Raw genomic sequence first — 275416 nt, 5'->3', positions numbered from 1 at the left:
TGGATGTTAAGACACATCACAATCATTGGGCTCAAAAGTTTGCATTACCTGGCAGGAACTGTGTAATTTTGGTGTTGATTTTGAAAATATGACTGATCATGCAAAAAAACTATTTCATCTAAGGATATCGTTCAAATTAAGCCATTTGTTATCACATAGTTGTTTGGCTCCTTTTTAAATCAGAATGATAACAGAAATCCCCCAAATGGCCCTGATCAAAAGTTCACATACCCTTGAATGTTTGGCCTTGTTACAGACACACAAGGTGACACACACAGGTGAAAATTTCAATTAAAGGTGAATTTCCCACATATGTGGCTTTTTAAATTGCAATTATTGTTTGTTAGCTTTTACGTGGATGCACTGAGCCATGGGGTGCAGAAAATAACTGTCAAAAGACCTGCGTAACAAGGTAATGGAACTTTATAAAGATGGAAAGGGATATATAAAGATATCCAAAGCCTTGCAAATGCCAGTCAGTACGGTTCAATCAAAATTCAGGGATCTCTAGATACCAAGCCAAGATCAGGTAGACCAAGAAGGATTTCAGCCAAAACTGCCAAAGAAAAACCCACAGGTAACCTCAGAAGAAATACAGGCTGCTCTGGAAAAAGACGGTGTGGTTGTTTCAAGGAGCACAATACGATGATACTTGAACAAAAATGTGCTACCTGGTCGAGTTGCCAGAAAGAAGCCTTTACTGCGCCAATGCCACAAAAAAGCCTGTTTACAATATGCCCAACAACACCTTGCTTCTGGCACACTGTAACTTTGAGTGACAATACCAAAATAGTGCTTTATGGTCACAACTATAAGCGCTATGTTTGGAGAGGGGTCAACAAGGCCTATAGTCAACAGAATTCCATCCCCACTGTGAAGCTTGGTGGTGGCTCACTGATGTTTAGGGGGTGGGGGTGAGTTCTAAAGGCACAGGGAATCTTGTGAAAATGTATGGCAAGAGGAATACACGCTGTCATTGATGCTAAAGGGGGCAATACACAGTATTAAGAATTAAGGGTATGCAGAATTTTTTTTCTTTGTTGCCATGTTTTGTTTTATGATTGTGCAATTCTGTTATGACCTACAGTTGAATGTAAATCCCATAAGAAATAAAAGACATGTTTCTTTACAAATGGTACATACACTCACCTAAAGGATTATAAGGAACCCCAGACTAATATCAATCAAATGTATTTATAAAGCCCTTTTTACAACAGCAGTTGTCACAAAGTGCTTTACAGAGACACCCGGCCTTAAACCCCAAGGAGCAAACAACAGTAATGTTGAATTTCAATAATACTGTGTTTGACACCCTTTCGCCTTCAGAGCTGCCTTAATTCTACATGGACATGTTATTATTATTATTCGATGAGACAGCTTTTGTAGAGGCCTCCTCTTACTGATGTTAACAGACTGACCTATTACTACATTCTTCACATTGGCTGGAGATGCCTTTATTTATGTAATTTAATGAAATTCACATTTTCCATTTATTATGTTACGAATGTAACTTTAGGGTCATATGTATTTAATAAAGTTTTATTAAATTAATTGTTAAAGGCTAATAGTCTACATTAAAACAATTTGAAAATAAATAAATGAACAATTCCCATTTAACACATGTTCATCTAATTGTCTTAAATGATTGTTAGATAACTGCATATCAGCCTGATTTAACAACTGCTGTAATGGAACAACAGTTTCATCCAATCCAACCAAACATTGTCTGTTATATTCCATCTCAGGAAAAGTATAGGCTACAAATAATACCAAATGTATTGTGTTCAAAATGTTATAAATAATTTTGTCTAACCTATTGAATTTGCTATTGAATTTAATAAAATGCTAATTTTCTATTTATGTTCAGAATGTAATATTCTAAAGTTATATTAAATGTATTGTTTAAGGCTAATTGCCTACATATTTTTTTTTATATATAAATAAATGACGGTCTACATTAAGCTGTCAAAAAGGCCTATGTATGTCTGTACACGTTACCTTGCATATACGGATGAAGTTCTCTCTTCAATAATTCAACTTTATTGTCGAACTCTAAGGCTAATAATTAACTTCTCATTGTTTAATCTTTATTGTCTAAATGTCAGGTGTAGCGGTGTGGAGAACAAAGAGGCCTGACGCGGAACTGCTGGTAAGTCCTTTGGCGTTTATAAAAAATCTGAACACAAATTAAAGGGAAAACAAAAATACACAACTGTAAGGTTTTCTCCCTCTGTGTTGCCGTGTTCAGTTCCTTTTTTCACCGTGTTTCTTTATCTTTCGTCCTAGTGTCGTTCCTGAACGCAGCTTGCCTCCTGTGTTCAGTGGTTGCATCTATTTTCCTTCACACCTGCTCTCATAAGCACACTATTTACTTCTGGCCATTTGTGTTAGTTCTTTGTGAGGTATTGTTTCGTTTCTCGATTCTACTGAGCCTGTTTTGGATTGTCCTATTAGTACAGTTCTTGCCTTCTGAGTACTGACCCTTCTAGCCCTGTGTTGTCTACTCATGGATTAGTCCATTCCTTCTGCACTGTAACCAGTGATCTGACCTTCTGCCTGTTTCTGGACTACACCTTTAACTGACCCTTTGGCTTTTCTGCTTACTCTGACATCCCGTCTTACTGACCATTTGCCTGTACCTGGACCACGAGACCTCCTGTATGAAAAAAACTAACAAAAAAACAGGAAACCTAGACCCTGCCTTCCTGTGTCATCTTCATTACAGCAACGACCAAGGGGTCAATGAGGGTAGCTGGAGCACAGGCCTCGGCCGGCTCTGTGTTTAGACAGCTAGTCACAGTAGTGTTGTACTATTAATAGTACAATGAATACTTTTGTGCTTTGTTAGCTTATTTTTACAATGCTTGATTAGCCTTTTTGTAAGACTGTCTGGACCATGTCAAGGTTTCTTTTTCTTTTTACAAATATGGCTTATTTACATTTCAATTCATTTTCCAGGACTCCGGATGCTAGATTTTTTTGTTGTGTACAGTACACTTGCAAATATCGATAGGCTAAGACTTGACATTCCAAGGGAGTGCACCACATTTGTTTCATCTTTTATACTACATCTGTCTGGACATACAATCACCTAAAGGATTATTAGGAACACCATACTAATACTGTGTTTGACCCCCTTTCGTCTTCAGAACTTCCTTAATTCTACGTGGCATTGATTCAACAAGGTGCTGAAAGCATTCTTTAGAAATGTTGGCCCATATTGATAGGATAGCATCTTGCAGTTGATGGAGATTTGTGGGATGCACATCCAGTGCACGAAGCTCCCGTTCCACCACATCCCAAATATGCTCTATTGGGTTGAGATCTTTATGGACAGAATTTCTAGGTGCAGCCAGGGGCCGGAGGGTGTCAGGTTTGGGGACCACACGATTTTGTCTCTGCTCTCTGCGGATGATGTTGTCGTGTTGGCCCCTTCAAGCCAGGACCTTCAGCATGCACTTGGACGGTTTGCAGCCGAGTGTGAAGCGGTGGGGATGAAAATCAGTACCTCCAAATCCGAGGCCATGGTCCTCAGTCGGAAAAGGGTGGCTTGCCCACTTCAGGTTGGTGGAGAGTGCCTGCCTCAAGTGGAGGAGTTTAAGTATCTATGGGTCCTGTTCACGAGTGAGGGAAGGATGGAACGGGAGATTGACAGACGGATCGGTCCAGCTTCTGCAGTAATGCGGTCGATGTATCGGTCTGTCGTGGTGAAGAAAGAGCTGAGCCGCAAGGCGAAGCTCTCGATTTACCAGTCAATCAACGTTCCTACTCACACCTATGGTCATGAGCTTTGGGTCATGACCGAAAGGACAAGATCCCGGATACAGGCGGCCGAAATGAGCTTTCTCCGCAGGGTGGCTGGGCAATCCCTTAGAGATAGGGTGAGAAGCTCGGTCACCCGGGAGGAGCTCAGAGTAGAGCCGCTGCTCCTCCACATCGAGAGGGGTCAGCTGAGGTGGCTTGGGCATCTGTTTTGGATGCCTCCGGAACGCCTTCCTGGGAAGGTGTTCCGGTCCCGTCCCACCGGGAGGAGGCCCCGGGGAAGACCTAGGACACGCTAGAGGGACTATGTCTCCCGGCTGGCCTGGGAACGCCTCGGTGTCCCCCCGGAAGAGCTGGAGGAAGTGTCTGGGGAGAGGGAAGTCTGGGCATCTCTGCTTAGACTGCTGCCCCCGCGACCCGGCCCCGGATAAGCGGAAGATGATGGTGGTGGTGGGTTGAGATCTGGTGACTGTGGGGGCCATTTCAGTACAGTGAACTCATTGCTATGTTCAAGAAACCAATTTTAAATGATTCAAGCTTTGTGACATGGTGCATTATCCTGCTGGAAGTAGCCATCAGAGGATAGGTCGATGGTGGTCATAATGGGATGGACATGGTCAGAAACAATGCTCAGGTAGGCCGTGGCATTTAAACGATGCCCAATTGGCACTAAGGGGCCTAAAGTGTGCCAAGAAAACATCCCCCACACCATTACACCACCACCACCAGCCTGCACAGTGGTAACAAGACATGATGGATCCATGTTCTCATTCTGTTTACGCCAAATTCTGACTCTACCATCTGAGTGTCTCAACAGAAATCGAGACTCATCACACCAGGCAACATTCTTCCAGTCTTCACCTGTCCAATTTTGGTGAGCTCGTGCAAATTGTAGCCTCTTTTTCCTATTTGTAGGAAATTGTGGAGATGAGTGGTACCCAGTGGGGTCTTCTGCTGTTGTAGCCCATCCGCCTCAAGGTTATTCGTGTTGTGGCTTCACAAATGCTTTGCTGCATACCTCGGTTGTAAAGAGTGGTTATTTCAGTCAAAGTTGCTCTTCTATCTGCTTGAATCAGTCAGCCCATTCTCCTCTGACCTCTAGCATAAACAATGGTTGTGCGTGAAAATCCAAGTAACTGAGTGGATTGTGAAATACTCAGACCGGCCCGTCTGGCACCAACAACCATGCCACGCTAAAAATTGCTTAAATCACCTTTCTTTCCCATTCTGACATTCAGTTTGGAGTTCAGGAGATTGTCTTGACCAGGACCACACCCCTAAATGCATTGAAGCAACTGCCATGTGATTGATTAGATAATTGCATGAATGAGAAATTGAACAGGTGTTCCTAATAAGCCTTTAGGTGAGTGTATTTCTTAATGAAAACTGCATAGATGTCGTGTGCCATGTCACAAGAATTTCACTGTTCAGAATGATGGTATGTTATTCAATGCATCTGACAAATAAAAATACTTAGATTTTGAAATTGATGCTCCAGATACTCAAATAATCTAAAGAATGAAAGTTGTATTGCATCTTTAATCAGCACAACTGTTTTCATCTGTGCTAACATAATTGCAAAATGGTTTTCTAATGATCAATTAGCCAAACTTTTGAACAGTAGTGTATACATTTGCATCTTCAAGTGGTTTACCAAAACTATCTTAAAAAAAAAACGTAATAATTTAGGTATTAGGCCTGACATTTTTGATTTACATTCACAGTCATACTTACAATATGATCATAAAATACAGAAAAAAGGAGTTTGAGAACTAACTTTTGGTCTTCCTATGGCCTTCAGGAGACTCAAATGATGCTACTTCCTGTTGCTCATGTGACTTATGGAATGTCCAACATTTCTGTAAGGGGGAATGTGTCAGTGTAACAGGACTGAGTGAAAACCTGGGGACATGACCATTTTAGCTAACATATTATACATTTCTGATGAGAAAATGTTTTTGTGTTTAAATTGGAAATAGTTTCACACAATAATACAAAAAAAAAAGATTTCTGAAGGATTCTAATGATTATATTTCATGGTGAAGTGTATTGTTAGAGAGTGGGGACAAGCTAAAATCAATTATTTTCAGTGTTATAGGTTTATAATAAGATTTTACATGATTTATTATAGAAACTGCGATTAGGACAAAGTGTATTTAACAGATAATGTTCATGCATATTTATGCATGTAATGGCCTGGGGATGGAAAAGGCACCAATTTGGGGGAATGGCCCATATGCTATGAAAATCTATCACATGTCCTTTTAGCGGAACAAAACCCTGAACAACCTCTATCACATTTCCCCCTTCAAAAAAGCAAGCATTTTCTTTAAATCTTGTACAGTATGTGTCACTGGAGTGTGTGCGTGCGAGTGACCAAATGTCCTTGAACTGTACAGGAGACTTGAAGCACATTTGGGAGGTTATGATTTAGATGTATTTTCTCTGTCCCAAACAATGGTAAATATTTTTTTCAATATATGTCTATTGAGCTTGTAATGCATTTCTATTTTTATTTTTGTACCATGCGCTTTAGTAGGGACATAACCCCAACATTCTAGATGTATCTCCTCATCATTCAAGTGATCACCTCCAAACCAATCTTTATATGTTCAGATTGTTGCTGAAAACTCTTAAGCATGTATTTTCTATGAATATGTTGATTAACATAATTTACATAATTAGAATTAACTGACCTATTAACAATACCATTTAAGCTAGAGAGACAAAACCAATGTTGTTTCATATGTTTAGGCTGTCCCAAATATTAAAGTTGGGATGGCCAAACCATGTGAAACAAATTCTTATGTTAACAAGCTGGAAAGCACACAACAGGATTGACTTCTCAAACATTTTACTTCTTCAACTAGTTGTGTATGTTGGGTTAATTAAAGGGAGAGAATCCCAAGTGAAAATGTATGCATCCCCAGTTGACACTGTAGTTGATGTGGTAGTTGTGGTAACTGTGGTGTCAAAACGCTCTACAAAAGCCACATTTGAAAATCAGTTAAGAGTCATCATTAGCTGGAAAATGGAGGAACTGATACTGCAAATCTGCAAAATAATGCAATACCATTATGTTAACTGATCTAGTATAGATTAGGGGTGTCGCGATATACCGGTATTGACGATAACCATGATATTTAAAAAATGAAACATTTGTCACGCTTCATAAATGGAGACGGAGGCAGGCGCAGAAGTTTGTGTTTACTTTTAATAATGTTCAGGAGTTCAGGAGTACACAAAATATGACAGGCACACAAGCACAATGACCAACAGCGACAGGGAGAAAATGGCTGAGCTAAATACAGAGACAAACGAGGAGAACAAAAACAGGTGGGGGCTAAACACAGGTGAAATTAATATACCGATTAACTGAAACAAGAACAGGAAAGACCACACAATCAATCAATCAATCAAATTTATTTATAAAGCCCTTTTTACAACAGCAGTTGTCACAAAGTGCCTTACAGAGACACCCGGCCCTAAACCCCAAGGAGCAAACAACAATAGTGTTGAATTTCAGTGGCCAGGAAAAACTCCCTAAGGTCGAATTTTAGGAAGAAACCTAGAGAGGACCCAGGTTCAGAGGGGTGACCAGTCCTCTTCTGGCTGTGCCGGGTGAGATATTAAGAGTCCAATTGGAATAATAAATACATTTCTCTGGGCTAAATCCAGAGTCTATTTGATTTTAGACTAGGTCAGAAATATGACCAGGTGGACAAGTACAGGGACAGCAACGGGCCCCCCAAACCAGGTAATCCGCAGGTGTGGACCACAAGGACAAGACAAGGACAAGACAAGGACAAACAGAAAACACAAAGTGGAACGGTCCCCTCAGGCAGGGACCGTTACAATATTGATGTCATGTTAATAATACACATATGATAATATCATATTCACTAGGCGAAACAGAAGTTGTATTTTTCCCCAAAAAATACAATGTCCCCTCGGTTTTTCAATACCTTATTTCCTTATGTCACCTATAGACAAACAATGTATGTGCTTAAACAAGGAGACTGGACCTATACACTGGTGTTGAAATCAACTTGTTTGCCCCACTAAACCCACCCTTTCACATTGTTTTTCCAAAAACTCCTCTTGGTTTTTCCAAAGCTTATTCATGGACAAATGATGCATTTGCTTAAACTACGAGTCTGGACCTATACACTGGACATATAGACTAGTGCTTCAATTAATGCCTTTTCGTAGCCTATTTACAAGACGAAAATGTTTGGTATTTTTCCCAAAACTCCTCTTGGTGTTAGGCCTTGTGGATCTTTTCATCTGTTCATCTGGTTGCATTTTCACTATCCATTAAGTGTAATTTTTGTACGCTTTTATTTTTTTATTTGTACAGTTATGGTTACAGACTCCCCACCTCTTATTTTGAGTGTAATTAATTTGCCAAAAAAATGAAAAAAAAACACATTAAACAAAGTTGAATGAATTTGACAGCATTTTTTAGATACCGCGATAATATCGTTACTGTGAATTCTTTCGGCCACGATAATCGTGTAGTGAGAATCTGATATCGTCACTGCCCTAATATATATACGCATTATAATCAGATAAACAGACTGTGTACCATTCTACTCACTTCTGTTTCTCAACAGCAGAATAAGGGGAACAAAATCAACTTCTAGATTACAGTGCACAAAGCCTAACTCCTAATCCCAGGATTCACTGACATTTTTCATTCTAAAGATGAGGTGAAAGCCTATGAGTGAGGCCACAATAACCCCAAACGTATTATCCTTGTATTCTCCATTGTAACTCCATTGTAAATCCATAAGCCACTTCTTTGTATAGTCTATGTACAAATTTGAATGTCAGAATTTGCCTGTAAATATCCTCTTAATAGCCATTATCGAATTTTTCCCCCTTACCTATCTCTGGATTTAATGCATGGAACAACATATGTTACAGCATGCCCACACACTTCAGCTAGCTTTACAGGCGGCTGAGACGCCTGGGGGAGGTGCTACAGTGCAATGCTGGCCAATTTGCTCTTCTCACTGGGTTTCTGTGTCACTCATCAGCTCATCAGTGGTACAGGATTTGAATGTAGACTTTTGGTAAGCTTGGTGCTACGAGAGAGTGCCTCAGACCACTGTGGGGGTGGGGGTGGGGGGTGGGGGGGTAACCTGGTCAACATCCAAAAGCAGAAGTTCTCATCCATGATTCATCCAGTTGTTGCTGACTCCATCAAGGCTGTTGGTATGTGTGTTTTGCTTTTCAACCACTTGCGTGACTCCACTGAGACTTTCGTTCTTTTTTAGGGGGAACAATGGCAAGCTTGCAGACATGACCTGGCTTGATGTCTCCCGGTGATTGATATCTGATTGCGACTACAGAAAGAAAAGAGGTCTGTGTGTATAAATGGTATCCCCACATATAGGCATTATAGGCCTACCATCTAAAATAGACAAAGGGGAATTGCCAAACCTTTCCCACCAGAAGTAGCGACAAAAAGGGGTGTGTGTTGAAGCAGGACTGGACTGGTGTAGTGTCTATACAGGAGTGTGCCAGAGTGTATGATGATAGATGAAGGCCCTTATCTTGGTCCCCCAGGCAATAACAGTCTGACTCACTGTCTCGTACTAACTTCTTCAGCACTAGTTACTGCCACACACACACACACGATGTACTATCTTTGTGGGTATCCAAAATTACTTCCATACAAAATCCTAATTTCCCTGAACCTAACCATAACTCCTAAACATAACCCCGAACCCCAGTTTTAACTTTTCCACAAAACTTTTACCTGACCACCAACATAAACGTAACCCTAGCTTTTAATGCGGACATTAACAGAGAGTGCAGGGTCCCATTTTACAGCCATGTGGTTCAAGGCTGAGGAGATGGTAAGGGTCGTCTATGCCTGGTCAGATTCAATAGAAGTGAGTGGTCTGCTGTTGGGCGCCTTTGTCTTCTGGCTGCTATTGAGATGGAGGAAGTTTCTTTGCATATAACATTTGACCTCATGCAGACAGTTCGACAGGTGTTGCATACTTAGTCTTGTTTTAATGTACAACTGTGTGACATCTGCGTACTGAATGATTTTGGTTAGAAAGGTATATCAAGGTCAATCAAGTTGAGTACATTTTCACAGATGGCAGTGTGTTCTCTGAGGTGTTACAGTAGTCATGTGTTGAATGCAGCACTAAGGTCCTAAAGAATCAGGATCAGCTTCTCAACTTATATTACAGTATTTCTTGTGTGAAATTACATTGGACCTCGCAGGGAAAAAAACTGAAAAAAGACACAACATGGCACCTTGCCACAGAACAACACAGCTGTGAGTCAGTGAGTGTGTGCGCGTGCGCACACACACTCGTGCTTGTGTGTATGGGGGGGTTCAGGATGAGAGCTATACACTTTGATGTGGCATCTCTGATGGGCCTTCACTCACACGGCTGCTCTCTGCCAAACAGAGGAGCCAAGGTTGAGGGAAACGACCACAAGCACCACAAGCGCTTTAATAAACCCTCTGGCCGGACCATTTGGTGTGGTGCACAGGAAGAGCCACTCCCAGTGAACCATGTCCAAATACAGTCCAACCCGCCACCCATTAGGTATGCATGCAGTCTCTGAAAAATCCTATCCAAAAACGGATACATAGATAGTATTTTTCAGACTTCTGTACAGCTTAGTGGAAAGCATGTTAAATAATGGTGAACAAATAGGAGGTACAGCTGAGTTTAATGTATGCATGCTTGCTTCAGTTGTGCTTAGTAAAATTGTTCACGTTGAACATCAAACTTCAAGTAGGAATAACAAGTTTGGCTTGGGGTAGCAGTCCAGGGTGTCACATGAGCTGATGTCATGCAGTGTGTCACATGACCTGGTGACCTCATCCCTGTATCTCAGGGCGTGAGTCACAGCTGGCCATAGTCGGTGAAGCAGCTCAGGCAGACGCCAGAACAAAACAAGGGAAGAAGCCCGCAGTCAGTTTGATTTGTTGGACTGGAAGTTGGAAGTGGAAGGATTCTGGGGATATGTGCTGTTTCTCATGACATTGCAGTCTGGTATCCATGAGCTGGTCTATCTATGATGTCATCATTCAGCTTCCACAGCTCTATAGACTAGAGGCCACTGGAAAGCTATGTCCGTTTGTCTCTCGGTTTGTACACTCCGCGGGGGCACAGCACTTCCTTCGCGGACCCAATCCAGCAACCCACAGACTAATCCAGCAACCCACAGACTGATCCAGCAACCCACAGACTGATCCAGCAACCCACAGACTGATCCAGCAACCCACAGACTGATCCAGCAACCCACAGACTAAGATTTGTTTGCAATTTTACGGTGAATACAGTACAACTGCATCAAAATCTGGATCTTAGGATAAAACAGTTGTTTTAAAAAACAGTATATCTGTTCTTCTGCAAGGTTCATTTAAGGTCCTTCTGACCTCCACTAAAAACAATCAAACAAACAAGTTAAAGACTTGGGGTGAGTCATTGGTGGTTCATTGATAAGTTACTCCCACTGACCAGATTCAGCTGTATTATCCAGGAAATGGTATCTAGCTGACTGCTGCTCACTCACTGCTAAGAATAAAATGTGTTTTATTCCAAAAGTCAGCCTTTTATGTCTCTTATTTTAGAAATGATTCACACATCTTGGATTTTGGCATAAAGTTGACAATTTGGTTTTGTAATGAAGGTTATTGGAGGCAGACAGCTGTATAGTGTCTCGTGGGTTCTACCAAACTCTGTTATCCCTGGCTTTCCCAAAATGTTATCCCAGATTTCTCCAAAATGTTATTCCAGGTTCTCTGTAAATTTTTGCCCAGTTTCACCTTGAATGTTACCCCAGGTTCTCCCTGTTACAGACCCTGTGGCTCTAGCAGTCTAGGGTGGATGGTACAGAGAGCCATAACATAAAACTCATGCAAATTAGTGTAGTGTACATGAACAGTGAGAACAAACGGCACAGACAACCAAAGCTATCGTCAAACATAAAATGTTTATTATAAACACACAGTAAAAGGGTTAGGGAAAAGGGGCTGAGATGGATCCAAGAAATGAAATAATGTAGTCCAAACACCCCTAAACTGAACTTGCCTGCCTCAAGAACCACTTTGCTGACTACTAACCAATACCAAATACCAAACCGTTTTCCCATGGGTTGTGTATGCCCAAGGGGGACTTGCTAAAAAAATTTACTTTTCCCAGGGACACAGGGACAAACAAAACACACAGGTTGAACAAGGACTAAAGAGCTAACAGCGAACAACTGACTAGACAACACTAAACAAAACACCACAGCAATACACACACGAAACAGGACAAAGTGAGGTGTATGTGATGTATGAATAAACTGTCTGTCAAAAAGCGTGTCTATCTCCAGAGTGTCTATGTCCATGTGGGGGGGGGGGGTAAAGCAAAAATAGTCTCTCTGGGAGAACCAGCTGACTGGGTTTTTAAACCAGGGATGTGTGATGTGATTGGGTGATGGAAAAAGGATCAGGTGGTGCAATTAGGAGGGGTGTCCACTGATTGGTCCACCTCAGCAGTCAGGTGATGCACTCATGACTGCCAGGTATCTCCCTAAATGTAACACCAGGTTCTTCCTAACTTTCTGTTAGCCCTGGCACTCTCTCTAACCCTAGTTATTATTTAAAAATTATCCAGGTGCCAACCCAGCCTGCAGACTCCTCACGTTCCTGTTGATCTCACCCGCATACCTATTGATTTACTACCAGTTGACCTCACCTTAACACATATTTCATCCCTACAAACTCATCTGTCATCTTCCCATCGGCCCCTATTGTACATTAGGGAATACAGTATGGAGCATTTTTAGGATATTTTATTTAAGCTCATGAAATATGGGACCATGCTTCATGAAGTTAAATAAGTTCCTTTGCATGGATTTCTCACCTGTGCCATAACCCCTACCGCTTAACCTGAAAAAGCCTTTTCTTTTCTTGTGGGGACCAGTGAAATGCCCTCACCAGAATAGGAAAACATACACACACACACACACACACATTATCTAATCCTTCAGGAGTTCCTTATCTGTCTGTCTGTGTAATGAGGGTGGTTTTGTGTAATTACGTTGATGGGAACCTCCTTGTGCTCTGGGCCATGTAACTGCTGAGAGAGATATAAGGAGAGAGAGAATACTGCACATAGACACTGAAGGATAAAGAGAAAAACAGCAAGTGGAAATGGTCTACTCTCCTTTGACCCTGGTGGTTATGCAATAAGTGGTCACGGTTTTTCTCCTGTGGAAAGATAAACACTCAACAGAGTATAATCATGTTTTGATTATAGCAGTTTCAGTAATGATGGTTCACATCAACAGAGTGGAAGTAGAGACTGTAAGAGTATTACAATATTGTGTAAATAACACAACTAACGTTTGCCTTGGAATACATGTTTTGTGACATACTGCCAATTAATTTTCTATCCATCCTCCAGCTAGCAAACAACCTGGTAGACCAATGAAGACCGCTAGGATGAATGATCAAAGGTTAGGAAAAACATGACAAAAGACCATATGTCACAAAATGATGTCATACCTCTATGAGTGCAGAAAAAGTCTCTGCCTAAGATGGTCAAAACTGAACCAGGACAATTTTGGCATGCTGGTGTTCCATTTAATATATAGTTAGGTCCGGAAATATTTGGACACTGACACAATTTTCATAATTTTGGCTCTGTATGGATTTGAAATGAAATAACAGTGTTGCAATTGAAGTAGAGCCTTTCAGCTTTGATTCAAGGGTTTGAACAAAAATACAGTATGAATCGTTTAGGAATTGCAACCATTTTCATACACAGTCTCCTTATTTCAGGGGCTCAAATGTAATTGGACAACTTAACACAATCATAAATAAAATGTTCATTTTTAATACTTTGTCGAGAATCCTTTGCAGGCAATGACTGCTTGAAGTCTGGAAAGCATGGACAACACCAAACGCTAGGTTTCCTCCTTTGTGACGCTTTGCCAGGTCTTTACTGCAGCTGTCTTCAGTTGTTGTTTGTTCGTGGGTCATTCTGCCTGAAGTTTGTCTTCAGCAAGTGAAATGCATGCTCGATCGGGTTGAGATCAAGTGATTGACTTTGCAGAATATTCCAATTCTTTGCCATTAAAACACTTGGGTTTCTTTGGCAGTATGTTTTGGGTCATTGTCCATCTGTGAAGTGAAGCGCTGTCCAATCAACATCACTGAAACTGAGCAGACAATATATCCCTGTACACTTCAGAATTGATCCGTCTGCTTCTGTCCTCTGTCACATCATCAATAACACTAGTGACCCAGTGCCATTGGAAGCCATGCATGGCCATGCCATCACACCGCCTCCATCGTGTTTTACAGATGATGTGGTGTGCTTTGGATCATGAGTCATTCCAAGCATTCTCCATACTTTTTTCTTCCCATCTGGTACATGTCAATTTTAGTTTCTTCTGTCCAAAGAATGCTGTCCCCGAACTGGGCTGGCTTTTTTAGATGTTTTATGGCAAAGTCTTATCTGGCCTTTCTATTCTTGAGGCTTATGAATGGTATGAATGGTTTGCACTTTGTGGTGAACCCTGTGTATTTGCTCTTGTGAAGTCTTCTCTTCATGGTAGACTTGGATAATGATATGCCTACCTCCTGGAGAGTGTTCTTCCCTTGGCTGGATGTTGTGAAGGGTTTTTCTTTACCATGGAAAGGATCCTACGATCATCCACCACTTTTGTCTTCCATGGACGTCCAGGCCTTTTTGTGTTGCAGAGCTCACCAGTGCGTTCTGTTTTTCTCAGAATGTACAGAATGTACAGACTTCAACTGTTGATTTGGCCATTCTTAATGTTCCTGCCATCTCTGATGGATTTTGGTTTGCATCCTAAGGATGGCCTGTTTCACTTGCATTGAGAGCTCCTCTGACCGCATGTTGTGGGTCAATGGCGTCGTTAGGCCTGGGCGTTTTAGGCTATAGCCCCGGGTCTTTTATGAATAGCCTCAGACCCCCCAAAAAATAATAAAAAAATAGCCCCTGATCTATTAATCTCTAATTCCGATCGCACATTATGACAATGTAGACGTTTAGGCCGCTGGCATGCAAATCAAAATTTCCATCATGTACATTCAAAACACTGTACTTTCTGTCCCGGGGGGAAGGGGGGCTAAGCCCCGAATGTATTGTGTGATCCTAGCAACGCCTCTGTTGTGGGTTCACAGACACAGCTGCCAAATGCGAATGCCACAGCTGGAATCAACTCCAGATCTTTTGCCTGTTTAATTGATGAAGGAATAATGACAGAATAGCCCACATCTAACCATGAAACAGCTTTTGAGTCAATTGTCCAATTACTTTTGGTCCCTAAAAAAGAAGCAGCTACATATTAAAGAGCTGTATTTCGTAAACCGTTCCTCCAATTTGGATGTGAATACCCTCATATTAAAGCTGAGAGGCTGCACTTTAAGCCCATATTCATTATTTAACTGTAACCTGAATATTTAGTGGTAAACAGCCAAAATAACTAAACTTCTGTCAGTGTCCAATCATGTCCGGACCTAACTGTACATAATATATAAACCCACTGCCATAGGAGTTCTACGGGGCCAAAATGTTAAAGGTTTTTAATAGGCCTAATCAATCACCTAATCTGAATCCAATTAAGCATACCATTATTTAATCCCTTTCAGATAGGAATTCCAGGATTTGTACAGTATAGTTTCCCAAAACAATCTGTTAATGTTACAGACTGGTCTCAGGGGACATATATAAATATTTTTACGGTCATCTTTGACAGCTGACTTCGTAAGATATATTACATAATGTAAGATATTGTTGGATTAAAACACTTGTTGGAGCAGTGGTGAGCACAGTAAGAGTAAAACAAGGGGATTTTGCGTAGGGAGTCATGGTAGGGGATGGTGGATGGGCGGAAACATCCCATTCCACCATCTCCACCTTCACTCCAATGGTCGCAAGTTCCAATCCAAACAAAAGCAGTAATCCAATCCTTATCTCTAATCTTAACCTCAAACCCAGTACAGCAATACCTAACCATAACCCTAATCTTTTATGTTTTCCAACTTTAACCCAAACCTTAACTCTAACCTTAACCCCAGTGCTGTGATACCTAACTTTAACCCTAACCTTAAATTTAATTTGTAATAACATGTTACTTGACTGTGAAACGTTTTGTGATTAGTTCACCCCATTGAGCATCCTGGATCAGGACCTTGAAGTCTTGGCATATAGAGCGTAATGTGTAAATAACTTGGCCGCCATATAAAAGCTCCATCCATGCCAAGCAGAGGCTAGTAGAAATTAGTAAAAGGTCAATTTCAGGAAATAAATTTATCGGTTTGCCACAATTCCCTTCATTTACAGCTGGGAGGGAACATCGCCGTCTCCCACCGCCCTGCCTTAATACTTGGTGGAAGCAACTTGGTCAGTGTTTATAGTAGTGAGTATCCTTTTCCTCCCTTTCGTCCAACTAAGCCTCTAAACCAAACAAACAACGTTTTGTGTAGATTGACTTGCTCCAGTACGTGCGACATGGTCAACCAAAAAAGGAGGCGATGTCTCACTGTACCGCTATACCAGCCTTTCCCCCGAATATTGTTTGGCAGAAGCCCAGGACCGTTGAGAAGGCAGCTGAATGCCAGAAACCTGCTGGACTGCTTTTGCTGGGAGATGCTTTAAATTCATATGCACCCAAGACATGAATATCCATTTTCATTCCGTTCTGTTTGTCGTTGAAACAACATCCGCAGCCATGTTTTCCCCTGAGTTTTAACCCTTTATTAAATATCATTGTTTTCATACTCAGATGACCATTAAGTGTTTTATTGCATTTGCATTGATGTCAGAGTGATTAGAGGGACAGTCGAGAGCTGAGTACCAGGCCACTGGTGACCTAGGCTGTTAGTGAGTCGTGCCTTACTTCTACCAGTGCAGCAGTGCCATTTAAGTGCAGAGCGTACAGGGAATTACTGTCACTCAGCGGTCACTTGGTAATGACTAATCACTGTCACTCAGCGGTCACTTGGTAATGACTAATCACTGTCGGTCAGCGTAGGTGTGGGAGTAAGGATGGGTCTTCTTGCTTCGCTCATGGCTTGAGCATCTGCCTGCAATGCTGAGTTCCTTGTTTGGGTGGGGTGCAGGGGAGTGACAGGGGGGGTGCAGGGGAGTGACAGGGGGGGTGCAGGGGAGTGACAGGGGGGGTGCAGAGCCAATCTTGGTGGACCCAACCGTTTTGCAGCCAGGGTTGGTTTTTAGAAGGAATTCAATTGATTTGGGGGTGGTCTTTAGTCTCTCTTTCTTTAACTTGGGAGGGAAGTGAGGAGAGGATTGGGACAGACAGACATGTATTCTGTATTGTGTAGCACAGCCTTAAATAGTGTTCTAGGTCTAGCCAGGTCCTTATTACTGTTTGCTGTGTTATTTGATCTGCGGCTCACATTGAGTGTCATGGTAGGAATTCCAGTACTTGCTGGTAATGTGGAGTGTGGTTGTGTGGGCTGGACAGCATTTCCACTCTGGTCTGTAATCTTACCGTAAGACTCCCTCCGGACATAACTGCCATTGGCCCGGAATGATGATGTCATACCGCTTGGCCACACTCTGGCCCTAAGGTGCGGTACAGGGGGATGCCGTAACACCCGTCTCGATGTTGGTTTTGGGAGACAGACCTCATCGAAACAAAAGCATACATCCTGTTTTCATTTGTCTAGTTGTCTGGGTTAAAGGGTCTCAACGTGTGTTATTTCTACTGTTGGCTCCTCTTTTCATTACTAGTTACAAATATCTTATTAAGACATGCTGCTTCCCTTCTACAGGAATGTGTTTTTTTTGTGCTGATGATGATGAGGATCAGTAAGTTGGGGGGAGATGAATTATGATTCATGATATCCATGAGGTGGCTTGGGCATCTGTTCCGGATGTCTCCTGGACGCCATCCCGGGAAGGTGTTCCGGGCCCGTCCCACCGGGAGGAGACCCCGGGGAAGACCTAGGACACGCTGGAGGGACTATGTCTCCCGGCTGCCCTGGGAACACCTCGGTGTCCCCCCGGAAGAGCTAGAGGAAGTGTCTGGGGAGAGGGAAGTCTGGGCATCTCTGCTTAGACTGCTGCCCCCGCGACCCGGCCCAGGATTAGCGGAAGAAGATGGATGGATGGATGGATATCCATTTCTATCTTCTAATTACAATGTCATCCCTCCTTTCTCTTTATTACTGTATGGCAGCTGTTATATTAGTATATATTAGTATTTTATATTAATAGTGTTTATATTAGTATATATTCGTATTATATATTAATAGTGGTTATATTAGTATATATTTGTATTATATATTAATAGTGGTTATATTAGTATATATTCATATTATATATTATTAGGGGTTATATTAGTATATATTCGTATTATATGTTAATAGTGGTTATATTAGTATATATTCGTATAATATATTAATAGAAACATGTGCTCTAGGAGACATGAGAGTGGTCTTGCTGTATATAATGCAATTTTATGTTTATTTTCACTGTATATAATGTTTAATTCTGTATTGTTTCCATAATTTTTGTGTGATTCTGTGTGTTTTCCTGTCCTCCTGCCTGTGTATGCCTTCGACCTGGTCACACCTGAACTGTCTTATCTGGTAAAAATATTATTTTAGATAAATGCTGTGTTTCCTGGGGTTTTGTACAACCTCTCTACAGCAAACACAATGTATCCCACTAAACAATGTCACTCCCCACAGTAGAACCAACTGTTAATCCCAGTTTAAACAATGTCATTCTCCAGAGTAGAACCAACTGTTAATCCTAGTTTAAACAATGTCACTCTCCAGAGTAGAACCAACTGTTAATCCCAGTTTATTTTCCCTCTGATTAAATTGTCTAACAGCTAAATAGAATACCATCAGAAAAACAACAGTAATGCTGGTTCATGTCGGTTTTAAGCATTTGATCTTTTCAAACTAATTCTTAGTATTGCATGATTATTGCCTTCCTAGTTGAACTGTGGGATTGAAATTTCCTGTGGTCTACTTAGTCATGTTTTCCAGTGGCTGAGAGAGATGTCTATCATCAATCTGTTTGATGATTCTGGTCTTTCTGATGTTCTTGAAGAATCCGTGCCCTCTAAATGAATAGCTCCAGGTACAGGGCTCTGATGTCATCTATAGCCATGGGCCTTTGGGGCAGATGAGCTATATAATTAGGAAAGGTTAGTAACTCTGCACGCACGCACCCTTTAATGCACACACACACTTTTTCCTTACCTTTGGTTGAAATGTCTCCCCCTTATCTGTGGGCTACAACTCACTTGCAACTATAGGCGACTTGCACTGACATGAAAGCACTTCGACATAGATATATCTCCCAGAGTTCATTATGTTTGCTAGGGGAGGTGTAATTACAAAGCTGTCCTACAATCAGGGTCGTGGAGCTCTAAGAGTGGAATATTCTTTCAAAGAAGAGAGCTTGAATAAACTGCAATAACCTACAAGTGAAACAAAGGTCATTTGTGGCTATTATGGTGCATTAACAGGGTGTATAGAAAGTATTTTTTACTCCTTTTAACCTTTTCTCAATTTGGCATATCAGTGCCTTATAATTTCATGCATTTGAATAAGGATTAATTCCCCAAGTTATTAGAAAGAAGGCACTGCTGAATAATTTCATTAGGCAACACCATGCCACCCACAAACCTCAAGCTAACACATAACAAGCATCTCATATTTTCTAACCCACCAACAACAATTTGGTGAATACACTCCTATATTTTAACAACATAAAAAATAAAGGGATATTTTGGTTGTTAGCATTTTAGACCTCATTTTCCACCTAGTGTTAAAGCATCATCTAGACAGTTGTTTTGGTAAAAGTTCAACTGTAGTGCCTTAGGTTGGACATAGATGGGACCTGGTGTTTTCTAGCAATCTTTAAAGCCTGCCATAGGGTTTTGATTGGTTATCCAAATCACATACATTTTCTGTGTCGACTAGTTAATACTATTCCAGTCTGGTTTGGTAAGGGAAGGGGAGGAGTCAAGCCATGTCATGTTTAAAATTCTATCCTGTAAACATTAGGGGCAGGATTCTACACAATGCCCCTTTAATACTAAATCCTTTCCTATTCTTGAAACCTCAGTGTGGGAGGTATTTATGTTCTTACGCTTAATATTATTGGACTGTTTCGGTTTCCTTTATGAAGTCAAGCAGTACCAAGTAAAGCTGGTGGCTTAATGCCTAATGTGTCCTCCATTACATATGCATGTAATCAGACATGCTGCTGGGAAATGTAATGGGTTTGGACAAAACAGATAGACGGTGAGTCACTTGGTTGGCACCTTATTTCCAATTCAGTGTACTGTACCTTTGTAGGACCCTAGTTAGGGAATAGGGGGCTTTGAGGATGCACCCTATTTGAGTCTGGTATTTCCCACCCAAACAGCGTCGGCACTTTAAGTGGCTTGACAAATACAGAGAGCCTGTCTGACTTCCCCATACATAAGGCCACAACTATTTTTATTATGACTGGAACCAAAAAAGGTAATGGAGGGAGAGAGAGAGGGGAGGTTCGGGAGGAGTGTCAATGAAAGGGAAAAAAGAAAGAGGGATGAGAGAGTGACAGAATAAGAGATTGGGGAGAACGAGAGAAAACGAGGAGTTAAGGAGTATCAGCAGGAGGCGTGCTGTACAGAGTAAGAGTGAATTTGGGTCATCCCAACCCGAATTCTACTGAACCACTCTTATGATCGTCCTGCCTTCAATACTGCGGAACACATTCACCGTTGATGTCTTGCCCTTCGTTTCCTCTTAGAGAAATGACGTGCTCTCTAACCCCCTCTGACACGCCCTGCCTGACTAACCATACGGCAAAATAATCAGCTCTGTGTGATTTGAACTAAGCTTTAGTCAGCGCTATTGAAGACAAGCTTCTCTTCCACGACCCCAGTCGTCACCTCCAGCCCTCCCCCGTTAAGTCAACTCTCCCCGGGTCTGTGGCTCTGGACTGGCCCTGTTCCTGGTATAAGGGTCTGGAGGTCTAGGTGTCCAAACAGAGGCTGACCACAACCGTGTTTGCAGGATGAGGGGTACAGGACAGGGCAGACAGGAACAACAAAGAGAGGCTGTAAAATATACTGGGGCACCATAATTACGGCATTCAGCAATTTTTCTTAAATCTTTCCCTCACCAGAGAAAGCTGGTTTTCACAGGTATATTTGTACTCCGCTTGAAATTCGGGAGATACATCCGAAGAATGAATGTGATGTAACTGTCCTATGAGATTGATTATCTGGTCATTACAGTTTTTTTTGTGGTTGATTGGTTTTGTTACGGAACAAGAAAGCTCTGACCAAGATTTAGCTCATAAAAGTAAATTTCAGGAAGTAATTATTAGCATAAATTGCATCTTCAGTCAAAAGTGTTTTTCTCAAGGCACAGACTGGGAGTGACAGTACAAATGACAACACATATTTAGGATGTCTGCGTCGCACACAGGCGCACATACACGCACTCACACAGGCACATCAGCGAATAGATGGATGTGTCTGTCCTTTCTCCTCCTACTCCTCCAACCCAATTCCTGTTTCCAGAGACCGTCGTGTTTGCATGAGTTTGCAAAAAACTCTTCATGAATGAATCTCCCTCAGGGCAGTGTCCTCTAAGCATCCAAACTGCCCTATATATCGAATAACATTCTTTATTACTGTGGCCTGAACCCACATCCCGTAGTCACACACAATGTCTACTAGACCAGAGAAGAAGCAGACCCACTAGGCTCTTTGCCCAAATCTTCCCCTGGAAAGAACCTCTCCACCTGGGTAGACTGCTCACTAGGTACGTGTGGACCCCTTTCTCTTTCCCGACACCCTGTCTGTAAAAACACTCAGACTCAGAGAGCCCTAGACAGGAACTGGTGTGTAATACCGATGTCAATAGGAATGGCTGGTGACATTTTCCCCTTCGCTGTTGGGGTGATGGCTTAGGAAGAAGCCTGGATGTGCAGTGGGACAGGAGGATAACATTTTTGTGGAAAGAAAGCTTCTAGATTCCCAATGCTTGTTACATTTGAGAGAAGGAGAGAGACTAAAATAAATAATATACAATGTTCTCACACCTTATCTGGTTCCTGATTTTTTTGCCCTCAGTCGTATCTCCAACATGCGAAAGACATGCTAATTTGAGTTCAAATTGACCAGTCAATAACTTTTCACTGTTTTGTCCTGAGGAAGTCCTTATTGGTCATTGAAATGTGTTTATAATCATTGATGCATGATAAAGCACTGCCTGCATCATTAATGACAACACATCTTACCATCACTCTGGTACATGTTTATCTTGTTCTGTATCTGTATCTACACGCTCTTCAGGAGGTTTTTAGGCCTTCCTGTTTTTGAGGATAACTAATGTTTTTCATCTTGCAGTCCAGCCTCTTTGGAGTGTTCCTGATCTATCATGCTATCGTTGTTTTACTTTTGGTGACCACTCTTTGATCATCCATTGTAGAGGCTTTCCTTGGTCTAGCAGGATGTGTTCCATTGCTGAGCTCACCAGTGTTCTGAATGTACTGAACTTCTGATTTTGGCAGGCCTTATGTTAACAGTAACCGACCCCCGGGGACAAGAAAACAATTAAACACAAACCAATCACTACATTTGTTATACTTTGGATGTGAGATGTTTACTTAGATTGTCTGACTGTTTATTAATGTTTCCCATGCCAATAAATCCCATTTGAAATTAAGAGAAATATTTGATAGTGGGCGAGGTGAGATAGTGAGGTACAGCTGTTTGCTGAGAGCATGATTATTTTCCTCTTAGGGCATACGATGTGAATCACTTTAGTAATTTAGGATTTGTTGGACAAAACTGATTTCCAGGGTTCAGGCAGGAAATATATAGCTTAGTACAGGGGTGCCCAGTCTTTTCCCACTAGGGCCACCTATTTTACGTTTGAGTTTGGAGATAGACGGTCATATTTTTTTAAAGATCTGAAAATATAGTTTTCCATGCTTTCGTAAGTTGGCCAACCATGACTAGTACGCTTTAGGACGACAGTTGGTTTGAATGCAAACTGGTGTTGCTGTCATTCAGGTGGAATCAACTTAGGGTTACCTCCTTGAACTTGGAATTGCGAGTGAGTTTTAAACATTTTTTATCACAACCCTCAAATCAGGTAAGGGCCATTGCCACTTAGGAATCTCAAGTGCCCAATTTTCAGGGTTGGCTTAGCTTATTGAATCCATCCATTGTCCTTTTCACAAACCCCCCCCCATAAGAAACTGAGCTGGCTTTGAATAGTGCTTCTTGGAAACACATTAACACTCGCTGCTTCTTGATGAATTTACTGTTGACCTAAACAGTCTGTGTTTGTATTATTTTAATATGTTTTCAGGAAACTTTGTTTTGTGTCACCTGTCTGAGCACCTGTGTATCTAATATAGTCTGACTGCTGAAAGCCCTTATTTGTTCCCTGCTGTTCCACTCCCTCACCCTCTTCCTCACTATCTCCATAGATAGACTGTTCAGTGAGAGATGACTAAGCAGGTATTTGGTGAGTGGGGCCTGGTCTAAACCCCCGTTGTAGACAGACAACAGCATGAGTAAGTGGAATGGAACAGACACACAGCCAAATCAATACGTCTCTATTTATATGACGCATTTCAGACTTGGGTGTACAGGGGAATAAATAAAAACAATAAAAAGACAACATCCCAAAGTGGGATGCTACTCAGCTAAGAGAATTTAAAGATATTTAGGGCCCTAGGGAAAAGCAAAGCTAAAAGGGTGTATTTTAATATGTCTGAAAAATGTCCACGGTTTTAGCCTCTCACAGGCTTTCTCACAGGCTGTCTCACAGGTTGTCTCACAGGCTGTCAAACAGGTTGTCTCACAGGCTGTCACAAAGGCTGTCTCACAGGTTGTCTCACAGGTTGTCTCACAGGTTGTCTCACCGGCTGTCTCACAGGTTGTCTCACAGGTTGTCTCACAGGCTGTCTGCTGTTCCAGAGGCTGGGAGTGTACAGCTAAAGATGGCTTTTCCAAGTGTTTACTTTCTTGACGTTGAAATGGGTCAAAGGCCAGTGCCAGACACTATACTGGGGTTCATAGTTTCAAAGTCACTTAACAGTGAAAGGCCCAGGTCTTTTTAAGTCAATACAGACGCTCCCTCTTAGACATTAAATTGGGTTACAATGTTATGACATCAAAATGGATTTAATTGAAGTCCATGGTGTCAAAGTGGAAAATAAAATCTACAAATTACTTGATGGTGAAATAATGAAATAATGACAAATACAAAACAGAGAATAAGTGATTGTGAAAGTAATCACCCCCTTAAGTCTACATTTGGTAGAGGCATTGGTAGCAATTACAGCCATGAGTCCATTTGGATAAGACTCTACCAGCTTTGCGTATCTGGACACAGACATGTTTTCCTATTTGCAAAATTGCAAAGAAATCCATCAGATTGGATGGAGTCGTTTTTGGTGAACAGCAAATTTTTATTCTTTCCACATATTCTCAATTGGATTGAGGTCCCGGCTTTGACTGAGCTAATCCATGAAATGGACCTTTTTTGTTTTTAAGCCACTTCAGTGTGGCTTTGTCTTTATATTTGGGGTCATTGTACTGCCAGAAGATCTCCAAAGTCCCAGGTTTTCTTTCAGAATTTCCCTGAACATTGCTGCATCAATATGCCATCTAAAGAAGCTTTCCAGGCCCTGACACCGAGAAGCATCTCAATAGCATGATGTCGCCATCGATAAAGGCTAAGCTAGGGAAGCACCCAGGCTATTGTTGCAGTATGCACAGTGTCTCCCAGCTCAGTCGTTGAAGACCTAAAGTCTTTTAGATTTTCATAGACCTCTTGGTTGCTTCTGACCAGTGCCTTTATGCCCGGGATCTCCGTTTCTGAGGACGGCGTGTTCTATATAGATTCACAGATACGCCATATTTACTCTGTTGGACCCAACAGCTTACAGTTTGTTAAACAGTTGTGTTAAAACGGCCCCCTGAATTCTGTAAAAAGGTATTGTCCACAGATAAGACAAAGATGAATATGCACCAGAGTGATGAAGAGAGAAGTGTGAGGAACAAATGACTTGCCAAAGATCCACAGAATATCACCACATTTGTATAAATATTATGTGGAGCAGGTGTCATCGCTTTGGTGACTAGAGCTGCCACTGAAACAGCTGCATGTGTTTTCATTGATGACAGAACTGCTGACGGCTGCAGCCGACTTTTTTCTGAATTAAACAGAAACATCTTGTAGGCTACAGTGATCCAAACTCATTGTACGGAGCTTGCATACAGAACAATAATAAACCCCCAAAATACTGCCAAAGCAAACAGGAAGCTTTTCAGGACCAAAATGTTAAAGGCTCTTGACTGGCAAAGCCAATTTACAGATGCAAATTAAATGGAAGCAAACTTTCCTTTGCTGAAGATCATACTTCAGTTAAAAAGATTTCAGAACAAACAAATTAAAAATGGCTGCTGTACAGGCCTGGCAGAGAATCCCCAGGAAAGATACCCATCATCTGGTGGGTTTAACATTTCACAGACATGCAATGAACGTTTCACAGACATTGCATGCAATGAATATGGTCAAATACTAAACATATATTGTGGCAATGTTCCTCTTGTGCTTAAAAGCTTTTGGTCCCATGTGCCACATTTTACTCAGAATCTAAAGACATCTGAGTTTTCATCATGGCAATTTGTCTTCCGAGTCTGCATTAAAATGTTTAACCAGATTCTCTTTCATGCCTACAAAAGTCAGTCATGTCCTTGTTCAGTTGAAAGAATTTGTGAACCATCCAAGTTTTTAGGTGTAGTAATACACAAACGCTGTCACCAGAGTCAACATAACCCCGAAAATCTTTCTCTCTTTCTCCAGAGTCAACATAACCCTCACAATCTTTCTCTCTTTCACCAGAGTCAACATAACCCCGAAAATCTTTCTCTCTTTCTCCAGAGTCAACAATATTCCCCACAATCTTTCTCTTTTTCACCAGAGTCAACATAACCCCACAATCTTTCTTTCACCAGTGTCAACATAAACCCCAAAATCGTTCTCTCTTTAAACAGAGTCAACATAACCCCCACAATCTTTCTCTCTTTCACCAGTCAACATAACCCCCCACAATCTTTCTCTGTTTCACCAAAATCAGCATAACCCCCACTATCTTTCTCTCTTTCACCAGAGTCAACATGACCCCCCACAACCTTTCTCTCTTTCACCAGTCAACATAACCCCCCACAATCTTTCTCTATTTCACCAGAGTCAACATAGCCCCACAATCTTTCTCTCTTTCATCAGAGTCAACATAACCCCCCACAATCTTTCTCTCTTTCACCAAAGTCAACATAACCCCCCACAATCTTTCTTTCACCTGTGTCAACATAAACCACAAAATCTTTCTCTCTTTAAACAGAGTCAACATAACCCCCACAATTTTTCTCTCTTTCACCAGTCAACATAACCCCCACAATTTTTCTCTCTTTCACCAGTCAACATAACCCCCACAATCTTTCTCTCTTTCACCAGAGTCAACACAACCCCCCACAATCTTTCCCTCTTTCACCAAAGTCAACATAACCCCCCACAATCTGTCTCTCTTTCACCAGAGTCAACAACTACAAACACACATAAACACGCCAGTTTTTCCTATAATGACCATTGTCCTACTCATCAGCCTTGCTTCCTTGGGATGTGAGTATACAAGAAGCCATTTGCCTCTTCTGTGTGAATATCATCACATTTTCACATACACTTTATTTAGGGACCCATTAATGTGACGGATTAGGATCAGTCACTTCCTAACAAGCTCATCAGTCTTAGTTTTAGTCAGAGGCTTGACGTGAGGAAACCGCTCTGAGACTTTCACGTGGGTCTCAAATACTGTGAGTGTCTGTCAAGCCTAGTTTCAGCACGGACAAAGGGGCTCTTTTTTTTCTCTCTGTCTCTCCAGAGGGTAAACAAGATGCAGACGTGCTCTCTCAGCTTTTCCCGTTGACTTAAACCATGAGGACAGACAGACTGGACATTCTGATGAGGCTGGTACTGTCCCCGATCCATTCAGCCTGCAATGTGACCAACCCCAGTCCAGACGAAGGAATCATGCATCAACGTTTGTTTAGGACGGGGGAAAGCGTGCCTGCGTGTGTGCGCGTTTGTGTGTGTGTGTGTGTTTTTGTGTGTGTTTGTGGGGGGGAAGGGTCGGGTGGTCAAGGAAGTCCTTGACACCTTTCTCCCCGACACACACACACACACCATCACCACTGACACGACGAGCAGCTAGCCTTTGATCAAGCCGGCGCCTTCCAGAGTGAAAGCAAACAGTGCCCACCTTTCCAGAGCACAGTGGATCAAGCCAGGCCGGCGGTGGGAAAACACAGACAGGGTACCCACATCGGAGCTCGGTCCGCAGGCTGCTCAGCGATGACAAAGAGGTCACACAGCCAACCGCTGCCGGGGCTAGTGGTTAATAGACTAATGTAAAGTCTGGGTGTGGAAATGGAAAGTAATGACTAACCAGCTCTCAGGAATCACATTGCGTCGGCTGGGGGAAATGAAACGAATAAGGCCCAAAACTAAGATGTGGAAACCGTAGCAACGTCTCTGTTGTGGAATCGACCCGAAAGGACCGGTCAGATAAGACTGAAGGGGCACTCACCTCTCCGCCACCTTTGACATTGCTGAATCAGCCCATGTACAGCACGTTGTGTACAGCAGCGCAGCCTTTCACTTTGCTGACTAAGCCAACAGCTATGCTCATGAAGGCTGGACTGATGTGATGAGCCAGTCACTTTATCAATGTCGGTCTTAAGCTCTTGGGAGACACTGTATTGAAATGCGTAGGTCTGGGTTTCTGTCTTCAGTTATCATTTTAAGACACAGAATAAATGTCAAGGCCATATAACATGGACCATTTGAGAATGCGTTCAAAGTATATTTTCTACATGCATGCCGTGTGTTAACGCAGGCTGGAAAATGCACAAGAATGTGAAAGAACAGCAATCTATCATATATATTTTCATTATCATTCGTTAATATTGTTCCACCTAAATCAAAAATTCTAATTTTTTTAAAGAGAAAAACAGCAGTGCATCCTCTCTTTTTGAGTTCAGGCAGGGGCCAGAACCCAGGCCTGGCTTCTCAGGTCTACAGGCACATGCAAACAGCAAGGCCCAAGACGTGTGACGCATAAAAACAGGAAGAGACATAATCATTTGTCCCTGCCATGACATTATTTTCACATTCCATGTCACAAAAAAACTACCATGATTGAACTACATGCGTCCAGAGTGATGGCCTTAAATAAGTGCAAAACTATGTTACGAAAACAAACCAGAGACAAGTCAGGAGATTAAATCCTAATACATGATTTCAATACCTGGTTTTGAGATTACATCCTTATCTCTGACTTCAACACTGGCCTTTCTGGCTCTGCTCAGAGTTGATGTGTTACAGGAGTTGTGAAACATCCCAGACTGCTGGACAGGCTGTACCGGGTATAGAGGCTGACTCGGGGGAAACTAGAAGTATGTATAAGGACTTACACCTTCATAAACAACCTGACACTTGCTGGATACTTTAAGGGGGACATGAGAGTGAAGCTACAGGGCTGGTGATGGCGGATGAATTACCCACACGGGAGTTGTATATACTAAATGGGAGATATCCAATACTTGATAGCTTTATCTGTGCATGTTTCACGCAGGATTTTGGAAGTTTGTTTTCCTCACTAGGTTGGATGAAGTGTTCTGGAGAAATACCGCCCTGAATGTCAGTGTTTTTACCCTCTCCTGGTTGTTTTGGAGTTGGTACTCGAGTGGAAACTATGTGATACATTTGGCGCACAGCTTTCTCCACATGCAAGAGGTTGAGTTATTCAACCTCTGTATTTAAAACTTGGAATAATTTATTTGTTTCAGAATCTAGATTGAGTGCCAGATTTACAGGAGTTCACTTACAGGAACCCAACCAACAATAATTATTATTTACCGTACCTAAGCCTCAGTCTCTACCAGACTGGACCTGAAGTATGACTTATCTTGGTTCAACCGTGAAACGAGAGCTTGAGGTTTTGTCAGTTCGACGGGCCGCTGCCACGACCAGTACTCATTTGTCTTCCACCGCTGTCATATTTTTCCCTGTCTTACAGGGAGAACGTTTTTTTTCCTCAGCTAAAGAATGAATCAGTGTGTATGGATTTGGGGAGAAGGTTACCTCAACAAGATGACAATGTATGACTCATCAAGACGGGTACATTTTCTGTTATTAAACCTGTTTAATAGGCTGTTAGCATTGATTTTTATGAAGGAAGCCGATTAAACAAGAAAAACACTGCCAAACCTTGTTCTCTTGCGATCACACATATTTCTTGCCCTCTTACACGATGTTACAAACACACAGGCTGAAGAGGGGACAAAAGGAGGAGAAAGAGGGAGTAAAAATGTAGTAAAGAGGGAGCAAAGACTGAAGGTGGATGATGCTCAGATGTATTGGACTAGGCTATTAAATGATGTACTCTGATGTACAAATGGTTCATGGATCAGCATGTTTCACAATTCATAACATCTCAAAGGTACTGATAGGTCTGTATATATAATATTCAGCAGAGTATGGAAATATCCAAACAGTTCTTAATCAAAAACCAGAACTTGGAAAACTACTCATATACAATCTCTAACTGTATATTGTGAAAAATGTATTATGTTTCTAGTGTAAATAATACGATTTGCTCTGGGATACCTCCCTCACAGCTAACCAGTTCAAGAGTGCATTTGCATTAGGTGAAAAGTTTAACCTCTGAACTGTGATGGAACACAGGAGTGAGTTGTCATTAACCCCCACTAATCTACCCAAAATGTAATAAACATGCCACTCTGACACCCAAACTAGGACACTAAATCTTGCCGTTCTGGTTTATGTCTATAAGCTCTCTTTGATATGTATCCTATAGGCTTATTTCTATAGCCTATTTGAGTTGTTGTTTGGGAATTGCCAGGATTTGGAAACAAAATAATTTTGGGTCACTCGACTTATAAAACTCAATGACTTGTACTAGGATTATTTATCTGGATGTCTCTTGGTGATATTTTCTTTGCTTGTCTTTGGTAGCTGACTATTCTTGTTTGTTGGATGTTTGCCAAAACCTAGACGGACATTGAAGTCCCTCCCCCATAACGGTTCGTGTCCTGATATAAAAATGGTCTTCATTGCGAAAGTCGTTCAATCGCATCTGCTGCAGGTAAAGCGGCCAAAGGACGGCCGCTGTGAGACGCAGCACCGGGAAACATTTGGAAAGCTAGGGGAAATAATATTATACGCTCCTGAAGGTCGACTTTACGGAACCCCGTTTTACTTTTTTAACTTTTTTCTAACTTTGGAAACGTAAAAGTGTTTTTAAGTGTATATTATTTCTTCAATTTACCAAAATGATTTGGAGCCCATTGACGGGGTTGCTTGTTGCGCTGTGCGTAATCTGTGCTGTCCATTGTAAGCCACAGAACTACGGACATTCTCAGCACAGACGACAAACTCAGCAAATACTTTACCCCGATGTCTCAGACACCCATTCTCTTACTCAAGGTATGTAGTCTCGCTCCTCTTAAGGTGAGATTTTCCCATATAAGACAACACTTTGCTTTTAAAAAGAAATTAAGCCATAGTGTCAATGTAAATACAACTTTTGTAGCCAATTCGTTACTGACGGTTGAATTAGCCTATCATTTCTCCGTTTTGTGTAATTCACTTGGAGACGTATAGCTCTTGCGTATCTGCATCTTCGTGCAGGCTGCAATGAGAATGGACATTCTTACAGACAGAATGAGCAATGGGAGCAGGTTTACCGCGGCAGTATACTGATTTGTACTTGCAACGCAGCGACAGGGATCAAATGTAGCTAAAACAAAACCCGAAGGTGAGCTGTAACCATAGACTGGAGAGTGTAGCGCTGTAGGCTCTCAGATGTTATGCCAGACATCCCCGTGCCCTAAAACGAATTCTCGTCTTGGCACATTTGCCATTGCGCATAGAATATGTTCGAATCTCATGCTGAATGCTGGTTTCTTCTGCAGTGGAAGATACTTGCTATGACAAATACAACGCACAGACGTACCCGGTGGGCTCGACCTATGAGAGGGCAAAGGACGGTATGATATGGGACTGTACCTGCATCGGTTCCGGCCGCGGAAAAATCAGCTGCACCATCGCAAGTGAGGAACATTTCTCTGACAGTTCGTGTAGTACGTCTTTGTTGTGCACTTGCGTAGAAGACTATCATTGTTCAAGAATAATTTTGAGTGGTCTTATTTTTACAGACCGCTGCCACGAGGGAGGCCAGTCCTATAAGATCGGGGACACTTGGAGAAGACCCCACGATACTGGCGATTATATGCTTGAATGTGTCTGTCTGGGAAACGGAAAGGGAGAGTGGACATGCAAACCCGTGTGTGAGTGTCTAAGTTTGGAATAAATACAGAAACTGTGTTTGCATAGGAAGTACTTTAAGTCAGTGGGTGTGGGCATATTTTTTGTAATGACATGTCCCGAAACCAAAGTGCTGTTCAAAGTGCTCCTTTGAGTAATTTCTTGGACATCGCACAGTAGGCTACATGTCCTCATTGCAAATATTTAAAGTCCCAGCAGCAGTCAAAAGCCAACAGTTCATCAAAATACAATCATTTCCCTTAACGGTCGATTATGCTCAGTTTTGTTATTTTTGTGGAAAGTTTTGCGGATGTCAATGACAATTAGACAATAATTACGTTGTGTGGTGCGTGCAGCGGAGCGTTGCTATGACAACGCGGCGGGCGCGTCCTACGTGGTAGGGCAGAACTGGGAGAAATCCTACCAGGGTTGGATGATGATCGACTGCACCTGCGTGGGTGAAGGCAACGGACGAATAATCTGCACATCCAGAAGTGAGTACCTGACCAAACACTTGCAGACTCACGCACTCACCATACCTCTCCTGTTGGTCTAATTCCTCCTCTTATTTGTCTAGATCGGTGTAATGACCAGGACACCAAGACATCCTACCGCATCGGAGACACGTGGACCAAGATAGACACTAGCGGACAGAAGGTCCAGTGTCTTTGTACAGGAAACGGTAGAGGAGAGTGGAAGTGCGAGAGACACTCAGCCACCACTAGTGAGTCGACCCTCTTGTGTTTTAAAAAATATGTATAGTACTCAAATCCTCATATAATTATCTCCACGTGTTGTTGATGAAGAAATATGACTAAATGCATGTTTGTCTTCCTGGTAACGCAGGTGTTCGTACGGGAACAGGCGTAGCAACAGGCACGGGTACAGTAAGTACTCGCGCCAGGGTCCAGACCGAGCTTCACCGGCCCTCCACCCTTCCCGAACCCCCCCAGGAGGGAGTCTGCCACACGGACTCGGGCGCCACCTTCCACATGGGCATGCGCTGGATCAGGACCCAAGGAAGCAAGCAAATGTTATGCACCTGCCAAGGCACCGGGGCTGTGAGCTGTGAGGAGAAGGGTAATTGGATGCTAGTGGTCCCAGTCGCTAGAGTCATGGTGCTTTTGACGGTGGTAGAATATCTACGCCGCCCCCAATAAAAGAACGCATCCATTCTCATCTCACCCGTTGACTTACCCCTTGCCGTCTTTCCCTCCCCGTCTCCAGAGGTCCAGAGCCAGGTTTACGGAGGGAACTCGGGCGGCCAGCCGTGTATGTTCCCCTTCCTGTTTATGGATAAGACCTACTACTCCTGCACTTCAGAGGGACGTACCGACGGACAGCTGTGGTGTAGCACCACCTCGGACTATGAGAGAGACCAACAATACTCCTTCTGTACCGAGAAGAACTGTGAGTCTAGTGGACTGGTGGAGCAGAGACAGAACCCTACCATTTTTAAGTGTTCAATAGGATTCTGCTCCCCCACCCGAAACTAATACCATTACGGTTCTTTTTTCTTTCCATCACAGACTTTGTCGATTGCTACTTCACAGAGTAAAATGTGGTCCATATTATTGTGTCATGTGGTTCCCCCACCAAGCTATATTAAGAGGAAATGCGTGTTGGGCAGCCCGTCTTGACTGGTCACCTTTTTTGATCTGCCTCGTAGCCCTGGTGACGACCCGCGGCGGAAACTCCAACGGCGCCCTCTGCCAGTTCCCCTTCCTCTACAACGGGCGCAACTACACCGACTGTACCGCCGACGGGCGCCGCGACGGAATGAGGTGGTGTGGCACCACGACCAACTACGACGGGGAACTGCACTACGGGTTCTGCCCCATGGCCGGTGAGTGTGGCGCACCCTCTACACGTCTTCACACCAAATGGCACACGGTTGTAGAACCCCCTAGTGGTCAGATACAGGAACAACGTTGAACCCATCTTGTCTGCATGCAGACCGTTAAGGAAGATCCATCTTTTAATCATCAATAAGTCACATTTATTTCACATTCATTTTACCTCAGCAGTTGTCACATGGTGCTTGTACATATCCCCAGCCTGAAAACCCCAAAAGAGCAAGCAAAAACAAGATATTGACAAACAGTGGCTGGGAAACAGTCCCTTGTAGGGTTGGGAACCTAGGAAGAAACCTAGAGAGGAGACATGCTCTGAGGGGTGGCTAGTCCTATCATTGCTGTGGAGATTATAAGAGTTCCTGACCTTTTTGAGACAAATCAATTATTTGGGGGGGGGTTTATATGGTCATTCAGACTCCTTATAGAGGGCATGGTGAGGTCTTCTGGCCAGCTGTTTCCAACATTCACTGAATTCCTCTCTTTGGCAGGAGTCTAATCAAGATAAACCTATTAGACTGGTGTTTATCAGTTTAAAGTGGCCTTTACAGATGGTGGGAATGACTGTTTAACAGAAGGGGTCACTTCAAGTCTTCAGAGGAGGTTCACTGGGCGGTGAATGAGCTGGTCTTTAAAAGCTATTACATCAAGGTTAATGGTCATGGACAGAGCAGAGTAATGGTCTGTTTAAATCTTAATTACTTTTAGCTCTACTGGGTACAGAGTGGACACACGCGCACAAACACACACACACACACACACACACACACAGAGATTAGTCCATTCTGACAGGCAAAAAAATATCTGGCTCCGTTCCAAAAGAGGTCAGTCACGCCGCTTATGTCTGTGCCCACACACAGGCACGCTCACTGTTTGTCCTCTGTCCCTCTGTCTAGCTCACGAGGAAGTGTGCACCACCAACGATGGGGTGATGTACCGCGTGGGAGACCAGTGGGACAAGCGCCACGATCTGGGTCACATGATGCAGTGTACCTGCCTGGGCAACAACCGCGGAGAGTGGAGCTGCGTCGCCTACTCCCAGATCCGAGGTACCCCGCCCATCGCTAAAACAAATCCTGGTTTATTGTCATTAGCTGGTTGTTGAACCAGTTGCCTTGGCATCCTGAAAGCCAGCGTCAACACCCCTTGTCTTCTGCCCCCCCCCCCCCCCCAGACCAGTGCATTGTGGACGGGCTAACCTACGACGTGAGCCAGACCTTCGCCAAGCGACACGACCAGGGCTACATGATGAACTGCACCTGCTACGGACAGGGACGCGGACGCTGGAAGTGTGACGCCATTGGTGAGTCTCCCACCGAAACGTCTCCGACTCTGTTCCTCGTTTTCGTTGCAACAGGCTGGAAGGAAACAGGACATGGCTTCGCTAAAGCGATCGGTGCGGTCCCTAGGGACTGACTCGAATTGAACTGTGATCAGAGCAGACAGTGGGAAACTATGTTGATTCCAAACAGATGTCCTCACCCTGCCCTGCCTTCCGCCCTCCCTCCTCCCTCTCCCATTTTCTCTCCAGACCAGTGCCAGGAACCTGAGAACCGCAAGTTCTATCAGATCGGGGAGACCTGGGACAAAACCATCCACCAGGTCCTCTACCGCTGCCATTGTTACGGCAACGGCATCGGCGAGATGAGCTGTGAGCCCCAGCAGACGTTCCCAGGTAAGACGAAGAGCTTTGATAGGCTGGAAGAATGGTTACAGTTCAGACCACTGAGCTTGCACTGTCTTCAGTGGGGGTGTTCTTTGAGGACATTACACCCCCCCCCCCCCCCCTTTATTTTTTATTTTTATTGGGACACCTGCTGATGGTTAATGTATGTTTGCTCTTCTTTTGAACTCGCCAACTTGTTCCCCACTTTTAAATACCCGCTCATCCATCCTTCACTCCTCTCTGGACAGGCCCTTTGAAATATAAACGAGGGGGGGCGGTGTCACACCTACACCACCTTGCAGGAGGTATTGATTGGCTTTGATGTCTGGCAATTGGAGTGGGGTTTGTCCTGTCCTTATAGGTCTTTGTACTTTGGCAGAGATTGGTTCCCTCAAAGAATATGACTTGGGTTCCCGCCCTCTAAAGAGGGTGAGTGCTGTTGTCCTACCCTACAGGGATATTCTCTGCAGACACCTCCTGTCTCTTTCATCCCATGAACCTGGTGTTAACACGCCTCGAATGAAACCGTCTTAAGTTGACCAAGCAGGCTTCAGAGTGCTAACAGCTAATCTTCATCTTGTGCTCAATGGGTGGTTTCACGGACACGGATTAAGCCTAGTACTGGACTAAAATATCCAGCTCACAGGAGAATTCTAGTGAGCTCACTTTTTTAGTCAAGAACTTAGTCTGTGTCCACGAAACCCTAGCCCGAGGCCCTATAAGTTGATCAGAACATCTCCACTGTGCCTCCTTCAGAAAGCATCAAATGGATGTTCCCAAGTGGAAGTAGTTGGAATTTTTTACCCCTGGTGTCGTTTCTATCAGAACACTTCACACTAATGCTAGTTTTCCCCATACAGCTCATTTAGTGCTGTTACTGGAACAGACGATTGTACTGTATATACATGGTGTTCTGTGTTTGAAGTACGCGTCATCTTCAGTAAATCCTGTCTGGTGAAGGTCATACACCTTGAAGATAAATCAATGACTGCCCCGAATGACTCTGAGCCGTCCCTTTGGCTTACTAACCCGCGAGAGCGAAACGTGTGAAAGAACGGAAGTATGTGTGGAGGTGGACATAAAGCCCTGGTGCGATTTCAGACACTAAAGACCTTAGTGAAGTGCTGGGCCAGAGGGTGTCGTGGTCGGATTGAAACCAGACAGTGGGTGCTGGCTGGTCTCCCTTCACCACAGTTCTAGGAAAACCACTGCCTGGCGTGCTTGCTTTAGGTGCAGGTCTGGATAAGATCACGGGTCAGACAAGGTGGGAACTGTAAGGCCACTAAGCCTGGCTGAGTTTCCATCCAAGGTTTTAATGTGACTATTCTAAAATCTGCATGTGGCAAGCAGTGAGCAGTATTACAGATTACATGCAGCGCTTGACGATGTAGGGCAGATCGCTTAAAAGTGGACTAAAGTGGACTAAACAAACCCCATTCTTCCTCCACTCTCTCTCTAGGAGGCCATCGGCCTGTCCAGGTGATCATCACTGAGGCTGGGAAGAGGCCTGACTCCCACCCCATCCAATGGAATGCTCCTGCGTCCTCAAACATCGTTCACTACATCCTTAAGTGGAGGGTGGTAAGTGTTTTCTACTGCATCCCCCCCAACTCAGGGATTGAGAACCGCTCAGTTTTGGCAATTTTTTTTAAATGTTCCTCTAATTCAGGTAGATGCTAAATCCAATGTCAATTCTACTGTTCGGCAAGCTGAGTGAAATGTTGACCCGGGGTTCATAGAAATGGAGGCACCAGGCTGCTGCCCACCTCTGCCCTAGCTGATGGGCTCGGGTGGCTCTGGGGTTACGCTATGCCAGTGGTGATGTGCTGTCATTTCAAAAAAACTGTTACACAAGTCGAATGCACTTCAACTATTACACCTTTCGTTCTTAGTGGTCTGATATGGAAACAAAATACAACAGATAATGTTCGCAGAAGTTGTTCTTTTGAGAAATCATGATTCACATGAAATGCATGTCCCTAGAGTTGACAAGTAATGACTAAACCACTGCACAAACAGTAGGTTGCAACACGAATGGACCAGGTTTTTTTGTGTGTAGAAAAACAAGGTTGTTGGGTAGTTGAACTCTACTGAAACACACCATACAGACACACACACACACACACACATCCAAATTGCTCCGGATGGCCACGAAAGACCTTCAACATCCAACTACATTAAAAACACAGTTTTTCTCTCTTGAAGAAATGAATCCTGTTTTCTCTCCTTTCTCATACACCCAGTGTTTGCCTTGATCTGCTAAGCTGTTTCAAATGCTTCTTATTTTATTTTGTTAAAAATTTCCTGCAAAGTGGTGTTGGTTTGTATATTTTGGATGGCATTCCCTTCTTCCCTCTCATGTTTTGAATGTCTGGTAGTTTTCAGACCGTCTGAAGCCTAGTTTAAATGTCTCAAGAAGCAGTGAGCGATTGAGAGATGCCAATGACCACATTGACCGTAGTGCTTGAAGTGAGAGCTTCAGTAGTCCGGGCCAGACTGTCAAAGCTTCCCACTGTTTCTCAAACCATACTATCTCACACTCTTAGACAAAATGGGAACCTAAAAGGGTTCCTCAGCTGCCTGATTGGAGAACCCTTTTTTATTCTAGGACCCTGTAGTTCCAGACTGGTTCCATATAGAACCCATTCCACTGAGGATTTTAAATGGAACTAAAGGGTTCTACTTGGAACCATAAAGGTTTCTCCTATGTGGATAGCTAAAGAACCTTTTCGTAGTGGTGCACCCAATATTGGATGATAGTATTTCCACTCTAGGTTCTATATATTAAAGGTTCTAGACAAGACAACTTTCAATATCACCATATCCACCTCTTTGAGTCTCTATTTGTGAAGTACACTCACTGACCTCTCACCTCTGCCCTTTGACCCCGGTTAGAAAAATACCCGCAACCCCTGGAGAGAAGCCACAATCCCAGGTAACCTGAACTCGTACACCATCGCCGGGCTTCGGCCAGGCGTCACCTATGAGGGTCAGCTGATCAGCGTCTTGCGCTTCGGAAGCCGCGAGACCACCCGTTTCGACTTCACCACAACCTACAGCTCCCGTAAGTCTCCCTACTGGCTGTGTGTTTTACGTCTACACATGTAACGCTAGCCACACTATTCGTTTCTGTGATTGTGTCTTCGGTGTCTACGTCTTCTTGCTCATTTAGTCAATTGACGTCATGTTTCTTCCTCCACCCAATAGGAGTGACCTCTGAGGGGGAGACCACCAAGCCTCCAGCCGAGGTGGACACGTCCGAGTCTGTGACAGAGATCACGTCCAGTAGCTTCGTCATCTCCTGGGTGTCGGCCTCAGACACGGTGTCAGGTTTCAGAGTGGAGTACGAGCTCAGCGAAGATGGAGCCCAACCTAGAGTCTTGAGTTAGTAGTTCCAACCTTTACTTACTTTAGTACTGTTTTCAAGTATATCACGTCCAACGATTGTGGAAAGCTTGCGGGTGGTTATTCCTGGCTCACACTGGGTGTTGTAGGTGTTTGGCTGGTAGATGTATTTATTGTTTTGGGTGAATGATTGTTTGGTGGCCTTGAAGTTTTAATGAATTGGTTGCTGGAATGATTCATTGTCCCTTTCAGCCCTGCCCCGTACCAGCACCTCTGTGAACATCATTGACCTCCTGCCTGGCCGCAGATACAACGTCCAAGTGTACGAGGTGTTACCTCAGGGAGAGACAAACCTCATCCTCACCACCTCACAGACTACAGGTATAACTCCGGTCCTCCTCCTCCACTGTCTCAGCCACTCCACACCCTCACCCATCAACACACCCTCGTCCACCACACACACACCCTCACAGACCGCACACATCCTCATCCACTACACACCCTCATCCACCTCATCCATCATGCACACACCCTTAATAATCCTAGATCCATCCTTTTCTAACGTTAACAGAGCTCTCCCATAATGCTTCTTGTTCACCACCCTCAGCTCCCGACGCCCCTGCTGAGCACAGCATCAACGAGGTGGGAGAGACCTCCATATCTGTCAGCTGGACCAAGCCCCAGGCCCCCATCACAGGCTACCGTCTGATCTTCACGCCGTCCGTGGAGGGTAGCAGCAGCACCGAGCTCATCATCCCCGCCACTGAGACCTCCACTACCCTGTATGGCCTACGACCCGGCATGCTCTACAACATCAGCATCTACTCTGTCGAGGAGACCCAGGAGAGTGAGCCCATCTTTGTCCAGGTCCACACAACTGGAGAATCAGCTCCAGGTAGGAGGCCAGAACACCATGCAGAACAACAGGACCACACGAGACACTGGATGTAACACATACTCTAACCATTAACCAACTTTAGATTTGGCTTTAAATCCACTTCTGTAATTACCTTTTCAATCTTAGAATCAACTGTTTCCTATGCACCTAGGCTCAGGAAGTGGAATGTTTTTTCAAGCCATTGAGTCATTTTTTTTTCACCTTCTAGGGGAGGGCTTTTTTATGCCAGTCTTTCTTTCTCTTTTCCTCTCAAATGGAACATTTGAGGTCACCCTCTGTCCCCAGGTTGTGAGTCATTCCCAGCCTTGTAAGTGACAGTTGGTAGATTTAGTGGGAGGCTGGAGGAGCCCAGAGCTAGCTATATAAGGCTAGACGTGAGCCAGAAACTGGGGTTTGGTTTATTTTCTGTTTGGGTCTGGACTGGACCAGTCAAATAGAATGAGATTTGTCTGGAGCTCTCAGAGCCTTCAAAGATTTAAGCACTTTCATATGAGAAAGCTGTGTGAGATACACTCTCACACTTCCTTGTAGACAGATACACCCACACTGTCCACAGTATCTAGGTCACTCGTGTTGGTCTCATACATTTGCCCCAAAGCAAAGTCTTCTCATCTTAAAAGTCTTCAGAGTGTCTCCATTTTCCATTTCCTGTGTATAACTTTATTTCCTGATTTCACTTAGCTGGAATTGGATGACGTTTGACATTAGCCTAGTTCCGACTTCATCCCACTCCAGCATTTTCTCACTGCAACGAGGTGCAGTCATTACTGTGGGAAGCCGACATACGAGAAGTTCTACCTCATCCCCGAACATCGGTCAACCTGCTGACCGCTCCTTACTCCCTGTCCGCAGAGGTAATCCCGTCCCCGACTGACTTGCAGTTCTACGAGGTGACTGACACGAAAATAACCATCACCTGGAGCAGCCCGGCCAGCGAGGTGTCGGGTTACCGCGTGACCTTTGTCCCTGTCACACCCGGCGACACGACCCAGAGGCCCCTGCAGCTGCCGGTGACGCCCAACGCCTACGCCGAGATCACCCACCTGCAGCCCGGCACCCTCTACCGCTTCAACATCTACGCCGTCAACGGAGAAGTGGAGAGCGAGCCACTGACGGGAGAGAGAGCCACCAGTGAGTACAATGCACACCGTCCGCATGCGCGGGATGGCCGATTGCTTCCTCACAGTAGTGCGTATTTGGGTAGGCAAGATTACTTGTAGATCGGCGATTCTGTGCAGTTCGTTGTGGTCAATTGAAAACACACTGACATCAAACACACAACCATACCGCGGCGTGACCCTTAGTGCTTGTTTAAACTCTCAGAGCCCGACGCCCCCGGCAACCTGCGTTTCACGGACGTCGGCGAGGACAGCGTCATTTTGGTCTGGGAGGCTCCTAGGGCTGTTGTCACCGGATACCGTCTTTTCCTGACCACGGAGGGCACCAGCCAGACCGAAAAGAGTATCCCCGGCGGTCAAACCCGGTACCACTTGCGAGGACTCCGCCCCTATGTCGAATACACCGTCAGGCTGCACTCTGAAAAGGACAACGTCCTGAGCGAGGCGGTCGGCAGCGTCTTCACCACCGGTGAGTGGCGAGACTACGCTGTCCGTCGGCGTTCGTGGGTGTCGTCTAATCCTAAATGTTACTTGATCTTCCCAGTGGAGCTGAGATTCTTTTTGTAAGAAATGCAAACCGGTGAAAGCAGTAAACCAGGATTATCTGTCCCTGTCTGTCTCTCACCCTCAGCGCCTAAGATGGGAAATGCCCCGCGCTTCACAACCGACGTCACGGACACCTCCATCATCATCACGTGGACACCCGTCGCCAGGTATAGCTTCAGGCTGTCCGTGAGGCCCGGTCAGGAAGGCGAGTCCCCACGGGACGAAACCTCAGACTCTGGGAGAGTTTTCGTGTCAGGACTCACCCCGGGAACCGAGTACACCTACAGCGTACAGCCCATTTTCAACGGACGTGACCGCGGAAGTCCCGTCACCAAAAACGTTGTCACACGTAAGTAAACAAGACAGAGGCTCTGGTCTATTCAGATTTTATTTCTGAATAAACTTTTGTTAAAAGGGAGACATGTTTGACCCTGCTGCTATCTCTTTGCTAAGGGAAAAACGTACAGTTTTTCCCTGAATATCCCTTAACAGTATAATACAGTATTTTGATATGTACACCGTAAATTAAAATGAGTAATGAGATTGTTTGAGTATGTTTCCACTATGTTTACTCAAACCATGTAACTGGTGGACTCTGAACAGGGTGTGTTGTTACCACTCAAACACTTATGTGGCATGCCCCCCCCCCCCCCCCCCCCCCCCCCAGAACTGTCCCCCCCCACCAAACTCAGTACGGAGTCGAACTCGGACACCGGGGATCTGACTGTCCACTGGAGCGCCGCCAACACACCAGGTAAATATTGACACGGCTCCCTTTGGCACGCCCACGCCACAGACACACAGCAAAGAACCCTGGGGTCAGGCGCTTGGCCGGATCCACTGTGGCGCTGTACCAATCGGTCTGGACCTTGGCTTTACAAAGAACTTCTCACCAGCACCTCGGTTTGTCTGTGGGCCTCTCTCTCTCTCTCTCTCTCTCACCTTCTCCCTCTCTAACTGTCTCTCTCACTTCCTGTGCCACCCTGTCTCACCCCCCATTACAGACATCACTGGCTACAGAGTGACATGCACCCCGACCAATGATCAGCGAGGAACCTCCCTCGAGGAGACTGTGAATCCAGGACAGACCTCGTTGACTCTTGAGAACCTGAGTCCAGGTGTGGAGTATAACGTCTCCGTCTTCACTGTCAAGAACAAACTGGAGAGTGTCCCCGTGTCCACCACTGTCACCCAAGGTAGGATTCCCCGTCTCACGGAGCGAAAAGCAGGCCTGGGGCAGAGCTGTGCTGTGTTGAAGGGCTGGGCTGATTCTGGTTCAGTTAGTGTCTTGTTGCTCTGAAGGTGGTTGCTCCTGTAAATGTCACTTTCCCCGGTTCAGAACACACCTCGCTCAAACGAGGAACCATTTGCTTTATAAACATGGGTGACTGTCCTTCCTCAAGGGTCTGGCCTCTGCTGACCCTTCACGTTTCAAACGTCTACATGAGCTACACTCAGACAGAGAGACACGCTCACATACAGTGGGGAGAACAAGTATGTGATACACTGAAAAAGTGAAAAACCTCTACACGCTCTGTAAGTAGGAAAACCTGCAAAATCGGCAGTGTATCAAATACTTGTTCTCCCCACTGTATTTAAAGGTTTTGACTGCGTCCACTCCCAATGGTTGGTTTGAAGGGAAGATATGCGTGTGCACTTTTGGCATGTTGTTTGCCTCACAGTGTGTTCGTGGACTGGACGGATCTCCTGAGTCAGTGGCCAGGAAAGGTTGGAGTATGGCTTACATATTTCTGCCATCCCTCTCTATATTCATCGTTCCCGACTCGACAAGATATATACTCACTTCACTCTCAAACGGAATCTTCCTGCCAAGATAACCGTCATTGGGCTGCTCAGGCTGAAAGCACTTTTTTAATTTCAGTTTAATTCCTAATTTACGTATTCTGAATGACCATTTCGGTAAACATTGTCTTTGTTTTTTTTTTGTGATTATTTAATTTCTCACTGTCCTACTAACTGGCCATTGTCTGAACTGTAATTAAACGCCACGGCTGTTCGTTTGCAATGAAATTATATGCATGGAGAAGGTATTTCCTTTAACTCATTAAGGATGTGTGGGGATTTTGAAATTATGAAAAGGAACTGCTCTAAAAAAAATCATCAGCACCCTTTATCTAGAATGTAATTAATGGTTTTGATCTTGTAACTCTTATCAGCATGTCTGTCCTGCTGGGAGGCTGCTTCATGAATGTCAAATTATGTGCTTACCTGTCTGCTGTTATCATGGCTTACATGTCTGTACGTCTTTTCCTACTCGCGCCACGCTTTGCGCTCTGACCTTTCAGACGTGCCCAAGCTAAAGGACCTCCGCTTCGTCAATGTCACCGACACCACAATCGGCCTGCACTGGACCCCCCTGGTTAACATTACGGCCATCACCGGTTACCGGATAACGGTGGTGGCGTCGGGCGAGAGCGAGCCCATCATCTTGGACATGGTGGACTCGTCGTCGGGCTATTATACGGTGCGCGGGCTGGAGCCCGGCGTGGGCTATGACATCAGCGTCACCACGGTAACAGAGGAAGCGGAGAGCGAGCCCGCCACCAGCAGAAAGCAAACCCAGACCGGTGATTTGACCCCTTCCAACTGTACAGTGTGTGTGTGGTGGGGGGTGTTATATGGGAGGGGCTAAACACATTCACTCACAGGCCTTGTATGTACACGACCAGAAGTTTTTATGTTCTCCTCGTGGCAATTGTGTCACGGTCGGGTCCTCTCTCCGATACATGCCTCTTTAAGGTGTTCTTTCTTTGGTTGTTGTCTTTTCGATCTCGGAGGGCCTGAAGGTAATTTTAATCATTCCCCCTGGCAAGTTCTCCACTTACCTCCTAGGTCTCATTCTAAGCACATGTTGGTTGTAGTCACTGTAGTAGTCACCGCCCATTGATCCAGTCAAAGGTATCCATTGTTATATCCCGTCAACACCCTAACAAACTCTCTCCCCGTCCCGCGTCAGCCGTCCCCGCCCCCACCAACCTGAACTTCGGAGGAGTCGGCCCCGATCACATGAGGGTCACCTGGACCGCCCCCGTCGTCCCAACGTCCAGCGACATCATGCGATTCGTCGTCCGCTACCACCCGGTCAGCAACGACGCCGACGTCAAGGAGGTCAACTTGGGCGGAGCCACCACCACCTACCTCCTGCAGAGTGAGTGTGGTCCTTCGCGTGGGAACCCCCCCCCCCCCCCGAACGATAGCCCTATGAAACTCGGCCAACCCATTCGAGCGTATGTAGCTGGTCATTCTCTACGGGGTCTCTGTGGAGTCACGCTAGCCACCGGGCTAAAGGTTTTCTCTCTCCACCTCTCCGGTTCCAGACCTGCTTCCCGACACGGAGTACAGAGTCAGCGTGGTGTGCGCCTATGAGGAACGGCAGAGCAAACCGGTCACCGGCACCCAGAGAACCAGTGAGTCAGACACCCTCCAAACGATCGCTCACATGCCCCCCCCCCCCCTCCCCGGCAAACAGTTCAGCGGATGAGTATGCGCTGAGCGTTGTTCATGGCTATGCGTCTTCTCGTCCGCAGCCCTGGACTCGCCCACCGGCTTGGATTTCTCGGAAGTCCTCACCAACTCCTTCACTGTCCACTGGCTGGCGCCCAGGGCCGTCATCACCGGCTACCGTATCCGTTACCAAATGACCAGCGGAGGCAGGGCCAAGGACGAGAGACTGCCCCCGACCAGGACCCACTTCACCCTGACCAGCCTAGCCCCGGAGAAGGAGTACCGGGTCGAGGTGTACGCGGTCAACGGGAAAAAGGAGAGCCTGCCTCTGACTGGAACTCAGTCTACCAGTGAGGATTAGACATTAGCTGATGTCTTTCTATCCTCTTATACTTTCATTCTCGGCCTGTGTGTCTTTCATTTCATGACCTTCACCCGACTACAACCTTTCCGCCAGATTCGGATGCGCCGACCGACCTGGAAGTGACCTCAACCAGCCCCACCAGCATCACTGTCCGCTGGGACGCACCTTCTGTCACCGTGAGGTACTACAGGGTCACCCACGGAGAGGCCGGAGGCCAAAGCCCTGTCGAGTTCACCGTCCCCGGCTCCCAGTCCGAGACCACCATCCGTGATCTGAAACCCGGGACGGAGTACACCATCACAGTGTATGCTGTGACAGGGAGGGGGGATAGCCCGTCCACCAGCACGCCCGTCTACATCACTCACAAGACCAGTACGAAGCTTATTGTTTAATACGCGTTCAGTGCATGTTGATTATATATGGTCAGTCACATATTCGGAGAGGGGCTGTCAAACTATTGCAAATGAATAATTGTGGATATTGTTATGCTTCTTTGTAGTTCATCGCAATGTGTGTATCTGCTCAAATTTGTAAAGAAAAAATTCAGGGAATGCTTTTTTTTTTTGGTATGCCTCTCGGTGAATGTTTTTAAAGGTGTTCTTTGGGGCACTTTATTAAAAAAGGAGAGAAAATGATAGAGACACAGGAGGGAATTAAACATGTGCTGAAGCAGTATATGTGATGGGTGGTAACAGCCTTGACCACCAGACCATTCCTGCCTACGAGCAGGATGTTTTCATTAGCCTCTAAGCCGTAAACGTTACCCACAAGGTCATTCGTTTCTTGTTTTAGCCCCACATTTTCAGTAAAACTTAAAAACATTTCCTTTCTAATTAGAGGCGCTGGACAGTCCTTGTGAGGCGTACCCATCTACTGTCCAGTTCTTATCATTTCTTGTCTGTAGTTATGTTTAGAGTACATTCTAGTCTTTTTATCAAACACCATGATATAGGACGACGTATAGTAACTCCCCAAGTTTCTAGATTTCTTTGTGATAAGATTGGGCGTACACTGGTCATAAAAAAGATTACATTGAGTAGACTGACAATATACCAGTCCATCCATCAAGAGGCTGCTTATTGGGCGGCTCAAACTCTTCAGAAGGATCACGTCTGAGAGCCCCCCCCTTCCCCCCTTCAGTGAAGTCATCAACATGCTCTGTCTTTGTAGATGTGGAGAGCCCGACCAACATTGATTTGGCAGATGTGAAAGACAACACCATAACAGTTCGCTGGTCCCCCGTCCAGGGACCCATCACAGGCTACCGGGTCACCAGCACCCCCAAGAACGGACTGGGTCCCTCTTTCTCTGAGGTGGTTGGCCCTGGTAAGACCGGCCCCTGCTTTCTCACGAAAACTATTTTGTGAAAGTGTTTTGAGACATTGACAAAAAGCGGATTTAGCTTCTTTAGGACAAACTGTTGTAAGCTTCTTTGCCAACCAAACTGTTAGCTTCACTAATCCTCCATCTCTCTCTCTCTTCTAGATCGGACTGAGATGACCTTCACTGGGTTAATGCCCACTGTAGAGTACATTATTAGTGTGACCTCTCTTGGAACTGATGGAGAACCTTCTACACCTTTGGTCAAGAACATCTTCACAGGTAAATGTTTGTGGGTGTGATGGTTTGCGAGTCCGTGCGTGACTGAGAGAAGGAGAATAACTAAATATAAAAGAAGAATGACGAAATCCCTCATTTGACTATCATTTGCAGAAATGGACCGTCCCAAAGACCTGACCTTCTCTGAGGTGGGCTCCACCTCCATGAGGATTACATGGAACAGCCCAGATGGTACGGTGACGTCATACCGTGTGAAATACTCCAGCCCGGAGGAGAGCGAGAGAGATCATCGGCCTGCGCCCAGAGGGACAGAAGATACCACAGTGCTGAAGAACCTCCTCCCGGGCACAGAGTACACAGTTAAAGTCATCGCCCTGTACGGAAACAAACCCAGCCACCCACTGGTGGGCACACAAGCCACAGGTAGGAGACACCAGACGATAACACATACTGGATGTGCATTCATGCATATATATATATATATGCATAAGCACCTGCTTTTCTAAGCATGTGGGGACCTGAAACCGAGAAATCCTTGTTCCTTATTCCTATCCCATAAAATTAAACCTTATTAACCTAACCCTAAACAGAAACATTAATGCCTGTTTAGGGTTTGGATAATAAGGTTGAAGTGACCATTAATGTAACAATGTACCCACTTATGTTTTTCCCTAAACCTAACCTCTAACCTCGAAATAGCATTCATTTTGGGGACTGTGTGGGGGCGATTTTACGGTCTTTGTGAGGACACTAGGACCTGGATCACAAACGTACACACGAGACTATCATCATGCTGCTCTTATCCACCTCCTCCGTGTAGCTCTCCCTGCTCCCTCCACTGTGGAAATCACCGAGGTCAGTGACTCGTCCTTCACCTTGTCGTGGCGCTCGCCCACCTCCAGCCTGTCTGGTTACCGTGTGGTGGTCAACACAAAGAACATCAACTCGCCCCCCAAGGAGATGACCATCGCACCGGACACCACAAGGGCCGTGGTCCCTGGACTTATGGTGAAGGAAAAAACAAATCAACAGTATTATTTATGGTAACTGTATTTTAGCTAGTGTTGATATCTTGATTACCAACCTATTTCTGGGTGCGTTGTTCTGTTTTCCTGTGTAGCCGGCAACTACTTATGTAGTGCAGCTTTATGCCTTGAAGAACTCCGTGACCAGCCGGCCAGTAGAGGAGGAGGTCACCACGCTGGAAAGTAAGCAACCTTCACCGAGTTGAAATGCTAACTTGTGTTTGACAATCCCATGGTTTTGTCAGTTGGTCCTGTATCTATATTAACGAACCCCCCCCCCCCCTTTCCCAGCCATCAGTACACCTAAGCGGGTGCGCTACTCGGCTATGACAGACTCGTCCGTCAATCTGTCCTGGCGCACTAAGGATGAGACCATCACCGGGTACTTCATCGAAGCCAAGCCTGTCAGCAGCAGCCATCCCACAATCCAGAAGACGATATCCGGGGAGCAGCCCAGCTACACTCTCACTGGTAATTTACAATCAACTACATTACCCAGCAATCACCCCTCTCATGTAGTAAGATATATTAAACATCGCCAAACCCAAACATTGCTCACTGAACTGCATTCGTTTTATCGGTCTCGTCAGCAGTCAGCTACATAGCCTGTCATCCCTTCCAACGACACAACTGTGAGATAAGTGAACCACATTGTCGACGAATAGTAACATGTTGATTGACTGTGTTTGACGTCTTGTCAGGTCTGGAGCCCAGCACCACCTACACCATCAAAATCTACACCCTGAACGGCAATGCCCGCAGTTCCCCCGTCACCTTCACGATAACCACAGATAAGCCAGCGGTTCTTTCCCCTACCAACCTCCAGTTCACCTCCCTGACCCCCTACTCCATCACCTTCTCCTGGGAAGCCCCCGCGTCACGCATCACAGGATATTACATCACCTACGAGGAGGCAGGCACAGCCCGTCCACGGGAGCTCATACCCCGCCCACACGCTGGTCAGACCTACGCCACCATCTCAGGTAAGTGCCATTCTCTCCGGAGGTACCCAGTCCTCTAAAACACCACCCCTCAGACAGGCACAAAAACAAACATGAATAAAATCCTGTTTTAAAACCCTGGTTTTATTTCAACTGAGCTTGATGTTGTTGGACGCTCTCAGATTTGAGGCCTGGCACTGAGTACATCATTAAGATCATCGCTGTCCAGAACGTCCAGAGGAGCCCTCCGTTAGTTGGAAAGGCGAGGACTCGTGAGTACATCATATACACACGTCACACATTCATACATCTGTCCACATACACACACAGGAAGCCCAGTATTTGTGCTTGGATTCAATGTAAAGAACAGCCTGGCAGCTCAGAAGTTAAATGCATTTTTTAGTCAAGCCAGCAACTGTGGCTGTGCTTACTCAAGCTATAATAATGCTAACTTTCAATGTCTTTTGAATGATTAAACGATTCAAAATTGACCACATTGGGAAAGGCTTAACAGTAGATATTAGCCAAACCACTAATAGAGAATCTGATACTTTCCCACCTTATTTAAGAATGTAATCTGATTCTAGATTGGTGGTTTGCGACAAAATCTGCCTAATTCGCATTGCTTTTGCAGTTAGTGGCTCTGGTGATGTGGACAAAATGTCAGCCCCCCAGCAGCACTGTGCTACTGCAGCTACCCTAACTCCCTAACTCGCATGCTTCGTAACCCCTTTGTCCCGCCCAGAAAAAGACTCCCAACATAACCTGCCTATCAACAAGAAACCTGGGGGCCACAACACCCTTGACGTGCCTGAAGAAGCGGAAATTACTGTGCCAACCGTGGTGGCCACTGGCACTCTGGGAGACCTGGGGGGGCAGGGCCAGCACGTGGAGTACACCGAGTACAACAGGCCTGAAGGTGGCCCCACCAACCCCCAGACACCCTACGGGAACGAAAACACGTACCTGGTCTTCGTGCCCCTCCCGGACTCGGAGGGGCGCCGGGTACCAGTGGTGAAGGTGAACGTGCCTGGTAGCTCTCCTTTTGGTTTTCCAGAGAACGAGGCCGGGGTCCCTCAGGAGGCCCGGACCCAGACCACCATCTCCTGGAAGCCCTTCAGGCAGAGCTCAGCGTACCTGGTGTCCTGCAGCCCTCTGACGCACATCAACGAGAAGATGTTCCAGGTAACAGGATGTGGAATAAACGGGCACACTTATTCGAGGTCACACCAACACATGATTAACTCGTCCCTCGCCTCCTTCCCCTCTCTCCAAATGTTCTCCCAGATGCGTTTACCTGGCACCTCCACAAGTGCCACTCTGATCGGGCTGACCAGCGGAGCCTCCTACAACGTTATCGTGGAGGCCCTGAAGGGTTCCCTCAAACACAAGATCCTAGAGGAGGTCATCACCGCCGGCAACACCCGTAAGGGAGCAGCAGTAACCATGACAACCGATCTAGGACAAAAGCTAGAATCTTAGCTGGTATCATGTCCGACACCGTGCGGATCTCGCCTTAACAACGCAAAAGTACATCTTCATATTATAATCATGCGTTGAGATTCACTTTCAAGTCACTCTTATCGCCTTCTGCTCCGGTTCTAGTGTCCGAGGGCTCCACTGGATCAGACTCATGTTACGACACCTTCACGGCCACCTACCATGACGTCGGGACCGAGTGGGAGCGAATGTCCGAGACAGGCTTCAAGCTGTGGTGCCGATGCCTGGGAAAGGGCAGTGGACACTTCCGCTGCGACTCCTCCAGTGAGTCTTTCGCTCTGCAGCGGCACTCTTCACCAACCGAGCTTTACTGTAACCACGCCACCTGGCTGGGCAGAACGATCGCAGCGTTAATTCCTGTGACATCAGACGTCTGACATTTCCGGGTTCTCCACCCCCCCCCCCCCCCCCCCCCCCCCCCCCCCCATCCACAGAGTGGTGTCATGACGGCGGCAACAACTACCTTATCGGGGAGAAGTGGGAGCGCCAGGAAGAGGGCGGCCGCATGATGAGCTGTACCTGCCTCGGCAACGGAAAGGGAGAGTTCAAGTGTGAACCACGTAAGCAGCACATTCCCCACGCTTGCCTCGGTTGGATTTCAGGCGCAGCGTTTCACTCCTGGCCGTCGGCGCTGTGTGACTTTCTCCTGTGTGTTTACAGATGAGTCCACTTGCTACGACGACGGTAAAATGTACAGGGTGGGCAACCAGTGGCAGAAGGAATACCTGGGAGCAATCTGCACCTGTACTTGTTATGGAGGACAGCAGGTCAGTAACACTTGCAATGGCTTGGGTAGGTCGAGAGCGGCACATATCAAAGGACTGGATTCATTTCCAAAGTGTTATAGGAATGGTGCCTTTTAATCTATTTAGCACTGACTGTCAAATGCTTTGGATTAGAGCATCTGGTAAAGGACCAGAATGTGGACTATGTTAGTATAACGAGTGCTGCCCTCTCAGGGCTGGCGGTGCGAGAACTGCCGTAGACCCGGTGCTGAGGTGGACTCAAGCCTGCTGCAGCCGGTCCGATACGGAGACTCCACCTACACCCTACGCAAAGTGGTGAGTTGTACGGGTACCCTCAGCAGAAAAAAAGGTGTTGCATAGTAACCTGAAAATCAATGTTCAGGTTGAACAGTTGAAACTTTTCCATCTCTTGCAGAACATCCAGTGCCCCATCGAATGCCTTCGACCAGACCTACTGACAGAAGCAGTGGAAACAGGACACATCCCCCAGAAACCCTAGAATTAAACAACCCCCCCCCCCCCAGACAGAACTGGGCTAACAACCTGTGCCTTACTGTTCCGCTTAACCATATCCCAGCACAGCTACACGCTATACACCAGTGTCTTCCTACAACCTTAAGAGAACCCTGCAAAGTATGACAGTTTGGTTTTACTTCCTTTTAAGACACATGGAAATATCATGTTCACACATAAGAAATTAAAATGCTGCCCAGTCTTTGAATGGGTGTTCTACAGACTTGCTAACGTTCCCATTTACCCGTACAGTATTACGGTTTGTTCTAATCCTTCTCTTTTTACTTGATGAAATCTTTAACTGCCAGAAATCAAAAGCACTGTTGAGAAAATGTTGTGTACAATAATGTAAAGAGGTTTGAAATTTAACATGTCTATAAATGTTTGACATTTTTCCTTTCCTGTCGCTCCAGTTAGGCAGACAGGGGTAGCAGGGATTGACACTTATGATTTGTTGTAATTTTTTTTTCCATGACTAATCTGATTTTATTTATCCCTTCACAAGTTGATAAGTGTTCCCTTTAGGAAATTGTGTGAATGCAAAAACTGTGGTGTGTGAACTACTTTCTTTTGGTTTTATTTTTGTACTGAAGGTGCCAAAGTTGTCAATACCGTTTGGAGAGTCCCTCGTTTTGATAAAGTTGAAAGAACCTCATGAATTGTTGTCGCCTTTTTTCTTAAATAGAATTATGAATCTGTGTGAAAACACTAGGTGGTGCAAATTCACAAACAGGATCACACAGGATCTCAGAAACAGTTTATATTTCTATTTCACTTTGAAACTTGACCTTCCAGACAGGGACAACATAACTGATACATGAAGATAAGATTGTAAGAAAACTTGGTCTCCAGCATGAGTTGTCATATTGTAACAGTATTAATGGAATGTTAGTAATTTAGCAGAACACTATTCTAGAGCAGCTCATTGGACTTCCAACACGGCCACCACTGGTTGTTTAGTGGTGGAAGAGGCGTAGGTTGGTATGTGCCAGGATGATGCTGTGCTCGTTGCAGGCATTGATCACCACCTGGTCAGCAGTGGACCCAGCGGGGGCAGCTATGTACTCCACACCACTCTGCAGAAACACAGGGGTTCCAATAATCAGTACACGGGACAGGAATAAAAAGACCAATGAGTGCACTTGGGCTTGAGAACCGAGAGAAAGATTGAGGCACAAATTGGAAAATTAGGTCAAATTACTAAAACGTCTAATCTTAAACTACAGAGAATTACCAATTCCCTTACCTGCTTGGCGCGGTCCACATTGTCTCTGAATGGGAAGAAGGCGTCGGAGCTTAGAGCTACGGCCTGCAGGGAGCTCAGCCAGTTCCTCTTCTCAGCGTCATCCAGGGGCTCTGGGACCTCCTCGTACATGGCCTTCCACGCCGCCAAATCCGGGCCCTGAACAGAGAGGACACTTATACCCACGCTTGCTTCGACATCTTAATGGGGACACCAATGTTGACCGCCCTGAAAACAACTTAAATTACTTCACATTAATGCCTACACCTAACCTAGCACTAATACCTAACCGTCAACGGTAAGGCCCAACATTAAATAATTGCCCTAAACACTCAAGACAAAAGTTTGTGGATGCGTGTCCTTATTGTCAAGTTAGAAACACACACCCGGAAAGAGATACAGGATGGAGGACACCAGTTTGACCTCTGACCCCTCACCTCTCCAATGGTGCCGCCGACGTACTGGTCGATGGCGTTGGCCATCTCGGCCCGCTTCACTCCACTCCTGAACTTCATGCCCAGCACCCGAGGGTGGTGCCTGAGCCACCAGTTGTCAGCCTTGTCCCCAGCCAGCCGAGTGCAGTGGATCCTGGACTGCTGGCCCGCTCCGATCCCGATCACCTGATAGAGACACACTTAAACTCAAACAGGCAACATGACAAGTTCTCACTTTTGCAAAAAGAAAACAACATTGGAGAGCTGCGGATTTGACAGCCTGCACACGAACAGACTACATGTAACACAGTCTGCTCTGGTTGGATTATTTGACAGAAGTAGTAAACGTAAAACCTCAAGCACCAAACTGTTTTTGTTCCAATATCCTACCTATGGTTTTAAACTGTGCACCACTAAACCACTGTGCCCCTACAGACCCCCAGCTCCCCCTCTCCCTGTGTTAGTTACCTGTCCATCCTTGGCATAGCAGACAGAGTTGGACTGGGTATACTTCACCGCAATGCTGGCCACGATAAGGTCACGCACCGCATTCTCAGACAACTGGCACAGGGGGTAGACGAGAGGTCAAAGGTCAGAATCCCACTGAACATCAGAGGGCTCACAAATCCCACACACTAGGAAAAGGCACTCACCGCTCCCTTTGAGACGATGTTGCTGAAGAGATCCTTGTCGATGACGGCGCCGTTCCTCTTCTGCTTGAGGTGGAGGCCAAACAGCACCCGGACCTCAGACTCATCAGGCTCATAGGCTGGGTCCATCTGAGAGAAACATACAAGCTATGGGTTAGTTACACAGCGCCATCTACAGGCCATAGGCGCAGGTAAACAAAACTTCATATACCATTTGCTCATGTTTGCACTGATACGTGTGTCAAGGTCTAACCAAAAATCGAAAACGAGCAAATTGGAATTTTGCGGCAGAATCAACTTCCTCTGTATGGGTCTGTCAATGAGACACCACAAGTTCCAAAATTCATAGCGAACATCGATATCGCCACACCGTTAAAATGGCGAATAGAGATAATCATAGTAAATTAAATATACACTTATTAAATATCAAACAAAAATTAAACATGCCCATGTGATGTTCTGCGTATGTAGAAATTACAAGGCAAAAATGATTTCAAGTCTCTTTTGTTTGGTGCCACGGTCAATAAGGCACAATCAGTACAACATGGACTCTTACTAAAATTAAAAAACTACATTAGTATTTCAGATCTCGCTCACCCTTCAATACAACACAGTGATAACAGTATGTGCTTTGGGGTGAGCAAAAAAAAATAAAGCTTGCTCCTAATGGCCAATTATGTGAGAAACAAATCGACGTCTTAAAATTAACATTCATTCCTACAAAAACCGAACAAATCAAAGAGCTCAAAATGAGTGGCTTCATGGTACGTTTGTGATCGTACCTGAAGAACACAATAGTTGCCCCCCTTCTTCTTGGAGAGAATCCGGAGTGCCTCCTCTTCATAACCAGGGGCAATGATGCCATCTGAGACCTGGGGATGACAAGCCAGGCTAAGACAGCGCGACATTTCATCACCAAAAAAGTATTACAAAGATTTATTTTTAATTTCCAAAAAAACTAACACGGGACAACCTACCTCTCTGGAAATGATCTTGGCGGTGGCGACGTCGCACACGTCAGACACGGCGATGAAGTCTCCGAACGAGGACATCCTGTCGGAGCCTCTAGCCCTGGCGTATGCAGTAGCCAGTGGCGTTAGGTCCTTCAGCATGTCGTTCACCATGCACACCTTGGCCTCGTCTTCACATAGAGGCACGCCCACGGCGGCGCCTGGAGAAGTAGGCAGTCTGGGTTTCAGTTTTACCGTGACACCCGTTCTCTGTAGGCATACGCGTGGGAACCGGTGTGTGTGTGTGTGTGTGTGTGTGTGAGAGAGACCTGCAGGGCTGACGTGTTTGAAGGAGGTGGCGGCGGGCAGGCCCAGGGCGCTCTTCAGCTCTTTGACCAGCTGCCAGGCATTCAGGGCGTCACAGAGGTTGATAAAACCGGGAGAACCGTTCACCACTGAGAAGGAAAAATAAAAAGGCAGAGTCGAAACAGTTTCACTACATGGACGAGGTGGCTAAAATCCTGGACGACTTGATGTTACGACAGCATCAAAAACACACAAAGCAACTTAGGAAGTTCCGAGACGGCTGGCAACGTGCAAACAGGTTGCTTACCTTTAAGGGGGAGTGCGGGGCGCAGGGTGTACAACTGGGCAGGGGCCTGGTGGGGGTTCATGCCATAGCGCAAGGGCAGCTGGGACACGCCGCGGCTGTACTGGCCCCGGAAGTAGTCGGAGATGGCCTCGTCGTACTGGGCCGTGTGAGTGAACGCCTGGGGGAGAGAGGAGGATGTCCACGTCAGTCAGCAGACATATGCCATGGTTGTGTGTGTGTACGAAACAGACGGGAGGAGAGGGACAAACTGAGAGGAAACCAGGGTGTGTCTAATATGATGCCACATTTTTTTCACTTTCGGCAAATGTCGTTTTGCCAGGGTGTGCTAGTGAAACCAGGGGAGCCCAACATGGAAGCAGATCGCTTTACAGCATTGAAAAGTATTCCTTGGATCAGAGCTAACATGGGCCGTTGGTTATACATGCAGGCCGTCTCAATATCAACAAATGTAACACTTAACATTTCAAGGGACACCCGGTGCTAAATCTATGCATTCTACACAAGAGGGCTGACTAAAAAGAAGCAGAACCCAAGGACAAAACTCAAACAAGATAAGCAATGAGCCACATTGTCCAGGATGTCCCAACTCAACCTTAGGCAATAACCAGACTTAATCGAACTCACTGCCTACTGCCAATGATGTAGTATCAGTAGAGATTGACTGACAAAATTTGTAACTCAAGAATTTGCTTGACCCTAGTGTTTGCTTCTTGATAGCTAAAAGCATTTGACAGCACTTGCTAGTCAATGCGGGGCCTCCTGGTTCTAACATGTCCACCTCAAACAGCCAGCAGGCCCCGCATTGACTAGCATGTGCTGTCAAATGCTTTTAGCAGAAGAAAAGTCAGTCACGCCTCTAAACAGCACATAAGTGAGAGAGTAAATTAGCAGGTTGGAATGCGTGGGCAGCCCATGCAGGTTACCTTCAGGGCCAGGGTCTTGCGCGTGTCCAGGTTGGTGTCTTTACCCTCCGAAGCCTCGATCTCCGCGGCGACCAGCCGGTAGTCGGCGGGGTCGCACACAACGGTGACGCGGGCGTGGTTCTTGGCTGCCGCTCTAAGCAAGGTCACCCCACCTGGAAACACAGCCAGTGTCAAACTGGGTGATCGCCATGGCAACCTGGGTCACCTCACGTTGTAGGCTACTGAACATATACATACACACATACATACATGCAGATGTAGAGCTGGCCTTTGTATTCCACTAACCAATATCAATCTGTTCCACTGCATCTTCAACCGTGACGTCCGGAGTTGAGATGGTCTTCACAAATGGGTAGAGGTTACACACCACCACCCTGGTCAAAGAGAGGAAAGGAATAAGCACCATGTTTCCTTCTATCCAAGGTTAGATCATGGCTCTACTTACAGATTATGTACATAGAAACCACAATACACATCCAGACCAACATGAGAGGTTTATAAAAATAAAAAAAGATATATACACACAAAATAATACAAAAAGCATCTTTATGTCGGTCACACAGCAAAGCCAATGGGTCACGCTGTCAAGTGTCTGCAGCGTCAGCTATTAGATTAGCTACTCATGCTTCCCCACTCAACCTTTATTGGCTTCAGGGTCAAATTTAAGTCTTGTGCCTCATCACATGCACTGTGTTTTAAGTAGTTTTGGCTCTGTAAAAACTATAGAAAGTAGACTGGCGAGGGCTGAAGATGATGTCTTTATTATATCCAAAACACTGACATGTACAGTCAACCGCTTCTGTTCCTCCCTGTCCCTCCCCAGACCCCTGGTCACATGACTACCCTCCTTCCTTGATGTAGATGAAAATCAAATATCCTGTGAATCTGCCCACTATCCTGTCTCTTACCGGACCAGACTGTAGCCCAGTTTCTCCAGGTCTGCCTTGTCTGAAGGGCTATGCCGGGCCAGGATCCCTCCGTGAACAGCAGGGTGCAGGGTCTTCACCCGCCCACCCAGCATCTCCGGGTGGCCGGTCAACTCAGACACATCTCTGGAAAAGCCAACGGATGTTGGGGAATTTAAGATTCAGAGAAAAACATTCTCGATTTAATGAACAGGCTGGGAACCTCTGTAAATAGGTTAATGGAGTGGAATACCAAATAGGCCTGGTCTCCTTGGAGTGACAAACGGGATGGGGAATGCACTTTATTGGCAGGATTAACAAGGATTCACAAGAGAATGTTATACTATCATCGCGGATATATGAATCGTTGGAAACGTATATTTGACTGGTATACCTACCGAACTGCCAGTCCAGCCTCGCGCAGGGCTTTTGCAGTGCCACCAGACGCGACCAGTGACAGTCCCACATTTACCAGCCTTTTGGCAAAGTCCAGAAGTCCAGACTTGTCAGAAACACTTAATAGGGCTGCAAAGATGGAGTTAAAAACGACCGTAACAACGACAAAATGGTATCACAATGCCGTCTTTTAAATACAAACCATGACCCCACTGAGAAATATCGAAAGAATATGTGGCTACAAACAATAAATGGAAGCAAATTGCATGTTTTCGGGCTATGTTAGCTTCCTAGCTACCAACTGTATGTAGCCTTTCTAGCACCACGCAAACAATCAGAACCAGGAACATGCAACATCCACGCTCTACACGGGTTATTCAACATACGTTTTTTACAGAAGCTAGAAAAACCCAGACAAATGATCAAAAGAAGCATACCAAGTTCCGAGCAGGCCATGGCGTTTGGATGAGTCCGCAGAGGTTTTGACTAACTTTAACAAACGTTCACTGTCTGGAACTAACAAAGTGTCGCAAGAGAACCATGTGATAGTTCCAGCATTTTATGAACGAATTCAACTTTCATTTCCCAGGACCGCCCTTTTGACCCGCCCACTCAATGAACAGCTTCGAAGGAAGATACTGCGCAGTAATTGCGCATTCCCTTCTTTCTGAGATTATGGATTTCCGATCTCCTGTACACATGGTGTATATAATACGATATAATACCTCACACGAAATAACACTTCCGTGTTTTAGAGATTAATGGACACAAATGGATTTCATTTTTTTTATGTTAGCCATCACATAAATAGTACCATAATAATATTTAGATACTTAAATTTGAAACACTTATTTGAAATAATGACCTTGTGACATTGACATTCTTTTTGTAACTGGAGGGTATGCTTCTGCCTCACTTCTATGGGAATCAAATTTTATAGAAACCTTGGATATGAATATAACTTTAGTTCCCTGAAGTAGCGAAATAAAAAGGGTAGATGCACTGCGCATGCTTATCAGTGATTACAAATACTGCCGGTGCGTTCTCTCCCACAGGGAACAAAGGTTATAAAAGCAAACCAAAAGTTTGCTTTAGGTCAGTCACTTTGGTGCAACGCCACCGGTGCAACCAAACCGGGGAGTGAGTGAGTGAGTGGGGTACCGAATGCCACTTCCTGTCTTGCCATGTCGGTTGTTGGTAAGGCCTTTTCGAATCACTTAGAGGGCTGACAGGGCCCACTGATCATGATGAGCTGGTGGAGCAGCAAAATGGGGAATCACTGAGGCACTTCCAGAAAGTCCAGGGTGTGCCTCCTCATTCCTTGACCAGAGGTCAAAGGAAAGGGAGGGATTGAGGGAGCCTCCATCACATGCGTTGGCCAGAGAGCCAACCCTTCCAGGGGACAGAACCACCAGTCAAAATATTTGGGCTGTGGGTATGCACGGAACACTTTCTGCCTAAAGGCTGAAAACCCACAGAGCTGATTGCAAGCAAGCAAAAAGAGAGAAGAAAACCACAAGGCTTCCAACATGTAGCTACAAAAGCTATCACAGACTGAGGAAAATGGAAGCCATTCCATTCCTACCAGCTCTGACTGCTGGCAGGTAGGAACAGAATTAAGGTTCCTTCAGAAAATTAGGGAAACTAGGGAGAGCCTGCACAGCCAATACACAATCCACCAAAATGCATACTGTAGTAATCAGAGGGAAAGAGGGCCAAATCAACACACAATCTGCCCCTTGCCCGCCAGCTAACACTGTAGCAGGCAACAATACAGAACGGCTAGCTGAAGCTCCTCACAGGGCTAGAAAAAACTCTGGAGCCAGTGATAAAAATAAGCAAAGACTCAAACACTTAGCCAGCCACCAAAAAACCCATCCAAACCAGAGAAAGAAATCTTGCTCCAGTGACAAGTGTAAACTTCGCCAAGATCCTGAGATACGGTAGCAGAAAGAGTCGATGAACCAAGCCTAGAAAGAGGCTCCAGCCAGACTTAAAACACTGCAGAAAAATAATCCAACTGATGAGGTTTGCCGGGAGCGCAGCTGGAGATATGAATCGCACAAACCAAATCGGCCCAGAAGCATTGTGTAAGCCAAAACACACCAAACACACCTTAAGGGGAGCCTTTAATGTAAGGCTAAACCGCCGTGAGCGAGGGCAAGGCAGAGACTGGAAACCCGGTGAAAACCTTCAGTGACCGTTTCCCACTCTCACCTATACCCGAAAGAAAGGCACAGGGTCTGCTCTCCGACAGCAATGGACCACAGAACGCAACCTTGCAGTGAAAAAAACTACAAAACCCTGGGGAATGTGACTCAAAATTGAATGTTATACTGTTGAGTAGCAGTTAGCAAGCCACACTGAGAAAAGTAAGAAAAATACTTTATTTTCACTAGAAAAATGCTACCAAAAAGCAAGCAGGGGAAATCTGCCAATGACAAAGAGTGCACTTGAAGAGTAATAAATCAGTGAATGCAGGTGTTTACTGGTTACTTATAGGACAGAAGGTGGGGCTCCTGGCTGCTTTGCACCTGCTGGGCCTTATCAGGAGTGGGTGTATTTCTCATCACCGATATGCATGCAAAATGCTTCCTCCTCAATTGTTGCAACAAAGTGACTGACGATAGGGAACTCACAATTTTCGACAAAATAAATAACATACAATTCAGATGCCCGTACTCACCTAAAAAAATGTGTTGCTCAGAGAAACTGCATCTTTTAGTAATTTATCGCCTTATCTAGAGCAACTTTCCAGTAATGAGGGCACACATTCTCACACACACCAACATTTTTTTTAAATGTTTCAAATTATTATTATTTTTAGACTTTTCTGGTCTATCAATTAATCTGTTTTCTTATTTGTTAGGTTTGTTAAGCTTTCTCTGGACACCAGGAATAGTTTTCAGCAACAGCTAACATGGATCAGTTTAAACAAACCATTAAAGGTTTACACTTACAGTTTTGAAGACATATTGGCAACCAGGCACTTCTCTTTTGTTTATTCTGCGCTGATCTGAGGGAACACTAAACACATTGAAAAGAATGCCCAGTAGACCGCTACCATCTGTGCCTATCACACATCTTACTTTCATCCATTCATTATTTACAGATTGTTACAGATTAACAGTGAAAAGGTGAGATACAGGCAGTATAAACAGCTAAAATACATTGAGCCACTAGAGGGGGTGCTGAATTAGGTTATATAGCCTTACTGTAACATTAAATATAGTTTTGTGATTTAAATATGACTCCAGTTGATGATTAAAATATATGCATACCTACTTGAAAGTATGATAACTCTACAGGGAAAGTCATATAAAAATACACTCATGCAATCCTAATCTAAACCCCAATTCCAAGTACTGGAATTGTACTACCCACTTCAGGTACTGCCAATTCAAAACACAAATGTTCTTGCTCCTGAGACATTGTTTGGTAGATCTTCTTGAATGCTTTAGGTCATTGTCTTGTTAGAAGACCCTTTTTCGGCCCAGCTTTAACTCCTTGATTTATGGCCTGACGCAAGGGCGTAGGAGTGAGTTTCATACTGGGGGGACACATTTAAATATTTGCAAAGTGTTTTTATTATGGGGGGGGGGGGGCAATTAATCGGATTCTAACATATCCCCAGTGTCCCCCCTGCTCCTACACCCTTGACCGGACATTCTGTTAAATAATTTACCTCAGAATTCATGGTTCCCTTTTTGCTGTGTAGTCGACCAAGTCCAGAGAAGGAAAAGCAGCCCCAGATCTTGACATTCCCACCACCATGCTTAACTGTTGGGATAAGGTTATGTTAGTGGTGGGATAGGTTGAGTTTTTGCCCAACATAGCATATTTTATTTTTACCAAAATGGTCAATTTTGTACTCAGCTGTCCAGAGAATGGACTTCCAGAAAACTTCAGGTTTTTGCATGTGGTCTCTGGGAAAGTTAGTATGGGCAGTTTCATTCTATTTTGACAGCAGAGGTTTCTTCCTACTGTAGCAACCCTCCCATGAATGCCATTTCGATTCAGTATTTTTCTTATTCTTGAAGCATGTACAGTAACCAGAGATGCAGCAAGGGACCTCTGCAAATCTCCAGAAGTTATGTTGGGGTTTGCTTTTACCTGGTATATTATTTTTCATGTGGTTCTTGGGTTGTAGCGTCAAACCGGGGGGGGAAAGGGGTACTAAGTATATAGTGCCCAAACGGGCAGAGGGGCCCTAAACATTTTTGAATCTTCAATAAAGAGGACAGGGGTCCTCAGAGACCACCTATGTACAGGACCCAGAATTTTGTGCCACACCCCTGTTCTTGGGCATATTTTGGAAGTGTGTCCACTTCTAGGCTGAGTTTGCTGTCATGTTAAATGCTCTCCATTTGTAAATGATTTGCCTCATAGTGGATTGATGGATCTCAAATCTTGGTTGTATAGCCATCCCCAGACTGATGTCTTCTGAGATCTTCTTTTTGCAAGGTGTGTTTTTCATTATGAGTATGAGTAACACCAGACTGATCAGCTGTCTTGTTTCCATTTATCAGCTTCCCACCCAAACTCTATCTTAAAGATTTTGTTTTCCTACTACATGGACTTTCTCTAAACCAACATGGCACCAGTAACTATAAACCTGCTTTGTCAGATAAAAAAATGGGAAAAGAAAGATGGAATTAAAGATTTTATGGTGAAAACTCAGAAAAACAGCAATTACCAGGGGTTCACATACTTTCAAGCAGCACTGTACGTGACTACGCAGCCTTTGATTTATCTTCTCCAAATGTACATTTTCAAAAGGCGTCCCCAGGCTTCCAGCTAATTGACCATGGAAGTGCTTCTCCTTTCTGTACAGTATGTCTGTCTGGAGAATGACATTGAAACCAACAAATTAACATAGCTTGCCTGTATTACGATTCTTGCCTTTTTTAAGTACCTGTAACACGGATTTCCCGCAACAATAAAAGCCTGTCATGATTACATTTGCCACTGTTCGGAAAGAGCGCCAAACCTTTTCCAATAAACTTTATTACCGAAAATGTGGCCTTTTTCTTGCATTTGAACAGCGGTTAAAGTCGGACAGATGTGAATTTACGGCCTGCGTCGCTCATTCCCTTACCTAGCCTACCCATTAGCTTAAGTGACACGACAGGGCCAGGGGGAACCTAAACCAATACCGGTGATTACTTTAAAAGATCAGACAATCTGTTCATATTTCCGTAATGAGGCCAACATTCTGCTGATTGATTAAACTACAGGGTGTAAATATTTTACGTGGTTTCTCCGTTTACATTATTGTTCCTGATATATCATCTGACAAAGTGAATGAGACCTGCATATTTAATTATTTAACTGTGAAAATGGCCTTTCTGGAACCCATTTTCCATATTTGGTGACTTCTGTTGGTCACAGTGAAGTCTTGGGGTGGCTGCTTGAGTGATTGGGACAAAGCTGCACAAGAACACACACACACACACACACACACACACACAAACAATACGGTAAAGGAAAAGTATAGTGCCCGTGTGCTGCTGCAGCATGGGTTTGAAATCAGCCCGCAGCTTTTTCAGCACAAACTCTGTTCGACCTTTACCCACTGTCTCTTTCAATTAAACAGTAAAAAACACAGGAAAGGCATTGAGGCCACGAGAAAAGGTGTCAGATCATATCACTGAGAAAATGGCAGCGTTATCGCCAGTGATTGGAATTTACACCAATCATTTTTAATCAGTGTGACAGGTGTGCTCAGATTAAAATGGAAAAACCGGATCAATGATCTCCATCTTTCGCTCAACCGGCTGATCAATTTGCTATGATTTCAGTTGTGTTTGTCGGGCGTGCCTGTACCATAAAACAGGCCGAATGGCATTCGTTACACCGCTGACACGTCGCACATCAAAATGTGCTCTTATTGATTGATATGATTTTTCATCAGCCAAATGAAATGCAGCAGTAAGGAAGACATAGTGCTTAGTTCTGGGACATAGTGCATTAAGGTTTAGCACTGCTCAAGCTATTTACAGAACGGCTTGTGAAGCCCTGGGTTTGAGCCGCAAGGAGTCCGGCTCAAGTCAGTAGACACTGAATCCAATCGTCTAAACACTTTCAAACCCTGTCAAAAACCTCCACCATTGTCTTTCCAAATTCTTCCACCGCAAACTAATTGTAACTAATTAACACAACGTTTCACTTTCTAATCACCCGGCACTCTGTAACCAGAGGATAACCCTTCAAAACAGATGTACAGTACAACTAGGGGCTCTGGACATTACACTGCCCTGCCACTGAGTATGTTGAAACTAAACTGACTCCAAACCTGCAGCTGTACTCAGAGGCCCCATTTCCATTTCAAGTTCAGCAGAAGAGTCCCAGCTTTGTTTCAGGAGTCAGGCCAGCGTCTTTCCCGGCTAGTTAAAAATGCATTTAATCACTGTATAAACATGTTGTTGTGGGCAGGGGCCCGTCGGGGGGCGGGGCAAGAGGAGACAAGTAATGCCGCGAATGTCCTCTGGTCCGCTATTTAATCACCGCCCTTACATGGACGAGCAATAAAACGGACCCGTTTCAGTCACAAACACTCATCATACTCCATTTCTTTATGCAAATTACAACGAGGCTCGGGTGACATCACCATCAGGCGCTGATTACTTTGAGTGCGTGACAAATGGCCCCATAGTCCGTATGTATTGAATTACATTTGAGTCCTGCTAAGAAGCCCTATGGCATCAGATCAGATGTAGTGTACTACCTAAGGTGTCATTTATTATGCAGCCTTACCTCTCCTTCATTAACTTAATTATTTGACAATCAGTTAACCTGCTTGAGTAATTTATTTCTAAAAGCCACAGGCCTGTAAATTAGCGGTTTATTATGCACTGCTGATTTCCCTACCTTCTTCTTTGACGTCTCTTATCCGTGACAACAAGGTGGCTGAAATAGGGTGAAGACCAGAGGGAGGCATGTTGATGAGGGGGGGAAAGGAATTGGCCTATTTTAGAGATGTTCCATTAAACGGGATTGGAAGTAGAAATTTGGCCAATATGTCTTAGCCACTGGATTTATATTTGGATCTCTCTAGCATTTTGTAACTATTCCCTTCTGCTTGCAGAAGCCTCACAACATTATTAGGATGTCGTTACATGCTCATAGCAAGGCTCAATCTTTGCCTGTTCTTTGTGTTTTTGTATCTCCTTTTGGGTTTTTTCTTAACTCACTTTTTTTGTGTCCTGAACAATCTACTCACTTGTTCTCTTGATTTTATATTTGCATAAATCATACATACTTTCAACTTATTTAAAACATTTTAATTACAATTATTTTTCTTTCACACAGTTGACATCAACACAGACCAGTTTCAGATAAATACAATAATTGTTTCCCAGCCAATTACCTGTAAATTCAAATAAATTATATTCTTTTACCAGTGGTTAAATAACAACAATGAACAAACAACTATAACAACAACAGAAATGTTGAATTAACATGACGATCATTTTCAGTTGGATACACAAGGTAGAGCTTGAGACACTTTAGAAATCCAATGTCTGACCTTCAAAGAGGCACATTCACAACTGCAACATCACATACCAGTTTGCGACACTTTCCTCATTGTCTTCAGCAAATGCCAACTGCCCAACGTCTGTTCACTCCAGGAAGTGTGAGAAGCAGTTTGCAACAGTCTATGGGTTCTAACGTAACCTGCATCTCATCCTTCAGCACACCTGATGGGGAGAGCCACAGCTGTCAATCAGCCTGTCAGTGGCAGAGTTCCTCCTACTTTGTGGATATTTCTTGTTCTTCAGCTTAGACAATGCAAAATAAAATCTCACAATACCTGGATAGGTGTTTAATATTTTAGCTATCCACATTATAGCAATCTGATACCTAAAGCCACAGTCTATGTGGCACATAATTGTATTGGTTGAGGCATGCATCGTCTGAGCAGGGAAACGACCCCTCCCATGTGGCAACTGCCTCTGTGCAGTTAAAAAAAAGCATGTAAATGTCCTGTGTAAAATTGTCCCTTGTTTGGCATGCAACAGAAATACACAGAACAGAGAAACAGGGGTCATCATTATCAGTTAGCCTCACTGATGGAATAATGAAGATAAAAGGCTTTATTCAGCCTCACCCTTAGAGTCCAGCCTAAGGTATACCATGAATGACACCTTCAGGGGGCACAGAAACACGACATTGTGTTGGGCAATATGTACAGACAAAACGAACACCATTAGGCTTTTGAAATGACACTAACTCCACCTTTTCCCAGACTCAGTGTCAAGCAGCACACACAACATACAATATAACACATCAATTGCATTTCTCTGGTATTTTCCCTCTTTGCGGGGTATTGGTCTTTTCACAACCCTGCCCCAATCTTCCTGTCTCCCCCCGGTGCCCCTTCTAGGTCATCCTCAGAGAAGGGACTGTGGGGGTTGTAAACAAGCTCCGTCGTGTGTTTCAGAAAGTCTGTGGAACGTTGCAAGCCCATGGTAACAGCAAACCCTCGTGGAGTCTCTTCTTCCTCCTCCTCCTCCTCTTCCTCCTCCTCTTCTGCTTCTAGATCGAGCTCTCCCTCATCGTCCGGTGTAAAAGCATGTCTATTTACAGCCCCTTTGTCGTTGGTGGGTTTTGCCCCAGTGCGCAGTTGCTCCACCTCCAACAGGGCGGATGCAGACGCCTGCTCCTTGGCCTTGCGGCTGCGTTTCCACTTCATCCGCCGATTCTGGAACCATATCTTCACCTGTGGAGACAACGCAGGCCTGTCAGTCAGCCACTAACCCAAGGGATCAGTTCTCACCTTCAGTCCTCCTTCCCCACTCTCAGCCTAGTACTTTATGGCCATTTTCTATCTACGAAACGGCAATGAAAAAGGCAAACAATGAAACAAATGTTTTCAACCCCCCCCCCCCCCCCCCCCAAAAAAAATATTATTTTAAGGATCGGGGTCTATTCAATCCATTTTGTAGATTGCATGAGCGTAAGGTTAAAGGGGAATATTACTCAAAGTTTATGTTTTCATAATTTCCAAGGGGCACGGTTTGGAAATTTCATCATTTAGTGTACAGTTGCATTATTGCTATCGCTGTTTCATACTACAAGACTTAGCACAAAGAACCTTTCTTTCATGCCAGTGATTTGCATAAACCAACACACTCCATCTGACTCAGCCCCTCTCTATGGTTAAGCGGGTTACACTGCCTCATTTTGTGTCAGTTCATTGCTAGCTATTTCCAACAAACATTAGCCAACAACTAAATTAAGTAAATGTATTTTTTAAGTTCATACGTGTTCCCTTTAGGAAATAAGAATGTCTGTAGTACATTCCTGTCCATGCAGGTAAGAACAGGCATTTCCGCTAGAAGCCACTGTCGATAATTCCCCTAATGAATTACTCATCATGTTAGAACAAGGGCCACAGTCACTTGGTGTTGGAATCCTGACATGCAACATTCGTAACCGAATAAAGCTGTAGGATGCGTAACGGCAGAAGATATAATTGTGCCAATATTACAAGTGCATTTCTTGTCTAGGCTGCCCTCCTCCTATTGGCCTCAGGAGTGGAAAAACAGTTGGCCACAATAGCAGCCCCAGCAACACATCAGTGATTCCATTCAACTGACCAATGGCGTGGGACACAACAAATCTTCTCCACCATTTGCATTGGATTATCCTGAGGGCAGTAAAGTTACAATGTTAATCAGTGTGGCAGCCAGACAGTACAATATTAAAAACTATGAAAACCCGAATTTACAACTCTTGGAAAATAGGCGTTGGTACCAGTCTCAGAGAGCCAGCGTATCCCTACCCCATAGCCATGACACCACCCATTCCACTCAATTAGATAGAGGGGAATCTTGTGAATTGTAGGACTTTATTCAAACAGACAACTGGGGATTCAGGAAAACAGAACAATAAACTCTAAATGCCAAAATATGAGGAATCGTTTGGAAAGGTGATTGTTCGGGAAAACATATATATATACTTTGGACAGCCAAATTGCTATCCACAATAAAAACAAAACTGTGGACACTTTTGTCCACAGTTCTGAAAACAGCCAAAGTGCTAGATCAAAATGGTTAAAATTGTACGTTAAAGTTATTTTCCCCGATTGAGCCGAAACATGCAGTGTTTATATAGATCAGTCATCGCTAACACAAAAAACGTCTTCAATCTGAATCATGTTGATTGACTCACAATTGTCACGATAGGGTTTGGATAGAGCCACGCGGGGCACTACATGGAGTTGATCTTTCAAACTGACATATGAAGGGCTTCATGGGGTTGGTATCTGGGACTAGATGAGGCAGTGACATGCCAGAGCTGAAATACACTACATTAGTTAAATAAGGAACTAGTGGTCTGATAGCTGCTGTCGCCCATCACATCTCACTCCAGTGACTAATGGAGCATGCCATGCTGGACATTTTATTTCAAGGACAAACACACAGGAACACATGGCCAGGGCTAAAATACTTCACCAGATGGGTGTCACGTAAACGCGCACACACACACACACACACACACATCGCCGTTCTTTTTCTTTTCATGCATTTTTTCCCCAGGTACGTTTATGCTTTATCTGACAGGGAAGTATGGATGAAAGCTCCAGCTGAAAGAGCAGATGAGCGGACACGAACCCACGCGGCACTGTATGTGGGGGATAGATTGCTTGGTCAACTGAGGCCACCCAGCCTAATTTCTTTCTGTCCCTACCCCTAACCGTAACCTAACCCCAACCTGAATAACCTAGCAGTAATGCCTAAAGTTAACCTAACCTTAAAACTAACAAGTAATGCCTAAACTTAGAAGTAACCAGAATTCTAACACTCATTTTTTACGTTGTTTTCTTTAACATATTTTTTGTGTGTTTCATAGTTTTCATGAAAGTACAGTTAAAAAGAAAGTCTGGGGAGACAAGTATTTGGAGGGAGAGAAAGGCAAGGCAGAGACAGCTGGCTGAGCCGGGAGTACATCTGGTCCTGAGACAGGAGATTAAACTGCTACACAAGAATCCAGCACATCAGACTTGCTTGTTTGGTCCTACACCTAATCCCTAACTTGGAAATTGTCGTTCCATTTTTGCAGCCGGCAATTGGTTCTAATAAGGGAAGTTGTTTAATGGTTTGCTATCATTGTGAAAACATCTGGCCCTAATCTGTCAATCGAAAAAAAAAAACACACTATTACGTCTTCTCATCCCTCTCACCTGTGTTTCAGTCAGCATGAGAGAGGTGGCCACCTCAAAACGCTTGGGTCTGGAGAGATACTTGTTGAGTTTAAACTGGTTCTCCAGCTCCAGGAGCTGCTGGCTGGTGAAGGCTGTCCGCGGTCTACGACACTTCCCCAGGAGACCTGACTGGGGTGCTGAGAGAAGCAGAAAGAGTTGGAAAGAGATAAATGGAAGAAGAAAGAGAGGGGGGAGAAGGAGGGAAGAAAGTCAGAGCTGGGTCTTTGTGGTACAGTATAATATTGTTGAATTATGGGTCACTTTCAGGAAGGTTGGGGTGAAAGGATCAAATGACTCTGGGATTCATATTAATAACTTCACTTCACAAAGTTAGAGTTCCAGTTAGCAGTTAGTGCATTCAAGATAAGAATCCTTCAGTGGTCTTATTAATGTAAAAATACCAAATGATATTGGACTTCATTAGTCCTTGGATCAAGGACAAATGAAGTCCAATATAATTTTGTGGGAGGAACATACACACGCAAACAAACACGCGCACACACACACGCGCGCACACAGATGCCTGCGTTCAACACTATCATCAAAGCTATACTCCAGTTTATTGTTGATGAAAAGACACGGCAAAAGTGGGCGCGAGAGCAATAAAAAGCGCAAGCACACCATTAACTTAATGAAAATTCGATGAACGCTTTGGAGATTTTATTGATGAACTAACAGAATATTTTAGGTATTTGTTTATAGTTTGCTCCTCCGCACAAAGACAATTTTCATCAAGTTGACGTTTATAGCGATATGAAAAGGCCTAAAATAAAAAGATGATACTAATTAATAGTAAATCAATGGAATATTGTTTTTATGTGGCTACACATATATTTAGAATAACCCTATATACCATTTCATAATATACAGAGTAGGCTATATATTATTTTCGACGTAATAGCCTAATAATGGCTGAGCAACTTTTTTTGCGATAGGACATGCATTTGGCATTTAACTTGTTTTCCAAAGAACGATGCATTTTATTAAATAAAGGTATAAGGCATTATTATATGTAGCTCTATTTTACTTGATTTCTGATTGAAATACAAAAATATTATTTCTTAAATTCGCCAGATATTATAGAAAGTGTGATCATATATCAATATATAATATATAAGTTTAATAACAATACTAACAATTAGCATTACTGAATTATTGTTATTGTCTAACTATAGCGTAGTTGCTATTAGCTACAATATGACATAATAATAATAATAATGCATTATTGGCCGATATTAAAAATACAGTAATGCCTATTTTTAATAGACGAGACGGTTAACTTTTATAATTGTTGTCAGGGATATCAAATAGCCTAAGTTTTTAATAATTTTACACACCATGACAAAATTTATTGCACATTTCATCTTAGAAAATATATTACGGTTATAAAGTTTCCTGTTGGCAAATTACCTCAAATAAGCTTGTGTGCATGTGTATGGCTGTATTTACTTTTCCCTCACCTTTGGATTATATTCAATGAGGAACAATACGTGATTTTACAACACCTCTAGGCGGTTGGGTTCAATGCTTTGGGAGAGGTTAAGTGATCAAACAATCCCTTCCCTACCAATAAACATCTGGTATCTTGTGGTAATTTAATTGCCGAGTGATACCACCACACCTATTTTTAAAAAAACATGATAGATTATAGCGATTAGTTCTTGCTTTGCATCTGCCTGATAATTCGCCCAAACGTGTACTGACAGTTGGACCAGATTCATAAAACGACCTTTTCAGATAATTTCTATAGGACTAATAGTGTAGGCTAAAATACTTACAACTGTAATCTGGAAGACGTGGTATCATCATGCCAGCTCGGATCCAATGCTCCAGTGGGAGAGATCCTGCAATTGCAGCCGCCTTCAGGTGGTCTGGGTACGGCTGGGTTAACTGCGTGAAGCCGGAGTAGGCGAATGCAGGGTGCTGGCCACCCAAAGCGGATAGTGGGTACATATGGGCAGGGTACATTTGGGGTAGCGAGGTGAGTGCTGGGTGAGCGAGGTTCAGCAGACCCGGTTTGGGTATTATCCCGGTTTGAAGTTGGATAGGCGTCCCTTGAGGGGAAGGGGTGTCTGCTCGCAGGCAGGACGCCGGACTGCCTACAGGACTGTCGCTACTTAGACCCGGGGAGTGTTCTCGGTTCCCCCGGTGTGTCTCGTCCGCCAGTAGAGCATCGATTCGAAAATTCTTCGATTTCTCCATTCTGCCCGTCCTCAGGAAAACTGCCGCGAGCTGCTCAAACGTCAGACCTGCCAACGAACACTTGTTCAGTGCGTCAGAGCGCATAAAGATCCGACACTAATCTTCTGTTTTAAATGCCTATTTTATCTTTTGACAAAAGTCACTCTATTGATGCCTGTGCAGCCATCTCGTAATTAAAATAAGTCACAGTAATGATAAATACGATTTAGAGATTCAAGGCACGGTTGCCAAATTTCGATATCCGACACGTAATAGCTCATCCCGTCTTAATGACCTACCTGTAACAATTTAGGTACAGAAATCTCAAGAGCTTAAATTATAGGGCAACAACGTGATACCACAAAATACTGATTTGCGATGTTTTACAGGTGTCCCATTGGATCCCGCAGTCCTCTATCAGGGAATTCACATTACATGATGACTAGTCTTGGTATTTAATAGCAAGTTTTTCACTACTTCACGCTCGGTCTCCCCACCCCTGTGGCTGTCTGATTTCTGATTGGCTCTTTCAGATGCTGGAGGGGTGAGTTTAGTCTACAGTTTTCTAATTAACTAATTACTCTCTCATTTCCACGCGCCTTAAGAACACTGAACGTGCCAAATGCGTCTCATGCCTGAGGTATGTCCAACCTCTGTTGGTCAGAAACAACACTTAGGGACAGTTCGCTACTTATATTGTTTATGTTATTCTGTATTTAAATAGGCCTGAATCAGATGATAGGTCTATGTAAGTGGGTTGCAATATAATAAACCCTGATACACACCAATATGCTAATGATGACTACTTAAAATAAAATGACACACTGGGGTTATAATAATATTTATGATTAAAATAATACTTTTATAATAAAGTTATAAAATAATACTGTTTTATAAATGTGTACCGGGAGACACATTTAGCTCATACAAATATTATGATACACAGAATTAAATAGATATCCATTGTGGTCTGTGTTTCTATTCAGGAAGGAAATGCATATGATTTATATTTTAATTAGAACAATATTAACGATTTGCGTATTTTAAAACCCATGGGTTTCTATAGGCTGGAAACCAATGCAATAAAATGTTACGAGCTAGAATTATACATAAACCGTAAAAGAGTGCATTAGCAAATGTGATTTAGCATTGAGTAGATAAGCCACACTCAACGCACGCGTCTTCCCACGTCATTGACTAATTCATAACACCCTATGTTAGGCTTATTTAAGTTAGGTCTGTAGACCCGCCACAGTAATTATGTAAACGCATGGTTGACAATAGTGCATTAAGGAAATCTGAAATGATTATATGCCAGTTAGGCCATTCATAGATCTATGAATAGGCCGTACACTTTGTTTGAGTCAGCATGTAAAATGTAAACTCCAATACAGGTTCTATTTTAACACTATGTGCGCTTCAGGCTTTACCGTATTTGCAACCATATGTTGACTATGGCTTTGCTATATATAATGGAAATCTTTGCATGGGTCCCCTCCTCACAATACTCAACCTACAGCGTGAAACAGATCCCATACAAGCAATTTGCTGAACTCTGTGGCAGGTGAGTAAACGAAACCAGACTTATTAGGTGGTCATCAGCTCACGTCCTGCAGAGCGTTGTTAAGCAGTAAGCACTTCCAAGAAGAACAAATATCCAGTTTGTCAAGCAAGTGAAGCCAAATTATTTATTATCACAATAATTTTTGCATCCTGAGAACAATATTCATATGTACACACAGATAAAGTGTACCACCTGTTCGATTGTTACTTGTTGTAAGGTCCAAATTTATTTTCAAAGTGTAGTAGGCCTAATATTTCATGTAAAAAAAACATAAAGCCCAATTGCTCGTATTTCTATCCCAAAAGGCTGTTGATTATTTACAATATTTGTCCTGTATAGATCTCTTAGTAAAAGCATGGCGCTTTCAACGACATGGTTGTGGGATTGATTCCCAGTGGGACCAGTACGAAAACGTAAGAAAATGTATGCTCAAGGCTGTAAGTCGCCCTGGATATAGAGTCTAGTAAATTACCTAAATGTATAACCTAGCATGAAATGACACAAATAGATCTACCAATGGCAATATATTATATAAAGGAACCCAACATACCTTTGATTAGCCTTTAAAGGAAAATGAATAATAACATCGATATCATTCAGCTTGCTTATTAATACTCGATATTTAACTATAGCATGTCACTTTTTTTCACTTATTTTTTAAATCATAAAAACGTGTCACATTATTAAATGCCTTTGCATTTATTTTTTTTATTAATTGTTGAAGCAACTGATGGATTAGTATAAAAATAGCCTTTAATTTCGTAAATACATACATCCATTATTTCGATTACATAGGCCTAATTTATACTTCTTTTGAATGATAAAACAATTTGATCGACACTTTTTTAAAGGTCACAAAACTCACATATAACATCTCTTTTAGATATATTTACGTCTGTCAATTGCTTTAGAATAACATTATATTAATTAATTCAATTAATTAAATGTATTTTATAAACCACGTCAGCAAATGTCACAATGGGCTTTTACGTTTATCCAGACTAAAACCCCAAAGAGTAAGGAATAAGATGTTGAAGTACAGTGGCTAAGAGAATCTCCCAAGAAATAGAAATGCACAATTAAATTACACTCCATGGAGCAAATTAATTCGTATAGCCCCCAGAATAATAACTAAAGATTATTGCAAAATTATACATTATTAGTAAAAGTAGCCTAATCATACAGGCTGCTGCACATACAACCGCAGCCAAGGATGCCCGGTGAATTCAAAGGGAGGTGGACTAGGCTCGTAAATCCAAGGGATAGCGGTCTAATCCGAAATGCTCTAAAAAATAAATTGAAATCAGGACTAGGAAGATGCATAAAACGCGTAAGTGGTCTCTTCTCCTGTAGACCGTCGCTCACCGCGAGGTTGTGTGTGGATATTGTTGTTGCGCATGACCCCTAGAAGATTGGAGCTGTGACACGCCGGTGGCGACCGTGCTGTACTCCCCAACACATCCCTCCACCCCCCTCCTCTCCCTATCACCCAGATTACCCGCTGTCGCCAGGTCTGATATAGAGCTAATTTGCTCCAGGGAAATCAGCCGCGGCTGCACGAGTGCTTTCGGCTTATTCCTACCAACCTCTTCCCCTCGCGCCTCGTTTCCTTGCTTTTATGATTTAAAAGTAATTTAAATAGCCCAGCCGCGGGTAAATCCGTCATCCACACCCTGTGACAGAGGTGCACAAATTAAATTGAATCAATGCTCGAAATGGCACCGCTGGCCCTGATGTCAGTTCCCTAGGTTTGAGCACTTTAATAGCAACGCGCAGCTCCTAGTATTGAGCGCACGTTATTGCGCACCCACTACTCCACCTTGAAAAAAACAAGCATGGCCATTCACATCAAACACTCGCTCCTCAGTAGCATAACCATACAGGCTGCTGCATCGGATGGAATTCGTTGCATTCTGGACTCTTTGGGCCGGCGCCTGTAATCGGAGTGCGTAAATCCAATTTTACGCACGAACCTTATTAAGTAATGAATGCACAATTTGGATAAAACATGAGTTACGCATACGATCTCAAATTAGTACGTGTTCTGTGTCAACATTATAGATATAGATAAAACGATCTTAGAGCCTCCAAAGGCCATTTGACTACCTTTATTTTGATATTTATTAATCATTGGTATCTTCAAATAGTACAGACGTCAGACGAGTTTTGAAAAGACAGGGGAATCATTAGGACTATACACAAACACCTGTGGGTTCACAAGTAAGTGTTCACCAAGAGGTGCTCTAGCTTGTAGCACGACCATGGGTGGGTTGGCCATCTGCCAATTCTGGAAAATGCCAGTGGGGCCAGACCATCTTTTATTATAGTATTATGGTATATATCATTTTTGAATTCATATTTCATTGTCAGAGGCCCATGGGACTGTTTTTTCTTAATTACGCAATTCTTCTGTTGTTATAATTATTGTGCTGCAACATGATTTAGGGGAATACATAATACATTATACGTAAATCTGTGACACTTGATTTCGTATGATATGTTACCTTATGTTAGGTTACATTACATTGCACTACCAAAACGTATCATATATTAAGAATTTACACAAAACATATTCTAGCAATTACCAAGTAGTGTCTCCAACCCATGACCTTCGGCTCCCCAGATATCCTATTCGGAGGGATGAGTAATGGTGTTATCAAGGTCGCAAAATATGCTATGATTGTATTTCAAGGTTACAGTTCAGTGATTTCGTTGCATTCATTTTATTTTAGGAAGAGAGGAAAGAATAGATGGAGAGGAGGGAATAAGAAAAGAGTAGAATGGGAAGGAAAGAAGAGATGGAGAGATTAGAAAAGGTCTATAGGAGGGCCTTGGTAATAATGCTGCGTTCCATTTACCTCGGAACTCGGAACTCGGAACTGGGAATGATATCACATCCGAGTTAACCCAAGTAAATAATGTTCCAGTGTCCAAGTTGGAAAACAAGATGAACATCCCCATTAAAGCCTTTGTTGTGCTTGCCCTTTCGGAATATATATATATATACATATATATGTTTTCATTGTATTTAATTGTGTAGAATTTTTTGGGACCAATTTTCAATCAGCCATTCCGTAACCGGTAACCTGTAACATGCAAGGGTGAGTGTTCTTCAGAATATTGTAACATAACTATAAATGTAATTTTCCTATATAATGTAACACTAGTCTGCTAAATGGCATAGGGTGCGGTCATCTTGGATTGCGAACTCGGGGCTAGTGGGGTTGCTCCGACTTTCCGAGTTTGAATTCTGACTCGAGGCGGTTGAAACTTCTGACTTGGAACTCGGAAAATCCGACCCCCGAGTACAAATGTAACGTGCCATAACTTAACACTTGGACATGGTTTGCAGGTATATGTCAGGGGGCTAATGTTCGCTTACCTTTACATAGCGAGTGCCAGTAATGAGACTGATAGAAGTGTGGTGCTCAGTTTTGAGGATGAGGCACATTTGAACCAAAAAATAAGTAAGTAGGACCGTGGTTCCCACCATTAGGGGTCGGGCCAATGTGAGTTTTTCTGAGAAAAGCTTTAACTAATCCTACCAATGAGGTAAATACCAAAAAAAAAAAGATGTTTTCAGAATGAACATCTTCCTTCTGCCTCTCATTCCTACAGGCAACCTTCATAGAAAAAACGAGCACAGTTTTGAAATGTCCATTTTGTTTCAATCTATGGCTGTTGGTCTAACCTAAATAGCCCTGTTGGTGTTTATAGTTGACCAACGACTATATAAAATAAACATGCAATTTCTGGTGAGGAATAAATTAGGACACCCCCACATTTTGTCCCACTTAAAATGGCTGAAATCACACACAGGTGTATCACATCAAGTGCACATGATTACAACATTGTTACTCAACATTTTGAAGGAGGCGTTGATGTGAAAGTGCATGCCTCTACAATCAGAAAGAGACTGCACAAGTTTCATCTTCATGGAAGGTGCGCAAGGAGGAAACCTTTACTCTCCAAGAGAAACAATAAGGCCAGACTGAAGTTTGCCAGAGAGAACGTAAACAAAGAACAGGACTTCTGGAATAATGTTCTTTGGACAGATTTGAATTATTTGTACACCAGAACAAAACACCAGAGTCTAAAATTGAATTATTTGTACACCAGAACAGAGGACATGTTTGGCGCACACCAAATACAGCGTTCCAGGAAAATAACCTCATACCAACTGTAAAGCATGGAGGTGGAAGTGTCATGGTTTGGGGATGCTTTGCTGCAGCAGGACCTGGCCAGCTCACCATCATAGAATCCATCATGAATTCTACAGTGTATCAGAGGGTGCTTGAGTAACCTGTTAGACCATCTGTAAGAAAATTAAAGCTGAAGCGGAACTGGACCCTGCCACATGACAATAACCCTAAACATACCAGTAAATCCACCAGGGACTGGCTGAAAACTAAGAAATGGAGAGTCCTGGAATGGCCCAGTCAAAGCTTTAAATCCCATTGAGATGCTGTGGGGTGACTTGAAACGGGCTGTACATGCAAGAAACCCCTCAAACATTACACAGGTTAAAGCATTCTGCATTGAGGAGTGGGGCAAACGGTCCTCAGAAGGATGTCAGAGACTGGTAGAGGGTTACAAGAAGCGTCTCACTGAAGTTATTTCAGTCAAAGGGGGTAACACTAGGTATTAGGGGTAGGGTGTCTAACCTTTTCCTCAGTTAGAATATGCATTTATGTTGGCTTTTGTTGAATGAGTAAAACAATGTTATTTTTTGCTGTTTACCTGCAATTGGATCACATTATTTTCCAGAGATGAATAAAACAAGATTAGACATCAATATGTGAACATTTCTTAATGAATAACTGCATTTTTAATGGGGTGTCCTAATTTTTTCACATGACTGTATATCATATGTATATATATACACTGCTCAGCCATAACATTATGACCACTGACAGGTGAAGTGAATAACACTGATAATCTCATTATCATGGCACCTGTCAGTGGGTGGGATATATTAGGCAGCAAATTAACATTCCGTCCTCAAAGTTGATTTGTTAGAAGCAGGAAAAATGGGCAAGTGTAAGGATCTGAGCAACTTTGACATGGGCCCAATTGTGATGTCTAGACGACTGGGTCAGGGCATCTCCAAAACTGCAGCCTTTGTGGGGTGTTCCCGGTCTGCCGTGGTCAGTACCTATCAAAATGGTTCAAGGAAGGAAAAGCGGTGAACCGGCGACAGGGACATGGGGGGCCAAGGCTCATTGATGCATGTGGGGAGTGAAGGCTGGCCCGTGTGGTCTGATCCATCAGACAAGCTGCTGTAGCTAAAATTGCTGAAAAGGTTAATGCTGGTACTAATAGAAAGGTGTCAGAACACACAATGCATCACAGTTTGTTGCGTATGGGGCTGAGTAGCCGCAGACCAGTCAGGGTGCCCATGCTGACCCCTGTCTACTGCCGAAAGTACCTACAATGGGCTTGTGAGCATCAGAACTGGACCATGAGACAATGGAAGAAGGTGGCCTTGTCTGATGAATCATGTTTCCTTTTACGTCACATGGATGACCAGGTGCGTGTGCATCGCTTACCTGGAGAACGCACGGCACCAGGATGCACTATCGAAAAAAGGCAAGCTGGCAGAGGCAGTGTGATGCTTTGGGCAATGTTCCATCTACCTAAGCATTGTTGCAGACCATGTGCTCCCTTTCATGGCAACGGTATTCCCTGATGGCATTGGCCTCTTTCAGCAGGATAATGCGCCCTGCCACTAAGCAAAAATGGTTCAGGAATGGTTTGAGGAACACAACAACCAGTTCAAGGTGTTGACTTGGCCTCCCCAGGTCTCAATCCCATCAAGCATCTGTGGGATGTGTTGGACAAACTGATCCAATCCATGGAGGCCCCACCTCATAACTTAAAGGATCTGCTACTGACATCTTGGTGCCAGATACCACAACACACCTTCAGAGGTCTGGTGGAGTCCATGCCTCGACGGGTCAGGGCTGTTTTGTTGGCAAAAGGGGAACCTACACAATATTAGGCAGGTGGTCATAATGTAATGGATGATCAGTGTATAAATCAACAGGGAAGGGCCAGAAAGAGTGGTTTGATCAGTACACTATAGTAACTTTTAAACTAACTAATGACATGTTGCACCTCTCTTCAGGGGTTCTTCAAAGAACCTATATGGATTCCCCACACAGTTTCAATGTAAAAAACAACAACTAAAGAAACCTTTAAGAGGCTTTTTTAAAGACAATTCTCTGGACATAAACGTTAGTGTCAATGGGGTTTACAGAACATTAATGAGCATTTATCTGTCATTGCAAAGAGAAATTACAGTCCATCATTACTTATTGACATTGTGGTCAGTCAATCCGGAAAAGGTCAAGGTGTTTCTTCAAGTGCAGTCGCAAAAACCAAGCGCTATGATGAAACTGGCGCCACAGGAAAGGAAGACCCTGAGTTTCCTCTGTAGCAGAGGATAAGTTAATTACACCCTCAGAAATTGGCCTTTAAATGCACCTCATATTGCCGCCTAAATAAATGCATCACGGAGTTCAAGTAAAAGACACGTCTCAACATCAACTGTTCAGAGGAAAATGCGTGAATCAGGTCTTTATGGTCATATTGCTGCAATGAAACCACTACTCAAGAACGTAAATAGAAAGAGAACATAAATAGAGAGATTTTTGGTTCCAACCGCCGTGTCTTTGTGAGATGCAGAGTGGGTGAATGGATGATCTCTGCATGCGTGGTTCCTACTTTGAAGCATGGAACAGGCTTTGTGATTATGTGGGGGTACTTTTCTGGTGACACTGTAATCTATTTGGAATACAAGGCACACTCAACCAGCATGGCTACCACAGCAGTTTGCAACGATATGCCATAGTTTACTGGGACTATAATTTATTTTTCAACAGGACAATGACCCAAAACACCTGCAGGATGTTTAAAGGCTATTCTAAAAAGAAGGAGAGTGATGATACTGCATAAGATGACCTGGCCTCCACAGTCAACCGACCTCAATCCAGTTGAAATGGTTTGGGATGAGTTCAACCGCAGAGTGAAAAATCTGCGGTTGAAAAATCTACCAACCAGTGCTCAGCATATGTGGGAACTCCTTCAAGACTGTTGGAAAGCCTTCCATGTGACTACTTCATGAAGCTGGTTGAGAGAATGTCGCGAGTTTGCAAAGCTGTCATCAAAGCAAATAGTGTCTACGTGGAAGAATCTAAAATATAAATGCATTTAGATTTTTCTTTTACACTTTTTTGTTGACTACATAGTGCCATATGGGCTATTTCATAGTTTTAATGCATTCAATATTATTTCACAATGTGAATAATAGTAAAATAAAGAAACAAAAAACATTTGACTGGTACTGTACATTATAACAGGAGCCATAATCTTTGGGTTGTCTCTCTACTAATCTGTTCCTTGTACCCTAGCTGTCCCTTGTGGTCAGGGCCTCCTAATGGTTGGGGGCCCTAAGCATCCACGTTGCTTATGCCCACAACTGGCCCTGCCTGTGTAATCTAGAACTGGGTTCAAATGCCACTCGAAATCATTCACACAATAGTACCTGTTACAGTGGAGCTGTAGTGATAAGGGTCTTTTAATCTGCACATGACAACCGGAAATATCTGTCCATCTGAAAGAGGGTGTGTTCTACTGAAAAATCTGTTCTAAAAAGAAGCACAAACACAACTGTTTACTGATAATGTTCCTGGAATGCACACACGTACAGAACCACCCTTACTCATAAAGCAGTTGCTTCTAAAACAATTGCTTGTATATACAAAACAATGTGTTTCCTATATCTACAAAACACCTGTCACCTGCAGGATGTTAATGCCCCTTGAACCTCAGACTGCGCTAACTAGGTAGCCATTAAAACAGCGCATGAATCTAAATTTCACATAACAGGCTCCCTTTTTCCATTTTGCCCGAAACACCATAAGGAGGGTGGCGACTGCAATCCTGACACATGACATGTTGCTTCACACATGTAGTGTTTGGTTAGGTCAAAGGGCATACAGGGCAAATACAATATAAAACATGTTAGCCAACCACAGTATGGATATAACACAGCTGTCCTCCTGGTACCGTCTGTGCCAACATAGAGCAAATGTGTACATCAGTATGTACGTCTCAGTGTTTGTCTGGTAAACACAAGGACGGTGTCTCATCCTTCCATCCACACTGTAAAAGAGAAAAAAAGAAACCAATACACGATTCAACAAACACAGTGGTAAGAAAAATAAAAAACCTGTGCGCGGGGCGTACTCGCTAAAAGCCTGTGTGCGAAGCGAATCGAGCAGCATCACAAGCCTTTCGTACATTGTACATTGAATCAACATTTTTTTTTAACAATGCATGTCTTTATCCCGTTTAACACGGCAGGACGGTCAGAAGGTGAGAGGCTGTTGACATTCCGCCATAGGTCCACAGACCAGCCACACCATCTGGACACTGTGACTACTTCCTGAACGCAACCGTGTTCCCTATAAATCGCACTTCTTTTGAGCAGGGCCCGTAGGATTCCTGTAAGAGTAGGGTGCCATTTGGAACTCCAGGAGTGTGTTCGTAGGTATCAGTTGGTCATCACCTCTCCTCTGCAACCCTGTTCTGATAAATGGGCCGGGTTCAACAATGGTCTTTTTATGAAGTGAAAATCAGCTCTCCATCTCTTTGCTAATTATACTAATTCCCACACCGTTAGAGACGCTCAATAAATCACCATGGAGCCCTTCCTGTCAGACCTTGACTCCCTAATTAATGTCGTCTCATTAAGGAGATAAAGGTAATTTATTAGTCTCTCCATCTCTCTCTCTCTCTCTCCCACTCTGTTTCTTTTGCCAGTCATGTATTAACTAATATCCAGGTTTGCTGCATGTAGGCTAGAACATGGGAATGAATCTCTCTCTCTCTCTCTCTCTCCCTTTCTCTCTCTCTCTCTCTCCCTTTCACAATCTCTCCCCATCTCAGCTTCCCCTTTCCCTCGTGATTGGTGTGTCTTCAGCAGGTGTGTATCAGCAGTTTCAGAGCATGATCAGCGAGGAAAGGACGGCGATGTGGGCTGATTTCCTGCTGTGTCATCACGAAATGTGAGGTAATTAGGAGATTGCTTGTTACTCCATTGGGCAAAAACAGGTTGCCTAAACTGTATTTTTATTTAATGACCAAATAGATATGAAATTCAACAAGGGCAAACACATTAGTGCAGCGGTTGGACAAGTTATTGGATCAGCAGTTTGTGGTCCAAGCATCTCAACTTTATGTCATCATGTCCATAGGTGCATCCCATAGTTTCATATCAACAGTATGACAAAGGTTCCGATAATATCTGATAATTGACACTGTGGCGCTGGATACCCCTCATAGTAAAATTATAAATGCAGGATTTAGTAGCCCGTTGAAGAAATTGACCCGGTTGATAGCGTGCAGAAACAATTAAATAATAAGGTCAAATAATTCTGACAGCCTAGCATATTATTCCCAGACAAAAAGTTCAAAAGGTCAGATTCCTTCCTGAAAACGGTCTAATCTACAGGCTTGACTGGGGCACGGACACTCCTGTCTCTGTTCCTTCCCTCCTCCTTTCTCCCACAGCTCTTCCCTCCTGCTATCCCTTCGAATATCTCACCTGTTTGTTTGTTTTTCCAGGCAGGTAACAAAAGCTCCTTTCACGCCATCAGGGCCACAGGTGAGTTTATTGCCTTTTAATGGGTCTCTCCAGCTAACTGCTTGGGTTTTACTGGCCTCCATACAAGGGCCCCATTGTATATGGCGGTGCTGATAGCTGATAAACACTTCTTATCAGACACAACAAGACATCACTACTTTCACCCTATCATCCCATCCTCAGCACATTATCCCACCAGTTCCACGGACAGGGAACCGTCAAGCTCTTTGAAGACCTCCGCCGCGGCATTCCGTCTTGATCGCACCTTATCTCTGTTTCCTTTTTTCTTACACCTACAGGGGAGAATGTGAAGGCACATACGGATAAACTCTCTCGCTCGCTCACACACGCACACACGCACGCACGCACAAACACGCATGCACACACACGCACGTGGGCCTCGCTGACTCTCATCTCTATCTTCCTCTTGATCTCTCAGCCAGTATATTGCGGTTAATGGTACTCTCCCCATTCATTTTATAGCCTTTGATAGTGTTGCTCTCATGGTGTGCATTCATGTAGTGCTCTGACCTATGAGGACATGACTATCAGGGACCTGCTGAAGTGTACTATGTAGGGGACAGGGCCCAACTCAGGACACGGACCAAGTCATTAACACTGTTAACCTGCCTTATTGCCCAATTTAGCTCCAGACTGAAACCAAAGGTTACTGAGGGGAGAGGGACAGAAGAGCGAGACAGGGAGGCCTTAATCTCAACCTCCATCAATGATTGAAAATGATTACAGTTAATTTGTTTGACCGTGTATCAGTCTACTGTTTAGTCAGTGACATCCAATAAAATGTAGGAGCATATAGCCGTGAGGAAATTATTTCTAAGAAGCCTTGTGTTGAGAAGCCTAAAGCTGGTGACTGACACATATATGCACTCACACACTCACACACACACACACACATATACACACGCTTGCACACACCCACACACAAACACACTTTATCAATTCCCTCCAAGGAGACTATGAGCCACCCAGTCTCTCCATTCTTTCATTGTCTGGTTAACACGTAAAAACGAGTGCCAATTGAAAACCTCCACCACGACAATGAGGAGCTGACACCAGAACAACTTGATTAATGGTGGGAAAGACAGAGAAAGACACTGCATCAATGGTGTGTGTGCATGTGTGCTCCTGAAACAGAGACTCAAGTGTAATTGAGTAGGTTATTCATGAACATCTGTCGCACTTTGGACAATGCACACATTTTAACCTAGCTGCTGAGTCGCAGGTGGTGGCAACAAGACTAAGAGCAGCTTTTGGGCTTGGGTTATTTTAGGGTTACTGCTGTAAGCAAAACGAATACAAAATGATACAGTGGATATAAAAAGTCTACACACCCCTTGTGAAAATGCCAGGTTTTTGTGATGTAAAAGAATGAGACAAAGATAAATCCTGTCAAAACGTTTTCCACTTTTAATGTGACCTGTAATGTGAACAATTCAATTGAAAAACAAACCGAAATCTTCGAGGGGGTAAAATGAAAAATAAAAACCTTACAAATTCATGTAAGCAAGCTAATCATTGTCTAGTGGTAACTTTGTCAATTCTAACAAATGTGTCACCGCATATAAACATTTGTCTCACAAAACTGGTACTGAATCACAGGGGTCAAAAACAGGGAGATCTATTGATTAATCAATTGGCTTGTCAACAAACTAATTGAACAGTATGAAGTTTTGTCAATCTTTGAAATGGTTGCAAGGGTAAATCAAAGTGCTGAAGCTTTTTGTGATTGCGGCTGTGAATGGATCAAGTGGAGAAATGTCACAATATCTTTGACAAGATGTGGGCACTTTGTTGGTTTATTGTCAGGAGACCTTGGCCCTGTCCAGGAGGGTTCAAATGCAACATAACAAAATATGCAAACTAGATATAATTTAATTGGGTAGAAAACAGGTCAATTATTTCCACAATCAACGTCATTGGCTATGCATGTTAAGCATGAATTGGAACATGTTTGACTACATACAGCTCCGGAAAAAATTAAGAGACCACTGCACCTTTTTCTTTCCTTTCCAAAGAAATCGATAAGGAAGGTTTTGAGTGAGGAACAGAAGGGTTAAAATTAAGAGACCACTGCAAATAGCCTTCAATTTGCAGTGGTCTCTTAATTTTAACCCTTCTGTTCCTTTTTTCCTGGTCTGTGTGTGTGAGTAATGTTTACGTAGTGCATTTAACTGGGGGCTAGTTAGGCAATGACATCACAGGCTGTTGATCTGAATTTGTGTGTCTTTTCCTCTTCTTTGCTATTTACATTCCTGTCTAAATATTCATTCACTCCTTCACTCCTTCACTCCTTCACTCATTCACTCATTCCTCTTCCCTCCCTCCCTCCCTTCACCCATTCATCCTTGTAGAACAGGGTCTGTTTAAAGAGGTCAAGGAGCTCATCTTTCTCAGTCCAGGTTTCTAATTTGTTTAACTGAGTGGGCCCTCCTCCTCATACAACCAATAAGTTTAATCAACAGCACGGACTCTCTCCATCTGACTACATGGTGAAGGGAAAAACAATGTCAGGAAGTTGTAAATCATCCCACTGGACTATGACAGGTTTTCTCTTTACTTATGCATGTCAAGGATCCCCTTGAATATATATGAAATATATACAGTACCTCTGGAAAGCATTCAGACCCATCAACGTTCCCCACATTTTGTTATTATGGACCCAATTCAATTATTGTATGTATTTTTGTGCCATCGAACTACACACAGTAAAATGTGACAATGTACTGATTATAAAAAAGGAGATGCCTCATGTAGATAAGAATTCAGACTCTTTGCAGTGACACTCCAATGCAGCCCCTGTCCTTTGATCATCCATGGGATGTTTGCTAATTCAATTGATTGAACATGATTTAGAAAGGCACACACCTGTCTAAAGAAGGTCCCACAGTTCACAATGCATGTCAGAGCAAAAACCTGTAAAGTCAGTAAAGTCCAAGGAACTCTCTGTTAAGTCCCAGAGACTCTTCCATGGGCTGAGACGTCAGATTAACATCAGGATTTGCTTGACTTGTTAACAAAAGCTAATTTCACATGAACTGTAAATAAATGTGAGAGATGGTTATTTGGTGATTATGGGAGGACAAGGTACTGGGTATGTGACACACCAGCTCCCAAATGTAACAACTGAAACCTTATTGAATCTTTATTTGTCACGTCTAGCTTCAGTACTCTTCCTTCCTTGTCCCCACTGAGCTTATCTTGTGTTGTTATGTGTTTCTGTTTCAGAAAGTGGTCCAGCACCAAATGTACCAGGCTAGCGAGGCCTGCAAGAGAGAGGCTAGCGGCTAACTGAGGAATTAGCTATCCCATGAGTCCTTTCAGTCACAGTCAATAGGCAGTCTCCCACGCCTACCCTTCTCCGCGCCCAACATGAAACTTCATTTGCAAATTTGGAGCCTATACTTATTTCTATAGGCCTCTCTCACACTCCTCCCGCCACCTCCCTGGCCCAACTCCACCTGCGCTCCTTTCCCCCTGCGTTGCTCACCTTTCCTCCATCCCCTTTAACCTTTAGACCTTTCTCCTTTCCTTCAACTTTCCGATCTCCATATCACCATTCTCAACCACTTCTCCCCCCCCCCACCAACCATTTCCCTCCTCTAGCCTACTTCCCGGTGGCTGCATTGACAATGCGGCATTATGGAAATAAATAGTTCCATTAGGCGCATTGTGCTCTGTCGTCAGGCCGACCACATAGGGTTATTAATGGCCCAGGCCTCTGCTTTGATTAAGACACAAGATTTATGAAGAAACACACACTAGTCACACGTCTCCGGAACACATACGTGTGAGCGCACAAAATCTCCACATCCTAGCGAAGGTCACAAAAAGCGATGAATTCTTTCGGGATGATCATTTTAATGATTTACGCTCCGCAAAACATTTATGCCAATAAATTCAAATGCATGCAAGACAAAGGATCCTAAAAGTATTGACATTAAAAGAAAACGAACGCGGCGTGAACAGCAGGAGAGAGCGGAGGTGACAGAATGAGCAGAGGCAGATGCAGCTACTCAGAGCTGATTGGGACGGCAGTGCGACCTTCCTGCCCAGTCACCAGATGTCAAAGTGCTGGGCTGGTGGTCGTTAAGGCTGCTGCCCAATCAGGCACTTAACGAGCGCCTGTTGGGGTATCTTTCAATTGCCGTCTTACAGGCTGACCAGTGCGGACCAGGTAAGCGTGTATGTGTTTGTGGGGGCCCATTTATCAGGCCAGTTAACCCCTGGCAGCCAGTTGTAATGTAGAACGGGGGGACCAGGCACTCGCTCTAATTAAACCCCCCCCCCCCCCCCCCCCCCCAAGGCAACGGTCACAGAAGACAACGAGTCCACCCTCTACCCCTCCAAACCATCTCCCCCACCTCTGTAATGCTAACCAACTGTCAGCAACCCAAGGGGCACAGATTGTGATTTAAATTTTAGAATGTTTCTTATGTCCACGACGATCATTGACAGTTTTAAACATGCTTTGAAATGCAACAGTGTTTATTAACAATTATGGGCTTAAACCTAAGCTTCTGAGGCATTTATACCTTATATTCCTCAACAATGAGCTGCTATATATCATTCATTTGAAAGTAAATATATTATTTAACAATCCAGGATTTCACTTGTCAAGGCGGAGAACAGATGAAGGGAACATTTACAAATTGTATCTTTAACTGCTACACACCTACATTTACCTAAGCTTGACAAAGGCCTTCAAGTCAATCCAAATGCTCTTTGAGAATATACTAACTTAGTGACATCTCAAAGTCAACCTAATCCTATTTACATCTAGTGTTTGAATGTGAGTTAATTAAAACATGATTGTGTTCTTCCCCTCCTTTTACTTTTTCCCTCCTTTTACCTCAACTGTATTTACAAAGCAGTTAACTTTTTCAAGCTCTCGACAAACAAGTTTAATGCTTACTCGTGGCTAATGTTTTTTCTTGTTGTGTAGCTGTAAAAAATGTTTACCGTTCAAAAGAGTGGCATTGGAGCTCTAAGTGTGTAAGCTGCCTTTTGTTCCATGGACCTAGGTTCAAAGGCAGATCTAAGCCAGGGCATCTGTCTGGGTGACAGTTTCAAAGGGCCGGCCGTCATTCAAAGAATCCCAGGCAGTTGGGAGCCCTAGTAGGAGTCCCTGCCCTCTTTGCTGTTGGTATTGGTGTAAACATCCAATGTCCTCATTTGGAGATGTGGTTTAAGGTCAATTGCATTTCAACACAGTCAAGCCTCTGGGGTCACGATCGCCTAATAAAAAAATGGCCACTTGTCATACTCCCCACCCCTTTTGCTTTCCTTAAATGTTTTCCCTATCTGAAATAACAGAAGAGTTCTTCCTGGCTCTGTGATGTTGATGTGTCATTTCTGTAACGGCTGTGCATTCATTGGGTCAGAGCTACAACAGACAGGTGGAAGTGACATCACCAATATCTTTTACGTCCCATCAATATGGCCTAAGTAAACTGGAATTCTAAAACAGGCTTTTTCTTCTGTCGTCGTACTCACTTCTCTCCCAGCTCCTTTTTCTCCCCTCCCCTTTCTGCATCTCTTTCTCCCTCTCTTTGTCTCTCTCTCTCTCTCTCAACCTTCTCCCTCTCTTTCACTCACTCCTTTTTTACTGTCCCTACAACCTTATGGTGTCACTGCGGTATCCAATTGGCATAATTGGGCCAGGTCAGCTGATAGAGGGACCCATAAACAATCAATAGAGGTGAAATAAAAAACAGCTCTCAGTTATTACTTTAGTCCACACCCATCCACTTACACACACGGACACACACAGACACGTTTTACTATACTTGTGAGGACTTTTTTGGAGACGGAACTCGATTCACCCTATATTCCCTAGCTCTAATTATAATTCTAAACCTAATTCTAAACTTAACACCAAGCATAAAACATGTCTAAATGAGGACTGGCTGAAGTACCAGTATGTACCAGATTTGCCATGGGTCACTATACTTGTGAGGACTTTTGGTAATAAACATTCGTACCTGTTTGCCTTGGTGTTCGATCTAGACAACTAAGCTGGGTGAGTTGTGATGACAGTTGTGTGGTGATTTGAGTGACAGGGCTATGGGGAAGAGCACATGCCGGTCAGCAGTACTGAGGTAGATAAGACAGACTACGACAGGCTGCCACTCTCCTCGGCCCATCTCATTAGTATGACTGGGCTGTCACAGCCCTATTTCAGGAAAATTACACAGGCTTACGGTAAGGAGGCCTGCTTGGGTGGGGCAATGATGCACATTTGTGTGTGTATGTGTAACTAATTGCAAGTTGCTCTGGATAAGAGCATCTGCTGAATGTTACCGCTAATGCCTCAACCTAAAAGTCGCCCCAATTCTAACACAATGCTCAATTGTTGTTGTTTTTTTTTGTACTTGGGAGCACAGAAATGTAAATACGGTTATGAAAACAAGGAAGCCGCAGTCTTGGCAAACATTAGGAAAAAGGTTATTTTCAGCTTAGAGCTTAGGTTTAGGGTGAAGGTTACAGGAAGGTTTAGAATTAGGGGATAGATTTGATACTTTATTAAGATCCCAATAAGACAGTCTAGGCAGCAGCTATTCTTCCTGGGGTCCAGTGGTTGGATTTAGGGTTATGTTTCAGGTTAAGGGTTAGGGACAATGGAATTTTAAGTCAGAATCATTTATCCATGCGTGCCCCAATTCTTGAAATGTGTTTTCTCCAAGGTTGATTTCTGTGTGTATTATTCTAATTTTGTGTGGGTGTGTGTGTGATGGGAGGACAAAAATGAGGTTAGTTGCAGCTTTAAGTGGCTTTGTGACTGTGCGGATGATGACAATGACATTGGAGCGTGTGCGTCAGGTTGATCATCCGCAGAGGGTCTGGTGGGTACAGATGGGTATGTTTCTCCACTAGGCCTCTTCCCTCTCCCGTTCTCCTTCCTGTTGACATGGTAATGGCTCCAAATTGATGAAGACCTTTCACTCACTCGGCGACAGCCCTCCGACAAGCTACACATACACTCCCCCTGCCACCTCTTCAGCCATCAATCGCCAGGCCCATCCCCTCCGCCTGCTGCCCGTTGGCCGTGCCTGGCGCTTTAATCAGCTAACTCACTTTGGCCTTGTCGCCCCTAATGACCAGTGCACCAGTGGATTATCTTGTCATCCACGTCGTCTTAATCTGCTTTAATGAACGTCAAACTTGCCAATTAAACTCAGGCTTTCCTATACCGGTTTCTTTAAACCCAGCTTTTTCAGATAATCAAGGTCTCATGGATCGCCGGTCGGTCGCCTGGGTGCAACACTCTTGAGGGGTGTATTCTGTTTGGACGTTTTGGCGAAATAGTCATACAATAGTCAACAGTGAGTGGGCGCCGCTGACGCCACGTTCCTGCATCCATCAGCACATTCCTGGTTAGCTGATGAAAGACCTGTGACACCTTTAAAAGCATCAACAACCCACCTGCCCTGACCTGGTGACCAATAAAAAAGAAAACATGCGTCCACTCTCCTCAAATACTTACCTGTGGGTCAGGTATACACTCATCTAATCTGTTGGCGGAATAAGTATGAAGCCTGAATACAGAATGAATAAATAAAAAATGAATGTCTCTGGGCCAACGTGTTGCTCTCACCTTTGCAGAAGAAATTACCTGAAAAGCTGTTGCGAATCAATATAATCAATGCAATCAGCTAACTGACACAGGCAATCTCCTGCCAGAGAGTAAAACACCCCAGCGGGGATCACTCAATCTCTCCCCCCACCGCTAATTGCCCCCTCGGGTGACGTTAGCACGTAGCATTTTGTACACTTAATTAAATTAGCGGGCACTAGCGCTAAGGCTAACGAACAGGACAGGTTTCTGGAACAAGACTGGGAAAGAGTGGCCCTGGCGTGGAGCCAGTAATTAAGCCAATACCTTTCCTGATTACGCCAATCCCCCTTAATGAACTCATTATGCATTTTAACCCAAACACTTCCCGGAATTAATGAGCATGCAAAAAGCTTGCTCCTTAAAAAGCTCCCCTAGCTATCATAAGCAGAACTCGTAACTCACACACTCAATGGGTTGGACCTAAAAGGCCACATTTCTTATCCTCTGCTCTGCTGTCTTAAGGCAACAGAGCCAATTTAAACTTCTGTTAGAGTAGGACACTGTCTGGTGTCTAGAAAAATCTTCTCCAGTCTCTCCAGCTGGTATAGGTGCAAGCCTTTCGTGCAGGCAAAGTTACAACATTTGATTGAATGCATATAGTCCAGACCGAAGGCTATGACCAGTTGAATGAGTTTTAATAGTGCTTGAACCCACATGGGAACTTTAAAGATAAGAGTATTTTGCACCCACATCGGAAAAAGCCTGGTTAAACCCACACTGGAAGTTAACATTGAATATATTCCTTCACACCTGATTTACTGTGGTTTGAAAGTGTGTTTTGTGCAGATAGTGATGACACACACCCACCCACCCACCCACCCACCCACCCACCCACCCACCCACACACACACACACACACACACACACACACACACACACACACACACACACACACACACACACACACACACACACACACACACACACACACACACACACACACACACACACACACACAGATTTAGAGGGACCTAGAATCAGTCTAGGGTTGGGGCAGCTCAGCATTGACCCCAGCTAATTAAATAATACACTAATTGATTCATCACCAAATCAATAAAGCGCCCTGGTGGTTTATGGTCTGAGAGCCATATTGAGTACTGGGATGATGTCTTATCAGTGGACTGGAATTAGCCCTTCACAATAAAACAAACGATTACACAAACAACACATATACAAAAACAAAATATATACACCAACAGTCACATCTAGAAACAGACACATACAAAGCAACACACATTTACAAAAAAGGACTAACACACGACCGTCCATCGCCTTTATGGACTCACAAAGGAAGGCGGGAAATTGGGTGTTGACAGAGGGGCCAGTCTTCTGTTGACCTTGTGCTTCTATAGCATGACATCATCAGCCAGACGATGATGGCGAATGTAAAGGTGCGGGGCCAATGGGGGGTCCCTCCCCCGTTTCAACCCATAAACACAGTGTGTGTATAATGAATACTGTCCCAGGGGGGTCTGGACTGTAGACGGGCAGAGCGCACGAATGGGGGTGCAATTTGGTTGAGGGAAACATTCATTTAAATGTAATGAATTCCTCCAGTGGGGTGCGCTTTGCATTCCTGCCATGGGTTGTATGTGTGTGAGGATTGCCGCCACGGACATGTCCTGCATGCGTGTGTGGAGGGGTTGAGGTGGTCTCAGATGATTAGGACGGGTGACGTATCACATGACTTAGACCCTTCCGACCCACTGGGAGGTAAATCCAACCATCGAAACAGCTGCTGATAACGGAGTCAAACCACGTAGGGCAGGAGGACGGACACGCGCTAGGAGACAGCCTGCCGGCTACAAATCTACGGCTCTGTAGCGCCGCCTTCTGGTTCATTTTGGCATCGGCATCGCTTCCTAGGTAAAGACTTAAGTTTTTTTAAATGTTTTATTTCCATTTAAGACCGCTGGCCCTGACAAAGGTCAGCTACAAGTCATCCCAAGTGGATGTTTTGAGATGTAAAAAGAGAATGGACACATTAGCATCGGACCGGTACGCATCAGTACCATTTTATTTCCATGTGTCTAGTGAGTAGAGGTTTTGCATACTGTATGTTCACAGATTGAAAGGTCTTACTGAGTGAAGGGAGATCAAGCCCCTAGCAGTCCCTTCAGGACAACAGTCAGGCTCTCAAACTATAGTGTCATAAGGGCCTACTTTGCATAAAATACAAAATTGTACTTTCAATTCAAACAAAGACCTTAAAACACCGATCTCATGAGACATAAGCCATGCATTAAAGTGTTGCTAGATAAATTCTGTTGCATTTCAAGTACTATGTGATTTCCTATTACATTATGGCAACTGAAATTCAGTCCAAAAACAACTGTTATCCAAAAACATAACCATAAAAACATAACCAAAAACATAACCATATAGTTAGTACAGTACATTCTACATTTTCCATTGTTCCATTTAAATTCCAAATTAATATTTGCTAAATAGGCAAATTAATTACAATGCACAGAAAAATCATTGCTTGTTGAATAGATGCACATATATTTAAAAAGAAAAAGCAACCATTAAAAGTTCCTATTAAGCAAATGTGGCGAGTATTGAATGAGAAAAACCTGAGAAACCAAAACAATATTACCATATCATCATATTTACACTCAAAATAGAAACATGTTTGGTAATGATAAAATACATACAGGCTTAAATGAATGTGTCAGGACTGAAAATACAGCAGTATGTTGCGTATTTTTTATAATTTCTTGATGAAAGAAAAAAGTAAGTAATGGAGTTCACTTGTGATATAATAAAAAGTAATAATTAACTTGTTTTTAAATTCCCTTTGAAGCAGATCAAAAATGGTCCATAAGGCCAAGTCTTTTCCCACGGCAACCATCTGTGTGGAACTTCCCACATTGTCCCAAAGATTCACAAGTTCCTTTTCCTGGTCCAAAGAACCGTTTCACTGCAGTGTCTGTTAATATTACCATGACTTCCTATTCACTAGCAGACACAAGACGGTGCCATCAATATCCACAAGGAGAGCTAGATGTGGAGTTGATTGACACTGCGTACAAGCTTATTGTAACACCTGCATATAAAAGACAGTGACGACTAATGATGTGTTTATGAGGTTTCGACTGCAGCATAGCGGTATCGTTTGTGTGTGTTAATACGGAAGGATCCTAAGAACATCTAACAACAAAGAGACAAATAATGAGGTCAGAATCGTTGAGGGCATCAAAGTTGATCGTCCACAGATTTTGGAAGCAGAGACCCAGAGGTATCAGAGACGAACCAGCCTGACCGGGGGTTCCCCTCTGATCAAAAGCATCATACCGTGTTGGTCTGGGTGTCGGGGCTGGAGCACAAGATGTCCTCGATCTGGTCCAGTATCCAGTTGACATCCGGTCTTTCCTGGGGGTTGGACACCATGATGGAGCTCAGCAGAGTCTGAAGGCTTTCTGAGTAGCTAGAGGGGAACAAGAAAACACACGTCAGATACTGACAAAACTATTAGTTTGAGGTAGACTGTAACTAGAAGCTATATAGCGCTGTAGCGCCCAAGGATGATGACAGGTTTAGGACTGAGGTTTCAGTAGGGGCAAGGGTCAGGGGTAGCTTCAGGTTAGTGCATGAAGCCTTGTTTGAACAGGCCAATTCGACCCCTGATCCCTGAATGTGAGGTATATGGAGAAGGAACGCAAGAACTCAGGGACCTTAGTTGATGGACCAGCGTGGGATTAGATGAGGATGCAGGGAAAACATTTTGTTTTATAAATGTGACGGATTCTTTAAGAAACACTTAGATTTGTGGTGCGGTGTAACCTTAGCGTTGAACTCATATGTGGACTTGAAGCTAGGGCTAAGGTTGAACTGGCCGGGGGGGGACAACTGACCTGCAGGGCTGGGGGATGGTAATCGGGTTCTGGACAGCGAGGGCCACACTGTCTCCCTTCTGGAACACCATGTCATAGGGTCCCTCCAGGAACATCATGCTGTACAGTACACAGCCCAGAGACTGGTGAGAAGAGAGAGAGCAAGAGAGGTCTGTATACGGTTGACAAACACCCAAGGTGAGTTGAGTTGGGCAGGAGGTTAGGTCTGGCTTGTAACAATAAGTCAGTTATAGAAAGGGAAGTGGCCACACTGACAGCATTTCCCAAGAGCTCCCCATTCTTCCGCTTGCTCAGTACAGCAGTTTGCATCGGATTCATATCATCCGTGGGCAGAGTCGCAACTGGAACAAACCACGCTAAAGACAATGACTGATGTGAGAAAAACTGGAAAACCAGTTATACCGAGCGGGGGAAAAGTGGGACGGTAGCGCGAGTTACCCAGATGTCTGTCCGTTCGTCGACGATGCAGTGGCTCTCCACATTAAAGAGCTCCGGGGCGCGGTACGATATGGTGCACCTCTGAGCCGCCCAGTCCTGCAGCGTCATGGCCTCCTTGGTCCCCTTGACCTCGATCCTGGAACGGTTCATGGATCCCAGGTCCATCAGAAGAGGCCGGTCGTTCTCCTCGAGCAGCACGTTGGTGGGCTTCAGGTCCCTGAGAGCAGGAGCGGAGAGAGAGAGCTTCTTTCAGGGTTAACCTCAAAGCACGATCACTTGTGTGCGCACGTTTTACCGTCCTGCTGGGGAGCAGGATGGTAACAACAAGATAGTAAAGCAAGGGAAGTGTGAACGTCGCCAGTCAGGAAAGATGCCATTTTTGGGGTTTGGTTTAAGGTGAACATTACAAATAGGGTTCGGGGTCAGAAGTGTTTACCTGTGCGCGTAGCCTTTGTCGTGCATGGCCTTCAGTCCACAACAAATGCCCCGAAGGATCCGAAGGACGCGTCTCTCCGACATGAAGCCGCCCTTGTCCCTCAGCTTCTCTAGCACAGACCAGAGGCTACCCTTCTGCGGACACACAAACAAACGCACGTGTAACAGCACGGCCTCATCCGCCTGTCCGACTTGCCCCACGCAGGGCTTGAACCAGCAGCCCTACGAAGACGTCGACCACGGTCAGCCACGCGGGCGGCGCACGCGCCATGCCCGAGGTCTCGAAGCGCGCGTCGTCTATGACGGAAAGAAGGAAGACGCGTACCTCGACGTACGGCAACAGTATCCAGGCCTCGCTCTTGCCGCCACGCTCGACAAAGGTGTGCCCAGCCAGGCCCAGAATGTTAGGGTGGCTGAAGAGACGGTGCATGTCCACCTCCGTCTGGGCCTCCCGCCGGCCCTCTCGGTCATGGCAGAGGATCCGCTTTAGGGCGTAGAAACGCCCATCCTGCACCCCCTCCACCAGGTCCACGTAGCTGAACCCTCTAGGGAAACAGCAGACATCAGATTGGCCCTTTACATATTACCTATACATACATGCATGCATACATACATACATACATATATTTGGGGTAAAGCTCCTGCTATTGATATTGATAGATAACCTATCAGGACAGAACACACAGAATTGACATACAATGACAGTATATACAAAAGGCGGTGAGTATAGAAAATAATGGGATAGGAGTATGATGAAAGATACATGGATCCACATACACTTGTAAGGGTTCTAGTATATTCACAGCTACTGTATCTAGATGCAAAGAGAGGAGTGGAGTTTGGAGTGCAGTGTAGCACAGCTATTTCATTAAAAGTTAACAGATTGAAGGTGGCTTGATTTGGAGGGCGAAATGGAGGGAAGTACAGGGACGAGAAACAGACAGGGAGAGTAAAAATAGCTAAGGACAGGTGGTGGATGAAGAGAGCAGGGAAAATTTGAGAGATAAACAAAGCCCCGTTCAGTAAGACACAATATTACAAGCACTGATATGGGGCACATGTAAGTATCATAGTCTGTTAGGTAGAACAAGGGTTTTAGTATTGCACTGATGAGGCCCATCTTACCCTTCATCTAGTTTCTGGATGAAGAAGTATCTTTTGTTTTCGATGGTGATAGAGCCACGGGAACAGATACACATGGTCTGACCCATCCTCTCTGGGACATCACTCACCACACCAGGCGGACTGAAAGGAGGAAATAAAGGTACTGTAGAGTGGACTTGAAAACAACACGTGTTTAACAAAGGGAAGTAGTTTGGGAAACGTGTGCAAAATAAAGCGCAACATTAACACAATCTAAGCTCCACAAACGGTTGCGGTGTCGATTTCGATCGTCGTATAAATTATTCACCATCGCCATCCTCAATCATTTGTTGCAGAACTCTTGGTAATAATCTGCTCACGGAATGTATTTTGGTGTTTAAAATGATACCAAAGCGCAAAAAATGATCCATTAACTAAACTATATGTGGGCAGTTTTGTTTGGTAACGTGGCACACACCGGCTGGACAATACAAACTAGGTAAAAAAGCAGGATAGAATGCAGAGCGTTTGCAGATTATCCAATAGTACACCAAATATATGTCGATATGGGTGTGCTATACATATTTGGGGTATGTACTGCAAGACGTGGAAAGACAAAATTACCTTGTAGAACCTTCGGTCTGTAGTCTTTTTTTCGACTGGCTACTTCCGTATACATGAAACGCGTAATACGTTTTAATGAGTGACGCAGGACTGTGACTGGTGCACTGAAGGCGCTTTTTGCAAGGGTTGAAAAAAAATATTTTTTGAGAACTTGCCGGTTTATTTTCAAGGAATTAAAATGACTTTATACTATTGAGATACAGTAGACTATAAAAAAGTAGCAATTCAGGATTTTTGGCCACCGGTTTGAAAGTTGCGTTGTTGAGTCTAAGTTTGTCCCGGAAAGATGTGTATAGTGCTATGTATTGTATGCCAGTTTGTGCCCCATGTTATCAAAACCGCTATTTCCAACCTTGGAATTTCATGGCTTAGCTATTAGTGATTCTATAAATAGATTATGCACTTAACTACACATCCAAACTAAAATGGGATGTTTGAAGAAATAATTTGTTATGTCATGGAAAGCATCTTCACCTCAGCTAAAGTAGCTGGCTACACCTTGCTCATTCTCTTTGCCATTACACTTTAGAAATGTTTTACTCGGTTTTGGTGGGTGTTCAATTCAATCTTAATCCAGCCAGATGTCACAGATCATGACACACAAACACTGAGGCAAAACATGTTCTGCATACAACAATTGTTATCCTAGGCCTTAAATGATGTGCTTACAAATACTTTGATATCAAAAGCTTAATTGTATTTAGGTGTTTTGGTTCTAGTACAGGTATCAGTTTGATACCTTCTACTCTGCACCCTGGAATGTATTGATTGGTCAGTTTATTAGACCTCTCACAATTTAAGAAATACAATTAATGTTCACTGTGGTACTTTTGTTTCCGCTTCAGTGCAAACTACAGTAAATTGATAACAAGAACCTCAGATCAGAACCATTGTACTCAGTCCATGAAAATAAATATTGAGAGCAGGATTAACTGAGATAAAACAAACTTTATTTACAAAGGAGGGGTTACAGCCACAGTAACCTGATGTGATAAAACTCTAAAAGAAAAGAAAGGACAATAAAATCTCAAATCTGTAAACAAATTAGATTCAGGGTAGCTTATTTTTACAATCCTAAATAATTCCCCAAATTGGAGATACTGAATTACATTCATTGAGACTTAACACCATGTTTATTTGTGGTTGTTGCTTGGCAGCGATTTGTGTTTAGGACAGATCTGAATGGTTCAGACCAATAGTCAACTTCAAGAAAACATTTCAGACCCCTTAATATTTAAGGTTCAGTACAGTTTCTTAGTCAACAAGAGATTGTCAGACATGATGTTTCAGATGGTAGTGTGTCTTTGGTGAAGAAACTGCATTAATGGCATTACACAAAGCATTGAGGGGAAGCAGCAGGGCATTCCCCACTTCGAGGTCAAGGCAGGTCTATATCTCTCAGTGATATGTTAGCCAACAGACGACCAGTCCCTCCTTTGAACTGCTCCTCGTTCCTAATACTCCTCTCCTTCCTCCTCCTCCTCGAATGAGTCGATGCCAACCTCTTCATAATCCTTCTCCAGGGCTGCCATGTCTTCTCTGGCCTCTGAGAACTCTCCCTCCTCCATGCCCTCTCCTACATACCAGTGTACAAAGGCCCTCTTGGCGTACATCAGGTCAAACTTGTGGTCAAGCCTGGCCCAGGCCTCAGCAATGGCGGTGGTGTTGCTCAACATGCACACAGCCCTCTGGACCTTGGCCAGATCTCCTCCAGGCACCACAGTTGGTGGCTGGTAGTTGATACCAACCTTAAAGCCAGTGGGACACCAGTCCACAAACTGGATGCTTCGCTTGGTCTTGATGTTGCCGATGGCTACGTTGACATCCTTGGGCACCACATCACCACGGTAAAGCAGGCAGCAGGCCATGTACTTCCCATGACGTGGGTCACACTTCACCATCTGGTTGGCTGGCTCGAAACAGGAGTTTGTGATCTCAGCCACAGACAGCTGCTCATGGTAAGCTTTCTCAGCAGAGATGACCGGGGCATAGGTGGCCAGGGGGAAGTGGATACGGGGGTAAGGCACCAAGTTGGTCTGGAACTCTGTCAGGTCCACATTCAGGGCCCCATCAAACCGGAGGGAGGCTGTGATGGAGGAGACAATCTGGCTGATGAGCCTGTTGAGGTTGGTGTAGGAGGGACGCTCAATGTCCAGGTTTCTACGACAGATATCATAGATAGCTTCATTGTCCACCATGAAGGCACAGTCAGAGTGCTCCAAGGTGGTGTGGGTGGTCAGGATGGAGTTGTAGGGCTCCACTACAGCAGTGGACACCTGGGGAGCAGGGTAGATGGCAAACTCCAGCTTGGACTTCTTCCCAAAGTCAACTGAGAGGCGCTCCATGAGCAGGGAGGTGAACCCCGAGCCGGTTCCACCTCCGAAGCTGTGGAACACCAGGAAACCTTGGAGTCCAGTGCACTGGTCAGCCTATGAAGACACAAAAAAAAACATGTTTCCCCCGTTCTAGAAAGTTCAAGCCCTTATAAGCCACATTTTGGCTGGATTCATGTACAGGCTCAATCCACTTTTCAGAAAGCATGAATACTTAAATACACTATTATCCCGGTAACAATCTACCAGATGACTTTCTCACCAGTTTGCGGATTCTGTCCAGCACTTGGTCGATGATCTCCTTGCCAATGGTGTAGTGGCCACGGGCGTAGTTATTGGCTGCATCCTCTTTCCCTGAGATGAGCTGCTCGGGGTGAAACAGCTGGCGGTAGGTACCTGTGCGCACCTCATCTGAGAAGGCAACAGACGGCAGCTAAGTATCCCATTCTCCAATCTTAAGTAGCATCTACACATTTCATCAAGTTACATTTACGTATTCCCAGAATCAAATTAGTCCATCAGGTTCCCACGCAATCCGCCCCGAAAGACTCACCAATGACAGTGGGCTCTAGATCTACAAAGATGGCACGGGGCACGTATTTCCCAGTGCCGGTGGCGCTGAAGAACGTCGTGAAGGAGTCGTCCGTGCTTCCAACACACTTGTTGTTGGGCATCGTGCCGTCAGGCTGGATCCCATGCTCCAAGCAGTACAGCTCCCAACAGGTGTTGCCCATCTGGACTCCAGCCTGTCCCACATGCACAGAGATACACTCACGCTGGAAAGGAGAGCGACACGGCAATGGTTACTTTACGGTTCACACACCAGTATAAACACACTGAACAGCCTACCCCACACCAACTCAACTCTGGACCGTGAAGCCAGTTCCACACCATTTTTAACTGCAAGCAACCACCTAATCCAGGATTTATTTAGATCCGGGACGTAAGGTAGGTACAATAAAAAAGAGGCATAACAGGCAGTACCCCTGCTACACAATCAATACGCAGGCCACACTGTATAAGGACATGGTTTAGGATTGGTTTTTCACGTCACCAATGGAAAAATCAGGCGGAGCAACACACCCGAAATCCCTCAAGCATAAGGAATCAATATGGATTAACGAGTTTCAGTTCACAGTGAATCAGGCAACTGAAATTTATTTCAAGCCCTAATCATTTCATGTGACAAATATGTTTTAGTTCATATGGAACATTTCTGGGATATTTTCAGCACATTTCTGTCAAGTGTACTTTTGCACTTGTTTGTATGAATGAGGTTTGGCAGCACAGCATGAATGTCACCGGTCTCCGCCAGAGAGACAAATGACAATTGAAAACCATCACCAACAGAGTGCCATCAACTAGCTGCCAGACATACAAGCCAGTACAAAGTAATATATTCTCACACACAGTGACCTAAATTTGCTATGACTGCAGTGATTCCTGGTGTGGCTTAGCATATACCAACTCTGCAGGGAGTCAGATCATCTGCCCTACTTTAAAACCATTGGCAACCAGTGTCTCAGAAGCCTAGCCACATGTCTAAACAAGTTAATACTAGTATTTACCACAAAAAAACATTTTGACTTCAGCCTTAGGCTTTTAACCAGGAACTAAATGCAGATTAGACCCATCTAGACTAAAGGCCGAAATAGGAAGGCTGGCATGGAGCTACTCCCTCAGCAGGCTAATGAGTAGCAACAATACAACCCACATTTGTATTCTATTGTATTGAGGCCGCAAAGTATTTTGCACTAGCAATGAATGGGACAAGAGAAAAGCTTCACGGATGAGTGAAGCTGATAACAAGCTCAACATTTTGAAATAGCTGAGGCGGAGTTGGCAAAGTACGCACTCACACCACCTGTCTGTTCAGTTACGCAAACGGGTTCATTATGGAGAGGGAGTGAGAAGATAAACAAGTTCAGTCCCACGCCAAAGAGAGGAAGTATAGTGGAAAGTTGTGCTCATGCGTGTTGGCTGTCCTCATCAGGGTTTTGATTTGGGAAGGCCATTCTATAAACAGGACCACCTGCTACTGTCACAGGAGAACAGGCATGTGTGGCAACTAGGTTTTCACCCCTGGTGAAAGTATGATACATTGAAATAAAAATGGACAAAGTTGACCTGGCAAGTCTATTATAAAGGGTTTTCTCCGTAATATGCATTTCTACCCACAGATTACTGCAGTTTGACTAAGAGGTCTGGGCAACAATTTACAGCAATCGCTGGCCTCAGTTTGACAAAACAAGCTGCATAGCATGGGGAAGGGAGTGACATTGCACAAGGGTGACAGTGTATGTGCCTCATTTGGGAAGGGCAGCTAGGTCAGCACTGCATTGCAGCCAGCTATTTAAAGTGAGTTGTCAGTACTACCCACTAACCATCCCCCACTCTCAGCCTGAGTTTGAATGCATTCACCCACTCCAGTCATGTTTGTGGAAACAACCACATTGTGTTCTGAATAGCTAGTTCAACACGTCTAAAATGTCTTCAAACAGGCTCTGGTATGTTGCAGAATTAGATAACTAACGTCGCATTTGTCAGGGGTTAGCCTTTGTTAGGCTAAATGTAGCCCTGTTTTATTCAGATAGAAAGTTGATCCCATGACTATTTGTTGATGGCGTATCAGGCTGTGGCTAGTAGTAGCCACTTCCTGTACTCTGGTAGACTGTACATAGTACATGCGTTGGACCAAAATATCCAGCAGTCTGACAATTTGTATAGCTTGTTCAGTAGCTAGTGAGCAACCCCTCCCCCTTCAGTTTCCTGTTCTATCCCGTTCTAGAGCTTTGCAGTGTTATGCAGGAAAACATATGGGCCTGGAATTCACACCTAAACAAATGGTCTCACCAACCGTACTAGAACGGATTATTAACGAAAGGCTCTTTTGGTCTTATTCGTTAGTATAGCAGTTACGCTGGGATCAGACAGTCTCAGCCATGCACTACTCAGAAATGTTGATCCCTTAGGCTAAGCGCCTAACCCCAGAATTCACTTTCACAGATTACTGATATAGCTGTGTATATTAAACAGAAAGCATGCAAAACATGTTTGAGCAAAAAGACTCTAAAGAAGCCACTAACATTTCACGATCAAGTCATTTGAACAAATTGTGAAGCAATATAATTTTAGGCGTGCCCTAAAATTATTGCAACAAGTGAAAAGGCTTGATTAGGACAAAGCTACCTCAATGTTTCTATTTTTTTTTTTATTGTCGTACACGTCGTCTGTACTCTTAATGTATTTGTAGAACTTTCGGTCTTGACTTAGTCTTGTTTGAATTTGTTCTGACTGAATTTGTTCTACGCACTCCCAGTAGTGCGCATTAGAAAAACAAATGGAAGCTGACTAGTCACACAGTATACGCACAGGCCACGGACTTTCGGGAGCCACATCAGCATTTCAAACTAGCAGAGCAAATAAACACACCCTTAACCACACTGGCCCCACGCACATTGCATATGGAAACGGTTAACTCCTTTTTTAAATATTCAAAATGGAAGGAAGGTACTCCTTGACATTTCCATAATAAATGTAGACAAACGTGACTTCGTTTATTTTAATATTATATTAAATGTAAGGAACATAATTAAAGCGGAAATGACAAAATGCAACAATTACATACATCCGACAAAGTACCAAAATTGTGGTCTACCGCGCTTGTGTACCACCTAAAGCAAAACCGCGCGCTAAGTTGAGCCCTCAGCAAAATGGATACTCTTTAGTGACGCACGATTTTATCATGTCGAAGTTATATTGCTATAAAAATAGTCAAGTCGCAAAGAAAAGTTTAGTTTAGTTCAGGGAATAACCTTCAGTAATGTTAGTAATCATATCAACGATTTACTATAGTAACATTACAAATACAGGATAGGTCAAAAACTCTCAGAAATAAATTAATACAAGCGATGCATCAAAGGCAATACTGGGGATGGGGGGAAAAGAAAGGCCTTACCATTTTTGATTCGGTGTTTGTCTTCCTTTAGAAAAATAAAATAATTACTTTGCCTTATAACCTCTCACAGTGCACCTATAATGAGGTCTCCGTGAGTATGTTGTAACTGCGTGTGGCCACCATCGGTTTTTATGAACTGCGAAGAGCGGGGGTGGAGCTTTCGACCATAGAAATATAATGAATAGATCAACCGAGTTCAAGATAATTACGGCATAATGGAAATCAACTCAACTTAAAATACAAAAACACATTCCCTTGAATATAACCACATCAGTTTAAGTGATAACGGAAGGTTATATTTTGCTATGGAAATCACATTGCATCTTACATTTTAGTTATTTTAGAATTTATCATTGGAATAAGTGCTATTTACAATTAATACATACATTTTAAAATATGTTTGTAGGACACGCTTGCAATGTAGCTGGCAACAAAGGCAGTGCCAGATGGAAGAGAAAAACAAGTAGCAAAAATTCGGGAATATCAACAACTGGCAACCAATCAAAGCGTACCGTTGACGTTAGCCCATTCTATCTTGAGCCCATTCTATCGTTCAAAATTCCATGCGTTAGGCTCTCCCTCTTCCCTCATAGGAGGGTATGTGCATAGGCGAAGCAGAGAAGTTTTTACGTACTGAACTCACTTGAGTTGCGTTCCTCCCAGCTCGCCACTAGATGTCAGACGTGTCCTATGTTAGTTCTTGCAAGTTCGCTCCATGACGATGCTCTTCTGTTTAACAGGTTGAAGTTGACCCAAGATACTAATCTAGGGTTTGTTTTGTGTTTTCCTCTATTTTTCTATTAGGAATTAAGGAGGATGAAATTATCCTAGTTCTGTGTCTAAGGGGCGGTATTTGGAGCTGTCTTTCCGTAATTGAACATTGCAGCAGTGGTGATTCAAATTATGGCAAATAAAATGACTTTGCGCTTTTCGTGTTTTACCTTTAGACTTGTTCAGTTTTATCTTTCCAATCCAAGTGGTTAGCTGAGCTATGAGTCATGTCTCATATGGCATCAGAGGACAATTCTCTCTGGCTTTTGGCTATGAACAAAAAACGTTATAATCCTCAAACAAGGCCTGAATTCCTCCAGAGATGCTCTTCATCCTAAATCCACTAGTTTCCCTTCAAACATGCCCCCCAATGTCCTGAGGTGAGAAGAGATTTTCAGGTAGATATACAGAAGGATCGATACAAATCTTTTTCGAATTCATCATTTTCCCCCTCCTATGGTGAAGTGAACGCTGTGGCTGAGGGCTTTTTTCACCTTTTCATCTTATTTACTGGCGTTACACTGCCTTGGGTTTAAACTTCTTTCTTTCTCCTTCAGTCCATCAATATCACACACAGTGGCCTCCAGAATTATTGGCAGTCTTTAAAAAGATGTGTGAAAAGGCTATGAAAAATATTGTCATTATTGCATATCAGCCTGGTCCTGAAAATATAAGATAAATCAAACTCTCAGTTGAGGTAAACTGTTTTGATAAAAAAAGAAGAAGAAAATAATAAATATTGCAATTAATGATCCCCTGTGATTAAGTACTTTGTCCATCCTCCTCTTGCCAAGATAATAGCATCAAGACTTCTCTTGTAATATTTGACGTGGTGGGAAAATATATAACAAGGGATCTGAGACCATTAATGCATACAGAATCTCCCCAGATCCCTCCGGGTCCTCGGATGACTCTCCTCCAGATTTCACCCCACATGTTTTCAGTAGGGTTTAGGTCAGGGGAATGGGATGGCCGTTAGACCAGATTTTGGTGTCAAATCTCCTAGAAGTTGACGGAGTCCATGTATCCTTACCAGGTTCCCAGGGCCCTTGGAAAAAAAAACAACCCCACACCATCACGCACCATCATGCATCCACCGCCATACATCCCAGTGGGAAGTAGGATATTTTTTTTTTTGTTTACACACCAAATCCACCTTGGACTGGTATCAATTTATTTTGTTTCTTTTTTCTAGAACTTTGGATTTGAAGGAATGCAGTGACTGTTAGGTTAAAGTGTACAGAGAACTTTAATTTACATAGGATGAACCATCTAGAAATTAAGTTTGGTCAAGTGTCAACTCATTTTTTTGTACCAAGTATTTGGACAAATTAATATTGTGTACATTAAAGAAGTATTGTTGGTTACTTGTAAAAGTTGTCTGTTGTCTATGACCCATAGACATCATCAGACATTGAGTATTTACTTTAGCAATACACTGCCATACCTGTATTGGAGCAGTTTTCAGCTGCACTATATTTGGGGGACATTTTGCCATTGGTCTTATCATTAGCATGTAAAAGGCATATTCTTATCAAGTGATTAACTTAGCCAGTTAAACAGTGCAGTTTTGGCATCAAAAAACTCCCTGGTAGCTTTGGTAGTGTCTGAGCAGACAGTTTTTCTTTGGAATTCATCTTACTGCCATCAGTAAACTAGTGTTTTATCACCTTACCTCTGTTGTTTGGCTTCTGAATTCTTCTGCTGATGCTTGTGGCTGACACATTCATACCTACCCCCATCTTGTTAAACATTCTTTGTTTATCCACTGTAGATGTTTTTCTTAGTCCAACATAGACATCCATTGTCAGGCTCACCAGTGCTTTATTCTTAATTTACCAAACAGTTGATTTTGGCACGTCTAATGTTTTGGCAATGTCTCTGATTTATTTGACTTTCTTTGACACTTCTTGTTGTCAAACACCAGCAACAGATACCAAACATAAAGCCTAGAATCAACAGCAGACAAGTCTTTTGTGTATTAACTAAATGGCAAACAAACACACCTGCCTTATAAGACACCTGTGAAGCCAATTGTCCAAATACTTTTGATAACTTGCAATGGTATTTTCTAAATGGCCCATCAAATTTGGATGAAAATATACTCAAATTAATGGTGACAGTCTGCCCTTAACCTTGTATAATTCCAAATCCTAAGCACCAGAATATAAAGCAATTAAATAAAAATGTGCCACTAAAACTTTTGTAGTTCTTTTATACACCATCTACCACTTTCCAGTCACCACCAAAAGCATGTCAATCCAGGAAGAGATGTGAAACCAAGATCTCTAGTCTGGTTCAAAGGTCAAGGGAGTGGATAATGGCCATAAACATTTTCTATGATTGAGAGCTCTAAGTTCAACATTTTCTATATAATCATTTAGCTGTAGACCTAGATACTTATGAAGAAACAAAACAAACAGGCTCTTTGACACACATTCATCATTACACGCTGTGTGTGACAGTAGAGGGAGAGTCACCACCATCTTCTAACCAGCAGGCTACTCCCAGGATGCACTGTGTGCCCTTTCAGTATGCCTAAAGAGGAAGTGATTCTTTCAGAATGCAGATTTATTTAAAAAAGAATTTCCTATCAAGTCACTCCAGACTCATTTGTGACAAATGGATTAGGTAACAGTTAAAGAGCATCTACAGTTTGAATACCATAGTGATCTCACTGCATCACAGTTCACATGACCAGGTCTGCTTGTCTGGCCTTTGGAGAGATAGAAAACCTATTAGCAGTAATGCCTGTGTGGTTAACTGACTAGAATATATTAGCCAGGTAAACAACCCAGAACTTGCATCTGCCTCAGGCCATGCCTAGTCCCATCTGACTGCAAAACCGTGAGCTGTACAAAAGCCAGCTGGAATTCAATCAAACTTGAAGATGGGGCAGGTAGGGGTGGTCTATACGGCACTGTGCTGTAATTAAGTAAAAATGCACAATGGTTGTGTGGTACCAGGCCAATATACCACAGCTAAGAGCTGTTCTGTTACACGTCGCATTGCGAAGTTCCTGAATATCGAGGAACCAAGGTCTCTTAGAGTCCATGGGAAGCATCGACATCGAGAAAAGCCATCAAAGTTCACAATGAAAAGGTCTCGTATCAGACAAAACAAGTGTTTTATAGGCGCCAATGCTTCCAGCTTAAGTTGAGTCTGCATTCCAAGAGTATGGTCATATAAAACTCTTAAGATGTCTTATTTTCATTATGAACCAGTTACCAGTGGCAATTAAAACCGTGAAAGGTTATGTGTCGGCACACGGGTGGTATCCTATTAGAGAGGAGTCCCTAAAGGAGCCATGTCCGAATCTTGGCCTGTGCATACAGATGGAGAAATGAGGTTGTATGCCTTGCAGCCTGCCCCTTAGCAAACCTCTGGTCAAATAGAATCACTCCTCCCCATGGACCGCCCCCCTTTTAGACAAACCCACAAACTCTGTTTGACCTCTCACATATTGGCCCACTGTCTGTAATGGATTGAGATTTTTAGATGAGAGTGTGTGTGTGTGTGTGCGCGTGTGCACATGAGTGTGTGTCTGTCTGTCTTTTTGTCTGTCTCTGTGTGTTTGTGTGTGTTGTGTGTGACGGACAGGCACTTTACTATGTAATGCATGATATGCTATTGTGGTAAAATCCATCCATTTGGCTCCTCCCCATGCTATACAATATATGTGGCTATCATTTATTTAAATTAATGAGGATATCGATTGAAGTATGCAAACATGTGATGAATGCAATTGTTACATCCTCGATCTGGTAATGAAATTGATCATCAACGGTTTGAAAGCCATTATTTATTTTGGGAAAGAAGGGGCTCTATTAACACCCCAGACAGTCAGGCACATTTGGCTTGTACTTGCCTATTTTCCCAACTCCCAAGTGCTGTTGTCAAATCCAGTGATTACGTTTTGAGTGTCCTTTAAGAGGGCTGACTTCATATTAGTTTGGTTAATCCAGACATCGGCGTGAATCAAGTATTACAAGGTAGGATTTGGCCCACAAGCTTAATTCTAATCCTTTCCAATTATCCTCAATTGTCTGGATAACAATCAACACCTGAGTAATCATAAACCAAGGATTAGATACTAACCCATCTCCTTGATTACAAACCATAATCAAAACCTTTCATGAATGTTTGGTTGAAAATTCACTGTAAGATAAAGGAATGATGGTGAAACAATAAAATTAGAGGATACATATAGGATGTCTGAACATGAATCCTTTAACTCTTCCCCTAAAATATTTCAGTTCAAGGATCTTTATGATGAATGATTCCCATTTGTTGGGAATTGCCTTAAGGGACAGGTCACTCCTTTTCATTGCTGAAAACTCTAGACATGCACAGTTGCTTGCAGGGCCAATCTAAATCCCAGTGGGCAATTAAATAAAGCACTGTGATGCTTGCTGGGGGTTTGGTCCAATCTAAACATTGAAATCAGTGAGAAAGCAAGACTTTTTCAAAGGTGTTAACTTACTTTCACCCAGATGCTGACAATCATCACCCGGACCTGTTTAACTGGTCAAAACAAAGATTCAGATACAGACCGGGCTGGTTCATCCTCCACTGTACTCCGCTGCTACAGATGGAATCATGGCATTTTGTCACATGGAGGAGTTCCATCATAGGTACCTGGGTGCAGGAAAGCCTGGGCTGGCCACGATAACGGGCTTAGAGGCTTTGAAGTAGGCTCTACGCTGAGAAATAAGTCGGCCATAGACCATAACAGAATCCCTACCGAGTTCTACTCCTGAGATAAGCTATCATCCATAATGAAATAAAAATGGCACCGCACTTGAGGGTCCCCACAAACCACTCTTTTTTTATCTATAGCAATGTCATGAAAAATGTGGTTGGTAAATTGTTATATGTAATGTTTTCTGTCAAATGAAATTTGAATGGGACCATCGGGTGTATCTACAAAGTCCCTAATCTTAAATCTTCGATGTTGGCTTTGACATTCTCTAAACACCCCACCTTGAAGAGGGTCTCTGCACACACATACACACATTTACACATTCTGTTGTAGACATAGTTGTGTTTGATGCTATTAGTACATTCATCAGGGACTGCCCTCACCTGCCACTCTTCATCCACATGATTAGCATAAATTTGACATTTTACAGATGATATTGATTACATTTATCTTAGCATTTCAGCTTGCATGACAGGCCCGATGCAGAGAGCAACTTTTCCATTGATCTCTGGTCTATTAAACACTCTTGTGAGTGTAATCGTTTTTAGAAGACTTTTAACTGCCAATAAAAATCATTGGTTCCCATCTCCAGACTGCAGGACTGAAGCGATGTCATATTTGAGAAGACTCAGTTTCCATCTGTCTTTCCTTTTCAGATGTGCAAAAAGTGTTCTGAAGCTTTTATGGACAACAACTGAAGTTTCTAGGTATAGATGAGTTTTTGTAGGGAGGGGAAATCAGATGCATGTTATTAGGCCTATGCTATTTAGTTCAGTAAAATGACACAATGTTTTTACTTACATGCCAACACTGAACGACACTGGCCTGAATCTGTTTCTTTAATGCCAATCCTACCCTGAGGGTTTGGTGTGAAAATGTCATGCATTTACAGTAGCAGGGCAAATCACGCACTTCAGAAATGTGTTCTTATGGTCCAAAACACGAGCCTTACAGTCAACACCACTAACCAACAACGGTGTGAAAACCTAGTATTTGATTGACATTAGGGTTCATGTTAAATCGATGGGCAGCCGAACTGCGCCTATAGACGCCAATATTTTATAATCACTTAGAACGAAATGTTCTTGTCTTGTTGCCAGAGAATTAGGTAAAAACAAAGTAAAACTAAAATGTATTATTTTAGGTTGGGAATTAGAAGTTTTATAGAAAACATTTTCAATTAACTACTTAAAAATGATCTAGTACTGATTGTCCAGAAATATGTTGGTAGGTAATGGTGTAACACTATTTAGTAGCCTAAAATTATTAAGATCATTAACATGTTTTCAAATTATATTTTTTTATTATTTTTGACGATATTTCAGCAACTCATAGTTCGTAATAAATCCATATAAATTCTCTGTATTTCAATTTGTAATAAACCGCAGGAATTTCATTTTTAAATGGAAACTAGGACATCGTAACCCCAACCATATAAAATGACAAACACATCTGCAAACATTAGATTATTTAGAATGATAAATGATTATTTCTAATGCAAAATACCACCCATGACAAGAAAAGACATCTCCCATAAATTATTTGATTAAAATTAATCTGTAAAAATTAATAGTTCGAGGCTTATCTGTCGCATTATCTAGCTGTAACAACATACACCAACGTTATCGGAAATTGTTATCAAATGAAATTGTTCACAATTTTCATCAAGACAAAATAATCGAAGACATCCATTTTCTGTGCACATTAGAAATAAATGATATATTGATATTTTCTAAAACCTTTCTGTTCAAATTAATTAGGCAACACATATGCAATTAAATGTGGTACTGTCTCTTGTTTTTATCTAGTAATGTAGACCTTCAGTGCTCTTATGAAGAGTGTAAATAATAAAGAGAGAAAATGCATTATGGGTTGTGATAAAGAATCTCAAATTAGCACATTATTAACCTCAGTTATATCACACTGAAATGATCGCTGGCACCTAAAATGGCAAAGTATCGAGGAATAACGTGTCTATAATCGCAGGTGGAGGGACTAAGTCTTCCAGTTTCAAGTAGAATATCCTCTGGAGACCTTGTGTACATATGGTGCGAAGTTCAGGCAGCTTTCCCAAGAGTTTTGACCAGTGATTTGGTCGACTGACACCTCCATCGTTAAAATTCACTTGGTCTTTCAAACAGTTCAAAATCTTATTCTGAAGTTCTTCCACTTTCCTGGGCTCCTTAAGTCCATGTCTTTCTGTAAAGACAACAGGTTGCAAATCGTAACAAAATTTAACATAATGTGGTTATCATTTCAGAACTTGATGAAAACTCAGCGAAAGTGTTTTATTACGCTACCTACCTGTTACCGTGGCAAGGGCGCACATGCAGGAGAATGTTGCAACATCAATGTTCATGCTTTGAAGGTTGGCAGAGAACTCCACTATGGTGTCAATCCACTCTCCAAAGCCGCGCCTACACTGCAGCCTGTGCAAAACCAATCCGTTGGAAAATATGAGCTTCCCTTCCTCAGGGTTGGACCTGCAAGACGATAACATACAATCTTTAGGACTTACATATCGATTTCACGATGGAAATTACACTCTCGCCATAACTGCTATAAGTTACTTTTTTTTATGTTGGTGCGTAATTTTGTAGGTTGTCATAATAATTGAAGATACCTGTAAGCCAAACGTAGAACGAATAGTTCCAGGAAGGCTGATTCGAAGATGAGATCTTGGTCTGGCTTTGGCAGATCAGTAAAACCAGGGATCTTTTGAGTCCACCCGCGGATAATCTCCATGGATACGGTCAAGACGTCGTAAAACTGCTGCACATGTTGAGTGTCGTCCCCAATAACTGGGTTGTCAGGATTATTTTGGAACTACAATGTGAAAATAAGTGTTACATGGTATTCATAAATCAATTCAAATATACTACTGTTTTAAATCCTATGTTATGACACAGTTTAAGTATAAACTCGTGCGTAGAGTAATAACCAAGTTATGTTACATGACAGGGGCTCGGACTTACTTGGGAGTAGTCCAGTCGAGACAAGGATGGGTTGGAGTCCACATGGGCCCTCACTAGCGCGCTAAGAATACTGACAGTTGGCAAAGGGTCTTGACTTATTTGTTTGGAGGGTAACCGGCCCCGTCGACCCTTTAAACTGGCGGTCCTGACGACTGAATAATAAACAGTTGAAATTATAATTTGAACCCCATTATATCAAATGTATTCTGTTGTGCACGTTTCAGAGAGATGCGTAAAGTTGTGCGTAATAAGAAGTAAACCAACCTTACCTTCTTTGACCATTCCAACGACAAGACACTTTTGGAAACGGCAGAATTGGCATCTGTTTCTCCTGCGTTTGTCAACTGGACAGTTTTTCCCAGCTAAACATACGTACTTGGCATTTTTCTGAACAGTGCGCTGCAAAACACACAAGACAACACCTTAGCTACCATTCAATGATATGGCACTATATGCTTGGATTCATGGTCAAGCATGTCATTTAAATTTTTTTTGCCACAGATACTGACATGGGAAATTAATAGCCATTGCGCTGCCCTTCTCTCTGTGTAATGCATTCTGGGAACAGATGAGACAGACACTGGGTAAACACAGCTCCGTGGCCACTCATAATTTGCAGGTCCCTGTGGACCTTCTTACCGATTTTGGCACGGAAATGAGATGAAGGCACTTGATTGTAATGGGATTGTATTAATTTTCCAGCACGAATAGCTTTCAAAACGAAGTAGGCTGCCAGCGGCCAAAAAAGAACCTATTTATCACTATCATAACTGAAATATATTATATGTATATAACATGTTAGTTACCCATTGGCTCTTTAATAACACAATCCCAACCGAGATTTCGAGTAGCATACCTTGAAGAATCCCTTGCAGCCCTCGCAGGTGCGCACGCCATAATGCTGGCAGGCAGCGTTGTCCCCGCACACTGCGCATAAACCATCCGTGTTGGCAATTGACCCTCGGCTGGGGGGCGACAGTGCTTGGTTATCCAAAAAGTGATGTCCGTGACCAAGCTGAAGTGAATGGGGGAAGCCAACCCCCGGGTGTTTCCTCAGGGCGCTGGAAGCGAATATGCCCTGGCTCTCCAAGCCATGGTGCCCGACCGAGGTATTCGGGTTCACTGACACATGGAGGGACCCGTCAAATCTCATCTGGCAAGTCGACATAGGACTACCGGTTGGGGCATGTTTGAGAGAAAACAAGGAGAATCTGGATATTGCGTTTTTTCTCTGCTCCATCCGTTGAGCGACTGCCAAGTAGTCCTGGTGAAAACTGTATAGAGATCCAGAATCATCCCACGCGTGACTGTGTGGACTCTGGAAGGTTGTCTGGTGCGGAGAGAGGGTCTTGTAATAAACGGATTCAGGTGGTGAGACCATCTCATCGGACTGATGCGGTTGCTGGTGGTATACAGGGATGTCCTCAACTTTGATGGATGCCTGCTCTCCTGGATGTGGCATTTGGAAAAGACACGGGGGCTTGACGTCGTAGCTGGAATTGTTACAATAGCTGTCCACGAAAGCGCCAACATTTGAAAGATTGGTAGTAGTAGCGGCGGTGATTTCAGTGTTGGTCAGGTCCATGCTAAACTTCACAAACTCCGGCGTTAGGAAGTCGCAGCTGTGGCTGTGGCGAACTCCAGCCGCGTGGAAGCTGGCGCTCTGCTGGTAAGCGGGACTGGCTCCTTGAGGTGACGTTCCGCACTGAGCCTGGACGCACGGCATAGCTACTAAAGAGAGAGGGTGACACGTATTAATTGATTACCATGTCAAAACACAATCTGCTGCAATGTATAGAATGTAAATTAGAATGCAATCGTAATAGCGCAAGAGATGTATATATTTTGCCTATACATTCATCATCTCCAGAACAAGTACCAGCAGCAAATACATGGCAAGACATGGAACGTGTCCAGCGTGGTCTTACCTTTTCTTACCAGTTTTTATTTATTTAAAGGCTAGTCACTAGTCACTTTCTAGAACTATGATTATCAACTCGATTTTTCACCTTGGCACACACATGGCAAACCTGTAAAGATAGGCATGTAATTACTTCCTTAACACATAGATTACGGCTGATTTGTAAATTATAATTATTAGACAGAAATACCTTCAAGTGTCACTCGGTGCACATTACACATCAATTAAGAGGATTACATATTATCCGCTGATTCAATATCCAGGGGTAAAAGCTGTAAGTGTGAAGAGAATGAGGCAAGTCGCAGTGCAGCTCTCCAATCTTCTCCTTGACTGGCGGCGGATGACACTGACAATGTGCCTTTGTTTATTTGGCACGGAGTTGGAATACCACTGCCTACGTCACACTCTGTCATCAACAATTACGCACACCAATTCCTTCCAACGATGGATGTTTCCAATACAACTGTAAATATGATGGTATAAGATAACAGAGTTGAAAAGAATGAAAAGAATATCACTTTTGAATTGGCATAACCATACAACAATGATCAAAAATCCCAACATGATTGACCTCCGGGGGGATGAAATGCCTAATTAGGGCATTGCAAAATAATATCTGACTGGATGTGCAATTACATTGCATTTACAGAGTTCACGCCTGATTGTATGACAGTCACTGTTTGTACAAAGGGGCTACAAACATCATTCAACTATCCTCCAAGACCATAACTAGAACTGGTGACACCCGCGCAGCCCAGAATTCCGAAGGGAATATTCCGCTCTTCTGGCCTCAGCCTACGTCATTACCGTAGCATCACCCTCTCAAACATGATAGGATAACTCAAGAAACCGTGTAATCCTATTCGTCTACCTCTATGCCAAACAACCATTCTTTGCTTCCTGGTTCTCCTGGCTGTCAAACAGGAGTATCACAACCCTTTGGTACCGCGGTTGTCCCCCAGTAAACGCCCTGGCTCCAGAGGCGTTGTTATCACCAGTTGAACCTTGACAATCAGTAAGTGAACATTTTAAATATATATATATGCAGTGCCTTTATTGTTACTATTTGGATTAATTGAATGTTCGACTATGCCATTCAGTACAAAGCGAGACAAACCATATTAACGGGAAGTCAATGCGACATTTTATTTGTTTGCAGAACATTACTTTGTATACCTTCATAAACGTTTTTAACTCTAAACCCCGAACTGCTTTAATAACGACAGGATTTCTAGTATTATGTTATACTGTTCTAAACTGCGTGAAATATTCTGTAGGCCTGGCTACTTCTCTCTTCCTGCCTTTGCAATTGATAGTCTATTATCGAAATGGGGATGAAAGGACAAATAAACTCATTTGTTTTCCATAGGCCTAATGTAACTAAAGGATTTTGGATTCTTAACTGGTATTATCTGTCGATTGGTATGAACCTTGTACACCAAGTAGCCAATTTCCTGCCTTAAATTAAAGGTATCAGTCAATCAAGCACTATTAAGTCTCAAGCTAAGATTCTGTCTTAGTGATTTAAAGCATGAAACGTGTCTATATGTCCGTGTGTTGAGGTTTTGTCAATTAGTTATTTTTTCATTTCCCCTCATTCAGTTGAAGAAACCGCTACTGAAGCTATGTGGGGAACCGGGCCTCATGTGTTTCACCAGGAAGTTATTCTGAAACCAATCATTTACTAGTCACTCTGCATGTGCCAGGCAATAAGATGCTAATCCCTCTTTGATTTTCTGAATCATACTGAGTCACTCATGCTGTACAGGCTAAATGAACTCAAACCAACCTTTTACAATGGAGTTTAGTGGCAACTAGTCTGGCCGGACTGAATCTTTTTTTTATAATTGTTTTTGTCAAAACAAAATTGACATATCAGCTGCATGGAGTTGAGTTACTTGGATAATACTGCACTGAAAAACACAATGCAACCTTAATGCTTCATTCAAACCAGTTTGCTCATCCACACTAATGACAGGTATTGATATGGCTCAGAAGCGTTGCGCAACTCAGTTTTTTTGCAGTATGAATGTTTGTTCTCATCATAGTCACCATACGAGTAGAAATTCTTTGCCTCAGAGCTAACTAAACTCTACCTGCACATGTGCGTGCATAAACCACAAGAATCTTTGCTTGGTCAAAGACTCAAATAGAAAATTATATCTTCTATCAGATTGTCAGAATGGTCAGTCTTGTGTTACTCTTTGGGGGCTTTTTTTTACTCTCCATCACAAAGCCCTCACCCACTCGCTCCACCTTCACGTAAATAATCCAAGGATTCACCCCGACTCCCACATTGTCCGTTAGCACCATGCCCTAGCCGATTGGCTCTTTTCCCTTGTGTTTCTCACATGATCGCCTGTCATGTCAATGCCATATAAACCAGTGTTTCAAGCTCAGTCTGCTGCTCTGTGTGTTTTGTGTTCCAGGACCAGGATCAATGGCGTTCCGGAAAGCCTTGAAAGGGACCGTTATAATAGGAACTGGGGCGGCCGCTGCTCTCCTGGGCCTGTCACAGCTGTCAGAATACAGAAAGACTCAGGTAGGCCTGGGGGTCCATTTCTATGATGCACATTGAGATCATTGGGTGTTGGAATTCTCCAGTACCCGCTTGTGCATGTCTCATTGTTTTTTAAACTCGTGTTTATTACTAGTATGACCGAACTGTTCAGTTTTGATGAACTTTTTCTCATCTTATTGTGTTGGTTAGGTTCTGGTTGTCTTTTCCTGAAGTCAGGACCAGCTAATGAGACTTTATAGTCACTCTCAGCAGCTATTTATGTATAGCAACACCAGTTGGGAATTGCTATACATACATACTGGCTCATATAAGCGTTGCTTATATCAGCCAGTAGGACACGCCCTTGTAGACATGTCTTATCTGGAAGGAGGAATGTCTTCCTCTGTTTTTCAGAAGCAGCCTGTTCAGGTGTAATGGCTGTTTGATGTTAACCTGAAGGCAGTGAATGGAACTCTCCCTGATCCATAGAAATACCTGATGTCTCAACAGCCATAAGCTGCCATAAGGAGTGGAACGATACACCATGTGATTAGAATTGTTCTCGTGTATATTGTTTGAGCATTCAATCAGGGGAATAAGCTCTTGGATTAGCAGATAAAACGGTTACATTCGAATAGACTGAAATAATCAGCAGGACTTCAGTGACGGACATGCAAAACATTAAGGAGCAAAGTACTTATTTTATTGAATTATTTCAAAATGTATTTAAAATCTAATGGACATCATGTGGGTCATTTAGAATACTGAGGAAAAACTCCAGGGGACGGACTAAAATACATCTCCGTGGTAATTTCCATGGGGATGCATCATTTGATAGCATTAATTAGGCAGACCGCGTGTGAAAATAATATCGGAAAAGGATCTAACTGCTGACATCCAAGTAGTGCCACAGCTACGCGCCTCGTCCCAGAAGGGCTGTATTGCAAACACTTTTTGCACGGGAGCGACTATATAGACCACTCTACCAGACCTGAGACCACTGGGGCACTGCAGACTGGGCTTAAAATAACGAAGGAATCGCATTGGGAACGTTAGAAAGAGAGAAACAGGTGCTTCTCTTGACCTCTGAGTTTAGTCAGCACCACATATATAAATAACACTGACTGTCAGTTGTCTGTGTTAATGGTCAGTTATAATTGACATACCTAAATACCTCTGCGTAGCGTCTGACCCTTTGTCCTAATGTGAACTTCTGTTTTTGTATCCTGATATGTCTTGCCATTCCGTTCTCTAACAAGAATAAATGGGTAAGCAGAAGTCAAATGTCTTTGAAAGATGATAATCTGCAATCATGCATGCGGGCTACAGTGGCCTCCACTAACTAACCCTTGAGATGCTGTTGCTAATTGGATAAATATATCTGGGGTTTTTTGTCTCCGTGCCAAGGGCGCAATCTCTTTCTCTCTTTCAGCTCTAAAGTTTTTTTTCTGCTCCCTGGCGGCGGGCAATTGGTCATTTGCATGATATTCAGCGGCTGAACCTGATTGCAGGGCAGTCTGCCACTTAATTGTCTGTGGGTGTTTAACTATGCACGTCCTTGGAAATAGACACTAATTATTTGATCTTGTTTGCTGTTACTGCCCTAAATTACGAAGTCCCAGGTTTCATTCACGGATTTGCAAGTCAAATGGACAGATTTGCGTTGCAGCGGCAGGATGTAATCATTTAGTGAATAAAAGGCGAAAAATACAAATGAATAAAATGTTTCATTATGATAGCAATCCTTGACTTGCTTGTCCCGTGATCCTTTAAAACGGACTTGATTTGACTTTGTTCTTTTCCTCTGATGTCTTTTGTGCTTTTGCAAATCAGACGCAGGCATCATAGTTATAAGTACAGCAAGCAGGACGATATGAATATAATCATTTTGCTTACAATACTTCACAATAAGGGTGGCAGATCTTTTTTTTGTTCTGACTTACAGTATCTAAGGATTTAAGGCGTTGCTTCATGTCCTGTCTAATCCCTTAGCCCAGGCCATCGTGTTGATGATGTCTGTTAAAAGATACTATGCCTTTGCTGATTGGTTGTTGGATTAAACTGTATTAACTTCATGTTGTCCAGGCGCGGCTCGCTTATGTAGCAGCGGAGGGGGAGTTACAGCAGCCGTTTAAAGATGAACTCCCGACACGGCAGGCCCAGCTCTCCACCCTGCAGAACACAGAGGAATTTGACGTCCTTGTCATAGGGGGAGGGGCCACGGGCTCCGGATGTGCCTTAGACGCTGTCACACGCAGTGAGTCCCCGCCCTTAACTCACGGCACCTTTCTGGAACAAGATGAGTTTGTTTTGTTTGGGGTCAATCACATTTAATTTCAGTCCGTGTGCACGAGCAGCAAAGCTTTGCTCTAAATTTCTTTGAGCTGTCAACGCTTCATGCATTGTCCTGCCATTTTCCCTTTATTCACATTATATGATAGGAGGCGTATATGGAAATCCACCGAATGCCTGGTGTATACCTCTAAATGAGAGTGCACCCATTTCCTTATATAATGCACTACTTTTCACCAGAGCCAAATAACCTGCTTTAGATGTTGCGCCCTATAGAGGGAATATGGCATGCTTATTCAGACAGCTGGAGTATAAATCCTGGTGTTGTATTGATCTGACATCCTGTCTCTGCTACTAGACCTTAAGACTGCCCTGGTGGAGAGGAATGATTTCTCATCCGGGACCAGCAGCCGGAGCACCAAGCTCATCCATGGAGGAGTGCGCTACCTCCAAAAGGCCATCATGAAATTAGATTATGAACAGGTAATCATCCTGCTTCCTTTATGCTATCTGACAGTTGGTGTATTTGATCTACAGGTGTCGCGATATTCCGGTAGTGACCATAACTGTGATATTTAAACAATGAAATATTGATATCATGTTAATAATACACATATGATAATATCATATTCACTTGGCAAAAAATGACATTGTATTTTTCCAAAAACGATTTTATATTTTACTATAGCTTATTCCTATCAGCTATAGACAAACGATGCATGTGCTTAAAATACGAGACTGAGCCAATACACTGGTGTTGAATTCAACTCGTTAGCCACCCCAGTAGAACCTCCAGGAGAGATGCGCAAAGACACGCCATTTTTTGTAGCCTATTCACATGGAGAAAAGGACGTTGTATTTTTCTGTAGATTATTCATGTCACATGTGGACAAATGATGCATGTGCCAAAACGACGGGTTTGGCCCTATACACTGGCATTTGAATTAACACAACAATGCGTCAAATTCTAAGCATACAAAAAGAACAATTACACTTAATGGATAACTGATAAACAAAAGATCCACAAGGCCTAACACTCAGACGAGTTGTAGAAAAAATACAATTGATTGTCCCCTAGTGAACAGGCTATCAATTGTAGTTTTTCTACAACTCGTCTGAGTGTTAGGCCTTGTGGATCTTTTGTTTATCAGTTATCCATTAAGTGTAATTGTCCACCAGTCATGGTTACAGCCTCTCTCTCCACCTCCCCACACTCATATTTTGAGTGTAATTCATTTGCCAAAAAAGAGACAGAACACAGAATAAACAAAGTTGAAGAGGAATTTGGCTGATAGCGTTATTTATTTATTTTCTTCAAATTTCCTGTAGACATTGTGATAATATTGTTATTGTGAATTCTTTTGGCCACGATAATCGTATAGTGAAAATGTGATATCGTGACAGAACTAATATTATCACACCGCCTCGCTTTCCGCAGTTGTCGACATTGGTCATTGAAAAGTGAGATTGAAAGCTCCAGCCAGCTTTGCTGGAAGTTTTCCAGATGCCTTTGTTTTTAGGCTGTCTCATTCTTTAGCCCCCATGTAAGTCTGTGCGTTGACCTCACTCTTCCAAGACTGGGTACCTCAATTCCCCAATAAATGGCCTGAGAATTATGACCCGTACATACATTGTACGTTCATATTAAACATCTGTTTAGGGTGCTACCACATTGTATTTGTTGAAGAATAAAATATGTATTTGAAAACCCTGTAACGTCAATTGTATCATATTTGCTACATGAGTTTCTGAGACCTCTACGTCGTCAAGCGATCGTCTTTGAAAAGGTTTGCCAATGGAAACGGGTTTTAAAAATCGAAACTCGTATATGAGCCGCACCCATGCATTTAGCGCTGTGATTGAAAATGGTTTCAAAACCTGTGTCTAAGATGCGGTTTATCAACGGGGAAATGAAGGTCATGTTTTTTGATTGTATGTTATGTCTGTCTTTGTGTGTTTTCTAACTCAAATTACCCCTCTACTCCTTCATTCCTACCAGTACATGATGGTGAAAGAGGCTCTTCACGAGCGCTCCAACCTGCTAGACATCGCACCCCATCTGTCTGCTCCACTACCCATCATGCTACCTGTTTACAAGTAAGACCCAAGTCTGCACGCGTATTAAAATGGTTCACACATTGTCTGCTGCAAATGTTTTAAGTGGGAGGCGGTTGCCTAAAAAAGTCACAGTATTGTATGACCATTAAAAAAAGGCTTAGCCAGATACCCAGATGGCCATTGTGTATAATAAACAGTATATTCAAACGCTGGTTGAAGTATTTACACTGTATATAATAATCCACTGAAGAGACCACAGTGTGTGCTAATATACCAGACCAGGGCTAACTTGACTCTCCGTCGTCCGGGTTAAGATGGTGGCAGCTTCCGTACTACTGGGCTGGTATAAAGATGTACGACCTGGTGGCTGGAGTCCAGTGTCTGAAGAGCAGCTACGTCCTGAGTAAGAAGAAGGCCCTGGAGCTGTTCCCCATGCTGAAGAAAGACAAGCTGGTGGGAGCCATCGTTTACTATGATGGTGAGCTCATTCCTGTTGTCACTGCAAAATGACCGTTGGTTTTAATATGGGGTCCTCGACAGGAAGGCGTTTATAATATTTGGGGGTCCTTGACAGTAAGTTTGAAAAGGTCAGCCATAGGTCATCACCAACAAAACCAGACACAAAGAAGCCGGTGGTCATAAGATCTCATAAAACCGCTGATGCCTGAGTCAATGTGTCTTCAAGCAGATTCTCATTGTGTGCCTTTAGGCCAAGAGCAGTGTAGTGTGTGTGTTTGTGTGAGAGTGTGTTTGTGTGTGTGTGTGTGTGGCACAGAGACAACCAACCGTATGTTCCCGCTCTGCATGGGTGTGCACTGTGCAGCAAATGTCCCTTTAGTTCCCTCAAGGCCTCTCTTTTTCACACCAAGCCAACTCTGTGTCTGAAGGCTATCTGATTCTGTCAGTCTGCATTTAAAGTCTACTAGAGTGGAAGGACAACATCTTCTCTGAGGGGGATCATTCACCGCGCTAGGTATCTGAGCGTCAGTTAATCAGATTCACTCCCCTGGGTTTCTGAGGAAAAGACAGCGCATCTAGATATATTCCTAAATTGATTTATTTCAATGCGTTATGTTCATTGCTCATTTGATCATTAACGCAACATCTTTTCTGCTTAACATTTTGGTATGAATTTTTTTGCCTCTTAGAGTGCTCTAATGACTCTAAGATAATATTCCAATGGTGGTGATGGTGGGGGGGGGGGGGGGGGGGGGGGGATGTTGGGTCAGATCTGTACCCCTCCCCCCACGTTGCTGAGGGGGTCTTTTCTCTCCAATTATTCCGTCTGGAACAATCACGGCCGTGACATTTCAGAAGCTGACCTTCTCCGCTTGCTCGGCTCAGAGAAGAGCATAGGACAACACAACCGCGCTCTGACTGCTCTGTCTCTCCCTCACCACCCTACCCGAGAGGATCTGAGCTGAGGCTCCGCCATACCACCGTTACTCATTTCCCAAGGGACCCGTCCGGTCCGACTCGCGCAAATCACTGCCGCAGAGATTTTTTATTTTAAAGCACTAGCTGCATCGGAAGCTTAAGCCCTTCTCCGAGGCTCACATGCCCTCAAAAGACACAGCCTGAAAACAGCGACTGTACATCCATACTAGTGCATTCTTTTTGAAAGGGAGCCGAGAACAGGTTTGTCAGGGTGTCATGTTTACCCGCATATCATGTGTTGACTCTCTTTGTTGGCACGGGAATCAGCCCTTTTGGGGCTTTGAGATAGCGGCCGGGTCTCCATCCATACCTTCCACAGGCTAACGCGAGGCGCCAGCCCTGCCAAGCTTGCCCAGCCCAGTCTCGCATCTCGTGACTTGGGTACACGACACGACATCGCCCTGTGGCCGTCCCGCGTCTCTGTGACTGCAGTAATTTGAGGAGCACCAGCAGTCGTGGAATAGAACCTTGCCCGGAGGGGGAGGGATTAACTGAATGCCCTGAGAGTTATTCCCACGTATGTTCACGCACTACTTTCACATCCCGCTGTCTTCCACCCTCGCACACACGTCTTCCTCAACCCCCATTTTGTTTTCTCTCGCCCCGCCCCCACACGGCCACAGGACAGCACAACGACGCTCGCATGAACCTGGCGATTGCCCTGACGGCAGCCAGACACGGAGCAGCCATGGCGAACTACACAGAGGTGGTCCACCTGTTGAAGAAGACCGACGCCGGGACCGGAAAGGAGAAGGTCTGCGGGGCACGGTGCAGGGATGTTGTCACAGGTACGCGCGCACACACACTGAGTAATGTGTCATTTTTTTACATTAAAAAAACTAGCAAATAGACGTTACGATCTCTTCAAAGGGAACGAATTTGACGTCAGAGCCAAATGTGTCATCAACGCCACGGGGCCGTTCACTGACTCGCTGAGGAAAATGGACGATGTGAAGAATGCTAACATCTGCCAGCCCAGCGCCGGGGTCCACATTGTCATCCCTGGTTATTACAGGTACCGTGCAGGAGTCATAACACCCTCACAGTCACATCAGGTTGGGGCCCCGTTCCATTGAAAATCAGATATTCGGATATTCAATGTTTTACGGTGAAATTCACTGTCTGAGTGCGTTTTCGTTTCGTGAGGGGAACGGGGACGTCGAGTTTAACCGTCCTCCCGAAGCCAGTCGTCATTTCCGTCACCTGTTTCTCCGTCCCTCCTCTTGTAGTCCTGACAACATGGGTCTCCTGGACCCGGCCACCAGTGATGGCCGTGTCATCTTCTTCCTGCCCTGGGAGAAAATGACCATCGCCGGGACAACAGACACCCCCACCGAGGTCACCGCCCACCCAATCCCTATGGAGGAAGACATCAACTTCATCCTGAACGAAGTCCGCAACTACCTGAGCCCGGATGTGGAGGGTATGTCTGGGTGACCTGAGAAAAGCACAGCAGCCAGTAACTGTTTTAGTGCCGGAGACACTTCAGGCTGCATCAACTGATTTTTTGTAGCTTGGAAACCTTATTGGTTAGAGCCCCTGATCAGTAACTGGTTGACCTGTCAAATCCCAGAGCATATAAGGTGAGAGAACTGTTGTTCTGTCCTTAATCAAGAAAATAAAAGTTACATGACTACAATGTAAAAACTAATCTGGGTGTCCCATTTAAAATTGGCTGCCCCTGCCCTTTCTTTCTCACCCCGCGTGGATAACGTGCATTGTGTCTTCTGACCGGTGCTACAGCCTCCGATAAGACATTATCATTTCGTTTAGACAGAATCTGCTGTGTGATAGTGACTCTGCCTGCTCCCTGACATCTCCAGTGAGGAGAGGAGACGTCCTGGCAGCCTGGAGCGGTATCCGTCCTCTGGTCACTGACCCCAACTCCAAAGACACCCAGTCCATCTGCAGGAACCACATAGTTCACATCAGTGACAGCGGACTGGTCACAATTGCGGGTCAGTGTCTCTTAAAAAACAAAACTCTGAGTTATTCTGATTCAAAGCTGCATACCTGTGGTAGCCTATTCGATTAGCATTAGTAGCCACCAGAAAAAAGGATTCCTGCTCCAATTGGACGGGGCACGTCATGTATTCTCTTTGGACTGAATGTGTGTGTGTGATATGTTGATCTCATCACCACAGGTGGGAAGTGGACAACTTATCGCTCTATGGCAGAGGAGACTCTGGATGCGGCGGTATCGGCCCACGGACTCGGCGGTGGGCCCAGTAAAACTGTGGGCTTGATGCTGGAGGGGGGCAAAGACTGGTCCCCAACCATGTACATCCGACTGGTGCAGGACTACGGGCTAGAGAATGAGGTGGGGACAGTCTCTCCCCTTTGACCTCCAGATACCCTCCATTTTGGATCTGTACATCATACTTAGGCATTGTTGGTTTGCGCAGGCATATAACAGGACTTTTGATATTAGGTAAGGATTGAAAAATCTATATTTTCTGGACATTGAGTGGAGGTGTCTTAACAAGACAAGCTCTGGACTAGACCTATGAGTACATATTCCTTTAGAAGTCATCTGGGCTGGGCAGGAAAGCCCTTTGCCTACTAACTCTGTTAACATCTCATTAAAATAAGCCTTTGCCACCATTAGGGTGTTTTCTAGAATATTCCAAAAGGTCAGCGCTCATATTTTGACAGCATTTGACCTTTTGGTGAGAGGTCTAAGCTAACCATCTGAATAGCAATAACCTGTTGTTGGGCCGAACACATGACAAAACATAGACAAAACTATCTACCCATCACCCAGCCCGGCATATCGAAAACAGCGGAGCTGTAGGCCAATAGATCATATCGATCCACAGGAAGTTGCCCTCTATCAGCTGCCTGCTATGTTCCACAAGGCTCTCTTAATACTGTATTTGGCTAACGCTGTGGGGCTGTTTTAGAGGAAATCTGTTAACTAGTCTTCAATCATTAAATCCCCATTAACCACGTGTTGTGGATAATAAAGCAAACACATAAAGCATTTTGTCCCGGTAAAACCTCAACACAGGTGATTAGTTTTGCTGAATGAGTTCCCCGTTTTCCATCATCCCACAGGTTGCCCAACACCTGGCAGCGACATACGGCGGGAAAGCGTTTGAAGTGGCCAAGATGGCCCGGGTCACTGGGAAGAGGTGGCCCATTGTCGGAAAGAGACTCGTCTCGGAATTCCCTTACATTGAGAGTGAGGTACAGGATGTTTTCCGGTCGGACTGGATCACCCTCATTAGATCCATGAAAAACAGCACACAAACACACACTAATCACTTCATGCGTATCCCATTAAACCTCCTCATTCCCTCAGGTACGTTATGCCGTGAAGGAGTATGCCTGCACGGCCATTGACGTGATTGCCAGGCGCACACGGCTGGGTTTCCTCAACGTGCAGGCAGCTGACGAGGCTCTCCCACGCATCGTAGAGATCATGGGCAAGATGCTGGACTGGAGCGAACAGAAACGAACGGTACATAAAAAAAAAAAGAACGTAACTTCCTGAATTACAGTCAGTTCATTACAATACACATTTTTCCCCAAGATGACGTACAAACGAAGAAATGCTTTCTACATTTAGAAGCATCATCCGTCTCCAAATCAGGGATGAATTATTTCTTTTTGTATGATGTCCTGTATCGACTTGGGGTCTGTTTTAATTAAGCCATTGTTTTATTGATTCTGCAACCAACTTACATTCTCCCTCAGTCACTGGGCTAATAATAGTGTTTGGACTGAACGGGGCCAAACCCAAATCCCTATGCTGCTGTTTCGTTTGTAGTTCTGTTGCTGTTGTTTGATCAAAATACAATGGCAGGGTCCGCACCCTTCCTGAATTTCCCACTCCTGGGCGTGCAGGCAAGATTGCGTGTGCAAGTGTGCGTGTATTCCTGTGTGTGTGTGTGTGTGTGTGCACCTAGGCTCATATGTTTTAAAATCTTCCCCCAGTTTAGGTATTCTTTATGTTGTTTATGACCAAATGCACAAGTTCCTTTCAAATTGTTGTCACGTTCATAGCCACCATGGTTTTACCTCGATTGACTGACAAGGGTTAGGATTTGAACTTCTGAAATGGAACTTCTCTTCCCCCACCATGGTTTGTGAAGGAGGAGCTGGAAGCCGCCAAGAAGTTCCTGTACTTTGAGATGGGCTACCGGTCCCGCTCTGAACAGCTGACCAATACGTCTGAGATCACGCTAGACACACAGGAAGTGGCCAGGTACTCTGACCTGACGAATTGACTCCCCTTTGAGATGATGTCGGGATTTGAGGCGCAGATTGCATTAACAACTCTGTTGGATTGACAGGTACACGAAACGCTTCCACAAGTTCGATAAAGACAGTAAAGGCTTCATCACCACAGTGGACGTCCAGAGGGTGTTGCAGGTGAGAATAGCGGTCGGGACTCATCGCTACCCAGTTCACGGGTCATTGCTAAGCAGCGACACAAGTCTGATGTCATTCCCTGTTATTTTGTGTCTCACTGGTATCTCTTCTATCTCCCAGAATATCGGCGTTCAGATCGATGAGAACGCTCTCCATGAAATTCTCAACGAGGTAGACCTCAATAAGAACGGCCAGGTGGAACTGAATGAGTTTTTGCAGGTAAGTTGTGTGAGTGTGTTGTCCTCTCCAGTCACTTCTACTGATAAGTGGACTGCTTAATGCTCGGGGTCATAAATCAATATGTGCCTCTTCGTCTCTCTTTACCGTAACGAACTGAACAAACAGACCTGGCTGGACAACATAAAACACTCTTCAGTGGAACAGGATCGCAACCCCACACACCCACACACCCGCGCACACACACACAACACACATCCCAACCCTGTCAGCCAGCTGCAGAACGTGAGGACGCTCCCATTAGTTACACAGTTACATCGGTCATTTTTCCCATACGCCAGTGGCAAGGCTTGACGCTGTCTGTCGGTGAAGGCAGCTGCAGGTGCGAACTCCTAACTGGGAGTGTGTTCTCTCCTGACCAGCACATTTCTCATAGGTCCAGATAATTAGCGTCCGAGACGCGCGACCCTGAGTCCTGTTAATGAGGACGAAGTACTGCTCCCCCACGCTGTTCGTACTCATCATGTGGTCAATTAGGAAGTGCCCTGCTGAGGTCCCCAGAATAACTTCATTAGAGTAGTTGTTGACAGGGGATGACACACCCATTGTCAAGTCAAAAAAACCAAATTGTTCTGGCTACTGTGAAATAGGTGTACAACCGCCTGTAGGCTAATCCGAACAAAAGCCAGAAGTCCGAACGTGCGGCGTTATTGTAAGGTGTCTTCGTCACGCACGTGACCTCGGTTCATTAGTTTGACAGCTCGCTTTTTAAACGCCCAAACTGTGTTACCGTTGTTCCACCTCCGCAACCTTTTTTCCCTGCTCCCAGCTAATGAGTGCCGTGCAGAAGGGCCAGGTGTCTGACAACCGATTGGCCATCCTCATGAAGACCGCTGAGGAGAGCCTGGACCTGAGGGGACCCGTGTCTGTGGACCGCAGCGGGGGAGGGGTCTAAGGGGAACCCATCCGGACCGCCTCAACGATCAGGACCGGGGTCCGTGGTAGGCCCATTAGGTAACGGGTGGATGTGATGGACCGATCAACCTGGTGTTTGGCGATACGTCTTATGGAAATACAAGACTGTGGATGATGCACGTTTAATTTTTTATTTTTTTTAATTTAATGTACCATAGATGACTGTCTGTTTGGTATTTTATTGTGAAGTAATGCAGTAGTTTGGTCGTAAGACATTTCTACACTTTTTGTGTTGACATTTTAATCGATTGAGGGAGTATCTGGCCAGTTTTCCATGACACTATTCTCACTACTACATCAATGGGTTTGACAATCAGTGCCTCTGACATAATGCTGTAAGTCATGCTGTTTTTATAATGTCATTGTTGATTCACCCTTATGCTCCTTTTATATATATATTTTTTTTATATAATTTTTATTATAATATTGTTCAGTCGTATTGTTATGTCTAATGGCTCTCTTTATTGTCACTATCTACTTTGGATGTAGTTTTTCTCTAGTTTTCAAATACAAGACTGTGTAGTTTCCCGGTTCCTTGTTCTGCCTTGTAGTATGGGGCCGGCATTACAGTAACATGCTGTTTATTTCCAATGAAGTTTCTCATTTCCACGTCTTTGTTTTGTGACTTTGGTTACTGTAACTCAATTCCTCACTGCAGTGCCATTTTGTAATAAGGCTTTTTTTCCTGGCTCACCGGCGACAGTCATCTGTATGGCTGTTGCCTGCTAGCATACATTAACTGGGTCTATCTAATGCACTTCAGTTACTGACTAAGGTTTACAACGTATCCAGCTTTATCATTAGTCTTTAAAAGATCTAGGCAGAATGATTATTTTTTTTACTGCTGCTCTTATTAATATATTATTCAATATGCAGTATATGTAAAGATATTTATTCATTTTCATTTTATTCACGTCATCTTTACGTTAGGTAAAGAATTTGAGGTATGTTTCTGCTGATAAGACAGTAAGTCTAAGATAGAGGATTCCAGACACATTCCGGAAATCTTCAGAAAAATGTGCTGCCACAGCGTTTGTTAATGAACTGATTGTGTAACTGCCAAGCAGCGGTTACATTTACGGGAAGTTACAGAACGTGCCTTTACGTATGGAATCATTTCTCTTTTCGCTTTCTGTATTTGTCTTGAGCACCTTGTATTTCTCCTCATATTAAGTTATTATGCACAGCCACAGGGTGAGACAGTAGAATGTATGATCTGTGCCTTGATTTCAAACAAGGTATTACATCATATGAATTTATTCCTCTACATTTGCCATTTTTTTACACTGGATCTATCAATATTGCAGCTAATGTAAAGCATGTAAAGAAATTCTATAAAATCTATAAAAAAGGACATTCTTTATTTTAAATACATAAAAGGAACATTTTATATTGTAATCGGGTTCTGAATGTATTTGTCTTAGCATGTTTGTAATACAATTTGTGTGTGTTCTTGTTTTGTCTAGGGGCTGAGAAAATCATTCCAGAGGTTCTCGCAGTGTAGTGTTACTGTAACTGAGCCAACCCGTCAGTCAAATGATTGGTTATCTCAGGGGTGTGTTCAGTACAATGCCAGGACAGTCTGGTCAACGTTAGCACATGAAATATACCCACTGGGCAACTGGATTTAAATCCTGTGTTTCTGTGTTTGATTGTGCCGGCTTGGATGAAATTTCAGCTTAATCCCGATTCCTCTTCTTTTAACAAACACTGTTCTGTAAGTTGATCTCCAAAGCTTTTCCGAAACAAACTCCAGTTATCTAAATAAATGTATCTGGTTTCTAACAAAGTATTGTTTTCTTTTGTTTTTCTCGCCTCTGTTTTTATCCTGCTTACTGCTATGATTATTTCTGGACAGAAGCTTGCATGATAACTCTCCCATGGGGATCTGGGTATTATGACTTAACACAATACAGGAAACCGCTACATGTTGAACTGTTTTCAGCCAAGGTGTACTGTACGTAACATTAAGGTTAACACCCTCTTAACCCATGTTGAACTTCTTAGCAGTGGTTTGTAGGGATATTTTCATAAAATTTTATTTCACATTAACCTGATGAAGAGTAGACAGAACGTCTCATGTGATCACCTGTATATTAATTGAGTGTTAATTGATAAAACATTTAACCAGGACTCATATTATTTTCCCAAACAGTTTAATGGTTAAGAGAGAGTGATGAACTATTGTTCCCATGGTCAGTGCAATGAGTGGTTGTTGTTATCTCATATTGAGGACAGAAGGACCTGTAGCTTGTCCTTGACTGTCTTGGCAAAATCTTGGGAGGATGAGTGAGCCCATAGATAAGGAAATCTTTCCATTTCAGAGAATATGCTGAGTCATGATGAGTAGTGGCTGGGGGAGCGAATCCCAGAGGGTTGTGAAAAACATTGATGGACGATTCGAGAAGGATCCATCCAGAAATTAGCATAATGGGAGGACCTAATATCATTGTATAACCATACTGTATAAAAAGGTGTGTTTAATGTTTGGAAGTCGGTTGTTCTGCAGACCAACATGGCTTGGTTGCTCTGCAGATCAGCACGGCTTTATGACGTCAATAAAGTCTACTTTTGGATTCGAAGGCTCCTGAGTCTTTGCATCTTTTTGTGTCTGGAAATCTGAAGTGTTTTCCACGACAGGTTCTCAAACAGAACGATATCCCCCAGGTACCGCAGGGTGTCCGCAACCAAATTACAATTACAGATGTAACTGTTTTGTTTAATATAACTGTATAATATAAATGTATAATATAACTGTTGTGTGAAATATTTATAATGTAATGTAATCAGCCGGCCTGAGAGGTTCTCATACTGGTAACCAAAGTACTTCACCATAAAAAGCGTTCCCGCAATCATCGCAAAATGTGTCCGTTTGCAGGGAATTCGCTTTAAAGCTACAACAGCAAAAAAATATGTTTGTTGCCAAAAGGTGGGCACTTAGAATGTTCCTTCCCAGGGAATGATGTTTCTTCAGTAAAGTTTGTTGCATGCTATTCTTACTTCTCTCAAACTGGGTTCTGATTGTGAGGGGGTATCTGATGAACTTGCTATCACAAAAGGGGCCCCCATCCAGCCCTCCTGCACTTTCCAGAATCAGTGCTGGAGAGTACAGATGTAGTTACGCCTTTCTATAACATCAATATGAGTTGATGAAAGACACATGCCAGAGTGATCTCAGGACACTGTCATTTGGTCACATACCGTCTTAGCTTCTAGACTAGCTGAAACCACCTCCATCCATGACCCAGTCTGATTGCCTCAAACAAAGTGATTTAAATTAAAATCCATCCAAAGCTTTATGCCATAGTTTTCTTATGGCTAATTTCATTCACTGAAATAGAAGATGTGCGACCCGCTCTCCTAATGGGCCCTTAATATCCATGCGTTCTTGCCACCAGTTCTGTATAAATCCTTGTGACTCTTTCCTGCACCATGGGGAATATCTAAAGGGTATTCCTATCTGATCAGACGGTACAATGCATTTAAGCAACCTGGTGTTGTTGAACAAGGAGCTCTAATCCTTAGGTTATTGGAACTGCGGTTTGATGGCAAGTGGTGTGATGCTGGAATAATCATGTGGGAAGAGAAGGCACTTTGTGGGAAGAGAAGGCAGTTCTGTAGTGCTTGTTACGTGTTGGGGCAGAAGGACAGGGCCGGTACCAGGCAGAAGTGCCCCACTTCTGGAGGGCCCTAAACCAAGTTTTAGATAACTTTTTATTAAAGGGAAATAATGGCAAATTGTGAAATGTGTCAACATGCATACAGTATCTCACAAAAGTGAGTACACCCCTCACATTTCTGAAAATATTTAATTATATCTTTTCATATGACAACACTGAAGAAGGGACACTTTGCTACAATGTTAAGTAAAGAGTGTACAGCTTGTATAACAGTGTACATTTGCTGTCCCCTCAAAATAACTCAACACACAGCATTAATGTCTAAACCACTGGCTACAAAAGTGAGTACACCCCTAAGTGAAAATGTTGAAATTGGGCCCAATTAGCCATTTTCCCTCCCTGTCATGTGACTCGTTAGTGTTACAAGGTCTCAGGTGTGAATGGGGATCAGGTGTGTTAAGTTTAATGTCATCGCTCTCACACTCCCTCATACTGGTCACTGGAAGTTCAACATGGCACCTTATGGCAAAGAACTCTCTGAGGATCTGAAAAAAATTATTGTTGCTTTGCATAAAGATGGCCTAGGCTATAAGTAGATTGCCAAGACCCTGAAACTGAGCGGCAGCACGGTGGCCAAGACCATACAACGGTTTAACAGGACAGGTTCCACTCAGAACAGGCCTCGCCATGGTCGACCAAAGAAGTTGAGTGCACGTGCTCAGCATCATATCCAGAGGTTGTCTTGGGGAAATAGACGTATGAGTGCAGCCAGCATTGCTGCAGAGGTTGAAGGGGTGGGGGGTCAGCCTGTCAGTACTCAGACCATACGCCGCACACTGCATCAAATTAGTCTGCATTGCTGTCATCCCAGAAGGAAGCCTCTTCTAAAGATGATACACAAGAAAGCCCACAGTTTGCTGAAGACAAGTAGACCAAGATACACTGTAAATAATGTAAATCCCTCTGAGTCATTTTTGGAGTGTTTGTCTGGGTTTGTTGTGCAATATAAAAAATGTGTTGGAAAAGAAAATATTCTGTCACAACAAAATATGCAATGGAGAAATCACCAATAGATTCACGTATACATTTTATCTCAAAACTATTGACACCTTTTCCAAATTTGATTGTGCTACAACTAGAAATTAAAATTGATTTAATTAGGAGTTTTTTCCACTAATCAACGCAACTCAAGATAGTCCATAATGTCATAGAGTAAAATAACATCTACACGTTGTTCTAAATTAGTTTAAAAAAGTACTTCATAGTCAATATTTGACATGGGCACCTTTGACAGCAATTACAATCATGAGTGTGTTTAGTCTCAATCAGCTTTGCACATCTGTATACAGCAATTTCTTTTCAAATTATCTTTGCAAATTTGCTCAGGCTCCATCTAGTTGTAGGGGACAATTAGTTAACAGCAATTTTTAACTCTTTCCACCTATTCTCAAAATGGCTTCACGTCCAGGGTTCACAGACTAGTCCCCAAATCCACTCCAGCATTGTCTTGGCTGTGTGCTTTGGGTCATTGTCAAGCAGATAGATTAATCTTTATCCCAGTCTAAGGTCCTGTGCATTCTGGATCATGTTTTCTTCCAGGACATCTATGTATTTTGCTCTGTTCATCCTTTCCTCAATTCTGACCAGTCTCACAGTCCCTGCTGTTGAGAAGCATCCCCATAGCATGATGCTGCCAATACAATGCTTCACATTGGGGATCAGGTTCTCAAGATGATGTGCAGTGTCAGGATTGCACCAAACATAATGCTTAGCGTTGAGGATGAAAAGCTCTATTAGACCATAGAATCTTCTTCCAGTTGGTCTAACAGTCTCCCACATTCTGAAAAACTGAGACTTGAGTTATTTTTTCCACTCTCCCATGAAGGCCACTTCTGTGAAGCACCCTTGCTATTGTTGCATATGCAGAGGTGTCTCCCACCTCAGCCGTGGACTACTGTTACTCCTGTAGAGTTCCTATAAGCCTCTTGCTGGCCTCTCTGTTTATTGTCCTTCTTGCCCGTACACTCAGTGTTTGAAGATCCCCTGTTCTGGACAGATTAGCTGTTGTGCAATATTCTCTCTATTTCTTAATAATGGACTTTTGGAAATGTTGGTGTGTCCAAATTTTGACTGATCTTTTATATCCCTGGGCTCAACTGTAAAAGTGACATTGGTCTCAACTTGATTTCCCTGCATAAATGTTAAATAAAATAAAATGTAAAAAAACAATAATACGTTTTCTGACATCTGTGCCGAGTTGAATACCAGACTGTCAGTGTGGGCTTACTGCATTAGCAATTCCCACACGTGCACCACTAATGTCCATTAGTTCTCTGTCACGGAGTAGGTTGATGACATTTAAAACATGTAAATGTGGGACATCAAAAGGAAGGCCATGTAATGTTTTGCCTGTGGGGGGGGGGGGGGGGGGGGGGCGGGTGTTGCCTAGGGTTCCCCAAAAAACTAGGTCCGACACAGGGAGAGGGGTAGACACCATGTCAAGTTGGTCAAAATATACGGGTCCTATTAAATTATTCTAATTCCTAATTATATGGACAAAAATGATTCACTCATACTATCACTAGTAAGGAAGAACAATTGCTTGGAGCCTTTTGGAACACATGCAGGCACACACACACACACACACACACGCACACACACATACTGTACACAGACCCAGGCTTTGCTAAAGGTCAAAGTGAGATTTGAATGGCACAACCAAAGTCCTCTGTTCATATTACTTTCCGATGGGTTCCCAGTGGAAGTCTATGGGGTTCATCCGCGGTCCCTCTTAGAGGACCCTGAGTGAGGGGGTTGTGAGGCAATTCATCGTAATGAATATTCAGACAAATCTTCCTGGCATTATGACTACTAATGGGCTGCACCTGTAGAGGCACCAGGTCGGGGAATTAGAAGGAAAGAGAACAGACCTAAAATCACTACGTTCCATAGGTTCAACTGAGTACTGAACACTACTAGAAAAAGGCTTTGAGAAATGAGCTGCTAGGACTTCAACTGTTGACTATTACCTGAAAGGCTGCTGGTTCCTCTGCATACATGCTTTTCAGTGTCTTCTCTAAGCTTTAGCAAACCACCAGAGTTGCAGGTGAAGGACAATATGACACCAACTTGAACTGTATTTTGAATGACCAACTCCTGTAATTTGTTTACCTCTCGTATCAACTCTTACATCTCCTCCCCTTCTGGGCAGATTCATAAAAGCTCATTTTGATTGAAACTGAATTATTACCAATGCCTGATTATTTGCCAATAGCACACATTAATGCAAAAAATTAATACACATTTCTGATTTAAGAATTATCTTTAAACAATGTTACCTGAATTACATTTCTCTTGTATTCTTACTGTGAGATCAAGCTGATAAACAAACATTACATTTTTTCAAAACTTTTTTGCTCACCAAGGAGTAATGAGTAAAAATAAAATACTCTGTCCATGATTGAAACCATTGTACATTATAGAGTATGTACTGTGTATTTATAAGACCATTACATCAACCCGTGTTAAAGCATCACTGTATATCTTTTCACAGTCTCTATCGTGCAGTAAGATCTCTCATCAACATTGATTCAAAATAAGATCCCTCATCAACTCTGATTCAAAGTGAGATCTCTCATCAACTTTGATTCAAGTTCTCTCATCAACTCTGATTCAGAGTGAGATCCCTCATCAACTTTGATTCTACTTTGATTCAGAAGACATTCATGTTATTGACATTCGTCATCCGGTTACATAGAAATGCAAAACACATGCTGCCCTTTTCAAGACCAGCCACATTTCATCATTGTTTCCATCATTAGTCTTTGTCTGATTTGTCTGATTGCTTAGAATGATTTGTCAGAACATTAGAATGTTCATTATAAGAAGAGGTTTTATCTCACGAGTGTACCATTTCGTCATCTCTTGAAAAAGAAGAGCTGGTTTTGTCTTCGTTGTGAATGCTAGCTGTCATTCATCTGTAACACCACTGTTTTTATGGACTGAACTACATTTCCGCAGCTCTCCCTGGTTTTCTATCTGTGGCACACCTCTCTTTAGAGTACAACTCGTTTCTCTTGCCCGTGGGAGTACATTTTTTATGTGGGTGTCCTGTGGACAAAGGTCCATAGAGTTACTGATGTCAAAACAACATAATTAAGACCTGGTCTCCATTACGTTCAAGCTATTCATAGTAATAAGGTCATTGAAATAGCTTGAAGACATTGTAGGGGCACTGAAAGGTTTGAAGTTTGCTTCGGGAGGAATAAGATTGCCTTTTTGGTGGCTACAACAGTTATGAAAAGAGGCGGGACTTAACGAAGGGGCCCTGCACGGGGACCAAAGTTGAGCTGAAAGATGAGTCTGAAAAAACCCAAACGACACCGGGGCGGTGTGGGAGCCATCTCTTCATATCCTTTGGCGATATACCCGGCCTTTTCAAAGTGCGGTGTTACAGCGGTTACAGGGAGAACAGTCACGGCTCAATGTGTGAACCCCCACAAGCACCCTCAAAGAGGACATTGTTGAGAGGGTCGGAGAGGAAAAACCCTGGAAACTACGAGGGAGAAAATCTGGAAAGAGGCTGACGTGTTGACTTCTTCACACGGAGTGCAACGGTCGCAGATTCTCTACGTGGGGAGAACAATGACTGTGTCTTTGGGTGAGATGTGGGCGGGCGTCAACTTTGGGTGGGCATTGACTCTGGTTTTCCACCACTCATAAGTGCACTGAGGAAGGGCAGGACCTCAGTGGACAGGCGACGCCACTGTTTCACTGGAGAAGTGGAGTGAATTCCAGAGTGTATGAAGGCAAGAGTGTCACAACAACTCACCAAAAACAGAAAAGCAACTTCAGCCCGGGAGACAGATCCCTTTGTATGATGCCGGATACTGTCCGAACTGGCTGACGTGGCGTTGTTGATCGACATCCGCTGTACATTTTTATGAACCAAAACGTCACTCAGAAGGCCTCTAACCTTCTCTACGACATAACGGGGGTGGCTTCTCATTGAGCAAAAAGAACTGAGGAGGTTCCTGCAGATGAGTGAAAGGTGTCCTTTCAATGCCGCTGAAAGAGCTTCCTGCCTGAGTGGTGATAAACAGCACAGTGTGGTTATCGTCACGTGGCGGAGGGACGGGATAAATGGTGGCCAGCACCCTCTCCAAATGGCACCCGGCATTGTCATCTCGGTGGAGGTGGCGTGGAGCAATTGTCTATTCTATTCACACAATGGAAGGTTCTTAGTATTCCTGTGTTATTGATTCACCCTCTCCCTCTGGCCTGAAACCCAGACGCCTGGCCGCCAGACTGAGGTGGCGTGTGTTGTGACTCTGGGTTAGAGGATGGCCATTGGTCCCTGGGCCACCAGGTCAGGCAGATTCACTAATCTCCCCAGAACCAGGCCTGGCGTGAATATTCTACAGTGCTCTGACTGCCCCAGGGCAGTTTTTTTTAAAGTTCATTTAGCAGGCGAGCTTATCTATAGCGATTTAGAGGAGGGAGTGTTAAGATCTTTTTTTTGCGCACATGGGAATCGAACCCATAACTCTGGAGGTGCCATGCTCTGTCAACTGAGTTACACGGGACTGTAAATACATTGACTGGATAAGAAATCCAGTTGGTCCATACCATCAACCATTCATACAGTGTGTGGGTTTGGTGCGTGATTGGACTTGAAACCATGACAACACATAACCAGAACAGCGTGGGGGTTGTTCGTGGGTGCTGTGCTGGCTTAGCCCAAAGTCTCAAGAATATTATGGTCTGCAATTCTGAGCGTTAAAGAATTCTCAGAGCAGAGACAGAGAGTTCTCTGAAATAGAAATGAAGTCATTTAACGGGACCCAGTTTGTGACAGAACACAATTGTTCACCTCCAAATATCGTCTCTAAAGAGACCTGAGTGTTATTTTCCAGAAACCACTACAAGATCTGTCACAGTCTCACCATTAAACCATCTTTTCCCAGTTCTCACCTTTCATGGTTTGACTTAGTAAATGTCACCAGAATGTCACAAGAGAGCGGGCTGTTTTATATGTTGTAACAGCCCACATTACTAGAAAAGTGGACAGGGGTAAAGGGGCTGCACAGTGAAATGTTGTTCAGAAGGGTTTTTAATTTATCTTATTAAAACACTTTTTATGTGACTATTATTACTATTTTATTAATAAATTCCAGGTTGAACTGAAATGAAATTAAATAAATATTTAAAAAATGTATAAGATGTGAATGAAAAGCCCAGGGCAGGTAGATGTATTTCGTAATTCTTTCTTCTACAAAGAAAGAAAGAAAATTGGTATTAGAAGGACCGATCATGTTAGCCACCTTGCTGCCACAGAAAGCTAATTAATCCATTTCATATTGCTTCCCCCGGTCAGCTGATGATGGGAGTGTGAATCCAGTCTACTGACATAGAAGTATCACAGTAACTATACCAGTCTCTACAGCTAGGCGAGAATAGGGGTGAGAATAAGTAATGTCCAGGAATTAGATGAGGACCTTTATTTTACCTGCATTTCTTAACTTACCAAAGAACAATATGCATGTGTAATAATGGCCTATGTCTTCAGTGGCAATTACTTACAGAGGCTAAAGCAACTGCAGATAATCTGTGTCAGAGTCCATACTCATTTGAATGAAGGGACCCGACAGAGCATACAAACAATTTCAGCTCCCAGTTTTGGAAATAAGGAAATAAGGCAATGTTTTACCAATGTTTGTATCGCTTCAAATCCTGGACTACCTCTTTTAGAAGAATCCTTTTGTTATAGTTTGGAGGTATTCCTAATTTATACATTGCAGGAATGCGTGCCGCCTCAACTGTTTCGAAAGGTCAAGCATGGCTCCAGAACACCAGAGTGCTGAATGTAACCTGGAGGTACGTCTTCTGACCCCTGGTAGCCTGTTCCATTCATTTACCTTGGTTGGAAAGAGATCCCCTTCTTCTAACAGGTAGCCTGCAGCCATGCGTATTATCTGACATTTGCCTTTATTCAAATGAAGCCGGACAAACCGCACCTTATTCTCCTCCTCCAACCTCAGCCTGGCTTCAATACAATACAGGCACTACCACAGCCAGAGAAGAGACAAAGGCAGGCTTAGCTTTGGAGAATTGAATCAAAGAAATGTGTTAAGGACACCGTCCGTGCGAGATATCGTCAGTCATTTGATTACCACCACACCAAAACAAACCACAAACATGAAAGAAAACTTCCAAGAAACAAATTACCTGGCAATTAATCTAATTGTATATTTCACGAGGTCACAACGTCTAAATCAAGATTAGAATGGAGGCAAACAAATTAATTAAGCATGAAATGTTTACATGATTGCTCTTTTATTTTCTGTCCTGTGTGAGAAATCTGCATGCATCTCTGAGACACTAAGGTCAGAATAAAATGCTGTCCATTAATATTAATAAAGGCTTAAATGTCATATTTCAATCTGTTATAATCACTATGTTGACATTTTGTTGTTAGATGGTTGCAGTGCAGACTAGACTCAACTATATTGCCGTCTGATGAAACCACATCACAATATTTGCTCATCTCTCTCTCTGGCTTTGACACACACACACACACACACACAATCAAACACAAACACTATGTTTTGATTACTTTTCAGGACTACATTTTTTTTCCATTCAGAAACCTATTTCCCAAACCTCTAATGCTTTTTAAAAACCAGAAAGAATATCCCAATTTTCCCCATCCCTGAAATCTAACCCCACTCCTAACCATGACCTTACCATGACCTTAACCTTCATTACCCAATGTTTATATCTAAATGTATCCTAACCTAACCGTAACACCCAGCCCTAATCATATGTACAGTAAAACAGATCTCTCAAATACAAACAAACGTATGTTTTTCTATCCTTTTGGGGACCAGAAAAACTGAAAGGTCCTTTGTCCCTTAAACCTAACCTTACACTAACCATAATCTAACCATCATCCTGACTTTAACCTCAATAACCAAATCATCATGCCTTAACATAACCTAACCAAACTAAACTGTCATGCCCAAACCTTAAAGTTGTTTTAATATCTTTGCAGGAATATTTTGTCCTAATATATATTGATCTAACAGTACATCATACATTTTCTACTTTTGATCTTTAATAAATCGAGATCACAAGCGCCACCCTGTGTCTGTAAATGGTATAGAAAGCATGTGGTTCTCTATGACGTGGAAAGAGATGTCTTGCTCTAGTTTTCGTCAAGGAATGTTTGAAAGAACATTTAATATACTGTTCGTTTTACAAAAGAAATAAACCTGAACCAGTTTAAAGCAAATAGAATAATAATGAATTAATACAGATTTATGTTCCATACATTTTATAAAGAATAGGTTTTAGTAATTATTGGATGCTCAGAAATATACAAAAATTAAGACAGAAGGACAGGGCAAAAAGTTCACAAACTCCAACTTGGCATCAGGTTTATGTGTTTACCATGGACTCAAACTCATCAATTCTCTGTTTAGTGTTTCCCTTACGGATCTTTCTGTAGGACACAGTGTGATACTTGGAGACAGGTTTGGTGCCATGCTTCTCACCAGAGCACTGCCGTCCGTCAACATTCACCCCCTGCTCTTCCTCCTCCTCACATTCTTCCTCCTCAGGCTCCCCACTGTTCTCTCTTGGCTCTGTGAATGTGTTTGATCGGGCCCCCTTCCCAGGCCATTGACCAGTGGAGCCCCCTGTCCTCTGCTTCGGCTCCTTTGGCATCTTCTCCATTGATGATGTCACTTCCTGTTCCAGTGATGCAGAAACTGGGACTAGGAAACGGGGATAGAACATTTCAGTTATTTACAAAACGTTTTTCTCTACCAACAATCCCCAATTATTACAGCTCTCTTGATGAGACACTAATGCTTTTTGTCGATCAGAAAGGAGACTTGTTGACACATGGTTACCCACTCTGGACAATCATTGGTTGGCAACTTGGCATGGCATGAGAAGAGCGACTTCATGGAATTTTAATTTGATTCTAATGAATTCCCATCCTGCTAAGCCTGAGGGCCTTGTTTGAGTTTGGTAGATCTCAACATTTGTTGTAATGTAATGAGCCAGCAAAAAATCTGCCGCATCAATTAATCTACATCACACACCATAATACATGATTCCAAGAGATTATTACTCTACAATACACAGCTGCTTCAATTATTTTGTGCCCAAGTGCTTTCATTATCATTAGTTAATATACTTCATGAACCAATGACATCAATGTACAAACATAATGTGAAATAAAGACTTTCCTGTTAACTGTATATAATTTACACATTTGCAAATGGCTTGTTGTAGGAGCCACCTACCTTGCTCTGTGTAAAGACCTGTTGAAACACTTATTGCTTTTGATCTAGGCTCTGGTCCTGGAAAATGTTGTCTGAGGTGCTCCGGAGCTCTCGCCAAGGGATCCCTTTTGAGCGGAATAGCTCTAGCTTTTGCCAGAGACCTAGAGGGTAGCCCTGTCCTTGTCCTCAGGGCCAGCATCGGTGGCTGTGTCTGGGGCTCTTCTGGGCGTTCTCGTGCTCCCTCAGGAAAACACCCAGCTCGCTCTCTGGTCATCAACGTCCACTGATCCCTCATGTGTTTCTTGGCGGCAGTAGCTGCTGTCCTCCCATGAACTACAGAATCGCTGGCACCAGATCCCAAGGAAGGGACATCACCGATCATCTCTGTAGCCGCCTCAACAAGGGCCCTTTTAGGGCATGACGACGGTATTGGTGATGATGATGGTTTCTTGATGATCACCTTAGCGGCACACTCAACAGCGTTAGATGGGTTTTTGTCCTCCTCACTGTCATCAGATTTAGAACCTGCGTCCTCGTCATCATCTTCGTTGTCATCTGAGTCATTCTCCTGAAGCTCAGGGTCTACAGTGGGCTCAGTTGATAGGACATTGGCGATACGATCAATGGTCTGCATGACATGAGAGAAGATAGAGCTCTCTTCCACTTCCAGACCCATTCCTTCAAGGAAGTCTGCAGTATTCCACCAAAACTCCATAACTCCTTTGAAAACCACACTCTTTCTAGTCAGTTGTGTCAGACGTTTGCCTGTGTCAGGCTCACATTCTATCTGTCGGTCTGCCACTGGTCTGCTACATGAGAACTTTCCATTGTAAAAGAATTAGCTCAATAAACACAGAGCATTAAAAATGACTACACGGAATTTAACTTTGACTGATCGGCGTGTGAGGCCGATTGCATTATGTTGGGGTCAACATTGACACTTTAGGATTAATGTTACATGACGAGCATTTAGGGAAATAATGTGCACTTTGTTTGTTAAAAATATCATAATCTGTAAAGAATGACCACCATTTCTCTGTAGTTGTATTCTATCCTACTTTGTGATTGGATTAACATTCTGTACAAGTTAATCCATCAACACAATATTAAACCAAGAGTTTATGGTAGTAGGTTCCCCAGGGCATGTAAAGCATAAGTGGCGTGTGACAATTGCAATTTTAATTCTGATTTAAAAACCCAATTAGCAAATTATTTTGCTCTTGGTCCCATATTCACAACACTTAATGATGTAACATACTAAAAGTCGTTTTTGTTAAGATTTTTTTAATTAATTGTTTTATTATTTGGCATGCATTTACTCTCCTTGACGCTAGTTGGCTCTGTAGATTTCACCCAAAATGTTCGACCCGGAAGTGGCCATTTATGGGGAGGGGCAAATGCTGTCAATATGCCCTTTCAACTATCACATGTGTTGCATGCTGGAAATAAATGAATGTACTTTTTCTGTGATATTAATGAGAGTGATGATAATTTAAATCATATAACACGTAGGGAACAACCACCAATATGAAGTTTGCTTACAAGGTAAGTCATATATGATAACTATTGTAGATTTTATTTTATAGCACCTAACTCGTTTTAGCATATTGTTAGCTAGATTAATTGGGCTAATCCATATTTTGTTTTTAGTTTTCCAATCTCTTGGGAGCTGTGTATCGTCATGGAAATCTGAGTTTCTCCAAAGATGGCAACTCTGTGATAAGTCCGGTGGGAAATCGGATCTCTGTATTTGATCTAAAAAAGTAAGATGAAAGCTAAGATGTGTGTACATTCCTAACTGCTACTGTCTGATCACACGTAAAATGTTATAGATGTCTTTTTACAAAACGGTGTTGAAGAAAATAAATTACTGAGAAGATTAACTGACATTCTCATTCAGCAACAAGTCCGAGACCCTGCCGGTGTCCACAACTAAGAACATCGCCTGTGTCGGTCTCTCCCCTGACGGGAACCTGGCCATACTGGTGGATGAAGATGGCGCGGCCTTGTTGGTCAGCCTGATCACAAAGGCAGTTCTGCATCACTACCACTTCCACAAACCTGTTGCCAGTGTCCGCTTCTCTCCAGATGGCAGGTCAATACATCACGCTTCGTGACAAATACAAACTTATAAAACAACTTATTAGCATAGCTATATAAACACATCAACTGCTGTGGCTTGACGCCTCTGTCATGATTCTTTTTTTCATCTTCAGGAAGTTTGTGGTGACTAAGGACAACGTGGCATTGATGTACCATGCACCTGGGAAGAACCGAGAATTCAATGCCTTTGTTTTGGACAAGACCTACTTCGGGCCGTATGATGAAACCACCTGCATTGACTGGACAGACGACTCCAAGTGAGTTACTTGCCAACCTAAAGCCGTTTTTCAAGCATGGTCTGTTGGTTTTCCAACTGGGGTAGATTCACTGTGCCAAACTTACCGTTAGTTTCAGGATGAATACACGCCTGGAAATTCAAACCAGTTCCTTTTATCACTAGAGTTAAGCATTCTGCTGTATTCTTTTTGGTTATTTTATGACCCTACTAAAATAAAATGTGTATCTAGTAGAGGTAGAGACTCCCTGTCTTAATACTGTTTTCCCCCATTTAGGTGCTTCGTGGTGGGCAGCAAAGACATGTCTACCTGGGTGTTTGGAGCCGAGCGCTGGGCTAATCTCATCTACTATTCTCTGGGTGGACACAAGGACATCATCGTGGGCTGCTTCTTTGAGAAGGACAGTTTAGATGTGAGTTTTCTTCTTTTTCTCCACCTTTTCCAACTGTAAGTTGCTCTAAACGTTTGTCTTTTAATGGACTAAAATGTAAATGGAAAAAAGGTTTCCCTTCATTTCTGCGTTTTTGTGTGTGTGTGTGTGTGTGTGTGTGTGTGTGTGTGTGTGTGTGTGTGTGTGTGTGTGTGTGTGTGTGCGCACAGTGTTTGTATAATCACTCTGTTCAAACACGTGTTTCCAGTTGTACACCGTGAGCCAGGATGGGGCGATATGTGTGTGGGAGAGTGACACTGAGCTTGATGGACTGGTCTTGAGGAAGACCCAGGAGACCAAGAGACCAGTAGAGGGGGAGGAGGAAGAGGAGGAGGACAGGGGAGAAGGAGAGGAAGGGCAGCCCAGGGGGGAGGTGATCAGAGGGAAAACGGACGGTCCCGTGGAGAAAGAAGGGACCAAAAACGTCAGATACAAACAGAGGAGCAAGTAAGCCTCCTCCCCACGGGTGCCACAACCTTTGGGGCGTTGATACGTACTAACTTCCAAAGTGATTTCAACCATGCACAAATATACATGAATACGTGCGTTATGTAGAATGTAACGTCCAAAGTGATTTCCACCATGCGCTTCACAAATATACATGAATACGTGCGTTATGTAGAATGTAATGTCCAAGTTTGATGTCTGCTGCTTATCTGAACTGTGTGGGTTTTTCCCCGACCAGACACTTCTTTAACAAGGAGGGCAACTTCAACAACCTGACGGCAGCAGCGTTCCACAAGCCCACGCACATCCTGGTGACCGGGTTCGCGTCGGGCGTCTTCCACCTCCACGAGCTCCCGGACTTCAACCTCATCCACTCGCTGAGGTCGGGGTTCATAAACTCACAGCCTGGCCTAACACTGGGGATTCATCTCTCATGCGGGTTCGATCCAGAACTCTGAATGCATGTCCTCCGTGTCTAATGATTACTGTTTTGGTGCATTCCTACAGTATATCCGATCGGAGGATATCCACGGTGTCCATTAACAGCTCTGGTGATTGGATAGGCTTTGGTTGCTCAGGTACGGTCTCACAGGGTCTCAGTTACCGTGCCCAGTGGCCGCAAACCCGAATAACTGAATAATGAGCTTAATATCATCTATTGACTTTGTGACGTGTGCATGTGTATTCAGGTCTGGGCCAGCTGCTGGTGTGGGAGTGGCAGAGTGAATCATACGTGTTCAAACAGCAGGGACACTTCAACAGCATGGCTGCCCTGTGCTACTCACCTGACGGACAGTATATTGCTACAGGAGGGGATGATGGGAAAGTGAGTTCTCATTTGTTTATCTTCGTGACCTGGTACCTGCTATTAGTCCGTTTCGTTTCTATTTAACAAAACCAGTGTCGGCTGAATGATGCTCTTCATTTCTTATTCTGGGGTCAGATAATCACCAGGGAAATCCCTGGTGTTCTTGAACGTCTGTGGACGCTAACGGGGTCCTGTGTTTCAGGTGAAAGTGTGGAACATATCCAGCGGCCTGTGCTTCGTCACGTTTACGGAACACACCAGCTCCGTCACGAACGTCACCTTCGCCTCCAGCGGCTTCGTCATCGTCAGCGCCTCCCTAGATGGGACCGTCCGGGCCTTCGACCTGCACAGGTAAAGGGAACGCACCTGGTTGTCGGTTGCTTCAGAACCGACACCTTCATAACGAACCTGTTAACAACAGACACCCTCGATACTCACACGTCATGGTCAGGACTACTACAAAACACACACAAGCCTCGCCGGAACACTCATTCAGAACCCGCCCTAGGGATCATTTGGTTTGTTACAGAAGCAGACTCTCTAGGCGGTGCCAGCATGTCGAGCGAAGCATATCAGCATGAAAAGTCTTCTTTCCAACACAATGTCTCTACAGGTACCGTAACTTCCGGACGTTCACGTCTCCTCGGCCGGCACAGTTCTCGTCTCTGGCTTTGGACCCGAGCGGGGACTTGGTAAGTGCCGGGGCTCAGGACTCCTTCGAGGTCTACATCTGGTCCATGCAGACGGGACGCCTGCTCGAGGTCCTAGGGGGCCACGAGGGCCCGGTGAGCTGTCTATGCTTCAGCCCGGTGCAGTCCGTCCTGGCCAGCGTGTCATGGGACAAGACCGTGCGACTCTGGGACATGTTGGACAGCTGGCAGACCAAAGAGACGCTCCGTCTCACCTCAGACGGTGAGACCCGTCGCGCATCCCCAGCGTTCCTTCGCATTGTTCATCGACAGACATGGTCTCGTGAGCTTGAATGTGTTTGGCTGAGTAGGTAATACTATTGTCTCTCCGACTGGTATCGCAGGTTTGGTCGTGTCATACCGACCAGATGGTAAGGAGTTGGCCGTGGCCACTTTGGATGGAGAGATCTCCTTCTGGAACCCCCAGTCGGCCAATCAGACCGGCTCGATCAGCGGACGCCACGACCTGCAGATGGGGCGCAGGGAGACCGACAAGATAACAGCCAAACAGTCCGCTAAGGCCAAGTGAGTGAGGCCTTGCTAACGCCTGTCATTTCAGATTCCCAGTTGCGCCTTAGAAATTGTCTCCTGGCTAATGGACATTGAGTTTCTCTTCGGGCATTAAGCACGGCAACCTGTACTGTGTTCTCCAGGTCTTTCACGGCGCTGTGCTACTCTGCCGATGGGGAGTCCATCCTGGCTGGAGGACAGTCCAAGTTTGTCTGCATCTACCACATCAGAGAGCAGATCCTCATGAAGAAGTTTGAGATCTCCTGCAACCTGTCCCTCGACGCCATGGAGGTAATGTGCTGACTCACTACAGGATTTCCTCAGGAGCGTTGGTCCATTTGTCCGTTAGTACTTCGGAACGAGTATACCCTCCCGTGAATTTCAGGTGTGTGCTGTGACATTGGTCTCTTGCGTTTGTCTCTTTCAGGAGTTATTGGACCGTAGGAAAATGACAGAGTTTGGGAGTTTGGCGCTGGTGGATGAGGGTGTGGGCGACGGGGACGGCGTTGAGCTCAGCTTGCCGGGGGTTAGGAAAGGAGACATGAGCTCGCGGCGCTTCAAGCCCGAGATCCGAGTGAGCTCTCTTCGCTTCTCTCCTACTGGTGAGCATACCGGCTTACTGGTGTCTCATCTGAGCAAATTTTCCATCAAAACCGCCATCGCATCTCGCCTCATTTCAAACGGTTTCCGATTCTCTGTGTCCTCGCTTCGTCCTTCACCTCCCGTTTCACTTCCAGGTCGCAGCTGGGCCGCCACGTCCACAGAGGGATTGATGATCTACTCTCTGGACGGCGCACTGGTGTTCGACCCCTTCGACCTGGACCTGGACGTGACTCCGGCCAGCGTCCGCCGCCAGCTGCGCCAGGCCGAGTGGGCGGCGGCCATCGTGCTGGCGTTCCGCCTCAACGAGAATGCCCTCACGCAGGAAGTCGTCGAGGCAGTGCCGTACCAGCAGAGTGAGTATCCCGGGCGACCGCTGTGTAAAGGTGTAATCTGAAACTTTCTAGTCCAAAGTGCTGTGATCTGTGCTTGTTTGTAAAAATGAGGAGTTTGGTGTGGGGGGGGATGTGAGAGTTTGTTTTGCGTAACCGTAGACGAGTAGAATTTCGCCGTATGGTCACCTCTGATCAGGTGTGTGTATGTGTCTAATTTGACATGTAATTTTGTGTTTGTGTGTGCGTCAGTCCCTGTGGTGTGCAGTTCCCTGCCTGATGTGTATGTGGAGAAGCTTCTAGACTTCATAGCGTCAGTCCTGGAGAGGTGTGGTCACCTCCAGTTCTACCTGACCTGGGCCCAGTCTCTCCTCACACAAAACGGGCAGAAACTGAAGAGCAGGTGGGTGCTGCTGTCCCCTCCTCCTTATTCAGCTGCTGGACGTTTACTGAAATGACTCGTGGCTTTGGAACGATGGCATCTCTTAGTCATTTTTTTCGGTTTGTGAAGCCAGAGAAAGGGGCAGGCTCCTAAACAGTCTTGTGGTCAACAGGTCCGGGGCCATTCTGCCTACCATTCAGTCACTGCAGAAGAGCATCCAGAGACACTTTGAGGACCTGTCAAAACTGTAAGTCCAAATGTTTTTATTCCCCCCAACGTTTTCTCTCAATGCAAACTTTGGCAGCTCTCTGTGTAATCAAGTGTGGAATGTTGTGTTCACGTGTGTGTGTGTGTCCTGTATAGTTGCGACTGGAACATGTACAACATCCGCTACGCTGTGGCCATGTCGAAGCAGAGGGGCGTGAAGAGGACAGCGGAGGATGTTCTCTGTGACAACGAGGATGAGGAGGGCAGCGACTCTGAGGTGTTGAGCGAGGCCTCGCTAGAGGAGACTGACATGCTCATGTAGGACTCAGCCACAGCCAGCTGGAAGCGGCCCGCTCGCCTTCATCCACTCTAAATATACAGTACAGCTAAAAAGAACCATTCAGATCAATGGGCAAGTGTGGCCCTAGTACTGTAGGTACAGTAAAACCATTCAGAGAGTCTTCTGACTGGTGAAGGAACAAGGAGGGGAAGCCGGTCAAGTTCTTTGACTTAGCTTAACCAAGTTCTGCATTAGTATCTACATTTAGCATATGACATATAAAGCATTGAATACATACTTGTGTATGCAATTACTAGAGGATGTTCTTAAGGACACAGAATTTTTGTCCAAGAGATTGGTGTCTCCAAGGTGACTATCACATTGGGCCTGTCCTGGTGTAGTCTGGGAAATCAAAATGGCCACCTGCTAGTCAAAGGACAATGACACTGCTGCCCAACTGCCATAAGATTCCCTTGTGCTCTGCTGGTTTAAATATGTTTTAGCCCCTCCTGCCTTGAGTGTCCAAACTAAGTCAGTAATGTAATATTGTTTTATAAAGTACATTTTGTCAAAAAGGACTGATTTGTTTCATTTGCATGTTAATAACTTACACGAAATTGCACTGAAAAAGGACAATTATTAACAAACCAAAAGTGCAAAATATTATTGTGAATGTACACTGTGTAAACAATGGGTGGGTTAGAATGTCTCCTTTCAAAAGGCAACACAAAAGAAAATGACTAGTTTGTAAATGTTTTTATACAGTACATTTTATTTAGACGTGTAGTGTCCTGTGATCTTTCAAGACAAGCCACTGACATGGAGGAATGTCATTACAGCACAGGAGCTACATGGCATCAGCAGAAAACAAAATGGAGCATCACATGGTAGAGTGGGTTAGGTTGGCTTTTGATGACGGCGTCTCTACACAAAATGGAACTCCACGCTGTAATTGTGAGGCCATCGTATTTTGCTTCGGATACGAAAATGTGGGTTGAAACAAAGAACAATCCATTGTAGATTTATAAAATGAAATTGCCCGAGTGCTCTTTATGTTGATTAAAAAATAAATCTGCTTTATACGTTCAAAACGCATGTAATTTTCCTTGCTCTAATATATAGATCATTAAAGGCAGACACCTGTACAACTGGTCGTCAATCTCATAAATACACCACATGAAAATATACATCTCCACTGTACATGGTTCCGCTAAAACAATCATACATAATGCCAATAGTAACGAGAAATATCTAAAAATATTTTCAGAACACTTTCCTGTAAACAATACTAGCCTCTAGTTTACTTCCATATTAAATAAGAATTTCAAGTATTTGCTTTCATACTAAAAGGAAGCCTTGAAAGACAGTAGTCAGACTGGTCCGTCTCTAAGGAGGTGCAAGACTTCAGCTGCCTTAATTGCCTGGTCATTTCCAACCCTGAACCTTTCCTTACAGTTTCACTCACTGTGTGTATGATAAAAAAATTACTTAACCGGGACAAAGCTTTCAAAGGCATCTATTGTCCGAACTGACACCAGTATTTCATAGTTGTCATGGGGGCGGTCACTTATTTTTGGTACATAAATCATGTGGATTAACACTAGTTCCCTTTACTCAAGCCACAACCCAACTGCCCCCTGGCCAAAAGATCCCATGTCAGATCTAGTGCTGTGCATAGAACCCAGTGGCCCCAGGACAGATCTAGTGCTCTGCATAGAACCCAGTGGACCCAGGACAGATCTAGTGCTCTGCATAGAACCCAGTGGCCCCAGGACAGATCTAGTGCTCTGCATAGAACCCAGTGGCCCCAGGACAGATCTAGTGCTCTACATGGGGAATAGTGTACCTACTGGGATAATGCCTGACTTAATGGTGCTCAGGGACAACTTAATCATTAACTAAAGTCTATTCACATACAAGGCAACTTGCAGTAATAACGTTTTACACCATGTTTACAGAGAGACATGAAACAATTCCTACAAACCCTGCAAGAGGTATATCTCCATTTCTGCTCTCCAACAAACTAAACAGTGTGCATTGTTTAACCAAAGAGTAGGGTTGTAGAAAGCTTCTTACTCCATTCACAAACACAGGACCAAATCTATAAAGTGCTCTAAAATCCCCATTGCGTTTCAGTGCGAGGACCCTTGCTTCAATTAGGCCACATTTCCAACCAGATTTTGAAAGCTCTTGTTTAAGCACAACCGTGAGGTGAGGGAGATGTGAGAATGATACTGGAAGAAGGGTCAGGCAATGACAAGACTGATTGTCTTTTTGGATTAGATGCGGTGTACTAACAGGACCTTAATGTTAGGCAACATGAGTGCAAGTACAGTCTGAATGCTAGGATTGGATACTACAGCATTGTAGACCAGTAAGCCCCATTCATTCACAGTTACACAGGAAGACCCGACCCAGGTAGGACCTCTAGGACATCAATGGATCTGATTCATTCACACTGGGTTCCTTCCACACTAAAGTGCAGCTCGGCTCCTCCCACAGATCCAGGTCAACAGTTTGGTTTCCCGGTGACAGATCAACAAGACATGAATTGGAGCGTTGACATGACAACTTGAGGGTCCCGGGCAAGGAAACTCGCGTTCAGTACCGTTTTAACGTTCTGCAACATCCAGTTAGAAATCTGCACTGAAGACCAAAAATCCCAAACCCGACATGTAGAATTTGTAACCACCTCCGTTCTATTCTTTTCTATCGGCAAAGTTCCAGAGAAAGCATTGCGACTGAACCTACTACTGAAGGACACGTGCCGTCCTGGACCAGCCCTTCTTCTCCTCTTCTGCTACAACTGTCTACTTGTGTCCTGGAGGAGGGGGAGGGAATAAAACACAACATGAACAGAGAGAAAGAGTCACTTTTATATCAACATGCCACATTGGACAGACTGTTTGGCTATGCATTCCACAGCTTGAAACTACAGCATATGTCATAATAATTATTGATGCTGGACAACAAGCAGGTAGCATGTGCTAGCTGCAGTAGGAATGGTTTGAAAAGCTAACTAGTATGCCTGCATTTGTTAGGGCAAAAGAGAGTGACAAAGCAAAGGATTCAACTCAACCACAAACAAAAAAACAGGCCATTTAGTCCCTCAACTCAACTAAAAGTGTGTATGGACATTATGGTTTCTATTTTTCTTTAACAAACACAGAGGCAGGCATGCAAAAAACAGACACTGACCTGATATGTATTTTGCTCCGATTAACATACACATGCTACCCACAACATAAAACCCCAGTGGAAGACTGCTGAAGATACTAGTTTCACCTGGACGACATCCCAATCAAGGTCCAACATAAGCAAGACAAGAGAAAAGAGAAAGACAGATGAGCAATTACCATTTGGGAGGTCATAGCAGAGGAGTGAGCAAAAAGCACAAACAGGCCTAGAAACAGCAGGGCTACTCAACTCCAGTTCTGGAGGGCTGAAAAACTTCTGCTTTTCATAGCCCTCCTTTTAATAAGGAACAGATTCCGACCTGGGACACCAAGTGATTAGTCATCTACCAGGGAAAAGCTCAAATCGGAAGTGTTTGGGCTCTACAGGGCCAGAACTGTATAGCCCTGGGCTACAGCTTAAGAACCAACGCCATCTGATTAACCAGTTTTAAAAAAAATGCTTTTTGTAACTAGAGACTTTGCCATTACAGCCCAGCCTACATTAAACGTGCCAGCACCAAACGGAGATCAGTCCATACCATTTCCAATACTGACGGGTTCGGTGGTTTCCCAGTTCATGGCTCTCTGAACCGCTTTCTTCCAGCGAGCGTATCGAAACTCGCTCTCTACAGGAAGAGACGAGGAGAGGGAGATTTGAAAGGGAAATGAAACAATTCACTTTCACTGGGCACAACCACTTTTCTCTGCTAGGGTCATTTCAGCCCTTACCATACGTCCCCTTACCTCCAGGGAGGGATAGAGAGACAGAGAGACAAACAATTTGTTTCGCACTCATGCCCATGTTCAAAGAAACAGCTACTGTTGTCAATGGCATGGAGGAGCGTCGCTTTGAGAAACGCCGGGTACCTTCAGGGTTGATTTGCGGCTCGAACTTCTCGGAGGTGACCTCGCTAAGGTCCTCCGGTCGGAGGCTCCAGACGCTGACCCCCTCTGCCGCCCCCGCGGCCATGGCCGCCCCCAGGGCGGTGGTCTCAGGCATGGAGGGCTTCACTGCAAACAACACATACGGTTCATCATCGTCATCAACCTTAATCACCATGGTGGGTATTTATAACAGATACGGGGGCCTGGGTGGGAGAGATGGAGCGAGAGGTGGAGACAAAGAAACAATCAGCGAACGAAAGAGAGGCAGAGGAAGCTTGAGAGAGCGAGCCGAGAGTGTCGGACGCACACGACCGGAGGCGGGAAGCAGCGAGACTCTCTTACCCACTGGGATGCAGAGGATATCGGCCTGCAGCTGCATCAGCAGCCTGTTGGAGGTCATACCCCCATCCACCTGCAGCTGGGTCAGAGGGATGCCACTGTCCTGGTTCATGGCGTCCAGGATCTCTCGAGTCTGGAAACAGACCGCCTCCAACGCAGCGAAGGCCAGGTGACTCCTGTTAGTGAACTGGGTCAGGCCGCAGATTATCCTGTACATCGGGAAAAGATGGACTTCGTGATTGTTACCGTTTCTTTTATCAACCGACGTTAAGTGAGGGAGCACCTTTAAAGGAGGTTTATGCCGAATTCACATTCTAACACTGACCCGCGTGCACTGGGTTCCCAGTAGGGGGCGTACAAGCCAGAGAATGCCGGGACAAAGTAACAACCGTAGGATGTGCCCACTGACGCCGCCAGCTTCTCTGAGGATGGAGGAAAAGAGAGGGCGCGAGAGAACATGATGTTACGAGGTCCCCTAGCACGCGCCTCTTCTTCTGTCAAAAACAAGAATAGACCTCATCCTTACCCAGCTCTGTAGAAGTCTGAATGATTCCCAGGTTGTCCTTCAGCCAACGAACCACAGCTCCCGCAATGGCCACAGAGCCCTGGCAACAGCAGAAATCACAGATCAGTACATAAAAAATAAAATAAATGAAGGACCAATCAGAAAACACAACTTAACAACAGACCAATCAGAGCTTAGAGATGACTACAATTGTGCTGTACGTGTTAAATCCATGCCTACCTCTAGTGCGTAGCAGGCAGGTTTGTCTCGACCCAGTTTGTAAGCCACCGTGGTTAGTAGACCATGGTCTGACATGACCGGCTGTAAAGGGTTAAAAAGTAGCGACACGTTAAAAAAAGAAGACATTTCATGACACAGGGAAAATTTGAGGAAATCCCTGTTTAGGTCAGATGACATCATTGGCGAATCGTTTTTTGAAAAGTTTAAATGGGAAAAACATCACCTTGGCTCCAGTGTTTCTAAGCAGAAAGCAACCAGTTCCATATCTGAAAGATAGAACATGAAGTTTCTCACACGACTTTACATAATAATAATAATAATAATAATAATAATAATAGTGAGATATACTACGTTTTCTGTAGTTGCTATTGCAATTTCGTAGAAGCCTAAAGATGGAGCTTCTGTAAATGTTGTACATACATGTTTTCAAATCAACTAATTACTTTTAATGCATGTGTTTTGGAGCCATACATTTGTAGACTGACTATCAAGTAACACGTTTTGGTTTATGTTAGCTATAGCTAGCAAGCTGGGTATTGTTTTTGTAGGAAAGATGAATCTGGTCACTGCGACAGCTTTCTTTTTATTGGCTTCCAGTTTGATAGTAGTAGTAAAGAAGAGGGCTTGTATAGTGGACAACTGGCTACTATTCTTAGGTTTGTGTGGTGAGTTTTCTGGCGCCCAAGCATCACCCAAGTGGACGGCTCATAGAGAAATCCAACGGCTTTACGACCTGGCTGATAGATGTTCAATAATGTATTATTGTTAATGAACCCAGTAAAACAACATAAGAAAATTCTTACGTGTTTTTGGCCTGCCCATCTTGAAAGCACATCTGTCCCACAAGTGCAGCAGATTGGTCTCCAAGACACTGTAAATCAACAATACTTCAGATTGGTGGGAACAGATGCCAGTCATTAATGACACCATTCAGAAATAGACAGGATACATCCAAACCTACCCCTGAGATGGGTATCCCAGTAAGAGAGCCTGACGTCTGTCAAAGAAACAATACATGTTAGCAATATGGTTTAACTCTGTCTAACTCTGCATTCACAAGACACCAGCAAAACTCAACCCTTCATAGTTACCTAAACAATACGGTTTGATTAAAAGACGGCATATTTTCTCAAACCTCATAAAAAAAATAAACAATCACAGCAGAAAATATCAATACAGCCAGTCAAAGAGCATGAAGGAGACAGAAGAAGGCTTCTGTTTGGAGACAGCCAAATAGCCTAAGGCACACAAGTCAAATGTCTTCACTCCCACTGACATCAATGTAATCCACAAAAAAAACATATTCTGTCCTCACAACGAGCTATGGGCCAAAATGGAAGTGAGCTGAAGAGTGAAGAGATTTACAGAACAGCTGGTAGAAACAAGTCCACAGGAAGAGGAATCGGACAGGAAGTGGCCCAAAGAAAACCTGAACAAGGGAGGCTCCCTGTGATAAAAGGCGCATAACGGGATCATCCACAGTAGCAAAGCGCCAGGCATGCCACGGCAGGACTACAGAAGGAAGCAACACCCATCAAGTACATTTCCAAACAAGTCTATTCCAGGAGGGTGTGTATCAAGACCTATTTGGCGAATATTACAAAACTTTTTTTTCAACCAAACGTTTGTGTTACCCCACGAAATCCCTGAAGACAGATATCCGTCTCAAACATCTCACCCAACACGTCTAATGTCTGAGCGGCTTGGAAATGCACAGTTTGATGGTACAACCACTTTGGAGCAGAGGATCACGTGACAGCAGTAACAGAGGTGACACAGATGAAGACCACAGTACTTACCAGGCTAGAACATATTTTCTATGGATAACAGGGGGCACACAAAAAAACTCTTGTGACAATACCTCAAACATACTTTCTTGTACAGACAATGAGAAACATCAACTGAATTTTTTATGAATGTCATCAATAAACACTTGGACTGGATTGCAGCAAAGCAGGCACGCCTTCAGTCACACACAATAGTTTTAAGCATGTTGAATAGACAGGACAACACCTACCCCTGAACAGTAAATCCCAAACACAGAACTTTATGAGTCTGAAAACCAGGGCTTACCATTAAGCCGTAGATTTCAGAGGAACTCCTGACTTTCGGGAGAATCTCCATGGGAATGTCAAAATATCTGAAAGAAAGGGTCAAACCAGGAACAAGTGCACAGTTCCAGTAAACAGATATAAGGTTTCGTCGGACTGAATCAGTACGTAGAGCATCCCTGCAGACATACAATGAAAGACGCATTGTGTATGTCCACCTACTTGCAGAGCTCCGGGTCCCAGTCCAGGGTGTGAATGTTGAAGAGCATGGTCCTGCTGGCGTTGGTCACATCTGTGCAGTGGACTCCCCCACTCTTCCCCCCTGTCAGACACTGCGGACAGAAAATATCTGCTCAGAACATACAACAGATAAGGTCTTTCTTTTGGGGGGGGGGGGGGGGGGCAATGGATACGATAATACGGATGTGTGTCCACGCCGTCAAGCTGTGACGGTTGTTCCGTCGAGTCCTACCCAGATGAGCCAGGAGTCGACCGTGCCGAACATGGCCCGGTGTGTCACGACAGCCTCGGCCACCTCGTCCACGTTGTCCAGCAGCCAGCGCAGCTTCACAGCACTGAAGTATGTGCTGATGGGAAGACCCGTCTTGTGCTGAGCAAAGCGGTGCGAGAGTTAGGAGAGTTACTTCAGAACAGATGGACCCTCCCTTATGATTCGTTTCCCCCTCTTTAACTTTCCCGAGTTGAAATATCCGGATTTGTTTATTGTAAGCTGGACTGTCCGCGCTCTTCTTTGGTGTCTAGGTAAACGAGGCTTGCCGAACCCGTGTGTGTGTTCTCCGTCGCCCTGGGCAGATTACCTTCAGATGGTTCTTGTTCCTCCCAGGCGTCTTGCTGATCAGTCGCTCCACTGTCGATTGCGTCCGCAGATCCAGCCACACTGCACACAACCAGCGACACTGGGGTCTTTAGAGTCCATCCTGAACTTTAATAATGGACTTAGGTCATGAAATATGGCACACATTAAGAACTTACCGATAGCATTGTAGAGGGGCTCGCCCGTCTCTTTGTCCCAAACCAGCGTGGTCTCTCTCTGATTGGTCACTCCTATAGCTAGAAGGGTTCATGTTTGGAGGGTAAGTGAAGGTGATGGTCCATAGGCGTTAAAAGGGATAGATTCATACTAGGGTGAAATAACATTTACCGTGAGTTATTTTTGAAGGATTTTTTGCATACTGATGAAACAGCTGGGAGTATTTAGTGACATCAAACTAGCACTATGCAAACTATTTTCTGTAGCCACCACACACAGCCTATTTTAGGCAGCTTTGGTGTCATCGGAGGCAACCAAATGCTGAATGGTTGTTCCGGGTTAACAGTTATTCATAAAATAAAATTGAAACCACAGATTGATACATTGAGAGAAAAAAACTGACCGGTAAACATAGTAAGTATCAATTCAGTTGAAAATTTGATTTTTATAGCAACAATGAAATCATTATTTAGAGGAATACAACATTGACAGGTTATTTGAGGTAAAGACACCACCAGTCTTCAAGGTTCTGGAGCAGGTTTCAGCTTGAAATGCAGCTTTTTGGCTCAGGATGCAGTTTCAATTCATGAATTTGGATAGTGCTAATAATACCAATTCTGGGGTGGGACATAGTTGAATAATGGGAATTATTTTTGAAAAAATTACTCCATGGGCCTTCAGGAACAACTCAAGCTAACTGTTATTTCACCTGAATAGGAATCTTGGACAAACTATTCCTTTTAAATGGGTTTAATTTCAGTGTCGATGTCTGCACATCATACCTTTAATATTGGAGATGTCAATGTTGAGCTGGGTGAGTTTCTCACAGGTTCTATCCATGCACTCATACACAGATTGCAGTATCTCTTTCGGATCCTCCTCCACCCACCTAAAAATAGGTCAGAAGTCAAATATCAGAGGTTACAGGTCATTGTGTGAAGTTGTGAACTAAAAGGGTGTTAACGAAGGGGGCACAGCTGCTTGTACTTACCCTTCCTTTGGGAAACTCTGTTTGATTTCTACCTGGTGGTGGCTGAGAAGCTCAGCTGTTTTGGCATTGAACACCTGGGGCGGGCGAGAGACAACATGAGTGAGCAGTCGAACAGGAGCGAGCACTCAACTAAGTTGGAGAAAAATATCACAAGTACTGAGTACAAAGACCTTGTGTAATCACCACTAATAGGCCATAAATATATGTTCTCTTCTTTTATCATATGTTTATGGTGGAAGAGAAGAAAAAATTTAACTATGGCTGATGAGTCTGAGACAGACTGATAAACATCACAGCAATGTTGCTTAACAGCAGATTCTGCTCCAGGTAAGTTGACAATTGTCATAGCATTTGAACAACTCACATTGTGTTTCATTAGCGTTCACAGGTCGCTCCCGCCTATGACACACCCACACCCCTCCTTTCCGGTCATCGTTTTAAATGACTAGTGAAAACATTTTCAGGGTGACCATTCCAGACTTCTCCCTTTCAGTCTCCCGCAATCTTTCGATAAGGGCATAAGCCTACACCCAAAGCAGCCGTGTCCATAAAGATCTTGTAGCTACACCCGCCAATATTGGACACCACCGCCAGTGTTGAACGAACGAACCTTAATAACTTCCATGGTTAAATAAATACAGTAGCCAACTAGCTGCCGAGGGAAAACACTGGAAACTAATCTTCTGCTTTTACCATCTGACCAAATAGGAACGTATGCGATTCGGTAAGTGTCTAAGGAAATCGAGTAGTTATAAGGGAATCAATCGTTTCTCTATTAGGTTATTTAAAGGACATTCGCCGGTACGCGGAATGAACGGTTCAATGCAATTGCGGGGATTGTGACTCACCAAGAACCGCGTAGAGCTTGTTCCCTGGTCGATGGCAGCAACAAGAGGCCCCAGCATAATTCTGTTGGAAGATGCGGCCATTCTACTGTTCGTGTGCGCTGTCTCCTTGCGGTAGCCTGGGGTGAGCACTGGTGTATAGCTGTTTTTTTTTATTGTTCCGCTTCCAGTAGGCATGGATCTATTGCACTGGCGTTAGCACAACGACCTCAAGCTCACACACATGCAAGACTTCCTCTGATGACGTAGCATCACCTAAACACACCCAGCGCGCAGAGGCAAAAAAAACTATTGGGAGGATGAGCTTCCGCCAGAATCTGTACAGAATAAACACAATGCTTTTCGGTGAGATTAAATAGTATAGTTAGCACAACGCAGAGAATTTTTTTTGGTCGGAGCCATTACAATCTCTACATTATTTCCCAAATCTCTGACATAGCTAGACGCCTTTAAGGACACCAATCAGACTTGGAGGCACGTCAAAGTTGGGTGGATCTACTCACGTAGAAGCTCCAAATGCGAAATAGACAGCCCCAAAACCATACACCCTCAATTTTACATTGTCACATCCGAAAGTACTTGATTGTGCATTTGCCCAAGGAAGGAGCCTTCTACACAATTTAATATTTAAATGTTTAATTTGTTTTATTATTATTATTTGGACTTTAATTCACCAGAATTCTCACATTGCGACAGGAGTCAGATTTTTAAGTGAGCCTTGCAAAAACCAAAAAATACATAAAGATAGTTAGAAATCAGCATAAATACAAACCCATTATCATCACAAAGGTCAAAGATCAGCCTTTAAACTCTGGGCCCACTGATCATAATAATGTCAATATTGTTTTAAGTGAGGGGGCACAGAATTCCTAACCGCAGTCCTGCTCAAGTGTAATCCAGTTTTAGTGAACTTGAATTTCTATTCTGATCCTTAAAATATTTTGGCTTTGGAGATTTTATTTAAGTAATTTGCATGTTTCACAAAGATGTATATATTTCCATAGTAAAGTGGGGTGCCTAAAAACATCATAGTGGTTGGCCAGGGAATGTACTCGTATCCAGCGCACATGAACTGGTAAATTCTTCCCATGTGAGCGAGCACTGTGATAAGAACCAGAAAATAAAATTACACTTTATTAATTGCTTTCAAATGTAGCATCAAAGCCAAATCAACATTATTCATCATAATCACTAAAGGTAATTCATATGTTAAAATAACAACTGTCATGAGATTATGTTTTCATTGAATAAAACCCTTTGCAATGTTTTTCAATAGAATAATAACTACAGAAACACCAATGACAACATTTGGCAACTTTAGGAGTAGTACTAGGTTTGACCACTAGATGGTGGAATACTACTTCTGTATTGTGGATTTTATCTTGCGATGAAGCTGTTCAACATAAAGCGTAAACTGCAACCTCCTGACAAACAAAATCATAAAAAATACTACAAAGTGCCAACCGCAAATATATGAATGCAGAAATCATATGTGAGTAAAAATAATAATAGTTACAATTTAAATACACAGTGAACTCAATCCAAAGCAATTTACAGAGCTGCATTCATTGTGTGTGTGTTGTCCCAGTGGGTATTGAAGCAGCAACGTTGCCAGCACTATTTATGAGGCACACAGTGCATGCTAACATCTGTCCGCAAAAGTTGCATACAAAACGTGCCATGCAAAACATGCCTTAAATGTATAAAAAGTCCAAACAAAATTGTAGCACAAATACAGAACACCATGCAGAAATGGCGTGTTGCTCTACAAATCTACTGCACACTTTACTGGGCCAAGACAGCCAGACAGCCGTTCAGTCAGCCAGCCAGCCGCTCGGTCAGCCAGCCAACTGGTCAGTCAGCCAGCCAACTGGTCAGTCAGTCAGTCAGCCACACTCAGTCATCCTCGTCACTTTCCCGATAGTCATCTCTCGTGCTGGTCTGAGAGCAGACGTGTACACAGATCCCACAGCACAACAGGAGGACCAGCACAGTGTGGCTGATGGCCAACACTAAAACAGCAAACAGGTACAGCGACTTCCTGCAGTAGTCCTGCGGCTGGTGGAAGGGTGCTATGAAATTGGGCTGGAACACAGAGAACACCCAGTAGTTCCCCAGGAGGAACCAGACAAAGAGGAACAGGCTGAGGACGATCTGCACATAGTACTTGTTGGCGTTCTGTCGCCACGGATACTCGTCAGCATCGTCATCACCGATGACGACAGACTTGGAGATGAGCTTCCTCATGTGGCTAGTGTCATGTAAGAGGAGTGTGACCTGCAGGGTTTAGGGTCAAAGGTCAAGATTTAGGGTCAACGGTGAAAGGGTCAGATTGACAACCCAGCAATCAAAAAACAGGAATGCATGCCTCACCTTAACACTGCCAACAACTCCGCCCACAAGCAGGTAGAGAGGAATCATTGGCTGAACGGGGCAGTCATCGATAGACTTCATACCTGCAAGGGGAAGAAATATGGGCAGTCTATATGTTTGTTTATGACCGTTTTTTCAATCACTAAATAGATTATGGCATAAAGTACAGCAAATACATTCACAAAGTCACTCGTTCACAGAACCAAATCTCCCTTTCAATTTGGATTCACACGGAATATACTAATTTCCCTTTCTTGTGATTGGTTAACAATACATTTATTCCATTAACTATAATTTAATTACTGAGTTAAACTGAGTATTATCTGAGTAAAACTGTTTACTACTGAAAGTACAGAACCAAAATTATTTAGAGCTAATGAAGTAAACAAATAATCGCTCTGGTACTATTTTCAAGTGTGGTGTATTTTCAAAACTTTTAGTACAAAACTTAAAACTGGTCCTACTTTTAATAAAGACATTCATACATTCAACGCCTTGCAGTGCAGATTATTTCTGTTTGTAGACATCTTTCACAACACATCTATTTATTGAAAATATTCTGTTACTTTTAAATATAATTCCATATGTTTGATAAACAACTATAACCTGGATGTCTTCTCAATGTAGTTAATCCAAACGCCAAAAATGCAACATACTCAAAATTGCTTCCTTCTATATTTAGGGAACAGTGTAAAAGTGTGAACAGCGTGAGTGCTGAAAAGTCAGCCGACATTTGTATTATTATTATTATTAACACTTTTTTATAATAACTAACATTGTAATCCTAACATTGTCATGGACACACCAATCCACATGCTAAATATTCTAAAACCTTTGTTTTGGTCAGATGGGACCATATTCATTAATTAATAATCAAGTAATGACAACACATTTTATTACATACTTCCTTAATCTCTTTTTCAAAAATGGTCATAGATTATTTAAACTTGATGCATATCATGCTATTAAGAGCTGGCATACATGTACAACATTGGTTTGTATAAGTAGCCTGCTATTAATTGAATAGCTCTGGAAAGAATAAAGGGACCACTGCACCTTTTTCTTTCCTTTCCAAAAAAGTCGAAAAGGAAAGTTTTGAGTGAGGAACAGAAGCGTTCAATTTGCAGTGGTCTTTTAATTTTAACCCTTCTGTTCCTCACTCAAAACCTTCCTTTTCGACTTTTTTAGAAAGATAAGAAGAAGGTGCAATGGTCTCTTAATTTCTTTCCGGAGCTATATATCAAAATGTGTTTCTGACCACTATTATTGAACATTGAAAGCATAAAACGTTTTCTTTTATTATTTCATTAGTTAATAATTCAACAAAGACCTTTTTGACCAAAACAAACGTTGCAGTACATGTAGCATTTGAACAGGAGTGTCTACGATAAAGTGTTTAGATTTTTCTTTTAATTAATAGCAATATTTATACAAAATCAGCTGTCTCCACAGAATATGGAAGTAAGTCTGCATGGAGATACGAATGTGAATGTCTGTTGTTGCATCTCCAATGTGAAACTAATTAGACCTACGTTAAATGGACATGCACTGGCAAAGCCTTCCTCATTAATGTCTAATTATGTTTTTGCACATTGATTGCACCCATTATAACTCAACCAATACCGTACCAAAATCAATACCTGCATCTTTAAGGGATATGAAGCGTCATCATGAACTCATTATATATGGTTCTTAATGGCTTGACTGTCTTACCTACAAACGCCATTGTGAGCGGAAGGGCAAGAAAGAACAGAAGTCCCACCACAATGTAGGCTAGATAAAAAGAAACCATTATACATCTGTCCAGAAAAGAAATGCTAAAACAATCATCGGCTCTATTTCAACCTGTCGTTAATCCAACATTACATTTCCCCTTGCCAACGTCCACTGTTCTATTCTAGAGAAGCAGACCCCTTGTATTTAACAACTAACATTATCAAAGGGAAGTGCCAGTTCACATCACTGCTAATAAAGCGATAATCAACAATATTTAATTGTTGATCCCCGAATGTAATCACGATTTTTCTTGTTATTGAATTAATTGTGTAACTCACCATTACTGGCCAACTTAGACAGGCAGCGATGACATGCCTTCACCACACCTGCGGTCATGATGAATTATGCACAGGTAACCTAGCTTGAACGTGAGAAAACCACTGTAACTTTATTTTGCATCCATACAGACAAATACTGTGTACACGCTGACAAACTGCTTCAATCGCAGTAGGTAAATGTTAGCTGATCTTTAATTGCAGAATGTAAATTAATGTAAATAAAATGTAGCAAAAACATGTTAATCATCAACAAAGGCATGGGTATAATCTCTGTGGACTCAACCTACCAACCACGGTGTTTCACTATGAACAAAGCTGTTAAAATATGTTTTAATACATGCCTTTGTTGACGATTAAATGAGTTTTAAACAGAGTTTTCTTTCTCCAGCTCCTGACATATACTATCCAAAAATCTGTTACCTTTCCAAAAACCCATGCAAATAAAGATAAGTTAATATCAAGCTACTTCAGTTGCAGACGCAGCTATTCAAGTCCAATTAAAATAAGTGTGAAGGCTGTATACAATTTTGTGAATGGTCAATTATGTCAAACAACGTAAACAAACATAGATAATGTGTCTCTCGCAAATAACAAAAGAAAATGCACTTACCTTCCCCCCAAAATATTTTTTAATTTTTTTTTTTAAACAGTGCACATGGTAAATGTTAAGTGAAAAGGCGAATTGTTTTACATCACCATATTCTGTAAAGCTGAGTTATTGAGAGCCTTTTTCTATCCGGTGTCGGCTTCTTGCGTGCCTGTAGAACTGGTTATTGAACCGACTGCTGTTTTTATGAATAGGAAAAATCTGAATTCTGAACCTAAAACCCCTTTCACAGGTTACCAGCAACTGCCCACACACTACCAGCAATCCAGCTACAGCCGCTTTAGCTTGCAATTGAGTGAAGTAAGAAATGGGGAGGGGTGGGTTCTCCATCACCGCAGAGGACAGTATATAGGCAGCCAAGGTATTGTAGTGACAAACCCTAGGGGAATAACTCAGGATGTAACCTTTCACTTTTCATCACTATAGCGATAAAAAAATAACAGGCTATGAAAATTGAATGAATAACTTTCTCACTGACTTAGCATACATGCTCATCTCTAAAGTAGAAGTGTTTCCCTAGGAAGTTATAGAGACCTGATACTTTGTATTAGTTGATGGTGAAGACCAATATGTACATGTTGCTGCCTGGAGATGTTCTAATAGGTTGGTTGAAGTTGCGAAATTTGAAAGAAGAAACATGTTTTTTTTATATATGGAACCACTCAAAAAAACAAGCAATAATATAATCTTTGAACACCCAATATGAGCATTCTAAAAATTGACAAATAACATTAAATGCAACTTGAAGATATATTTTATTTAAATCACCTTAAAAATGTAAAACAAAGTTTCTTGTTAATGATTATTTTACTCTATTGTGCTTAGGTATTCTTCCAGTTTTAAAAATATCAAAATACTCCTTGACATAACAGGAAGAAGACTATCCTATCAACTAAAGACGTTGAAAATATGTCTCTCTGGTTTAAAAAACATTGAAAAGACATTTAAAAAAAAAATTACTCTGTAGGTAAAAATCTGGACAGTTTCAATGGACCTTTCATTAGACGGTTTTCCCTTTGGCTTTTCTCCTTGGTGCCTTGCTACACAACCAGGCTCTGTTCCTTCTCATGGTCCAGCAGTGAGTACCGGTCCTGGAGGTAGTGATTGGATGAACCTTGGCTGGCCGGCCGGCTGGAGATGGGTAAGGAGATGCGGCTGCCTTGGCTCAGGCGCTCCCAAGTTCCGCGGAAGGTGGGAGGGGTGCGTCTCCGGTCGTCCAAACCCACGTGGGTACTCACTTGGCTGGGGCTCAGACTCTTCCTTTGCCCCTGAGCCCGGAACTCATACATCTCCACTGACGTCTTCTTATACCTTAGTTGGGCGGAAGTGAGAAGGGTTAATAAAAAGAGTGAGAAAGAGGAGGATGAGGAGGAAAACATTTGAGGATTTAAGCTGAAACTGGCAAGTTAAAAATCAAAATGGCTGAAATATATTCGGTAGAGAAGACTAGAAAAGGAGAGAACAAATGAGCCGGTAACACTGTGAGGTAGTTAAAAAGCCAGTGGAATCAGTTCCAAATAAGAGGGGGATACAGATGAGAGGTCAAAGTGCTCTGTGTGCAGTCTGAGTGGGCTGCTCTGAGACGCCACTGACTAACAGCCCTGGGCCCACTGATTTAGTTGGGTTACTATAGAAACGCTTCTCAATGGACCCGAGCGTACAGTTTGGTTTGAGTGAAGAGATGAGATTCGGCTACACAAAAGTTACGTAACAGTGCTTTTATGCCGTGGAGCACAGCTCCTGTCCATAATAAATCTGCCCTGATGAAAACGATGCAAAACACCAGAGAACAAACCTCCATTCTTTTTTCAAGTCCCTGTAAATGGGAAAATGGAGGGACAAGAACAAACACGGGGGCAGACACTCACAGCCTTAACAGCAGGGAGGACACCACCACGGACACGGAGGATGCGGCCATGGCAGCTGAACCCATCCATGGCTGCAGAACCAGGCCGGCAGGCAAAAAAACACCTGGGGGCAGAAAACAGCTTTATCACACACATGCTTTGACTACTGCATGCGTACAGAGAGAGAGAGCGAGAGAGAGATCTGTAAAGGCATCTTGGCTACCTGAAACAGGGCATCTTGGCTACCTATAGGGTATCACGGCTACATTGGTAGGGCATCTTGGCTACATTGGTAGGGCATCTCGGCTACTCGGTAGGGCATATCGGCTACTTCAATATTTATAGGGCCTCTTTGCACTCTGGACTTAGAAATATTTCTCATTCATGTCAATGTGCCATTACAGCTGAAAAAATGCACATATGACCAAAAATTATTCCTTGTAAGATTACATATCTCTCCTGTATATTTTTAATGATGCCCTGTAAACTACAAACCATTAAAACCCACAAAGGATTCAATTCACCCTTATGGAACGACCCCTGACCTCTGTGTAAAATATGAAAGCTTGGGAGTTGAGACTATTGCTTAGAATATGTCACCTGGAAACTAGTCTTGAAGAAGTTGCTGAAGTAGTTCGGCTGTATCTTTATCTAAGGCCAAGATATGGCCAAAAATCTATAACATTATTGTCAAAATCGCCATACAATTTTGACTGTTTGTGACTGCACTAAACATGCAACCATACCAAAATAACAATAGGTAACATTTTGGGAGGATTAAATCTAGCAACCCCACACTGTTATCTGTAGGTTGGAACCAGATCAGACAATTCTACTGTGGAATTCTTTGGTTATTGATCCTGAAAGGTAACCCGCAAAGCACTCAATTCATCCTTATGGAACGACCCCTGACCTCTGTGTAAAATATGAAAGCTTGGGAGTTGAGACTATTGCTTAGGATATGTCACCTGGAAACTAGTCTTGAAGGAGTTGCTGAAGTGGCTTGCCTGTATCTTTATCCAAACCCAAGATATGGCCAAAAATTCCTATGAAGGAGTCGTTCCATAAAGGTTTGAATTGAATGGCGATTTTGACAATAATGTTATAGATTTTTGGCCATATCTTGGCCTTACATAAAGATACAGGCAAGCTACTTCAGCAACTCCTTCAAGAGCTACAATTCCCACAACAGATGAAGTGTTATGATAAAATTATCTATATTTCTGGTCCATCTGATAGGGCCTCTGTGCTACCTACAACTTATAGTTTGAAATGATCATAAATCCCCAAATAAATGACATAACATCGTAAAACTGCATGCAACTAACAGGAGAGTTCTAAGGAACATGCTGGCAAAGTTAGAAACTGTCTGACAGCATCCGGTCACGAACATTTCTTTTCCACCTTTGCAAATTGTCTTCCAACATCAGATAGATGTACAATCATGCAATCTACCATGATTATTTCCCCCCGTTTGAGACAAAAACAAATTTCCATGGAGAGAATGACAGAGAACAATCTTATTACTAGCTAACTAGTTAGCTACCTAGTTATTTTTTCTAGCTTTTTTTTTTTTCTAGCTACCTAGAGAAAAAACTATAATTCTCTCTTTTTTTAGGTATTGCTATAAGATAGGGCCTCTAGGCTACCTAATTAAATGTAACATTTTACAGATTATAACAAAATGTACTGTTTGTAGCATTGAAAATGGAAGAGGACAGTGATAGCCATGTGTTAATTTATAAAAAAATATATAAAATTAAAATATTTATTCAAGAAGAGAGAGATGGTAACCTAGGGCCTCTACAATACTTCTAAAGAGAGAGAGAGTGAGAGAGAGAGAGAGAGAAACACATAAAAAACACAGACACACAGTCTAATTGGCACTCACCTGCAGCAATGGGAATCCCTAACAAGTTATAGATCAGAGCGAAAACAAAGTTGATGCGTATCCTCTGAACAGTCTTCTTGGACAGCTCTATACAGGCCACCACATCCAACAGGTCATTCTGGGTCAAAAGGGGATAGGGCACAAATGAGCACCTTATCTAAAGATTCCTTGGGCCATTTTGGAATCGCAAGCGCTGTTTCACAGCCAGACAATACAGCCAAACCCAAGTATCTATTACACAGTTAACATTCCCACCCGCCCCGCTTTTTACCCTGATGAGGACCACATCAGCTGCCTCTATGGCCACGTCGGTGCCCGTCCCTATAGCGATGCCCACATCGGCTCGGGCAAGGGCAGGCGAGTCGTTGACCCCGTCGCCCACCATGGCCACCCTCAGGCCTTTCTCTTGCAGCTCCTGGACCTTGGCTACCTTGTGTGAGGGCAGCACCTCCGCAAACACTTTCCTAATGCCCACCTGGGCAAGGCACAGAGATTTAATGAAGACGCATATGGACAGATAGCCCGCCGGATTTACAAACATGAAGCATAAAATTGTCATCTTTATTCCCCACAACGAGAGTAATGACAGACCTATGTGACATCTTGGTTAAGTCATAATATTTTTGGATTTAGACGTGTGGGTGCACTCAGTAGGGTGCGGCCTGTTTCTTTCCCTGACCTGTGTGGCTATAGCCTTAGCGGTGCGCCTGTTGTCCCCGGTAATCATGACCACCTCTATCCCCATGCTGAGTAAAGTGTGGACAGCCAGGGCCGACTCCGGCTTCACTGTGTCTGCTATGGCCAGCATAGCGCAGAGCACACCTATGGAACAGGAAGATCAAACTAAACTATTTCACAACCCTGAACATCAAGGCTGAAAACGTAGGCTGTATTCAGGTTTACAGTATGTGCCTCATTGATAAACCATCATTAGCAGTGTGGCTGGGTATGTGACCGTTCCATAGCTATTAGAGTGGGATTTTCCTGTCACATGACCAATACTCTACCATCTATAGCTACAAGGATGGCTGTTTGCCCCTTGGTCTCGTGGCTGGACATGGCGCCATCCACGTCAGCTCCCACATGAAGCCCGTTTCGCCTCATCCACTCTCTGTTTCCGATCAGGACAGAGTAGGAGGGGCTAGCAGATGCACCTAGACAGCAGAGAAATCACTGTTAACAATTGAGAGGACCTTAAGTCTTCATTTAATTGAGTCTTTTTAACCCCCTTCTCTCTCTCTCTTTTCCTTTTTTGCATCTCTCGTTTCCTCTCGCTGTCTGACATTTTGGAATAGCATCACTACCACCACAGGTTGAAGGTGTGTGAACACACCTGACACTGTATCGCCAACCAGGCTGCTCTCGTCCGTGGTGGCCCCCTCCAGAAACACCTGGGTATGACATGAGGTCCGGTCTGCCTCTAGCAGTAACTCGTTGATATCAGACACTTTACAGCTGATCCCACAGCCGGGCACGGCCTGGAAGTCCTTACAGGAACCCAGAACATCGGTCTCCAGCTCCTGACACATGGGCAGGCAGACACACATACTTAAAACAAACATTGAATTGAGCCCTTATTCCACCAAGTTCATTGACAGTGTGCTTATTCTCATTTAGGGCAACCACCTGGAAAATAATGGCATTGGAGAGCAAGGGAATTAACTGCAGCCAAGGCAGAGAAACATGGTAAATATCAGTTGGGGGAAAAAAAAACTCTCACATCTTTGCAGTGCTTGGCTACCGCCACGCCCAGCGGGTGTTCGCTGCTGGCCTCCGCCGTGCCCACCACTGCCAGGACCATACGCAGGGACAGCCGTGCCTTTTCCCACAGCACCAACACCCTGGTCACACGCGGGACCCCGTTAGTGATGGTGCCGGTCTTATCAAACATCACCGCGCCAATCTGGAAAAGATGGAGGTGAACACTGTCAACCATCGATACAGAGGTATCCAGCTTCTGTGTGTGGGTTGGGAACACTATGCAGTATGTTTTGAGGAAGTAAATCAAAGTGTAGTGCCTTGTGGGCCATCTCCAGCGGTTCCCCTCCCTTGATGAGGATGCCGTTCTGAGCCCCCACCCCCGTGCCCACCATGACAGCAGTCGGGGTCGCAAGACCCAGAGAGCAGGGGCAGGCAATGGATAGGACTGTGATGGAGGCCTGGAAGGCGAAGCGGACTATAACGTCTGTCTGAGGGATGTTCTTATCGTAACCCTGTGAGACATCAACACACACACAGACAGACATATGCAGAACAAACACACTGACACATTGTTTTAATTTAGGACTGGTTATTTCTGAAAGAAAGTACATAATCCCATTGGTCCTTCATATTCAACTATCAAAAATGTTTTTCCTCTAACCCCAGACGATGCAATTCTCTGTCAGGGAGAAGGGAACATTTGCAGGCTCAAGACAGTATAAAAGAGGATTATTTCTGCCACAGGGCTTTAATAAACCTTTGAAGGGGTTGTGGTGGTTACTCACAGGAAAGTACTCCTTTACAATTTCGAAGTTGAGAAAGCCAATCACCAGCCAGACCAACAGTGTTAGCACTGAGACGATGACTATAAAGGGAACGAAGTAGCCGCTCAGTCTGTCAGCAAACTGCTGGATTGGGGCCTAGTTGAATAAAACAGAAATTTCAACAACTTAAAAAAAAAAAAATAATGCTTTTTATAACACATTGGCACTTGAAATGTGTTTTCTTTTATTTAACTCATACAGGCAAATGTTGTCAACAATCAAGGAGATGTAGACTCCACACAGGAAATAGACGTCTTTGTTTACCTTGGAGGTCTGGGCTTCTTCCACTAGTTTCACTATCTGAGAGAGGGTCGTGTCAGCTCCAACATGGGTGGCCTGTACCAGCAGAGATCCATGAGCATTGATGGAGCCAGCAATCACTGAGCTGCCAGGCTTCTTGCACACAGGCATGGGTTCACCTGACCACAGAGAGAACACCCTGACCATTGACCCCAACAAAGCCCCAACACCTGAATAGACTCAGACCAGAGTCACCGTAATTTTAAGAATCACAGAGATCAATAAACCACAGAGGCTGACCGTGAGAATCTGACAACAATAATGGATTTCTCACTAGTTGTTTAAAGAGTGTGACTCAGATTCTGGACCAATGGTTATGATGAAACCCCCTCTAACCTGTAATCAGGGACTCGTCTGCCATTGAGGTTCCCTCGATCACCTTCCCATCAACGGGGAACTTTCCCCCAGGCACCACTTTAACTACGTCCCCTCTCTGGACCAGCTCCACCGACACCTGCTCCTCACTGTCACACACAGTAGGCACGTATGCATGAAAGCGTACATACACACATATGCAAGCACGCACCCACACATACTCGTACTTACACGCACACACACCTATGCACACACACCTATGCACACACACAAACACACCACAGCCACAATATAATTTTATTGTGGGGAAATAATGTCACAAAATAGTTTATGGGTTTTGGAAAATATGGTCTATGCCAGTTGTAAACCAATCATGGCTAAGGCAGGTTTAATTAACTCTGACAGAAACATGGACTGTGTTTGGGTCTACCTCAGGATGGAGTGGTGAGGACCTAGCAGGACCACAGTGGTCCAGGTTTGGGTCTAACTAAGGATGGAGTGATGAGGACCTAGCATGACCACAGTGGTGTGTGTTTGGGCCTACCTAAGGATGGAGTGATGAGGACCTAGCTTGACCACAGTGGTGTGTGTTTGGGCCTACCTAAGGATGGAGTGATGAGGACCTAGCATGACCACAGTGGTGTGTGTTTGGGCCTACCTAAGGATGGAGTGATGAGGACCTAGCTTGACCACAGTGGCATCAGTGGCCTGAAGTGACATCAGCTTGGCCAGCGCCTCAGACGTCTTACTCTGTTGAAACAGGAAACAGCTGCTGGGGATTTTCATTTGGGAATTACATATCAATCTGAGGACAAGGCTTCAGCCTGTAGATTGTTTTCAGACACCGACACTGTATACTCTAAAAATAATCACATGCCCGTAGAATGTCACCAAAAAACTTATCAGATAAGACCTGCAATAAAACCTGGTTATCAACATTCCATAAAGTTGAGATTAACAGTTGTAAAAGCAATCAAAAGGGCTTCTGGAGTTTTCCACGAAAGGAAAATGTAATGTGATGACAGAGTCACACTGCTATTCATATGGAGTCCAACAGAATAAAATACCATACCTTTGCTATGTGCTCCAGCCACCGGCCAAGGGCAATGAAGACAAAGAGCATGGGTGGGGTGTCGAAGAAGGTTACAGGGCTCTGATTGGTTCTCTCCACCATGGCAACGACCAGGACCACACAGGAGTAAATGTAGGAGATGGAGGTTGCCAGGACGATCAGAACGTCCATGTTTGTTGCGCGGTGCCTTAATGAGCGATAGGCCTGGATGTAGAAATAACGACCACCAAATATCTGATGGAGGAATCGGATGTGCAGGGAAGGGGGAGGGGGAAATGGTTAAGAGAGATGGAGAGGGAGAGAGAGAGAGAGAGAGAGAGAGAGAGATATAAGAGTCAGAGAGAAAGGTGGCTGTGTGCCATGGATTACTTCATCATGACACACCACAAAGACACCACAGCACTTAGGACGTATGTACCCAAGCCCCGTAGCATTTTATTACACTTGAAATACCATTGTGCTCATAAGTTTGCATACCCTGGCAGAAATTGTGAAATATTGGCACTGATTTTGAAAACATGACTGATCATGCATAAAAACTGTATTTTATTTAAGGATAATGATCATATGAAGCCATTTATTATCACATAGTTGTTTGGCTCCTTTTTAAATAATAAAGATAACAGAAATCACCCAAATGGCCCTGATCAAAAGTTTACATACCCTTGAATGTTTGGCCTTGTCACAGACTCACAAGATGACACACACAGGTGAAAATGGAAATTAAAGGTGAATTTCCCTGTGGCTTTTTACATTGCAATTAGTGTCTGTGTATATATAGTCAATGAGTTTGTTAGCTCTCACGTGGATGCACTGAGCAGGCTAGATACTAAGCCATAGGGAGCAGAAGAATTGTTCGGGATACAAAGACAAACCCACAGGTAACCTCAGGAGAAATACAGGCTGCTCTGGAAAAAGACGGTGTGGTTGTTTCAAGGAGCACAATACTAAAACAAAAATAAGCTGCACGGTCAAGTTGCCAGAAAGAAGCCTTTACTGTGCCGATGCCACAAAAAAGCCCAGTTACAATATTCCCAACAACACCTTGACAAGCCTCACAGCTTCTGGCACATGTGTAATTTGGAGTGACGAGACCAAAACAGAGCTTTATGGTCACAACCATAAGCGCAATGTTTGGAGAGGGATCAACAAGGCCTATAGTGAACAGAATACCATCCCCACTGTGAAGCATGGTGGTGGCTCACTGATGTTTTGGGGGTGTGTGAGCTCTAAAGGCATGGGGAACCTTGTGAAAATCTATGGCAAGATGAATGCAGCATGTTATCAGAAAGTACTGGCAGACAATTTGCATTCTTCTGCACGAAAGCTGCGCATGGGATGCTCTTGGACATTCCAGCACGACAATGACCCTAAGCACAAGGCCAAGTTGACCCTCCAGTGGTTACAGCAGAAAAAGATCAAGGTTCTGGAGTGGCCATCCCAGTCTCCTGACCTTAATATCATCAAGCCACTCTGGGGAGATCTCAAACTTGTGGTAAACGCAAGACGACCAAAGCCTTCGCATGACCTGGAGGCATTTTGCCCAGACGAATGGGCAGCTACAACACCTGCTAGAACTATTAAAAAAGACTGCACATTTTCATTTATGCTAAAGAGGGCAATACACAGCATTAAGAAGTAAGGGTATGCAGACTTTTGAACAGGGGTCAATCATTTTTTTTCTTTGTTGCCATGTTTTATTTTATGACTGTACCGTTCTGTTATGACCTACAGTTGAATGTGAATCCCATAAGAAATAACACACGTTTTGCCTGATCACTCAAGTTTTCTTTACAAATGGTACATATGTTATCAATTCTGCAAGAGTATGCAAACTTTTGAGCACAACTGTATACTCCCAATCTTCTTCAAATATACATACAGTACCAGTCAAAGGTATAAACACCCACTCATTCATGGGTATTTCTTTTTTCTTTTGCTAATTTCCACATTGTGGAACAGTAGTGAAGACATCAAAACTATGAATTAACACATATGGAATCTTTTAGCTACGAAAAAAAGTGTTAAATAGATCAAAATACATTTCATATCCTTGATGACAGCTTGGCACACTTTGCATTCTCTCTTTGAATTTTCCCACCTGGAATGCATTTCAATTAACAGGTGCACCAAATGTTAATGTATTTCCTTTTTAATGTGTTTGTGCCAATCAGTTGTGTTTTGACAAGGTTGGGTTGGTATACAAAAGGCCATCATTATGCCTGTACTGTAGTCCAAAACATGGCAAGAACAGCTCAAACAAGCAAAGATAAATTACAGTCCTTCATTACTTGAAGACATGAAAGTAAGTCAATGCAGATAATTTCATGAACATGCAAAAAACAAGCTCTATGAGGAAACTATTCCTACTCAAATTGCTGCAAATAATCCACCACTGAAGGACAATAAGAAGAATACACTTGCTTGGGCTCAGCATATGTGGGAACTCCTTCAAGACTGTTGGAAAAGCATTCCAGGTGAATACCTCATGAAGCTGGTTGAGAGAATGCCAAGAGTGTGCAAAGCTGTCATCATGGGAAAGGGTGTCTACTTTGAAGAATGTATTTTGATTACACTTCAAGTACACTGCTTTTTTGGCTTGGGTAAGAAGGGCGAGGTACAGCCTTGTTGCACCTGGACAGGGGTACAGAGGAGGAAGAAGGCCAGGTTGAGGAGGGAGAGGCCTGGGAGAAGGTTCTGCTCCTCAGGCATAGAGCCACCATGATCCTTGTGCTGACTGTCCATCACCATCATATATATCATCAGGCCCATCACTGGAACCCCAAACACCAGACTGAACAGGAATGAGTTCTTCCACCTGGAACACACACAGAGGGTTCATACAGATAGGAGTCTGCTAAAAGAGGGTACATAACTATAGGAGTCTGCTAAAAGAGGGTACATAACTATAGGAGTCTGCTAAAAGAGGGTACATAACTATAGGAGTCTGCTAAAAGAGGGTACATAAGTATAGGAGTCTGCTAAAAGTAATCACAGTTTTGTCTAAACATAAAGGTTGGCAACAGGAAGTCTACTAAACAGAATCAGAACAAAATATATACTAAGCAGCTCAAGAACAGAAAAGTTTACCAAACAGAGTTAGAACAGAAAAGTCTGCTTAACAGATTTAGAACAGAAAAGTCTACTTAACAGATCTAGCACAGAAAGTCTGCTAAACACATCTAGAACAGATACTTGCTGTTGAATCTCTTCCCCATGATCCAGATTGTTCCCATAGCCTTCCGTCTTCATTAGAGATGCCCCGAAGCCCAGCCCCTGGTCCAAGAGAGGTCCAAAAAAGGTCCAACAATGGTTAGTATAATTTAACAAATATCAACCCACTGCGATTTCAAAGACATGACAGCAAAGTCTAGTGATACCTCAATGATTCTGATTATATCACGTGCCCCGAGGATGTCCGGGTCAAACTGGATATGGGCTTTGTTGGTTGCCAGTGCGACTGAGGCTTCTAGAATCCCTTTGGTCCTGGTGAGTTTTGACTCAATGTTATGGACACATGACGCACATGTCATCCCAGTCAGCTGCAGATGAAGGAAACGCATTGGAGCTCAATGACAATGCTCTAAGCAGCACTTCACAACACAGCCTTCACAGTTCCCTCCGTGTTGTCACAGATATGGAGAAGACTCACAGATAGGTCCAGTTTTCCATCCATAACAGCGTTGTCCTCTATCAACGTGGCACCGAAGCCTAGATCCTCTATAAGCTGGGTTACCTGCATGGAATCAACAGTACTGGGGTCATACTTCACCTCAGCCTTACCCGCCATTAGGGCAACCAGAACTGAGACGATACCTGGAAGACACACACAATACAATCATTGTTGCAGCAGCATGGGTTTCTGCTGCAGCATGGGTTCAAATCCGACTGCTCTATTAGCAAAAACGCTCTTTCTCGATCTTTGACTCTTCTCCTGTCCAACAAAAGCATAAAAATGCCTGAGGAAAGGTTTAATGTAATTTATTTGCAGTTCCGCCATAACCAACAAAGGTTGCGTAGACTCTTGACGTAGACTGTACTGTCCGGTCAAAAGGTCCACTTTGTGAGTCTTTCGATGAGCACTGACAGAGACCAACATCACCCACCTCTGCGTTTGAGTAGGTTCCTCTCGATGTTGGACACACAGGAAGCACACGTCATGCCTGTTACACGGACGAAGCATTTCTGCACATTTCCCTCATCAACGGCCATGACAGTGGAGCTACCGTTAATGAAGGCATTCTTGGTAAGGTCAGGGTGGGTCCTACTGGAGCAGTGGGGGGAAGAAGGGGCCTGTGATCTTTCAGGGGAAGGAGTTGCTCGAGGTCCTGTAGAACCAGGTTCAAAAACACAACATATTAACAAGACAATGGGTTGGGCGGATTTTACATGGTAAAAAGGGAAAGTGAATTTAACTTAGCGGGTAGGGGGGCATGAAAGAAACCCAATATTTTCTAATCTGCTTATAAGCTTAGTTTACCGGCCATTCCGGGTAATTTAAGAACACTTGATGCCGCGCTCGAAAGGACACACGTCTGGTTTCCAAGGGGACCTGTGCCCGAGCGTCACCTACTTTCAATCTGCACCAATGAGCATGGCTGGATGGAAATGGAACGCTTTGAAAATACTCCATTGAATCCAGTATTTCTGTGTGGCAGAGATACTGCCAATTATGTGGGTTTGGAATGTTGAGGTAAGCCATTTCTCTGTCTATCTACATATAATCTAACCACATCCTCAGTTGTACCACCCCCCAATAAAAATTTGACTTTGAATGTGGTCACCATTTTTTGTACATTTCTAAGTAGAAATTATTTATTAACCATACCTATAAGTAAAACATCAAATCCCATGTCTTCAATGGCAGCCCTTAGTTCTTCCGGCTGAATCAGACTGGGGTTAAACGTGATGGTTCCCTTTGCTTCCTCTAACGACACCACAATGGAACACACGCCAGTTCTCTCAGAGATCTTTCCCTCTATGGACTGGACACATGAACTGCAGGTCATCCCTACAATCCCAAAGACGGATGTCTGAATCGGGGAATCCGAGAAGGAGGACGACATAGGTGTTTGCCCTTGCTCACCGTCAGTACTTTTGTCAGTAAGAGTAGCGCTAAATCCCATGTTCTCAATATGTTTCATCAGCTGCTCTGGTGTCACCGTTTGGGGCTGATATCCTACTACTGCCGTTTGCTCGCTCAGAGACACCTTGATGTGCAGAACCCCAGGCAGGGTCCCTATCCGTCCCTCAATGGAGTGTATACAGGACTGGCATGTCATACCCTCCACTCTGATCCTTGTCAGGCACTCTGTCGCCTTTGTCTCCCCCATATTGGTCACATCTTCCCCAGCCACGTTAACCACACTGTAGCCCATAGCCTGGATCTCCCGAGATAACTCCCCACTAGAGGTAGATGAAGCCTCGTAGTCCACCTGAGCTAGGCCACTGGCTGCGGACAAGCGGACAGACACCACACCCTTCAGGTTAGCGATGTGGCTCTCGATGGCCTGTGTGGGGGACTTGGGGGCGAGACTGGAGAGCTGGAAAATGGCCTGGGAGAGGGCCCCAGTTTGGGGGCAGAGTTCACTCTGACTCCCCGGCTCGTAGGCCAGGTTCTCGTAGGCCTGCTTCTGGGAACACCATGCTTCACACTGACATACATTCTCCTTAAGATGGAAACGGAGAGGAAGATAGAGATGGAAAAAAGAACTGTTATAGACATATACGCTCAGCATTTTTAAGATGTCAAATATAGCAATGTTAATTCACTTAATACTGAATGTCATAAGAACTGAATGGCAAACAGATGAAGAAAATCTTGAGTAGGATTTGTGATTGCCACATATAAGGGATTGAAACCGGGGACAAAATAGTGCTTTACAATAACATCCACATTGCCTACATTGGTAACGGCCCACTACGAAGTGGTGATGAAGGACTGTTGCTCTAATACAGTGTTTCTCAACCCTGCTCCGGGGCACCCCCCTAGGCTGCATGTTTTAGATCTCTCCCTGCTCTGTCACACCTGATTCAAATGATCAGCTCATTATCAAGTCCTTCATGAGCTACATTAGGTATGTTGGGGCTGAGAAACATCTAAAACATGCAGGGCAGGGGGGCGTCCAGGAGCAGGGTTGATTATGAGGGTTAGCATTAAAGGTGCTATAGTGGCTGGAAATTTAAATACCCACAGTCTACCAGTGTATGAGGATGGACACATGTTCACAGACAATACAACAAAGGTGGACATCAAAGTTGTTGAAAGCTTAAAACATTACTTACAGCTCCAGGACCATGTGACCATAACTAACCAGCTCATGCGGTAACAACGTGACTCTGCTTAGAGTCAACGCTCATCTGGATCTGACTCTAAAGCCAGGGTGAGGGGGATGCGGGAGGGGGGTCAGCATTTAGTGCACTGGCCGTTCTTGTGACATGGTAAAACTACAGGAGACACTACAGTACAATAAGAAATAATACTCTCGTACTTTACCATGGGCAGTTTTTCTGGATAAAAAGAAACGGAGGCTGATAAAAAATATCTTACCCAAAACTCCCTCATGTAATGTCCAAATACGTTGTTCACCCCAGAGATTTTTTAGCTTGAGTTTCCAAAACAACTGGTGAGTGGCAGCTGTCTTTCCTGCTTTCGTTTCGACCTGATTGCGCTCAGACAAATGTTCTGGGCATGCTCTGCCCGAAATGTATTTGCTTCCTTCATCACCGGTCTTTAGATTTAGGCCTACTGTTGAAATGTTGACTGCTTAGGATAACCTACTTGAAAGGATAATCCTACAATCACAAAATAAGCTGCGGTAGGCTATTTGTTAATGTATGCTTTTAAATTAAACAATGGAGAGATACGGTGAGGCAGTTCTTTTTTTCTTTGAATGTAACCATTTTTGGCGGACTGGGTAAATTGAGAAACCGCAGTGTTCAACAACTAAACAGTGGGCGAGTCGCGAGTGGGATTTTCCAACACTCAGTTATGTTCTCATTCCCCCTGTTCTACACTGATAGGTGAAATATGTTTCTTATTAAGTACTACAGGCAAACAATCCAATCCTGTATGACTCCTATGTGAAAAGTAGCCTAACCACATAAATGCACCGTAGTGCATCATTTTGTGTACTCATTAGTACTCATTTTGTGTTCTTCCCAAAGAATCTGGTACTCTTGAGATTATAAATGGGCCTAAGGAAATGACTGCCTATTAAAAGGTAGAATCTAACTGATAGGCCTATATTTAACTGATTAATTTAAATGAATTTGGAAATATAGTTTCGAACCATGAATTGCAGTTTTGGAATAATAAATGCTTTGTTATCGTGTGTATTTTGCCGGCTAACTTCTAGGCCTATAGTGTCATTTAGAATGTGCTACAATCCCCATTAAAGGCCGATACCAGATTGGAAAAGCAACAAATAAAGAATATTGATTGTTATACTTTCTTTCAAGTTTAACAAAAGCCTGCCTACTAAATTTAAGCGCACCGATCAAATACAGCCCATAAAAAAACAGACAACGAATGTAGTGTATTTGATCAGTCAAAAGGTCTCAACTCCCATTATTAAGGAAATAACCACCAGTCCAAGCAAGATGAACATTATACTGTGATGACAATTTACGAAGCACCTGTTTCAGCAGCGCAAATTGAGTTAGACAAAACATTATTATATTTTTTGTAACACAGCAAATACATAAAAAATTTATTTGAAAAAAGACACAAGTGTGTAAAATGTACACAGGTGTTGCTTAATAGACTATTGGTCCGTGGTTTACGCACCCCTCAGAATTCAGGTAATGTCTACATAAACAGGGCACGTAGCAAATTATGGAGTAAATGTTTGTATGTATAAAAGGTGACCATATAAACATTACCAAATGTGTGGCTGGAATTTAGCCAACTTTATTATGTATTAATAGGCTCTGTGCTACATTAATTTGTAGTTTAGGCTATTCATTGTGGTTTCATTTATATTCTGGCCCAAAATATTAGCACAGAACACATTTGGACCATGGTTAAATCCTACTCCCCGACCCCAACTAGGGTATACTTGCTTAAATGCCTAATGACGCTGAGGAAAACCGCAGCTCATACGGTCAGTAAAACCAATATTTAGATACCTAATTGTTTGCTGATGGGAATATCAACCTAAGGAGAATGTTCAAAGTTCAGAAGTTGCCTCGAACCAAAAGCTCAAGGGAACTGGACACATCTATCTCTGCCAAAAGATATTTCCTCAACATTTTTTATGAAAAGATATATTAAGTGTCCAGTTTAAAACCATAGATTCCGGAAATTGAAACAGATTCTAAAAGCTAAAAAAAAAATGACCGGTTTATTCTTACCTTCAGACCAGCCGTATTTGCTACGTTTCCCTGTTCCTTGGTTAGTCCGGCTGGGACAGCTGGCTTAACGTTGCATCGCCGCTGACACTCAACCATACAAACCTCAACTGGTTCTCCCACAGCCGACGACTTTGAAACACATTTAGTTACTCTACTTATCCGATTTTGCGAAAACATGGTCACTTTTCTTGGGTTCCCTCTTTGTTTCCCATCACTACACAAGAGAGGGCAAAAGTTCGTGGTTCAGATTTATATTAGGCCACACACCGCTATAATTTCAGAGAGCGGGGTGGTGCGCATGATTGAAGTCCACACCGCTCCCGGCTACCTCACCTCTGACAGTGCTGCCATTCTTTTGCGCACAGCTCTTAGGCAATGGACACTATACCATAACAGACCAACAAGACATAACAGTTGTGGAACCCACAATAACAATTGGATAACCGAAACCAATGACAGTTTTGCACTGGGCACTTAATTTGGAGTTTTCTTTATCTATTGTTGTAGTGCAAGTGCTGCGTGCTTCGTGGATCATTTACCTGGCTAAAAAGGACGAGCGCAAAGCTCCTCCCATTGCACTTTATACTGTAGACTGGGGTGGAGTGCAATAATGTAGCGACTACACGATTGTGAGGTGCCATGTTTGGGCTACTTAAGGTTTTAACGTATAAGCTTACATAGCCTGTCCCTTCAAAAATGTAAGGTTCCAGGGAGATCCTTGTGGGATCTTCTGATTGAAACTGCATGTGACAGGAATCCCTAAATTCTGTTTCAATTGCAGATTCAATTACTTTCTTCTCAAACCCCTAACAGATCCCCTAGGGCCTAGGCACATCTGTTCAGAGCCCAAGTCTAGTATGTTAATGGAAAATAACATGTTCTTATGAATGTGAAGTGCATAAACAATAATACCTCGATTAAAGGGGCTGCATGCAGAATTCCTTTATTGTAATGTCAGAAAATGTCCATAATATATCTGCAGTAGTAGTGGAAATATAGTGATTCACAACATTTACTAACCAGAAATTAAGTTGTAGTACAAAACCCGCATCCTAAAATGCAGAATTTCTATTGGTCAACAGAAGGCTGTCAGTGTTCCATTTTAAGCTACTGACCTGTGTCTACTTAAAGGAAAAACCTAAATAAATGAATGGAGGATCATAACGTATACAGATGCTCCCAAACAGGTGTACTGTACAATACAATTAAGCAATCAAGATCCTATCATGCTCTGTGTCATGTATAAAAATGCTGAGGAGATCCAATTTACCTCGATTTTGGATCAAGATGGCAAGAGCAAAAGATCTAAGTGACTTTGAAAGAAGGTTCATTATTGGGGCACGTGTGACAGGACATTCCGTCAAAAAGACTGCTCAATGGCTGGTGTTCCAATAGTAACAGTGACTAGAGTTATATCTGCATTACGATCTGTTGGGAAAACATCAGTAAATAGAGTCAGAAATTGTGCTCAAAAAGGCAATGGGGTGCATTTTCATTATGTTGTGTGGGGCATTTTCATTATGTTGTGTGGGGCATTTTCATTATGTTGTGTGGGGCATTTTCATTATGTTGTGTGGGGCATTTTCATTATGTTGTGTGGGGCATTTTCATTATGTTGTGTGGGGCATTTTCATTATGTTGTGTGGGGCATTTTCATTATGTTGTGTGGGGCATTTTCATTATGTTGTGTGGGGCATTTTCATTATGCTGTGGAGGGCATTTTCATTATGCTGTGGGGGGCATTTTCATTATGCTGTGGAGGGCATTTACCTGGCATGGTTTGGGTTCACTTGTCCCCTTAGAGGAGAGGGAACTGCAAAGTACAAAGTTATTTTTATCATATAATGAAACATTTCTATCTTGATGGGAGTGGCCCCATCTGCAGGGCACAAGGAGGCACTGAATAGTTTGATGAGTATGAAAATAATGTTAATCATATGCTACGGCCTATGTCGTCAGCAGATCTCAACCCAATTAAACACCCATGAGAGATTTTAGAGCGACTTGTTTAGACGGCACCCTCCACAACCATCAACAACATATCAAATGAGGGAATGTCTTTTGGAAGTATGGTGTTCCATCACTCCAGTAGAGTTCCAGGGACATGTAGAATCTATGTCAAGGCACATTGAGGCTGTTCTAGTGGCTCATGGTGGCCCAACACAATACTGAAACCAGTCTATATTTCACCAGTCTATATTTATCCAGTCACACTTGACTTTCCCTTCTTCCTAGCCTAGCATTTAGTTTGGTACTGAATGAGTTAATTTGGGTCCGTGCCTGTCTGAACATTTTACATAGATTTACCTACTGAAAACCCAATAATATAAAAAACAAATAAGACAGGATCTCAAATGTCAAACTGTAGAGGGCACACTTCTCTCTGCTTTGCCATGTGCTCCAATTAACATGGCTATTAAATCTATAAGATGCTTTTGGATGACCTTGAGATTTGGTTTGACCTGCGCCCATTGTTGATTATTTTGGGGTCCAAGAGGTTCTAAACAGATACATAAAAACAAGCTATTTATTGAAATCTAATTTTAGAAAAATAAATATATCAACTGAACTATGGCTCACCAATTTGGCAAACACCCTTATTTTATATAATTATGATAAGCATTTGTTTTTTCAGTTATTGCATTTTTCTCTTTTGGTAATTATCATTTGTTGATTACATTTTTTTTTCTCCAGTTGTTTGGGGTATAAAAGGTGGAAAACACAAAACGTTATTAAGCTGTCCATACCATTTTCTCTAACATATTTAAAAACGAAATACTTAGGCAATGTTAGTATGACTATTAAGCAACAATATCACATATGTAATTGATATGTAATAATGTGTTTATGAAGGTCATTATGAATGTTTCTACAACCCATGCGTGACGTTAACCTAACTTAAAAAAATCACCTTAGCAACAGAATCACCTACAGTCTATTGTCCTGAGACATCTACATTTTAGTCATATGGGGGACGTTTATATTCAGAGGGACTTACAGTTAGTTCATACATACGTTTATATAGGTGGTACAAATTGACCAAAGAATATATGCTTTTGCATTCAGTAGTCTACAGATTGAAAAGAATGTAAACCTATTAAACAACTAACAAACAACTCACATTTGTCAGGTAATTCTTCTGCAGACATCTCTGGAAAAGTTATGTACACAATAAACAGCCCTCAACTCTAGTCCAGGCCGTATGAGCAACGTGACATGAGTCACATTTATCAAACTTTGACCATAACGGATTATGTAAACTTGAAACTAGCATTACATCATGGGAATGCTGGTACACTTGAATGTATGCAAAGGGAACACAACATTATCATCCAGTGGAGTTTGGTTTTAAAGTCAGCGTCCGGGGTGTGGAAGTTAACCTTGGCTGCGTTTGTGGAACATTATTAATACGCCACTCTATGGCTTGGCTCACGTTAATGGTTTAATTGTGTCAGATACTGGTGTCATCCTGACATATCAACACACTTTATCAACAAACAGTGTTCAACCCAGAGCAGTTTCAGTGCAATTAGAATCAGAATCACCTTGAATCACTACGTACATTTCAACTTATGGAAATGTTCCTGTGTAATAGAGCTGCCGAGGTTAGAAAAGGTGTAGGAATGTCAGAAAACACCAAATACATAATGTTGGCCTCCAGGGCCTCTGGCTTTGTTCTACCTGAGCCCAGCAAGGCCAGCTGCCACCACATCTGTCAGCACCACTTCTGTTACTTTCAGAGCTACGGCCCCATGTGTCAAATCTGTTATTAAAAAATCTGGTTGTAAATTATTTGCAATTGATGGGCTCTTTATCTGGGTAGATCTTTCTTTCATTCCCTGCCCATCATGGAGTTGAGGCTGTTCCATGCTTGTTTAATATTGCCTGTGCAAAATCCATTTCCACTTGGTCCTAATTATCCAATTTACAAGGACACTGAGGTGGGTGGTAGAATCTATGATGTGATGTGAATGTAATATGAGTGCAAGAGTATAGAGTTTCAATCTAAAATGTAAACCTATATACTATATATTATACAGTGTAATAAATGGATTTACAATTGAGGTATACATTTACAGTTTCTAGTTCAAGTGCTGTTTAGAGAGAGGTAGATGAGCCGAGTTTTTAGTGATTTTTTAAAAATCTACGATTAATAGTTTAGAAGTGGCTTGATGTTGTAAGCATAGTATTATAATATCTCTATGGGACACATGGTTGTTGGTTTTACATGAAAAGAAAGTGTTCTTGACCTGGGCGTTATTGACCTGTACTGCCCACCAACAGGTGGAGATTTTTTGTATAAGTAAGGTGACCGAGGAGGGAGTGATGATTTAGCCTGCATGCTCGCTTGTCCTGGAGTGATGGAATTTTTTTTTTTTACTGCATCGGGCCAAAAGATGCTGGGATAAGAAATGTGGGATAAAAATCAACGTGTTTTATTTTATTTCACCTAATCAGCTGAGAACCAATACCGATTTTCAACAATACCGACAACTTGGCCAAAGGAATATAATTGCAAAAGCACATGGGAATATTAAGATCCACGTAAATAATTAAAATATATGTATTCTAATGGGCATTTTATGATATTAATATCAAGGTGCTTTTATTTTGAAATAAATTTCAAACCGGAAGTTTTTGTAGAAACGTTTCTGAATGGGCTGAACCAGAACATGCCAGAAGCAAAAATTATATTTGAATTCTTAGCTAGCTAGATACATTCAGAGTGGTGTGGAATGGACACGGTTGAAGCTATCTGTTAACTCAGATAGCCAGATTTACCAAAAATATAAAGTAACAGACGGCATAGAAATGTTTGGTTGTTTGGTTGCTGGTAGATTGGTAAGTAAAACTTGCTAGCAAACTACAGGAGCAGGCTAAATTTGGATTGTAATTAGTTAGCTAGCAACACATTTGATATTAGACGTTCCGCTGTTCACTGGTCATTAATACATAATTTGTAGCTATACATATACGGTTTCTTGCATAGCATAAACTCTTTATGCTCTTTTCCTTGCCAAATATTAAGGTGTGTAATATTTACAGTAACTAAATATTATTGCTAGATTTTTTTCTTAGTAACATTTTTCATAAACCATACTCCATCATGAACATAATCCAGATGTACTGCAGTACTTTAAATGCAAATAATGTCACTATAAAGTATTTTAAAAACGTTCATGGCAAAGCAAGTACACACAGCGTATCCTCATAATAAAGTTGTGGCTAAAGTTACTCCACGTTTTCTATAGGATTTACATCGGGAGTCATTGCTGGCCACTCTTCCCCATTCCTGGGTGCCTTTTGCTGTGTTTAGGGTCATTCTCATGCTGGAAAACCCATAACCTTTGATGACAATCCAAATTACTGAAATTGGATTTTACACTACTCGAAAACACCTTGGTATTCTTCTGATTTCATAATGTTGTGTACATATTCAAGGCAGAAAAGCAACCCCAAAACATCACTGAACCTCTTCTGTGTTTGAGTACTTAACCAAAATGCTCCAATTTAGTCTCATCTGTCCACTGGAGATTCCTATTAGGATTTTGGGATGGTCAGGTGTGTTTTGTGGAATTGTGCTTTCTTGTCTTTTTGCAGCAGTGGTGAAAGAGACAAGAAACCATACCTTGTGTCTGAACATCTGCTTGAATCAGTGGGGCAGTTGATCAAGGTGCTTTCTCCACCATTCAGAGTTATTCCTATATCGCAGACATCTGCAACTCGCCATAATTGAGTTCAATTCCAAAGTAAAGCCGAATCACCTCAATGAAGGTGTGAAATATATTGTATATTTATATATATATAAAAAAATTGAAACAAGCTTTGCCAACCAAATAAATAAATATGAGGACACTAAGATTTTTGAATTTTAACAGTTCTAGAAGAAATGGTCCAAGTGCCAGGGTGCCAATACTTATGGCCACAAATGTATCCCCGCCAACAGTGCCCAGGGTCAAACTTTTAAAATGACTCATCTTTCACAGACATGGAAATAAAGTGTATAGAAATATGTAATGAATTACAAATCCCATTTTCTTTAACACAATGCTTCAGGTCCAGACAGATGCCCAACAAGTTGCTGGTGACAAGTTTGTCTTCAATTTACCAGACTATGAGAATGTGAACCACGTGGTGGTCTTCATGTTGGGTACAGTGCCTTTCCCTGTGGGGATGGGGGGCGCCGTCTACTTCTCCTTCCCGGACCCTGTCGGCGGGCAGGTGTGGCAGCTCTTGGGTTTCATCACCAACGAGAAACCGAGTGCCATCTTTAAAATATCCAAATTAAAACCTGGTGAGTTTGAATGAAACACTGTGATTTCCTCAAACCCTTCTCCCATCAGTGGCTCTCAAGTGTTTTTACAGTGTGTGTTCTACACCATTGGTTGCCTTCCTCAAATGAGTATCAGTTGAGTTGGTTTGTGGGGTTTCTGATGCGTTCCTGTAGGTGAGGGTGCCGAGCATCCATTTGGAATGATGCCAGCACCCCATCTTGCTTCCATGGCCCAAGTCGGCGTTTCAATTGAGCCTTTGGAGCAGCTAGTCCAACAGACTCCTGTACCAGGCGCCACTGTGTCTGCTGTAGACTCCTTCATACAGGTGAGTGAGAACAACACGGTGGTTGGTTTGCATTGTACATACGTTTCCATTGGTGATATGAGGCGATGCATGCTTTAGCTGTTACAGGAGTGTGGCTTGGAAGTACACTGAAATGACACTTTCCACTCCACAGTTCACCCAGAAGATGCTGGACAGTTTGTATAATTACTCCTCGTCTTTTGCCATCTCCCAATCACAGATGACGCCAAACCCGTCAGAAATGTTCATCCCTGCCAGTTCCATTCTCAAATGGTAAAAGTATTGTCTGTTAAGTTGGAGTTGGTCTGAAAGGACAGACTGGTACCCTCCTTACCACTTACTATGTTTTCTACTTGCCTAACTAAGGTTTGAGATTTAAAAAAAAAATGGTAGTGTACACAGCTATAAATGTTAACTGTCGTACTTCACCCTCTGAGGTGACACAGGATACTGTTCTGACGAGTAATCCCCATGGCTACGGAGGTCAAAACACAATGTCTCGCTCAATGTGTGTTGGAGTGACCTAGCAAGTCTGGTTCTGAAGTCTCTGGCTTCATGCATGAAAGGAATCAGCTGCCATGAAGCAGGGCCTTGGACACATTGGATGATGAAATTAACTAACTCAGCTACAGAGCTCTGAACAGTTTGTGATATTTCCACACAAAAAGCAGTCAAGGCACTCCAGTACTCAAAATAATGTGCTTTTTTGGTATGTTTCCACAGGTATGAAAACTTCCAGAGGCGAATGGCTCAAAACCCTAATTTTTGGAAGACGTGAGTTGTCTGTGATACAACAGTACTGAAAACAATGACAATGGTACATGGTCAGGTTGGATGAAATACTTTCCCCTCCATAATATCCAGTAATTGTCTTCTGGAGAAGATGAAGACATCTCGTTTTACAGCAGCATTTATCATCTTTTGTTAAAAAAACAAAGTAATAAAACATTTCTCTTATCTGACCACTGCTTTATTTCATACATACTTAGCATACAAGCAGAACCTGGATTCTTAATTTCTTTGGGCAAACTAACAGTTTTGTAGTGGATGAGATTTGGACAGTTGAAATATTCTCACATTCTCACCTAATGCCTATTCTCCATGTGTTCAGATCCTCTAGTAATATGACCATGTTTTACTCCACTGTACTTAGGGTCCAAAAGGAAAAGCTGGCCCGCTGGCCGGGGGACAGTTAAACAAGGAACATGAGGCCCTGGTTGGTCAGTATATTCAACTAATTTGGCATTTCTGTTCAGTGTTCAAACCATTGAACAGAAATGCATTGTCACTGCAAATGGGAATTGGAGAAATAAGTCTAGCATTGAAGACAATTTAGCAGATGCTTCTATCCAAAATGACTTTTTTTGTTCTTTTTTTTAAGTTAGCCACTAACACTTAGCTGCATATACTAAGCATAACAACCTAAGCCAATTTGTGAGTGGCAGGGAAGCCTGGTGGTGAAGAGTAGTGGGACAGTAAAACTGTTGCGGTTTCTAGTACCTAAACCGATAGAGTGAATAAACCTGTGGTTCTGTTCCTGAGCAAGAGTTACCCTAATTTGTTACTGTAAATAATGTGTTTGTAGCATACTTACGGTGAAAATAATTCCAGGCCAGTTGTTATGATAAGTTATCATTGACCTCAGCTACATCCAGAATAACACAATACATCCTTGGAAAAATAGCTTTTATTAAAGCCCATTAAAAAGACAAAAGCAAGCAATGGGGGACTACATGTAAATAGCAAGGTGGCAGAAATAAGCTTGAAGGGCTCCGGGATTGCAGGCGGTTCCCCCATCCCCTCCACCCAAAATGTTGCATCTTCCATTTCACCGTTGTGGTTTTAAAACGGTGTAGGTATAATCCAGGGAAGGAAATCAGAAAAGATTAAATGTGTTTCAGATACACATCTTTCTGTGCAGAACATAGCACCGTTACATTGGATAGCTTCCAGAGTCAAGCTTCCTAAACAACAGAAAGATCTGAAACATCTGTGCAAACGAAGCACAGAACGTGTACCTGGAAAATGTCTCTGGTTTTTCTGACAGCAAAAGTGACCGGTCAGCCCAGTCATGGACTAGGCCGACGTTGTCCTCACCGCAGGCGGTCCCAGCGCCAGATCGAGGCGTCGTCGCACACCGCGATCAGGATGCTGCTGTCGCGACTGAAGCTGGTCTGTCGGATAGCGGAAGTGCACCTGGGGAGGGTGAGGGTGGTGCACCTGAAACGGAGAGCGAGAGTTATCACCTGGAGTGTTGGCTTTTCTCAGGGAACTCCAGGGGTTGGGCTTTCTAGTGCAGATGAACAAACAATTGTTACAGCAATGTATAATGAACGCAACCCATGATGAAGTGTACGCCTTTGGTTGGTGAAACAGGAAGTCAAGTGTTCCTACTCACTGTCCTGTGCCCAGTTTCCCAAAAGCATCTTGCAGTCATTAAACTTTTGTAGGTGCTTCCGATTGCAAAGCAGTTTCTCAAAGCCATCCTTTATAGATGAACTTAAGGGGGCGGGGACTCTTACTTGGCTTTGTGAGGATCCTCCACCTCAAGGTCCCACACATACAGTTTCCCCACTTGGTTTCCCAGAGCCAACATCTGTAAGACAGTATGTAGTATTTCACAAGTCAAACTATACAGATAGAAATTACATTAAGTTTGCATCTATTTTCCTTATCATTTCGACATAAAGCATTTTTTTGGTTACACTGCTTGTGGGAAATATAGCACAGCCTTCTCCACGTCCTACAGATATACTAACGCGAAGTCCCAAAAACATGAACGTTATCGTCACCTTCTGCCAGAAGTCCATGGAGAAGCGCATGTACCAGATGTCACACTGGCTGTATTCAAAGCGACCCAGGATAGTCACGTTGGACTCGTTCGGTTTGATGCGGTCGATGTCGTCCTCCATCTTTCCTGGTTTCCAACACACTATGGCGTTCTCACACGACTAGGAAAGCCAGGAGGATCAGAACAGAGGGATGTGAGCGGTTAAGCGGGTCACAGTTGGATCCACAGGCCCATAACAGGAAGCAGATTTATGTTTGAAGTGTTGCCATGCTGCGAAGGCATGGAAGGTGAATAAATTCATGTTGTGGGTGCTAAAATGGCAGATGGGCTAACCTTGGATAAAATCAAATCTCCAAGCCAGCGTACGCAGTCCACATAGTTTCTATGGATGTCTCTGGTAGAGAAGTCAGGGAAGTGAATCTTCTGAGAGACCCATGGTCTGCAAAAAAAGAATCAGATGAAGGTACATTCGGCTGTAGCACATACAAGCACAAAGCAAAGCACAAAGTGGACCACCTTCCGCAGCGACTAGAGCGTTGATGTGCAATTCTACACTCAGCTGTTTTGGTCCAGCATTGGCCATGCAGTAACTGCGGGAAGCCAACCTGTGCACATGCGCAGATGCTGTGTGGGACTGTGAGACTTGCATCGTTCTCATAGCAATATCTGCAATGCTTTCAGTGGCTAAAGGTAATTTCACTGAGCTGACATTTTAAAATGGCTAACGTTTTCAAGTCAAATAAATCTGCGATTAGGGTTCCTACAGAAATTGGTATGCCAATAAGGACTTAACTTTTTCAAGTACTTGATTGTAATTATCCAGTTTGAATACCGTGTCGCCAATTATAATGAACATTGCCCACTAGAAACAACATACTTTAAAGTTTAAAATGTGGCTTATTCCCACAGGCTTCCTCCCAAATCAGAGGAATAATCCATCAAACTTGGCTTTTCTTAGTGCTGAGAAATTCCCAGCCTCAATAGACATTGGCTTAATCGGATTAGTCAACCAACTAATCATCTATAACAAAACACCTTCCTACACGTATCTGGTGTGATTATCCACCAATTGCTATGTTGTGGGACAGCAAAAGCTGATGTGTCTCAAGAAACAACACACGGTCTCAGTACATTATGTCTCAGTACATACGTTAGAAAAATCAGCTCCACTTATACTCATAGTATTTTATATTTTAGTGCCAGATTCATTGAATAGCCACTTCATGGTGTAAACTGTACCTACAATTACAGGGTTGGGTTATTGTCCCACCTATCGGTCTGAAGATGACTGCACTAACTGGCAGTCATTTCAGAAAATAGCATCTGCTAAATGATAAAAATAACATATGCTTATGGCCATAATCTTTTCACCTGTTTGTCTTGGAGGGGTTGTATTCATAGGACCCGTGAATGGCTTTCTGCATTCTTTCGGAGTTGATCCTCCAGAGCTTCAGAGAGTGGTCCATCCCACAAGACATGATCTTCTCCCCCAGCAGGTCAAAGTCCTTGAGCGGAGAGATTTGATTATTAAATCAAAAATCTCCTTTTGACCCTGTGTGACACTGGACAACATCCTATCGTACTCCTCAAACATCAACTCCAACCCAAGCTTTTTGTTCTGACACCTCTTGGCCCTTCCACTCCTACAGGAGGACAGCCCGTTTGAAGCTCTTCTCTGCTCTGGAGCCAGTTTCTCTTCAAAGCTATGACACCAGAGTTCTTGCCCATTCCCCCAAAAGGTAACTCTAACAAAAAAGAACTACACAGCCCCACCTAGTGATCTTAAGATGAAAGCACTAAGTCAGAATATGTTTTTGCTAAATAAGTTAAATGTAAAAATCGGTGACTGATATCAGATAGCCATTTTTGATATGTCCATTTGTGAAATTCTCTCACTTCTACTGTTCAAGAAAGTGAGTAGGGGGATATATTAGCAATGGACTCACTGCACTGAGAACCTCATCTCTGTGGCCTTCTACACCTCCGAAGATGGCCACCAGTGTATCCGTTTGGATGTTCCAAAGACGAAGTGCATGGTCTGGAAGCAAAAACACGAAGCAGATGAGAAATTTACCTTTTGACAGATCATTTATAATACTTAGTCATTTTGGGGATGGCATAAATACACTGATCGTTACAATAGCTGCAGTGTATCGTTAAGTTCTCATTTGAGGAAATATCTTCAGAATTGCTACAGTGAATTGTTATACCTTTGCTGACAGAAAGCAGGAGGTTGGGGTCCCTGGGGTGAAACTTGAGCTCATTAATAGCATTCCCATGACCCACATAGTGCTGAAGGAAAATACAAAAAAGAATTCATTTGAAATTGTATTTCTCTCAGTATTACGGAAGTGGCACAACTAACCTCCACGATGGCAGTCATTTAAAACAAAAACCTCCCGTTTGATAGAGATTTGGATGGAACCACTTACAGGTTCCTCCACCCACCTTGATGCACTGCATGGTGATGTGGTTGATCACCCGAATGATGCCCCGTGAGCCGGCCACGGCCAGCAGAGGGTGACTGGTGCTGGTGTCAAAGGTCCAGGCGCAAGTGTAGAAGTTCTCTTCGGCGTCGGCGTCCACATACGACTGCAAGAGTCGGATCTCTCCTTGGGAATGGCACTCGTACAGGGTTACCTGGCGAACGATGCCACAGTCAGCGGTGCAAGGTGGCAGAAGGGTTAACTCTGTATTTGACATGTTCCGGTTAAAATAAATAGGCGCACACATTCGCGTGACATCGGACTAGTTGTTACACATGCCAGAGGCTCAACGTGTCATATATACTCACTCTGTTGCTCCCCACAGTAGCAAACACCAGTGGGTCTCCCTCTTTGCTGTGCCAGTTGAACTGGACCCCAAACAATGGCTGGCCATGATCCTCCTGTGTGGAGAGTACTTTATTAACACATTAGGTTAAGGTAGGCCTATGGTCATGTGATGAAGTAGTCTATCCTTGTGAACTCATTGACTCACAATGTGTCAGTTCCCTCATGTTTACAGATGCCATTTCTAACCAAAATACAAACTAGCTTATGGGAAGTGATATGCCTGTAGATAAAAAGTATTGGAAATACTATTTTAACATGAGCTCACCTTAAGGCTGTTGACACATTTAAATGAATATTTGCACTTCTTGGACTTCCACTTTCCCTTGCCCCAGCTCTTCCTGCCTGGAGCGTTGGCTGTGTTGGTGGGTGTGTCTGGTCGCTCTACATTGGTCCCGCTCTCAATGCTGACAGCATCATCCTACAAACACAAATGTTTGGTGCCATAAAATGTAGGTTATTTCGTATGTTTTGGTTGTTATTTTTCCAGCCTGCAATGCATATTCTACTACCACTGTTCGTTACCCGAGTGCCGAAACTAAGTCGGATTGCATGCCACTGAAAGCATTAAAACCTGTCTAAGAAGATCAGAAAAACGATTTACTGTCCGCACAACTGCTAGTTACTGATTTGGATAATCGGATGACAGAGCGAGGGATTCCTGCACAGTACCTAAGATCGCTAACGCTAGCGAGAGAATAGCTACAGTGGTTAGCTAGCTAGATACAGTAACTGAAACGATCTATAATAGCTTAAGTGTTGTTTCGCGTGATAGGGAGACTTTCAGCATTATGCCTACAGAACGCTTAAAAGTCGAAGAACCACAACAGTTTTGCGTTGGTTAAGTACAAGGCCCAGCTATCATCACGAACTGCACAACTAAACTAGTAGGTTACGTACAGTAAAGTAATACCGATACTAGCTAGGTAACTTAGCTTTTCATTGTTAAATAGGAAATTATACAAACAGAACAAAATCTCACATTCTCATCTCCAGAGATATCGGGATTACTGTTTTCATCACTGCTCAATTTCTGCTTTTTTGTCGGCATCTCCTTTCCCGCTTCGATAGGGGTCTCGGACATGTTGTCCCTCCTCATCCTCTGTTCTTCTCCGATTCAATCATAGCGCGACCGCGGAGAAGAAACACTTCCGGCTCAACTGTCGCTTCTTCTTCATAGGTAAAAGCGATTTCGCTTCATTCAGTGTGCATTCCGCCACCTACTGTGCGATTACGAATACATTGTTTTGTTTTCATTATTTTTATGATCAATTAAGAACAATTGAGAATTAGTGTTAGACTATGACTTAATAAACGTTAAATTACCCAATAAACACAGTAATTTTCTTGGACTGTCTAGAGAACAACGATCACTAGCCTATTACAGGTTAGAAATAAGAATATTTCTACACACCTACAGTATGCAAAATATGTATTCACTTCCTATCCGGAAGAAAAAGAGCACAGTGGAGAAATATCTAGCTTGAATTTGTGTGAAAATGTGTTGCAAGTGTAACATCTACATAATCTACTTTAATTTGAGGGTATGTGTGCATCCATTTCATGTGAAGTATTACCAATTTGGTACAAGACATCAATTCTCATACTATTCGACCATATCTGATCTACAATCATGCAAGGAAATCATGTAAAATGGTGCTTTGGGAAAGCCACTCTAATTAAATAAAGTTTTTGCCTGATACAGGAATTATTAGGCAACATTTCTTGTCAGTGGTCTATCCCATCAGTTGATTATCGTGATATTTCTCCAGCTAAAGAACCATATAATAGTGGGGCCATTATAATAAATATCAACTTAAGAACACTAATGATGACACTGTCATGTAATAATGTGTTACAGTGTGCTCACTAATGAACAGGTTTTCCTATACAATATGGCTTCTGTACACGCGCAAAATATATACCTCTGTCAAAAATGCCTGGTCCTCATTAAAAATTAAAGTGACAATTTCGTAACTCCTTATTCCTTTTAAGTCAAATTGCCTGAGATGCAATATGATCATTGGACCGGCTGAACAATTTATCAATCTACATACACAGACTGATGTGAAATCAGTTTTGTATTCGAGATTCAACAGACTTTCACATTCGTTCCTCCGTTCAGGCTCCCTTCCACATTTAGGAACCGAGGTAAAAGAGTAAACCAGGTAATCGCCGAAATGCCTATAGACGAATATAGTGTCATTATGGAACCTCATCAACATCAACCACATGCTAAATACTAAACCACACGTCATATTGTCAAAAATATTTTTATTGAATCATCACTAATCAATCAATCAATTGAAGAATGTTAAATTCTGTATTTATTAAAAAAAAAAATATGAATGCCATAGGAACGTATTATTTTTGAAATAGCTGGCATACTTGTTCTTTATTGATTTATGAATGATCAATCAATCAATGGAAACACATTTATGGATTTAATAATATGGATTATGGATTTAATAATAAATCAATCAATAGAAAAACGTTTAATTCTGTATTTTTTCAATATCAATTTCAAGGATTGTCAAAGAGAACTTCAAACCTGGTGTATATTATTCAGGTTTAGCTAGCCTACTTGTTCAAGCATTGTTTTGCTGAAAAAAGTATTTATGGATTTATTAATAATCAATAAATCAATAGAAACATGTTTATTTTGGTATTTCTTCAATATTGTTTACATTGATTGTCAAAGGAACTTCAAACCTGGTGTGTATTATTCTAAAAATAGCTTGCCGACTTGTTCAAGCTTTGTTTTGGTTGAAGTCATTATGGATTTATTAATAATCAATAAATCAATAGAAAAACTTGAATTCAGTATTTCTTCTATATCTTTTTCAACGATTTTCATAGCAACTTCAAACTTTGTGTATGTTATTTTAAACATAGCTGGGCTACATGTTCAAGCTTTTTTTGGTGAAAAAGCTATTATGGATTTATTAATAATCAATACATCTATGGAAACAAGATTAATTCTGTATTTCTTGAAAATATTTTTCATTGATTGACATTGGAACTTCAAACCTGATGTATATTATTCTCGAAATAGATGGCCTACTTGTTCAAGCTTTGGTTTGGTTAAAAAAATAATTATGGATTTATTAATAATCAATAAATCAATATAAACATGTTTATTTCGGTATTTCTTCTATATCTTTTTCCTTGATTGTCATTGGAACTTCAAACCTGATGTGTAATATACTGAAAATAGTTGGCCTACTTGTTCAAGCTTCCTTTTGGTGAAAAAAACTCTTTATTGAATTATTGATAATCAATAAATCAATGGAAACATGTGACCAATATTGAAAAAGATCTTTCTATTGATTTATTGATTATTAATTATTCCATTATGACTTTTCCACCAAAACAAAGCTTGAACAAGTCGGCCAGCTATTTTTAGAATGAAAAAGTTCTAATGAAAAGCAATGAAAAAGATATTGAAGTAATACAGAATTAGAGATGTTTCTATTGATTTATTGATTATTAATAAATCCATAATGACTTTTTTACCACAGCAAAGCTTGAACTAGTAGGCCAGCTATTTCAATAATAATGTACACCACGTCTGAAGTTCCAATGACAATCAATGAAAACGATATTGAATAAATACAGAATTAAATATGTTTCTATTGATTATTTGATTATTAATAAATCCATAATGGCCTTTTCCCCAAAGAATTGCTTGAGCAAGTAGGCCAGCTATGTTTAGAATAATATACACCAGTTTTGAAGTTTCTATGCCAATCCTTGAAAACGATATAGAAGAAATACAGAATTTAACATACTTCAATTGATTTATTGTTTAGTAATAAATCAGTAAAGATCTTTTTGACAATATGAAGTGTGGTTTAGTATTTAGCATGTGGATTGATGTTGATGAGAGTCCATAATGATACTATATTCGTCAATAGACATTTCGGCGATTACCTGGTTTACCCTTTTACCACGGTCCCTAAATGTGGAAGGGAGCCTGAACGGAGGAACGAATGTGAATGTCTGTTAAATCTCGAAAATAAAACAGATTTCAACTCCGTAGTACGTATCACATGTGGTGAACACCTATGCAGCTTGATATATTTCACGTCATTTGGTGGAACTTATTGATCTCTTGCTTACTCTATTGTACATGCCCTTGCCCCAGACCATTGTAACGAAATGATATGCCAATGGCAAGGGCATATAATGTCATTATAATAAGGGAAGGATTCAGTGGGGCAGACTTTATTAGTTAAAAGATATGGATTTTTTTTTTTAACTCAACTGCTTTCAAATTTAATTTGCAAGTGGATTGCAAGGTATTAACCGCTTTGGACATCTACATTATTTTCGCAATACAAGGTTTAATAAAATATACAATTTCCCTTAACACCCATATGTGAACGCTAAAAGTATTTGGACCGTGACAAATGTATAATGTATGGCTCTGTATTCCAGCAATATACATTTATAGAAGAATACATTTGAATAAAAACAGGGAACTTAAAATAGAAAATCTAATAGGTGTAGTATAGACAAGGACGGTCAGTGACAAAAATACACGAGATTTTAGTTGTATGTCATCTAGATAGAAATCTATTGACAAAAATAAAATGTATATACCATGATTTCGATTTCAAGGTAGTGAATAGTGTAAGTGTTACTCGCACGCAGTCATCCCTATGTCATTTTATGACGAACCCTAAACCACCCAAGCGCAAGACAACCATACTTTTGGACTCCGCTAAAGGAAGTGTTCGGTTCTCGTTAAAAATCTAACTGTATACATTGCTTTCTACCTTCATCTGGTTTTAAGGATCACAAAGTACATAAATATTAAACTAAATTTACTCGGGTCTTGAAACCCAAGGTAGAAGCATTACATATATAAACCAAATTGTTTTTTGTCTTTCTCTACATACAAAAATGAAAATAATGGAATTAACCATTAGTACATGGACCCAATACACTGAGATGTAAGTGAAAGAATGTCATTCTAGACTACGAGAACATACGTAGAAAACAGGTGCATGTTTAGCAGCGGAAAAGAGCTTCTATTGGACAAATGCCTTTCATGTTTCGTTGTCTTCCGTTTGGTTTCGTTACGCGTCCACCGAGTCATAGACTACTCTGTCAGCCATTCTGATACAGAGCCAGTAGTCTATTCTGAAGACGATAGCGCAATACTATAGCCAAGTAATCTACAGATCGGAACTAAACATGATCATCGACAGAGTTATCTACAACGGCTTCAACACTTTGAATCCAGGGACTGCTATGACGAGCCCAGTTTATATGCAGTCTTTTTATCCGGATAGCTGTTTTATGGAGCTCAACAACTCTTTCTGTACTCCAAACGAATTTGATGCCTCAGGCAATGTTGGAAGCCCAATTTCATCAACAGCAAGTACTGATACAAAAGGTAAAATACACCTCTAAAATATATATAACTTAATCTCAAGCAGGTTACATACATTTAACTATACATTTGAATAGGCTGTAGGCTATACTTCATATTATCTGATAATAATCAAGATTAGGCCACTTATGGATACTGGAACAAGACACATAAACAGAGTTGAATCTTTAAACATGTGAGAATACTCGAATTTTAGATGTTATTCGCTGTAGTCTAACTGTACACCATGCTATTTAACTGACGTTGGAGCTCCATTCTTCCCACACCAGTCGCCGCTCAACCTCACCTACTCAAAACGTTCAAAGGTCCCCAAATCATTCAGACTTATAAATATTGAAGACACTTTAGAAAAATAGGAAAATGAAATACATTTCTCAAGTGTGCTGTGGTTATTTGGTAAATGTGATTTAGTCTTGCGCTGCTGACTTTTATTTGACCACAGTGAAGTTTGTTTTAGATTGTATATTGTCCAGACATTCTATTGCTCAAATCTCAATAGCTCTTTCCAGAAAAGTTCTCATTGTGATTAAAAAGCTGCGTGTTTACCTACGTTTTAACCAAGTGGAAAAATTCAGAGCCACAGCACAGTACATCAGAACTTACGACCGAGAAGGAAGCTTAGGGTTGGTGCTGGTACTGGGCGCGTTCAAATTGTCTACAAAATGCAATCTTCCAACTTCAAGCTTCAATAGCTCCTACAACAAGTGTGCCATGCCTATGCAAAGTATATATTCTGAGTCAGGGGAGAATGAAGGGAAATGCACACCTTTAAAAAAAAGAAATTCACATTTCAGAATTTGACAGAACGTTTTTATTTCAATAGCTCCTACAATAAGTATGCCATGATAATACAAATTATATATTCTTGATCGAGGGTTGGTGGAGAACAATGCACACATTTTCTTTTCATTGGTCTACACGTTCTCTCAATTAATAATATATCATTTGTTTAGTCACATTAATCAACAACTGATTCCTTAATCAACACAGAACTTCTCAAAGGACAATTTTTGAATTTCAGAGAATGCCTGGTATATTGAGATTGTAGGTCTGAGATTTTTGAAAACATCTGTGTGGGGAACGTCGGTATCTTGCCTGTTAAGCTACACTTCCATAACCTAAATGCATCTATTCTATTAAATGTAGAGAATGTGATATATTAAGAATGACTGAGATGGACTGCGACTATTCACGCATTAGATCTGACCATCTGTAGCTACATAGAAAACATTGTCAACGATTAATCTGGATTTGCCAGTCTCGCCTTTTTTGTGCGTAAAAGTTCCACGCCCTGTGGAATACAACGGAGTTTTTGAGCGATGTGATAGAAATCTTAAGTCAGATTTCGGATGAACTGTGTTTGTCCTGCTACTAAGTGCTGACTTTTACATTGACCAAAACAACTTCAACACAACTTATTATTATTATTCTACATTTCCTGGATATATTTTGTTGTTTATTTCTCACCGGTATTGTTTATAACCGTTCATACCTATTGCAGAGTTTTCCATGAGTGAGGTGCGGTCTTTCGAACGTTTCCAAGGTGTGCGTGTGAAGAATACTGTGAAAGAACTGATCATGCAGAAACGCCGCAACCACAGGGTACAGGAAAATACATTTATCATGTTATTGTTAATCAGGTTCCCAGACAATTGGGACTAGTTTTTTTTTATTGTTATGATCTATTTTATTTAGTGTGTCGATTCAGATGTAAATATTGCATATATGTAGTATAATAATTAAAGATTAAACTACAGAATCGCTCAATCCTCTCCTCTTTTTCAGGTTCATCAGCATCCTGAGGGAGAATGCACAGGTAATATTGAAATGGTATTGACCACATTCCCCAAAAATACATGAATATAAGATGATGTGAAAATAGTTTGTTTGTTATCTTGTAGCCTTGATAGCCCTTCTCCAAGGGCAGAAGAGGACTGCAGACTGCATGATAACAGATTTTCCTGCTAAAAGACTTTGTACTTCAAAGGGAATGCAGGTAATTTATTACTTGTGGTTATATTGTTTAATTCAATACCCTTGAACTTTCAGCACAATCCTTTATGTTTAGGCTCTATGTAGAACAGGTTTTATGGCCCCAGATCATAGTGTGTTTTAGCTAATGAAAAACTAATTAAATTTTTAGGCAGGTCATGTGGCACTATAAGCATGTGCTTTGCAGGTTTGTCTCGTGAATTCTGCTGGTTTTGAAAGAACTACTAATCTTTTCCAACAAAAGTGTTGATTTATTAAAAGATAATGTACTTGAATAATTGCCATCCACTTGTCTTTCAGATTGTGAGCCCTCCAAACATAAGCACAATCGATGCTGACATCCTGGACCTGGGATATGAGTCCATGAAATCTGAGATCTCCCCTGAAGAGACCAGCCCAGACCCCTTCAGCTTTGTCGGCTGTCAGTCACTTTACCCTCAAAACCAGCTCCCACATGCAGTTGGAAACTCTTACATCCCCCAGGCTTTTACACCTCAACTCTCCCCAAACAGCATTTGTCCATTGGCTCAGTTTGCTGAAGGGGAGCCAATGTCCTTCTTTCAATGGCAGATCCAACAGGAAGAGAAGAAGTTGGCCAGTTTCACCCCCGAGATGCTCACAAGCCAGGATGACGATGGAGACACGTGAGTTTGAGTGGGGGGTAAATGATTAAAAAACAGCTTTAGACATTTTTGAATAAGCCGGCGGCATCTCCAGTTCTATCCAGTCTTTAGAATGTGTTTCGTAACTGCTGTTTTTCCAACTAATTTTCTCTGTTGAAGTTAGACATTGCCAACAACATGTTTATATGCTATCTGAGCAGGGCCAGCACTAGCTTTCTGAACCCCTTAACTTATTTTGGTTGGAGGGCTGATAATCTGCATGTTAACAGATTCCTGCACATAGCTGTGGCACAGGGCAGAAGGGCTGTGGCTTTTGTGCTGGCCGACAAGATGGCAAAAATTGGTATGCTGGATATGAAAGAACACAATGGTCAGGTAAGGAGTTCAGCTCATGCAAATTCAATTGTAAATTGACCCCTGTCCCGACACCAACACGTAGGTTTGTGTACACACACACATACAAACACACATTTACTTCACTATCTAAATGGTCACACCATTTGATTGCCCTTAATTAACCTCAATCACTTTTATGCCTGAACGTAACCTTACTGTAACTTCTAACCCTGAACTTAACCCATAATGCCTAACCTTAACCACAATTTCATCCTTAGCATTTTTTCAAAAACGAGACAGAATATGTCCCCAAGCTGTTGTGGTTAAACTGTTGCATTCCAGTTTAACCACAGTTATGGGTTTCACACATACCCACACACACACACACACATTAGTGCCTAGGACATAGTAGCTATTTGTTGGTTTGGTATTGGTCGCATGTGTGATTTCATTAAAGCTGTGATAATAATCTGTGAAGGATTTCCAACATGGATTCTTTCTTGTCTTTTTTTGTGGTTGTACACAGAGTGCACTTCAGTTGAGTGTTGCCGCCAATCAACATCTGATAGTACAGGACCTGCTGAGTCTGGGGGCTCAGATCAACACCGCTGACCGCTGGGGTCGCTCCCCTCTGCATGTGTGTGCAGAGAAGGGCCACATTCTCACTCTCCAGGTCAGCCCTTTGACACTTTGACCCGTTTGAGTGTGATGCCATGCCAGTAGGGCTGTGTATTTCACCTGATCACATTGTTCCAGCCTTTTCGTCATTGTAACCCATCTTTGAAGCAATCCTGCAAACACTCAACCTCAGCAGTTAAAATAGAGAAGTATAGTATCATGACCACAGAAACTAATGGGGAATCATGAATTTTGTCATAATAATTCAGTTGTCTTGGTCACCAAGCGTGATCCATTGGTCTGGGCCATGGTTTCCAGTGCAGCGTGGTTTCATTAACAACAATGCTTATCTTAAAATATTTCATGTGTGTATATGTGTGTGTATATATATATATATATATATATATATATATATATATATATATATATATATATATATATATATACCCACACACATATACACACGTGTGTGTGTGTGTGTATAAATCTGTATATACACCCACCTAAAGGATTATTAGGAACACCTGTTCAATTTCTCATTAATGCAATTATCTAATCAACCAATCACATGGCAGTTGCTTCAATGCATTTAGGGGTGTGGTCCTGGTCAAGACAATCTCCTGAACTCCAACCTGAATGTCAGAATGGGAAAGAAAGGTGATTTAAGCAATTTTGAGCGTGGCATGGTTGTTGGTGCCAGAAGGGCCAGTCTGAGTATTTCACAATCTGCTCAGTTACTGGGATTTTCACGCACAACCATTTCTAGGGTTTACAAAGAATGGTGTGAAAAGGGAAAAACATCCAGTATGCGGCAGTCCTGTGGGCGAAAATGCCTTGTTGATGCAAGAGGTCAGAGGAGAATGGGCCGACTGATTCAAGCTGATAGAAGAGCAACTTTGACTGAAATAACCACTTGTTACAACCGAGGTATGCAGCAAAGCATTTGTGAAGCCACAACACGCACAACCTTGAGGCGGATGGGCTACAACAGCAGAAGATCCCACCGGGTACCACTCATCTCCACTACAAATAGGAAAAAGAGGCTACAATTTGCACAAGCTCACCAAAATTGGACAGTTGAAGACTGGAAGAATGTTGCCTGGTCTGATGAGTCTCGATTTCTGTTGAGACATTCAGAAGGTAGAGTCAGAATTTGGCGTAAACAGAATGAGAACATGGATCCATCCTGCCTTGTTACCACTGTGCAGGCTGGTGGTAGTGGTGTAATGGTGTGGGGGATGTTTTCTTGGCACACTTTAGGCCCCTTAGTGCGATTTGGGCATCGTTTAAATGCCACAGCCTCCCTGAGCATTGTTTCTGACCATGTCCATCCCTTTATGACCAACATGTACCCATCCTCTGATGGCTACTTCCAGCAGGATAATGCACCATGTCACAAAGCTTGAATCATTTCAAATTGGTTTCTTGAACATGACAATGAGTTCACTGTACTGAAATGGCCCCCACAGTCACCAGATCTCAACCCAATAGAGCATCTTTGGGATGTGGTGGAACGGGAGCTTCGTGCCCTGGATGTGCATCCCACAAATCTCCATCAACTGCAAGATGCTATCCTATCAATATGGGCCAACATTTCTAAAGAATGCTTTCAGCACCTTGTTGAATCAATGCCACGTAGAATTAAGGGAGTTCTGAAGGCGAAAGGGGATCAAACACAGTATTAGTATGGTGTTACTAATAATCCTTTAGGTGAGTGTATATGTATATGTATGTGTATATATATATACACTCACAGTACATATATAATGTATATATACTGTGCCATTTGTAATTCAGAAATACATTTGGGATTACCAAAACAAATATCCAGAAAAGCATTTGATAATATTTTGTCGGCATTGATGCAATTTAATGCGCCATCAAAAACTGCTCATACGCTCTCGGAGATTCTGTTGTCCTGCTGATCGCTACTATTTTGGTATTCAAACTGATTCAATTAATACATTTCAAAATACTCCTATCTGGCTTACTGGTCAATCAGGAAACTGTTTAGACTTGAGTTCCTGGTTACTGCTTGTAGGAGTATGATTTGAGTAGCTTGAAAGTAAAATCCTTCATTTATGTGCATTTTTCCAAACATCATCACAGGATGAACACTGTTTTCAAAGCACAGAAACTATTGAACAGTCCGTGTTGGTAGTAATGTTGTATTGCTGTAGATTGCTATAATTGGACAACAAATGTTTTGCATTAAAAACACTTTGGTCGGATCATTCTGGGGGCCGTCTACTGAAAGAGTTATGCGTCTATCACATAGAATACTGAAAATGTGAATTTTATAGGATATTAAGCTCTGGCCCTAGTCCCCAATTTAGAAATATTATGTTATGGTATGAAATATATGAAACCACGGCTGTCAAAATGTGACGTGACACCTTAAGGAAATAGTGATGAAATAGTAAACAAAAGACATATCTGAGACCCTCAGAAGAGTGGTTATTGATGTCCATGAGTTTGGGAAGGGTTACAAAGTAATTCCCAATCATTTGAAGTACATCATTCCGATGTCCAACAGACCAATGGCAACCTAAATCAAATTCAGCCCAAGAGCTGACTGAAAGATGCTCATTTAAGTCTCTAAGAAGACCATGGTAATATCAAGGGATCTACAGGCCACTCTTGCCACAATCAAAGTCAAAGTGCATGACTCAACTGTCAGAAAGACACTGCACAAGCCTGGCCTAGATGGAAGGTCAGAAAGACACTGCACAAGCCTGGCCTAGATGGAAGGTCAGAAAGACACTGCACAAGCCTGGCCTAGATGGGAGGCCTCTGCTCTCAAGACACAATTTATATTTTCTGTACAACAACTGCGTCAAGACCAAAAAATGTAAACTGAACCAAACATGGATCTTGCAACAGGACAATGACACAAAACAGAATAGCATAGCTCCAAGAGAAAGGCAAAAAAAAGGAGGGTTATTGATTTGCCAAGTCAAAGCCCAAATCTCAATCCTATGGAAAAGCCATCACACATTATACAGTTGAAGCTGTACTGTAAAGAAGAGAGGCCAAAAATTCCTCCCAGTTGACATAAGAGACTGATACACAGTTACAGGAAATGGTTACCTGAAGATATTTCAGAAAAAAAGAGGGTGTACTTACTTTTTCTGTAGGATGAGTGGTTCTTATCTCTTTCTTGTGAAATAATTCCTAATTTAAACAGGGTAGGTTTAATTGAAGTTAACATTATGCAGAATAATATTCAGTTTACAAATGTAACAGTTGAATACGTTTATTTTGCCTAACCCAGTGGTTTCTCACCTTTTTGGTTACTGTACCACCCACTGAATTTTTTTGGGCCCAAGAATACCCCTGAAGCACTTGTCTTGACTTGAAATATTCTGCAGTTGTATGTTTGCTACATTCTTCCATCGAGACATCCATCATTGAAATTGTCTGTGGTGACGTCCCAGAGAATGTTTTGCAAAACAGTCATCAGAGATTGGATCATCACAAATCAATCCGAGTATCAGTGCCATTGACACATTATGAGAACGCCGCCTTGTGTAATCCCATGTATCTCCTGCGGGTTTGATTCTCATGCGGGCCAGTATGATAAAGTGTATGCGCACCCTTCTGTAAATTGCTCTGGATAGGAGCGTCTGCTAAATTACTTGAATGTTAAAGTGTGTTCTGACTCATGGACTCTGGCCCAAACCATAGGTTTCTGGGACCAATCATCGTTAGGTCATTATGCGGTCGAGAAGTCCTCTTGGGGGTACTCACTTCCAGATTAATTGCTGAGAAGAAACTAAAGTCTGTGCGTGTGGGGTAGCTTTTGACTGAAACAAGGGGTTTGGGTTGCCAGGGAACTGAAGTGCATTTTACATGTAAGTCAAAGGTGTCAAGACTCTTCTCATATACCCCTTGGGAATGAAGCAATCAACCTTGATTGAGAACCACTGGTAAACTGAGACAGTATGAAATGGACTTTGCACCTTCATTCATTTAGGGTAATGTAAGTTTCCAGAAGTGAAACCACTGAGGGCTGGACTTTTTTTTACACACTGGAATTTTAGACCGAGACTGTAGAAAATGAACGCAGGATGATTTCTGCCCAGTCATCTCCAAATGTAGAGCAGTTCCACTATTGCCAAAAAATAAACTATAGAGAACTCATCTGTGATGTGTTTATCATCAGAACAGATCTACCAACTTTGTGTAGACATTTTGATGTATATTCTAATTGGCGGTTTGTTCCTGTTTGTTGATGAAGTTTGTGTTGACTTGGCACGTTCACTGACAGTAGTTGCATCTGACTTAAAACAAGGTTTCATGTCAAGGTTTGTCTGTGTCTCGAAACGGATCATGTCAAGCAGCAACTTCCTCAACCGATATGACAGCCAATCACAGAGCATTTCCTCAAAAACAACTGTAGGACAAATTCCCCTTTCTCCAACTCAAACTGGTTCAGCAACAGATGTACTTTGATAAGAGGTCATGGCAAATACACTGGAGGCCCGTCAAACATTAACCGCCAACAGAGCGTGGCACGCTATGGCTCTCAATCATTAACACCTGTTTATCTGTCACTTATCTGGTACTGGCTAACACTTACAACAGGTGTCCTTGTCATTGTCGGAGACACTGAATAAATTTTTTAGCTTGTGTCTGTGGATAGCTTGGCACCTAATTTCTGCCCTAGAGGTCTAAAACTATACTCTGGCTTGCTGTCATGAAAATGATGTACTCTGCACAGTTTACACACGTGATTGAAGTCTGACTCTTCCCACACATCCGTTCCCAATGACCCTGGTCAACATGTTTCTCCTTTCTCTTTCTCCTCCTGTAGACCATCCAAAGAGCCATGAAAGGCAAAGGACAAAAACTCAATGTGGAGGAATTCAACTACGACGGTGAGTCAGAGCTGCTCAAAACAGCTACATAGAACAGACCGAAGGAACCAGTAGATATGAACCATAACATTTTACCTCAGGGCGTTTCCCAAACTGTAATATTTGAACGAGCCACAAAACTAACAATTTACCCAAAGCTGAGTCACGAACAACACCTTGAACCATTTGACATGATTCACCCATTATAATCTCCCCAATGCCCCATCCCGGTATTCTCCAGGCCTTACTCCTCTTCACACAGCAGTGCTGTCCCACAATGCTGTGGTTCATGAGTTGAGTTGTATGGCGACCCACCAGTCTCCTGGAGCAACAGAGCTCGTGCAGAGGAGGAAACTACTGGGGGAGTGTGTCAGCATGCTCCTGCTTATGGGTTCCTCCTGTGCAACAAAGGTGAGTTGCCTGGTCGTATATGCCTGTGCTGCCTCGCTAACTCCTATGAATATAGGATGAACATAAAAAGATCCAACTCGTCTAAAACCATGGAAATGTCACAGAAACCCTTGAGGGAATGATGAGGGAAATGGCTACGCAGCAAAAACAGAAACTTATATCCAAATCGGGTGTGAGGAACCGCATTGCCTGTTACAGTAAACAAATAATGACAGATTTGACAAATACACACATTGTCAGATCAAAGTCTTTGACTATGTGCCAATGACCGCATGCTTTTCTTATCTCCACGGTCTGCATTTCGTTGACTTTTTACCATAGTGGAATTGGCAAGATAAAAAAAAGCTAGAGTCGGAATATCTATCACTAAATCGTTCTTTGGCAACGGAACCCATTTCATAGTCTGATATTTCTCAGTGTTTGTATAATGATATGTAACATTCTGTATTTATAATAAAAACTCACATACAGTACCAGTCAAAGGTTTGGACACAAATAAGGGTGTTCTTTTATTTTTACTATTTTCCACATTGTACAATAATAGTGAATACATCAGAACTATGAAATAACACATGGAATCATCTAGTAACCAAAAGTGTTAAACAAATCAAAATATATTTCATATTGTAGACTGGTTCAATTAACCATCCTTTGCATTCACTCAACCAGCTTCATAGGGTAGTCACCTGGAATGCATTTCAGTTAACAGGTGAGGCTTGTCAAAAGTTGACTTGTGGAATTTATTTCCTTCTTTATGCGTGTGAGCCAATCAGTTATGATGTGACTAGTTAGGGTTGGTATACAGAAGACCATCACTATGTCAGTACTGTTGTACATATGATGGCAAGAACAGCTCAAATAAACAAAGAGAAACAACTTGAAGAAAGCTCAGTCAATCCAGAAAATGTTAAGAACTTATAAAGTTTCTTTAAATGCAGTCACAAAAACCATCGAGCGCTATGATTAAACTGGCTCTCATGAGGACCGCCAGAGGAAAGGAAGACCCAGAGTCACATCTACTGCAGGAGAATAAGTTCATTAGAGTAACCAGCCTCACAAATCACCCCATTAACTGCACCTCATATTGCAGCCCAAATAAATGCTTCACAGAGTTCAAGTAACAGACATGTCTCAACTGTTCAAAGCACACTCAATGAGTAGGCATGTCCAAACATAGAATAATAGTATGTATGTGTACATAATATACTAATTGAATATGTTTATTTGTCCTTTTCCAACAGGATCGTAAAAGTGGACGCACTTCCCTGCATATGGCTTCGGAAGAGGCTAATGTGGAGCTCTTACGCGTCTTCCTGGACCAGCAAGGATCTCTGTCTTCGGTCAATGCCAAGGTGGGAGACTGCTACAATGTCTACTGACTTAGTCTATTTAAATTCAGTCAGTGAGAGGTCTTGTTTCTCTCAAACAAACATAGGAGAATTAATCAGCATGTTTACTTAAATTATGAGCTGACAAACATTTACATAAGGGCTCCTTTTGTTCATTGTTCTTAGTCATCTGGAGGTAGAAATCCCACCCTAATATATTTTTTCCTTATACTTATAAAAAATATGTAAATGAGGCACACATTAATAAAAAGACAGCATTTTGTGTTACGTAATCCTCCCATTGTGTCAGTGAACCAAACTAGTATCATACTATAGTAGCAGTTTTTATCTTTGATTTTATTCCGGCTTGGCTGCTTGGCCACTTCTGTGCAAGTAACTGTACCTGACATTTACTGGACGAGTCAGTGCTCGGTTAAATCACACTGACATTCATATTTGGACATATTCCATTTAGGGACAGTTCCAAATGTCATGCAGTCCACAAAATAAAAATGTTTTAGATAACATTGCACTGAGAAAAAATGGATAGGTCATAAATTGTCTGAAGAGAACACTTCCTGGAATGTTTTTTAAAATTGTCAAATATGCAAGGAAATCGAGCAGTTACCGGAATACTCTTATCGGGTTGAGCCCAACTACACCATTTATCTGCGATTGCCTTAAAGATACAGCACTGCCTCTTTTACCTTATTGCTAACTATTTTACCTCATGGTCTACTGGTTTGAACTTACCCTCAAAGTCATGCATGAGCAAGAAGAGTTTGAACTTATATAACTTGGTTTTATCAAAAGTAAAATGTATGCTAGGAGTTGGGATGAAAAGAAGTACATGTATTCATTATTAGCAAAATTTCAAAAGCAAAAAACTGTTCTTAACCCATTAACCAGGCATTCAGTGGAAACACAGCGCTGCACATTGCCAGTGCTATACATGGTCGCTTGGCTCAGGTGGATGCTGTAAAACTGCTGATGAGGAAAGGGGGCGACCCCAGCGCCATGAACCTAGAGAAAGAGCAGCCGGCCCAGCTGGTGTCTAAAGGACCCATTGGAGACCAGGTAAATATTGAGGAAATGTTGCACACGCATCTAGTAAACAGGTGTTGGGTCCAAAGCATATGAATGATTTCACATAATGATAAAAAAAAAAAAAAACATGGGAATATTAAAGTGGTCTAAAAGAAAGTTATACCAAACTGTAACATGAAAAACACTCAAGTTCAAGTGTTAGCAAGCCAAGTAAAGAATCAGACTTGAAGACAGTCGCTAGCTTTTTGGATGGCCAACATGTACTTACACTTCCTTTAACAAAGGACTGTATTGCAATAATGTGCCTCTGGTGTTTCTCATAGGTGCGTCGTATCCTGAAGGGGAAGGGCTACCATGCTCGGTCCTCAGCAAAGTAGAGCGCAGGATGTAATCCTCAGTCTAGAAACACTGTCAGTTAGACAGTCCGGTCCAGTCTATGTAAAAACGATTTGCTATCGTTTGTATGGCAAATGTCAGTTGTTTCAATGAAACAGTGAATGTTGTTCGCTACTGTGTAGTTTAAAGGGAATGTTATTTTAAAACTTTATGACAATGGAAAGAGCTTGTTAACCACAATTGGTGGAGCCCACAGGCTGCCTCACCTGTTATTCCAGTATAAAACACATTGGACTGGAATCTGCATCATGTTAAAACTATGGCATGAATATTTTTTATTTTAGGATTGAGTTGTTGCAACTGTTTGGTACTGTTTTAATTAATAGTCCATTTTGTGAAAGTGCATTGGAAGGATGTCTTTAATTATGATAAAAACACCCTGCCCCATAATCCTATTAGTAATTCATTACAATTCATTAATTAATTACTATTAAAGTCATTTCGATTTGTTTTGTAAATGTTGATTGCATACCAGAAGCTCAATACATTCCTTGGATATGGTGTGAGTGTGGGGGTATTGCCTTTATTTATATATGTGTAAGTGTAGTTAACATTATTAACACATTTAGTGAGTTGTCTAGTCACAAATAATTAAGGCATATTGTATCATTGTTTATGCAGTCGTTGTTTTCCAAAATGTTTCTTTATTATAAAGAACATTTAAATACTGAGTGTAATTGATTTTGTGTAATCTTTTTTGGAATGTTGATGTCAGATTATGAATTTACTAATCGTTTTTGCTATTATCAGATTTGTTAACACTAAATAAAATAGAGTAATTTAATATTTTGATATACTACAGCTGAGTGACATATGGAAGTCTTCTAATAAATTGTTTTAAACCATCTCTTTGTTTCCATTTCTGACTGTGGATGTTTGTGTTGTAATGTCTTAAACATGACTACAAAATCAATTATTTTCAATGTATTTTCATTAGTCTATTTTGGAACTTGATGTGCTCAGTATGTGTGTGAATAAGGAATGTAATGTCAAGACACTGCTGTAAACATCTGATTGGCTGACAGGAGGGCCTAGAGCACACCACCTTACCCAGATTAACATTCTTTGGTTTTATAATCCAATAAGCCTTTTGGGGACAATCATTAGTTGGGTAAAGTAAAATCCCAGCAAAACATATTTGATATTCCAGGAAGTTATTTTAACAGCTTTTACACTAAAGGGTCATTATCATTTTCAGTTTCAGTTAGTTCAACCATACACTATGGGAATATACAGTATATGTAAAAATGCAAATCTAGTTCTTGACTGGGTCAGGGTAAAATTATTACTAGTTGTCACAAATATTAAACTGAATTATAGACACAATAGAAATATAAAGTGAAGCTACCTCACTATTTTTTGTTGACATAAATTCAACAGGATAATTTGTTCAGAATCTCTGTAAGAAATGGCACTTGAGACATTTTAAAGCCATTATTTTGAAACAAACAATTTGAAAAAGAAAATCAGTTTTATTAACAATTTCACAAACTAAAGAGGCCACAACATTGTGTTTGGCACAAAGTAGAAAATCATGAGACAGAAGAGGCTTCGGGTCTATACTGATAACCTTAGACTGCAGCGATACCACACAAATAATAATTTGGATTAACTGAAGATTAATTTGGAAAAGTCACTTGATCTCTGTCAGTCTAAGTGAAGCAGCAGGGAGGTAGTGTTTGGTTCTGCCGGGCTTCCCCCACCCATCCATGGGCAGAATGTTCCGTTGCTCTCTGGAAATCATAAAATTCGTCATCTGTGTTCGAAGGCAGAATTCCATCAAGACTTCCACCCACAACTAAATAGCTAAGATGGTGCTGTTAGCAGCTCAGCAGAGTGCGTCTGCAGGTGCCTGTTGAGGTGCGTGCGACGGGTGTAGCTCTTGTCACACTGCGGGCAGGGGTACGGACGAACCTCTGAGTGGGTCAACAGGTGCTTCTTCAGGTCAAACTTCCTCTTCAAGCTCTTCCCACATTCTGGACAGCTGAACGGCTTCTCACCTTTTTTTTTTTTTTTTAAGAATTGGACAATAATTTTAGAAATTCAAATCAGAACAGGAAATTAAATAGTAACTACATATAAGAATCCAGAGTATTTTATTTCAGGTTGCACAGAAAATTGTGGTAATGATCAGAACTTTAAGAACACATTGCATAAGTCCGGAATCACATTCATGAAAGTATTAATATGATCAGAATTACTTAAACCTACGGTTCTTTAACCATAGGCCCACTTAACCGCCAGCAGCCGGGGCTCACCTGAGTGCGTCTTCATGTGCTCTGTCAGGTGGCAGGATATGGAGAATGCCTTTCCGCAGTCGCCGCAGCTGTACGGCCTCTCCCCTGTGTGACAGCGCATGTGTTTCTGCAGGTCGCCGCCCGACGGCCACGCCTTCCCGCACACCTCGCAAACGTATGGCCTCTCGCCCGTGTGCTGCCGCACGTGCACGTTGAGCCCGGCGAGCGCCGTGAAGCGCTTCTCGCAGTACGAGCAGCGGAATGGCTTCTCGCCCTTGTGGATGCGGAGGTGGCCCTCCATGCCGTCCTTGGTCCGGAAGCGCTTGCCACACTGCGAGCAGAGGTAGGGTTTCTCCTCCGAGTGGGTCCTGAGGTGGGACTGGAGTGAGCCCAGGGTGGTGAAGCTCTTCTCGCACTGGCCGCATTTGTGAGGCCGGTCCACAATGTGACTCCTCTGGTGGATCCTCATCAGGGTCAGTCCAGTGAACGTCTCCTCGCAGTACCGGCACTTGTACCGCGGCCCCTCGCTGCCCTGGGACGCCGCGTGGCCCTGCTGGTGTTTGATCAGCTTCGCCTGCGACGTGAACGTCTCGCCGCACACCGGGCACGTGAGCTTGGGCACGCGGTGCATCTGGCGGTGGGCAGCGCGCTCCTTCGCCGAGGCGAACACGCGCTGGCACTGCGTGCAGGCGAAGCCACCCCCAGGCGAGTGCGTCTGCTTGTGATTGGTCAGGCTGGAGCGGAGGCGGAAGCGTTTCCCGCACAGGCAGCACTGGTGCAGAGGCTGGGCCCAGTGGGTCTTGTGGTGCCGGCTGAGCTCAAGCTGGGTCCGGAAGCTCGACCCGCACTGGAAACACGTGTTGGTCTTGTGGGTGAGGCGGTGGCGGTACTGCTCGCGGAGCGACGCGAACCCCTTGCCGCACTGGGGGCAGTCGAAGGTGGCATCAGCGCACACGGACCGCTTGTGGTCGCCCCGGGAATGCGTCGCCAGGTGACGAAGCACCTGGCAGCGGTAGACGAAACACTTCCCGCACGTAGGACATTTGTGGGCCACCCGCCGGGAACTGTGGGAAGCGTTGGCGGGCTGCGTCTCGGAGGACGAAGACTCGCCAGCGGGGTTGTCTGGAGACAAGAGGAAAAGGTGAGAGGTCACAACTGATAATGAGTATTAAAAAGCTGCCTAATAGGGATGTTCATCGGCTCACCTGTGTCACTCTCAACCACGATACATTCAACCAGCCTATCAGACGACTCAGAGATGATGCTGAGGAGACAAGGTACCGCATGGTGTTTGTCATGTAAATCAGAAGACCGATAGTCACCCACTATTCAAATCCTGACACTGTTCAAATGCACTCAAAATAAACACACACAAACAAATCCGCTCCCTGTTATTGCTGCAGCTAAAACGCTTCGGCACTCCCGACACACAAACTCCGACCAACCTCTCTGGGTAATTATGCTCGCACACACACGCGCACACACACTTACTTCTCTGGGGAGGCATGTGGCTTTAGTTTGCTCACAGGAGCGGTGTTCATCTCCGGTGACGGCCTGCCCTGTACTGAGAGAGAGTCAACCCCTGACTGCCCCCTGCAGGCCACAGGCAGGGCTAGAGTGGGCATCGACTGGGACACGCCGGTGAGTGAGGGCCGGCCCGCTTGGGGGATGATCATCACCGATTGGCTCTGAACAACAAACCCCAGAGTGCCCCAGTCGGATAAGGCCGCGAACCGATTGCCCGATCCCCGGTCTCGACCAATCAGCTCGGTTGCCCGCGGCCTCCGGCCGTCCGCCTGTTCGACGCCGACCGCCTCCGGTTCCTCGCCTCTCTCGCGGTCCGCCGCGTCACCGGGTAAGAGGTCTGACTCGCTGTCGGAGTCGGCGGTAGGGGGGTACGCGGTCATGTCTTGGAGGCGGACGGGGAAAAAGCTGAGGAGGTTGGTCTGAGCCGGGCTGGCGTCTGCACGACACAAGCAAAATAAGGTACAAGCAAATAAAACTCCCTGAAAGTGTTAAAGCACCGGAGCTTACAGACTATGACGGAGCTGAAGACCCCTGTGGCGTGGGGGTGACATACCTCCGTTCCCCAGGCGCTCGCGGCCACACATTTGGCTTCGCAGCACAGACCTAAGCCCATCACTGTTGGGGGCGGACTGCAGACATTCATCCATACCACCGGGGACAGTGTCGAGCCAAGAGGCAGCCTTGGGAACACGGGGGGGGGGGGGGAAAGCTGAAGCCTGACTTACGAACACTAAATAAAAAGGAACTGTTGAGATGTCTCAATCAGAGATTGCATTCTCTGACCAGAGTGTGTTTCAACGTGGCTACATTTGCACCATAGAGGTCTCATCTGTGTATCCAGGTTCTTTTATCTCCTGTTCCAGCACAGACAGCCCCATTGAGGCCATGTCCATGTCGAAGTGGTCAAATTTGGTGTCATTCAGACCAACTGGTTCTTCTGAACAGCTCAGCCAATGATCAATCAGGTCGTTAATAGGGACCAGCCACTGAAGTTGGAAGTCCCACCCACTACATTCAAACGGTGAATGCTTTCAAGGGCAATTTCAATGTGGTTTTTGGGGTGCTACACTGGAAACAGGAGATGAACAGCTACAAACATCATCAGTCTTTAGAGAAAATCATGTATGATCCTTTCATGTTTGTAAAAAAATTAAAACGGGCTTAAAAGAACAGATTTGGACAACCAGTGTAAACAGCCTATGTAGTCTCTCAAATACAGTGTTTCTCAACCCTGCTCCTGGGCACCCTCCTGCCCTGCATGTTTTAGATCTCTCCCTGCTCTGTCACCCCTGATTCAAATGATCAGCTCATTATCAAGTCCTTCATGAGCTACATCAGGTGTGTTGGGGCAGGGAGAGATCTAAAACATGCAGGGCAGGGGGGCGTCCAGGAGCAGGGTTGAGAAACACTGATTGAAGAGGTCAAGCTAAGTTTGGACATCAAGTAGTCTCCAGGCACCTGTTTAAAGTCAGGTACTGGCAGCATCTCCTCTAGTCTGGACAGAAACACACACACCAAAGACTCCAGCTCACTGTTAAAGCATTGTCCAAACTGAAAGAAAAATACAGAGAAAGGGAAATAAATAGAGAATCACTATGGTAGCCACTTGCTGCTTATTAATCAATTCAATCACATGTCAGACATTTAGAAGACGCTCCTATCCACAGTGACGTCCATACATTATTGATTACATACATTTAGTACCTATAGTACTATTTAAAATGTTAATTATACATTTTCTTACAGCCCATCGATCTCCTGGTAGCCGCTGGGTGTATGCCAGCAGCCTGGCTTTGGCATCCTCAAAGGCCTCGTCATTGGACTGGAAAAACAACATTCACTCATTATCTTCCAGGCATATTAGTACTACCAAAATAATAATAAACTTGGTTTCATGAAACGGAAATCCCCTATGAATGTTTTTTTTTTTTTATAATTTATCTGAAACATCGACCTAACAGATATTCTCTTTTATGAAAAGTGATCAATGATAGATCATTTACACTGTGTATCTAGAGAAATCTACAGATTCACTTCAGTGTATCTATAGACATTCCTTTTTATGAACGTGATTAGATCAACTGATAGCAACAGACACACTCAAAATGAATCCCCAAGCAAGGTCGCAGCTCTGCTTCCGTAGTGTCAGTCTCTAGCTACCATTCCCTCCCCTGGCAGTCCTTCTCACTGCATGTGACTGGTAAAGGAAGTGGAATATAAGCTACAGACATAATACTCAGAGTTTAGCTTTTGAGTGTCAGATTCTTCCTTTTAGTGAAAGTCAGGTGTAAAACTTCAGTTCCCATAAGCCCATTTCTCTCTCACCTGTGTCAGACAGATTGACTGGATCCTGTCTAGGTGAGTTTGGAGTTCTGGGGTGTCATGCTCACCGATTCGCTCCTGGGATATCTGAACCAATCAGAGGTACGTTTAAGGAATACAACAGCCAATGACTGTTCTTATGCACAACACAATGCGCATGTACAGTGTGCTACATGGCCAATATAACACGGCTAAAGGCGGTGCCCAGGACAGCCACACTGCTATGTGAATAAGAACAGCCCCGGTCTCAATAACACTGCAGCGACACAAAAGCAGTCCCGAGCAGACAATGTGACCACCAGGAACGTTCCCTTTCGATACATTCATTGCACAGCATTTTTCTTGCAAAACACTACGACTCACCTTTGCCCTGAGGCCTAGAAGCAGTGAAGCCCTCTGCCTGTCAGTCAGTAGTTCTGGAACGAGCTCCGTGACCGCACACACAAAGTCCTCCAGCTTCCCATAATGCTCCACGCACCGCCGCTCCACTACCTGCCACATGACTGCCGACATCAGACGCAGCGGAGGAACCAGCAGCCGCAGAGAGGAGAGTGGAAGGGGGGATTCTGAGGAGAAATAGTAGAGGGTAAGGTATCTGCTTTCACTCCTCAGGGATAACTTCTGCTTCTATCGCTCAGTGATAAGGACAGAAGCTGACAGAAAAATGTAGGTATACGAACAGAGCACATATTTGCGTGTTACCTGCATAAGTGTTGGGTGTGAAATGTAAGAATTTACTTTAAATATCCAAACCTCCTATGAGACACTCTCAGAAAGTGGGGTGACGGACATTGGTTAGACATTATTGACAAGTAACCTGTAGCAAAGGGGATACTTGGATTGCTAAAAGGGCACCTTGCCTAAGGTATTCAACTCAAACTACAAAGCTTTGGGTATGATTGCCAATCACTCCAACCCTAAATAAGCTGCCGCCCCATATACTTCATACATACACATATAGTCACATATCCAAGATTCACATTCCTAGTTTTGACTGTGACTTGAGAAGCTCTGGTCCAAGGTGTTAGGGCGATGTGCTGACGCCCTGGACCAGAGCTACACTGCCAGCTGCACTAGATAACTAACCTACCAATACAAGCAAAGAAATCTTTGACAGTTTAGTCCACATTTCGCAGATGACTCACTCATGTGTACTCTGCAACTTAGCTAGTTAGCAAGCATTACATTATTTGGTAGATATTAACAAATAAAGTTAGCGGATGATTATTAGTGGCTCACGTCGCATTAGCGGGCGGCTAGCTAAACATTCATGTCGGCCTTCTTCCACCAACAGCTATGAAGTAGAAGTCTTAGAGATACCAAACCACAATACTTAAGAATTTGTACAGTACCCATTTCCCCCCCCGAGAAATAGTTCTTCGTATTGTAGTAGTATCTCGCAAATGTTGATTGACACGGCAATGATAGTTAGCTTCTCGTTTCCTTGTTAACTTTTGATGACCCGGAAGTTGATAGAGCGGCAGGTAGCCAGCGTGCGCTCTTACAAAAACAACAAAGCTGTCGGATTTTATGACAAACCAAACAAGGTACGTTACTAACTAGCTAGCATGCAAAACATTGGTCTACGTTTATTGACTGAAATCATAGTTTTTTTCTCTAACTGAAAAGTAGCTAGTCATTATTATTATTTTTTTTTACCTCAATACTTAGCGACTGGTCTTCTGTAAGAGGACCATTCTGCAGCCTCTGAACTTGTCCACCACGTTGCTTGAGCTGCATAGAAGCCGCCTACAACAGCTTAACATGTTCCCAGGACCCCACCTTTCAATCTGGGTCAAAACCTGATGGTTTTTTCCAACGCTTCTTTTCAAGTGATCCAGGAGAACACATCAAAGAAATGGTTGATATCGAGAGGGACACTCAGCACTCAGATACACAGGTGCCAACTAAACAGGTGAATGTGTGGCCTCAGGTTAGGGAGGACAGTTCCAGCACTGGAGAAAAGAAGCCTAGTCACATCTGCCCTGATTGTGGTAAAAGTTATACACGTTCAGATAATCTGAAAACACACCAGAAAATACATATGAAAGAGAGACCGTTCCTCTGCTCTGAGTGTGGTAAAGGTTTTACCCGCACTGATAAACTGAAATCACACCTGAAAACACATGAAAGAAAAACAAAGAAAACTAAACACCCCTGCACTGACTGTGTTAAAGGCTTTGTTCATTTGGAGCAGCTTGAAAAACACCTGGAAAGAAATCACCTAACACACAAGGAAAAGAAACCTCACAGCTGTCCAAGGTGTGATGAGAGCTTTGCTGACATGGTGAAACTTACCACACACCTGCCGGTACACACTGAAGAGCTGGCCCTCTACTGCTCTGACTGTGGCAAGCGGTTCTTGCATAAGGGGAAACTTCAAAGACACCAGAGGGTACATAGTGGACAAATGCCATACATCTGCTGCCAATGCGGGGAAGGTTTTACACAGGCACACAGTCTGAAACACCACCAGCTTATACACAGCGGAGAGAAACCCTACCTGTGCACCGAGTGCGGGAAGAGTTTCAGGCATGACGCAACGTACAGGAGGCACAAGCGCAAACATGAGCTGTCGCCCTCTGAAAAGAGAGCCTATCCTTGTTCAGAATGCGGAAAGACCTTTACCCGCGCCGATGAAGTTATGAGACACCTAAGGAGGTTCCATAACAGAGAGCGAGCTCTACAATGCTCTTGCTGTGAAAAACGTTTCTTCCAGCAGGACACATTAACCAGACACATGAGAATCCACACTGGAGAGAAACCCTACAGCTGCTCTGACTGTGGGAGAAGCTTCTCCCAAGATGGCGACCGAAAGAAACACCAAAAGAGGCACCACACTGGAAAGGCCACTACCCCTCTGAGTGTGACCCTCCATGTGGACTGTGCAGATGCACACAGACTAACAGATGGCACAGACTCGTATAACAGAGATGTACAAATAGCAAACAGACACACATACAGAGGAACCCAAGACACTAAAACAGCCCACCGGGTGGCAATGATATAAGTCTGACAGCTTGGGGTCTATTGTTTGTGGCTGAGTGAGATTGTTTTTTTTCTGCCTCCCTTGTAAAGTGACATAAGAGTTCAGTGGCTGGGATATTTTTAGCCCAACTTCTGACTGATTTTTGTAAGAGGCTTACTGCTCATTATCAGCCCCACTCCTTTCTCTATTCACCCACATCAATAGTTTAATTTCTCCCCTTCATTCTCCTTTTCGTCGTTGACTTTTCTATCTACTTTCCATCTACAAATAAATGTATAAAGACAAGGTGGTACATGTCTTTAGACCCCTAGCCGTTCCTCTTGCTATGCCCTCCCCTTCAACACCCTGTGTAAACCAGATTAAAGAACGTTCTCTGCTAATTAGATGGTGTTGGCCTTGGCCTAGCAATGTATTCTGGTGTCCAGCTTAGGCACACAAATCAAACAAAAGTGTGTGTGTGTTTGAGGACTACATCACCACTAATCTGGGCAGAGGGGACTAGGCAGCAACCTGACCAGACAGAGGCCCAGCACGGAGCAGCAAATTCAACCTGAAAATGTCTAGCTATAGCCTTCATCTTCATCCCTAACCTGTCCATAGAGGTCCATATTTCCAGCCAGGTCTCCACCCTCTGTCCCGACCTCTACCCCACCCTTTGCCTCTCATATCCAGCCGCTATACTTCAGGCTTTGCCCTCCGCTTCCTGGCCTGGCTCCCAATTGAACCTCCACTCTTCCCTGCTCCTCCATGGAAGGAACCATGGACCCTAAGGATACAATCGTACCAGAAACCAGAGACAAGGATGTCTCGGAGCCAGAGGATAGAAGTGGAATTGAACCTGAGGATGGAATCGGAACGGATGTCGGTGATAAGGTCGGACCAGAACTCCGGGACAGGGGGTTTACGGATCCAGAAGGTTCTGATGCAGAGGAGCCAGACGACAGGATTCTCATTGAGCCAGAAGATCCAGAGGAGCAGCACGATGGCAAGGATGAGGAGAACATCTTTGCGTCATGGATAGGCCACTGCAAGAGAGCTGCAGAACAGGAGGACACCGATCAAGAGGAGCAGGAAAGAGAAGCAGCGATAGAGGAGAGGAAGAGCAGCTGTGATCGACAAGCTCCTCCACGCATTGAACGCCGTCAATCACTACCTTGTCTGGTCAGTGTGTGTGTGTGTGTGTGTGTGTGTGTGTTTAAAGGAAGTGTGTATGTTTAGGCTGCTCTCACTTAAGCGTGGAAGGTTAGAGCAGTGAAATTTCCATACGCCACACCCTCCCCTCCTCTTTGCAAATTATCATGACAGATGGGACAATTAGCATCACTCCACAACACACACAGATGTACATGTAATTACTGTTAATTTACTTTGGGTAAAGGGTTTATTTTAGGATTTGAGATTTAAACAGTGTTAGACAAAAAAAACTGTTCATGTCACTCACAGACACACCTGCACACACTAATAGGATTATAACAAGCCAAAGATCTACAGAGCTGGAGTGTACCTTAATTGACCACAGGAGGGCGATGTGTGTGTCTGTCTCTAGTTGACAGTGAGGACTCTGTCTCAATTCGATTTCAATTTAATCTCCACTTAATTAAATGGCATTGGTATGGAACTCTTTTGTTTAAATTCCAAAGCAAGTGGACTTAAAAAAACAACCCAAAAAAAAACAACCTACATTTGAACTAATCATTACAAACACAAACATTTCAAAAGGATCAAGGTGTGTCAAAAGTTATATTATGAGCTAAAGTGTAGTTGGTGCTATAGATGGGACATGTAATTGCATTATTAGTGCACCCTCAAAAGATGAACACTCATTTCTTCACAAGCTGCCACCAATGCTTAATTTGTAAAGCCAGAGGTCCCGGGAAACACATTGGGGCGTGCTAAAGACATTGATCCAGTGGGCAAATCGACGCAAATAAAGCACAAAGGTCCGCAAATAGCGGACAACAAAAAATTCTAACTTTCACAGTCTTGTCAGGCAGTGCTGAGGGTACAAGAGGCTGCAGGAATAGCCAACTTTATGAACTCTGTTTTTAGCAGAATGTTCCCTGTGCAAAGCGAACACAGTGATGGAAAAAGACAATTAACGTGCAGCATTATCTGTGAAACTAGGTGCCAGAATAAACTGAGGAGAATCTGAGAGGTGCTGGATCTTGTTACAGCAGGATCCGACTCAAATGAACCACTTGCTGCCACACAAGAGGCTGAAAATTAGCTAAACATATCTTGACTAGTCAGTATATCATTCTTGGTTTCATGTTTAATCAGTGACACTTAACCTACATTTTTTATATCAATGTCTTTATTTCAATATAATAACATGATATATCGTTCTACAGTATTGCTATGATGAATTCACTGCCAAATACCCCTCCCCTATCAGCCAATCACTGTGGGCATAGTAAGTAAACTTGTTGGTGGAACACGATATCTTCCACAGCAACGAGTCTACCCCGCCCTTTCTCTTAACTTAAGATCTCTTCCCATTCCTTAATAAAGGATGGTCTTAGCAGGTTTGTGAATAGGTTTTAAGAGGAAACTCTTAGCTAGGACCTTTTACTGCTGTTTGGGAGTCCTCCTGGTGGTAAGATAAAACGTTTTGTGAATACGGCCCCACACCTTACAGTTACAGAGGACGAAGGGTTATAAAACTGATTGGAGTATCTTAAACCAAAGGGAGATTTCAGGTTTTATGTTCATTCTTATGGTTTAGAGGACCACTCTATCACTTTGTCTATCATTCTCTGTTTCTCTTACTATGTGTCAGGCTCAGCTCTCGGCTATGACGCAGTTGTCTTCTCTCTACAACGCTACAATGGCCCCGTCACCTGTCAGGCCAAACTCCCGGCCATGCATGTTATCCACTATTCCAGACCTTGCTGAACTGCCAAAGATGAAAGCGCAAACGCAATTCCGCAGACGGAACGTCATGTCTCTGGTAAGCTTATGGTTAGTGTTAATGCGTTAGGCTGGTTGTTTTTGTGGGGGGTGGCCAGGTTGGTTGATCCCTTCCATGACCCTTTTCCCACAAAAAATGACCAGTAATTAACGGTGAATGAACAGCAGGAAAATTGTAGACAAAATGAAATGAATCCAATTCTGTGAATCTCAGTCCCTTTAAATAACCTTTTCAACTAACCAATAAAGAAATGAACAGAACGTCAACAGGAAATCGGTGTCGTGTGTTGCAGAGTGACGCTGATCGTGTGTGTCTCATCTGCCGTGATGACCTGCACAGACGAGGGAGTGGTGTGAGGGAGCTGCACTGCTCTCACAGCTTCCACAGTGAGGTGAGAGCACTGCGAAAACACACTTTTAGGCCATGTCCGAACTCTCGCAATCATGTAACTTACACTGCATACTGGGCACAAATTATACTACATCCTATTTTATATTGTTTAGCGAAACACGGTAAGTAACAAATTTCAACAAACTACGCTGATCTTACTGAGAATTAGTCATCAACTGTGCAATGTTTATTCTTGCCATTGAGTTTGCCTTATACTTAATTATACTTAATTTAAGAAAAAAACTTTTATTCTTCCAAAATAAGGTATTAAATGTTCTGTTTCTGCATACCTAAGATGCCTATAAAGCTATATGGGTAAATAGGACATATTCCTTCACAGCCTTTTTCTCTCTCCCTGTAGTGTATAGAGGAGTGGCTGTGGAGGAAGCAGACCTGTCCTACTTGTTGTGTGCAGTTGCCTGTGCCAGAACCACTCTACTGGAGCTCCACTCGGGTGAAAGTACCCTGAGATCCATGTAGAACAGCCTAGAACATCACAGAACTATCAAGAACTACTACAGCTGCTACAACTGGACCCAACATCCACAACTTTGAATAGCTGGACTGAACATCAAAGCACTCAACCTAGAAGGAGCTACAAAGAACCTGGAATAGCAAACCAGAACTGCCTAGAATTGGTGAAGAACTGCTAACAAAATCTCTGCAAGATTAATTGAATTATGGGAGAAATTGCGATATTAACATGTGCAGTATCAAAATTGACTACTTCTGTGGTTTTCTTGATTCTTTGGAACTCTGTAAACACAACAGAAACTAAACTATGGTACTTCCTCCTATGAAATGTTCTAGAGTTCTGTCTATTCCACTTGGCATCAACATGCTGACTTAATCCCAAATGTCAATTTGGTGCCCAAGAAGGGTGCATCTTCTGTGGTATGGGAGAGGGGATGGAATTACCTGGTGGCATGGTCATCCATGTCCTTATGTCTGACCTGAATGCCTCATCAAAAAGTATTTTCTTTTGGCCAAAGTTGCAGTTGTGCCCGTACCGACTGCCATGTCATCACACTGCCACAGGCCTTGTTGTGATTCACAGCAAACAACATGTCTGTTTTAACAGTTTTGTAAGATTTTTGTAGGTTAGTTGAACACCTGGAATCTCTTAATTGTATGCAACGATGTGCAGAAGTGGAAGTCACATACTGCACAACTTAGGCCACATGGAATGCGGACAAATGTATCGTTTTGGCTTATTTCTAGAAGCCTTGCAAGAGATAGGCTTTATGTTTCTTGTCTACATTGTTTTGTTCAAATGCTTGCTCCAGTGTTAGTTTCAGACTGCAATTAAGACGTCTGTTTCAAGCTAATGAATGGCAATGGCAAAAGTATGGCTATTAAAAGAGTTTCAGATATAAGAGCAGTGACGGGATTTATATTTCATACAGGAGACAATATTGCTCAAGGGTTGGGAAATGTTGCTTAACTACGGGTAACTGCGCAAATGTCATCAAAATGAAATGACTATATACACTCACCTAAAGGATTATTAGGAACACCATACTAATACTGTGTTTGACCCCCTTTCGCCTTCAGAATGTTGGCCCATATTGATAGGATAGCATCTTGCAGTTGATGGAGATTTGTGGGATGCACATCCAGGGCATGAAGCTCCCGTTCCACCACATCCCAAAGATGCTCTTTTGGGTTGAGATCTGGTGACTGTGGGGGCCATTTAAGTACAGTGAACTCATTGTCATGTTCAAGAAACCAATTTGAAATGATTCAAGCTTTGTGACATGGTGCATTATCCTCCTGGAAGTAGCCATCAGAGGATGGGTACATGGTGGTCATAAAGGGATGGACATGGTCACAAACAATTCTCAAGTAGGCTGTGGCATTTAAACAATGCCCAATTGGCACTAAGGGGCCTAAAGTGTGCCAAGAAAACATCCCCCACACCATTACACCACCACCACCAGCCTGCACAGTGGTAACAAGGCATGATGGATCCATGTTCTCATTCTGTTTACGCCAAATTCTGACTCTACCATCTGAATGTCTCAACAGAAATCGAGACTCATCAGACCAGGCAACATTCTTCCAGTCTTCAACTGTCCAATTTTGGTGAGCTTGTGCAAATTGTAGCCTCTTTTTCCTATTTGTAGTGGAGATGAGTGGTACCCGGTGGGGTCTTCTGCTGTTGTAGCCCATCCGTCTCAAGGTTGTGCGTGTTGTGGCTTCACAAATGCTTTGCTGCATACCTCGGTTGTAACGAGTGGTTATTTCAGTCAAAGTTGCTCTTCTATCAGCTTGAATCAGTCGGCCCATTCTCCTCTGACCTTTAGCATCAACAAGGCATTTTCGCCCACAGGACTGCCGCATACTGGATGTTTTTCCCTTTTCACACCATTCTTTGTACACCCTAGAAATGGTTGTGCGTGAAAATCCCAGTAACTGAGCAGATTGTGAAATACTCAGACCGGCCCGTCTGGCACCAACAACCATGCCATGCTCAAAATTGCTTAAATCACCTTTCTTTCCCATTCTGACATTCAGTTTGGAGTTCAGGAGATTGTCTTGACCAGGACCACACCCCTAAATGCATTGAAGCAACTGCCATGTGATTGGTTGATTAGATAATTGCATTAATGAGAAATTGAACAGGTGTTCCTAATAATGAGTGTATAACTAGGCCTAAAGGCCTTTTATCAGAGATGTTGATTTGGGTGGGACAGGGGGGTCAAAAAGCCACAAATTGCATTAGATGGGTGTGGACTACAATGTTTTGTGTGATGGTATTTGAGTGAAATACATTTCTGTTCTGCTAAAGTTTTCTGATAAGGATTCAGCATGTGGTGGTTTCAAGTTTGTTAGTGCAGTCGAGGGCAGTTTTTTCACATCACAACCTATCATTGATTTTGTTTCTGCCAAGTCATTGAATAAATAAGTTAATTATTCTAAAATGTATCTTACATTTTATTAGATTTCGTGTACTCTTGTAAAGGTTTTTACCACCTAAATATAAGGCTTTGCTGCCCCCCCCCCGGTTTTGTTGACGTTAAGTGTACTGCAGTTATAGTCAGTCCGCCTCGTCTCCGTGGTTACACACTGGCGGAAGTTATCTCAATCCACCTGTTGCACTTCGAACAGGAATAACAGCTCGAGAAATCGATTTTAACGAGTTCAGGAAAATTTTATCTAATCGAAGCGACAAGAGAAGTTCTAGAGCTAGCTTGCTGCGTTCTATTCCTGTTTCAACTTTAATGGACAAACTAAAGAAAGTTTTGAGTGGCCAAGATGGCAACAATGACGACGGCGACATATTTCAGGTAGCTAATTTTGCTAGCTAGCAAACTTCAGCCAATATTATGATTACCCTAATAGGAGCTGGCCACATTTGTGTTGTTTAGTTTAGAGTAAATTACTTTATTCCTTAGCTCTATCCTTAGTCAATAATTCTGTATCTACTTAACTATCTCGAAAGCTGACTACAGTGTAAGCAGTTATGGTTAACACAGCTGTATAGCTACCATTATATTGTATGTTGTTTATTATGTTGTGGTGTTAAAATAGGCGGCGAATCAAGCGTCCACCCTGGGCTGGGGTAATCGCATGAAGGGTTTCATTGCATGTTTCGTGCTCGGGGTGTTGTTTTCCATTTTGGTGAGTCCTCATCTCCCTCAAATTGTTTCCTCGTTGCTCTGACTGTATAATGTGTGCCAGTTAAAAAAAACAAGAATCTTTTAAAATGAAAAATAGTTTCAGGCCCTAGTGGTGCTGTGTATATGGTGGATGTTTAAATTGCTTGTGCCATCACCTGGTGACAGGGGACCTGCTTCTTGTGGATTCCACGGGTTGGTCTGATTCTGTTTGCTGTGCTGTACACACTTGGCAATATTGCCTCGCTCTGCAGGTGAGTATTAGTTTGTGTGTTCTTCTTTTACCACTCTCACTACAATAGTAAAGTGATGAAAATCGTTGGAAATAGGATATTTGGTTGGTCATCATTTTGACAAGACGCTTTATCTGACTCAGGGTTAAGATTAGGGTTCAAATTAGGTTTAGAATTAGGCATTAAAGGTTGATAGGTTACGTTTAGACAAAGGGTAGGATATTGAGGTTACATTTAAGTTCTGGTTAGGGTCAAATGTATTTAGTATCTTACCAGTGTGACTGGACACAGGTTATTTGAATAGTCTAATCTTGGAGTAACAAAAGCGTGGATTAGCTTTTCCGCATCATTTTCTGATTGTTCCGGAGATGGAAAAAGGTGCTTTTGAAAAATATGTTCATTAAAGGAAAGATCAGGGTCAAGAGTAACACTTGTGGTCCTTTGCAGTTTTTTGAGAGATGACTGTACAATTGTCAGTGTTCATTGTGAGATCTGACAGGTAAATCATGGTTTCTTGGAACCTAATATTAGCATTTCAGAGTTTAAAAGTAAAATAGGTTCTGTCATCCATGTTATGTCTAAATCAAAGGCTTCCTGGGTGGGCAATTTTAGGGCTTTGGCATGATTAATTAAAATGTACAACTGTGTTGTCGTCTGTGTAAAAATGTACATGGGGTTTCTGGGTGGGGGTTATGTGTGGATACCTGAACAGGCTTATGTTGGCATTCATGTGGGTTTTTCTAATTATATTAGATTGAAAATAAAAAAAGCCATGGTACTGTTAAACACCTTCTAACATGTATATGATGTGACAAATAATGAACGTTATGATGTTTATGTACAGCACTATGTTCCTGATGGGGCCCCTGAATCAGCTAAAGAAGATGTGTGCGAAAGAAAGAGCACTAGCTACAGCAGTTATGCTGGTAAGACCACACACACACATGGCATTGTAGAGCATTCCTAGGGAGGACTTGTTGGGGAGTGACAATGGATTTAATCCAATTTTCCCTGATCCTTAACCTGAAAATCCTGTCACTAAAACCTGCCTTACCCTAACCCTAACATTAAACATAAGCTAAAAATAGCCTAGACATTTGGAATGGATGCATTTCCCTTGGTTTATTATGTTTGTAAGGATGTGAGGATTTTCAGCCCTCAGAAGTCACTACAAGAAAGCACACGCCATTACTCTGTTAATGAATTCTCTGCTGATTCTCACCTTATAGACATGTCTGGTGCTGACTTTGTGCTCTGCTTTCTGGGTAAGTATAGTCAACAAACCCAGGATATACATATCCTGCTCCTATTACGAAAAGTTTAAATTATTCTTAAATAACTGCAGGCCAGCCCTTCTCCTCAGTTTCATTTAAAGTTCACTGCTTTTGCTATACCTCGAGCATGTCCAGAGTTTTTATTCTCTCCCTTTACAGTGGAAGAACAATGGACTTGCCTTACTCTTCTGTATTCTACAGTTTTTGGCCTTCACTTGGTAAGTCTCACACACAGACGCGTGACAATAAATGACCATAAACAAGAATTACCAAAGAATTAACTTAACTGCAACAATTCCAACACTAAATCAAAAACCATTTACTCCTAATAATCATTCGAACTCCCACCCAAATCCTAAAAATTATTTTGTTGAATTTTTGTTTTACCATTCCTTTGAGGACTTGTTTCAGACAGTCGTATTAAAGTAAGCGTGCACAGTTCCTTGAGTAATGTCATACCTTAGGGGAACACAGCAATGCATTACCAGTGAGGACCAGAATTCCTCAAACTTCATCACTTACTAAAGAGTGAAAAAGAAACCAAGGAAAATACATAATATATATATGTATGTAAGGGACTTGCTGATGTTATGGAAAATTTTATTTTCAATTCATTGTTAGTCTACTCCCCAAAAAGTCCTACCTAAGGTGTGTGTGTGTGTGTGGTGCTCACATGCCTACTGACAGCAAACACACGCCCAGAGTTGTTCTGTGCTGATGGCGTTTTGGCAGGTCTTTATTTGTAACTGAAAACAGAATAATTATGGCCATAGCTTTTAGCCTGGCTAATCGCACACGGCTAATGCAGCTAGCTTTGTTCTGTCAAGCACCTCCTTCACAGACAGGAGATGTGTATGTACACAAACACACACTCATTCACTCACAGTATCTCTTTACTCTCTCTACTTCTCTATCTTTTTCTCTTTCGATTCAATTTAAAGAGCTTATTTGGCACTGGAAACATTTGTTTACATTGCCAAAGCAAGTAGAAAAAATACATTATAAAAACAACTAAAGTGAAAAACCTCCTTTACTTTTGTCATGCCCACACACATTCACACAGATGCACGCGAACTCCCTTTATCACACACACCATTTAAATAACTTCTACAAGGACACTGCAATGCACTAAAAACACACACAAACACCGTTTAAGAGTTCTCTCATGTGTTAACTGTTTCTATAGTCAATTAAAACTCTTAGACAACCCCATGCCTAGCTCAGGTCTGTGTGTTCAATCAGTGTCTCATGCGGAACATGTAACATTGATTTCACTGTGTTGGTGACGTGTGGCTAAGCCTTTAATGTGACTGTAGGATGTCTTTTAAAAACAAAAATTGTGTTCCAGGTATGGCCTTTCCTACATTCCATTTGCGAGGTTGGTGTTTCATTACAGTGACTACAGGTCTACCTATGTCCATAGCTTTAAGCCCTTTTCACAAAGAATTAATATGGCAATAAAAAAAAAAATACATGTCAGTCCTCTCACTTGGGAGTGTTTAATGGTGTGTCTGTTTGTTTACAGGGACGCCGTTATCAAGGCATTCTCTATCTGTCTGAAGTGAGGCTGCAGTCGTTCCATGTCTCTCACCAGCTAAGCAGTTGTGATGCGTGCATGCGTGTGTGTGCTTTTGGGTCGGCTCGAGCACTCCACTCCCTGGCACACACAGACCATACAGGTGTTCTGGGCTGTTGCCCGATGACCAAGCACTCGTAACTGAATGCTTTCCAGATGAGGTGTGGGTGGGTGCGTGTGTGTGTGTGTGTGTGTGTGTGAGTGTGCGCGTGCGTGCATGTGTGTTCGCATTTGTGCATTTGGGATAAAGTTGTCTAGAGGAATCCGTTTGTGAAGGGATGCTTCGTCTTCTGCTTGTCTGAGTCCCTTTAGTGGACATTTAAATATAAGCACAAGCACATGAAGAAAAATAAGTGAACTTCTCCTTTTAAGTTCAGTGTACTTTTGCCTTAAGTGCGAAAGTACACTTCTACAAATTTAGACTTGCTCATTTTAATTTATTGTAGGAGGTCAACAGAGCAAATCTTTTAATTTCTGCATCTCTAAACCCCCGGTCCAAAACGATTCATATCTCTATCTAGGTGCCAACGTGGTCTGTCGTTACTTGTGCTTTGCAAGACATGTGTTTATTCACCTCATTCTCTGGATCATTTCAACAACTCACGTGGAAACGTGTACAGTGGAGTTTTGCACTTAATGTGTAGTGCACTTACCAGGGAGTCAATTAGTGGAGTCCACCGAGTGGCAGCTGTTAGTGGCCGTTTTTATTGTTTCATAGTTCGTACTGTACCTTTTACAGGTTTGATTTCTCATGTATTAAAGGTTTACATTGATGATTTCCATTTATTTTTTTTAAATAATTTCTAAGGATAATGAAAGGACATTCTGTCTTCAGCTTGCCCCAGTCACAAACATTTCAAATCTTATCATTGCTGTTAAGTGACTTATGTAAACTTGCTAGAGAGAAATGCCTTACTGCTGATTGCGTACATTTAGAGATGTGCTGCTTGCAATTGAATCATTGCCATTTGTATACTATACTGTTGTTACTGCTCTGAATAGCCTCTTTGCCTCTGAAACTTACAAATGTATATTTCTATTTGTGATTGTTTGGCTGCATTGTTTTAGGACTATATAATCCCCTTGTCTTATCTTGTTTGAGTGCATGTAGGTACAGGTTACTTTAATTCTGTTTATATACTTTTCAAATATTTTTATACTATCTTGAATGTAAGATTCAACACTAATATTTCAATGTGTAATGATTATTCAGGCTAGTAATGCATAAATCAGTCATTATTATTTAGTTGTGTATGAAACAGATCTTAAAACAGAAATAAATTAATAAAACGTGCATATTATGCAGTGTGCCCTTACATTGCAGAGATAGTAGTGACATCTGTTTAACCTTGGCTTTGTATGTTCTGATGGTGTCACCAGCAGAAACACACATTCCTGGTACAAAAGGTCCAAGGCGTGTGTCATGGGAATACGGGTGGGTGGGTTTACCTGTGCTTTGCTTCCACCTTTTGATATTTGCCTCGCGTTCGGTTAATGACGCTCCTTTATGCGTTTTAAGTCGATAAAGCCCCTAATCTCCGCGCTCCGCCCGCGGCTGATTAAAAATCTGTCACCGCAACGCACACGGCTGCAGCTGCAAGCGCACAGGGCCGCCACCAGCAGCCCGCGGGGATCGGGTGTCGCTATACAAGCCCTTTTGAGCATTTACCGTATCTTCTTGCTCTTCCCTCCTCGGGTGGCCCTCGTGATGCCAAGGAAGGAATCGCAGCTCTTCGACTGTGCACAAATAGGTTTAAGCAACACAATTTGGCTATAAACAACAGGTTTCATTAGTATTATCAAAAACGATATGGGCTCTGAACCCTCGTGCATCAGACTCGAGTTAAATGTTTTGGGAATGACTTTCTCTCTTACTGCTTTATTTAAAAAAAAAAAAAACTCAATTTCCCTGTTGTTGGGAGGGTTGGGAGTTGCAATGTTACAGGGTTGAAGTAATGTTCTAACGTTAGCAAAGGAGGTAAAACAAAAATATATATAAAACATGTCTATATCAATTAGGGTCACGGGCAAAAAAAGGTTTGGAAACAACTGATCTAAACGCTAAGTCTGTCTGGTTCCATGCCATTTTAAGATCAGTGGTACATCATTAACCTCAGTCAACCACGGATAATGATTTAGATAATTAGGACACAGGCCCAAGACTGTGACGTTTTGTGGAATTGTCATTAGCCTATTTGAACAGAAAAGCCTATCGTTGAGCCCGCACCTTCACTGGCCATGGTTCTGAAAGTGTTTACATTTGAGTCATTTAACTGACGCTTTTTAAGGGCGATTTACAGTTAATCCTAAAATAGCTAGGTGAGACAAACTCACTATCGAAAGTGACGCAAATGATAAAATACTGGTATGATATTTCAATCCAACATGAAAGAGACGGTAGCCTGGTAATTCTGAGGTATTTTGACCGTATAAACCCCTAAAATGTTTAAGGAAATTAAAGAAAGCGGACACACATCGCTTGTAAGTAGAAGGCCTACATATGCTAATTTAACTTTTACCCTGAGAGTGAAGAAGCCTTTAAGAATGTTTCTTCAAAAATGTGGACGATAGTGTAATGTTAGATATACTGTGGCTCCGAATATCCTCCGGTGTTGGGGTTATGTCCTCTTTAGGCCTATTCATAGCCAGAAGGATTTTGCAGTGCAGATCACCCGGGGTTCTCGGAAGCTTTTTAAGTTGATCTTTAAGGAACTTAAAAGATCTACCCATTGTTAAACCTCTGTTTAGGTACATGAGACAGTTCGAGATGAGATTAAACATTTTAGAATATTTTGTTGCGCAACTGCTGATTGAAGAAGGGGCATTCAGATCAAGAAATAAAGGCGAGCGCCGACAGGCCTAGCGGTTTCATGGTTACTGTGCCTCCGCAATGATGTGTTAAAAGTTTGAAACAAAGTTGACACTTATCAATTGTTGTAGCAAACCAGTGCCACGAAATCAAAAGACAGGTTGCAGTTTGTGATTTTATGGATATTCATATCCAGCCATCGATCCGCACTGTGATGCAAAAGGCTGCTTGGCTGAATACAACGAAGGCGCATTGTTCTGATTGGCTAAATTGACCAGTCTCGTCGCAAGACTTCGGTAAATATTTGACAGGTTGTGTCTTGGAAAACCCAGTCGACAGACGCTCTATAACGGCACGGTTCAGATCCGCATACTTCCGTTACAGAACACTAAGACCGTCTCGTCTTACTATCTGAAACTACTTTAATACGTTTATTCATTACAACTACTTAACCCACCATCCCCTGCTCCATTCCCTCTCGGATTGTCCACCATGCATTTAATTAATTTATTTTTATTCCTATATACATTATATTTTGTAAATGCCCAAAAAGATAGTACGTTACCTGTAACTCTTTCCCTTTCCTTCTCTCTCTCTCTCTTTCCCTCTCTCTCTCTCTCTCTCTTTCCCTCTCCCTCCCTCCCTCCTTCTCTTTCCCTCTCCCTGACAGATCCACGCCGTATAAACGGTCAATTAGTGACAGTTAATCACATGACAGGCCGGCCGAACCTGCCTTAGTGCTCTGCACGGTTGTGGCATCGATTGATTTTCAACCGCAGCATATCAACATCATGGCAAAACCCCCACATGAGAAATAATTTGTGGCATCTAAATTTTACCGACTCCAAATCAATTTTTTGCTCTGTTTCTTTCAGCACTTACTGAAGGAGATTTAATTAGGTCTCGGTTTTGTTTTACTTTATTTCCAACTTTCCTCATAGAAAACAGTCTTATTTAAAAGTAGGCTATATAGCCTTCCTCCACGTTCAGGACCCAAAATGAAGGTTGAGGGTTTGGTTGAAAGTAGCGACAGGGCTGGGGTTAAGACAGGGGGTACCGCCGGCCCTGGTCCGGCTAGCCAGTGCTGTATCTCGCGATTGCTAAGCGTGGTGGAGAGTGAGCTGCAAGCGGGGAGAGAGAAGGGCGACCCCACAGAGAAGCAGCTAAAGGTGACGCTCGAGGAAGCGGAGCTGTGGGGAAAGTTCAACGAAGTCACCAACGAGATGATCGTCACCAAGAGCGGCAGGTGAGCTCGAGAGGATGTGAGAGTCAAATTCCTTATTGATTCCCAAAAGGAAATTTGTTGAGGAGAAAAGATTTACAGACTAACACGCAGAAAACACCAAATGCAAGTTTGGTTATTTAATCACCCATGAGATCTAATCACCTACGTTTGCTGATTATTGGGGAATGATTTAGCCCATGAAGGAACCCATGGAGAATAATTAAATCCCTTTCATTCCATGTCCCGACTTTTCTATATTAGAAAATATGAAATATGAAAAATTACATCAGAGGGATTTGTATTAGTTACCTAACTTGTAGAAGTTGCTTCCAAAACGTATAGGCCTATTTGTCTATTGTTCGGGAACATTTTTAATTATGCTAAATAGCTAAATCATTCGGATTTCTTAACCTTTAGGCCTAGATCTATAGCCTATTATGTGATTAAAGTAATACCATTCTATAGAGGCTATCTACTCTATTCAATAATTGTCTATTGAGTAATATTCATTATTAAACAATAGGCAAACAACATTATTTTGCTTCCTTAAAAGTGTAATGGTTATTAAAGGTGATTTTGTTTCATCATAGTTTTTTGTGTTGGCAGTGTAGCTTAAACGTTTGCCTTGCCTATGAGAATATATATTTATTTATGTAAATTTTTATATTAAGTTCTGAACACATATTATCGTCAAACTTATTAAACATTTTTAAAAAATAACATTTTTCAATTTTTTTTTCAAATATACTTTTCCGCTGCTCTCACGCGTTGAGGGGCGGCTTGACCGGTCTAGCGCGCACGGTAGTGGCAGGTCAGTTCACCTGGTGGGCGTCTGTGTCCATTTTCATGTTCTCTACTTCAGATCTTGTTTTTAATTGGAAAAAACTAAAATATTATAAAGTGAAAAGTCAGAACGTTTTTCCGAGTTGAATATTGCGGGTGTATAATTTTGTTGGTGACCAAAAATACCAGCAGGGATAGAAAAACAAGGAGCATTTCACCTTGTGAAGAGGAATAAGGCTATTCTCAGCTTATGGTAGCCTATAGGTTTGGTGTACAGTACCAGCATAACTAAATGTATAATCTGTGTGTGCGTTTGTAAATTGTGTGCCTATGTGGGTTCTAGGCGGATGTTCCCGGTGCTGAAAGTCAGTGTGTCAGGTCTGGACCCCAATGCCATGTACAGCTTCCTGCTGGACTTCCTACCAGCAGACAGTCACCGCTGGAAGTATGTTACTGGAGAGTGGGTGACGGCGGGTAAACCGGAGCCTCCCGGTAACAGCTGTGTGTACATCCACCCAGACTCACCCAACTTCGGTGCCCACTGGATGAAGGCACCAGTGTCTTTCAGTAAGGTCAAACTCACCAACAAGCTCAACGGAGGTGGACAGGTAGAGCATGCATACACACTTGTTTTGACCAAGATTGATACCCAGCGGGCAGTTTAGGTAGTCAGCGATCCACATTTCAGTCACAGCTAAACTGTGTTTGTGTGTGTGTGTGTGTTTGTGTGTGTGTGTGTGTGTGTGTGTGTTTGTGTTGTTCAGGCTCCTCTCACCTCAATGTGGAAGCTGTGAGAGCATTGCAGTCTGTGCAGGTCATCAAGGCAGAGGATACATGCATTTAGCACTCCAACACACACACACACCGATTTACTGTTAACTTAATTTACTGGTAATTGACTTGGTTAGTTAGTTAATCGTGCAAGTTTTTGAATTAAAGGGATTGAGTGTTCAGTGTTCTCAGAAAACCCCTATGGCTAACACCCACAGGCGCGTGCACACACACATTCACTCTTATTTAAGACCTGCAATGTTTCAGGCCAAAAACCCAGCAGTATATTCCGTACCTCTAAAATGTCATGGAGTTTGTCAATTATTTAAAAAAATCGACCAGAAACCTAAAAATATTTTACTAAATTGCAACAGAAGAATTATGTTCCCGACTGTTCTCCTCTGCCAGGAGACTGCTATTCACTCTCAATTTTCTTTTCTCCGGTCATCTTACTCTCTGTGGTTAGTTCACCGAGGACCATCTACCTATACCCCCCCCCCCCATAGAGCAGTCCTTCAGTCATGGATCTTTTGATAAGCCTTGTCTATCGTCTGTTTTCTGTTTGTTCTGCCGAAAAGCGAAACATCAAGTGTGCACTTATACAATTACTGCTCAGCTTAGGGTCCCTCTCCTTGCCAACTTCACCTGTGTGGCCCCTGTAACCACGGGAACCAGATAAACGGCTCTTAATTGTCTCTCTGAGGTTTAATGCACTTCCTGTTGAGAGCTGCCCACTCCAGGAGGCTCTCCAGGGGCCACGACACAGACGCGCACGCGCATATGAACACACTTACCGATGTGACTCTGCCAAAATTATTGATGGTATTCACATGAACCCCTAACCCAAACAAACATAAATACACACACATAAACATATACACACACACCTCTCCTGCTGGCAGGAAATGTGGTGTTGGCATTGCGTCCAGTGAAGCAGAGCCGTGGCATAATGAAATAATTGCAGTGGTTAGTTGTACATTATGGTAATTACCTGTGTTTTTTTGACTATGCGAAATTAATTTATCCATCAGTCCTTCAGATGTTTTATAGCGAGAGGGGGGAGGCAAAAACAGCATATTTAAAAAGCCCACACACACTCCATTTAGACCACATGCACACACCAACAAAAACAACACACACACAGACTCAAGAGGCCTGGGCAGATGGTTGGTGTGAGAGGTGAAGCCAAGCTCCCAATCAGAATAAAAAACAGTTTGTTTTGTTCTCTTGCTGAGGGCTGTAATTGGTTAATTGGTGGCATGAGGGATTGAGAAAAAGAAGTAGAGAGAGAGACTAAATGTAATTCTAAAATGAACAGGAATAAATAACTAATATTCTAAAGACAGTAAGGACTCTTCTTAATATCAAAATTTAGTTTGGTCTTTTAAATATCTCCCTCAAATTGATTGAATTCCGTCTTCTCTCCTCTAACCTATCTCTCTTGTTCTCCTCTTTCTCTTTCACTCCCTCCCCATCCCTCTTTCCTTCAGATCATGTTGAACTCCCTCCATAAGTACAAGCCTCAGCTTCACATCGTCAGAGTGGGCGGCAACCACCGCATGGTCACCAACATCTCCTTCAGCGACACACAGTTCATTGCTGTTACAGCCTACCAAAACGAAGAGGTGTGGCACGCTCAAACACTGCCAACTTCAGGGTTTCCCAAATCTCTCCTTAGGCCTCCCCAAACATTTTACATTTTTGTTTGGTTTAGGGTTGAAACCAAAATGTGAAATGTGTAGGGCCCAAAATAACCATGAACCTCAAGAACAGTTCCAGACCGGAGAGATTTAGAAAACCCTGGCCAATTTGACAGATTGAGGCACTACTGCTATGTAATGTCAACTGTCAACGTATAAAGTGCCATAATCCAATTTACAGTTGAACGTCTTGACAAAGCCTTGTTGGTGTTTGAATTAGTGACTGTGCTTCTTTCCCTTTGAAGATCACTGCCCTGAAGATCAAGTACAACCCCTTCGCTAAGGCTTTTCTGGATGCCAAAGAGAAGTAAGGCCTCCATTGTGCCAGCTATGTTAACAACTTCCATCAAGATATTGCTTTGATATCAATGCATGTTAAAAATTGTCCCACAATAGTATCACTGCGGGCTAGTGTTAGCTCCTGAAGCGGTAGGTGATTAGCGGGTGGTTATTAGCTGTTTAAAACCTAGTTCACCACCTTTGTGTGAGGCGTATTTGAGAGGCAGTGTGAAGTGTGCGAGAGAAACTGGAGCTCCTAACACAGACTTCAGTATGACACTACCTTACAGTAGAGGTTTACGCATACTTGCTAACATAATTAGCATGTCTCACATGAGTCTCTACACTGTTGTACCTCTTGCAGTCATGTAGCCAGCTAGCTCACTAGCAAGCAAAGTATTAACATTGCTAAATAGCTAACTAGCTTACTATTTAAATATTATCTTGCAGAAACCACCCGAAGAGTCCATTGGAGTCCCCCTTTGATAGCCATGTGGGGATTCAACACTGTGAGTGGGCCTTCATAATGAGTTAGATTAAAATGTAGTTATTTAAATCTGCTAATGAACAGTAATATTGTTATTGTAATAATGTTTAAAGCATAAAAGGTTTCTTCCTTCCATAGGTGGCTGGTTTATGTCTAACCCAGACTCTCTGTGTTCGGGCGGGGGTCCTAATTTTGCCTACAGCGGGGGTCTGCCTCTTACCTCCCCTCGCGGGTACAAACATTACCACCCCAGGCCAGCCCCCTACCCCCCATCGTACCTGTCGCATGTCTCACACACTTCAGGTGAGACAGCCATCGTTCCATTACATCAGACATTTTGTTTATTTTTTAGTAGACACTTTTACCCAGAGTGACTCACAGCAGTGAGTCCTTCTAGTTCCCCGCGGGACTCAAACTCGCAACCCATCTCACACTCCCTTTTCCACACCTCTCCGGATTGGAAAAACAAACTAATGACTTCACCCTGCTTAACCTGCCTCCCATCTCTGCCCCATCCTGATTTCCAACCCGCCTCCAGTCTCTCTGTCTGAGGGGCTACAGGTGTTGTCTGGGGGCCCCGAAGGCTGGTCGCCCCCTGCCCCCCCCCCTGCAGCCTTGCCTGTGACGTCACCCTCGTCACTCCCGTCCACCAATAGCAGCAGGTAAACATCGATATAGCATTAGTTTCCTCGTGGTTTATTTCTAGAGTTTTAGATTATAAAGCAAGGTGTTTTTGTGTCCTCAGTCAGTACCCGTGTCTGTGGACAGTCGGGTGTACAGATGGAAGTCCCTCTTCTCCCTGCTCCCAGCTTCATGGACCAATCAACAGTGAAAGCCACTCACAACCACCCAATCATGTCCGGCTGGGCGGGCCCAGTTGGCCGCCTGTTTCCACCAATTCCTTCTGAAAAGTATTTGATTGGTCAAGGCCCCCGTGTGGATGATCCGTAGTCCTGGGAGCCAGCACCAGACGGCCCATTGTTAACCCTCCATGTTAGATAATGTGTGCACATATAATGCCATACAAATGAGTGAATGTGCCTAAAAGAAACGTAAACACTTGTATGCTTTTCTGTTCGCTTTCAAATGTTGACGTACGTTTCATGTCTATGGTTCAGGCCGGAGAGATTATCAAGGTTAAACTCTGGTCATGACCGATGTAAAACTTGCCAGCCTTACTTATAATGTGTGTTTGTAACCAAGTGGGAATTTATCACGTGCGACTGGGAAAGATCCACTTCAACAGCCCCCCAACTGATCCCTGAGCTCAAAACTTTGCCCTACATGGTGACTTCTGATGTCACCTACCAGAGATATTACCTTAATGACACCATTGTTCGCTGCAAAACATTGTTTTAAAAAGTTATGTATTTATAAAATGTTAAACCTGTATCTTTAGATATGGTTTTTAACATGTGTTTTTAGATAATGGTTGATGCAGCTCCTTGCCCAATTTGCATTTGTCAGTGAGTTCAAAGCACAAGATAAGGGGTGTGAATGAATGAATTACTGACTTCCCTCCTTGTCATTTCCCACCCACTTGATTATGCATGCAGCATTAATATGCAGGAGTAATAACTATCTGAAACTACAGTACAAAAAACATGTATTATGTCTGCCTTCATTTTGTAAGCTGATAATTGCTGTTGTAATGAAAATAAACATTGGCCTATCAGTAAGGTTTTGTTCTGCTGGGTGTTTGTGTGATAACGACTCTTGGCATTGGGTAAGCACTGGCATACGAGTTGACAAGATGAATTAACTTTTCTTTTTTAACGACAATGTAAGTCTCTAATGCAGACACGGACGAAATGCTTTACAATTACTTAGGGTTCAGTTTAATCTGTTTGGTGAAGATCAGTATTATAGAGTGATTAGCAAAGAAGAATGCAACCGCTGCATATGTCAGCTTGATGAGAAATATCCTTTACTTTTCTATTGTACAATTTGCAACACTTCAGTGACAGTTAGAATAAAGGCTAACTAGTTTAAGGAACTAGCACATGGAAACGGATGAAGATGCCCAGCACTGATGCACCTGATTCAACCACGGTCCACTGTGATGGGTTGAACTACAGAGCAGATCTGAAGTCATAGTTCTGTGACTGTTCAGCCCTTAAGACAACATTATAATAATGTTGTGGCACTTTATCAGCTTCCTCCTAAATACAAAGAGGTAAACTCCGCCTCCAGCATGTGTTCTTTGTGGGTGGGTTCTAAGTCTGGCCAGGTGACCAAGTGATCATCGCCGAGTGTCTTCCACCAAGGCAGGCGGCCAGCCTGGAGTAAGGCATTGTGGGATTGCCGGGCGCGGGCGGCCACGGGGCCGGAACGGCTCCTGAAAACCTGGCAGTCAGTTGCTGTGGCGGCACTGAGAGAGGGGGCATCTAAGACAGAGAGGTAGTTGAAGAGAGTGAGAACAATGGATGAAGAGAGGAAGAGTGAGAGATAGCAAAGGGGAGAGATGTTTGTGTGTGTGTGTGTGTGTGTGTTACATACTCAACAATAGTTCCAGGTCGGTGTTAATCTGGGCCAGCAGGGCGTTTGTGTGTGTATGTTCTCTCCTGTCTGCCTCTCTCCCCTGTAGATGCTGAAGCAGCAAGGCTTGGGTCTGATCATGGAGCTCCCTACTGCCCTCTGGAGACACCACATGGGACTACACACAGATCAATTGAACACATCAGACACAAATCACATTAACATACTCACACATTGGTTCTTCTATCTTTATGAAGACCAGCAATTGACTACCTGCTTAAAAAGTTCTTTACAAACCTAACCCCCCCAAATTTTTTATATTTAACCCTAAACCTAACACTCGTTCCTATCACTGAACCTGATCCATAAAACCTAAACCTAACCATGATCTCCAACCCTAATTATAATTTTTACCCCAAACCTAATTCAAAAACAGCCTTTTCCCTTGTGTTCCTTGTTTCATTTTCCTTGTGGTTATTATGAGGCCCCAGCAGGGCAGTAACATCAAAACAGACACACACAGGGCAACATCCTGACTCACTGGGTGCAGGGCAATGTATTCTTCCACATCTCTCTTCAGCTCCGCCCTACGACTGTCAGTTAAACCCAAAAGACCAATCCAGGGAGTGAGGGAGGGAATGGCTTTTTCAGTTCGCCGCCTCTTCAGGAAGCGAAGGACCTAAAAGTGATGGATGGAATCATAAAAATGTTTCTGACCTGGATTATGTTTTATAGACTCTGGACTCAGCCCACATGCCTTTATTAATTATTAGAACTTGTAATCTTAAAAAATGTTCACCCAGCACAGCCAGAATAGGACTGGTCACTCCTCCGAGCCTGGTTCCTCTCTTGTTTTTCTTAGCCACTATGCTTCAACGCTGTTGTTGTTTGCTCCTTGTGGCTTAAGGCTGGGTGTTGTGTAAAAGCATTTCGTGATAACTGCTGATGTGAAAAGGGCTTCATAAATCAATTTGATCAATTGATTTGACGGTAGCGCCTTTGCAAAACACAGAGGTTTTTCTTTGAACTACAGCGTAATCTGGAGAGCTATCACTACCGGTTTTCAAGCCACCAAGGGGAGCCCAGAGCAAGCACGTGTGACTGTGTGTCCTTACCGCTCTCTGCAGGACCACAGCAGCCCTGTGTCTTGTGATCGCGTTTCTCCGAAGCTGGATATTCCGTCTCTCTCGTCGGCCTCGCCACACTCTCTGGATTCGTATGGCAGCCTGTCTCTCAACCTCTCCAAGGTACTGCTGTACCTGACCTACACGAACACACACGCCTCGTATTTCTTTCCTTGCAGGGACCAGAAAACGAAAGATCCATACATTCTAATCGTACCCTTAACCTAACCCAAACCTCGCTGACCAAAAATGTGACCTAAACTTAAACCTAAATGTGGATCACATGCACATATGCAAATACACACAAGGGATGTAGGGGGCTATTTCCAAAACAATCCGGCAGAACTTTGCTTGGCTCGGTGTGTGTGTGTACCTGGAGGCAGTAGGTGCAGTAGCTGTAGCTGTTTCTGATGGAACTCTCTCCTGGCTCTCTGTCTCCTCAAACACACCTGAAGTCTCAGCTCCTCCTCAGAGCGTTTAGCCTGAGCCTGCTGCTCTCTCCTTAGCCGACGCTCCCTACACACACACACACACACACACACACACACACACACACACACGAGTGCTGGTTTTACTATCAAAGTGAGGACTGGCAATGTAGTACCATGAAACAAGAACATGTTCTAACCCTAACTTGTTTGGAAAGGAGGACCTGCCAAACAACTCACTTTGCTTTTTTTTCCTTGTTTTAATATACTGGTGTGGATAGTAAAACAGGACCACACACATGAACCTCTGAAAAACCTCTCCAGCAAGAGCAGGTACACACACACACACAAACACACCTGAAGCTCCTTTGCAGTGAGCTGACAGCTCGGGGGAGGCTCTTTACTCTCCTTCTAGTCTGAAAGGACCTCCATGCTGCCTGGATAACACACGCTGCTCTCACACACTCCTTCGGCCACTCCTGCAAAACAGGCAGTGTGCAAAACAGGCAGTGTGTGAAACATATGCACAAATATGTTCAAACTTGTGCACACACACACATCCTGCCTCTATCTTTTACCTCTCTGTGTTCAGCTGGTTTAGAAACTTTTCTTTGCAGCAGCTTTATCAGCTGATCCACTTCCTCATCCAAGCCACGGCCCCTCCACTCGTGACCAACCATGCCTTCTAACCCTGTGCCAAATATAAAACATGACAAAAATATACCATTCATAAAAAAAATTTAAAAAAAATTAAAACAACTGTACGTCCCAAACAGTTTAAAAATATATAAAGGAACCCCAACATTTAGGATAAAAAAAAAACATGAGAAATGGACTGAATCATAAAATAGGTGACCTGAAAAGACAAATCAAAAATTTACATTAAGGTATTTCATTTCTCATTGAATACATTCTGCATAAATACACTTTGTGTATTTGCATACATAAATACTTTTACAGGGCCTTCGGAAAGTATTCACTCATTCAACTTCTCGACTTTCTTATGTTAACTGATTCAATACATATATTCTCCCATCAATCTACACACAATACCTGATAATAGCAAAGCAAAAACAAGGTTTTAGAAATCTGCACCAATTTATTGAAGATGAGAAACGTAAATGTCTCATGTACACATGATACTCCAAATGTAGTCTTTTCATCACCCTAGAGATGTCTCTACTACTTGATTGGAATCCACCTGTGGTAAATTCAATTGATTTCACATGATTTATAAAGGCAGACATCTGTCTACATAAGGTCCCACACTTCATAGTGCTTTCGCACATAAAACATAACCTGAGAATCCCCCCACCAAGCTAACCTGGTCCCCTGACCTTTAAATCTCTGGATGATGAACTGTAGGGCTGAGTCTTGTTGCTGTGCAACCAGGAGGAGGATCCTTATTGCGGCCCTTCCCACAGTAGGGTCTGAGGTGTTAGCCATTCGGTACACAACGTCATCCAACATCACAGACAAAGGGTCTTTCTTCAAATCCGCTACTAAATCACTACGGAGATAAAGCATGGTAATATGTATTTGGTTGTGTGTGTTGGTGTACAGGTATGACTGCCTGTAAAACAATTATGTGGGAGAAAAAATGTGGGCTAGTTGTTGCTTGTTCCTACAAGGAAAATAACTATTTTATATATTATGTCCCCAGAAAACTAGTAAAAAAAAAAACAGTGTGTGTTTTGACATTTTACCTGTTTGCTGAGAGAAGCTGATGCCACAGCAACACACACACAGCTCCGACTCTCTCCTCCTCACTCATGAGGATCCTCTCATAGTGGTCAGACAGAAGGACTGGAGACCGAGAGAGATAGCAAGAAAAAGGAAAAAAGGGAGGGAGAGGAAGACAAAAAGGGAAGTGGGAGCGAGTTAAAGGAAGAGAAACATAGGGAGAGGAGAAAATGTGTGAAAGATAAAACAAACTTAACAACCCTGGTATCCAGACACAAAGGGAAATCAAGAACATTATTACAGAAACGCATTATTACAGAAAAAAATCAATACTTTTTTGGTCACTACATGAATCCATGGTGGTATTTTCTTGTTAAATATATATACCCTTGAATGAGTATTTGTGTCAAAACGTTTGACTGGTACTGAACAGAGTACTGCGTAATAGATCTCACCTTGTGTGGCCAGGTGACCATGGGCTTTCAGAAGCCAACACACAGAGTCCATGACCTTCTTGAAGAGACGAAACATATCAGGCTGCCCATTCTCCTATAGGGAGATTATGTCAATAGACATAATTATAATATTTGTGTTTGGGGTCTTTCCAAACTGTAAATGTTATGTCCCTTACCGCCAGAGCTCTGTTCATCAGACGATTGGCCAAAGACAACAGGCTGTCGGTGACGGATGGGAGAAGCTTCGTATGGAAGGCTTCGGAGTGTCTGCCCAGGTTCACACCCACACAGCAGGAGCTAGAAAGCAATGCATATAAATATGCACAGAGAAATACATGCTCAAATTTCTACATATTTATATCCCATCTTTAACTTCTATACTGGCCTTGAAGAATTGCCGGAAGATAAACATTGTCTATTGGTAATATCTAGGGACAGTTGCTTGCGTTAGTACAGAGAAACAGTCAACAGACTATAATTTTGCTGGAGCGCACAGATAACGTTTAAAATCGTACCTGAGAATTTCAGCCAACGATGTGGCTGTAGCGTAACCTCCTTCAACTTTGGCGTAGTTCAATTTTAGTGCGTCTTCTGCGCAGTACTGAAGTATGCCATGCCTGAACAAGTCGTTTTTGAACGCACCCAAATCTCTGTCGTCTTGGGCAGATCTCCTATTCATAATATCTTTCGAAAAATAAATCATAATTTTTGTTTATTCAAACAACACTTTTTGCATAATTGAAAGATGCTGTATTTCTAACAAATTTACCTTGTAATTTCGAGAGAATTTGAGTAACCTTCTGCTCAGGTTTTACATTTGTGCTCGCGACTAGTTCCTGTAGCCCGCCATCGGTATCTTTTATAAGCGGATTCATGGTGCTCGTTGTCAAGTATTCTCGTTTTCTTAATTATTAAAACATATAGAAATTGAATAGCTCGATATATTCATCTTCTTTGAGACCACAGACGTGATTAAATCTAACTCTATTCGTGCCTCCATCCAGGACCAAAGAAGCTTTATTCGTTTCTACAGCAACACCCCTAACCACTACGTCACTAATCTGCGACAAGTTATCGGAGCGCTTTCAAGCACTGACATGTCCAACCATTTTACTATGAAATGACTGTTCCAATACATTAAAATACACCCTACAATGCATCCTATTTTCTTGTTAAAAGTAAAAACAAAATAACATTCAGTAACAATGATTTTATTTGACATTTCATTCAATACAATTAAAAAAATAAGCTACCTCTCTGTGTATTTGTGAGACAGCATGTTCAAGTTCATGTCTGTGCTATCTCTTGAGGTCCTGCTTTATTGTTCTCTGTAGGCTGGCGATGCTGGCATCTAACGCAGCCAACCCATTACGGAACTCCTGCTCGTCACGCGTGTCAAAGGTTGAGCTTGACCCTGCACTCCAATCAGAAGCGAAGGATCTGACCTCACATAACGAAAGGTCAGTGGAGTCAAGCAAAGAGTTTTGCCCCTTTCCCAGCGAAGCCACATCCATGTTCAGACGCCGGCGAGAATTCTGGTTAAGGTCCAAGTGTCTAGTGCCATGAGACGAAAGGCTGTTTGATTGGTCCGGATGGGAAAATAAGCTTTTCATTTCAGGGAAACTCTCAAGGGCAACATCAAGGCTCTGATGACCCCGCGGGGACCTCTGACCTTGGACAGAAACTCCAGCTCCATGTGGCATCCCATCAGGAAGTTGTGACCCTTCAACGGGAAGTGATGACCTCACTGTCTCTTTCAGGGAGATGGCCAAAGGCGGGCTGGCTTTTCTTTCCTGAGACGCACACACGCTCACGTCCTGCCCCACAGACACACAGACATTCTGGCCGCCTGGTGCACGCACACCAAAGTCTAGCTGGTGTGTGTTTTTGCCCCCAGGGCCTTTACATGGCGGGGAGTCGGTTCCCAACCCCTTCTGCTCGAGCGACCGCAGGTATTGGCTGACCAGGTGGTCTGATGCACCCTGCTTGTCCTGGTATTGGTCCAGAGCTTGTTTGGTAAGAGGGGGTTGAGACATAGACATGTCTGGCACAACGGGAGGCTGAGTGACATGGACCTGTAGAGCTCTGAAAAAGGAGGTAAGAAAACGACTCAATTCATTATTATACAGATCCCATCGATCAGTAAACACACACACACGCAAACACACCTGAGGCGCTCCTGAAGTGTTCGGATCTCTGTCTCCCTCAGCTGGACAGCGAGGGTCAGTGCAGTGTTCTCCTTTTGACACTCCTCCAGCCTGCTGTTGCAGGCCTGAACCTCAGCCAGAGCAGACTGCACTTCTACACACGCACGCACGCACACATGTACACACACAGAAACACACACACTTATATAAAGAGATTAAGTCCAATACATATTAAATAACACACAACCGGCGGACCTTCCTTAATCTGGGCATTACGTGGATCAAATGAATGTCGTGGTCTTCATGTCTCTCAGTATTCCTCCTGAATCTGCCGTGACAGAAAATACAGAGCAAGCTGAGTGAGTCCCAACGTCATCGGTTACCTTTCCCGACACGGCCGCACTCGGCCTCGCTGTGCTGCAGCTGTCTCTGTGTGTCCACCAGGGCTTGCCGTAGCTCCGTGTTGTCCTGCTGCAGCTCCCGCAGGCCCGCGTGGGCGTCGCTGAGCTCCGACTGCAGCGCCGACACTAAGGGGGACAGGGGGGGTCAGACGGCTAGACGGACGGAATTGGAACCCAGACACGCCGCGTTTTATCTCACCATCGGTGTCACAGTGGAGATCTCTGGCCTCCCTCTCCGCTCGCTCTCTCCCCTGCAACTGCTGGTTCAGCATCCTCAGACGCCTGGTCACACACACACACACACACACACAAATCTATTTGTATGAAGTCGACGTGTGTTTGGACCTGGGTCTCAGGGACCAGACGGTGCTGACCTGCGCAGCAGCGCGTTCTCGCTGCGTAGCGGTTGCAGGACCAGAGCGACCTCGGCCTGGATGTCAGAGCTGCCCTCCATGACAGGAAGCAGAGACACGGCCTTCTCCAGTTCCCCCAGCAGATGCTCCACAGCAACGTCTAGAATGGTCGACAGAGAGAGGATTTGTTCAGACGGAATTTGATCGGTTGACTCATTCTCTGACTGACTCGCCGACAGTTTTACCTCGCCCGACGAACAGGGACTTCAGTTCCCCGAGGACGTACCGGACCGTCATCACGTGACGAGCGCTCCCCCCTGGACCGCAGCCTTTTGCACCCGGTGCCAACGTTCTGTGTGTGTCGGCTGGTACATGCTCCGGATCTGCTTGTGCCTGTGGGTTTGTGGAGGCCAGCTGGGAGCGGGTCTTTTTGTCTAAGCTGGTCCGGGTGCTGGTGTCTCTCACGGGACACTCTTCTTCCTCCTCTCCAGAGATACCGTGGCTACAAGCTCTCCCGGCCAAGGCACTTCTCTCCTGGTTATGACCCAGCCGGCTCGCCTTGCTTGGCCCAGACACTGATGGAGCATCTGGAACTGATTGGGTTTGAGTGTCGGCTAGGAGGTGAGGTTTGGGCTGAGTGTGTCTTTCGGAGAAGACTACTGGCGTTCCCTGACAAGGGGGAGAGCAAGAGCAGGAGGACACTGGTGCCAAGCTGTGAGAAGGAGCAGGACCCGATACGGCTAGCTTCTCCACAAACGGAGCACCTTTACTCTGGGGTGCCAGAGCTCCAGCCCCATAGACAGAGCCTCCGGGCAGAGATGCAAGCAGAGGGAGAACTGGGCCTGTGGAAGGGGCTGGGGGTAGAGAGGTAGTTACAGCTCCAGGGACAGCAAGCAGAGCTGTGGAGGTAGGGGCCCGAAGGTGGGGTGACGCCACCCCAGAGATGGAGCCTCCAGGTTGGGACAGAGGGACTGTGCTGCCTGGGGCGAGTGTGGATTGAGTGCTGTTAGTGGGGAGTCTTTGTGGGCTCAGCGTGGGCGTGGAGGTGGTCAGGCGACAGTTAAATCGAGCGTCTGACTCTGACGTTTCAGCAGAAGTCAGGGCGATGTTACTCTTCCCAGGGCACGACTGAGATGATAGGATCGTCTTCTGCACGGGCGCTGGACCAGAGGAGAGATGTCAACGTTAGATCCCAAAAAGGTATAGACACAAACTTTCCTCATCTTTTAAGATGACCCCATACCCACACCAGGCCAGATCCAGCACCAAGGAGAGAACGCACCAGGCTTAGACCAGAATGTCCCAGAACGGAGAGCACTAGGGGGGAGCGTCTGGTACATTCAGGAAGGTTACAAGGGACTCTAGTACACCTGCCTCGCATGAAGTGACACATCAAATGCCTGGTGTTGTTCTTTTGTTTGTTTCTTGTTGCATAGACAGAGACGAGTGATCTGCCCCACAACCACTGACAGATCCACTGAGGGCAGCTGGAGGGAGTGTGAGTCGATCTCCCCCAACCAGCTGCACTTCTGGTGGCCTTCACCAAGTTTTGTAAGTTGATAAACGCCTTTGGGCATCAATAGGGATCTTGTGTCTGTGCTCTGTGCTCCCCAACAGCTACAGTATATAGGGAGGCAGCCCAGAGGCGCTGATCAATACAAGAAACTTGGTTTGGAGCATCTGCCTGAAGCCGAAAGGTTACTATTTTGAATCACAGATTTATCAATGTGAAAAATCTGTTGTTTTTATCCCTGATCCTTGACAGTTAACCCCAATTAATCCAGTAAGTCACTGTGGATAAAACTGTCTGATGAATGACTAAAAGGCAACAAAAAAAAATGTGATAGATGTAAGCTCTATAAAGCTTGTTGTCACGTAGTCTGTTATTGAAACAGTTACGTTCCATCTAAGGGCACTGGATAGGTGGATGGGAGGATGTGCTTTCCTGGGTGCTGTTTGGCAATGCAAACTGGCCATTTCATCACAGTGGTGGACAACTTGCAACTACAACATAGTCTAATCTCTAAGAAACACAATCATAGCATCATAGCATTCATAATTATATGACATTAGTAAATTAGTAAATGCATGTGATAGCAAGGAAATGTTAAATACAGTACACAATGGTGATAATACCTGGTTTCTTAGCGGCCTGAGCGACTTGTCTTTTTGTCTGCTTTCTTCTCTCCGTTTCTCCTCTTTCCTTTCCCTGAGTGGACAGAGGTCGGGATTTGGCGGCACGAGTCTTCCATGAACCCCTTACTGAGCTGGACTTGGCTTCTATCATATACACGCAAACACTGGTAAGTAATTGTAACTAAAATGTAAATGTCAGTTGAACTAAACCAAGGTGACTGGTACCTGCTTTCTCTGCCAGAAGGATGCCACCGAGCAGCGCAGCACACCGATCCAGGCCCTTGTGTATTGTTGTCACCTTAGTGAGAGTACAGATGCAAAATTATTGTTACCATTATCCGCCATATTCATTTGTTATTGGTTCGTTACTGACTGATGTATTACTGTACCTGGTCCTCTGAGTCAGTGGAGTAAAGGGAATAGGCTGGCTCTGTAGAAGCCGCAAGTGGGCGACCAGCTCCCCTGCAGTACAGAGCAGTGTATGACACCCTGCTACCGCAATGTTAATGCAACAGTTGTTTGATGTTTAGTCTCATACTTACCTCTTTTTTAAAGCCTGGCCCCGCCCACCCCCAGTCAGTCTTCCAGAGGAGATCACCTGTCAGACAAAAAGAGGGATCTTGATACTCAAAAATGGTAGCTATCCTTTCTCCAGATTGCTAGAGAAGGAAATTACACACCAATTGAGTGTTATCAAACCGGCTACAAAGGTGTGATGTCTTACCTTGTGTCTAGTAAGCCCTTGTTTTGTCATAGCTGGGTAACGGCTCCAAGACGAAGCAAAAAACACCACGGTACTGTAGCTGACCGGCTACAGGCAGTAGCTAACAACTAGCAAACATGTATTTCCAAGAGAACCACTAACTAGCTAGCTGCAAATGGTAGCAACGTCATGAAAACGTTTTTAAACATTAAAACGAAAGTATCATCAAAACGAGCAAAGCTGGGTGATTTTGCGTTTAAGGTTATTTTTTTACTGGTGGCGGTAGCATAAACAAGAACCAGCGGGTTTTGTTTGAAACGGGAAGTAACAATTTGACCAATGAAATGATCGCTGCCTTACACCTAATGAATATTATTGGCGAAGGTAAGCGAGGTCATAACTTCCAGTTTATCGGTTGAATAAAGCAACTGTCAATCAAAGCAAATAACGCCCCTACATTTTGGCCTGAGGACGCCGAATTCGGTGTCACCATAGAAATATGATACAATGTAAATACCATAGATAATAGAACAGCTTTATATCTATGGTAACGCCAAGGTTATTCATGCTCTCCAGGTACAAAAATTTTAACCAGATTTGAACTCGATTGTTATGGGTTACAGTTAATCTCTCTATGGAATTATAATGTTATGATAATTATTTTAAAAATTGTTACTAGCGTTTCTTTCAAAACAAACACAAATATGCACAGTCGGACTGGATACATTTTATTTACACAACATGTGCAGAATGAACATCAACACTGACACAAACAGCAGAGGTGAGGGTGGGGGTAAAAGCAACGAGCGGGATACCCTAGAAAAAATATATACATGTAGAAAAGTCTTGTGCTGTTTTTTCAGTAAATTGTTTTAATGAGTTTCTTATGAAATGGAGCGATTTTTCTTTAAAGTTTCGCCAAAAGTTGGTCCCATGAGTCAGGAAAGATCATGGGTGGCGTAGTAGCCTAGGTGTCAAATTGTTTCTGCACTCAAGAACACTACAAGAACACTCCTTTAACTCACATTCCCAAGTTATGCAGAAACAGCCTGGCACTCAGCCCAATGGTTGGATGGTCAGGCAAGGATAAGACAGGTACGTTTATTTTAGGGTAATACGGGTTAACAGCTCCTGTCCTCGAGGGCCACACTGTAGACGGGTTTCCATACCTCTCTTTCAATCTGAGACTGATTTCTATTCGGAGAAACCAGGTGTGTGGGCACTCTGCCGCCAATCACAGTCAGTATTATTAAAAACAATTAAGTGCCAAGGAGTAAGGATAACCAGTGGGATTGAGGAACTGGAGGACCTGAGCTGCGGGAAGACCCAGCTGGAGGGCGACGGTACTAAGTAGTAGCAGTAATACTGTCAATCTAGTGAAGGTAGCGAGCGCTGTACAAGTTTCACTGTCACACAGCAGCAGACAGCGGGACCATGGAAGAGCCCATGAAGGTTTCCAAAACTATCATCCGTGTTCCATTCGGGAACTTTCCAAGTGGATAGGAATGGACTGGGAATATAACAACCTCTCTAGGAGCTATTTTATATTCCCAGGGATTGGGTTAACAGCCCTTAGAGATATTATTATCAATTAGAATCGGTTGGAATGTTTAACGATAACTGCTTACACTCCTCCCTCCTCAATAAGCTATGACAGCAAACATAGTTTGCTGACATCATCACACAGCTTTGGACACCTACTGTACATCACAAATACTATTTGGACAAAAAAACAGCTGTTTATTTTTGCTGTTCTGTTTTTGCTTGTCATTTCTGTGATTAACTGATATACGGGCAATGCTATTTTGCTACTAAACGTCCAGACTATTCTGTCACTGTCATAGCTTACGGAGTAACTCCATCTAACCCGAGCACCTCCAAAAGCGAGTTTAAAGGATAGAAGGTCAAAGTGCATGATGGGCTGCAGGTCAATTCTGGGGTTACAGTCTGTGATTATAGAAGGATTATAAACAGTAATAAACAGCTATGAAGCTTCATAACATGTGTACGTGAGGGATGGGGATGCAGAGTCAGTGATGTCAGACCAGGCAGATGAGGTCACGGGACATCTTGATGTCCTTTCTGATTCACAGATCACAATTCAGTTTTCAGCTTCTAAGATAGAATCACTACTCCAGAAAAAAAATTCTCTCTCCTTTTTCTGTCTTTCTTTAACAGTCTGTCCCTCTCTGTGTCTTTCTCTCTCTAGCAGTCTCTTTGTCTCTCGACACAAAGTTTCTCTCCTCTCTCAAATTTGAATGACCTTTTTTTACTTCACCTTTCATCTCTTCAAACCAGCCCACCCTCCCCCTTTCTCTCCTCTACCCTGTCCATTTATCTCTCTCTCTCCACCCTCTGTGTCTCTCTCTGAGAGGGAAGTAGAATTATTCAGTGTGGGTGGGATCACAGAAGAAGCGAGAGCTGCGTTTGGCAGTCCTGGCAGTGAAGGGGACAGTCTTCAGCACTGTGGACAGAAAACAGCCAATCACAATCACAACACACAGCACAACTGGCCATTTTTAACACAGCTAACGACACTAAACTCCTGTGTGTGGTTGTGTGTGTGTGTGTGTGTGTGTGCGTGCCTACCTGTAATGATGTCCTCTATAGCACCATCCTTTCCCTCGTAGACATGTCTGCTGTCTTTGCCACCCTGTCGCCTTCTCAACTCTGTGATCAGGGACTCCTGCTGCCGCTGCTTTGGGCGATTGGATGGGGACTGTGTGTGTGTGTGTGTGTGTGTATGTGCACGTGTGTGTGTGTGAGTGGGAGAAAAAAAGAGAGAAAGAGAGGTGAAACAGACAGAGAGGGAAATAGAAAACATGAATCCTTCCATGTCACAGCAAAGACACTATCTGTGAAATCATAGTAATGCGGTCGTATCCATGGTGACAGACTGGCAGGCCTATCTCCATGGTAACGGGGCAGTACCTTAGGCTCCTCCTGCTCCTGTTGTTGCTCCTCCAGCTCTAGCTTCTCCATCAGCGCTTGCTCCTGCCTCCTCCTCTGCTCATTCTCCTCCTCCGCCAGCTACACACACACACACACACACACACAGTCAGTAATTTAGTTTAGCTTTAATTGACATCTGTGTGTAAACATTAGTCGGACAAACTAGACAAACATACATATATTCTACTCACCCTGTAGGCTTTGATGAATCGAACAAACACGGGAAAGAAGACAGAGGGAGGCATGGTCTTAGAGCTCTCCCCGAAGTGCTTCACCCCATCCTCAAACGCATCCTGAGGAGAACCCAACCAGGGTAAGACAACAAGACCGTGAATGACTGCGGTCACTACATCTCTTGGGAAGACTTTGTGTTTATATAAACTGAATATAACATTTGAAATGTGTGTCTTTATCTCTGAGTTCTTGCCTGTGCGATGCGCGCGTCCTCCTGTAACTTCTGCAGTCGGGTCTCATGTTTGCTGATGAAGTCTTTCAGGAGCGGGTTGTGGCCATGCATGCTGTACTCCCGCCACGTCAGCTCCATGCCGCGCTGACACTCCTTCACGTCAGCCACCACATTCTCCAGGGACACTGACACACAGACACACAACAAAGAAAAGTTCCTCAAAATCACGTGTCACATTCTCAGAGAAACTACACAAAAGGTAGAACTGCGACACACAAACACAAATGCCAAAACTGACACACACGTTTGCCATTCAATCCTTTTGGGGACCTGAGCCAGAAGTAAATGTCGCCCATTCAGTAGAACCCAATCCAACATTAGCACAACCTTAACCTCAAGAACATAGCATTTATACAGAAACTTATACTAGCCGTGATGCCTAACCCTGACCACTAATGGCTAAACCAAAAAGTAACCCCAATTTGAACACTATGACCAATTGTATGTTTTTTCCTAAACCTGTACCCTGAGCCAGAAATTGCATTATCCCCAGTTACAGGGACCTATTTTTTAAGTTTTACTATCTTTGTAAGGACTTCAGGTCCTCACATGCAAAGGCTTGGGAAGACATTTTTATCTGGGTATGCTGAGGGTACGACAGGGGAACTGCCAAGCGCCCAACACGCCTACTTCCAGTGACTACGCCCATATGTATACACAGATGTATATCAGTCACTCACAAACACACTCACCGGCAGCAGCTTTCTCTACATAGTGCAGCTCATTGTAGAACAGAGCGACGCCTGGGTATTTTTCTCTGACAACGTTGGCTATGTAGTGCAACAGGGTCAGCTTTCTGTCCGTGGTTTTAGTCTCCAACAGCTGGGAGGAACACACACACACACACACACACACATCATGTTATGTTGCATTCTTTTGACATTTACAAGTGTGAATCCAGCCTCTTGTGTGAGTACCACAGAGTGTATGTGTAATGTGTATATTAGGTGTTACAGACGCCGTATCTCTAGTTGATCATCCTGTTGTTGCGGGATTGTTTTGGGATAGCAGGAAATGCAAACTTGTGTAAAGTAGGTGGAGGAAGTTTGTTTTTTTCACTGACAAAGGGCAGACACGATTTGGCCTAACAACAAATGCATTGACCCCTAGAAGACATGTTCAGGAATTATAAAGGGCGATGATATGGACACTCAAAATTTACAGACAGCGGACAAAGAGATACGGTGACGAGACCCTGAGGCCCGCTGAAGCTCCACAGGACCCCGTTTGGGAAAGAAATGTGACCCTCCATTTTGAAATCCAGATGTAGCCCCAGGGTTCAGAGCATTTGTCCCCCACCTCCCCCCGGGTGTAACAGGTGATGTGGGAGTGTATTTTACCAGGTCTAAACTCTGCAGCTTGAATCCATACACGGCTCCCCTTTTACTGCTGTTCATGTAATTACCAAGAGCCAGGATAATCTGAGAAACAGACATATGCACAGTTGAAACACTGTTCTGAAATGGAGAGAGAAAGAGCCAAGGACAAAAGAGGGGCAAAATCCCCCCCCCCCCAAACACATTCCCACCTCTAGAATCTTCTTGAGTTTCTGCGAAGACTTGATGGACACAGAAGCAGCGATGATGGCATGGAGTTGCTGTCGACAGAAACCATTTATCAGTATATATATATAATTCTAAGTCTGAGTATTCTTAACAGTACAGTGTATGTTCAGAGTTCAAGAGCTCGATTTAATTTGTATTGCTGAAGAGTGAGTGTGTGTGTGTGTGTGTGTGTGCTCGCTTGCATTTGTGTCATTACCGGCGTGAGCATCTGTATGTTGTCCTGGAAGTTGCCCATGAAGGTGATGATGGACATACGCTGAGTCAGTCTCTCAATCCGGCTGAACTGCAACATGAAGCGGTCCTCGTCGCTCAGCGCCTCCACAGGCTTTCTGTCTCTCTCATACTGTCGCAGCATCTTCACCTCGCCCTCGGTGGGGATGAAACGCATTAGGCACTCCACGAAGTCCACGCGCACCGTGCGCATGTCAAACCTGCGGGAAACACACACATGCGCTTTCTACACCGGCGGACCCATTATACACAGCAGCCGCTCACACACAGGATGTGAGAAAACGAGAGAAAAGGTGGAAGAACTGAAGAGAGGGGGGAAGGGCAAGAGCATAAAGGAGAGACGGGGCAATAAAGTGAAACCAGCGTGGAGCTTCGAGGTGAGAGGTTAAAGGGGACTTACGTCTGGATGGCCCTACAGATGTGCTCGGGCCCCTGGCCAGCCTTGCGGAGGGTGATGGCCAGGTTCTTGGCCCTGTTTGACTCCAGAAGGGACACCCTGTTGGGGCCCTTCTGGGGTGCCTTGTGTCGACTCAGAGTCACATCCAGTGCAGGTCCCTGGGCCTTGGTCTTAAACATCTCCTCAAACTCCTCCACATTTAACTCCTGGAATAGGAGACAAGACACACACATTGTGATGTACATACTGCGCTAAGGCCGATTCACGTGCCTCCGCATGCGTGTTTGTACCTGAAGGATCTTCTCGTCGTCGATGTCGTTGAAGACAGTTCCGTTGATCTGACTGGGTTTCAGAGCCACCCAGTTAAACACTGGCATACGGAACTTGGTTTGGATGGGCTTCTTAATCTTCACCGCTGGAGGGAGAGAGAGGAAGAAGGAAGGATGAAAGGAAGGAAGAGAGATAGATGGAGGGAGGAAAGGAAGGAAGAGAGAATGAAGAAATATTTGGGTCACTAGAGAGAGAACTCTCAAGTATTCATAGAGAATTAATCAAACGTAAGGATGACACAAAATGATGACATCACAGGTCACAGCATAGCACAGGTTTATGTTCTGAGAGAATATACAGGCATTAAGATGTATGGATATGATATGGGTTACCAAACCTTTGGCCCGTGACCCCTATTAACAAACATTACCATTGATAATGTTAATTTACACCAAGGCTGATTTACTACCCGGTCTTGTCTGATGTTATAACGGCCTCTGGAGGCTGTTGTGTTCCAGAATGTCTTTCAGTAATGTGGGCATAACATTTGTTTGCTTAAACCAATCAAAAGAGACACATTTTTAGGATGGAAACAGAAACCGCTGTGTTAAACATGTATAGAGACTCATGTAACCCAAGTTCTATGACCTAAGCCCAAGTTTTCCCAGTTTCTATCAAAAACCCATTTTGAAATAAAAGCAATCCCACACGGGGTCACGGACCTGGTTTGGGAAACAATGTACTACAAAGGCAGGTGTGAGACAGGTACTAAAAAGACAGGAGTGAGACAGTTCGGAGACAGGTCTGATACATTTACTGAGAAGAGGTGTGAGACAGGTACTAAGACTGTGATCAGAGGGAACCTACAGAACAGCTTGAGTGAGCCCTCTGAAAGCAGAACAGAGAGAAGTGAGAGAACATTTAATTACAATAAAAGAGGACCAGAGGCAGGGAGAGAACGTGGAAATCAGAGACAGAGAAAAAGATAACAGACGTCTTCTAGGGTAGAGTGGTAGTTCACTGTTCTAAAATCCAAATCAACTAGAGTAAGAAAGGGAGGCAGATGGCTACAGTTTTGTTACAGGATAATGACATTATTACTACAATATTACTACAGTACAGAAACAGCATTACTACAAATAATAGCAGCATACTTTAACTATGGTACTAATACAGTAAAAACATCAAGAGGTGTTATTAAATGACTACAGACGTACACAATTAGGTTTTTGACACAGACCGCTTTTAGCTCAAACACCCAAACAAGTGTGCCTGCACACACAAACACACACACGCCTTACCTGCTAGCCCGGAGTTAAAGATAACCGTGGGTGATCCGCCACAGCCGGGGAGTGGGGGAGCACACGGGGGAGGCGGGGGAGGAAGAGGGCCAGAGGACTCCATGGAACGTAAGGGGGGAGGAGGGGGTGGGGGCGGCGGAGGAGGAGTGGGGGGGGGGAGGGGCCGGGTAGGATCCGTTTAACACTACAAAGGAAGAAGAAAACAACACAGAACATTAACCAACCAGGACAGACATTATAGAGCATTAACCAACCAGGACATTATAGAGCATTAACCAACCAGGACATTATAGAGCATTAACCAACCAGGACAGACATTATAGAGCATTAACCAACCAGGACATTATAGAGCATTAACCAACCAGGACATTATAGAGCATTAACCAACCAGGAGAGACATTATAGAGCATAAACCAACCAGGAGAGACATTATAGATCAGTGTTTCTTAATCCTGGTCCTCTGGACCCAAAAGGGTGCACGTTTTTTCAAATGTTACCCTACCACTCACACACTTGATTGACATTATCAACCTATCATCAGGTCTTTAAATTGAATCAGGTGTGTGAGTGCTAGGGCAAAAATGTGCTTTGGGTCCCCTAGGACAAGGATTAAGAAACACTGTTATAGATGATTAACCAACCAGGAGAGACATTATAGAGCATTAACAAACAAGAAGAGGAGAACACAAATAACATGCAGAGAACATCAATGCGATGTGATACGACGAGTCCGAACTAACACTCGCTGGTGCCCGGCATCGGTGGAGGTGGTGGGGGCGGAGGAGGGACTGGCATCATCCCTAGCCCCGCCCCTGGCAGTCCACCGTAGCCCACTGTCTCCGGACTGGGCGACAGCGTCATTCCGAGGATCGGCGAGGGCGAGGACGAGTCCCCGACACCTCCATCACCCTCGCCCCTCGCAGGGTGTAAGGGGCCACCTCCTTGTGCCATCAAGACACCCCCCACGCCCTCCTGGGCCTGGCGCTCCAGTCGGCTCTGCCTGCGAATCGTCTGGTCCTTCTCGCGCACAATCCTCCGCAGGGTATGCACCTGGTTGTTAGCACTTGCGTACACATCCTTGAATAGGGGAGAGATGAATGCTGTTAGCCAAGCGTTAGCATAGCATAATCGTATATAGTTGTGCGCATGAGTGAACAGGCAAAACACGTGTGTTTTATTTATTATGGGATTCACATTCAACTGTAGGTCATAACAGAACGGCACAGTCATAAAACAAAACATGGCAACAAAGAAAAAATGAACTGACCCCTGTTCAAAAGTCTGCATGCCCTTAGTTCTTAATGCTGTGTATTGCCCCCTTTAGCATCAATGACAGCATGCAGTCTTTTGTAATAGTTGTCCATGAGACCCTGAATTCTTGCAGGTGGTATAGCTGCCCATTCATCTTGGCAAAATGCCTCAAGGTCTTTGGTCGTCTTGCATGAACTGCACTTTTGAGATCTCCCCAGAGTGGCTTGATGATATTAAGGTCAGGAGACTGTGATGGCCACTCCAGAACCTTCATCTTTTTCTGCATCTTTTTTCACTGGAGGGTCAACTTAGCCTTGTGCTTAGGGTCATTGTTGTGCTGGAAAGACCAAGAGCGTCCCATGCGCAGCTTTCGTGCAGAAGAATGCTAATTATCTGCCAGTACTTTCTGATAACATGCTGCATTCACCTTGCCATCAATTTTCACAAGATTCCCCGTGCCTTTAGAGCTCACCCCCCCAAAACACCAGTGAGCCACCAACTTGTTTCACAGTGGGGATGGTATTCTGTTCACTATAATAGGCCTTGTTGACCCCTCTCCAAACATAGCGCTTATGGTTGTGACCATAAAGCTCTATTTTGGTCTCGTCACTCCAAATTACAGTATGCCAGAAGCTGTGAGGTGTGTCAAGGTGTTGTTGAGCATATTGTACCAGGCTTTTTTGTGGCATTGGCACAGTAAAGGCTTCTTTCTGGCAACTCGACCATGCAGCTCATTTTTGTTCAAGTATCGTCGTATTGTGCTCCTTGAAACAACCACACCGTCTTTTTCCAGAGCAGCCTGTATTTCTCCTAATGTTACCTGTGGGTTTGTCTTTGTATCCCGAACAATTCTTCTGTCAGTTTTGGCTGAAATCTTTCTCGGTCTACCTGACCTTGGCTTGGTATCAAGAGATCCCAGAATGTTCCACTTCATAATAAGTGATTGAACAGTACTGACTGGCATTTACAAGGCTTTGGATATCTTTTTATATCCTTTTCCATCTTTATAAAGTTACATTACCTTTTTACGCAGGTCTTTTGACAGTTCTTTTCTGCTCCCTTTGGCTTAGTATCTAGCCTGCTCAGTGCATCCACGTGAGAGCTAACAAACTCATTGACTATATATGCACAGACACTAATTGCAATGTAAAAAAAAAAAAGCCACAGGTGTGGGAAATTCACCTTTAGTTGCCATTTTCACCTGTGTTTGTCATCTTGTGTGTTTGTAACAAGGCCAAACATTCAAGGGTATGTAAACTTTTGATCAGGGCCATTTGGGTGATTTCTGTTATTATTATGATTTAAAAAGGAGCCAAACCACTATGTGATAATAAAAGGCTTCATATGGCTTAAGGCTTAAATAAAAGACAGTTTTTTTTTTGCATGATCAGTCATATTTTCAAAATCAATGCCAAGATTTAAAAATGTATGCCAGGGTATGCAAACTTATGAGCACAACTGTATAGACAGAGGCCAACAGTTAGCTTAGCATAGTGACACAGACTCACCCGTATGGTGTCCAGCTCCTTGTTGGTCTGCATCAGCTGTTTCTCCAGCTCTACAATCTTGGCCATGGCCTCGTTCTCTGTGTCCAGCAGCCTCTCTGTCATCTGCAAAAAAAAAAACATATGTGCCGGCCTACTCAGCAGCTGGAATGAAACTAACAGAATGGTATAATATAAACAACACTTAATGGTAGGGTATCAAACATATGACACTATTAAATGCTATAGTGTCAATCCCATGAAGATCAATCCCATGGAGAACCAATCACATCGCAAGTGCCCTCCGCATTCAGTGAATTCAATTCCAGTCATTATAATGTCCTCAGTCACACTGTGTGTGTGACTGTATGTGTATGTGTGTGTGTGTGTGTGTGTGAGTGTGGCCCTTACATGTGACATGTTCTCCTCCAGCTCCTCGACCCGCTCCAATGCTGCGGTCTTGGTCTCGGCGTCCTCCAGCAGTGTCCCCACGTCAAAGACATTGTCCAGATAGGCCTGAATCTGCACTTGCAAACGGTCACTCTCTGTGTGTTTTAACCTCTGCAAGGGCAAACAGGGAATTGGTTTTATTCATATAGACAGTACATTTCTGCAAAGACTGCCAGAAATAAGTGTACACATACATTGTTGTTATCCATTTACTAGTCCACGCTTTTAACTATACACTTCTCCGGTTATGGCTGAAGACGCACTACATATCGCGCGTGCATGTGAATGTGAGTGCGTGTTTGTGTGTGCATTATTACCTCAAGGTACTCGTCCAGATTGAGTTTGGTGAAGTCATACTGAAGATGAACTCGGAAGTTCATGTCCTCGACTGAGTGAACCACTATGTTTATGAACTGCATGCAGGCCACCTGAACAGAAAGACAGAGGAAACAAACGCACTTCTGAACATACACACACTTTGGAATACTCTAACACACACACACAAAAAGTTTGAGCTACCTCAATCAAGGCTAATTATCAGCAGTTGTCATCAAGATACTTTGTAAATTCATACCATGAAGTCAATGTTGTCATCCTCATTCTTAAAGTGCTCCATCAGCTTCTCAAACCGCAGGGTCTCTGAGCACACCTGAGAAAGAAAGAGAGAGTTTGATAACAAAAGGCAGATAAACTCTATCAGCAATCAGTCTAAATCGGCTCCCACACACATACCGTTTTAAAGTTGTCAAAAGCAGACAGGATGATCTCATGACCTCCTCGGACCAAACACACGGCAGCCAACAGCTCCAATACCAAAGCCTTAGTCCTTGAGGGAGGGAGGCAGAGAGGTACAGGAGGGGGGGAGGTGTAAATTACTTGCAAGGGTGCTGAAGTACACAAACAGTATATGAGGAAAGACAAAGAGCATCCGGCATTTGATTTCAAGACCACAGCATCAAGCCGGGAGAGTTCCTGACTCCGCCAAGATAGTATTCTACTCCACCAAAGACCCCAGAACTCCTCCCAGAGACCCAGAACTCTACTCGCTCTTCTCAGAAATAAATAAGCCAGTGAGGAGTCTCACTCTGAGCCGCCCTCTGGCTGGACTCCAAAAGCCAAGTAGACTGCTCTAAACTGTACACCCCTCACCCACGATTTCCATTGTCACGTCCGAGTGTTATCGCAAGTGCCCTCCCCAAGCAAGACAAAAATGAAGTTGTCGTAAATCTGACACTTCACAGCCACCAGCGTTACACATGTGCCTACAGTTTGCAGTGAATTGTGGGTGATATAAACCCTGAGAGTGAGCGAAGTGGTTCACTCGTACCCTTAAGCTAAAATCAAGGGCAGAGGGGGCAGCTTTCATAAACTGGACCGCCACTTCAAGTGGCAATCAAAACAGCATCCGGTGTTGATGGAGATTCCCCCGAGGGACAGTGGCATGGGCAATTGTTATTTCCCCTTTAGGGGATCATAAGATGACCAGAGTTGCCCTGCCCAAATCAGAAACAATGAGGGAAAGTCTGAGTGGGGTGTCTCTGTTCTCCAAAGTCCTCGGTGTCTATAGACATGTCAATCCAGAGCTGAGCCTTTTCTAAAGAACCTTATATAACATCTGGCAGAAACCCAGGAGGTAGTCAAAGTGAACATGGATAATCCCCAAATAAGTGTCATGTTAAGCCGTTTTCAAACAGCTTCTTTAAACCCTAACCATCTATCGTGGTCGTGTCATTACGTGTCACCTGATTCCGTTTTGGTTGTGCCGCACCATTCAACTGTGTTCTAAGCGATTGTGCATTACCAGGTGGGATGTCCTAACGAGACACACGCCACTGCGACGTCTGTACATTTGCGAACCGTTCCTGACACAAACGTACAATATACATCGATTGAAAGTGGAGAGCCATCCGAACGCGCTGGTCATCGCATTTTCCTCTCAGATCAAAGCCAAGAAGCCATTGATGAAAACACATGATATTTCACTCAGTGCTACAACCAGAGAGGGATGGGATAGGGGTGGTCTTTGAGTTTTTTTTTTATTAAAGTATATTCCCTCAATTCCTTTCTGTACATACAGCTGCTGTGTATGCCCTGTAAATACACATTAAATAACACACTGAATAACATGTGACACCCCCCCCCCACTTGTCCACTCGCTCCTATGATCCACATAGACTCATACAAAGGTGTTTGCGCAGGTTTGTCTCTGTGGGTGTGCACAGCCACTAACACTACTGACAAATTTTCCAAATGTATTTTAATATTTCAATATACTGTCCCATTTCTCAAATCACAATTTCTGATATAGATTTTACTGTTATTGTTGACGTCCTTATCTCACTTTGCTTTAGCAACTGTGGCTTTGTGATTAATGCTTATAATGCTAATCTGGATATGAGAGAGTGATCTAGTTCCTCTACAGGTTTCTTCCTTCCTGGGACAGACATGTGCAGAGGTGTTTACTGACCTTGGGTTTTTGTTGTTGAGACTCAGAGCAATCTCATTGACGGCATGGGGGTGGGACATCACCATGTTAAAGCCATACTGTAGAGTGAGAGATTAAATAACAAGATGTATTAATAAACACTGTATAAATTACCTGGAATCCAAAATAATCAACAGGACGAAGAATGACACGTTAGTGGTGGCTAACCTGGTAGTTCATGATGGCCCGGAGACACATCACACACACATGCACGTCGTCCTTCTTACACACCAGACGGGAGTTCTTCAGCGTCTTCCTACTTGGCAGTGTGTTGGACCTGGACACCAATGCCGAACTAACACGCAATCAAGACACAGTCCACAATCAACTGACACAGCAAGTGTGCGTTGACTAATAGGTACGTGTACGTGCGTCTGTGTGTGTGTGATTGTGTGTGTGTGTGTGTTACCCGATGGAGTGGCGTGCGGAGCGCGCTGTGTTGTTGCCACTTGAGGGGGAGGGCAGGTTGCTGTCGCCATGGAGATCTTCTATCGAACGACTCCAGGGTGAATCAACAGATCTATCTTCAGTACTAGTCTCAGATAACTCGCCATCAAACCTACTAACACACGCCAACACACGCGGGATTCAGAGGGGGACACACATAGGGGAACATTTGAATCCACACATGCACACACACATCGCCCGATGATTTGAAATGAACTTGTCCACTGCACTGTTACCTGCATACAGTTTTACAGTCTGAGTCTGCATCCATTGCGGTGGTTTAGGTCAGTGGTTCCCAACCAGGGGTACTAGGACCCCTGGGGGTACTTGGCCTTTCCACAGGGGGTACTTGAAAACACTCATGACACCATAGACTTACTAGTGAAATTAACATGAGGGGGTACTTCAGGGGTACTCCAAGCAGTGCAAAAACATTTTGGGGGTACAGTAACTGAAAACGGTTGGGAGACACTGGTTTAGGTGATGTCAATTTGAGGGGTTTCGTAAAAGCTGTGAAAGTCCAATTGCTGAATGTCATCAGCAATTGAATCACCTCTAGCCAATTAGAGTACATAATATGGGGCATAGGGATTCAGGTTTGAACCTCCTGGTTTGCGAGCAGGATGACAAGAACCAGAAACGCTTCAGAACACACATATCCCAACATCGAATGTCCTGAGGACGCTGGGAGTTGCTGCAATGATGCAGGACCATAATCCCAGATTGGATACAAAAGGTAGAAAAAGTGTATCTTGAAAATCTATATAAATTGTATGTTTGTCTTTTTATTCACACTTTTCAGAGGCAAAACTAATGTCAGTGCGTTAAGTGTGGAGTTTGGGTAACCCCGTAAGTAAACACAACACAGAAACTCCGTCACACAGACTTACGTGACTGCGTATTGAGCAAAAGACAGGTACTCTACTAGGACGTCCAGGCCCTGGTTTTCCTCGTTGAGAAACTCCCTCACCCACCTGTAGACATAGAAGCAGTGCATTGGTGACTCCTTTTCATCCAGGACTGTTAGCGTGTGACCGGATGCGAGCTGTGACTCACCCAATGTGATTGGTCCTGAGCGAGATCTCCAGTTCTCTGAGTACCTGAGTCGACTCCTGGACTCTCCGACGGAATTTCTGAAGGTGATAAGATTGTGGTCCTTACTGTATCCCCTCAGAAATGTTCCCTATCAGATTGTTCCATCATTCTAAATGTTAGCGGGGGCCAAATGTTTACGTGTGTGATGGTACTGCAATGCAACAGGTGTTGCTACCACCTTGACGTGGCAGAAATCACCTTGCGTGTGACCGCAGGGTCAAGGAATCCTCTCAGCTTCTGGATGTAAGTGTGAGGGGGGTTCTTCACCTGGAAACGCTCCTGCAACACACACACACACACCCAGTGGTTACATGCTTTGAAAGGGCTTGGACCTTGAGGCGTTACAGGCTTTCACACTGATAAGGAAGTGCTGAAGAACTAAATAAACCATGTTAGGTGTTCAAAACAGCCTCTTAGATCTGCTATTTCTGTAGATGTGAAGGAACCGGGGTGGCTGTGGGGCCAGTCGGCGGACAGCGGCGCTTGCGACTCCATGGTTGTGGGGCTGAGTTCAGCACGCGGCCAGTACAATGTAGCATATGAAAATATATGCACTTGCTGTAAGAGGTTCTGCAAAGGGATGTCTGCTAGACGACTTCAATGTTAATGGTGTATCAACCATTGAACTACTTCCAATGGACTTATGGCTAGTTCAGTCTGTTTAGCTTGCAGCTATCCGGTTCCTACAGGTCTTATAAAACAGAGTGCCACGCTGTCGGAGCCGGCTGTTGTTTTAAGACCATCTGAGCTGACTTCCTGTCTCACCTGATCACATATCAGCTCCCACTTCTTCTCGTTGTCGTAGCAACGCAGCAGACGCACCTTATCAGGAGGCAGGTTCATCGAGTTCTGGGTCGGGGGGTGGGGCAAACGGGGAGCGAGGGATGAAGAAAGAGAGATGAAGGGAGAGAGAGACAGAAAGTGAGATGGACAAGAGGAAAGGGATAAGAAGAGATGGGAAATTAAACCAGACAAATTTGCAGATATATGCTCACACACAGACACGCGCGCACACACACACAGACAGACAGACACACACACACACGCATTTCTCCTTTCGAAAAGATCTCTGTCTACTGAAGAGAAACATTTCCTCTTCAGGCAGAGGGACAAGCACGCGTGAGCAGTGAATTAAACATGACTGTGTGTGCATATGAAAGACTCCCAGTGACACACACACACTCAGTGAATTAAATATGGCAGTGTATCGGGAGAGGCAATGCGCGGCAATGCACAGGCAGAGACAGGGATGGTATTCACAACAACACTAATCTATTCTAACCAGTCAGCCATAATGGGTTAGGCACACAAACACACACAAAGCTTGTATATATCTGTGAATTTCATTCAGTTAGATTGACAGCTTATTCGACCAATCTGTGTGTCCATGCGTGTGCACATTTTGTGTGATTGCATGTGTATTTGGGTGTTTGTGTAGGAGTATATATGTGTTTACATGCATGCGTGTGTGTTCATGTGCACGTGTGTCTGTATGTCTCTAGGCTACTCGCATGTTTGTGTGTGTGTTTCACCTACCAGGGCAATGGAGAACCTCTCCTCCAGCTCGGTAGGGTCCGGCATGGGCAGCTTGACCGGTGCAGCCCTGGCCCTGATCACCGCTAGCTGGGACTCCATGCTCTCTGCGTTCCCCATGGTTCACACACACTCACACAGCACCTTTAACTCACACACACACACCCCTGCACCAGCAACTCACTCACCCTCACACACCCCTCTCCATCAAATCAAACGAACACGCAAGCACATACACACAAGCACACCCTCACACACAATCACACCCCTAACGTAAAATCACACACACAAACACACACAGACAATAGTCTCCCAGTTAGTCAGATAGCCCAAAGGCAGCGCCTCCTGTGATTCGGGATTACTGTTCGTTTTTTCCCCGGTGAGACAGTCAGACCGACCAACAGACAGACTCGCACGGCGGCGCAAGATCAGAGAGATGCGGTATACCGAAGGCGCGTGTCTACCGGGGGGCCATGTCTATCCTCCATCCGTTCATCTTTTGTCCTCCTTTCTTCTCATCGCCGCCGACCGCACGTTTCAAGCACCATTTACCGAATCCAGCCGAGACCGACGTCCCACTGCCCGTCTCGCGCTAGGTCTGCATCCCACCCCAGTTCACGTTGTATCCTCGGTAACGGGCATGATGATGCTGATAAACGAACCGGGCGATCGTGGTGTGTGTATGAGCGAGCAGGCTACTTAATCCGCCCCCCTCCTCCACAAGCCACAAAAGCGAGAGTTCAGCCTCCACGCACGCATTCTCCCCCCGCAACGACCCCCCTTTTTTAGCCGACACACAATGAGCCTTCTGCCGCTTCGCTCTCCTTGCCTCCCGCCCCCTGCAGCGCACAGCACACAGCCGTCAGCGAAAAGCGAGGGGAGGGGGAATCGGATGAAGTCTCCCGCTAGACACTGATCTAGATTCAGATTTGGATATGAACCAGTAAAGGTTTGGGTTAGGATTGGGGGGGGTCTAAACTGATTCCAGATAAGTGCTTTTTTAGGCAATCTCTACCCCAAACTAAGGGGGAGGGAGGATTGGAAAGAATTTGTTTTGTTCTGATGCATTCTGGTAGTTAGAGTCTTAAACGTTGGTCTCACAGATGCTCTTTGTCCGATCAGTCGAACCCATTTATTAGGTCAATTTCTATGAATAGGCCTGGCCTATAGTAAACCTCATGACTCCGCACTGCAATTCTGCACTTTGCTCTTGTTTTTAGCCTAAGCCTATTAACCTTGCAACTAAATATGTTACCCTACTCAAATCTTCTATTTGGGAAACAGTTTATAACGGTTTCCATTGTAATTAGGCCTAGTTAGGTTATTATGATGTCAGACCATAGTTACGGACAACATTTCTGCATATCAGACCTAGTGTGCACTTTAAACATGATAGCCCATCATAAACTTTTTTATTGATCATAAAACTGAAAAAGATACATTAATAATACAATTTAGACCTTGATATTAAATTTAAAAAAATTGCGTCCATTAAGCAGCAGATCCCCAACGTGTCTATATATATATATATATAGAGAGAGAGAGAGAGAGAGAGAGAGAGAGAGAGAGAGAGAGAGAGAGAGAGAGAGAGAGAGAGAGAGAGAGAGAGAGAGAGATATATAGTCAGGGGTATGCAAAAGAAAGGCCTGTGGTATCATATCATCGTGAATCCACCCCTCGCTAAGCTGCCTTTGTCCCCGTTTCTGACTGATATCTGAACAGATGGGGACTTTCACCATCACAGTGTGGGTCTGACCTCTAGTGGACAACATGTGTAATACACCTACTTCTTAAAGTCCGTGAGAAATATGGTACATTGTAGTTTAGCACTCGAAATGCATGCAATACTTTGTACGAGCCACAGGGTGGAATTGCACTTCCGTAATTGTCCACACTCTTAGCTCAATATGTGGAAAAATTCAGGATGAGAGTCTAATGAAGGCAGCATTGGCCCAAATGTCGTCTTGTAGTTGGTGGTGTCGTGGTGCATGTATCCGATCCGTGGAGCTGGTGGTGGTGGTGGGAGAGATGGAGTGTTCTGGTTAGCTCTCAGAGCTCAACTCTCAGCCTGCATTCCAAATTTCTAATTCTCTTTCAGAAGTGTGCACCTCTCCCCACAGCCGAAGATGACTCCGGTTGGTGTAGGCCTACTCCATGTATTTTAGGTTTATATGATGATGTCTAATTTCGTCATTCTAATAATTACTTAAGAACTCACAATGAGCTACCGAGAGTCAAACACCTGCACACGCGTCCTCGAGATATGCCCTGTCAAACCATTATTTGCTTCTTTTGAATATGTACAACCAGAAAGATAATTAAATCACCACTTCGAAGGAAATGCTTCTTTGACAAACAACCTCAGTTATAACTTCAATGTGTCAGACCTAACTGCCTGAGGGAGTCGCTGGAGTGTGTCTATTCCCCACCTGTATTACCCAATGGTCCTTCCCGGTCACGACCGGCTGTGATACTGTTATTTAACCCCGGGTGAAGTGACTCCCTGACACTAGACAATGATTCCCTCCTCAAGCATTCCAGTACCTCCAACAGAGCGTTTTTCAGGATGCAGCAATTCCATCTCTCCCTCGTCTCTTTCTCTGTCTCTGTATGGCTGTGGGTAATGAAAGTAGCCTATAGAAAGAAGAATTACGATGTTGGAAATTATGTGAGACGGGAAGCAAAAGCAGGATGGAGAAGGAGCATGACTGACAATGGTGCAGAGTTGAGGACGAAAGGATTGACGGGTAATCAGCAGATAAATGGAGTGAAAAGGGAAGCCGTCGTGTCCACCACCTCTTCTTACAGTCCCTCCCACTTATCCGCCCACCTTCCTCTTCCCTCTCACTTATCTCCCTCTCTCTCTTCTTTCACCCCCTTATATCACTCTTTTCCTCCCTTCCATCACTCTTTCCATCCTGTGAGGAATCCTTATACATCTCTTTCTTACCCCCCTCTCACTCGCTTTCTTTCCCTCCCATGAATATCCGCAGCCTATTTTAACACACAACGAGCTGGGGAGATGGAGGGTGTCACACACGCACACGCGCACGCACACACGCACGCAAACACACAGTTTATTGGTCGAATAAACTGTCGATCCAAGCATCATCTTCTTTGGTTGGATAGTTAGAGCTGTTGGTTAATGTGTTTTGATCCGCAGCATCTATCCCGCAGCACCGGCTCCTGCCCATTGCATCTACTTCGTGCGGCGCACTGGGTTGCGACAGAAGGAGTGGCACCGCGTGTGTACGCGTTAACGTAAGTGTGTGATAGAAAGAGAGAGATCGGGAGCGACTGTGTGTGTGCAAGAGGTAGAGTCAGAAAGAGAGAGTGAGAGAGAAAATAGGGAGAGAGGTAGAGAGAAAAAATATGTGAGTGAATCCTGCGCATCTCGCTTGAATCACAGAGTATCACACACCTCTGGATATTTCTGAACGCTCCCGCGGTTAAACCGTCAATGGAGCTGAGTGCCTGAGCTTTAATTAAACCAACCGAACACACAATCGATACAGAACCGGGACACAGAGCTCTGGAAGCCCCGTGTTTTGGAAGGCGCCGCGCGCTGCAGACATGGGTACGGTTTTGTCTCTGTCGCCGAGGTCGAGGAAAGCGGCGGGCGGTGTATGTGTGGACGAGAAACCGGACCTTGCTACCGGCGGGAAAAAACAGGAAAAAAGCCTAAAGAAGCGACCCTCCGTGTTGTTCCATGCTTTAACATGGAAGCGGCTGGTCGCCGCATCCACGAAGAAGAAGAATGCCAAAAAGGTTAACCCAAAACCAGAAGGCAACCAAGCCAAACCTGACCCATTGGTGGACCAGCTAAACACAGATAACATCAAAAAATCACTACCGTCCAACGGAATACTCGACCGAAAACCGACAGGCCCCAAACCCGGACCAATTCCGGTGCCTGTTCCTACTGTTCCGGACCAGACCCGGAGGCAGGCTCAAAACGGACGCGCTGTAATCTCCCCTCGGAGGGTGGTGGTGCAGGTGGGTAATGTGTGTCTGTCTGTGTGTTATTTTTCATGAATGTAAAATCGCGTGTGTATGTGTGTTACATCCTAACGGTGTATTTTACTCCAGGCGTCCACCGGCGAACTACTGAGATGTCTCGCTGACTTCCTCTGCCGACGCTGCTACAAGCTCAAAGAACTTACTGCCAACGAGGTGATCCTGTGGTTCCGGAACGTAGATAGGGCTCTGTTGGTGCAGGGCTGGCAAGACCAGGGTTTCATCACACCGGCAAACCTTGTCTTCGTCTACTTGCTCTGTCGAGAGGCTGTGGAAGAAGACACGGCATCTGAATACGAGCTCCAGGCGACCTTCCTTACCTGCCTGTACCTGGCCTACTCCTACATGGGCAACGAGATCTCATATCCACTCAAGCCCTTCCTGGTGGAGTCCAGCCGGGAGGCATTCTGGGAGCGGGCCCTGGGCCTCATTGACCGGATGAGCAGGTCAATGCTGAGGATCAATGCAGACCCCCACTACTTTACCGAAGTGTTCCAGGATCTGAAGAACGAGGGAGGGTCAAAGGAGAAAGAAAAGGAGAAGGAGAAGGAAAGGGAGACGGAGAGAGAGAAGGAGAAGGACGGGAAACGGATCAGTGATTTGGATCGTTAAGAGACGGAGAAGAGGAGAGAGAGCGATATGGGGAATTGGTTTAGGAAACGTTCACGGACACCAGCCACGCACCCGCCGGTTGTTTGAGCGGGATTGAATGTATACGGTTGGTGAACCGGACAGAGGCGCGAGGGGGATTTTATCAGGAACCGGAGTCGGGGGAATCTGTTACTCGCCTCGCTTCACCTTGCCCGTTAACGAGTCGTGTCTTTCAATGTGTTCAATCAAAGCTCGGGGAATCTAAGGGACACTAGGCCTACACGGGACTATGGGGTTAACGGGATAGCTAAAATTAAGTTACCTGCATGCTGTATAAAAAGTATTGATTGTACGTTTATTGTGGCTTTTGAGAAATTGGTAGGCTATTATAAGGTGGACCAAAGTGATAGCTTATAGTGCGTCCGTGTTTTGGAGTAGCCTAATATTCGTTTCATGAGATGGAGGTTATAAAGAGGAATGTCTCGCGACACCGTGCACTCCAAGATACTGGACTGTGTGCGCAAGAGTGAGGCCGACTGCCCCCGCTCAACTCTGAACGTTGAATGTACTACTTTATCACTCCAAACCAACGGAATTCTTTACCGTGAACATGCGCCATCTGTTACTATGGTATAAAACGTTCTGTTTTATATATTGTACATTTAAAAAGATCAGTATAAATCGTTACAATCGCTCCCCGTGGCTCGCAGCAATGTTTATTTGATATGTGGTTATTGTGCTCAAGATCATGCAGCATGACAAAGTGTCAGTACACTTTAATGGACAGCTTAACTAGACCCCATCTTTATGACTGACCCTAACCCTACCACCCTAGACAGGCCTAGTAGCCAATAGCCTACAATAGTAAGGCAACAGTCAACAGCCGGACGGACACTGATTTCAGTGGTCTCCATGTTCCCAGCTGTAATATATAATCTACCTGTAAAGGATGAAGCAAACATGACTACACCCAAAGTTCAGATGAGAAGGTCTATTAGTGGGCATTTTCTTGAAGGAAAAAAATTGATTCGTGATGGTAACTGCAGGTCGTCCATTGAGCAAAGCAATGCGCCTGGCATTGTTGCTGTCCGTGGTTCTGTAACAGCGTGGTGCTGAAAGTGCGACGCATGAGAACGATTTTATGGCCCGTAACCAAAGTTTAAAAAGTGATATTTTCAACATTATAATATATTTTTTCATCATCATAATAATTAATATCCACATCATCTCCCCTCCCCGCCATCATCATGAACCCCTGCTCCTCCTCATCTTCATTCCTGCGCGTGTTACCATTCTGTGATGACTCATCAGCTTAAGCGCAAAGAGAAGCCCCAGAATTTGTGAATAAAGATACACGAACCACGTGGTGCAGTTTTCCATGCAGGTGATTGGCTGAGTTTTGCTGCAGTCTGATAAAAGTCGCGCCGTGAAGGAGACGAGATGGGGGGGGGGTGGGGGGGGGTACTGCGAGATAGTGGAATTCAAAATGTTCACTCCTGCTGCTGCCTGCTGGTGCATTCCATTTCTGTTTCCAAGGCAACAACCAACGGAGACATCGGCAGGAATGAAGAAGAAAGCAAAATAAGACACACAATCTCACAAATTGAGTTAAAACGTCGGTTTTTGGCCCAAACGTTTAGGGTTAATTGATTATGGTGAACCTTTACCACAACTATGTGAAACCGAAACTTAAAAAACTTATATGGTGTCAGCCAACTATGACCATTATTAAGTTTATTATTTCCAAGTGGTTAAAGATTGGAGTTTAGGTGGCATAGTTAAGTGGTTTGCCTACTGCCACAAGCCTGCTGGGGAGACAGAGACTTTACACAAGTTAACGTATGCATCAAAAAAGAAAATAGGCCAAGCCTTCTGGTATAAACCCATTAAACCTACAACATCTTTATTCCGATGAGATGACTAATAGCCTGCATTAACAAAATTGGATGTAGTAGGCTATAGTCAATTAGCTTAATCGTCAATAGCGTAGGCCTATTCCGTTAGCCTGTGTATTTCCATTCATTTCACTAGCCAGTATATTGGCCTATTTCCTTTTTTTTTTTCAAGTAGCAAAAAATAGTAATTAAAATTGTTCGGATCTTTTGACGTGATGTTTTGTGGAGTCGGTTCACGGATAAAAATGGTTATGCAACTTCACACTGTGGCTTCATCATCAGCACCAGCTTACAGAACACGGGTTACCATGGAGACACCGCGGAGGCAGCGGGTTAGGATGCGGACGAAAGCAGAGAGAAATAGTGAGAAGATAATCAATATGGAATAACAAGCCCATTAGAATGTATTCAAATGTGACAGAGATGAAGAAATCTCCTCGGCTCAGTGTTGACTTGACACACACGTGTACTCTAGCGTGCAAACACACACACACACACACACCATCCTCATTCGCGGATTTGAAGGTATAATAGTCTGCGCAACATACGATTGTTCAATATTATATTATTGCTACAAGGAAACCACCATGAATCACAGGGCTGAATGAACATGTAGTCTAGGCCTACTGTGTGGCCCAGTGGGCATGTGAGACTAAAATAGGTGTAAAGAATCTGAACTCATTAAACTTTCCTCCTTATAACAGGTCAACACTCGTGAAAGGTCTCTAGTCCTGTTGTAATAATCTTACAATCCCTGATCTTCGGATCATTTACATGTAGCCTTTTATGCTACAAAAAGGTAACAATTATCCTGGATCAGCACTCCTACGTCAATAAGCTGTAATGAATAGGATTAGGCTATTGTCCAGACTCACATAAATCACATATCGTATTCATCAAAAGCCATAGCTATGTACAGAGTTTGGAAAACAATGTCGTATAACTACCTACTGTAATTATAAAGGGTGCAATGTTGGCTAACAGCTCCATCCCTGTTAAAAACATTTGTCATGAAATGATAGGTGCTCTGTATTCATGATCTGATGGCTCCACCTAGCGGTTCCAAAAACAGCCCGCGTGAGTGTGTAACTATTTAAATACTCTAACACCTCATCACCCCCTGGAGCAGTTAGCCCGTTTTCACTAGCAAATGCATAATTTGCATGCGTATACGGATAACATTAGGGCAGTAGATGTGATCATTTCAAGCGAACAATTATAACTTGTTTGTATTTTAGCACTATGTTGAGTGTTGTTTTAGGGTTGTTTCTGTGCTGTTGTGTTGTTTCCAGCTTCGTGTGAAAGTTGTTTCTGCGTTGCAGGGGTGTTGTTTCACAGTTGCGTGCGTGTTATCCTGCTCCGTTGTAAGGTCATGTTGCTTGAATATTGAGCAGCAGTGGAAACTACCGGTGCCACCGTTACCAAGCAACCACATGTTAGCCAGAAAACTAATCATCCTAAAGAGCAAATGTGAAGAGAAGACCCCAGCCACCCAAACCCAGGCATAGGCTACGTGTGATATTGTGTGTGTGTGTGTGCTCAGGTGAAAGAGAAAGAGATAAAGACGCAGGTCAAATGGCTTTGTTCTTCTCTAACCTCCTTTCTATTTCAAATAACTGACAAGCAAAAACCTTCAGGAGCCTCCCGGGCTTTTGCCTGCATAATTTCTGAAGCATTCAACAGCCTGTTGAAAGTACACATCCCTTGGCCAGCAGCAATCTATAACGTTTGTGTGTACAACTTTTACTTATTAGTGCACACACACACCTCGGGCAGCTACAGTCACAATGCAAGCACCACCAACAGCCTCTTGACCACTGTAGGTAATATTTGTGTGCGTGTGTATGCTAGAGGTAACAGTCTGGATATGAGACTAACATTAATCTTAATTCAAATAAACTTTACCAAACTTTAATGTCAACGTAATCCGTTTTCAGACAGATTGTTAAATTGGAGAGCTGTCCACCACGTCCTCAAGGCTGCACGCACTGCTGTCAATGTTTAACCGATTCCTCCATCAGACTAATTATGCTCGTGCAATTTACCCCAACTGTTCGACTGGGTTCGGATCTCCATGGTGACATAGGGACCCCGTCCTCGTCTCTGCCCGCGAGAGAACAGTAAATGTAAATATTTACTAAATAATTACCAGGCGGACAACGGTCAATATAACTCCCTGCGTTTCGTGCGTACAGACATTATACAATTTTTAACACAAACAAAATAATTTAAAAACTTGACATTTCGTTACTGTATCATTTATAAAAGGTAAAGGGGTAGCTTTATTTGGTCAGAACCATATTTTGATACAAATACTATATGCCAATATTTTATATACATCTAATCATGCGCAAACATCACATCTGTATAACGTATTTTTAAATTACATTCGAACTGACTTTAACTTCTTCACTTCTTCCTTCCACTTTGATATATTTTTTGCTTGGCTTTCACGCAGCAATTCTGCACCTGCTTAACGCGAGCCGAACGAACAAAACTTAATCCTGATTACGTATTGTGCGCGTGGCTCAGCGTGAGACAGATGCAGATTTCCTGTAACGAATGAGTTCAACCCAAGTTCGATTGGCGCTCGAGAGGGGCAATTTCGTTTACCAACAACCACAGCCTGAAGAGAACATCTTGTGATGGTGTTGTCATTGTTGATGATGTAGCCTAAAAAAAAAATCAAATCAAGTTGAGCTGATGCTGACCATGCATGTTTAACCGGTGCTTCTAATGTGTATATTTTGCATAAAGACATTTCATGAAGCAGATTGTGAATAAAAACGTTTTGGAAACGTTTATACATTATACGGACAAACTTACCCGTACAGAAGTTAAACAGCTGGCGTTACAGGCGCTTTGGGTGACTGCAGTGAGATTGTCCTTCTTTCGCGTACGGATGGAGAATCCTCAAGCCAGCCTCTTGGATTTATAGGCGGAGTAACACCCGGACACCTGAGAAGGGTTGTGGGCGTGTGGAGGGTCTATCTTTCCGAAAACACCTGCTGCAGGCGTATGAACGCCAGACCAGTATCTAAGGTCAGTTCTTGCTTTTATCTGCATAATGGTTGAGGTTAAGATTAGGGGGAGGGTAAGCTGATCCTAAATCAGTGCCTAAGGGCATTTACAGTCAGGAACGTCTACATGGGTAACACACCACCTACCTATAGCGGGTTGGCGGTGGTACGGGAGGGGCGGGGCGAAAGAAGGTAGGTAATGGTTTGGTTCCTGTCCATTTTAGGTGTGTCGGTCCTTTCTGGCAAGCCCTTTATGCAAACTTCACTTTTTATACCCGTGTATTCAGTTCCTCTTTAACGGATGGAGCTGATAAGGTAGGTCGGTTGGAACCCAGAAAGGAGGATGAAGGGCAGGTTGAACTTACCTATGCATCAGGGAGGAGTGTGTGTGTGTGGGTGTGGGTGTGTGTGAGAGTTAGAGAGAGGGAGGGAGAAAACCAGGTACCGGTTGTAGCTGTTATGTTAGTATATATTTCCATGAAGTTCCTGAATACAGGACCCCGTTGTGTTTTTTCAAAGAGGCAAGTTGCAAATGTAGGCCCTTTTAAATCCAGCAGGCCAATCCAAATCTCCAAATCATTTACAGTTTCAACCGAGTTTAAGGCATTACTGAATGAACAGCAAAGACAAAATGCAAAACAAATGTTTCACTATGATTATTACATTATTATTGATTAGTTAGTAATAGTTTGGGGAGTGGCAAAGATCCTCTGAGCCAAGTGCTTTGATTACAGATAGCCCTATAGAGGACTACTCATTTTAAATATTTTGGATTCAGTCACAGTGACAGCCACAGCTATAACCCTATGAAATTATTACATAGGTAATAGGCTACTGTTCAGCTGACTCCATCGTGGGTTTAGCTCACAACATAACAACATAGACATCAATGGTATATGGATTGTAAAGCTATAACTCTACATAGGGCAACATGGGGTAAAACGCTCCCCCTTCCTAATTCTTTAAAAAAAACATAACATTTTGTTTTCCTTTTTTGAACCTTTCATCTGGCTGCCACTAGACTCGAGGAAGAAAACCTATCCTTAGTTTCATCAACATATTTTAAGTTCTTCTGATAATATTGATACTTGATTTGAAAGTAAACTGATCTAATTTTTATTTAGGAAAGATGTAGACGTAATTTAACAAAGTTAGATACAAATGTTTTTCGGAATATCGATGAAGGGAAGCGTTAAGGTAATTCATCCACTTGTTTAGAGTATAAAATGTTGATTGTTTTTAGTAAAGTAATGATATGCTAATTTGGTATAAAAGTCGTTCATTTTTTGTCTGTCTACAAGGAGGTTCCCAGAAATTCTGGTGCCTCAACCAGAATGTTAAACATGTAAAATGGCCTGCAGTATTACAATTTAATTAAAATATATTTTTCACTTGTCTAAAGATTCCAGGAATTTAAAATTCTGAGTAATTCAAGTGAACACATTTTTATTAAATAACAAACAATCTGTTAACAGTAGTGTCAGTAATTAGACACTAATCTTCGAGGGCATCGTCCCTACTCTAGACTATGTTAACCTACTACTATGCTATGTTTACTAATGTACACCTATTGTGTACAGAGAACAAAGACAGTGTCAGGTTAATAGAAAATATAACTAAATCGATATCTCGAACAACAATAATTAGCTAACTAGGGATTCTGATTCACAACTTGTATGGAGAAATAAGAGAGACATTTCTCACCTAACCAGAAGTAACCATAAACATATGAAGGTGATTAAAAGATGAACTTAACATTCCCGCATTTGACAGTGCTGCTGAGGTTACCTTGCTAGTTAGCTACATTGCAATACATGTAATAATAGATCCGAAAGCCAACAGTCAATTCTGAACATGAGCTTGCTGATTAGTCTAGCTAACGTTGACAACACATTTGAAAACAACGCATGACTACAGTACTTCCTTTTCAGACCTTATGTTCAAGAGTAAGCTAGGGCTAAGGAACTTCCACTGAAAACCAGATGATCAACTGATACTGAAACAGGTAGTGAAACAAGAAATGTGTTATTCACACCATAAAATCTGTTTTATTCTCAGCTTGTAAAACACTCCAGAATGGACATGGCCTCAGTTGATGGGCACATGGCCCCCCAGGCCTTGTGGACATTCCTGTCTTTTGGGGTCTTTGGGGGTCTCCGGTATGCCAGGCACTTAAAAAAATACAGAGACCCAATCGTTAAATTCAACAGCCAAAGCCTGTTCATTAAGACTGATTGTAAAATGAATGTGATTAAATCCCTAGTGTCTCATTGATGTGGCCTTGTCCTGTAAGCAATCAACTGATATGAGAATGCTGGATGTCCAACCCAATGGCGAGAGCTGCTGCTGACAGTGTAGTAGGTAACTGATAACCTTGTTTCCTCCAATATATTTCTTATAAAATGTGATAACAACAGTAAAATGTGAAAACATATACCAAACATTCATAAGAATTTAACATAATTCACAGCGTAACAAAATATGTGTACATACACATATCATATTTTTTTACACTCACAAATGGGTTACTGCCCCTGACGCCCTAACGGTGTACTGCCCCTGACGCCCTAACAGGGTACTGCCCCTGACGCCCTAACGGGGTACTGCCCCTGACGTCCTAACGGGCAGGCTGCCACCGCTGGGACATAGCCAACAGTTGATGGTTGAATTGTGGCAGTCCCTGGGACTGACAATGAACTGCAGTCTATTCAATGTTTAAAAAAATAAAAATAATTGTGATAAAACAGTTTGGGTGAGTCAGTACCACTAAGATTTTTCAAAGGCCTATTTTGTTTCTTTGGTTTATCTAAATTGGAATATGTAAATGAGAAAATAAACCTCAGGGTTTTTCTTTGATGAATTCTGCACTAAAATATCTGCTTCCTGATTAATTTACTATGCACAAATATACTTTTCAGTTTGCTCAATATTAGACCTTCAAGCTCTCAACTGTATTTTCCGTAATCTGCCCTAATTCAATGCTTTACTGAATGAAGTGAAGCGAGCAATCTATTCAGACCAGATTTAGCGATACAACAATCGTAAACTACCTCATTATTGTAAAAGCAGGGAAGGAGGTTGCACCAGCATATGTTATTTCAAATGTTAATTCCTGGGTAGGCCACGCCTTTCCTTCTGACTGAGCTTGCCATTAACTTCCTGTCTTCTCTCTCCCCTTAAACTTATCTTTCTCAACTAAGTTAAAAAGTGCATCTGAAAGTATTGTTACAGCCCATTGAGAGGGAAATAGCTCTCACTTGTGTATTCTTGCCATTATAGCGTCTGTTCAAGCATGGTCATCGCCTGTGAGGTCATCTCCATGTTAAAGTAGATCCCTCCTGATGGATTGGTTGAAATTGTGACCATGTGATCGACGGGGTCATTAGTAGGCATCAGTCAGTGACCAATCAGGTCATCAGTAGTGATCAGTCAGTGAAGTTGTAAATCCACCCATTTTACTATATTAAAATGGCGGACACCTTCAATAGCAATGTCCATGTCAGAAAACGTATTTTCCTCAGTAATGTGCTCTATCTCTATGGCACAGTCTGACTATATTTAGTGGAAACTAGCTCCCCCCTGTGGTGGTCAGTATTCATTAATTAAGGAGACTGCCAGGTGTTTCAAGACCTATTAACCTATAGCTAGGCTAAGCGCGCTGAGTTGGGTGCAGTGTCAGTTTTTTACATCCATTTGTTTTGAATAGCTCTGAAGTTTCTTCCCATTTTGAAGCATGCGTGTATTGAGTTAATCCACTGTGGCATGGCTTATTGCTATAGTCTGACAGCGCCTACCAGGAGGGGGAGGGTGGCAGCAGTGAAGAGCCTACCAGGAGGGAGAGGTTAGCAGCAGTGGAGGGTGTGCCAGGAGGGGGAGGGTAACAGCAGTGGAGGGTGTGCCAGGAGGGGGAGGGTAACAGCAGTGGAGGGCCTACAAGGAGGGGGAGGGTACTTCATGTTACCTACTGAGTTTCTGTCGGGAATGAGAATCCAACAGGGTCACAACCCAGCTGGCATAGTGTTCAGAGGGTTATAGTGAAGGGATATTTCCTGACTTTGACCCTGTGACATGGAGGTCTACATGTTTTTCGAAAGTGCCCCATCTGGTGTTAAGGCTGCTCAGGTGTGTTCACCCGTTAAGGGAAGTTCCTAATTAAGACCTAATGGACAAATAAAGGGAGTTCATCACTAACCCGCCATCAATTCAATAAAAAGGACCAGTGAAAATGTTTACATTTTTGGGAACCTCCCTAAATTTGTGAACAGAGCCGACTATTTTTACTTCGTACTTTTTACATCTCTGATGCTGCTAACTAATGTCAACAATTGCTCACGCTTTTCTTCCACCCCCCCCCCCCCCGACTGACTTTGTCCACCTCATTAAGACCGGGATATTCAAATCTTTCCCTACGAGAGCCGGAGCCCGCTGGTTTCC

At 43.4% G+C, this 275416-nt stretch overlaps 22 protein-coding genes and 1 long non-coding RNA gene across 41 annotated transcripts; 9 read left to right on the top strand and 14 right to left on the bottom strand.

The window, feature by feature from the left end:
* The first annotated feature begins 29974 nt into the window (after positions 1-29974).
* On the top strand, positions 29975-51373 carry fn1b (fibronectin 1b). Of its 2 annotated transcripts, XM_010886089.3 has the most exons (41): positions 29975-30334; positions 30823-30960; positions 31066-31197; positions 31531-31668; positions 31752-31898; positions 32021-32254; positions 32402-32584; positions 32844-33020; positions 33924-34076; positions 34202-34330; positions 34559-34702; positions 36153-36274; positions 37589-37757; positions 37901-38077; positions 38291-38419; positions 38646-38933; positions 39789-40067; positions 40260-40523; positions 40686-40949; positions 41268-41354; positions 41605-41796; positions 42907-43188; positions 43578-43769; positions 43939-44028; positions 44149-44415; positions 44523-44801; positions 45600-45755; positions 45915-46031; positions 46143-46412; positions 46810-46997; positions 47110-47197; positions 47306-47485; positions 47716-47997; positions 48138-48227; positions 48701-49140; positions 49243-49381; positions 49561-49719; positions 49890-50015; positions 50116-50222; positions 50415-50516; positions 50617-51373. In XM_010886089.3, the coding sequence occupies exons 1-41, from the start codon at positions 30181-30183 to the stop codon at positions 50698-50700; spliced, it is 7338 nt and encodes a 2445-aa protein (XP_010884391.2). In that variant the 5' UTR covers positions 29975-30180; the 3' UTR covers positions 50701-51373. The 2 variants fall into 2 exon arrangements, with proteins under 2 accessions (XP_010884391.2, XP_010884392.2); XM_010886090.3 differs by lacking the exon at positions 42907-43188.
* Positions 51374-51459: 86 nt separating this feature from the next.
* atic (5-aminoimidazole-4-carboxamide ribonucleotide formyltransferase/IMP cyclohydrolase) lies at positions 51460-57401 on the bottom strand. Its single transcript, XM_010886093.4, has 14 exons — positions 57266-57401; positions 56831-56957; positions 56436-56579; positions 55813-55901; positions 55528-55679; positions 54605-54761; positions 54321-54446; positions 54019-54212; positions 53824-53913; positions 53045-53170; positions 52860-52952; positions 52395-52577; positions 51961-52116; positions 51460-51790 (listed from the first exon to the last, which is right to left on the bottom strand). Exons 1-14 carry the CDS (start codon positions 57282-57284, stop codon positions 51671-51673), a joined length of 1776 nt encoding a protein of 591 aa, XP_010884395.2. The 5' UTR covers positions 57285-57401; the 3' UTR covers positions 51460-51670.
* A 6704-nt stretch (positions 57402-64105) lies between these two features.
* mnx2b (motor neuron and pancreas homeobox 2b) lies at positions 64106-70655 on the bottom strand. Its single transcript, XM_010886094.3, has 3 exons — positions 69816-70655; positions 68017-68174; positions 64106-65550 (listed from the first exon to the last, which is right to left on the bottom strand). The coding sequence occupies exons 1-3, from the start codon at positions 70321-70323 to the stop codon at positions 65167-65169; spliced, it is 1050 nt and encodes a 349-aa protein (XP_010884396.1). The 5' UTR covers positions 70324-70655; the 3' UTR covers positions 64106-65166.
* A 20396-nt stretch (positions 70656-91051) lies between these two features.
* Positions 91052-95571, bottom strand: stk16 (serine/threonine kinase 16). Of its 2 annotated transcripts, none has more exons than XM_010886095.3 (7): positions 95505-95571; positions 94923-95042; positions 94123-94342; positions 93799-93932; positions 93363-93579; positions 92925-93046; positions 91052-92497 (listed from the first exon to the last, which is right to left on the bottom strand). In XM_010886095.3, exons 2-7 carry the CDS (start codon positions 95006-95008, stop codon positions 92359-92361), a joined length of 918 nt encoding a protein of 305 aa, XP_010884397.1. In that variant the 5' UTR covers positions 95009-95042; positions 95505-95571; the 3' UTR covers positions 91052-92358. The 2 variants fall into 2 exon arrangements, with proteins under 2 accessions (XP_010884397.1, XP_010884398.1); XM_010886096.4 differs by lacking the exon at positions 95505-95571 and adding an exon at positions 95209-95404.
* An 866-nt stretch (positions 95572-96437) lies between these two features.
* LOC105019718 (tubulin alpha chain) lies at positions 96438-101929 on the bottom strand. The gene is made up of 4 exons (XM_010886097.3): positions 101796-101929; positions 98391-98613; positions 98100-98248; positions 96438-97933 (listed from the first exon to the last, which is right to left on the bottom strand). Exons 1-4 carry the CDS (start codon positions 101796-101798, stop codon positions 96959-96961), a joined length of 1350 nt encoding a protein of 449 aa, XP_010884399.1. The 5' UTR covers positions 101799-101929; the 3' UTR covers positions 96438-96958.
* Positions 101930-108608: 6679 nt separating this feature from the next.
* Positions 108609-112494, bottom strand: LOC105019719 (nuclear receptor subfamily 4 group A member 2). 2 transcript variants are annotated; one of them, XM_010886098.3, is made up of 7 exons: positions 112355-112494; positions 111100-111974; positions 110513-110642; positions 110244-110395; positions 109892-110094; positions 109573-109751; positions 108609-109467 (listed from the first exon to the last, which is right to left on the bottom strand). In XM_010886098.3, exons 1-7 carry the CDS (start codon positions 112383-112385, stop codon positions 109211-109213), a joined length of 1827 nt encoding a protein of 608 aa, XP_010884400.1. In that variant the 5' UTR covers positions 112386-112494; the 3' UTR covers positions 108609-109210. The 2 variants fall into 2 exon arrangements, with proteins under 2 accessions (XP_010884400.1, XP_019897797.1); XM_020042238.2 differs by having other exon boundaries at positions 111100-111971.
* A 579-nt stretch (positions 112495-113073) lies between these two features.
* gpd2 (glycerol-3-phosphate dehydrogenase 2 (mitochondrial)) lies at positions 113074-128125 on the top strand. 2 transcript variants are annotated; one of them, XM_010886099.3, is made up of 18 exons: positions 113074-113179; positions 114594-114706; positions 115924-115932; positions 116750-116921; positions 117315-117439; positions 118956-119053; positions 119329-119492; positions 121075-121239; positions 121322-121466; positions 121681-121874; positions 122275-122409; positions 122596-122771; positions 123509-123640; positions 123756-123914; positions 124549-124661; positions 124750-124828; positions 124949-125047; positions 125835-128125. In XM_010886099.3, exons 2-18 carry the CDS (start codon positions 114605-114607, stop codon positions 125958-125960), a joined length of 2193 nt encoding a protein of 730 aa, XP_010884401.2. In that variant the 5' UTR covers positions 113074-113179; positions 114594-114604; the 3' UTR covers positions 125961-128125. The 2 variants fall into 2 exon arrangements, with proteins under 2 accessions (XP_010884401.2, XP_010884402.2); XM_010886100.3 differs by lacking the exon at positions 115924-115932.
* Positions 128126-136918: 8793 nt separating this feature from the next.
* LOC109614913 lies at positions 136919-139636 on the bottom strand. Its single transcript, XM_020042254.2, has 2 exons — positions 138915-139636; positions 136919-138377 (listed from the first exon to the last, which is right to left on the bottom strand). The coding sequence occupies exons 1-2, from the start codon at positions 139606-139608 to the stop codon at positions 138040-138042; spliced, it is 1032 nt and encodes a 343-aa protein (XP_019897813.2). The 5' UTR covers positions 139609-139636; the 3' UTR covers positions 136919-138039.
* Positions 139637-140303: 667 nt separating this feature from the next.
* On the top strand, positions 140304-146669 carry pwp2h (PWP2 small subunit processome component). The gene is made up of 18 exons (XM_010886101.3): positions 140304-140438; positions 140544-140656; positions 140794-140988; positions 141110-141253; positions 141509-141644; positions 141871-142109; positions 142348-142491; positions 142617-142687; positions 142799-142935; positions 143120-143268; positions 143531-143829; positions 143951-144131; positions 144260-144407; positions 144544-144718; positions 144854-145072; positions 145301-145451; positions 145603-145677; positions 145794-146669. Exons 1-18 carry the CDS (start codon positions 140421-140423, stop codon positions 145957-145959), a joined length of 2760 nt encoding a protein of 919 aa, XP_010884403.2. The 5' UTR covers positions 140304-140420; the 3' UTR covers positions 145960-146669.
* gk (glycerol kinase) lies at positions 146659-156330 on the bottom strand. Of its 5 annotated transcripts, XM_020042437.2 has the most exons (21): positions 155944-156324; positions 155096-155169; positions 154887-154993; positions 154107-154184; positions 153932-154011; positions 153586-153723; positions 153336-153445; positions 153136-153202; positions 152862-152879; positions 152024-152059; positions 151866-151933; positions 151286-151328; positions 151063-151143; positions 150844-150922; positions 150643-150739; positions 150321-150526; positions 149961-150104; positions 149823-149837; positions 149633-149719; positions 149116-149202; positions 146659-148738 (listed from the first exon to the last, which is right to left on the bottom strand). In XM_020042437.2, exons 1-21 carry the CDS (start codon positions 156115-156117, stop codon positions 148728-148730), a joined length of 1800 nt encoding a protein of 599 aa, XP_019897996.1. In that variant the 5' UTR covers positions 156118-156324; the 3' UTR covers positions 146659-148727. The 5 variants fall into 5 exon arrangements, with proteins under 5 accessions (XP_019897996.1, XP_019897999.1, XP_019897997.1 ...); XM_020042440.2 differs by lacking the exon at positions 149116-149202 and having other exon boundaries at positions 155944-156330; XM_020042438.2 differs by lacking the exon at positions 152862-152879 and having other exon boundaries at positions 155944-156325.
* A 1146-nt stretch (positions 156331-157476) lies between these two features.
* Positions 157477-161213, bottom strand: LOC114830065 (transmembrane protein 272). Its single transcript, XM_029116831.2, has 5 exons — positions 160978-161213; positions 160368-160450; positions 160027-160086; positions 158314-158396; positions 157477-158217 (listed from the first exon to the last, which is right to left on the bottom strand). The coding sequence occupies exons 2-5, from the start codon at positions 160423-160425 to the stop codon at positions 157837-157839; spliced, it is 582 nt and encodes a 193-aa protein (XP_028972664.2). The 5' UTR covers positions 160426-160450; positions 160978-161213; the 3' UTR covers positions 157477-157836.
* Positions 161214-161746: 533 nt separating this feature from the next.
* Positions 161747-177757, bottom strand: atp7b (ATPase copper transporting beta). 2 transcript variants are annotated; one of them, XM_034289498.1, is made up of 22 exons: positions 177613-177757; positions 177280-177493; positions 173753-174593; positions 173031-173252; positions 172577-172740; positions 172305-172466; positions 172124-172200; positions 171559-171742; positions 168925-169158; positions 168511-168602; positions 167874-168001; positions 167502-167656; positions 167199-167333; positions 166731-166925; positions 166433-166615; positions 166046-166232; positions 165720-165866; positions 165392-165534; positions 164984-165187; positions 164713-164830; positions 162843-162945; positions 161747-162285 (listed from the first exon to the last, which is right to left on the bottom strand). In XM_034289498.1, the coding sequence occupies exons 2-22, from the start codon at positions 177454-177456 to the stop codon at positions 162015-162017; spliced, it is 4122 nt and encodes a 1373-aa protein (XP_034145389.1). In that variant the 5' UTR covers positions 177457-177493; positions 177613-177757; the 3' UTR covers positions 161747-162014. The 2 variants fall into 2 exon arrangements, with proteins under 2 accessions (XP_034145389.1, XP_034145390.1); XM_034289499.1 differs by lacking the exons at positions 173753-174593; positions 177280-177493; positions 177613-177757 and having other exon boundaries at positions 161748-162285; positions 172577-172660; positions 173031-173122.
* A 4173-nt stretch (positions 177758-181930) lies between these two features.
* hikeshi (heat shock protein nuclear import factor hikeshi) lies at positions 181931-185399 on the top strand. Of its 3 annotated transcripts, none has more exons than XM_010886105.3 (5): positions 181931-182121; positions 183337-183574; positions 183728-183879; positions 184079-184131; positions 184582-185399. In XM_010886105.3, the coding sequence occupies exons 1-5, from the start codon at positions 182092-182094 to the stop codon at positions 184634-184636; spliced, it is 528 nt and encodes a 175-aa protein (XP_010884407.1). In that variant the 5' UTR covers positions 181931-182091; the 3' UTR covers positions 184637-185399. The 3 variants fall into 3 exon arrangements, with proteins under 3 accessions (XP_010884407.1, XP_010884406.1, XP_019898017.1); XM_010886104.3 differs by having other exon boundaries at positions 184013-184131; positions 184582-184820; XM_020042458.2 differs by lacking the exon at positions 181931-182121 and adding an exon at positions 182902-182953 and having other exon boundaries at positions 184013-184131; positions 184582-184820.
* A 130-nt stretch (positions 185400-185529) lies between these two features.
* On the bottom strand, positions 185530-190649 carry eed (embryonic ectoderm development). Of its 2 annotated transcripts, XR_002195932.2 has the most exons (12): positions 190463-190649; positions 189749-189901; positions 189444-189536; positions 189098-189289; positions 188860-188941; positions 188596-188687; positions 188021-188154; positions 186983-187088; positions 186651-186809; positions 186381-186454; positions 185877-186078; positions 185530-185678 (listed from the first exon to the last, which is right to left on the bottom strand). XR_002195932.2 is itself a non-coding variant. In XM_010886106.4 (11 exons), exons 1-11 carry the CDS (start codon positions 190577-190579, stop codon positions 185952-185954), a joined length of 1329 nt encoding a protein of 442 aa, XP_010884408.1. In that variant the 5' UTR covers positions 190580-190649; the 3' UTR covers positions 185530-185951. The 2 variants fall into 2 exon arrangements, 1 of the variants encoding a protein (XP_010884408.1); XM_010886106.4 differs by having other exon boundaries at positions 185530-186078.
* Positions 189851-207256, top strand: nfkbiz (nuclear factor of kappa light polypeptide gene enhancer in B-cells inhibitor, zeta). 2 transcript variants are annotated; one of them, XM_020042456.2, is made up of 12 exons: positions 189851-189932; positions 196383-196483; positions 196667-196697; positions 196783-196877; positions 197174-197517; positions 197766-197871; positions 198359-198505; positions 203267-203330; positions 203551-203720; positions 204962-205072; positions 205958-206125; positions 206419-207256. In XM_020042456.2, the coding sequence occupies exons 2-12, from the start codon at positions 196391-196393 to the stop codon at positions 206470-206472; spliced, it is 1383 nt and encodes a 460-aa protein (XP_019898015.1). In that variant the 5' UTR covers positions 189851-189932; positions 196383-196390; the 3' UTR covers positions 206473-207256. The 2 variants fall into 2 exon arrangements, with proteins under 2 accessions (XP_019898015.1, XP_010884410.1); XM_010886108.3 differs by lacking the exon at positions 189851-189932 and adding an exon at positions 194494-194884.
* Positions 207257-207958: 702 nt separating this feature from the next.
* LOC105019729 (zinc finger protein ZFMSA12A-like) lies at positions 207959-216680 on the bottom strand. 5 transcript variants are annotated; one of them, XM_020042546.2, is made up of 10 exons: positions 216405-216680; positions 212941-213143; positions 212581-212664; positions 212000-212077; positions 211714-211806; positions 210809-210935; positions 210220-210691; positions 209934-209992; positions 208750-209850; positions 207959-208491 (listed from the first exon to the last, which is right to left on the bottom strand). In XM_020042546.2, the coding sequence occupies exons 1-10, from the start codon at positions 216568-216570 to the stop codon at positions 208298-208300; spliced, it is 2577 nt and encodes an 858-aa protein (XP_019898105.2). In that variant the 5' UTR covers positions 216571-216680; the 3' UTR covers positions 207959-208297. The 5 variants fall into 5 exon arrangements, with proteins under 5 accessions (XP_019898105.2, XP_034145689.1, XP_019898107.2 ...); XM_034289798.1 differs by having other exon boundaries at positions 214237-216518; XM_020042548.2 differs by lacking the exon at positions 216405-216680 and adding an exon at positions 213817-214121.
* Positions 213076-220401, top strand: LOC109614932. The gene is made up of 4 exons (XR_004575163.1): positions 213076-213163; positions 218346-218516; positions 218770-218868; positions 219229-220401. It is a non-coding gene; the product is annotated as an uncharacterized LOC109614932 (long non-coding RNA).
* A 1065-nt stretch (positions 220402-221466) lies between these two features.
* sft2d2b (SFT2 domain containing 2b) lies at positions 221467-226917 on the top strand. The gene is made up of 8 exons (XM_010886114.4): positions 221467-222157; positions 222402-222491; positions 222656-222741; positions 223565-223646; positions 223950-223985; positions 224154-224212; positions 225343-225372; positions 225520-226917. The coding sequence occupies exons 1-8, from the start codon at positions 222092-222094 to the stop codon at positions 225557-225559; spliced, it is 489 nt and encodes a 162-aa protein (XP_010884416.1). The 5' UTR covers positions 221467-222091; the 3' UTR covers positions 225560-226917.
* Positions 226918-227890: 973 nt separating this feature from the next.
* tbx19 (T-box transcription factor 19) lies at positions 227891-235299 on the top strand. 2 transcript variants are annotated; one of them, XM_010886116.3, is made up of 9 exons: positions 227891-228051; positions 229050-229625; positions 230731-230995; positions 232649-232783; positions 233104-233165; positions 233588-233646; positions 233827-233927; positions 234163-234286; positions 234370-234486. In XM_010886116.3, the coding sequence occupies exons 2-8, from the start codon at positions 229378-229380 to the stop codon at positions 234247-234249; spliced, it is 957 nt and encodes a 318-aa protein (XP_010884418.2). In that variant the 5' UTR covers positions 227891-228051; positions 229050-229377; the 3' UTR covers positions 234250-234286; positions 234370-234486. The 2 variants fall into 2 exon arrangements, with proteins under 2 accessions (XP_010884418.2, XP_010884417.2); XM_010886115.3 differs by having other exon boundaries at positions 227895-228051; positions 233763-233927; positions 234370-235299.
* Positions 235300-235529: 230 nt separating this feature from the next.
* iqcb1 (IQ motif containing B1) lies at positions 235530-240838 on the bottom strand. The gene is made up of 13 exons (XM_010886117.3): positions 240562-240838; positions 240308-240476; positions 239969-240089; positions 239793-239886; positions 239361-239460; positions 238992-239164; positions 238233-238345; positions 238012-238133; positions 237600-237742; positions 237218-237366; positions 236644-236781; positions 236124-236280; positions 235530-236011 (listed from the first exon to the last, which is right to left on the bottom strand). Exons 1-13 carry the CDS (start codon positions 240665-240667, stop codon positions 235776-235778), a joined length of 1821 nt encoding a protein of 606 aa, XP_010884419.2. The 5' UTR covers positions 240668-240838; the 3' UTR covers positions 235530-235775.
* Positions 240839-240996: 158 nt separating this feature from the next.
* On the bottom strand, positions 240997-246157 carry ccdc14 (coiled-coil domain containing 14). Its single transcript, XM_010886119.4, has 11 exons — positions 245554-246157; positions 245372-245427; positions 245219-245291; positions 245055-245127; positions 244830-244973; positions 242939-243853; positions 242715-242853; positions 242540-242622; positions 242323-242466; positions 241961-242093; positions 240997-241877 (listed from the first exon to the last, which is right to left on the bottom strand). Exons 1-11 carry the CDS (start codon positions 245581-245583, stop codon positions 241091-241093), a joined length of 2577 nt encoding a protein of 858 aa, XP_010884421.2. The 5' UTR covers positions 245584-246157; the 3' UTR covers positions 240997-241090.
* Positions 246158-246247: 90 nt separating this feature from the next.
* fmnl2b (formin-like 2b) lies at positions 246248-262870 on the bottom strand. Its single transcript, XM_034289792.1, is given in 28 exon segments — positions 246248-247996; positions 248122-248251; positions 248464-248562; positions 248676-248777; positions 248912-249075; positions 249643-249772; positions 250291-250371; positions 250479-250547; positions 250712-250946; positions 251147-251349; positions 251434-251558; positions 252281-252301; positions 252715-252843; positions 252845-252898; positions 253455-253791; positions 255474-255575; positions 255861-256010; positions 256217-256327; positions 256474-256548; positions 256632-256725; positions 258367-258443; positions 258553-258679; positions 258794-258943; positions 259722-259805; positions 259888-259964; positions 260125-260205; positions 260692-260775; positions 261463-262870. Coding segments are annotated over 28 exon segments (3288 nt in total). The 5' UTR covers positions 261580-262870; the 3' UTR covers positions 246248-247916.
* A 1342-nt stretch (positions 262871-264212) lies between these two features.
* On the top strand, positions 264213-267429 carry cdk5r2a (cyclin-dependent kinase 5, regulatory subunit 2a (p39)). The gene is made up of 2 exons (XM_010886120.3): positions 264213-265455; positions 265549-267429. The coding sequence occupies exons 1-2, from the start codon at positions 265033-265035 to the stop codon at positions 266086-266088; spliced, it is 963 nt and encodes a 320-aa protein (XP_010884422.1). The 5' UTR covers positions 264213-265032; the 3' UTR covers positions 266089-267429.
* Positions 267430-275416: the final 7987 nt, after the last annotated feature.

This window comes from Esox lucius, chromosome 22 (genome assembly GCF_011004845.1).
Source record: "Esox lucius isolate fEsoLuc1 chromosome 22, fEsoLuc1.pri, whole genome shotgun sequence".
Classification (NCBI taxonomy): Eukaryota; Metazoa; Chordata; class Actinopteri; order Esociformes; family Esocidae; genus Esox; species Esox lucius.
This window is presented reverse-complemented; position numbering and strand designations above follow the sequence as displayed.

Excerpts from the sequence above, each read along its gene's own strand:
- fn1b (XM_010886089.3), top strand. The coding sequence starts at position 30,181 with ATGATTTGGAGCCCATTGACGGGGTTGCTTGTTGCGCTGTGCGTAATC. Across the intron at positions 31,198-31,530 it reads GTGGACATGCAAACCCGTGT|CGGAGCGTTGCTATGACAAC; the intron begins GTGAGTGTCTAA and ends TGGTGCGTGCAG. Across the intron at positions 44,029-44,148 it reads CACCGGCACCCAGAGAACCA|CCCTGGACTCGCCCACCGGC; the intron begins GTGAGTCAGACA and ends TCTCGTCCGCAG.
- atic (XM_010886093.4), bottom strand. Across the intron at positions 53,914-54,018 it reads CCAAGATCATTTCCAGAGAG|GTCTCAGATGGCATCATTGC; the intron begins GTAGGTTGTCCC and ends TGTCATCCCCAG. Across the intron at positions 51,791-51,960 it reads ATGTGGACCGCGCCAAGCAG|AGTGGTGTGGAGTACATAGC; the intron begins GTAAGGGAATTG and ends GTGTTTCTGCAG.
- mnx2b (XM_010886094.3), bottom strand. The coding sequence starts at position 70,323 with ATGCGCTCTGACGCACTGAACAAGTGTTCGTTGGCAGGTCTGACGTTT. Across the intron at positions 68,175-69,815 it reads ACGTCTTCCAGATTACAGTT|CACCCCAGTCAGGTCTCCTG; the intron begins GTAAGTATTTTA and ends TGCTTCTCTCAG. Across the intron at positions 65,551-68,016 it reads TCATGCTGACTGAAACACAG|GTGAAGATATGGTTCCAGAA; the intron begins GTGAGAGGGATG and ends TTGTCTCCACAG.
- stk16 (XM_010886095.3), bottom strand. The coding sequence starts at position 95,008 with ATGGGTCAGACCATGTGTATCTGTTCCCGTGGCTCTATCACCATCGAA. Across the intron at positions 93,933-94,122 it reads TACTGTTGCCGTACGTCGAG|AAGGGTAGCCTCTGGTCTGT; the intron begins GTACGCGTCTTC and ends GTGTGTCCGCAG. Across the intron at positions 93,047-93,362 it reads ACGAACGGACAGACATCTGG|TCTCTGGGCTGTGTACTGTA; the intron begins GTAACTCGCGCT and ends TCTTCTCACCAG.
- LOC105019718 (XM_010886097.3), bottom strand. Across the intron at positions 98,249-98,390 it reads TCTAGAGCCCACTGTCATTG|ATGAGGTGCGCACAGGTACC; the intron begins GTGAGTCTTTCG and ends TTGCCTTCTCAG. Across the intron at positions 97,934-98,099 it reads TGGACAGAATCCGCAAACTG|GCTGACCAGTGCACTGGACT; the intron begins GTGAGAAAGTCA and ends GTGTCTTCATAG.
- LOC105019719 (XM_010886098.3), bottom strand. The coding sequence starts at position 112,385 with ATGTGTAATGTGCACCGAGTGACACTTGAAG. Across the intron at positions 110,643-111,099 it reads GCTGCAAGGGATTCTTCAAG|CGCACTGTTCAGAAAAATGC; the intron begins GTATGCTACTCG and ends TGTGTTTTGCAG. Across the intron at positions 109,752-109,891 it reads GTTCTACGTTTGGCTTACAG|GTCCAACCCTGAGGAAGGGA; the intron begins GTATCTTCAATT and ends ATCGTCTTGCAG.
- gpd2 (XM_010886099.3), top strand. The coding sequence starts at position 114,605 with ATGGCGTTCCGGAAAGCCTTGAAAGGGACCGTTATAATAGGAACTGGG. Across the intron at positions 119,054-119,328 it reads ATCATGCTACCTGTTTACAA|ATGGTGGCAGCTTCCGTACT; the intron begins GTAAGACCCAAG and ends GTCCGGGTTAAG. Across the intron at positions 124,829-124,948 it reads ACGTCCAGAGGGTGTTGCAG|AATATCGGCGTTCAGATCGA; the intron begins GTGAGAATAGCG and ends TCTATCTCCCAG.
- LOC109614913 (XM_020042254.2), bottom strand. The coding sequence starts at position 139,608 with ATGGAGTTTTGGTGGAATACTGCAGACTTCCTTGAAGGAATGGGTCTG. Across the intron at positions 138,378-138,914 it reads AGGTCTTTACACAGAGCAAG|TCCCAGTTTCTGCATCACTG; the intron begins GTAGGTGGCTCC and ends CCCGTTTCCTAG.
- pwp2h (XM_010886101.3), top strand. Across the intron at positions 142,110-142,347 it reads AGATACAAACAGAGGAGCAA|ACACTTCTTTAACAAGGAGG; the intron begins GTAAGCCTCCTC and ends TTCCCCGACCAG. Across the intron at positions 142,936-143,119 it reads CAGGAGGGGATGATGGGAAA|GTGAAAGTGTGGAACATATC; the intron begins GTGAGTTCTCAT and ends CCTGTGTTTCAG.
- gk (XM_020042437.2), bottom strand. The coding sequence starts at position 156,117 with ATGCCTACTGGAAGCGGAACAATAAAAAAAAACAGCTATACACCAGTG. Across the intron at positions 154,012-154,106 it reads GCCCCTCTACAATGCTATCG|TGTGGCTGGATCTGCGGACG; the intron begins GTAAGTTCTTAA and ends GGTTGTGTGCAG. Across the intron at positions 149,203-149,632 it reads ACCCGTCAGTATTGGAAATG|GTGAAACTAGTATCTTCAGC; the intron begins GTATGGACTGAT and ends GATGTCGTCCAG.
- LOC114830065 (XM_029116831.2), bottom strand. The coding sequence starts at position 160,425 with ATGACCGCAGGTGTGGTGAAGGCATGTCATCGCTGCCTGTCTAAGTTG. Across the intron at positions 158,397-160,026 it reads GCTCACAATGGCGTTTGTAG|GTATGAAGTCTATCGATGAC; the intron begins GTAAGACAGTCA and ends TTCCCCTTGCAG. Across the intron at positions 158,218-158,313 it reads GAGTTGTTGGCAGTGTTAAG|GTCACACTCCTCTTACATGA; the intron begins GTGAGGCATGCA and ends TAAACCCTGCAG.
- atp7b (XM_034289498.1), bottom strand. The coding sequence starts at position 177,456 with ATGTTTTCGCAAAATCGGATAAGTAGAGTAACTAAATGTGTTTCAAAG. Across the intron at positions 173,253-173,752 it reads ATTTGATGTTTTACTTATAG|GACCTCGAGCAACTCCTTCC; the intron begins GTATGGTTAATA and ends CTGGTTCTACAG. Across the intron at positions 169,159-171,558 it reads TCCTCTGTACCCCTGTCCAG|ATATTTGGTGGTCGTTATTT; the intron begins GTGCAACAAGGC and ends TTCCTCCATCAG.
- hikeshi (XM_010886104.3), top strand. The coding sequence starts at position 182,092 with ATGTTTGGTTGTTTGGTTGCTGGTAGATTG. Across the intron at positions 182,122-183,336 it reads GTTTGGTTGCTGGTAGATTG|GTCCAGACAGATGCCCAACA; the intron begins GTAAGTAAAACT and ends ACAATGCTTCAG. Across the intron at positions 184,132-184,581 it reads GCCAGTTCCATTCTCAAATG|GTATGAAAACTTCCAGAGGC; the intron begins GTAAAAGTATTG and ends ATGTTTCCACAG.
- eed (XM_010886106.4), bottom strand. The coding sequence starts at position 190,579 with ATGAGGAGGGACAACATGTCCGAGACCCCTATCGAAGCGGGAAAGGAG. Across the intron at positions 188,155-188,595 it reads GAGATGAGGTTCTCAGTGCA|GACTTTGACCTGCTGGGGGA; the intron begins GTGAGTCCATTG and ends TCTCCGCTCAAG. Across the intron at positions 186,079-186,380 it reads GAGGATCCTCACAAAGCCAA|GTGCACCACCCTCACCCTCC; the intron begins GTAAGAGTCCCC and ends TCTCCGTTTCAG.
- nfkbiz (XM_010886108.3), top strand. The coding sequence starts at position 194,683 with ATGATCATCGACAGAGTTATCTACAACGGCTTCAACACTTTGAATCCA. Across the intron at positions 194,885-196,382 it reads AGCAAGTACTGATACAAAAG|AGTTTTCCATGAGTGAGGTG; the intron begins GTAAAATACACC and ends TACCTATTGCAG. Across the intron at positions 203,721-204,961 it reads GTTCCTCCTGTGCAACAAAG|GATCGTAAAAGTGGACGCAC; the intron begins GTGAGTTGCCTG and ends CTTTTCCAACAG.
- LOC105019729 (XM_020042546.2), bottom strand. The coding sequence starts at position 216,570 with ATGTTCTCCTCATCCTTGCCATCGTGCTGCTCCTCTGGATCTTCTGGC. Across the intron at positions 211,807-211,999 it reads TACCAGGAGATCGATGGGCT|TTTGGACAATGCTTTAACAG; the intron begins GTAAGAAAATGT and ends TTTTTCTTTCAG. Across the intron at positions 209,993-210,219 it reads CCACATGCCTCCCCAGAGAA|CATCATCTCTGAGTCGTCTG; the intron begins GTAAGTGTGTGT and ends TTGTCTCCTCAG.
- sft2d2b (XM_010886114.4), top strand. The coding sequence starts at position 222,092 with ATGGACAAACTAAAGAAAGTTTTGAGTGGCCAAGATGGCAACAATGAC. Across the intron at positions 223,986-224,153 it reads CTTTGTGCTCTGCTTTCTGG|TGGAAGAACAATGGACTTGC; the intron begins GTAAGTATAGTC and ends CTCCCTTTACAG. Across the intron at positions 225,373-225,519 it reads TCCTACATTCCATTTGCGAG|GGACGCCGTTATCAAGGCAT; the intron begins GTTGGTGTTTCA and ends GTTTGTTTACAG.
- tbx19 (XM_010886115.3), top strand. The coding sequence starts at position 229,378 with ATGAAGGTTGAGGGTTTGGTTGAAAGTAGCGACAGGGCTGGGGTTAAG. Across the intron at positions 230,996-232,648 it reads AGCTCAACGGAGGTGGACAG|ATCATGTTGAACTCCCTCCA; the intron begins GTAGAGCATGCA and ends TCTTTCCTTCAG. Across the intron at positions 233,928-234,162 it reads GCATGTCTCACACACTTCAG|TCTCTCTGTCTGAGGGGCTA; the intron begins GTGAGACAGCCA and ends ACCCGCCTCCAG.
- iqcb1 (XM_010886117.3), bottom strand. The coding sequence starts at position 240,667 with ATGAATCCGCTTATAAAAGATACCGATGGCGGGCTACAGGAACTAGTC. Across the intron at positions 240,090-240,307 it reads TCGTTGGCTGAAATTCTCAG|CTCCTGCTGTGTGGGTGTGA; the intron begins GTACGATTTTAA and ends ATTGCTTTCTAG. Across the intron at positions 239,165-239,360 it reads CAGCTTCTCTCAGCAAACAG|TGATTTAGTAGCGGATTTGA; the intron begins GTAAAATGTCAA and ends TTATCTCCGTAG.
- ccdc14 (XM_010886119.4), bottom strand. The coding sequence starts at position 245,583 with ATGACAAAACAAGGGCTTACTAGACACAAG. Across the intron at positions 242,854-242,938 it reads GTCCCTGTTCGTCGGGCGAG|ACGTTGCTGTGGAGCATCTG; the intron begins GTAAAACTGTCG and ends CGACCATTCTAG. Across the intron at positions 242,467-242,539 it reads TCTCCACTGTGACACCGATG|TGTCGGCGCTGCAGTCGGAG; the intron begins GTGAGATAAAAC and ends TGTCCCCCTTAG.
- cdk5r2a (XM_010886120.3), top strand. The coding sequence starts at position 265,033 with ATGGGTACGGTTTTGTCTCTGTCGCCGAGGTCGAGGAAAGCGGCGGGC. Across the intron at positions 265,456-265,548 it reads CTCGGAGGGTGGTGGTGCAG|GCGTCCACCGGCGAACTACT; the intron begins GTGGGTAATGTG and ends ATTTTACTCCAG.